The sequence below is a fragment of the Corella eumyota genome, chromosome 4 (genome assembly GCF_963082875.1).
Source record: "Corella eumyota chromosome 4, kaCorEumy4.1, whole genome shotgun sequence".
NCBI classification, from domain to species: domain Eukaryota; kingdom Metazoa; phylum Chordata; class Ascidiacea; order Phlebobranchia; family Corellidae; genus Corella; species Corella eumyota.
In genome coordinates this window covers 16,079,075-16,327,613 of record NC_137493.1, presented here as the reverse complement: position 1 = coordinate 16,327,613, position 248,539 = coordinate 16,079,075, and the positions used below count along the sequence as shown (strand labels likewise).

At 35.4% G+C, this 248,539-nt stretch overlaps 18 protein-coding genes across 24 annotated transcripts; 14 read left to right on the top strand and 4 right to left on the bottom strand.

The window, feature by feature from the left end:
• Positions 1 to 64,928: 64,928 nt before the first annotated feature.
• LOC145750956 (uncharacterized) lies at positions 64,929 to 89,758 on the bottom strand. The gene is made up of 39 exons (XM_082567027.1): positions 89,612 to 89,758; positions 89,239 to 89,255; positions 89,038 to 89,073; positions 88,549 to 88,603; positions 88,166 to 88,290; positions 87,461 to 87,665; positions 86,942 to 87,114; positions 85,783 to 86,026; positions 85,231 to 85,444; positions 84,707 to 84,842; positions 84,187 to 84,302; positions 83,679 to 83,829; positions 83,288 to 83,410; positions 83,050 to 83,158; positions 82,603 to 82,791; positions 82,158 to 82,314; positions 81,722 to 81,906; positions 81,148 to 81,272; positions 80,570 to 80,737; positions 80,054 to 80,190; positions 79,630 to 79,736; positions 79,241 to 79,385; positions 78,799 to 78,950; positions 78,241 to 78,409; positions 77,905 to 78,039; positions 77,358 to 77,493; positions 77,008 to 77,105; positions 76,642 to 76,758; positions 76,132 to 76,303; positions 75,712 to 75,857; positions 74,938 to 75,059; positions 74,410 to 74,492; positions 74,182 to 74,280; positions 73,448 to 73,680; positions 67,569 to 73,320; positions 66,659 to 67,184; positions 65,826 to 66,452; positions 65,082 to 65,615; positions 64,929 to 64,941 (listed from the first exon to the last, which is right to left on the bottom strand). Exons 1-39 carry the CDS (start codon positions 89,668 to 89,670, stop codon positions 64,929 to 64,931), a joined length of 12,090 nt encoding a protein of 4,029 aa, XP_082423153.1. The 5' UTR covers positions 89,671 to 89,758.
• An 863-nt stretch (positions 89,759 to 90,621) lies between these two features.
• LOC145750955 (gamma-butyrobetaine dioxygenase-like) lies at positions 90,622 to 93,393 on the top strand. Its single transcript, XM_082567026.1, has 9 exons — positions 90,622 to 90,701; positions 91,071 to 91,207; positions 91,300 to 91,504; positions 91,633 to 91,708; positions 91,957 to 92,081; positions 92,163 to 92,364; positions 92,731 to 92,853; positions 93,051 to 93,155; positions 93,286 to 93,393. The coding sequence occupies exons 1-9, from the start codon at positions 90,622 to 90,624 to the stop codon at positions 93,391 to 93,393; spliced, it is 1,161 nt and encodes a 386-aa protein (XP_082423152.1).
• Positions 93,394 to 93,862: 469 nt separating this feature from the next.
• Positions 93,863 to 96,697, top strand: LOC145750954 (gamma-butyrobetaine dioxygenase-like). The gene is made up of 10 exons (XM_082567025.1): positions 93,863 to 93,942; positions 94,029 to 94,165; positions 94,352 to 94,556; positions 94,663 to 94,738; positions 94,835 to 94,879; positions 95,006 to 95,130; positions 95,448 to 95,649; positions 96,092 to 96,214; positions 96,396 to 96,500; positions 96,590 to 96,697. Exons 1-10 carry the CDS (start codon positions 93,863 to 93,865, stop codon positions 96,695 to 96,697), a joined length of 1,206 nt encoding a protein of 401 aa, XP_082423151.1.
• Positions 96,698 to 97,020: 323 nt separating this feature from the next.
• LOC145750610 (gamma-butyrobetaine dioxygenase-like) lies at positions 97,021 to 99,979 on the top strand. Its single transcript, XM_082566680.1, has 10 exons — positions 97,021 to 97,114; positions 97,202 to 97,338; positions 97,563 to 97,767; positions 97,874 to 97,949; positions 98,018 to 98,062; positions 98,189 to 98,313; positions 98,624 to 98,825; positions 99,284 to 99,406; positions 99,616 to 99,720; positions 99,810 to 99,979. Exons 1-10 carry the CDS (start codon positions 97,035 to 97,037, stop codon positions 99,915 to 99,917), a joined length of 1,206 nt encoding a protein of 401 aa, XP_082422806.1. The 5' UTR covers positions 97,021 to 97,034; the 3' UTR covers positions 99,918 to 99,979.
• A 650-nt stretch (positions 99,980 to 100,629) lies between these two features.
• Positions 100,630 to 121,653, top strand: LOC145750582 (liprin-alpha-1-like). 3 transcript variants are annotated; one of them, XR_014283684.1, is made up of 33 exons: positions 100,630 to 100,810; positions 101,202 to 101,287; positions 101,742 to 101,807; positions 102,143 to 102,241; positions 103,325 to 103,426; positions 103,745 to 103,909; positions 104,048 to 104,122; positions 104,240 to 104,350; positions 104,828 to 104,952; positions 105,205 to 105,298; positions 105,399 to 105,545; positions 105,934 to 106,026; positions 106,162 to 106,287; positions 106,491 to 106,622; positions 106,781 to 106,843; positions 106,946 to 107,008; positions 107,294 to 107,511; positions 107,851 to 107,911; positions 108,414 to 108,549; positions 108,735 to 108,852; positions 109,095 to 109,242; positions 115,747 to 115,820; positions 116,021 to 116,162; positions 116,533 to 116,711; positions 116,934 to 117,015; positions 117,232 to 117,432; positions 118,412 to 118,587; positions 118,897 to 118,994; positions 119,056 to 119,231; positions 119,330 to 119,404; positions 119,592 to 119,832; positions 120,173 to 120,317; positions 120,639 to 121,653. XR_014283684.1 is itself a non-coding variant. In XM_082566653.1 (33 exons), exons 2-32 carry the CDS (start codon positions 101,204 to 101,206, stop codon positions 120,196 to 120,198), a joined length of 3,696 nt encoding a protein of 1,231 aa, XP_082422779.1. In that variant the 5' UTR covers positions 100,630 to 100,810; positions 101,202 to 101,203; the 3' UTR covers positions 120,199 to 120,226; positions 120,639 to 121,653. The 3 variants fall into 3 exon arrangements, 2 of the variants coding, with proteins under 2 accessions (XP_082422779.1, XP_082422778.1); XM_082566653.1 differs by having other exon boundaries at positions 120,173 to 120,226; XM_082566652.1 differs by lacking the exon at positions 120,173 to 120,317.
• LOC145749548 (uncharacterized) lies at positions 109,555 to 115,054 on the bottom strand. The gene is made up of 11 exons (XM_082565342.1): positions 114,573 to 115,054; positions 113,951 to 114,163; positions 113,444 to 113,587; positions 113,063 to 113,274; positions 112,624 to 112,857; positions 112,142 to 112,463; positions 111,555 to 111,968; positions 111,197 to 111,369; positions 110,834 to 110,993; positions 110,593 to 110,708; positions 109,555 to 110,430 (listed from the first exon to the last, which is right to left on the bottom strand). The coding sequence occupies exons 1-11, from the start codon at positions 115,052 to 115,054 to the stop codon at positions 109,673 to 109,675; spliced, it is 3,228 nt and encodes a 1,075-aa protein (XP_082421468.1). The 3' UTR covers positions 109,555 to 109,672.
• A 573-nt stretch (positions 121,654 to 122,226) lies between the features above and the next one.
• On the top strand, positions 122,227 to 123,855 carry LOC145751579 (UDP-N-acetylglucosamine transporter SLC35D4 homolog). The gene is made up of 2 exons (XM_082567757.1): positions 122,227 to 122,499; positions 122,616 to 123,855. The coding sequence occupies exons 1-2, from the start codon at positions 122,322 to 122,324 to the stop codon at positions 123,383 to 123,385; spliced, it is 948 nt and encodes a 315-aa protein (XP_082423883.1). The 5' UTR covers positions 122,227 to 122,321; the 3' UTR covers positions 123,386 to 123,855.
• LOC145751577 (moesin/ezrin/radixin homolog 2-like) lies at positions 123,818 to 128,931 on the bottom strand. Its single transcript, XM_082567756.1, has 16 exons — positions 128,775 to 128,931; positions 128,462 to 128,597; positions 128,107 to 128,235; positions 127,951 to 128,034; positions 127,495 to 127,625; positions 127,322 to 127,424; positions 127,053 to 127,224; positions 126,863 to 126,975; positions 126,636 to 126,749; positions 126,173 to 126,295; positions 125,875 to 126,006; positions 125,657 to 125,742; positions 125,475 to 125,574; positions 124,864 to 125,132; positions 124,456 to 124,609; positions 123,818 to 124,267 (listed from the first exon to the last, which is right to left on the bottom strand). The coding sequence occupies exons 1-16, from the start codon at positions 128,855 to 128,857 to the stop codon at positions 124,226 to 124,228; spliced, it is 1,971 nt and encodes a 656-aa protein (XP_082423882.1). The 5' UTR covers positions 128,858 to 128,931; the 3' UTR covers positions 123,818 to 124,225.
• Positions 128,932 to 129,474: 543 nt separating this feature from the next.
• LOC145751278 (uncharacterized) lies at positions 129,475 to 139,939 on the top strand. Of its 2 annotated transcripts, XM_082567387.1 has the most exons (19): positions 129,475 to 129,679; positions 129,888 to 130,035; positions 130,228 to 130,348; positions 130,693 to 130,866; positions 131,449 to 131,536; positions 132,092 to 132,244; positions 132,489 to 132,586; positions 132,904 to 133,067; positions 133,227 to 133,300; positions 133,608 to 133,679; positions 133,973 to 134,192; positions 135,095 to 135,118; positions 135,892 to 136,013; positions 136,339 to 136,470; positions 136,818 to 137,006; positions 137,310 to 137,495; positions 137,918 to 138,061; positions 138,670 to 138,804; positions 139,136 to 139,939. In XM_082567387.1, exons 1-18 carry the CDS (start codon positions 129,569 to 129,571, stop codon positions 138,793 to 138,795), a joined length of 2,346 nt encoding a protein of 781 aa, XP_082423513.1. In that variant the 5' UTR covers positions 129,475 to 129,568; the 3' UTR covers positions 138,796 to 138,804; positions 139,136 to 139,939. The 2 variants fall into 2 exon arrangements, with proteins under 2 accessions (XP_082423513.1, XP_082423514.1); XM_082567388.1 differs by lacking the exon at positions 135,095 to 135,118.
• A 386-nt stretch (positions 139,940 to 140,325) lies between these two features.
• On the top strand, positions 140,326 to 146,509 carry LOC145750473 (alkaline ceramidase 3-like). The gene is made up of 8 exons (XM_082566514.1): positions 140,326 to 140,813; positions 141,077 to 141,187; positions 141,360 to 141,412; positions 144,697 to 144,749; positions 144,848 to 144,965; positions 145,237 to 145,394; positions 145,651 to 145,807; positions 146,202 to 146,509. Exons 1-8 carry the CDS (start codon positions 140,711 to 140,713, stop codon positions 146,247 to 146,249), a joined length of 801 nt encoding a protein of 266 aa, XP_082422640.1. The 5' UTR covers positions 140,326 to 140,710; the 3' UTR covers positions 146,250 to 146,509.
• Positions 141,858 to 144,370, top strand: LOC145750133 (chymotrypsin B-like). The gene is made up of 4 exons (XM_082566082.1): positions 141,858 to 142,422; positions 142,662 to 142,853; positions 143,184 to 143,375; positions 143,735 to 144,370. Exons 1-4 carry the CDS (start codon positions 141,977 to 141,979, stop codon positions 144,096 to 144,098), a joined length of 1,194 nt encoding a protein of 397 aa, XP_082422208.1. The 5' UTR covers positions 141,858 to 141,976; the 3' UTR covers positions 144,099 to 144,370.
• A 469-nt stretch (positions 146,510 to 146,978) lies between the features above and the next one.
• Positions 146,979 to 153,732, top strand: LOC145750106 (protein PAT1 homolog 1-like). Of its 2 annotated transcripts, none has more exons than XM_082566051.1 (21): positions 146,979 to 147,117; positions 147,213 to 147,279; positions 147,722 to 147,823; positions 147,999 to 148,176; positions 148,273 to 148,366; positions 148,484 to 148,600; positions 148,717 to 148,835; positions 148,917 to 149,109; positions 149,294 to 149,497; positions 149,574 to 149,734; positions 149,791 to 149,937; positions 150,415 to 150,568; positions 150,674 to 150,788; positions 150,913 to 151,016; positions 151,266 to 151,346; positions 151,479 to 151,543; positions 151,619 to 151,787; positions 152,031 to 152,105; positions 152,226 to 152,345; positions 152,478 to 152,557; positions 152,780 to 153,732. In XM_082566051.1, the coding sequence occupies exons 1-21, from the start codon at positions 147,079 to 147,081 to the stop codon at positions 152,982 to 152,984; spliced, it is 2,589 nt and encodes an 862-aa protein (XP_082422177.1). In that variant the 5' UTR covers positions 146,979 to 147,078; the 3' UTR covers positions 152,985 to 153,732. The 2 variants fall into 2 exon arrangements, with proteins under 2 accessions (XP_082422177.1, XP_082422176.1); XM_082566050.1 differs by having other exon boundaries at positions 148,484 to 148,612.
• Positions 153,733 to 154,277: 545 nt separating this feature from the next.
• Positions 154,278 to 162,533, top strand: LOC145751396 (regulator of telomere elongation helicase 1-like). Its single transcript, XM_082567528.1, has 20 exons — positions 154,278 to 154,502; positions 155,044 to 155,198; positions 155,357 to 155,499; positions 156,474 to 156,706; positions 156,964 to 157,114; positions 157,343 to 157,466; positions 157,690 to 157,787; positions 158,072 to 158,311; positions 158,392 to 158,524; positions 158,599 to 158,839; positions 159,366 to 159,518; positions 159,658 to 159,798; positions 159,983 to 160,129; positions 160,267 to 160,379; positions 160,445 to 160,618; positions 160,700 to 160,771; positions 160,838 to 160,946; positions 161,315 to 161,401; positions 161,476 to 161,581; positions 161,658 to 162,533. Exons 1-20 carry the CDS (start codon positions 154,278 to 154,280, stop codon positions 161,936 to 161,938), a joined length of 3,126 nt encoding a protein of 1,041 aa, XP_082423654.1. The 3' UTR covers positions 161,939 to 162,533.
• Positions 161,391 to 164,207, bottom strand: LOC145751397 (microfibril-associated glycoprotein 4-like). 2 transcript variants are annotated; one of them, XM_082567529.1, is made up of 9 exons: positions 164,071 to 164,207; positions 163,867 to 163,997; positions 163,719 to 163,746; positions 163,534 to 163,608; positions 163,268 to 163,401; positions 163,073 to 163,169; positions 162,875 to 162,971; positions 162,634 to 162,701; positions 161,391 to 162,400 (listed from the first exon to the last, which is right to left on the bottom strand). In XM_082567529.1, the coding sequence occupies exons 1-9, from the start codon at positions 164,159 to 164,161 to the stop codon at positions 162,162 to 162,164; spliced, it is 960 nt and encodes a 319-aa protein (XP_082423655.1). In that variant the 5' UTR covers positions 164,162 to 164,207; the 3' UTR covers positions 161,391 to 162,161. The 2 variants fall into 2 exon arrangements, with proteins under 2 accessions (XP_082423655.1, XP_082423656.1); XM_082567530.1 differs by having other exon boundaries at positions 163,534 to 163,605.
• Positions 164,208 to 168,326: 4,119 nt separating this feature from the next.
• On the top strand, positions 168,327 to 178,171 carry LOC145749874 (steroid hormone receptor ERR2-like). Of its 2 annotated transcripts, XM_082565755.1 has the most exons (9): positions 168,327 to 168,818; positions 168,974 to 169,045; positions 171,077 to 171,157; positions 172,409 to 173,079; positions 173,576 to 173,692; positions 174,036 to 174,158; positions 174,354 to 174,600; positions 174,832 to 175,016; positions 177,192 to 178,171. In XM_082565755.1, the coding sequence occupies exons 4-9, from the start codon at positions 172,449 to 172,451 to the stop codon at positions 177,434 to 177,436; spliced, it is 1,548 nt and encodes a 515-aa protein (XP_082421881.1). In that variant the 5' UTR covers positions 168,327 to 168,818; positions 168,974 to 169,045; positions 171,077 to 171,157; positions 172,409 to 172,448; the 3' UTR covers positions 177,437 to 178,171. The 2 variants fall into 2 exon arrangements, with proteins under 2 accessions (XP_082421881.1, XP_082421880.1); XM_082565754.1 differs by lacking the exon at positions 171,077 to 171,157.
• Positions 178,172 to 178,577: 406 nt separating this feature from the next.
• On the top strand, positions 178,578 to 179,396 carry LOC145750250 (DNA polymerase epsilon subunit 3-like). The gene has a single exon (XM_082566240.1). It carries the CDS (start codon positions 178,717 to 178,719, stop codon positions 179,143 to 179,145), a length of 429 nt encoding a protein of 142 aa, XP_082422366.1. The 5' UTR covers positions 178,578 to 178,716; the 3' UTR covers positions 179,146 to 179,396.
• A 5-nt stretch (positions 179,397 to 179,401) lies between these two features.
• LOC145750953 (uncharacterized) lies at positions 179,402 to 184,516 on the top strand. The gene is made up of 9 exons (XM_082567023.1): positions 179,402 to 179,994; positions 180,254 to 180,437; positions 180,904 to 181,108; positions 181,420 to 181,539; positions 181,632 to 181,759; positions 181,863 to 182,057; positions 182,297 to 182,541; positions 184,269 to 184,368; positions 184,488 to 184,516. Exons 1-9 carry the CDS (start codon positions 179,491 to 179,493, stop codon positions 184,514 to 184,516), a joined length of 1,710 nt encoding a protein of 569 aa, XP_082423149.1. The 5' UTR covers positions 179,402 to 179,490.
• A 588-nt stretch (positions 184,517 to 185,104) lies between these two features.
• On the top strand, positions 185,105 to 205,249 carry LOC145749774 (uncharacterized). Its single transcript, XM_082565636.1, has 53 exons — positions 185,105 to 185,377; positions 186,511 to 186,612; positions 186,980 to 187,140; positions 187,480 to 187,612; positions 188,035 to 188,139; positions 188,306 to 188,475; positions 188,977 to 189,112; positions 189,363 to 189,461; positions 189,612 to 189,781; positions 189,957 to 190,098; positions 190,210 to 190,311; positions 190,507 to 190,676; positions 190,833 to 190,971; positions 191,106 to 191,207; positions 191,320 to 191,486; positions 191,604 to 191,733; positions 192,046 to 192,147; positions 192,372 to 192,541; positions 192,774 to 192,912; positions 193,176 to 193,277; positions 193,666 to 193,832; positions 193,951 to 194,080; positions 194,419 to 194,520; positions 194,745 to 194,914; positions 195,157 to 195,295; positions 195,559 to 195,660; positions 195,955 to 196,121; positions 196,241 to 196,370; positions 196,700 to 196,801; positions 196,964 to 197,133; positions 197,250 to 197,388; positions 197,615 to 197,716; positions 197,838 to 198,004; positions 198,224 to 198,353; positions 198,502 to 198,606; positions 198,725 to 198,891; positions 199,016 to 199,154; positions 199,426 to 199,557; positions 199,637 to 199,753; positions 200,045 to 200,295; positions 200,427 to 200,579; positions 200,772 to 200,932; positions 201,122 to 201,266; positions 201,344 to 201,507; positions 201,864 to 201,985; positions 202,208 to 202,312; positions 202,550 to 202,672; positions 202,837 to 202,959; positions 203,131 to 203,256; positions 203,606 to 203,737; positions 204,056 to 204,241; positions 204,627 to 204,791; positions 204,985 to 205,249. The coding sequence occupies exons 3-53, from the start codon at positions 187,135 to 187,137 to the stop codon at positions 205,005 to 205,007; spliced, it is 6,840 nt and encodes a 2,279-aa protein (XP_082421762.1). The 5' UTR covers positions 185,105 to 185,377; positions 186,511 to 186,612; positions 186,980 to 187,134; the 3' UTR covers positions 205,008 to 205,249.
• The last annotated feature ends 43,290 nt before the right edge of the window (positions 205,250 to 248,539 follow it).

Below are 248,539 nucleotides of genomic sequence, written 5' to 3'. Positions count from 1 at the left end.
ACACAATTCCGTCGGAATATTTACCGCCATCTTCGGTTATAGATTCAAAAAGTCCACCTCCGACAACAATGTCTGAAGATCCTGCGCCGTACGCCATAGCGCCTCCTTTTCCGTAGGGATATCCTCCGTAATGGCCATAGTCAGAACCGGCCTTTGCACCTGCGGCTGCACCAGCCAGAATGCTACCAGGCACGTACATTGTCTTGCTGCCTCCCTTGCCCTTCTTGCTTCCTGGTGCGTAGATAGCAGCGTCTTGTTTGCCAGCAGCCAAAGCACCAGCTCCAGCAACATTGTCGGAACCGAGGACTGCGGACAAGTCTCCGTAACTCTCGTCGCCTCCATAAGTTTCGGTAACAAATTTACCGCCACTCAACGTAAGTCCACTTGCTGCTAATCCCATGCCCTTGCCAGTACCAAAGTATCCTCCTGGACCTCCATAGAATTGACGACCAGCACCTGCTCCTCCGAAAGCACCTGCTCCAATGATCATGTCAGGTCCTTGGAAGACGGTCTTTGTGAAGTCGCCTTCTGAGTCTTCGCCGTCAGCAATAAATGCCATGTCGTTTTGACCAGCTGCTAATGCACCAGCTGCTGCCTTGTTAGCGTTTTTGGCATCAAACACAACTCCGTCGGAATATTTACCGCCATCTTCGGTTATAGATTCAAAAAGTCCACCTCCGACAACAATGTCTGAAGATCCTGCGCCGTACGCCATAGCGCCTCCTTTTCCGTAGGGATATCCTCCGTAATGGCCATAGTCAGAACCGGCCTTTGCACCTGCGGCTGCACCAGCCAGAATGCTACCAGGCACGTACATTGTCTTGCTGCCTCCCTTGCCCTTCTTGCTTCCTGGTGCATAGATAGCAGCGTCTTGTTCGCCAGCAGCCAAAGCACCAGCTCCAGCAACATTGTCGGAACCGAGGACTGCAGACAAGTCTCCGTAACTCTCGTCGCCTCCATAAGTTTCGGTAACAAATTTACCGCCACTCAACGTAAGTCCACTTGCTGCTAATCCCATGCCCTTGCCAGTACCAAAGTATCCTCCTGGACCTCCATAGAATTGACGACCAGCACCTGCTCCTCCGAAAGCACCTGCTCCAATGATCATGTCAGGTCCTTGGAAGACGGTCTTTGTGAAGTCGCCTTCTGAGTCTTCGCCGTCAGCAATAAATGCCATGTCGTTTTGACCAGCTGCTAATGCACCAGCTGCTGCCTTGTTAGCGTTTTTGGCATCAAACACAACTCCGTCGGAATATTTACCGCCATCTTCGGTTATAGATTCAAAGAGTCCACCTCCGACAACAATGTCTGAAGATCCTGCGCCGTACGCCATAGCGCCTCCTTTTCCGTAGGGATATCCTCCGTAATGGCCATAGTCAGAACCGGCCTTTGCACTTGCGGCTGCACCAGCCAGAATGCTACCAGGCACGTACATTGTCTTGCTGCCTCCCTTGCCCTTCTTGCTTCCTGGTGCGTAGATAGCAGCGTCTTGTTCGCCAGCAGCCAAAGCACCAGCTCCAGCAACATTGTCGGAACCGAGGACTGCAGACAAGTCTCCGTAACTCTCGTCGCCTCCATAAGTTTCGGTAACAAATTTACCGCCACTCAACGTAAGTCCACTTGCTGCTAATCCCATGCCCTTGCCAGTACCAAAGTATCCTCCTGGACCTCCATAGAATTGACGACCAGCACCTGCTCCTCCGAAAGCACCTGCTCCAATGATCATGTCAGGTCCTTGGAAGACGGTCTTTGTGAAGTCGCCTTCTGAGTCTTCGCCGTCAGCAATAAATGCCATGTCGTTTTGTCCAGCTGCTAATGCACCAGCTGCTGCCTTGTTAGCGTTTTTGGCATCAAACACAACTCCGTCGGAATATTTACCGCCATCTTCGGTTATAGATTCAAAGAGTCCACCTCCGACAACAATGTCTGAAGATCCTGCGCCGTACGCCATAGCGCCTCCCTTTCCGTAGGGATATCCTTCGTAATGGCCATAGTCAGAACCGGCCTTTGCACCTGCGGCTGCACCAGCCAGAATGCTACCAGGCACGTACATTGTCTTGCTGCCTCCCTTGCCCTTCTTGCTTCCTGGTGCGTAGATAGCAGCGTCTTGTTCGCCAGCAGCCAAAGCACCAGCTCCAGCAACATTGTCGGAACCGAGGACTGCGGACAAGTCTCCGTAACTCTCGTCGCCTCCATAAGTTTCGGTAACAAATTTACCGCCACTCAACGTAAGTCCACTTGCTGCTAATCCCATGCCCTTGCCAGTACCAAAGTATCCTCCTGGACCTCCATAGAATTGACGACCAGCACCTGCTCCTCCGAAAGCACCTGCTCCAATGATCATGTCAGGTCCTTGGAAGACGGTCTTTGTGAAGTCGCCTTCTGAGTCTTCGCCGTCAGCAATAAATGCCATGTCGTTTTGACCAGCTGCTAATGCACCAGCTGCTGCCTTGTTAGCGTTTTTGGCATCAAACACAATTCCGTCGGAATATTTACCGCCATCTTCGGTTATAGATTCAAAAAGTCCACCTCCGACAACAATGTCTGAAGATCCTGCGCCGTACGCCATAGCGCCTCCTTTTCCGTAGGGATATCCTCCGTAATGGCCATAGTCAGAACCGGCCTTTGCACCTGCGGCTGCACCAGCCAGAATGCTACCAGGCACGTACATTGTCTTGCTGCCTCCCTTGCCCTTCTTGCTTCCTGGTGCGTAGATAGCAGCGTCTTGTTTGCCAGCAGCCAAAGCACCAGCTCCAGCAACATTGTCGGAACCGAGGACTGCGGACAAGTCTCCGTAACTCTCGTCGCCTCCATAAGTTTCGGTAACAAATTTACCGCCACTCAACGTAAGTCCACTTGCTGCTAATCCCATGCCCTTGCCAGTACCAAAGTATCCTCCTGGACCTCCATAGAATTGACGACCAGCACCTGCTCCTCCGAAAGCACCTGCTCCAATGATCATGTCAGGTCCTTGGAAGACGGTCTTTGTGAAGTCGCCTTCTGAGTCTTCGCCGTCAGCAATAAATGCCATGTCGTTTTGACCAGCTGCTAATGCACCAGCTGCTGCCTTGTTAGCGTTTTTGGCATCAAACACAACTCCGTCGGAATATTTACCGCCATCTTCGGTTATAGATTCAAAAAGTCCACCTCCGACAACAATGTCTGAAGATCCTGCGCCGTACGCCATAGCGCCTCCTTTTCCGTAGGGATATCCTCCGTAATGGCCATAGTCAGAACCGGCCTTTGCACCTGCGGCTGCACCAGCCAGAATGCTACCAGGCACGTACATTGTCTTGCTGCCTCCCTTGCCCTTCTTGCTTCCTGGTGCGTAGATAGCAGCGTCTTGTTCGCCAGCAGCCAAAGCACCAGCTCCAGCAACATTGTCGGAACCGAGGACTGCGGACAAGTCTCCGTAACTCTCGTCGCCTCCATAAGTTTCGGTAACAAATTTACCGCCACTCAACGTAAGTCCACTTGCTGCTAATCCCATGCCCTTGCCAGTACCAAAGTATCCTCCTGGACCTCCATAGAATTGACGACCAGCACCTGCTCCTCCGAAAGCACCTGCTCCAATGATCATGTCAGGTCCTTGGAAGACGGTCTTTGCGAAGTCGCCTTCTGAGTCTTCGCCGTCAGCAATAAATGCCATGTCGTTTTGACCAGCTGCTAATGCACCAGCTGCTGCCTTGTTAGCGTTTTTGGCATCAAACACAACTCCGTCGGAATATTTACCGCCATCTTCGGTTATAGATTCAAAGAGTCCACCTCCGACAACAATGTCTGAAGATCCTGCGCCGTACGCCATAGCGCCTCCTTTTCCGTAGGGATATCCTCCGTAATGGCCATAGTCAGAACCGGCCTTTGCACCTGCGGCTGCACCAGCCAGAATGCTACCAGGCACGTACATTGTCTTGCTGCCTCCCTTGCCCTTCTTGCTTTCTGGTGCGTAGATAGCAGCGTCTTGTTCGCCAGCAGCCAAAGCACCAGCTCCAGCAACATTGTCGGAACCGAGGACTGCGGACAAGTCTCCGTAACTCTCGTCGCCTCCATAAGTTTCGGTAACAAATTTACCGCCACTCAACGTAAGTCCACTTGCTGCTAATCCCATGCCCTTGCCAGTACCAAAGTATCCTCCTGGACCTCCATAGAATTGACGACCAGCACCTGCTCCTCCAAAAGCACCTGCTCCAATGATCATGTCAGGTCCTTGGAAGACGGTCTTTGTGAAGTCGCCTTCTGAGTCTTCGCCGTCAGCAATAAATGCCATGTCGTTTTGACCAGCTGCTAATGCACCAGCTGCTGCCTTGTTAGCGTTTTTGGCATCAAACACAACTCCGTCGGAATATTTACCGCCATCTTCGGTTATAGATTCAAAGAGTCCACCTCCGACAACAATGTCTGAAGATCCTGCGCCGTACGCCATAGCGCCTCCTTTTCCGTAGGGATATCCTCCGTAATGGCCATAGTCAGAACCGGCCTTTGCACCTGCGGCTGCACCAGCCAGAATGCTACCAGGCACGTATATTGTCTTGCTGCCTCCCTTGCCCTTCTTGCTTCCTGGTGCGTAGATAGCAGCGTCTTGTTCGCCAGCAGCCAAAGCACCAGCTCCAGCAACATTGTCGGAACCGAGGACTGCGGACAAGTCTCCGTAACTCTCGTCGCCTCCATAAGTTTCGGTAACAAATTTACCGCCACTCAACGTAAGTCCACTTGCTGCTAATCCCATGCCCTTGCCAGTACCAAAGTATCCTCCTGGACCTCCATAGAATTGACGACCAGCACCTGCTCCTCCGAAAGCACCTGCTCCAATGATCATGTCAGGTCCTTGGAAGACGGTCTTTGTGAAGTCGCCTTCTGAGTCTTCGCCGTCAGCAATAAATGCCATGTCGTTTTGACCAGCTGCTAATGCACCAGCTGCTGCCTTGTTAGCGTTTTTGGCATCAAACACAACTCCGTCGGAATATTTACCGCCATCTTCGGTTATAGATTCAAAGAGTCCACCTCCGACAACAATGTCTGAAGATCCTGCGCCGTACGCCATAGCGCCTCCTTTTCCGTAGGAATATCCTCCGTAATGGCCATAGTCAGAACCGGCCTTTGCACCTGCGGCTGCACCAGCCAGAATGCTACCAGGCACGTACATTGTCTTGCTGCCTCCCTTACCCTTCTTGCTTCCTGGTGCGTAGATAGCAGCGTCTTGTTCGCCAGCAGCCAAAGCACCAGCTCCAGCAACATTGTCGGAACCGAGGACTGCGGACAAGTCTCCGTAACTCTCGTCGCCTCCATAAGTTTCGGTAACAAATTTACCGCCACTCAACGTAAGTCCACTTGCTGCTAATCCCATGCCCTTGCCAGTACCAAAGTATCCTCCTGGACCTCCATAGAATTGACGACCAGCACCTGCTCCTCCGAAAGCACCTGCTCCAATGATCATGTCAGGTCCTTGGAAGACGGTCTTTGTGAAGTCGCCTTCTGAGTCTTCGCCGTCAGCAATAAATGCCATGTCGTTTTGACCAGCTGCTAATGCACCAGCTGCTGCCTTGTTAGCGTTTTTGGCATCAAACACAACTCCGTCGGAATATTTACCGCCATCTTCGGTTATAGATTCAAAGAGTCCACCTCCGACAACAATGTCTGAAGATCCTGCGCCGTACGCCATAGCGCCTCCTTTTCCGTAGGGATATCCTCCGTAATGGCCATAGTCAGAACCGGCCTTTGCACCTGCGGCTGCACCAGCCAGAATGCTACCAGGCACGTACATTGTCTTGCTGCCTCCCTTGCCCTTCTTGCTTCCTGGTGCGTAGATAGCAGCGTCTTGTTCGCCAGCAGCCAAAGCACCAGCTCCAGCAACATTGTCGGAACCGAGGACTGCGGACAAGTCTCCGTAACTCTCGTCGCCTCCATAAGTTTCGGTAACAAATTTACCGCCACTCAACGTAAGTCCACTTGCTGCTAATCCCATGCCCTTGCCAGTACCAAAGTATCCTCCTGGACCTCCATAGAATTGACGACCAGCACCTGCTCCTCCGAAAGCACCTGCTCCAATGATCATGTCAGGTCCTTGGAAGACGGTCTTTGTGAAGTCGCCTTCTGAGTCTTCGCCGTCAGCAATAAATGCCATGTCGTTTTGACCAGCTGCTAATGCACCAGCTGCTGCCTTGTTAGCGTTTTTGGCATCAAACACAACTCCGTCGGAATATTTACCGCCATCTTCGGTTATAGATTCAAAGAGTCCACCTCCGACAACAATGTCTGAAGATCCTGCGCCGTACGCCATAGCGCCTCCTTTTCCGTAGGGATATCCTCCGTAATGGCCATAGTCAGAACCGGCCTTTGCACCTGCGGCTGCACCAGCCAGAATGCTACCAGGCACGTACATTGTCTTGCTGCCTCCCTTGCCCTTCTTGCTTCCTGGTGCGTAGATAGCAGCGTCTTGTTCGCCAGCAGCCAAAGCACCAGCTCCAGCAACATTGTCGGAACCGAGGACTGCGGACAAGTCTCCGTAACTCTCGTCGCCTCCATAAGTTTCGGTAACAAATTTACCGCCACTCAACGTAAGTCCACTTGCTGCTAATCCCATGCCCTTGCCAGTACCAAAGTATCCTCCTGGACCTCCATAGAATTGACGACCAGCACCTGCTCCTCCGAAAGCACCTGCTCCAATGATCATGTCAGGTCCTTGGAAGACGGTCTTTGTGAAGTCGCCTTCTGAGTCTTCGCCGTCAGCAATAAATGCCATGTCGTTTTGACCAGCTGCTAATGCACCAGCTGCTGCCTTGTTAGCGTTTTTGGCATCAAACACAACTCCGTCGGAATATTTACCGCCATCTTCGGTTATAGATTCAAAGAGTCCACCTCCGACAACAATGTCTGAAGATCCTGCGCCGTACGCCATAGCGCCTCCTTTTCCGTAGGGATATCCTCCGTAATGGCCATAGTCAGAACCGGCCTTTGCACCTGCGGCTGCACCAGCCAGAATGCTACCAGGCACGTACATTGTCTTGCTGCCTCCCTTGCCCTTCTTGCTTCCTGGTGCGTAGATAGCAGCGTCTTGTTCGCCAGCAGCCAAAGCACCAGCTCCAGCAACATTGTCGGAACCGAGGACTGCGGACAAGTCTCCGTAACTCTCGTCGCCTCCATAAGTTTCGGTAACAAATTTACCGCCACTCAACGTAAGTCCACTTGCTGCTAATCCCATGCCCTTGCCAGTACCAAAGTATCCTCCTGGACCTCCATAGAATTGACGACCAGCACCTGCTCCTCCGAAAGCACCTGCTCCAATGATCATGTCAGGTCCTTGGAAGACGGTCTTTGTGAAGTCGCCTTCTGAGTCTTCGCCGTCAGCAATAAATGCCATGTCGTTTTGACCAGCTGCTAATGCACCAGCTGCTGCCTTGTTAGCGTTTTTGGCATCAAACACAACTCCGTCGGAATATTTACCGCCATCTTCGGTTATAGATTCAAAGAGTCCACCTCCGACAACAATGTCTGAAGATCCTGCGCCGTACGCCATAGCGCCTCCTTTTCCGTAGGGATATCCTCCGTAATGGCCATAGTCAGAACCGGCCTTTGCACCTGCGGCTGCACCAGCCAGAATGCTACCAGGCACGTACATTGTCTTGCTGCCTCCCTTGCCCTTCTTGCTTCCTGGTGCGTAGATAGCAGCGTCTTGTTCGCCAGCAGCCAAAGCACCAGCTCCAGCAACATTGTCGGAACCGAGGACTGCGGACAAGTCTCCGTAACTCTCGTCGCCTCCATAAGTTTCGGTAACAAATTTACCGCCACTCAACGTAAGTCCACTTGCTGCTAATCCCATGCCCTTGCCAGTACCAAAGTATCCTCCTGGACCTCCATAGAATTGACGACCAGCACCTGCTCCTCCGAAAGCACCTGCTCCAATGATCATGTCAGGTCCTTGGAAGACGGTCTTTGTGAAGTCGCCTTCTGAGTCTTCGCCGTCAGCAATAAATGCCATGTCGTTTTGACCAGCTGCTAATGCACCAGCTGCTGCCTTGTTAGCGTTTTTGGCATCAAACACAACTCCGTCGGAATATTTACCGCCATCTTCGGTTATAGATTCAAAGAGTCCACCTCCGACAACAATGTCTGAAGATCCTGCGCCGTACGCCATAGCGCCTCCCTTTCCGTAGGGATATCCTTCGTAATGGCCATAGTCAGAACCGGCCTTTGCACCTGCGGCTGCACCAGCCAGAATGCTACCAGGCACGTACATTGTCTTGCTGCCTCCCTTGCCCTTCTTGCTTCCTGGTGCGTAGATAGCAGCGTCTTGTTCGCCAGCAGCCAAAGCACCAGCTCCAGCAACATTGTCGGAACCGAGGACTGCGGACAAGTCTCCGTAACTCTCGTCGCCTCCATAAGTTTCGGTAACAAATTTACCGCCACTCAACGTAAGTCCACTTGCTGCTAATCCCATGCCCTTGCCAGTACCAAAGTATCCTCCTGGACCTCCATAGAATTGACGACCAGCACCTGCTCCTCCGAAAGCACCTGCTCCAATGATCATGTCAGGTCCTTGGAAGACGGTCTTTGTGAAGTCGCCTTCTGAGTCTTCGCCGTCAGCAATAAATGCCATGTCGTTTTGACCAGCTGCTAATGCACCAGCTGCTGCCTTGTTAGCGTTTTTGGCATCAAACACAACTCCGTCGGAATATTTACCGCCATCTTCGGTTATAGATTCAAAAAGTCCACCTCCGACAACAATGTCTGAAGATCCTGCGCCGTACGCCATAGCGCCTCCTTTTCCGTAGGGATATCCTCCGTAATGGCCATAGTCAGAACCGGCCTTTGCACCTGCGGCTGCACCAGCCAGAATGCTACCAGGCACGTACATTGTCTTGCTGCCTCCCTTGCCCTTCTTGCTTCCTGGTGCGTAGATAGCAGCGTCTTGTTCGCCAGCAGCCAAAGCACCAGCTCCAGCAACATTGTCGGAACCGAGGACTGCGGACAAGTCTCCGTAACTCTCGTCGCCTCGATAAGTTTCGGTAACAAATTTACCGCCACTCAACGTAAGTCCACTTGCTGCTAATCCCATGCCCTTGCCAGTACCAAAGTATCCTCCTGGACCTCCATAGAATTGACGACCAGCACCTGCTCCTCCGAAAGCACCTGCTCCAATGATCATGTCAGGTCCTTGGAAGACGGTCTTTGTGAAGTCGCCTTCTGAGTCTTCGCCGTCAGCAATAAATGCCATGTCGTTTTGACCAGCTGCTAATGCACCAGCTGCTGCCTTGTTAGCGTTTTTGGCATCAAACACAACTCCGTCGGAATATTTACCGCCATCTTCGGTTATAGATTCAAAGAGTCCACCTCCGACAACAATGTCTGAAGATCCTGCGCCGTACGCCATAGCGCCTCCTTTTCCGTAGGGATATCCTCCGTAATGGCCATAGTCAGAACCGGCCTTTGCACCTGCGGCTGCACCAGCCAGAATGCTACCAGGCACGTACATTGTCTTGCTGCCTCCCTTGCCCTTCTTGCTTCCTGGTGCGTAGATAGCAGCGTCTTGTTCGCCAGCAGCCAAAGCACCAGCTCCAGCAACATTGTCGGAACCGAGGACTGCGGACAAGTCTCCGTAACTCTCGTCGCCTCGATAAGTTTCGGTAACAAATTTACCGCCACTCAACGTAAGTCCACTTGCTGCTAATCCCATGCCCTTGCCAGTACCAAAGTATCCTCCTGGACCTCCATAGAATTGACGACCAGCACCTGCTCCTCCGAAAGCACCTGCTCCAATGATCATGTCAGGTCCTTGGAAGACGGTCTTTGTGAAGTCGCCTTCTGAGTCTTCGCCGTCAGCAATAAATGCCATGTCGTTTTGACCAGCTGCTAATGCACCAGCTGCTGCCTTGTTAGCGTTTTTGGCATCAAACACAACTCCGTCGGAATATTTACCGCCATCTTCGGTTATAGATTCAAAGAGTCCACCTCCGACAACAATGTCTGAAGATCCTGCGCCGTACGCCATAGCGCCTCCTTTTCCGTAGGGATATCCTCCGTAATGGCCATAGTCAGAACCGGCCTTTGCACCTGCGGCTGCACCAGCCAGAATGCTACCAGGCACGTACATTGTCTTGCTGCCTCCCTTGCCCTTCTTGCTTCCTGGTGCGTAGATAGCAGCGTCTTGTTCGCCAGCAGCCAAAGCACCAGCTCCAGCAACATTGTCGGAACCGAGGACTGCGGACAAGTCTCCGTAACTCTCGTCGCCTCCATAAGTTTCGGTAACAAATTTACCGCCACTCAACGTAAGTCCACTTGCTGCTAATCCCATGCCCTTGCCAGTACCAAAGTATCCTCCTGGACCTCCATAGAATTGACGACCAGCACCTGCTCCTCCGAAAGCACCTGCTCCAATGATCATGTCAGGTCCTTGGAAGACGGTCTTTGTGAAGTCGCCTTCTGAGTCTTCGCCGTCAGCAATAAATGCCATGTCGTTTTGACCAGCTGCTAATGCACCAGCTGCTGCCTTGTTAGCGTTTTTGGCATCAAACACAACTCCGTCGGAATATTTACCGCCATCTTCGGTTATAGATTCAAAGAGTCCACCTCCGACAACAATGTCTGAAGATCCTGCGCCGTACGCCATAGCGCCTCCTTTTCCGTAGGGATATACTCCGTAATAGCCATAGTCAGAACCGGCCTTTGCACCTGCGGCTGCACCAGCCAGAATGCTACCAGGCACGTACATTGTCTTGCTGCCTCCCTTGCCCTTCTTGCTTCCTGGTGCGTAGATAGCAGCGTCTTGTTCGCCAGCAGCCAAAGCACCAGCTCCAGCAACATTGTCAGAACCGAGGACTGCAGACAAGTCTCCGTAACTCTCGTCGCCTCCATAAGTTTCGGTAACAAATTTACCGCCACTCAACGTAAGTCCACTTGCTGCTAATCCCATGCCCTTGCCAGTACCAAAGTATCCTCCTGGACCTCCATAGAATTGACGACCAGCACCTGCTCCTCCGAAAGCACCTGCTCCAATGATCATGTCAGGTCCTTGGAAGACGGTCTTTGTGAAGTCGCCTTCTGAGTCTTCGCCGTCAGCAATAAATGCCATGTCGTTTTGTCCAGCTGCTAATGCACCAGCTGCTGCCTTGTTAGCGTTTTTGGCATCAAACACAACTCCGTCGGAATATTTACCGCCATCTTCGGTTATAGATTCAAAGAGTCCACCTCCGACAACAATGTCTGAAGATCCTGCGCCGTACGCCATAGCGCCTCCTTTTCCGTAGGGATATCCTCCGTAATAGCCATAGTCAGAACCGGCCTTTGCACCTGCGGCTGCACCAGCCAGAATGCTACCAGGCACGTACATTGTCTTGCTGCCTCCCTTGCCCTTCTTGCTTCCTGGTGCGTAGATAGCAGCGTCTTGTTCGCCAGCAGCCAAAGCACCAGCTCCAGCAACATTGTCGGAACCGAGGACTGCGGACAAGTCTCCGTAACTCTCGTCGCCTCCATAAGTTTCGGTAACAAATTTACCGCCACTCAACGTAAGTCCACTTGCTGCTAATCCCATGCCCTTGCCAGTACCAAAGTATCCTCCTGGACCTCCATAGAATTGACGACCAGCACCTGCTCCTCCGAAAGCACCTGCTCCAATGATCATGTCAGGTCCTTGGAAGACGGTCTTTGTGAAGTCGCCTTCTGAGTCTTCGCCGTCAGCAATAAATGCCATGTCGTTTTGACCAGCTGCTAATGCACCAGCTGCTGCCTTGTTAGCGTTTTTGGCATCAAACACAACTCCGTCGGAATATTTACCGCCATCTTCGGTTATAGATTCAAAGAGTCCACCTCCGACAACAATGTCTGAAGATCCTGCGCCGTACGCCATAGCGCTTCCTTTTCCGTAGGGATATCCTCCGTAATAGCCATAGTCAGAACCGGCCTTTGCACCTGCGGCTGCACCAGCCAGAATGCTACCAGGCACGTACATTGTCTTGCTGCCTCCCTTGCCCTTCTTGCTTCCTGGTGCGTAGATAGCAGCGTCTTGTTCGCCAGCAGCCAAAGCACCAGCTCCAGCAACATTGTCGGAACCGAGGACTGCGGACAAGTCTCCGTAACTCTCGTCGCCTCCATAAGTTTCGGTAACAAATTTACCGCCACTCAACGTAAGTCCACTTGCTGCTAATCCCATGCCCTTGCCAGTACCAAAGTATCCTCCTGGACCTCCATAGAATTGACGACCAGCACCTGCTCTTCCGAAAGCACCTGCTCCAATGATCATGTCAGGTCCTTGGAAGACGGTCTTTGTGAAGTCGCCTTCTGAGTCTTCGCCGTCAGCAATAAATGCCATGTCGTTTTGACCAGCTGCTAATGCACCAGCTGCTGCCTTGTTAGCGTTTTTGGCATCAAACACAACTCCGTCGGAATATTTACCGCCATCTTCGGTTATAGATTCAAAGAGTCCACCTCCGACAACAATGTCTGAAGATCCTGCGCCGTACGCCATAGCGCCTCCTTTTCCGTAGGGATATCCTCCGTAATGGCCATAGTCAGAACCGGCCTTTGCACCTGCGGCTGCACCAGCCAGAATGCTACCAGGCACGTACATTGTCTTGCTGCCTCCCTTGCCCTTCTTGCTTCCTGGTGCGTAGATAGCAGCGTCTTGTTCGCCAGCAGCCAAAGCACCAGCTCCAGCAACATTGTCGGAACCGAGGACTGCGGACAAGTCTCCGTAACTCTCGTCGCCTCGATAAGTTTCGGTAACAAATTTACCGCCACTCAACGTAAGTCCACTTGCTGCTAATCCCATGCCCTTGCCAGTACCAAAGTATCCTCCTGGACCTCCATAGAATTGACGACCAGCACCTGCTCCTCCGAAAGCACCTGCTCCAATGATCATGTCAGGTCCTTGGAAGACGGTCTTTGTGAAGTCGCCTTCTGAGTCTTCGCCGTCAGCAATAAATGCCATGTCGTTTTGACCAGCTGCTAATGCACCAGCTGCTGCCTTGTTAGCGTTTTTGGCATCAAACACAACTCCGTCGGAATATTTACCGCCATCTTCGGTTATAGATTCAAAGAGTCCACCTCCGACAACAATGTCTGAAGATCCTGCGCCGTACGCCATAGCGCCTCCTTTTCCGTAGGGATATCCTCCGTAATGGCCATAGTCAGAACCGGCCTTTGCACCTGCGGCTGCACCAGCCAGAATGCTACCAGGCACGTACATTGTCTTGCTGCCTCCCTTGCCCTTCTTGCTTCCTGGTGCGTAGATAGCAGCGTCTTGTTCGCCAGCAGCCAAAGCACCAGCTCCAGCAAAATTGTCGGAACCGAGGACTGCGGACAAGTCTCCGTAACTCTCGTCGCCTCCATAAGTTTCGGTAACAAATTTACCGCCACTCAACGTAAGTCCACTTGCTGCTAATCCCATGCCCTTGCCAGTACCAAAGTATCCTCCTGGACCTCCATAGAATTGACGACCAGCACCTGCTCCTCCGAAAGCACCTGCTCCAATGATCATGTCAGGTCCTTGGAAGACGGTCTTTGTGAAGTCGCCTTCTGAGTCTTCGCCGTCAGCAATAAATGCCATGTCGTTTTGACCAGCTGCTAATGCACCAGCTGCTGCCTTGTTAGCGTTTTTGGCATCAAACACAACTCCGTCGGAATATTTACCGCCATCTTCGGTTATAGATTCAAAGAGTCCACCTCCGACAACAATGTCTGAAGATCCTGCGCCGTACGCCATAGCGCCTCCCTTTCCGTAGGGATATCCTTCGTAATGGCCATAGTCAGAACCGGCCTTTGCACCTGCGGCTGCACCAGCCAGAATGCTACCAGGCACGTACATTGTCTTGCTGCCTCCCTTGCCCTTCTTGCTTCCTGGTGCGTAGATAGCAGCGTCTTGTTCGCCAGCAGCCAAAGCACCAGCTCCAGCAACATTGTCGGAACCGAGGACTGCGGACAAGTCTCCGTAACTCTCGTCGCCTCCATAAGTTTCGGTAACAAATTTACCGCCACTCAACGTAAGTCCACTTGCTGCTAATCCCATGCCCTTGCCAGTACCAAAGTATCCTCCTGGACCTCCATAGAATTGACGACCAGCACCTGCTCCTCCGAAAGCACCTGCTCCAATGATCATGTCAGGTCCTTGGAAGACGGTCTTTGTGAAGTCGCCTTCTGAGTCTTCGCCGTCAGCAATAAATGCCATGTCGTTTTGACCAGCTGCTAATGCACCAGCTGCTGCCTTGTTAGCGTTTTTGGCATCAAACACAACTCCGTCGGAATATTTACCGCCATCTTCGGTTATAGATTCAAAAAGTCCACCTCCGACAACAATGTCTGAAGATCCTGCGCCGTACGCCATAGCGCCTCCTTTTCCGTAGGGATATCCTCCGTAATGGCCATAGTCAGAACCGGCCTTTGCACCTGCGGCTGCACCAGCCAGAATGCTACCAGGCACGTACATTGTCTTGCTGCCTCCCTTGCCCTTCTTGCTTCCTGGTGCGTAGATAGCAGCGTCTTGTTCGCCAGCAGCCAAAGCACCAGCTCCAGCAACATTGTCGGAACCGAAGACTGCGGACAAGTCTCCGTAACTCTCGTCGCCTCCATAAGTTTCGGTAACAAATTTACCGCCACTCAACGTAAGTCCACTTGCTGCTAATCCCATGCCCTTGCCAGTACCAAAGTATCCTCCTGGACCTCCATAGAATTGACGACCAGCACCTGCTCCTCCGAAAGCACCTGCTCCAATGATCATGTCAGGTCCTTGGAAGACGGTCTTTGTGAAGTCGCCTTCTGAGTCTTCGCCGTCAGCAATAAATGCCATGTCGTTTTGACCAGCTGCTAATGCACCAGCTGCTGCCTTGTTAGCGTTTTTGGCATCAAACACAACTCCGTCGGAATATTTACCGCCATCTTCGGTTATAGATTCAAAAAGTCCACCTCCGACAACAATGTCTGAAGATCCTGCGCCGTACGCCATAGCGCCTCCTTTTCCGTAGGGATATCCTCCGTAATGGCCATAGTCAGAACCGGCCTTTGCACCTGCGGCTGCACCAGCCAGAATGCTACCAGGCACGTACATTGTCTTGCTGCCTCCCTTGCCCTTCTTGCTTCCTGGTGCGTAGATAGCAGCGTCTTGTTCGCCAGCAGCCAAAGCACCAGCTCCAGCAACATTGTCGGAACCGAGGACTGCGGACAAGTCTCCGTAACTCTCGTCGCCTCCATAAGTTTCGGTAACAAATTTACCGCCACTCAACGTAAGTCCACTTGCTGCTAATCCCATGCCCTTGCCAGTACCAAAGTATCCTCCTGGACCTCCATAGAATTGACGACCAGCACCTGCTCCTCCGAAAGCACCTGCTCCAATGATCATGTCAGGTCCTTGGAAGACGGTCTTTGTGAAGTCGCCTTCTGAGTCTTCGCCGTCAGCAATAAATGCCATGTCGTTTTGACCAGCTGCTAATGCACCAGCTGCTGCCTTGTTAGCGTTTTTGGCATCAAACACAACTCCGTCGGAATATTTACCGCCATCTTCGGTTATAGATTCAAAGAGTCCACCTCCAACAACAATGTCTGAAGATCCTGCGCCGTACGCCATAGCGCCTCCTTTTCCGTAGGGATATCCTCCGTAATGGCCATAGTCAGAACCGGCCTTTGCACCTGCGGCTGCACCAGCCAGAATGCTACCAGGCACGTACATTGTCTTGCTGCCTCCCTTGCCCTTCTTGCTTCCTGGTGCGTAGATAGCAGCGTCTTGTTCGCCAGCAGCCAAAGCACCAGCTCCAGCAACATTGTCGGAACCGAGGACTGCGGACAAGTCTCCGTAACTCTCGTCGCCTCGATAAGTTTCGGTAACAAATTTACCGCCACTCAACGTAAGTCCACTTGCTGCTAATCCCATGCCCTTGCCAGTACCAAAGTATCCTCCTGGACCTCCATAGAATTGACGACCAGCACCTGCTCCTCCGAAAGCACCTGCTCCAATGATCATGTCAGGTCCTTGGAAGACGGTCTTTGTGAAGTCGCCTTCTGAGTCTTCGCCGTCAGCAATAAATGCCATGTCGTTTTGACCAGCTGCTAATGCACCAGCTGCTGCCTTGTTAGCGTTTTTGGCATCAAACACAACTCCGTCGGAATATTTACCGCCATCTTCGGTTATAGATTCAAAGAGTCCACCTCCGACAACAATGTCTGAAGATCCTGCGCCGTACGCCATAGCGCCTCCTTTTCCGTAGGGATATCCTCCGTAATGGCCATAGTCAGAACCGGCCTTTGCACCTGCGGCTGCACCAGCCAGAATGCTACCAGGCACGTACATTGTCTTGCTGCCTCCCTTGCCCTTCTTGCTTCCTGGTGCGTAGATAGCAGCGTCTTGTTCGCCAGCAGCCAAAGCACCAGCTCCAGCAACATTGTCGGAACCGAGGACTGCGGACAAGTCTCCGTAACTCTCGTCGCCTCCATAAGTTTCGGTAACAAATTTACCGCCACTCAACGTAAGTCCACTTGCTGCTAATCCCATGCCCTTGCCAGTACCAAAGTATCCTCCTGGACCTCCATAGAATTGACGACCAGCACCTGCTCCTCCGAAAGCACCTGCTCCAATGATCATGTCAGGTCCTTGGAAGACGGTCTTTGTGAAGTCGCCTTCTGAGTCTTCGCCGTCAGCAATAAATGCCATGTCGTTTTGACCAGCTGCTAATGCACCAGCTGCTGCCTTGTTAGCGTTTTTGGCATCAAACACAACTCCGTCGGAATATTTACCGCCATCTTCGGTTATAGATTCAAAGAGTCCACCTCCGACAACAATGTCTGAAGATCCTGCGCCGTACGCCATAGCGCCTCCTTTTCCGTAGGGATATCCTCCGTAATAGCCATAGTCAGAACCGGCCTTTGCACCTGCGGCTGCACCAGCCAGAATGCTACCAGGCACGTACATTGTCTTGCTGCCTCCCTTGCCCTTCTTGCTTCCTGGTGCGTAGATAGCAGCGTCTTGTTCGCCAGCAGCCAAAGCACCAGCTCCAGCAACATTGTCGGAACCGAGGACTGCGGACAAGTCTCCGTAACTCTCGTCGCCTCCATAAGTTTCGGTAACAAATTTACCGCCACTCAACGTAAGTCCACTTGCTGCTAATCCCATGCCCTTGCCAGTACCAAAGTATCCTCCTGGACCTCCATAGAATTGACGACCAGCACCTGCTCCTCCGAAAGCACCTGCTCCAATGATCATGTCAGGTCCTTGGAAGACGGTCTTTGTGAAGTCGCCTTCTGAGTCTTCGCCGTCAGCAATAAATGCCATGTCGTTTTGACCAGCTGCTAATGCACCAGCTGCTGCCTTGTTAGCGTTTTTGGCATCAAACACAACTCCGTCGGAATATTTACCGCCATCTTCGGTTATAGATTCAAAGAGTCCACCTCCGACAACAATGTCTGAAGATCCTGCGCCGTACGCCATAGCGCCTCCTTTTCCGTAGGGATATCCTCCGTAATGGCCATAGTCAGAACCGGCCTTTGCACCTGCGGCTGCACCAGCCAGAATGCTACCAGGCACGTACATTGTCTTGCTGCCTCCCTTGCCCTTCTTGCTTCCTGGTGCGTAGATAGCAGCGTCTTGTTCGCCAGCAGCCAAAGCACCAGCTCCAGCAACATTGTCGGAACCGAGGACTGCAGACAAGTCTCCGTAACTCTCGTCGCCTCCATAAGTTTCGGTAACAAATTTACCGCCACTCAACGTAAGTCCACTTGCTGCTAATCCCATGCCCTTGCCAGTACCAAAGTATCCTCCTGGACCTCCATAGAATTGACGACCAGCACCTGCTCCTCCGAAAGCACCTGCTCCAATGATCATGTCAGGTCCTTGGAAGACGGTCTTTGTGAAGTCGCCTTCTGAGTCTTCGCCGTCAGCAATAAATGCCATGTCGTTTTGTCCAGCTGCTAATGCACCAGCTGCTGCCTTGTTAGCGTTTTTGGCATCAAACACAATTCCGTCGGAATATTTACCGCCATCTTCGGTTATAGATTCAAAGAGTCCACCTCCGACAACAATGTCTGAAGATCCTGCGCCGTACGCCATAGCGCCTCCCTTTCCGTAGGGATATCCTTCGTAATGGCCATAGTCAGAACCGGCCTTTGCACCTGCGGCTGCACCAGCCAGAATGCTACCAGGCACGTACATTGTCTTGCTGCCTCCCTTGCCCTTCTTGCTTCCTGGTGCGTAGATAGCAGCGTCTTGTTCGCCAGCAGCCAAAGCACCAGCTCCAGCAACATTGTCGGAACCGAGGACTGCGGACAAGTCTCCGTAACTCTCGTCGCCTCCATAAGTTTCGGTAACAAATTTACCGCCACTCAACGTAAGTCCACTTGCTGCTAATCCCATGCCCTTGCCAGTACCAAAGTATCCTCCTGGACCTCCATAGAATTGACGACCAGCACCTGCTCCTCCGAAAGCACCTGCTCCAATGATCATGTCAGGTCCTTGGAAGACGGTCTTTGTGAAGTCGCCTTCTGAGTCTTCGCCGTCAGCAATAAATGCCATGTCGTTTTGACCAGCTGCTAATGCACCAGCTGCTGCCTTGTTAGCGTTTTTGGCATCAAACACAACTCCGTCGGAATATTTACCGCCATCTTCGGTTATAGATTCAAAGAGTCCACCTCCGACAACAATGTCTGAAGATCCTGCGCCGTACGCCATAGCGCCTCCTTTTCCGTAGGGATATCCTCCGTAATGGCCATAGTCAGAACCGGCCTTTGCACCTGCGGCTGCACCAGCCAGAATGCTACCAGGCACGTACATTGTCTTGCTGCCTCCCTTGCCCTTCTTGCTTCCTGGTGCGTAAATAGCAGCGTCTTGTTCGCCAGCAGCCAAAGCACCAGCTCCAGCAACATTGTCGGAACCGAGGACTGCGGACAAGTCTCCGTAACTCTCGTCGCTTCCATAAGTTTCGGTAACAAATTTACCGCCACTCAACGTAAGTCCACTTGCTGCTAATCCCATGCCCTTGCCAGTACCAAAGTATCCTCCTGGACCTCCATAGAATTGACGACCAGCACCTGCTCCTCCGAAAGCACCTGCTCCAATGATCATGTCAGGTCCTTGGAAGACGGTCTTTGTGAAGTCGCCTTCTGAGTCTTCGCCGTCAGCAATAAATGCCATGTCGTTTTGACCAGCTGCTAATGCACCAGCTGCTGCCTTGTTAGCGTTTTTGGCATCAAACACAACTCCGTCGGAATATTTACCGCTATCTTCGGTTATAGATTCAAAGAGTCCACCTCCGACAACAATGTCTGAAGATCCTGCGCCGTACGCCATAGCGCCTCCTTTTCCGTAGGGATATCCTCCGTAATGGCCATAGTCAGAACCGGCCTTTGCACCTGCGGCTGCACCAGCCAGAATGCTACCAGGCACGTACATTGTCTTGCTGCCTCCCTTGCCCTTCTTGCTTCCTGGTGCGTAGATAGCAGCGTCTTGTTCGCCAGCAGCCAAAGCACCAGCTCCAGCAACATTGTCGGAACCGAGGACTGCGGACAAGTCTCCGTAACTCTCGTCGCCTCCATAAGTTTCGGTAACAAATTTACCGCCACTCAACGTAAGTCCACTTGCTGCTAATCCCATGCCCTTGCCAGTACCAAAGTATCCTCCTGGACCTCCATAGAATTGACGACCAGCACCTGCTCCTCCGAAAGCACCTGCTCCAATGATCATGTCAGGTCCTTGGAAGACGGTCTTTGTGAAGTCGCCTTCTGAGTCTTCGCCGTCAGCAATAAATGCCATGTCGTTTTGACCAGCTGCTAATGCACCAGCTGCTGCCTTGTTAGCGTTTTTGGCATCAAACACAACTCCGTCGGAATATTTACCGCCATCTTCGGTTATAGATTCAAAGAGTCCACCTCCGACAACAATGTCTGAAGATCCTGCGCCGTACGCCATAGCGCCTCCTTTTCCGTAGGGATATCCTCCGTAATGGCCATAGTCAGAACCGGCCTTTGCACCTGCGGCTGCACCAGCCAGAATGCTACCAGGCACGTACATTGTCTTGCTGCCTCCCTTGCCCTTCTTGCTTCCTGGTGCGTAGATAGCAGCGTCTTGTTCGCCAGCAGCCAAAGCACCAGCTCCAGCAACATTGTCGGAACCGAGGACTGCGGACAAGTCTCCGTAACTCTCGTCGCCTCCATAAGTTTCGGTAACAAATTTACCGCCACTCAACGTAAGTCCACTTGCTGCTAATCCCATGCCCTTGCCAGTACCAAAGTATCCTCCTGGACCTCCATAGAATTGACGACCAGCACCTGCTCCTCCGAAAGCACCTGCTCCAATGATCATGTCAGGTCCTTGGAAGACGGTCTTTGTGAAGTCGCCTTCTGAGTCTTCGCCGTCAGCAATAAATGCCATGTCGTTTTGACCAGCTGCTAATGCACCAGCTGCTGCCTTGTTAGCGTTTTTGGCATCAAACACAACTCCGTCGGAATATTTACCGCCATCTTCGGTTATAGATTCAAAGAGTCCACCTCCGACAACAATGTCTGAAGATCCTGCGCCGTACGCCATAGCGCCTCCTTTTCCGTAGGGATATCCTCCGTAATGGCCATAGTCAGAACCGGCCTTTGCACCTGCGGCTGCACCAGCCAGAATGCTACCAGGCACGTACATTGTCTTGCTGCCTCCCTTGCCCTTCTTGCTTCCTGGTGCGTAGATAGCAGCGTCTTGTTCGCCAGCAGCCAAAGCACCAGCTCCAGCAACATTGTCGGAACCGAGGACTGCGGACAAGTCTCCGTAACTCTCGTCGCCTCCATAAGTTTCGGTAACAAATTTACCGCCACTCAACGTAAGTCCACTTGCTGCTAATCCCATGCCCTTGCCAGTACCAAAGTATCCTCCTGGACCTCCATAGAATTGACGACCAGCACCTGCTCCTCCGAAAGCACCTGCTCCAATGATCATGTCAGGTCCTTGGAAGACGGTCTTTGTGAAGTCGCCTTCTGAGTCTTCGCCGTCAGCAATAAATGCCATGTCGTTTTGACCAGCTGCTAATGCACCAGCTGCTGCCTTGTTAGCGTTTTTGGCATCAAACACAACTCCGTCGGAATATTTACCGCCATCTTCGGTTATAGATTCAAAGAGTCCACCTCCGACAACAATGTCTGAAGATCCTGCGCCGTACGCCATAGCGCCTCCTTTTCCGTAGGGATATCCTCCGTAATGGCCATAGTCAGAACCGGCCTTTGCACCTGCGGCTGCACCAGCCAGAATGCTACCAGGCACGTACATTGTCTTGCTGCCTCCCTTGCCCTTCTTGCTTCCTGGTGCGTAGATAGCAGCGTCTTGTTCGCCAGCAGCCAAAGCACCAGCTCCAGCAACATTGTCGGAACCGAGGACTGCGGACAAGTCTCCGTAACTCTCGTCGCCTCCATAAGTTTCGGTAACAAATTTACCGCCACTCAACGTAAGTCCACTTGCTGCTAATCCCATGCCCTTGCCAGTACCAAAGTATCCTCCTGGACCTCCATAGAATTGACGACCAGCACCTGCTCCTCCGAAAGCACCTGCTCCAATGATCATGTCAGGTCCTTGGAAGACGGTCTTTGTGAAGTCGCCTTCTGAGTCTTCGCCGTCAGCAATAAATGCCATGTCGTTTTGACCAGCTGCTAATGCACCAGCTGCTGCCTTGTTAGCGTTTTTGGCATCAAACACAACTCCGTCGGAATATTTACCGCCATCTTCGGTTATAGATTCAAAGAGTCCACCTCCGACAACAATGTCTGAAGATCCTGCGCCGTACGCCATAGCGCCTCCTTTTCCGTAGGGATATCCTCCGTAATGGCCATAGTCAGAACCGGCCTTTGCACCTGCGGCTGCACCAGCCAGAATGCTACCAGGCACGTACATTGTCTTGCTGCCTCCCTTGCCCTTCTTGCTTCCTGGTGCGTAGATAGCAGCGTCTTGTTCGCCAGCAGCCAAAGCACCAGCTCCAGCAACATTGTCGGAACCGAGGACTGCGGACAAGTCTCCGTAACTCTCGTCGCCTCCATAAGTTTCGGTAACAAATTTACCGCCACTCAACGTAAGTCCACTTGCTGCTAATCCCATGCCCTTGCCAGTACCAAAGTATCCTCCTGGACCTCCATAGAATTGACGACCAGCACCTGCTCCTCCGAAAGCACCTGCTCCAATGATCATGTCAGGTCCTTGGAAGACGGTCTTTGTGAAGTCGCCTTCTGAGTCTTCGCCGTCAGCAATAAATGCCATGTCGTTTTGACCAGCTGCTAATGCACCAGCTGCTGCCTTGTTAGCGTTTTTGGCATCAAACACAACTCCGTCGGAATATTTACCGCCATCTTCGGTTATAGATTCAAAGAGTCCACCTCCGACAACAATGTCTGAAGATCCTGCGCCGTACGCCATAGCGCCTCTTTTTCCGTAGGGATATCCTCCGTAATGGCCATAATCAGAACCGGCCTTTGCACCTGCGGCTGCACCAGCCAGAATGCTACCAGGCACGTACATTGTCTTGCTGCCTCCCTTGCCCTTCTTGCTTCCTGGTGCGTAGATAGCAGCGTCTTGTTCGCCAGCAGCCAAAGCACCAGCTCCAGCAACATTGTCGGAACCGAGGACTGCGGACAAGTCTCCGTAACTCTCGTCGCCTCCATAAGTTTCGGTAACAAATTTACCGCCACTCAACGTAAGTCCACTTGCTGCTAATCCCATGCCCTTGCCAGTACCAAAGTATCCTCCTGGACCTCCATAGAATTGACGACCAGCACCTGCTCCTCCGAAAGCACCTGCTCCAATGATCATGTCAGGTCCTTGGAAGACGGTCTTTGTGAAGTCGCCTTCTGAGTCTTCACCGTCAGCAATAAATGCCATGTCGTTTTGACCAGCTGCTAATGCACCAGCTGCTGCCTTGTTAGCGTTTTTGGCATCAAACACAACTCCGTCGGAATATTTACCGCCATCTTCGGTTATAGATTCAAAGAGTCCACCTCCGACAACAATGTCTGAAGATCCTGCGCCGTACGCCATAGCGCCTCCTTTTCCGTAGGGATATCCTTCGTAATAGCCATAGTCAGAACCGGCCTTTGCACCTGCGGCTGCACCAGCCAGAATGCTACCAGGCACGTACATTGTCTTGCTGCCTCCCTTGCCCTTCTTGCTTCCTGGTGCGTAGATAGCAGCGTCTTGTTCGCCAGCAGCCAAAGCACCAGCTCCAGCAACATTGTCGGAACCGAGGACTGCGGACAAGTCTCCGTAACTCTCGTCGCCTCCATAAGTTTCGGTAACAAATTTACCGCCACTCAACGTAAGTCCACTTGCTGCTAATCCCATGCCCTTGCCAGTACCAAAGTATCCTCCTGGACCTCCATAGAATTGACGACCAGCACCTGCTCCTCCGAAAGCACCTGCTCCAATGATCATGTCAGGTCCTTGGAAGACGGTCTTTGTGAAGTCGCCTTCTGAGTCTTCGCCGTCAGCAATAAATGCCATGTCGTTTTGACCAGCTGCTAATGCACCAGCTGCTGCCTTGTTAGCGTTTTTGGCATCAAACACAACTCCGTCGGAATATTTACCGCCATCTTCGGTTATAGATTCAAAGAGTCCACCTCCGACAACAATGTCTGAAGATCCTGCGCCGTACGCCATAGCGCCTCCTTTTCCGTAGGGATATCCTCCGTAATGGCCATAGTCAGAACCGGCCTTTGCACCTGCGGCTGCACCAGCCAGAATGCTACCAGGCACGTACATTGTCTTGCTGCCTCCCTTGCCCTTCTTGCTTCCTGGTGCGTAGATAGCAGCGTCTTGTTCGCCAGCAGCCAAAGCACCAGCTCCAGCAACATTGTCGGAACCGAGGACTGCGGACAAGTCTCCGTAACTCTCGTCACCTCCATAAGTTTCGGTAACAAATTTACCGCCACTCAACGTAAGTCCACTTGCTGCTAATCCCATGCCCTTGCCAGTACCAAAGTATCCTCCTGGACCTCCATAGAATTGACGACCAGCACCTGCTCCTCCGAAAGCACCTGCTCCAATGATCATGTCAGGTCCTTGGAAGACGGTCTTTGTGAAGTCGCCTTCTGAGTCTTCGCCGTCAGCAATAAATGCCATGTCGTTTTGACCAGCTGCTAATGCACCAGCTGCTGCCTTGTTAGCGTTTTTGGCATCAAACACAACTCCGTCGGAATATTTACCGCCATCTTCGGTTATAGATTCAAAGAGTCCACCTCCGACAACAATGTCTGAAGATCCTGCGCCGTACGCCATAGCGCCTCCTTTTCCGTAGGGATATCCTCCGTAATGGCCATAGTCAGAACCGGCCTTTGCACCTGCGGCTGCACCAGCCAGAATGCTACCAGGCACGTACATTGTCTTGCTGCCTCCCTTGCCCTTCTTGCTTCCTGGTGCGTAGATAGCAGCGTCTTGTTCGCCAGCAGCCAAAGCACCAGCTCCAGCAACATTGTCGGAACCGAGGACTGCGGACAAGTCTCCGTAACTCTCGTCGCCTCCATAAGTTTCGGTAACAAATTTACCGCCACTCAACGTAAGTCCACTTGTTGCTAATCCCATGCCCTTGCCAGTACCAAAGTATCCTCCTGGACCTCCATAGAATTGACGACCAGCACCTGCTCCTCCGAAAGCACCTGCTCCAATGATCATGTCAGGTCCTTGGAAGACGGTCTTTGTGAAGTCGCCTTCTGAGTCTTCGCCGTCAGCAATAAATGCCATGTCGTTTTGACCAGCTGCTAATGCACCAGCTGCTGCCTTGTTAGCGTTTTTGGCATCAAACACAACTCCGTCGGAATATTTACCGCCATCTTCGGTTATAGATTCAAAGAGTCCACCTCCGACAACAATGTCTGAAGATCCTGCGCCGTACGCCATAGCGCCTCCTTTTCCGTAGGGATATCCTCCGTAATAGCCATAGTCAGAACCGGCCTTTGCACCTGCGGCTGCACCAGCCAGAATGCTACCAGGCACGTACATTGTCTTGCTGCCTCCCTTGCCCTTCTTGCTTCCTGGTGCGTAGATAGCAGCGTCTTGTTCGCCAGCAGCCAAAGCACCAGCTCCAGCAACATTGTCGGAACCGAGGACTGCGGACAAGTCTCCGTAACTCTCGTCGCCTCCATAAGTTTCGGTAACAAATTTACCGCCACTCAACGTAAGTCCACTTGCTGCTAATCCCATGCCCTTGCCAGTACCAAAGTATCCTCCTGGACCTCCATAGAATTGACGACCAGCACCTGCTCCTCCGAAAGCACCTGCTCCAATGATCATGTCAGGTCCTTGGAAGACGGTCTTTGTGAAGTCGCCTTCTGAGTCTTCGCCGTCAGCAATAAATGCCATGTCGTTTTGACCAGCTGCTAATGCACCAGCTGCTGCCTTGTTAGCGTTTTTGGCATCAAACACAACTCCGTCGGAATATTTACCGCCATCTTCGGTTATAGATTCAAAGAGTCCACCTCCGACAACAATGTCTGAAGATCCTGCGCCGTACGCCATAGCGCTTCCTTTTCCGTAGGGATATCCTCCGTAATAGCCATAGTCAGAACCGGCCTTTGCACCTGCGGCTGCACCAGCCAGAATGCTACCAGGCACGTACATTGTCTTGCTGCCTCCCTTGCCCTTCTTGCTTCCTGGTGCGTAGATAGCAGCGCCTTGTTCGCCAGCAGCCAAAGCACCAGCTCCAGCAACATTGTCGGAACCGAGGACTGCGGACAAGTCTCCGTAACTCTCGTCGCCTCCATAAGTTTCGGTAACAAATTTACCGCCACTCAACGTAAGTCCACTTGCTGCTAATCCCATGCCCTTGCCAGTACCAAAGTATCCTCCTGGACCTCCATAGAATTGACGACCAGCACCTGCTCCTCCGAAAGCACCTGCTCCAATGATCATGTCAGGTCCTTGGAAGACGGTCTTTGTGAAGTCGCCTTCTGAGTCTTCGCCGTCAGCAATAAATGCCATGTCGTTTTGTCCAGCTGCTAATGCACCAGCTGCTGCCTTGTTAGCGTTTTTGGCATCAAACACAACTCCATCGGAATATTTACCGCCATCTTCAGTTATAGATTCAAAGAGTCCACCTCCGACAACAATGTCTGAAGATCCTGCGCCGTACGCCATAGCGCCTCCTTTTCCGTAGGGATATCCTCCGTAATAGCCATAGTCAGAACCGGCCTTTGCACCTGCAGCTGCACCAGCCAGAATGCTACCAGGCACGTACATTGTCTTGCTGCCTCCCTTGCCCTTCTTGCTTCCTGGTGCGTAGATAGCAGCGTCTTGTTCGCCAGCAGCCAAAGCACCAGCTCCAGCAACATTGTCGGAACCGAGGACTGCGGACAAGTCTCCGTAACTCTCGTCGCCTCCATAAGTTTCGGTAACAAATTTACCGCCACTCAACGTAAGTCCACTTGCTGCTAATCCCATGCCCTTGCCAGTACCAAAGTATCCTCCTGGACCTCTATAGAATTGACGACCAGCACCTGCTCCTCCGAAAGCACCTGCTCCAATGATCATGTCAGGTCCTTGGAAGACGGTCTTTGTGAAGTCGCCTTCTGAGTCTTCGCCGTCAGCAATAAATGCCATGTCGTTTTGACCAGCTGCTAATGCACCAGCTGCTGCCTTGTTAGCGTTTTTGGCATCAAACACAACTCCGTCGGAATATTTACCGCCATCTTCGGTTATAGATTCAAAGAGTCCACCTCCGACAACAATATCTGAAGATCCTGCTCCGTACGCCATAGCGCCTCCCTTTCCGTAGGGATATCCTTCGTAATAGCCATAGTCAGAACCGGCCTTTGCACCTGCGGCTGCACCAGCCAGAATGCTACCAGGCACGTACATTGTCTTGCTGCCTCCCTTGCCCTTCTTGCTTCCTGGTGCGTAGATAGCAGCGTCTTGTTCGCCAGCAGCCAAAGCACCAGCTCCAGCAACATTGTCGGAACCGAGGACTGCGGACAAGTCTCCGTAACTCTCGTCGCCTCCATAAGTTTCGGTAACAAATTTACCACCACTCAACGTAAGTCCACTTGCTGCTAATCCCATGCCCTTGCCAGTACCAAAGTATCCTCCTGGACCTCCATAGAATTGACGACCAGCACCTGCTCCTCCGAAAGCACCTGCTCCAATGATCATGTCAGGTCCTTGGAAGACGGTCTTTGTGAAGTCGCCTTCTGAGTCTTCGCCGTCAGCAATAAATGCCATGTCGTTTTGACCAGCTGCTAATGCACCAGCTGCTGCCTTGTTAGCGTTTTTGGCATCAAACACAACTCCGTCGGAATATTTACCGCCATCTTCGGTTATAGATTCAAAGAGTCCACCTCCGACAACAATGTCTGAAGATCCTGCTCCGTACGCCATAGCGCCTCCCTTTCCGTAGGGATATCCTTCGTAATAGCCATAGTCAGAACCGGCCTTTGCACCTGCGGCTGCACCAGCCAGAATGCTACCAGGCACGTACATTGTCTTGCTGCCTCCCTTGCCCTTCTTGCTTCCTGGTGCGTAGATAGCAGCGTCTTGTTCGCCAGCAGCCAAAGCACCAGCTCCAGCAACATTGTCGGAACCGAGGACTGCGGACAAGTCTCCGTAACTCTCGTCGCCTCCATAAGTTTCGGTAACAAATTTACCGCCACTCAACGTAAGTCCACTTGCTGCTAATCCCATGCCCTTGCCAGTACCAAAGTATCCTCCTGGACCTCCATAGAATTGACGACCAGCACCTGCTCCTCCGAAAGCACCTGCTCCAATGATCATGTCAGGTCCTTGGAAGACGGTCTTTGTGAAGTCGCCTTCTGAGTCTTCGCCGTCAGCAATAAATGCCATGTCGTTTTGACCAGCTGCTAATGCACCAGCTGCTGCCTTGTTAGCGTTTTTGGCATCAAACACAACTCCGTCGGAATATTTACCGCCATCTTCGGTTATAGATTCAAAGAGTCCACCTCCGACAACAATGTCTGAAGATCCTGCGCCGTACGCCATAGCGCCTCCTTTTCCGTAGGGATATCCTCCGTAATAGCCATAGTCAGAACCGGCCTTTGCACCTGCGGCTGCACCAGCCAGAATGCTACCAGGCACGTACATTGTCTTGCTGCCTCCCTTGCCCTTCTTGCTTCCTGGTGCGTAGATAGCAGCGTCTTGTTCGCCAGCAGCCAAAGCACCAGCAACATTGTCGGAACCGAGGACTGCGGACAAGTCTCCGTAACTCTCGTCGCCTCCATAAGTTTCGGTAACAAATTTACCGCCACTCAACGTAAGTCCACTTGCTGCTAATCCCATGCCCTTGCCAGTACCAAAGTATCCTCCTGGACCTCCATAGAATTGACGACCAGCACCTGCTCCTCCGAAAGCACCTGCTCCAATGATCATGTCAGGTCCTTGGAAGACGGTCTTTGTGAAGTCGCCTTCTGAGTCTTCGCCGTCAGCAATAAATGCCATGTCGTTTTGACCAGCTGCTAATGCACCAGCTGCTGCCTTGTTAGCGTTTTTGGCATCAAACACAACTCCGTCGGAATATTTACCGCCATCTTCGGTTATAGATTCAAAGAGTCCACCTCCGACAACAATATCTGAAGATCCTGCTCCGTACGCCATAGCGCCTCCCTTTCCGTAGGGATATCCTTCGTAATAGCCATAGTCAGAACCGGCCTTTGCACCTGCGCCTGCACCAGCCAGAATGCTACCAGGCACGTACATTGTCTTGCTGCCTCCCTTGCCCTTCTTGCTTCCTGGTGCGTAGATAGCAGCGTCTTGTTCGCCAGCAGCCAAAGCACCAGCTCCAGCAACATTGTCGGAACCGAGGACTGCGGACAAGTCTCCGTAACTCTCGTCGCCTCCATAAGTTTCGGTAACAAATTTACCGCCACTCAACGTAAGTCCACTTGCTGCTAATCCCATGCCCTTGCCAGTACCAAAGTATCCTCCTGGACCTCCATAGAATTGACGACCAGCACCTGCTCCTCCGAAAGCACCTGCTCCAATGATCATGTCAGGTCCTTGGAAGACGGTCTTTGTGAAGTCGCCTTCTGAGTCTTCGCCGTCAGCAATAAATGCCATGTCGTTTTGACCAGCTGCTAATGCACCAGCTGCTGCCTTGTTAGCGTTTTTGGCATCAAACACAACTCCGTCGGAATATTTACCGCCATCTTCGGTTATAGATTCAAAGAGTCCACCTCCGACAACAATGTCTGAAGATCCTGCGCCGTACGCCATAGCGCCTCCTTTTCCGTAGGGATATCCTCCGTAATAGCCATAGTCAGAACCGGCCTTTGCACCTGCGGCTGCACCAGCCAGAATGCTACCAGGCACGTACATTGTCTTGCTGCCTCCCTTGCCCTTCTTGCTTCCTGGTGCGTAGATAGCAGCGTCTTGTTCGCCAGCAGCCAAAGCACCAGCTCCAGCAACATTGTCGGAACCGAGGACTGCGGACAAGTCTCCGTAACTCTCGTCGCCTCCATAAGTTTCGGTAACAAATTTACCGCCACTCAACGTAAGTCCACTTGCTGCTAATCCCATGCCCTTGCCAGTACCAAAGTATCCTCCTGGACCTCCATAGAATTGACGACCAGCACCTGCTCCTCCGAAAGCACCTGCTCCAATGATCATGTCAGGTCCTTGGAAGACGGTCTTTGTGAAGTCGCCTTCTGAGTCTTCGCCGTCAGCAATAAATGCCATGTCGTTTTGACCAGCTGCTAATGCACCAGCTGCTGCCTTGTTAGCGTTTTTGGCATCAAACACAACTCCGTCGGAATATTTACCGCCATCTTCGGTTATAGATTCAAAGAGTCCACCTCCGACAACAATATCTGAAGATCCTGCTCCGTACGCCATAGCGCCTCCCTTTCCGTAGGGATATCCTTCGTAATAGCCATAGTCAGAACCGGCCTTTGCACCTGCGCCTGCACCAGCCAGAATGCTACCAGGCACGTACATTGTCTTGCTGCCTCCCTTGCCCTTCTTGCTTCCTGGTGCGTAGATAGCAGCGTCTTGTTCGCCAGCAGCCAAAGCACCAGCTCCAGCAACATTGTCGGAACCGAGGACTGCGGACAAGTCTCCGTAACTCTCGTCGCCTCCATAAGTTTCGGTAACAAATTTACCGCCACTCAACGTAAGTCCACTTGCTGCTAATCCCATGCCCTTGCCAGTACCAAAGTATCCTCCTGGACCTCCATAGAATTGACGACCAGCACCTGCTCCTCCGAAAGCACCTGCTCCAATGATCATGTCAGGTCCTTGGAAGACGGTCTTTGTGAAGTCGCCTTCTGAGTCTTCGCCGTCAGCAATAAATGCCATGTCGTTTTGACCAGCTGCTAATGCACCAGCTGCTGCCTTGTTAGCGTTTTTGGCATCAAACACAACTCCGTCGGAATATTTACCGCCATCTTCGGTTATAGATTCAAAGAGTCCACCTCCGACAACAATATCTGAAGATCCTGCTCCGTACGCCATAGCGCCTCCCTTTCCGTAGGGATATCCTTCGTAATAGCCATAGTCAGAACCGGCCTTTGCACCTGCGGCTGCACCAGCCAGAATGCTACCAGGCACGTACATTGTCTTGCTGCCTCCCTTGCCCTTCTTGCTTCCTGGTGCGTAGATAGCAGCGTCTTGTTCGCCAGCAGCCAAAGCACCAGCTCCAGCAACATTGTCGGAACCGAGGACTGCGGACAAGTCTCCGTAACTCTCGTCGCCTCCATAAGTTTCGGTAACAAATTTACCACCACTCAACGTAAGTCCACTTGCTGCTAATCCCATGCCCTTGCCAGTACCAAAGTATCCTCCTGGACCTCCATAGAATTGACGACCAGCACCTGCTCCTCCGAAAGCACCTGCTCCAATGATCATGTCAGGTCCTTGGAAGACGGTCTTTGTGAAGTCGCCTTCTGAGTCTTCGCCGTCAGCAATAAATGCCATGTCGTTTTGACCAGCTGCTAATGCACCAGCTGCTGCCTTGTTAGCGTTTTTGGCATCAAACACAACTCCGTCGGAATATTTACCGCCATCTTCGGTTATAGATTCAAAGAGTCCACCTCCGACAACAATGTCTGAAGATCCTGCGCCGTACGCCATAGCGCCTCCTTTTCCGTAGGGATATCCTCCGTAATAGCCATAGTCAGAACCGGCCTTTGCACCTGCGGCTGCACCAGCCAGAATGCTACCAGGCACGTACATTGTCTTGCTGCCTCCCTTGCCCTTCTTGCTTCCTGGTGCGTAGATAGCAACGTCTTGTTCGCCAGCAGCCAAAGCACCAGCTCCAGCAACATTGTCGGAACCGAGGACTGCGGACAAGTCTCCGTAACTCTCGTCGCCTCCATAAGTTTCGGTAACAAATTTACCGCCACTCAACGTAAGTCCACTTGCTGCTAATCCCATGCCCTTGCCAGTACCAAAGTATCCTCCTGGACCTCCATAGAATTGACGACCAGCACCTGCTCCTCCGAAAGCACCTGCTCCAATGATCATGTCAGGTCCTTGGAAGACGGTCTTTGTGAAGTCGCCTTCTGAGTCTTCGCCGTCAGCAATAAATGCCATGTCGTTTTGACCAGCTGCTAATGCACCAGCTGCTGCCTTGTTAGCGTTTTTGGCATCAAACACAACTCCGTCGGAATATTTACCGCCATCTTCGGTTATAGATTCAAAGAGTCCACCTCCGACAACAATATCTGAAGATCCTGCTCCGTACGCCATAGCGCCTCCCTTTCCGTAGGGATATCCTTCGTAATAGCCATAGTCAGAACCGGCCTTTGCACCTGCGCCTGCACCAGCCAGAATGCTACCAGGCACGTACATTGTCTTGCTGCCTCCCTTGCCCTTCTTGCTTCCTGGTGCGTAGATAGCAGCGTCTTGTTCGCCAGCAGCCAAAGCACCAGCTCCAGCAACATTGTCGGAACCGAGGACTGCGGACAAGTCTCCGTAACTCTCGTCGCCTCCATAAGTTTCGGTAACAAATTTACCGCCACTCAACGTAAGTCCACTTGCTGCTAATCCCATGCCCTTGCCAGTACCAAAGTATCCTCCTGGACCTCCATAGAATTGACGACCAGCACCTGCTCCTCCGAAAGCACCTGCTCCAATGATCATGTCAGGTCCTTGGAAGACGGTCTTTGTGAAGTCGCCTTCTGAGTCTTCGCCGTCAGCAATAAATGCCATGTCGTTTTGACCAGCTGCTAATGCACCAGCTGCTGCCTTGTTAGCGTTTTTGGCATCAAACACAACTCCGTCGGAATATTTACCGCCATCTTCGGTTATAGATTCAAAGAGTCCACCTCCGACAACAATATCTGAAGATCCTGCTCCGTACGCCATAGCGCCTCCCTTTCCAAAGGGATATCCTTCGTAATAGCCATAGTCAGAACCGGCCTTTGCACCTGCGGCTGCACCAGCCAGAATGCTACCAGGCACGTACATTGTCTTGCTGCCTCCCTTGCCCTTCTTGCTTCCTGGTGCGTAGATAGCAGCGTCTTGTTCGCCAGCAGCCAAAGCACCAGCTCCAGCAACATTGTCGGAACCGAGGACTGCGGACAAGTCTCCGTAACTCTCGTCGCCTCCATAAGTTTCGGTAACAAATTTACCACCACTCAACGTAAGTCCACTTGCTGCTAATCCCATGCCCTTGCCAGTACCAAAGTATCCTCCTGGACCTCCATAGAATTGACGACCAGCACCTGCTCCTCCGAAAGCACCTGCTCCAATGATCATGTCAGGTCCTTGGAAGACGGTCTTTGTGAAGTCGCCTTCTGAGTCTTCGCCGTCAGCAATAAATGCCATGTCGTTTTGACCAGCTGCTAATGCACCAGCTGCTGCCTTGTTAGCGTTTTTGGCATCAAACACAACTCCGTCGGAATATTTACCGCCATCTTCGGTTATAGATTCAAAGAGTCCACCTCCGACAACAATGTCTGAAGATCCTGCGCCGTACGCCATAGCGCCTCCTTTTCCGTAGGGATATCCTCCGTAATAGCCATAGTCAGAACCGGCCTTTGCACCTGCGGCTGCACCAGCCAGAATGCTACCAGGCACGTACATTGTCTTGCTGCCTCCCTTGCCCTTCTTGCTTCCTGGTGCGTAGATAGCAACGTCTTGTTCGCCAGCAGCCAAAGCACCAGCTCCAGCAACATTGTCGGAACCGAGGACTGCGGACAAGTCTCCGTAACTCTCGTCGCCTCCATAAGTTTCGGTAACAAATTTACCGCCACTCAACGTAAGTCCACTTGCTGCTAATCCCATGCCCTTGCCAGTACCAAAGTATCCTCCTGGACCTCCATAGAATTGACGACCAGCACCTGCTCCTCCGAAAGCACCTGCTCCAATGATCATGTCAGGTCCTTGGAAGACGGTCTTTGTGAAGTCGCCTTCTGAGTCTTCGCCGTCAGCAATAAATGCCATGTCGTTTTGACCAGCTGCTAATGCACCAGCTGCTGCCTTGTTAGCGTTTTTGGCATCAAACACAACTCCGTCGGAATATTTACCGCCATCTTCGGTTATAGATTCAAAGAGTCCACCTCCGACAACAATATCTGAAGATCCTGCTCCGTACGCCATAGCGCCTCCCTTTCCGTAGGGATATCCTTCGTAATAGCCATAGTCAGAACCGGCCTTTGCACCTGCGCCTGCACCAGCCAGAATGCTACCAGGCACGTACATTGTCTTGCTGCCTCCCTTGCCCTTCTTGCTTCCTGGTGCGTAGATAGCAGCGTCTTGTTCGCCAGCAGCCAAAGCACCAGCTCCAGCAACATTGTCGGAACCGAGGACTGCGGACAAGTCTCCGTAACTCTCGTCGCCTCCATAAGTTTCGGTAACAAATTTACCGCCACTCAACGTAAGTCCACTTGCTGCTAATCCCATGCCCTTGCCAGTACCAAAGTATCCTCCTGGACCTCCATAGAATTGACGACCAGCACCTGCTCCTCCGAAAGCACCTGCTCCAATGATCATGTCAGGTCCTTGGAAGACGGTCTTTGTGAAGTCGCCTTCTGAGTCTTCGCCGTCAGCAATAAATGCCATGTCGTTTTGTCCAGCTGCTAATGCACCAGCTGCTGCCTTGTTAGCGTTTTTGGCATCAAACACAACTCCGTCGGAATATTTACCGCCATCTTCGGTTATAGATTCAAAGAGTCCACCTCCGACAACAATGTCTGAAGATCCTGCGCCGTACGCCATAGCGCCTCCCTTTCCGTAGGGATATCCTTCGTAATAGCCATAGTCAGAACCGGCCTTTGCACCTGCGGCTGCACCAGCCAGAATGCTACCAGGCACGTACATTGTCTTGCTGCCTCCCTTGCCCTTCTTGCTTCCTGGTGCGTAGATAGCAGCGTCTTGTTCGCCAGCAGCCAAAGCACCAGCTCCAGCAACATTGTCGGAACCGAGGACTGCGGACAAGTCTCCGTAACTCTTGTCGCCTCCATAAGTTTCGGTAACAAATTTACCGCCACTCAACGTAAGTCCACTTGCTGCTAATCCCATGCCCTTGCCAGTACCAAAGTATCCTCCTGGACCTCCATAGAATTGACGACCAGCACCTGCTCCTCCGAAAGCACCTGCTCCAATGATCATGTCAGGTCCTTGGAAGACGGTCTTTGTGAAGTCGCCTTCTGAGTCTTCGCCGTCAGCAATAAATGCCATGTCGTTTTGACCAGCTGCTAATGCACCAGCTGCTGCCTTGTTAGCGTTTTTGGCATCAAACACAACTCCGTCGGAATATTTACCGCCATCTTCGGTTATAGATTCAAAGAGTCCACCTCCGACAACAATGTCTGAAGATCCTGCGCCGTACGCCATAGCGCCTCCTTTTCCGTAGGGATATCCTCCGTAATAGCCATAGTCAGAACCGGCCTTTGCACCTGCGGCTGCACCAGCCAGAATGCTACCAGGCACGTACATTGTCTTGCTGCCTCCCTTGCCCTTCTTGCTTCCTGGTGCGTAGATAGCAACGTCTTGTTCGCCAGCAGCCAAAGCACCAGCTCCAGCAACATTGTCGGAACCGAGGACTGCGGACAAGTCTCCGTAACTCTCGTCGCCTCCATAAGTTTCGGTAACAAATTTACCGCCACTCAACGTAAGTCCACTTGCTGCTAATCCCATGCCCTTGCCAGTACCAAAGTATCCTCCTGGACCTCCATAGAATTGACGACCAGCACCTGCTCCTCCGAAAGCACCTGCTCCAATGATCATGTCAGGTCCTTGGAAGACGGTCTTTGTGAAGTCGCCTTCTGAGTCTTCGCCGTCAGCAATAAATGCCATGTCGTTTTGACCAGCTGCTAATGCACCAGCTGCTGCCTTGTTAGCGTTTTTGGCATCAAACACAACTCCGTCGGAATATTTACCGCCATCTTCGGTTATAGATTCAAAGAGTCCACCTCCGACAACAATGTCTGAAGATCCTGCGCCGTACGCCATAGCGCCTCCTTTTCCGTAGGGATATCCTCCGTAATAGCCATAGTCAGAACCGGCCTTTGCACCTGCATCTGCACCAGCCAGAATGCTACCAGGCACGTACATTGTCTTGCTGCTTCCCTTGCCCTTCTTGCTTCCTGGTGAGTAGATAGCAGCGTCTTGTTCGCCAGCAGCCAAAGCACCAGCTCCAGCAACATTGTCGGAACCGAGGACTGCGGACAAGTCTCCGTAACTCTCGTCGCCTCCATAAGTTTCGGTAACAAATTTACCGCCACTCAACGTAAGTCCACTTGCTGCTAATCCCATGCCCTTGCCAGTACCAAAGTATCCTCCTGGACCTCCATAGAATTGACGACCAGCACCTGCTCCTCCGAAAGCACCTGCTCCAATGATCATGTCAGGTCCTTGGAAGACGGTCTTTGTGAAGTCGCCTTCTGAGTCTTCGCCGTCAGCAATAAATGCCATGTCGTTTTGTCCAGCTGCTAATGCACCAGCTGCTGCCTTGTTAGCGTTTTTGGCATCAAACACAACTCCGTCGGAATATTTACCGCCATCTTCGGTTATAGATTCAAAGAGTCCACCTCCGACAACAATGTCTGAAGATCCTGCGCCGTACGCCATAGCGCCTCCCTTTCCGTAGGGATATCCTTCGTAATAGCCATAGTCAGAACCGGCCTTTGCACCTGCAGCTGCACCAGCCAGAATGCTACCAGGCACGTACATTGTCTTGCTGCCTCCCTTGCCCTTCTTGCTTCCTGGTGCGTAGATAGCAGCGTCTTGTTCGCCAGCAGCCAAAGCACCAGCTCCAGCAACATTGTCGGAACCGAGGACTGCGGACAAGTCTCCGTAACTCTCGTCGCCTCCATAAGTTTCGGTAACAAATTTACCGCCACTCAACGTAAGTCCACTTGCTGCTAATCCCATGCCCTTGCCAGTACCAAAGTATCCTCCTGGACCTCCATAGAATTGACGACCAGCACCTGCTCCTCCGAAAGCACCTGCTCCAATGATCATGTCAGGTCCTTGGAAGACGGTCTTTGTGAAGTCGCCTTCTGAGTCTTCGCCGTCAGCAATAAATGCCATGTCGTTTTGTCCAGCTGCTAATGCACCAGCTGCTGCCTTGTTAGCGTTTTTGGCATCAAACACAACTCCGTCGGAATATTTACCGCCATCTTCGGTTATAGATTCAAAGAGTCCACCTCCGACAACAATGTCTGAAGATCCTGCGCCGTACGCCATAGCGCCTCCCTTTCCGTAGGGATATCCTTCGTAATAGCCATAGTCAGAACCGGCCTTTGCACCTGCGGCTGCACCAGCCAGAATGCTACCAGGCACGTACATTGTCTTGCTGCCTCCCTTGCCCTTCTTGCTTCCTGGTGCGTAGATAGCAGCGTCTTGTTCGCCAGCAGCCAAAGCACCAGCTCCAGCAACATTGTCGGAACCGAGGACTGCGGACAAGTCTCCGTAACTCTTGTCGCCTCCATAAGTTTCGGTAACAAATTTACCGCCACTCAACGTAAGTCCACTTGCTGCTAATCCCATGCCCTTGCCAGTACCAAAGTATCCTCCTGGACCTCCATAGAATTGACGACCAGCACCTGCTCCTCCGAAAGCACCTGCTCCAATGATCATGTCAGGTCCTTGGAAGACGGTCTTTGTGAAGTCGCCTTCTGAGTCTTCGCCGTCAGCAATAAATGCCATGTCGTTTTGACCAGCTGCTAATGCACCAGCTGCTGCCTTGTTAGCGTTTTTGGCATCAAACACAACTCCGTCGGAATATTTACCGCCATCTTCGGTTATAGATTCAAAGAGTCCACCTCCGACAACAATATCTGAAGATCCTGCGCCGTACGCCATAGCGCCTCCTTTTCCGTAGGGATATCCTCCGTAATAGCCATAGTCAGAACCGGCCTTTGCACCTGCGGCTGCACCAGCCAGAATGCTACCAGGCACGTACATTGTCTTGCTGCCTCCCTTGCCCTTCTTGCTTCCTGGTGCGTAGATAGCAGCGTCTTGTTCGCCAGCAGCCAAAGCACCAGCTCCAGCAACATTGTCGGAACCGAGGACTGCGGACAAGTCTCCGTAACTCTCGTCGCCTCCATAAGTTTCGGTAACAAATTTACCGCCACTCAACGTAAGTCCACTTGTTGCTAATCCCATGCCCTTGCCAGTACCAAAGTATCCTCCTGGACCTCCATAGAATTGACGACCAGCACCTGCTCCTCCGAAAGCACCTGCTCCAATGATCATGTCAGGTCCTTGGAAGACGGTCTTTGTGAAGTCGCCTTCTGAGTCTTCGCCGTCAGCAATAAATGCCATGTCGTTTTGACCAGCTGCTAATGCACCAGCTGCTGCCTTGTTAGCGTTTTTGGCATCAAACACAACTCCGTCGGAATATTTACCGCCATCTTCAGTTATAGATTCAAAGAGTCCACCTCCGACAACAATGTCTGAAGATCCTGCGCCGTACGCCATAGCGCCTCCTTTTCCGTAGGGATATCCTCCGTAATAGCCATAGTCAGAACCGGCCTTTGCACCTGCAGCTGCACCAGCCAGAATGCTACCAGGCACGTACATTGTCTTGCTGCCTCCCTTGCCCTTCTTGCTTCCTGGTGCGTAGATAGCAGCGTCTTGTTCGCCAGCAGCCAAAGCACCAGCTCCAGCAACATTGTCGGAACCGAGGACTGCGGACAAGTCTCCGTAACTCTCGTCGCCTCCATAAGTTTCGGTAACAAATTTACCGCCACTCAACGTAAGTCCACTTGCTGCTAATCCCATGCCCTTGCCAGTACCAAAGTATCCTCCTGGACCTCCATAGAATTGACGACCAGCACCTGCTCCTCCGAAAGCACCTGCTCCAATGATCATGTCAGGTCCTTGGAAGACGGTCTTTGTGAAGTCGCCTTCTGAGTCTTCGCCGTCAGCAATAAATGCCATGTCGTTTTGTCCAGCTGCTAATGCACCAGCTGCTGCCTTGTTAGCGTTTTTGGCATCAAACACAATTCCGTCGGAATATTTACCGCCATCTTCGGTTATAGATTCAAAGAGTCCACCTCCGACAACAATGTCTGAAGATCCTGCGCCGTATGCCATAGCGCCTCCTTTTCCGTAGGGATATCCTCCGTAATAGCCATAGTCAGAACCGGCCTTTGCACCTGCGGCTGCACCAGCCAGAATGCTACCAGGCACGTACATTGTCTTGCTGCCTCCCTTGCCCTTCTTGCTTCCTGGTGCGTAGATAGCAGCGTCTTGTTCGCCAGCAGCCAAAGCACCAGCTCCAGCAACATTGTCGGAACCGAGGACTGCGGACAAGTCTCCGTAACTCTCGTTGCCTCCATAAGTTTCGGTAACAAATTTACCGCCACTCAACGTAAGTCCACTTGCTGCTAATCCCATGCCCTTGCCAGTACCAAAGTATCCTCCTGGACCTCCATAGAATTGACGACCAGCACCTGCTCCTCCGAAAGCACCTGCTCCAATGATCATGTCAGGTCCTTGGAAGACGGTCTTTGTGAAGTCGCCTTCTGAGTCTTCGCCGTCAGCAATAAATGCCATGTCGTTTTGACCAGCTGCTAATGCACCAGCTGCTGCCTTGTTAGCGTTTTTGGCATCAAACACAACTCCGTCGGAATATTTACCGCCATCTTCGGTTATAGATTCAAAGAGTCCACCTCCGACAACAATATCTGAAGATCCTGCTCCGTACGCCATAGCGCCTCCCTTTCCGTAGGGATATCCTTCGTAATAGCCATAGTCAGAACCGGCCTTTGCACCTGCGGCTGCACCAGCCAGAATGCTACCAGGCACGTACATTGTCTTGCTGCCTCCCTTGCCCTTCTTGCTTCCTGGTGCGTAGATAGCAGCGTCTTGTTCGCCAGCAGCCAAAGCACCAGCTCCAGCAACATTGTCGGAACCGAGGACTGCGGACAAGTCTCCGTAACTCTCGTCGCCTCCATAAGTTTCGGTAACAAATTTACCACCACTCAACGTAAGTCCACTTGCTGCTAATCCCATGCCCTTGCCAGTACCAAAGTATCCTCCTGGACCTCCATAGAATTGACGACCAGCACCTGCTCCTCCGAAAGCACCTGCTCCAATGATCATGTCAGGTCCTTGGAAGACGGTCTTTGTGAAGTCGCCTTCTGAGTCTTCGCCGTCAGCAATAAATGCCATGTCGTTTTGTCCAGCTGCTAATGCACCAGCTGCTGCCTTGTTAGCGTTTTTGGCATCAAACACAATTCCGTCGGAATATTTACCGCCATCTTCGGTTATAGATTCAAAGAGTCCACCTCCGACAACAATGTCTGAAGATCCTGCGCCGTATGCCATAGCGCCTCCTTTTCCGTAGGGATATCCTCCGTAATAGCCATAGTCAGAACCGGCCTTTGCACCTGCGGCTGCACCAGCCAGAATGCTACCAGGCACGTACATTGTCTTGCTGCCTCCCTTGCCCTTCTTGCTTCCTGGTGCGTAGATAGCAGCGTCTTGTTCGCCAGCAGCCAAAGCACCAGCTCCAGCAACATTGTCGGAACTGAGGACTGCGGACAAGTCTCCGTAACTCTCGTCGCCTCCATAAGTTTCGGTAACAAATTTACCGCCACTCAACGTAAGTCCACTTGCTGCTAATCCCATGCCCTTGCCAGTACCAAAGTATCCTCCTGGACCTCCATAGAATTGACGACCAGCACCTGCTTCTCCGAAAGCACCTGCTCCAATGATCATGTCAGGTCCTTGGAAGACGGTCTTTGTGAAGTCGCCTTCTGAGTCTTCGCCGTCAGCAATAAATGCCATGTCGTTTTGACCAGCTGCTAATGCACCAGCTGCTGCCTTGTTAGCGTTTTTGGCATCAAACACAACTCCGTCGGAATATTTACCGCCATCTTCGGTTATAGATTCAAAGAGTCCACCTCCGACAACAATATCTGAAGATCCTGCTCCGTACGCCATAGCGCCTCCCTTTCCGTAGGGATATCCTTCGTAATAGCCATAGTCAGAACCGGCCTTTGCACCTGCGGCTGCACCAGCCAGAATGCTACCAGGCACGTACATTGTCTTGCTGCCTCCCTTGCCCTTCTTGCTTCCTGGTGCGTAGATAGCAGCGTCTTGTTCGCCAGCAGCCAAAGCACCAGCTCCAGCAACATTGTCGGAACCGAGGACTGCGGACAAGTCTCCGTAACTCTCGTCGCCTCCATAAGTTTCGGTAACAAATTTACCACCACTCAACGTAAGTCCACTTGCTGCTAATCCCATGCCCTTGCCAGTACCAAAGTATCCTCCTGGACCTCCATAGAATTGACGACCAGCACCTGCTCCTCCGAAAGCACCTGCTCCAATGATCATGTCAGGTCCTTGGAAGACGGTCTTTGTGAAGTCGCCTTCTGAGTCTTCGCCGTCAGCAATAAATGCCATGTCGTTTTGACCAGCTGCTAATGCACCAGCTGCTGCCTTGTTAGCGTTTTTGGCATCAAACACAATTCCGTCGGAATATTTACCGCCATCTTCGGTTATAGATTCAAAGAGTCCACCTCCGACAACAATGTCTGAAGATCCTGCGCCGTATGCCATAGCGCCTCCTTTTCCGTAGGGATATCCTCCGTAATAGCCATAGTCAGAACCGGCCTTTGCACCTGCGGCTGCACCAGCCAGAATGCTACCAGGCACGTACATTGTCTTGCTGCCTCCCTTGCCCTTCTTGCTTCCTGGTGCGTAGATAGCAGCGCCTTGTTCGCCAGCAGCCAAAGCACCAGCTCCAGCAACATTGTCGGAACCGAGGACTGCGGACAAGTCTCCGTAACTCTCGTCGCCTCCATAAGTTTCGGTAACAAATTTACCGCCACTCAACGTAAGTCCACTTGCTGCTAATCCCATGCCCTTGCCAGTACCAAAGTATCCTCCTGGACCTCCATAGAATTGACGACCAGCACCTGCTCCTCCGAAAGCACCTGCTCCAATGATCATGTCAGGTCCTTGGAAGACGGTCTTTGTGAAGTCGCCTTCTGAGTCTTCGCCGTCAGCAATAAATGCCATGTCGTTTTGACCAGCTGCTAATGCACCAGCTGCTGCCTTGTTAGCGTTTTTGGCATCAAACACAACTCCGTCGGAATATTTACCGCCATCTTCGGTTATAGATTCAAAGAGTCCACCTCCGACAACAATATCTGAAGATCCTGCTCCGTACGCCATAGCGCCTCCCTTTCCGTAGGGATATCCTTCGTAATAGCCATAGTCAGAACCGGCCTTTGCACCTGCGGCTGCACCAGCCAGAATGCTACCAGGCACGTACATTGTCTTGCTGCCTCCCTTGCCCTTCTTGCTTCCTGGTGCGTAGATAGCAGCGTCTTGTTCGCCAGCAGCCAAAGCACCAGCTCCAGCAACATTGTCGGAACCGAGGACTGCGGACAAGTCTCCGTAACTCTCGTCGCCTCCATAAGTTTCGGTAACAAATTTACCACCACTCAACGTAAGTCCACTTGCTGCTAATCCCATGCCCTTGCCAGTACCAAAGTATCCTCCTGGACCTCCATAGAATTGACGACCAGCACCTGCTCCTCCGAAAGCACCTGCTCCAATGATCATGTCAGGTCCTTGGAAGACGGTCTTTGTGAAGTCGCCTTCTGAGTCTTCGCCGTCAGCAATAAATGCCATGTCGTTTTGACCAGCTGCTAATGCACCAGCTGCTGCCTTGTTAGCGTTTTTGGCATCAAACACAACTCCGTCGGAATATTTACCGCCATCTTCGGTTATAGATTCAAAGAGTCCACCTCCGACAACAATGTCTGAAGATCCTGCGCCGTACGCCATAGCGCCTCCTTTTCCGTAGGGATATCCTCCGTAATAGCCATAGTCAGAACCGGCCTTTGCACCTGCGGCTGCACCAGCCAGAATGCTACCAGGCACGTACATTGTCTTGCTGCCTCCCTTGCCCTTCTTGCTTCCTGGTGCGTAGATAGCAGCGTCTTGTTCGCCAGCAGCCAAAGCACCAGCTCCAGCAACATTGTCGGAACCGAGGACTGCGGACAAGTCTCCGTAACTCTCGTCGCCTCCATAAGTTTCGGTAACAAATTTACCGCCACTCAACGTAAGTCCACTTGCTGCTAATCCCATGCCCTTGCCAGTACCAAAGTATCCTCCTGGACCTCCATAGAATTGACGACCAGCACCTGCTCCTCCGAAAGCACCTGCTCCAATGATCATGTCAGGTCCTTGGAAGACGGTCTTTGTGAAGTCGCCTTCTGAGTCTTCGCCGTCAGCAATAAATGCCATGTCGTTTTGACCAGCTGCTAATGCACCAGCTGCTGCCTTGTTAGCGTTTTTGGCATCAAACACAACTCCGTCGGAATATTTACCGCCATCTTCGGTTATAGATTCAAAGAGTCCACCTCCGACAACAATATCTGAAGATCCTGCGCCGTACGCCATAGCGCCTCCCTTTCCGTAGGGATATCCTTCGTAATAGCCATAGTCAGAACCGGCCTTTGCACCTGCGGCTGCACCAGCCAGAATGCTACCAGGCACGTACATTGTCTTGCTGCCTCCCTTGCCCTTCTTGCTTCCTGGTGCGTAGATAGCAGCGTCTTGTTCGCCAGCAGCCAAAGCACCAGCTCCAGCAACATTGTCGGAACCGAGGACTGCGGACAAGTCTCCGTAACTCTTGTCGCCTCCATAAGTTTCGGTAACAAATTTACCGCCACTCAACGTAAGTCCACTTGCTGCTAATCCCATGCCCTTGCCAGTACCAAAGTATCCTCCTGGACCTCCATAGAATTGACGACCAACACCTGCTCCTCCGAAAGCACCTGCTCCAATGATCATGTCAGGTTCTTGGAAGACGGTCTTTGTGAAGTCGCCTTCTGAGTCTTCGCCGTCAGCAATAAATGCCATGTCGTTTTGACCAGCTGCTAATGCACCAGCTGCTGCCTTGTTAGCGTTTTTGGCATCAAACACAACTCCGTCGGAATATTTAACACCATCTTCGGTTATAGATTCAAAGAGTCCACCTCCGACAACAATGTCTGAAGATCCTGCGCCGTACGCCATAGCGCCTCCTTTTCCGTAGGGATATCCTCCGTAATAGCCATAGTCAGAACCGGCCTTTGCACCTGCGGCTGCACCAGCCAGAATGCTACCAGGCACGTACATTGTCTTGCTGCCTCCCTTGCCCTTCTTGCTTCCTGGTGCGTAGATAGCAGCGTCTTGTTCGACAGCAGCCAAAGCACCAGCTCCAGCAACATTGTCGGAACCGAGGACTGCGGACAAGTCTCCGTAACTCTCGTCGCCTCCATAAGTTTCGGTAACAAATTTACCGCCACTCAACGTAAGTCCACTTGCTGCTAATCCCATGCCCTTGCCAGTACCAAAGTATCCTCCTGGACCTCCATAGAATTGACGACCAGCACCTGCTCCTCCGAAAGCACCTGCTCCAATGATCATGTCAGGTCCTTGGAAGACGGTCTTTGTGAAGTCGCCTTCTGAGTCTTCGCCGTCAGCAATAAATGCCATGTCGTTTTGTCCAGCTGCTAATGCACCAGCTGCTGCCTTGTTAGCGTTTTTGGCATCAAACACAACTCCGTCGGAATATTTACCGCCATCTTCGGTTATAGATTCAAAGAGTCCACCTCCGACAACAATGTCTGAAGATCCTGCGCCGTACGCCATAGCGCCTCCCTTTCCGTAGGGATATCCTTCGTAATAGCCATAGTCAGAACCGGCCTTTGCACCTGCGGCTGCACCAGCCAGAATGCTACCAGGCACGTACATTGTCTTGCTGCCTCCCTTGCCCTTCTTGCTTCCTGGTGCGTAGATAGCAGCGTCTTGTTCGCCAGCAGCCAAAGCACCAGCTCCAGCAACATTGTCGGAACCGAGGACTGCGGACAAGTCTCCGTAACTCTCGTCGCCTCCATAAGTTTCGGTAACAAATTTACCGCCACTCAACGTAAGTCCACTTGCTGCTAATCCCATGCCCTTGCCAGTACCAAAGTATCCTCCTGGACCTCCATAGAATTGACGACCAGCACCTGCTCCTCCGAAAGCACCTGCTCCAATGATCATGTCAGGTCCTTGGAAGACGGTCTTTGTGAAGTCGCCTTCTGAGTCTTCGCCGTCAGCAATAAATGCCATGTCGTTTTGACCAGCTGCTAATGCACCAGCTGCTGCCTTGTTAGCGTTTTTGGCATCAAACACAACTCCGTCGGAATATTTACCGCCATCTTCGGTTATAGATTCAAAGAGTCCACCTCCGACAACAATGTCTGAAGATCCTGCGCCGTACGCCATAGCGCCTCCTTTTCCGTAGGGATATCCTCCGTAATAGCCATAGTCAGAACCGGCCTTTGCACCTGCGGCTGCACCAGCCAGAATGCTACCAGGCACGTACATTGTCTTGCTGCCTCCCTTGCCCTTCTTGCTTCCTGGTGCGTAGATAGCAGCGTCTTGTTCGCCAGCAGCCAAAGCACCAGCTCCAGCAACATTGTCGGAACCGAGGACTGCGGACAAGTCTCCGTAACTCTCGTCGCCTCCATAAGTTTCGGTAACAAATTTACCGCCACTCAACGTAAGTCCACTTGCTGCTATTCCCATGCCCTTGCCAGTACCAAAGTATCCTCCTGGACCTCCATAGAATTGACGACCAGCACCTGCTCCTCCGAAAGCACCTGCTCCAATGATCATGTCAGGTCCTTGGAAGACGGTCTTTGTGAAGTCGCCTTCTGAGTCTTCGCCGTCAGCAATAAATGCCATGTCGTTTTGACCAGCTGCTAATGCACCAGCTGCTGCCTTGTTAGCGTTTTTGGCATCAAACACAACTCCGTCGGAATATTTACCGCCATCTTCGGTTATAGATTCAAAGAGTCCACCTCCGACAACAATATCTGAAGATCCTGCTCCGTACGCCATAGCGCCTCCCTTTCCGTAGGGATATCCTTCGTAATAGCCATAGTCAGAACCGGCCTTTGCACCTGCGGCTGCACCAGCCAGAATGCTACCAGGCACGTACATTGTCTTGCTGCCTCCCTTGCCCTTCTTGCTTCCTGGTGCGTAGATAGCAGCGTCTTGTTCGCCAGCAGCCAAAGCACCAGCTCCAGCAACATTGTCGGAACCGAGGACTGCGGACAAGTCTCCGTAACTCTCGTCGCCTCCATAAGTTTCGGTAACAAATTTACCGCCACTCAACGTAAGTCCACTTGCTGCTAATCCCATGCCCTTGCCAGTACCAAAGTATCCTCCTGGACCTCCATAGAATTGACGACCAGCACCTGCTCCTCCGAAAGCACCTGCTCCAATGATCATGTCAGGTCCTTGGAAGACGGTCTTTGTGAAGTCGCCTTCTGAGTCTTCGCCGTCAGCAATAAATGCCATGTCGTTTTGACCAGCTGCTAATGCACCAGCTGCTGCCTTGTTAGCGTTTTTGGCATCAAACACAACTCCGTCGGAATATTTACCGCCATCTTCGGTTATAGATTCAAAGAGTCCACCTCCGACAACAATGTCTGAAGATCCTGCGCCGTACGCCATAGCGCCTCCTTTTCCGTAGGGATATCCTCCGTAATGGCCATAGTCAGAACCGGCCTTTGCACCTGCGGCTGCACCAGCCAGAATGCTACCAGGCACGTACATTGTCTTGCTGCCTCCCTTGCCCTTCTTGCTTCCTGGTGCGTAGATAGCAGCGTCTTGTTCGCCAGCAGCCAAAGCACCAGCTCCAGCAACATTGTCGGAACCGAGGACTGCGGACAAGTCTCCGTAACTCTCGTCGCCTCCATAAGTTTCGGTAACAAATTTACCGCCACTCAACGTAAGTCCACTTGCTGCTAATCCCATGCCCTTGCCAGTACCAAAGTATCCTCCTGGACCTCCATAGAATTGACGACCAGCACCTGCTCCTCCGAAAGCACCTGCTCCAATGATCATGTCAGGTCCTTGGAAGACGGTCTTTGTGAAGTCGCCTTCTGAGTCTTCGCCGTCAGCAATAAATGCCATGTCGTTTTGACCAGCTGCTAATGCACCAGCTGCTGCCTTGTTAGCGTTTTTGGCATCAAACACAACTCCGTCGGAATATTTACCGCCATCTTCGGTTATAGATTCAAAGAGTCCACCTCCGACAACAATGTCTGAAGATCCTGCGCCGTACGCCATAGCGCCTCCTTTTCCGTAGGGATATCCTCCGTAATGGCCATAGTCAGAACCGGCCTTTGCACCTGCGGCTGCACCAGCCAGAATGCTACCAGGCACGTACATTGTCTTGCTGCCTCCCTTGCCCTTCTTGCTTCCTGGTGCGTAGATAGCAGCGTCTTGTTCGCCAGCAGCCAAAGCACCAGCTCCAGCAACATTGTCGGAACCGAGGACTGCGGACAAGTCTCCGTAACTCTCGTCGCCTCCATAAGTTTCGGTAACAAATTTACCGCCACTCAACGTAAGTCCACTTGCTGCTAATCCCATGCCCTTGCCAGTACCAAAGTATCCTCCTGGACCTCCATAGAATTGACGACCAGCACCTGCTCCTCCGAAAGCACCTGCTCCAATGATCATGTCAGGTCCTTGGAAGACGGTCTTTGTGAAGTCGCCTTCTGAGTCTTCGCCGTCAGCAATAAATGCCATGTCGTTTTGACCAGCTGCTAATGCACCAGCTGCTGCCTTGTTAGCGTTTTTGGCATCAAACACAACTCCGTCGGAATATTTACCGCCATCTTCGGTTATAGATTCAAAGAGTCCACCTCCGACAACAATGTCTGAAGATCCTGCGCCGTACGCCATAGCGCCTCCTTTTCCGTAGGGATATCCTCCGTAATGGCCATAGTCAGAACCGGCCTTTGCACCTGCGGCTGCACCAGCCAGAATGCTACCAGGCACGTACATTGTCTTGCTGCCTCCCTTGCCCTTCTTGCTTCCTGGTGCGTAGATAGCAGCGTCTTGTTCGCCAGCAGCCAAAGCACCAGCTCCAGCAACATTGTCGGAACCGAGGACTGCGGACAAGTCTCCGTAACTCTCGTCGCCTCCATAAGTTTCGGTAACAAATTTACCGCCACTCAACGTAAGTCCACTTGCTGCTAATCCCATGCCCTTGCCAGTACCAAAGTATCCTCCTGGACCTCCATAGAATTGACGACCAGCACCTGCTCCTCCGAAAGCACCTGCTCCAATGATCATGTCAGGTCCTTGGAAGACGGTCTTTGTGAAGTCGCCTTCTGAGTCTTCGCCGTCAGCAATAAATGCCATGTCGTTTTGACCAGCTGCTAATGCACCAGCTGCTGCCTTGTTAGCGTTTTTGGCATCAAACACAACTCCGTCGGAATATTTACCGCCATCTTCGGTTATAGATTCAAAGAGTCCACCTCCGACAACAATGTCTGAAGATCCTGCGCCGTACGCCATAGCGCCTCCTTTTCCGTAGGGATATCCTCCGTAATGGCCATAGTCAGAACCGGCCTTTGCACCTGCGGCTGCACCAGCCAGAATGCTACCAGGCACGTACATTGTCTTGCTGCCTCCCTTGCCCTTCTTGCTTCCTGGTGCGTAGATAGCAGCGTCTTGTTCGCCAGCAGCCAAAGCACCAGCTCCAGCAACATTGTCGGAACCGAGGACTGCGGACAAGTCTCCGTAACTCTCGTCGCCTCCATAAGTTTCGGTAACAAATTTACCGCCACTCAACGTAAGTCCACTTGCTGCTAATCCCATGCCCTTGCCAGTACCAAAGTATCCTCCTGGACCTCCATAGAATTGACGACCAGCACCTGCTCCTCCGAAAGCACCTGCTCCAATGATCATGTCAGGTCCTTGGAAGACGGTCTTTGTGAAGTCGCCTTCTGAGTCTTCGCCGTCAGCAATAAATGCCATGTCGTTTTGTCCAGCTGCTAATGCACCAGCTGCTGCCTTGTTAGCGTTTTTGGCATCAAACACAACTCCGTCGGAATATTTACCGCCATCTTCGGTTATAGATTCAAAGAGTCCACCTCCGACAACAATGTCTGAAGATCCTGCGCCGTACGCCATAGCGCCTCCCTTTCCGTAGGGATATCCTTCGTAATAGCCATAGTCAGAACCGGCCTTTGCACCTGCGGCTGCACCAGCCAGAATGCTACCAGGCACGTACATTGTCTTGCTGCCTCCCTTGCCCTTCTTGCTTCCTGGTGCGTAGATAGCAGCGTCTTGTTCGCCAGCAGCCAAAGCACCAGCTCCAGCAACATTGTCGGAACCGAGGACTGCGGACAAGTCTCCGTAACTCTCGTCGCCTCCATAAGTTTCGGTAACAAATTTACCGCCACTCAACGTAAGTCCACTTGCTGCTAATCCCATGCCCTTGCCAGTACCAAAGTATCCTCCTGGACCTCCATAGAATTGACGACCAGCACCTGCTCCTCCGAAAGCACCTGCTCCAATGATCATGTCAGGTCCTTGGAAGACGGTCTTTGTGAAGTCGCCTTCTGAGTCTTCGCCGTCAGCAATAAATGCCATGTCGTTTTGACCAGCTGCTAATGCACCAGCTGCTGCCTTGTTAGCGTTTTTGGCATCAAACACAACTCCGTCGGAATATTTACCGCCATCTTCGGTTATAGATTCAAAGAGTCCACCTCCGACAACAATGTCTGAAGATCCTGCGCCGTACGCCATAGCGCCTCCTTTTCCGTAGGGATATCCTCCGTAATAGCCATAGTCAGAACCGGCCTTTGCACCTGCGGCTGCACCAGCCAGAATGCTACCAGGCACGTACATTGTCTTGCTGCCTCCCTTGCCCTTCTTGCTTCCTGGTGCGTAGATAGCAGCGTCTTGTTCGCCAGCAGCCAAAGCACCAGCTCCAGCAACATTGTCGGAACCGAGGACTGCGGACAAGTCTCCGTAACTCTCGTCGCCTCCATAAGTTTCGGTAACAAATTTACCGCCACTCAACGTAAGTCCACTTGCTGCTATTCCCATGCCCTTGCCAGTACCAAAGTATCCTCCTGGACCTCCATAGAATTGACGACCAGCACCTGCTCCTCCGAAAGCACCTGCTCCAATGATCATGTCAGGTCCTTGGAAGACGGTCTTTGTGAAGTCGCCTTCTGAGTCTTCGCCGTCAGCAATAAATGCCATGTCGTTTTGACCAGCTGCTAATGCACCAGCTGCTGCCTTGTTAGCGTTTTTGGCATCAAACACAACTCCGTCGGAATATTTACCGCCATCTTCGGTTATAGATTCAAAGAGTCCACCTCCGACAACAATATCTGAAGATCCTGCTCCGTACGCCATAGCGCCTCCCTTTCCGTAGGGATATCCTTCGTAATAGCCATAGTCAGAACCGGCCTTTGCACCTGCGGCTGCACCAGCCAGAATGCTACCAGGCACGTACATTGTCTTGCTGCCTCCCTTGCCCTTCTTGCTTCCTGGTGCGTAGATAGCAGCGTCTTGTTCGCCAGCAGCCAAAGCACCAGCTCCAGCAACATTGTCGGAACCGAGGACTGCGGACAAGTCTCCGTAACTCTCGTCGCCTCCATAAGTTTCGGTAACAAATTTACCGCCACTCAACGTAAGTCCACTTGCTGCTAATCCCATGCCCTTGCCAGTACCAAAGTATCCTCCTGGACCTCCATAGAATTGACGACCAGCACCTGCTCCTCCGAAAGCACCTGCTCCAATGATCATGTCAGGTCCTTGGAAGACGGTCTTTGTGAAGTCGCCTTCTGAGTCTTCGCCGTCAGCAATAAATGCCATGTCGTTTTGACCAGCTGCTAATGCACCAGCTGCTGCCTTGTTAGCGTTTTTGGCATCAAACACAACTTCGTCGGAATATTTACCGCCATCTTCGGTTATAGATTCAAAGAGTCCACCTCCGACAACAATATCTGAAGATCCTGCTCCGTACGCCATAGCGCCTCCCTTTCCGTAGGGATATCCTTCGTAATAGCCATAGTCAGAACCGGCCTTTGCACCTGCGGCTGCACCAGCCAGAATGCTACCAGGCACGTACATTGTCTTGCTGCCTCCCTTGCCCTTCTTGCTTCCTGGTGCGTAGATAGCAGCGTCTTGTTCGCCAGCAGCCAAAGCACCAGCTCCAGCAACATTGTCGGAACCGAGGACTGCGGACAAGTCTCCGTAACTCTCGTCGCCTCCATAAGTTTCGGTAACAAATTTACCGCCACTCAACGCAAGTCCACTTGCTGCTAATCCCATGCCCTTGCCAGTACCAAAGTATCCTCCTGGACCTCCATAGAATTGACGACCAGCACCTGCTCCTCCGAAAGCACCTGCTCCAATGATCATGTCAGGTCCTTGGAAGACGGTCTTTGTGAAGTCGCCTTCTGAGTCTTCGCCGTCAGCAATAAATGCCATGTCGTTTTGACCAGCTGCTAATGCACCAGCTGCTGCCTTGTTAGCGTTTTTGGCATCAAACACAACTCCGTCGGAATATTTACCGCCATCTTCGGTTATAGATTCAAAGAGTCCACCTCCGACAACAATGTCTGAAGATCCTGCGCCGTACGCCATAGCGCCTCCTTTTCCGTAGGGATATCCTCCGTAATAGCCATAGTCAGAACCGGCCTTTGCACCTGCGCCTGCACCAGCCAGAATGCTACCAGGCACGTACATTGTCTTGCTGCCTCCCTTGCCCTTCTTGCTTCCTGGTGCGTAGATAGCAGCGTCTTGTTCGCCAGCAGCCAAAGCACCAGCTCCAGCAACATTGTCGGAACCGAGGACTGCGGACAAGTCTCCGTAACTCTCGTCGCCTCCATAAGTTTCGGTAACAAATTTACCGCCACTCAACGTAAGTCCACTTGCTGCTAATCCCATGCCCTTGCCAGTACCAAAGTATCCTCCTGGACCTCCATAGAATTGACGACCAGCACCTGCTCCTCCGAAAGCACCTGCTCCAATGATCATGTCAGGTCCTTGGAAGACGGTCTTTGTGAAGTCGCCTTCTGAGTCTTCGCCGTCAGCAATAAATGCCATGTCGTTTTGACCAGCTGCTAATGCACCAGCTGCTGCCTTGTTAGCGTTTTTGGCATCAAACACAACTCCGTCGGAATATTTACCGCCATCTTCGGTTATAGATTCAAAGAGTCCACCTCCGACAACAATGTCTGAAGATCCTGCGCCGTACGCCATAGCGCCTCCTTTTCCGTAGGGATATCCTCCGTAATGGCCATAGTCAGAACCGGCCTTTGCACCTGCGGCTGCACCAGCCAGAATGCTACCAGGCACGTACATTGTCTTGCTGCCTCCCTTGCCCTTCTTGCTTCCTGGTGCGTAGATAGCAGCGTCTTGTTCGCCAGCAGCCAAAGCACCAGCTCCAGCAACATTGTCGGAACCGAGGACTGCGGACAAGTCTCCGTAACTCTCGTCGCCTCCATAAGTTTCGGTAACAAATTTACCGCCACTCAACGTAAGTCCACTTGCTGCTAATCCCATGCCCTTGCCAGTACCAAAGTATCCTCCTGGACCTCCATAGAATTGACGACCAGCACCTGCTCCTCCGAAAGCACCTGCTCCAATGATCATGTCAGGTCCTTGGAAGACGGTCTTTGTGAAGTCGCCTTCTGAGTCTTCGCCGTCAGCAATAAATGCCATGTCGTTTTGACCAGCTGCTAATGCACCAGCTTCTGCCTTGTTAGCGTTTTTGGCATCAAACACAACTCCGTCGGAATATTTACCGCCATCTTCGGTTATAGATTCAAAGAGTCCACCTCCGACAACAATGTCTGAAGATCCTGCGCCGTACGCCATAGCGCCTCCCTTTCCGTAGGGATATCCTTCGTAATGGCCATAGTCAGAACCGGCCTTTGCACCTGCGGCTGCACCAGCCAGAATGCTACCAGGCACGTACATTGTCTTGCTGCCTCCCTTGCCCTTCTTGCTTCCTGGTGCGTAGATAGCAGCGTCTTGTTCGCCAGCAGCCAAAGCACCAGCTCCAGCAACATTGTCGGAACCGAGGACTGCGGACAAGTCTCCGTAACTCTCGTCGCCTCCATAAGTTTCGGTAACAAATTTACCGCCACTCAACGTAAGTCCACTTGCTGCTAATCCCATGCCCTTGCCAGTACCAAAGTATCCTCCTGGACCTCCATAGAATTGACGACCAGCACCTGCTCCTCCGAAAGCACCTGCTCCAATGATCATGTCAGGTCCTTGGAAGACGGTCTTTGTGAAGTCGCCTTCTGAGTCTTCGCCGTCAGCAATAAATGCCATGTCGTTTTGACCAGCTGCTAATGCACCAGCTGCTGCCTTGTTAGCGTTTTTGGCATCAAACACAACTCCGTCGGAATATTTACCGCCATCTTCGGTTATAGATTCAAAGAGTCCACCTCCGACAACAATGTCTGAAGATCCTGCGCCGTACGCCATAGCGCCTCCTTTTCCGTAGGGATATCCTCCGTAATAGCCATAGTCAGAACCGGCCTTTGCACCTGCGGCTGCACCAGCCAGAATGCTACCAGGCACGTACATTGTCTTGCTGCCTCCCTTGCCCTTCTTGCTTCCTGGTGCGTAGATAGCAGCGTCTTGTTCGCCAGCAGCCAAAGCACCAGCTCCAGCAACATTGTCGGAACCGAGGACTGCGGACAAGTCTCCGTAACTCTCGTCGCCTCCATAAGTTTCGGTAACAAATTTACCGCCACTGAACGTAAGTCCACTTGCTGCTATTCCCATGCCCTTGCCAGTACCAAAGTATCCTCCTGGACCTCCATAGAATTGACGACCAGCACCTGCTCCTCCGAAAGCACCTGCTCCAATGATCATGTCAGGTCCTTGGAAGACGGTCTTTGTGAAGTCGCCTTCTGAGTCTTCGCCGTCAGCAATAAATGCCATGTCGTTTTGACCAGCTGCTAATGCACCAGCTGCTGCCTTGTTAGCGTTTTTGGCATCAAACACAACTCCGTCGGAATATTTACCGCCATCTTCGGTTATAGATTCAAAGAGTCCACCTCCGACAACAATATCTGAAGATCCTGCTCCGTACGCCATAGCGCCTCCCTTTCCGTAGGGATATCCTTCGTAATAGCCATAGTCAGAACCGGCCTTTGCACCTGCGGCTGCACCAGCCAGAATGCTACCAGGCACGTACATTGTCTTGCTGCCTCCCTTGCCCTTCTTGCTTCCTGGTGCGTAGATAGCAGCGTCTTGTTCGCCAGCAGCCAAAGCACCAGCTCCAGCAACATTGTCAGAACCGAGGACTGCGGACAAGTCTCCGTAACTCTCGTCGCCTCCATAAGTTTCGGTAACAAATTTACCGCCACTCAACGTAAGTCCACTTGCTGCTAATCCCATGCCCTTGCCAGTACCAAAGTATCCTCCTGGACCTCCATAGAATTGACGACCAGCACCTGCTCCTCCGAAAGCACCTGCTCCAATGATCATGTCAGGTCCTTGGAAGACGGTCTTTGTGAAATCGCCTTCTGAGTCTTCGCCGTCAGCAATAAATGCCATGTCGTTTTGACCAGCTGCTAATGCACCAGCTGCTGCCTTGTTAGCGTTTTTGGCATCAAACACAACTTCGTCGGAATATTTACCGCCATCTTCGGTTATAGATTCAAAGAGTCCACCTCCGACAACAATATCTGAAGATCCTGCTCCGTACGCCATAGCGCCTCCCTTTCCGTAGGGATATCCTTCGTAATAGCCATAGTCAGAACCGGCCTTTGCACCTGCGGCTGCACCAGCCAGAATGCTACCAGGCACGTACATTGTCTTGCTGCCTCCCTTGCCCTTCTTGCTTCCTGGTGCGTAGATAGCAGCGTCTTGTTCGCCAGCAGCCAAAGCACCAGCTCCAGCAACATTGTCGGAACCGAGGACTGCGGACAAGTCTCCGTAACTCTCGTCGCCTCCATAAGTTTCGGTAACAAATTTACCGCCACTCAACGTAAGTCCACTTGCTGCTAATCCCATGCCCTTGCCAGTACCAAAGTATCCTCCTGGACCTCCATAGAATTGACGATCAGCACCTGCTCCTCCGAAAGCACCTGCTCCAATGATCATGTCAGGTCCTTGGAAGACGGTCTTTGTGAAGTCGCCTTCTGAGTCTTCGCCGTCAGCAATAAATGCCATGTCGTTTTGACCAGCTGCTAATGCACCAGCTGCTGCCTTGTTAGCGTTTTTGGCATCAAACACAACTCCGTCGGAATATTTACCGCCATCTTCTGTTATAGATTCAAAGTGTCCACCTCCGACAACAATGTCTGAAGATCCTGCGCCGTACGCCATAGCGCCTCCTTTTCCGTAGGGATATCCTCCGTAATAGCCATAGTCAGAACCGGCCTTTGCACCTGCGGCTGCACCAGCCAGAATGCTACCAGGCACGTACATTGTCTTGCTGCCTCCCTTGCCCTTCTTGCTTCCTGGTGCGTAGATAGCAGCGTCTTGTTCGCCAGCAGCCAAAGCACCAGCTCCAGCAACATTGTCGGAACCGAGGACTGCGGACAAGTCTCCGTAACTCTCGTCGCCTCCATAAGTTTCGGTAACAAATTTACCGCCACTCAACGTAAGTCCACTTGCTGCTAATCCCATGCCCTTGCCAGTACCAAAGTATCCTCCTGGACCTCCATAGAATTGACGACCAGCACCTGCTCCTCCGAAAGCACCTGCTCCAATGATCATGTCAGGTCCTTGGAAGACGGTCTTTGTGAAGTCGCCTTCTGAGTCTTCGCCGTCAGCAATAAATGCCATGTCGTTTTGACCAGCTGCTAATGCACCAGCTGCTGCCTTGTTAGCGTTTTTGGCATCAAACACAACTCCGTCGGAATATTTACCGCCATCTTCGGTTATAGATTCAAAGAGTCCACCTCCGACAACAATATCTGAAGATCCTGCTCCGTACGCCATAGCGCCTCCCTTTCCGTAGGGATATCCTTCGTAATAGCCATAGTCAGAACCGGCCTTTGCACCTGCGGCTGCACCAGCCAGAATGCTACCAGGCACGTACATTGTCTTGCTGCCTCCCTTGCCCTTCTTGCTTCCTGGTGCGTAGATAGCAGCGTCTTGTTCGCCAGCAGCCAAAGCACCAGCTCCAGCAACATTGTCGGAACCGAGGACTGCGGACAAGTCTCCGTAACTCTCGTCGCCTCCATAAGTTTCGGTAACAAATTTACCACCACTCAACGTAAGTCCACTTGCTGCTAATCCCATGCCCTTGCCAGTACCAAAGTATCCTCCTGGACCTCCATAGAATTGACGATCAGCACCTGCTCCTCCGAAAGCACCTGCTCCAATGATCATGTCAGGTCCTTGGAAGACGGTCTTTGTGAAGTCGCCTTCTGAGTCTTCGCCATCAGCAATAAATGCCATGTCGTTTTGACCAGCTGCTAATGCACCAGCTGCTGCCTTGTTAGCGTTTTTGGCATCAAACACAACTCCGTCGGAATATTTACCGCCATCTTCGGTTATAGATTCAAAGAGTCCACCTCTGACAACAATGTCTGAAGATCCTGCGCCGTACGCCATAGCGTCTCCCTTTCCGTAGGGATATCCTTCGTAATAGCCATAGTCAGAACCGGCCTTTGCACCTGCGGCTGCACCAGCCAGAATGCTACCAGGCACGTACATTGTCTTGCTGCCTCCCTTGCCCTTCTTGCTTCCTGGTGCGTAGATAGCAGCGTCTTGTTCGCCAGCAGCCAAAGCACCAGCTCCAGCAACATTGTCGGAACCGAGGACTGCGGACAAGTCTCCGTAACTCTTGTCGCCTCCATAAGTTTCGGTAACAAATTTACCGCCACTCAACGTAAGTCCACTTGCTGCTAATCCCATGCCCTTGCCAGTACCAAAGTATCCTCCTGGACCTCCATAGAATTGACGACCAGCACCTGCTCCTCCGAAAGCACCTGCTCCAATGATCATGTCAGGTCCTTGGAAGACGGTCTTTGTGAAGTCGCCTTCTGAGTCTTCGCCGTCAGCAATAAATGCCATGTCGTTTTGACCAGCTGCTAATGCACCAGCTGCTGCCTTGTTAGCGTTTTTGGCATCAAACACAACTCCGTCGGAATATTTACCGCCATCTTCGGTTATAGATTCAAAGAGTCCACCTCCGACAACAATGTCTGAAGATCCTGCGCCGTACGCCATAGCGCCTCCTTTTCCGTAGGGATATCCTCCGTAATAGCCATAGTCAGAACCGGCCTTTGCACCTGCGGCTGCACCAGCCAGAATGCTACCAGGCACGTACATTGTCTTGCTGCCTCCCTTGCCCTTCTTGCTTCCTGGTGCGTAGATAGCAGCGTCTTGTTCGCCAGCAGCCAAAGCACCAGCTCCAGCAACATTGTCGGAACCGAGGACTGCGGACAAGTCTCCGTAACTCTCGTCGCCTCCATAAGTTTCGGTAACAAATTTACCGCCACTCAACGTAAGTCCACTTGCTGCTAATCCCATGCCCTTGCCAGTACCAAAGTATCCTCCTGGACCTCCATAGAATTGACGACCAGCACCTGCTCCTCCAAAAGCACCTGCTCCAATGATCATGTCAGGTCCTTGGAAGACGGTCTTTGTGAAGTCGCCTTCTGAGTCTTCGCCGTCAGCAATAAATGCCATGTCGTTTTGACCAGCTGCTAATGCACCAGCTGCTGCCTTGTTAGCGTTTTTGGCATCAAACACAACTCCGTCGGAATATTTACCGCCATCTTCGGTTATAGATTCAAAAAGTCCACCTCCGACAACAATGTCTGAAGATCCTGCGCCGTACGCCATAGCGCCTCCTTTTCCGTAGGGATATCCTCCGTAATAGCCATAGTCAGAACCGGCCTTTGCACCTGCGGCTGCACCAGCCAGAATGCTACCAGGCACGTACATTGTCTTGCTGCCTCCCTTGCCCTTCTTGCTTCCTGGTGCGTAGATAGCAGCGTCTTGTTCGCCAGCAGCCAAAGCACCAGCTCCAGCAACATTGTCGGAACCGAGGACTGCGGACAAGTCTCCGTAACTCTCGTCGCCTCCATAAGTTTCGGTAACAAATTTACCGCCACTCAACGTAAGTCCACTTGCTGCTAATCCCATGCCCTTGCCAGTACCAAAGTATCCTCCTGGACCTCCATAGAATTGACGACCAGCACCTGCTCCTCCGAAAGCACCTGCTCCAATGATCATGTCAGGTCCTTGGAAGACGGTCTTTGTGAAGTCGCCTTCTGAGTCTTCGCCGTCAGCAATAAATGCCATGTCGTTTTGACCAGCTGCTAATGCACCAGCTGCTGCCTTGTTAGCGTTTTTGGCATCAAACACAACTCCGTCGGAATATTTACCGCCATCTTCTGTTATAGATTCAAAGAGTCCACCTCCGACAACAATGTCTGAAGATCCTGCGCCGTACGCCATAGCGCCTCCTTTTCCGTAGGGATATCCTCCGTAATAGCCATAGTCAGAACCGGCCTTTGCACCTGCGCCTGCACCAGCCAGAATGCTACCAGGCACGTACATTGTCTTGCTGCCTCCCTTGCCCTTCTTGCTTCCTGGTGCGTAGATAGCAGCGTCTTGTTCGCCAGCAGCCAAAGCACCAGCTCCAGCAACATTGTCGGAACCGAGGACTGCGGACAAGTCTCCGTAACTCTCGTCGCCTCCATAAGTTTCGGTAACAAATTTACCGCCACTCAACGTAAGTCCACTTGCTGCTAATCCCATGCCCTTGCCAGTACCAAAGTATCCTCCTGGACCTCCATAGAATTGACGACCAGCACCTGCTCCTCCGAAAGCACCTGCTCCAATGATCATGTCAGGTCCTTGGAAGACGGTCTTTGTGAAGTCGCCTTCTGAGTCTTCGCCGTCAGCAATAAATGCCATGTCGTTTTGACCAGCTGCTAATGCACCAGCTGCTGCCTTGTTAGCGTTTTTGGCATCAAACACAACTCCGTCGGAATATTTACCGCCATCTTCGGTTATAGATTCAAAGAGTCCACCTCCGACAACAATGTCTGAAGATCCTGCGCCGTACGCCATAGCGCCTCCTTTTCCGTAGGGATATCCTCCGTAATAGCCATAGTCAGAACCGGCCTTTGCACCTGCGGCTGCACCAGCCAGAATGCTACCAGGCACGTACATTGTCTTGCTGCCTCCCTTGCCCTTCTTGCTTCCTGGTGCGTAGATAGCAGCGTCTTGTTCGCCAGCAGCCAAAGCACCAGCTCCAGCAACATTGTCGGAACCGAGGACTGCGGACAAGTCTCCGTAACTCTCGTCGCCTCCATAAGTTTCGGTAACAAATTTACCGCCACTCAACGTAAGTCCACTTGCTGCTAATCCCATGCCCTTGCCAGTACCAAAGTATCCTCCTGGACCTCCATAGAATTGACGACCAGCACCTGCTCCTCCGAAAGCACCTGCTCCAATGATCATGTCAGGTCCTTGGAAGACGGTCTTTGTGAAGTCGCCTTCTGAGTCTTCGCCGTCAGCAATAAATGCCATGTCGTTTTGACCAGCTGCTAATGCACCAGCTGCTGCCTTGTTAGCGTTTTTGGCATCAAACACAACTCCGTCGGAATATTTACCGCCATCTTCGGTTATAGATTCAAAGAGTCCACCTCCGACAACAATGTCTGAAGATCCTGCGCCGTACGCCATAGCGCCTCCTTTTCCGTAGGGATATCCTCCGTAATAGCCATAGTCAGAACCGGCCTTTGCACCTGCGCCTGCACCAGCCAGAATGCTACCAGGCACGTACATTGTCTTGCTGCCTCCCTTGCCCTTCTTGCTTCCTGGTGCGTAGATAGCAGCGTCTTGTTCGCCAGCAGCCAAAGCACCAGCTCCAGCAACATTGTCGGAACCGAGGACTGCGGACAAGTCTCCGTAACTCTCGTCGCCTCCATAAGTTTCGGTAACAAATTTACCGCCACTCAACGTAAGTCCACTTGCTGCTAATCCCATGCCCTTGCCAGTACCAAAGTATCCTCCTGGACCTCCATAGAATTGACGATCAGCACCTGCTCCTCCGAAAGCACCTGCTCCAATGATCATGTCAGGTCCTTGGAAGACGGTCTTTGTGAAGTCGCCTTCTGAGTCTTCGCCGTCAGCAATAAATGCCATGTCGTTTTGACCAGCTGCTAATGCACCAGCTGCTGCCTTGTTAGCGTTTTTGGCATCAAACACAACTCCGTCGGAATATTTACCGCCATCTTCTGTTATAGATTCAAAGTGTCCACCTCCGACAACAATGTCTGAAGATCCTGCGCCGTACGCCATAGCGCCTCCTTTTCCGTAGGGATATCCTCCGTAATAGCCATAGTCAGAACCGGCCTTTGCACCTGCGGCTGCACCAGCCAGAATGCTACCAGGCACGTACATTGTCTTGCTGCCTCCCTTGCCCTTCTTGCTTCCTGGTGCGTAGATAGCAGCGTCTTGTTCGCCAGCAGCCAAAGCACCAGCTCCAGCAACATTGTCGGAACCGAGGACTGCGGACAAGTCTCCGTAACTCTCGTCGCCTCCATAAGTTTCGGTAACAAATTTACCGCCACTCAACGTAAGTCCACTTGCTGCTAATCCCATGCCCTTGCCAGTACCAAAGTATCCTCCTGGACCTCCATAGAATTGACGACCAGCACCTGCTCCTCCGAAAGCACCTGCTCCAATGATCATGTCAGGTCCTTGGAAGACGGTCTTTGTGAAGTCGCCTTCTGAGTCTTCGCCATCAGCAATAAATGCCATGTCGTTTTGACCAGCTGCTAATGCACCAGCTGCTGCCTTGTTAGCGTTTTTGGCATCAAACACAACTCCGTCGGAATATTTACCGCCATCTTCGGTTATAGATTCAAAGAGTCCACCTCCGACAACAATGTCTGAAGATCCTGCGCCGTACGCCATAGCGCCTCCTTTTCCGTAGGGATATCCTCCGTAATAGCCATAGTCAGAACCGGCCTTTGCACCTGCGGCTGCACCAGCCAGAATGCTACCAGGCACGTACATTGTCTTGCTGCCTCCCTTGCCCTTCTTGCTTCCTGGTGCGTAGATAGCAGCGTCTTGTTCGCCAGCAGCCAAAGCACCAGCTCCAGCAACATTGTCGGAACCGAGGACTGCGGACAAGTCTCCGTAACTCTTGTCGCCTCCATAAGTTTCGGTAACAAATTTACCGCCACTCAACGTAAGTCCACTTGCTGCTAATCCCATGCCCTTGCCAGTACCAAAGTATCCTCCTGGACCTCCATAGAATTGACGACCAGCACCTGCTCCTCCGAAAGCACCTGCTCCAATGATCATGTCAGGTCCTTGGAAGACGGTCTTTGTGAAGTCGCCTTCTGAGTCTTCGCCGTCAGCAATAAATGCCATGTCGTTTTGACCAGCTGCTAATGCACCAGCTGCTGCCTTGTTAGCGTTTTTGGCATCAAACACAACTCCGTCGGAATATTTACCGCCATCTTCGGTTATAGATTCAAAGAGTCCACCTCCGACAACAATGTCTGAAGATCCTGCGCCGTACGCCATAGCGCCTCCTTTTCCGTAGGGATATCCTCCGTAATAGCCATAGTCAGAACCGGCCTTTGCACCTGCGGCTGCACCAGCCAGAATGCTACCAGGCACGTACATTGTCTTGCTGCCTCCCTTGCCCTTCTTGCTTCCTGGTGCGTAGATAGCAGCGTCTTGTTCGCCAGCAGCCAAAGCACCAGCTCCAGCAACATTGTCGGAACCGAGGACTGCGGACAAGTCTCCGTAACTCTCGTCGCCTCCATAAGTTTCGGTAACAAATTTACCGCCACTCAACGTAAGTCCACTTGCTGCTAATCCCATGCCCTTGCCAGTACCAAAGTATCCTCCTGGACCTCCATAGAATTGACGACCAGCACCTGCTCCTCCGAAAGCACCTGCTCCAATGATCATGTCAGGTCCTTGGAAGACGGTCTTTGTGAAGTCGCCTTCTGAGTCTTCGCCGTCAGCAATAAATGCCATGTCGTTTTGACCAGCTGCTAATGCACCAGCTGCTGCCTTGTTAGCGTTTTTGGCATCAAACACAACTCCGTCGGAATATTTACCGCCATCTTCGGTTATAGATTCAAAAAGTCCACCTCCGACAACAATGTCTGAAGATCCTGCGCCGTACGCCATAGCGCCTCCTTTTCCGTAGGGATATCCTCCGTAATAGCCATAGTCAGAACCGGCCTTTGCACCTGCGGCTGCACCAGCCAGAATGCTACCAGGCACGTACATTGTCTTGCTGCCTCCCTTGCCCTTCTTGCTTCCTGGTGCGTAGATAGCAGCGTCTTGTTCGCCAGCAGCCAAAGCACCAGCTCCAGCAACATTGTCGGAACCGAGGACTGCGGACAAGTCTCCGTAACTCTCGTCGCCTCCATAAGTTTCGGTAACAAATTTACCGCCACTCAACGTAAGTCCACTTGCTGCTAATCCCATGCCCTTGCCAGTACCAAAGTATCCTCCTGGACCTCCATAGAATTGACGACCAGCACCTGCTCCTCCGAAAGCACCTGCTCCAATGATCATGTCAGGTCCTTGGAAGACGGTCTTTGTGAAGTCGCCTTCTGAGTCTTCGCCGTCAGCAATAAATGCCATGTCGTTTTGACCAGCTGCTAATGCACCAGCTGCTGCCTTGTTAGCGTTTTTGGCATCAAACACAACTCCGTCGGAATATTTACCGCCATCTTCTGTTATAGATTCAAAGAGTCCACCTCCGACAACAATGTCTGAAGATCCTGCGCCGTACGCCATAGCGCCTCCTTTTCCGTAGGGATATCCTCCGTAATAGCCATAGTCAGAACCGGCCTTTGCACCTGCGCCTGCACCAGCCAGAATGCTACCAGGCACGTACATTGTCTTGCTGCCTCCCTTGCCCTTCTTGCTTCCTGGTGCGTAGATAGCAGCGTCTTGTTCGCCAGCAGCCAAAGCACCAGCTCCAGCAACATTGTCGGAACCGAGGACTGCGGACAAGTCTCCGTAACTCTCGTCGCCTCCATAAGTTTCGGTAACAAATTTACCGCCACTCAACGTAAGTCCACTTGCTGCTAATCCCATGCCCTTGCCAGTACCAAAGTATCCTCCTGGACCTCCATAGAATTGACGACCAGCACCTGCTCCTCCGAAAGCACCTGCTCCAATGATCATGTCAGGTCCTTGGAAGACGGTCTTTGTGAAGTCGCCTTCTGAGTCTTCGCCGTCAGCAATAAATGCCATGTCGTTTTGACCAGCTGCTAATGCACCAGCTGCTGCCTTGTTAGCGTTTTTGGCATCAAACACAACTCCGTCGGAATATTTACCGCCATCTTCGGTTATAGATTCAAAGAGTCCACCTCCGACAACAATGTCTGAAGATCCTGCGCCGTACGCCATAGCGCCTCCTTTTCCGTAGGGATATCCTCCGTAATAGCCATAGTCAGAACCGGCCTTTGCACCTGCGGCTGCACCAGCCAGAATGCTACCAGGCACGTACATTGTCTTGCTGCCTCCCTTGCCCTTCTTGCTTCCTGGTGCGTAGATAGCAGCGTCTTGTTCGCCAGCAGCCAAAGCACCAGCTCCAGCAACATTGTCGGAACCGAGGACTGCGGACAAGTCTCCGTAACTCTCGTCGCCTCCATAAGTTTCGGTAACAAATTTACCGCCACTCAACGTAAGTCCACTTGCTGCTAATCCCATGCCCTTGCCAGTACCAAAGTATCCTCCTGGACCTCCATAGAATTGACGACCAGCACCTGCTCCTCCGAAAGCACCTGCTCCAATGATCATGTCAGGTCCTTGGAAGACGGTCTTTGTGAAGTCGCCTTCTGAGTCTTCGCCGTCAGCAATAAATGCCATGTCGTTTTGACCAGCTGCTAATGCACCAGCTGCTGCCTTGTTAGCGTTTTTGGCATCAAACACAACTCCGTCGGAATATTTACCGCCACCTTCGGTTATAGATTCAAAGAGTCCACCTCCGACAACAATGTCTGAAGATCCTGCGCCGTACGCCATAGCGCCTCCTTTTCCGTAGGGATATCCTTCGTAATAGCCATAGTCAGAACCGGCCTTTGCACCTGCGGCTGCACCAGCCAGAATGCTACCAGGCACGTACATTGTCTTGCTGCCTCCCTTGCCCTTCTTGCTTCCTGGTGCGTAGATAGCAGCGTCTTGTTCGCCAGCAGCCAAAGCACCGGCTCCAGCAGCATTGTCGGAACCGAGGACTGCGGACAAGTCTCCGTAACTCTCGTCGCCTCCATAAGTTTCGGTAACAAATTTACCGCCACTCAACGTAAGTCCACTTGCTGCTAATCCCATGCCCTTGCCAGTACCAAAGTATCCTCCTGGACCTCCATAGAATTGACGACCAGCACCTGCTCCTCCGAAAGCACCTGCTCCAATGATCATGTCAGGTCCTTGGAAGACGGTCTTTGTGAAGTCGCCTTCTGAGTCTTCGCCGTCAGCAATAAATGCCATGTCGTTTTGACCAGCTGCTAATGCACCAGCTGCTGCCTTGTTAGCGTTTTTGGCATCAAACACAACTCCGTCGGAATATTTACCGCCATCTTCGGTTATAGATTCAAAGAGTCCACCTCCGACAACAATGTCTGAAGATCCTGCGCCGTACGCCATAGCGCCTCCTTTTCCGTAGGGATATCCTCCGTAATAGCCATAGTCAGAACCGGCCTTTGCACCTGCGGCTGCACCAGCCAGAATGCTACCAGGCACGTACATTGTCTTGCTGCCTCCCTTGCCCTTCTTGCTTCCTGGTGCGTAGATAGCAGCGTCTTGTTCGCCAGCAGCCAAAGCACCAGCTCCAGCAACATTGTCGGAACCGAGGACTGCGGACAAGTCTCCGTAACTCTCGTCGCCTCCATAAGTTTCGGTAACAAATTTACCGCCACTCAATGTAAGTCCACTTGCTGCTAATCCCATGCCCTTGCCAGTACCAAAGTATCCTCCTGGACCTCCATAGAATTGACGACCAGCACCTGCTCCTCCGAAAGCACCTGCTCCAATGATCATGTCAGGTCCTTGGAAGACGGTCTTTGTGAAGTCGCCTTCTGAGTCTTCGCCGTCAGCAATAAATGCCATGTCGTTTTGACCAGCTGCTAATGCACCAGCTGCTGCCTTGTTAGCGTTTTTGGCATCAAACACAACTCCGTCGGAATATTTACCGCCATCTTCGGTTATAGATTCAAAGAGTCCACCTCCGACAACAATGTCTGAAGATCCTGCGCCGTACGCCATAGCGCCTCCTTTTCCGTAGGGATATCCTCCGTAATAGCCATAGTCAGAACCGGCCTTTGCACCTGCGGCTGCACCAGCCAGAATGCTACCAGGCACGTACATTGTCTTGCTGCCTCCCTTGCCCTTCTTGCTTCCTGGTGCGTAGATAGCAGCGTCTTGTTCGCCAGCAGCCAAAGCACCAGCTCCAGCAACATTGTCGGAACCGAGGACTGCGGACAAGTCTCCGTAACTCTCGTCGCCTCCATAAGTTTCGGTAACAAATTTACCGCCACTCAACGTAAGTCCACTTGCTGCTAATCCCATGCCCTTGCCAGTACCAAAGTATCCTCCTGGACCTCCATAGAATTGACGACCAGCACCTGCTCCTCCGAAAGCACCTGCTCCAATGATCATGTCAGGTCCTTGGAAGACGGTCTTTGTGAAGTCGCCTTCTGAGTCTTCGCCGTCAGCAATAAATGCCATGTCGTTTTGACCAGCTGCTAATGCACCAGCTGCTGCCTTGTTAGCGTTTTTGGCATCAAACACAACTCCGTCGGAATATTTACCGCCATCTTCGGTTATAGATTCAAAGAGTCCACCTCCGACAACAATATCTGAAGATCCTGCTCCGTACGCCATAGCGCCTCCCTTTCCGTAGGGATATCCTTCGTAATAGCCATAGTCAGAACCGGCCTTTGCACCTGCGGCTGCACCAGCCAGAATGCTACCAGGCACGTACATTGTCTTGCTGCCTCCCTTGCCCTTCTTGCTTCCTGGTGCGTAGATAGCAGCGTCTTGTTCGCCAGCAGCCAAAGCACCAGCTCCAGCAACATTGTCGGAACCGAGGACTGCGGACAAGTCTCCGTAACTCTCGTCGCCTCCATAAGTTTCGGTAACAAATTTACCGCCATTCAACGTAAGTCCACTTGCTGCTAATCCCATGCCTATAGAAATTTCAACACATTTTTCTATGGTACAACATTGACTAGAATCAACGACCATTCTTTTGGAACCAAATGGACAATCTGGTCTACCAAATACAGGACAGTTTTTTATATTGCATTTGCACTCATAAGTAGAACAACACTCGTCAATAGGAAAAGTGATTAGATCTTCGTATGGTTTACAAATTGTAGATTGGTATGGACATAAGGAAATGTCGCATTCTTCTGAAATCACTTTGTATTTATAACAACATTCATCAGCTTTTTCCTCAACAACAACATAGCCTATAGGAGCGTTGGGGTATAAATCACATTCTTTCTTTTTACACCTGTTGTTATATTATCATTTTTTTAAATTATTAAAACTATATATTTTCCGTTAAAGTTTTTTTTATATAATTTAATAAAAAAATTGCAAACTATTTTTTTTCTAATCATATATTATAAATAAATTTTAAAATCACTTTAGCAACAAATCATAAAATAGTCAACATAAAAAATGATATCCATAGATTAGTAGTAGTAAAATCTGGTATTACCTGACATCACCGGAAACGCAACATGTGCATACATTGCAACTGTCTCCATTTTTAAACCATGACATTCCAAATTCTCTATCATTTCCTAAATCATCAACACAGATAGAAGTTTCTGGTATTATTTTTATACCATTAAGTGCGGTGGTGTCAACTAAAGATCCAGCTGCTGCTAATTTTGATGCTTGTAAAGTTTGTGCTGATGCTATGTTTTTATTACTGTTGTCATTTTGTTGATAATGTTCATAGCCGTGAGCATGTATACCAACCCCCGCATATCCATTTCCTGACGCATCAGATATTCCCCGAGATTGAACACATTTACCAACAGAACAACATTCATCATTATCCAATACAAGACGACTACTTCCAAATGGACAATCTGCTGTTCCCAAATCGACACACAAGGATGGATTACATTTACATTCGTATGTGGAACAGCAATCATCAATAGCAAATGCAAGTGTATCTTCGAAGAATTTACATTTTGGCGCTTCGTAAGGACAATCGTTAACATTGCATTCAACTGGAACAGATTCATATGTTGTACAACAGTAGCCAGAACTTTTTTCTACAATCTTATATCCCAATTTTTCCACTGGTCTTTCAGGACAGATTTTGGAAGAGCACCTACAAATATAAAACAATACAATTTTGTAAAAATACTAAATTAACAAGAAAAAAAAAATTAGAAAAAACATATTTTCTTTAAGTTTATCTATATAAAGTATGATTTTTAATTCTTTAAATTTATAATACACTTAAAAAGGAAATATCACCTAACTGTGGCAATCTAATTACATAAAAATTAGTTAAAACAAATAATTAACACTAACCGGATATCTTCTTGGCCATAACATGTACAGATGTTACACAAGTTATTAGAATCATCCCAACAATCTCCATACTTTCTATCAACACCATTATCGTCAACACAAATTGAAGCCTCGGGAACAATCATGATTGAAGAAATCATCTCAGAGTTTCCAGAACCAGCAGCTTGGTGATCGGAACCAAATAGAGCACTGAAAGTAGAATCAGCAACATCATTTCCAATACTTTCCGTAACAAATTTACCGCCACTCAACGTAAGTCCACTTGCTGCTAATCCCATGCCCTTGCCAGTACCAAAGTATCCTCCTGGACCTCCATAGAATTGACGACCAGCACCTGCTCCTCCGAAAGCACCTGCTCCAATGATCATGTCAGGTCCTTGGAAGACGGTCTTTGTGAAGTCGCCTTCTGAGTCTTCACCGTCAGCAATAAATGCCATGTCGTTTTGACCAGCTGCTAATGCACCAGCTGCTGCCTTGTTAGCGTTTTTGGCATCAAACACAACTCCGTCGGAATATTTACCGCCATCTTCGGTTATAGATTCAAAGAGTCCACCTCCGACAACAATGTCTGAAGATCCTGCGCCGTACGCCATAGCGCCTCCCTTTCCGTAGGGATATCCTCCGTAATAGCCATAGTCAGAACCGGCCTTTGCACCTGCGGCTGCACCAGCCAGAATGCTACCAGGCACGTACATTGTCTTGCTGCCTCCCTTGCCCTTCTTGCTTCCTGGTGCGTAGATAGCAGCGTCTTGTTCGCCAGCAGCCAAAGCACCAGCTCCAGCAACATTGTCGGAACCGAGGACTGCGGACAAGTCTCCGTAACTCTCGTCGCCTCCATAAGTTTCGGTAACAAATTTACCGCCACTCAACGTAAGTCCACTTGCTGCTAATCCCATGCCCTTGCCAGTACCAAAGTATCCTCCTGGACCTCCATAGAATTGACGACCAGCACCTGCTCCTCCGAAAGCACCTGCTCCAATGATCATGTCAGGTCCTTGGAAGACGGTCTTTGTGAAGTCGCCTTCTGAGTCTTCACCGTCAGCAATAAATGCCATGTCGTTTTGACCAGCTGCTAATGCACCAGCTGCTGCCTTGTTAGCGTTTTTGGCATCAAACACAACTCCGTCGGAATATTTACCGCCATCTTCGGTTATAGATTCAAAGAGTCCACCTCCGACAACAATGTCTGAAGATCCTGCGCCGTACGCCATAGCGCCTCCTTTTCCGTAGGGATATCCTTCGTAATAGCCATAGTCAGAACCGGCCTTTGCACCTGCGGCTGCACCAGCCAGAATGCTACCAGGCACGTACATTGTCTTGCTGCCTCCCTTGCCCTTCTTGCTTCCTGGTGCGTAGATAGCAGCGTCTTGTTCGCCAGCAGCCAAAGCACCAGCTCCAGCAACATTGTCGGAACCGAGGACTGCGGACAAGTCTCCGTAACTTTCGTCGCCTCCATAAGTTTCGGTAACAAATTTACCGCCATCAATAGATATAGCACTTCCTGCACCAGCTCCAGCAACATTTGCTGAATTTAATAATTCTAATTTTACACATTTGTCAACCGAGCAACATTCACTTGTTTCTACATTCCTTCTTGTTGAACCAAATGGACAATCAGCTACTCCCAAAGTAGGACATTTAGATGGATTGCATGCACATTTGTATGTACTGCAGCAGGTATCAATGGCATAACTAATTAAATCCTCATAAAAGTGACAAATAGGTGCAATTTCATCACATAGTGTTACATCGCAATCCTCTTCAACAATTCTGTAGCTAAAGCAACAATCATCCGCCTTTTCTTCCACAACAACATAACCGATAGGAGCATTTGGATATGGATCACAGCTACTAGGGGTGTGTTTTACATCTGAATTTTCATCGCATGTTGCTAACGTACATGGATTACCATAGTAATACCATGTTTCACCATAACATCTCTCCAATCCTATTTCATCAACACATATCACACTTTCTGCAATAATCTGCATTTCATGTCCGCTATCAGCTAAAGCTTGTGCAGCTGCCGTACTTTGTGTTGACGCATCCACACTTCCACCCATCTTTTTTCCCGTACTGCTCTCTATTAGAAGACTTTGAGGTTTACTTTCTAATTTAGAGTGGCTTAGAGCTTCAGCACCAGCCATTGAACTATCATAGGTATTGAATGAATCAAAAACATTTAAAGATTGAGCCATTCCTCCAGCAACATTTCCAATAAGAATGTTACCTCCAGTGTATGTAGACACGGTTTTGGATTTGTCTGTTTTTTTTGAGACACTGGACAAAGCGGCCTTTTGAGAAATATCAGACACACCTTCTGCACCAGCAATAGATTTATCATTTATGTCCATGCTTAAGTCAGATACATCAACCTCTGACCCGGTAATTTGTTCAAATATACCTCCCATCATTATGCCACCTAATGCACTAGCTGCAGCCCCAACAACTGTATTTGTTTCCAGTACGCACCTTCCTACATGACAACATTGATGAGGTTCTGTAATTTTGCGGAAATAACCATCTGGACAAGACAATTCATTTAGTTCTGGACAACTTCCAAAATCACATACACATTCATAGGTTGCACAGCATAAATCTATTGGATAAACCTTCAACGTTTTAAACATAGAACAGCTTGGTGGGGTAAACTGGCAGAAACTGGTATCACAATCTTCGGACACAACTCTGTACGTAGTACAACAGGCATCAATTTCTTCGGCCACCACACGGTGACCAGGGGGTGGTATTGGTATTGCATCACATACTGTATCTTTTTGTTCAATATTTTCAAAACCAACACATGTATGTATAATGCATGGATTGACTTTGTTATACCAACTTTCACCATATGAACGACAACAACCATCATCATCCACACATGTATCTGACTCCTGGAAAATTTCAAAGCCAGTGCTTGATTTATCTGCTACTCCGGCAGCAGCACCTGCCATCGCACTTGCTTTATTGTCCAAGCTAAGTTGTTTTTTCTTAGTTGATGATATTGATGTCTCATCAATAAATGTTGGCATGCCTATTAAAAGAGCTCCAGCTGATGCCGCCCCTGCAGAACTAACATCACCAGAATAAATATAACCATCTTTGTTAATTATACCAGAATCTACTTCAGCTAAACTGGATGAGCCAATATGAGTTGTTCCTTCAACAAACTGTGTTACAGTAGTAGATCCTTTTCTAGATTTGCCAATTTGATTTGCTTGTAGTACATTGTCTTGAGATGATAATGCCAAAGCTTTAGCATCAGCTTTAGAACCAGTGCTTATACCAACACCACTACTATCACTTTTACTCGAAAAAGTTTCATCATAAACAGATCCACCAATAAGTTGAACGAGTGAGGCAGCATTGCTTGCAGAGCTAGATTCAATAAACACACATTTTCCTACACCACAACAAGAATCCTGATCAAGCACGACCCGTTTACATCCCTCAGGACAAGGAGGACTTCCTAAGTCTAAACACTTTGATTCATCACAAACACATTCATATGTTGCACAACAACCATCAACATCATAAGTTAAAAGTCGTTCGAATGAAGAACATATCAATGGTTGGTATTGACAATTATTAATATCACACTCTTCGTCAATATATCTAAACGTTGAACAACACTCTCCTGTCTTCTCTTCAACTATAAGTTTACCAGGCACTGGTTGTGGATAAGAATCACAGACTTCTTCTTGAAATACAATTTTGTTAGCATCAGAGCAAGTACTTATTATGCATGGATCTCCATTCTTAAACCAACAATCCCCATAAAATCGTTCTATTCCAGTTTCATCAACACATAGTGTGGACTCTTCCGCAATCTGTAAACCAATAGAGGATAGTCCAGAAGAACCAGCACCAGCGACAGCAGCTGCATCAGATAAAACATTTCCAATAAGTTTATTTTTTTTACTTTTGCCACTATGATCTTCTGTTAAAATTTTAGGTCCTCCAACATGTATACCACTATCTGCAAATCCGTGGGCGCCTACTGAATCACTAAAACCAAATAGAGCATTATCATTAACCACATCTGATCCTGCCATCGCACCTGCAGCTGCACCAAGCATAATGCCACTAGGCATGTAAGTGGTCTTGCTCCTTCCTTTTCCCTTCTTAGTTCCTGGTGCATAGATAGCAGTGTCTTGTTTGCCAGCAGCCAAAGCACCAGCTCCAGCAACATTGTCGGATCCGAGGACTGCGAACAAGTCTCCGTAATTCTCGTCGCCTTCATAAGTTTCGGTAACAAATTTACCGCCACTCAACGTAAGTCCACTTGCTGCTAATCCCATGCCTTTACCAGTATCAAAGTATCCTCCTGGACCTCCATAGAATTGACGACCAGCACCTGCTCCTCCGAAAGCACCTGCTCCAATGATCATGTCAGGTCCTTGGAAGACGGTCTTTGTGAAGTCGCCTTCTGAGTCCTCACCATCAACATACACAGTCGTTGCATTTTGACCAGCTGCTAATGCACCAGCTGCTGCCTTGTTAGCATTTTTGGCATCAAACACAACTCCGTCGGAATATTTACCGCCATCTTCGATTATAGATTCAAAGAGTCCACCTCCGACAACAATGTCTGAAGATCCTGCGCCGTACGCCATAGCGCCTCCTTTTCCGTAGGGATATCCTTCGTAATAGCCATAGTCAGAACCGGTCTTTGCACCTGCGGCTGCACCAGCCAGAATGCTACCAGGCACGTACATTGTCTTGCTGCCTCCCTTGCCTTTCTTGCTTCCTGGTGCGTAGATAGCAGCGTCTTGTTCGCCAGCAGCCAAAGCACCAGCTCCAGCAACATTGTCAGAACCGAGGACTGCGGACAAGTCTCCGTAACTCTCGTCGCCTCCATAAGTTTCGGTAACAAATTTACCGCCACTCAACGTAAGTCCACTTGCTGCTAATCCCATGCCCTTGCCAGTACCAAAGTATCCTCCTGGACCTCCATAGAATTGACGACCAGCACCTGCTCCTCCGAAAGCACCTGCTCCAATGATCATGTCAGGTCCTTGAAAGATGGTCTTTGTGAAGTCTCCCTCTGAATCTTCACCATCAACATACACAGTTGCTGCATTTTTACCAGCTGCTAATGCACCAGCTGCTGCTTTGTTAGCATTTTTGGCATCAAACACAACTCCGTCGGAATATTTACCGCCATCTTCGGTTATAGATTCAAAGAGTCCACCTCCGACAACAATGTCTGAAGATCCTGCGCCGTACGCCATAGCGCCTCCTTTTCCGTAGGGATATCCTCCGTAATAGCCATAGTCAGAACCGGCCTTTGCACCTGCGGCTGCACCAGCCAGAATGCTACCAGGCACGTACATTGTCTTGCTGCCTCCCTTGCCCTTCTTGCTTCCTGGTGCGTAGATAGCAGCGTCTTGTTCGCCAGCAGCCAAAGCACCAGCTCCAGCAACATTGTCGGAACCGAGGACTGCGGACAAGTCTCCAGAACTGTCCTTGCCAATTTTAGTAACACTGCTCATTTCTGGACCTTGTAAAAATATTGAAGAAAGTGCAGCAGCAGCTCCTGATTGAACCGCCATATGAACACATTTTCCAACCTGACAGCATTGTTTGGGTTCAACAATTACTCTAATATACCCATCTGCGCATGCAGGATCTCCTAAATCAGGACAATTTGCAGGATTACAGACGCATTCATATGAAGAGCAGCAATCATCCATTTTTATTTCAACTAAGTTCTCTGCCATTCCACAGACTGGCATGATTGAATTACAAAGCGTTATATCACAAATATCCTTTACAATTCGATAAGTTAAGCAACATCCATCAACTTCTTCTTCAACAACAAAATGGCCAGGAGGTGCAACTGGATAAGGATCACAAACCTTTTCAATGCATCTTACATCTCCACTACTATAACAAGAACAAGTTTCGCAAACTTCGTGCTTGTAGGTCCAGCAGTCTCCATACTTTCTTTCAGCACCTGATTCATCAATGCATAAAGCACCTTCGCCTATAAGAGCAGCGGAAAGTGCTGCCGCTGTTTCTGCTGCAGCATCAGATACTGCAGCATGTTCACTAACCAAATCCACCTTTAATTTCTCTTTGGTGTCTGAATCAAAATGCTCGTGTACAATTGTTGCAGCATCATGAAACAAGCTAGAAATATCACTTGCTGCAATTCCTGTTGCGCCATGAGTATTAAATGCTTCCTTTTCTTCATCAGTGTAGCCAGCTTTAGCATTAAATTTTGAAGCTGCGCCAGCATATGCTATGTTAGACCCAAACACTACATGCTTTGTAACAACACCATTATCTTCCTTAACTAATTGAACATCCACCGCACCGGAAGACTTAGCTGCAGCTTCAGCTGCTGCTTCAGACTCTGAGGACAGTTTAGCATCAATCACTCCTTGACCAATACCTTTACCACCAGAAATCGTTTCTGAAAACTGACCACCTTCCAAAGAAATGCCAGAAAATGCATCTGCACCAGCTGAACCAGAGAAAGCATCACCCAGTATATAATCACCATGTCCGTCAACCAGACCACCAGCTGCCCCACCAGCCCCGACTATTATATCACCAAGAGATGGAGTACAACCAATAATGATGTCATCCTTAAGTACGTTGTTCCAGCAATAATATCGTATACAAGATTGTCTATCGTTTCGTACTTGGCCGGGCTTAAATTAAATTAATTAAACAATATTTATTAAGTCACAACAACTTTATATTTATCAAAAAATAATGATCATCCACATTTCAAAACAGGTACAAATGCAAAAAATACTTTAATAAAATGATACTTACTCCTAGAGATGAACCATCTGGAAGCATACATTGGCAGTCAGCCGGTCGCACACAAGTTTTGGGGTCTCTTAGAACATAGTTAATTGGACATGACACACAGTCCTCTCCACAAGTGTCAACACATTGGTCACTGCTGTCAGCATAAGTACACTGATAAGTTGCAGTTCTCCATGCATGACAGATTTGATTGCAACGGAATGCACAAGTTCGCATATTTACTTTTCCACAGGTTGCTGTAATAAATTGTTAGAGTTTTAATTTATTGTAAAACAAAATATTGCAGTTTTATTCATTCCATAAGCATGATAATGGAATTAAATTGTAAAAAATTTATCAGTTTTTTTGTATGTATATATCTTTATCCTCAATGTGGGAAATTCGAATGCGCAACTTAAACATAGGGTAACATAAGTTACTCCAACCCAGTCTCGAGTTGCCTGTGGCAGTTTGGGATATTATAGAGACTATAATTGCCCGGTAATTATGCTGCTGATTAAGTGCTGGCTCAGCAGGAGTTTAAACTATTTATAGCACCTTACTCAAGGGTGCTACAGCATGAGATCAGTGGGGATTGAACCCACGACCTAATGTGTGGTGTAGCAAGTGTTCTTACCACTACACCACGCTGCCGGTTTCTCCCAAACAGTTTTTAATTAATTATTAAACCTGAAAAACTTAATTGCTATATTTGATTTTTGTTGTTGTTTTATAAAATTTAACATTTTTTTACTAACCTACAAGATTCTCGTACAAATCTGAACATAAGGCTGGGGTGAGTTCTGCAGGTTTAAACTCAAAACCACCATATTCTGTAACTCCGCCAGAAAATGAACCTGTTCAAATAAAAATCCAGTTTGTTTCTTAAGAAATATAATAAATATGATTTGTGTAAAAAGTTAGTAACCGTTAAAATAAGTGTTTTGCATATGCTAATATAATACTTATTAATATAAAATACTTACCCAAGGATGTAGAAATATGAGGGATTACTCCTTCTTCAGCACAAGATAAACCAAGACAATGCACATCATGATCCATACAATAACTTTAAATATAAGCAAAAAAAATTGAGCATCCAAATATAGGTATTATGTTTATCCATATTTATTAGTTACATAAACTAGCCAGTCCAAGTTTAATTTTTTTTTTGTATATATCTTTATCCTCGATGTGGGAAAGTCGAATGCGCGACTTTAACATCAGTTACTCCGACCCAGTCACGAGGTGCCTGCGGCAGTGTGGGATATTATAGATTGTAATTGCCCGATAATTATGCTGCTGACTAATTGCTGGCTCAGCAGGAGTTCACACCGTTTATAGCGCCTTACTAAGGGCGCTACAGCAGGAGATCAGTGGGGATTGAACCCACGACCCCATGTGTGGTGTAGCAAGTGTTCTTTCCACTACACCACGCTGCCGGTTTTACACCACGCTGCCGGAATTTAACACCACTTTGTTAAAACTATTTAAATATTAAGAATGTTAGATACCAGCTTCTGCATTCATCAGATAAGGACTTGATTTTATCACCATCAGCATATGCAACACCATCAATTTCTTTACACACACATGAGTCAATTGCCAAGCAAACTTCTCCATCAGTGCTTGCCACCTTAAAAAAAAAATTACCTGACAATTTAGAGTACAAAAATTAGGCGGATTTTGTAATCCAAATATATTAATTTTTAATATATTTTATTCTATCAGGCTAAGTTAAACTTAGTTTTATATGTAATTTATTAAGTAATATTGCTTTGAGTATTTTGTCTAAATCAGTTTTAAATTAGAATTATTTTATTTATTTTTTTTGTTTTTTTGTGTATATCTTTATCCTCGATGTGGGAAAATCGAATGCGCGACCTAAACATAGAGTAACATTAGTTACTTCGACCCAGTCTCGAGTTGCCTGTGGCAGTTTGGGATATTATAGATTATAATTGCCAGATAATAATACTGCTGATTAACTGCTGGCTCAGCAGGAGTTCATACAACTTATAGTGCCCAACTCAAGGGCGCTACAGCATGAGATCAGTGGGGATTGAACCCACAACCTCATGTGTGGTGTAGCAAGTGTTCTTACCACTACACCATGCTGCCGGTTATTAGTTTTCTGTTATCAGTTAAACCACTATAAAAAAATTTTAGCTGCCTATGAGTAAGTTACTTATTTTGTGTACAGTACATATTTAATTAACTTAATTAGGCTTGGCATGAGTTATACTTACACGATTCTTTATTAAAAAAAGTTCGGCTAATTTACTTACCAGTCCATCTTCACATCCACAACCTTCTACACAAGCAAACTCGCAGTTCGTTTTAATCTTGTTGTAAATGTTGTAGTTGGAGCAAGTTTTTGGGCAAGCAGACATACATGGAGTATATTCGCGCTCCTTTCCCATGCACATCAAAGCTAAAACAAGTGTTTATATATATTGTAACTTTAATAAAATAATATCTAATAATTTAAAAATTTTAATATACAAAAAAATTTAAGATATTAAAGTTGTATTTCCTATAGTAATCATTTGTTTTAGTTTTATAATTGCGCTGAAAATATTAATATGTTTAAAATTTAAAGATTTAAAACCATATTATAATATGTAACTTGTACTATACTAATTAGGCCAACTTTAACAATGCTGTGAATGTAAAAATGCCTAATGTGATATAAGTAACAAACTTACGACAAAGACTTTGTGATCTCCAGTAAATGTGGACACCATATCGGTTACATTCTTGAGCATAAGCATGGATGGCTGTACAGAGACATTCACAATCTCCGCCAGAATCACAAGCACATGCATCAAACACACAGGCAGAATAATATTTACGAGGGTCAACAAGTGCATGACAAGCCTAAAAGAACCAGATGTAAAGTACTGTTATGCTATATTAAAATGGCAAGTTTCTGATAAAAATCTTGTTAGAAATTAGCATACAGAAATAATTTGAATATTATGTAATACTATAAACAAAGTTCTATTTATTGAATCTATGATAAAATGACACAGATTTTTTAATTAAATATTATTTATCTTACTACAATAAGGCTAGGCTTTCTTAGATTATTAAGATTACATTAATTTTTTAGTATATATGTATATATATATATATATATATATATAGCTTATATTGTTACAAACAAAAATTATAAAAACTAATTTGAATTATTTTGTGTTAAAAATTTTAAATACCTGGAAAGTGTCGCCAGTTAACACAGAACACTTTCTCTCTGCCCAATATTTTCTGTGACTGTTCAATTCACACATATCCTTAGGTACTTCTACAGCATGAGATCCATTAAGATAAGTCTAAAATTAAATCCAATTTTATTAAGTAGATGAAGAATAAGATTAAACTTAAATAAACCATAACTCAATTTACAAAACTACTACTTTAAGCAAATATTTATTGCAAACATATTTTGACAAGTAATTTTATAGAATAAACCAATGAAATTGTTAAAAATAAACCTGTAGGATGGGCACTTTACTTGTTACATTAATTTTAAAAAATGTAATGTTTATAAGTTTAACTTTAAAAAAAAAATTAAGTTATACCTTCCATGTGTTAACAAATGAAACTTCGTTGATTTCGATCATGTCTTGTGGGTTCTTGAAATCATTGTTTTCATTATCATCAAAATCACCACAAAGACCTAAAAATTAAGATTACAATTAGGACTTTCAACATAAAATTGGCAATTACTGATATTGATTTTAACATATTTTGAAATAACACAAAAAAATTAAAAATGCTTCAGAATACACAGTATAAAAAAAAATATTAAAAGCTTATTACAAAAAAAATTAAATTTATTACAATATGTTTTTAATATCTTACAATATTCACAACAAAATTTTAGTTTAATAAACATGGTGAATTTTTAAAACTTGAAAAAATTCATTACCTTCTACTTTTCCTTTATGTTCAGGATCCAATCTTACAATAAGGGTTGTTTGTTTGTCCCATTGAAGGGTAACACCCAGGTTTTTGGCTTTCACAAATACCCAAAGACCGACATAAGTTATTTCAAAACTTCCAACCTAAAAAGAATATTAAAAAAATATAATTTCACAGTTTTATTTATTTTATATTGTTTTAATATTTTTTATTTTATATATATACTCGATGTGTAAAGGTCGACTGCACGACCTAAACATAAAGTAACATTAGCTACCCCAACCCAGTCTTAAGTTTTCTGTGGCAGTTTGGGATATTATAGATTATAATTGCCTGATAATTGAGTTGCTGATTAAGTATTGGCTTGGCAGAAGTTCATACCGTTTATAGTGCCTTACACAAGGGCAATATAGCATAAGAGCAGTGGGAATTAAACCCATGACCTCATGTGGTGTAGCAAGTTTTTTTTTACCACTACACCACGCTGTCAGTATAGATGACAAATTTCAGTAAGTATGTATACCAGAGTTTTAACTAAATATTAATATGTTAACCTTTCGTTCCTGGACAGGTTTTCCTCTAATTAACTCAACCCCATTCTCAGAAACGGATCCAATATTAATTGCGAATAGAATTCTCTTAGAGCAAGTACCACCTTTACTGCCACAACTTATATTTTCAATTGAAACCTAGGGTTTTAAAACAGATTTAAAGCTAATGTTAAACATTACAATTAAAGCTAAAAAAAAAATTTAAAACACATTGAAAAATAATGTTAAACATTACAATTTTTTAAATATACTTGAGTCCTTGCAATAATTTTTTAAAATTTTTAAATAACAAACCTGATGTTAATTTACTGCTTAATTTAAATTTAAATAATGTATTACTTGGAAAGAATGTTCATTAGCTGCGGTGGATCGAGCCATAGTAAACTCATTAATTCCATGAAATTGGTAATCTTTGCCATCAAAGGTGGTGTAATGGGAGTCACCGAATGCTCGACACATTCCTGCACATTCATTCACATCACAACTCCATATACCAGACAAACATCGACTAAAAAAAGCAGTATTTTAAAAAATCAATTTATAATTTCATAACTCTTATATTCTTTTAAGAAACTTACATTGTTGGGAAACATTAGTTTATTTAAAAAAAGTTTTGTATATCTTTAAAAAAGTAAAATTAATATTCTGTCCCTTAATAAATCAAATGTTGATATAGTTGTTTACTTTTTAAAACGTAAACCACTACATTAACTTAACATATCAAGTGTTACAATCTTAGTATTACAACATTTTAAAAATCAAATAAACAAACATTAGTAGGAACTATGTTTGCAAATATATTAGTTTGTGTAAATGTTTAATATAGTAAAAAAGTTAAAAGTATTTTAAAAAGTTGCCCATATTATCTAAATCAATTACAATATTAATATAACATACCAAGTGTTACAATCTTGTTGCATGGTTTCGCTTTCACAATAACTTCTTCCACCATGATAACATGGACATGTTTTAGGAGTTACACATTGATTTGTTACAACATCCCAAACATATCCTTCAACACATTGACACCCAGCTATACATTTTGTGATCTAAATATTAAAGAATTACCGTAAATTTTAATATTGGTATAATTAGGTTTTTTAAATCTAATTCAGTGATAAATTTAAGTTATTTAAAAAAGATGCCTACATACAAATCACCTTATGACTTTTAAATAATATAAGTACAATACTTTTTTGTATTTATACAAGTATTCTCATTTTTAGAAATTATTTTTTCAAACAATAATTTTCAAATTAATTTAACTTTCAACTTATTAGCTTAGCCTTAATTTATAGTTCGTAAATTTATTATTTATCAAACAATAGTATATTTTTACCTTTCGGTTCAAGGTCGGTAAATGCATGTTGGTACAAGTTCTAACATCAATCTTCATACAACTTGTAAACTCTTCGTTTGATGAACATTTAGTTTCAATTGGACAAATATTATCCGTACAAGCCCATTTACCTCGATGACATTCGCTAGTAACAAAAATATAAAGAAAATGTTACAAGACATAATGATACAAAAAAGTTATTGGACAGGAAATAAATGTTTGAAATTATCAGAAATTTTACAAGACTTCAGTTCAAGGTTTAATATCAAAAGTACATGTTATACAGCATAAGTATTTTTATTTAAAAAATTGGGCAAAATTGATTTTATAGTAAGAAAATGATATATATATTTTATGTAATTTTATAAATTTATTGTAAAATTTTTTACCAAACATTGCAATCTTGCATCCTTGATTCACCAGCTTCATAAATAATATCTTCAAACATGCAATTACATTCTGGAATTGTTACACATTTACCATTGTAATCAAACACCTAAACATGAATAAAGCTTTAATAAAGAGTATAAAAAGTTGTTTTAACAAGCATGCCAACTATCTAAAACAAAAAATTCTCCACTACAAAAACTAATCCATGATTACCTTCTAAAAAGTAAACCCTAGAATGAAAAACCCCTAAACTAAATCTCCCTAACCCAAAGAACCCCTTAACCAAGTACCCTACAAGAGTTACATTTTATCACAATTATTCTCTTTCAACATTACCCCCTTAATTAAGGCACCCCTTAATACAAGCAGATTGTATAATGTCATTCCCAATACATATAGCCACTCTATACAAAATAGACTTACTTGACCATCTGGGCAGGTACAACCAGGAACACATTGTTCTTCACAAACAAAACTACTCTGCAGAGCTCCACAAGATGATCCACATGCATTTGCACATTCCTTGAAACTTGTGCCTTCAGGACATTCAACTTCATATGCTAAAAACATTAATAATAAGTGTATTAAGATGTGAAAAATAGATAGTTTTATTGTGGAATAAAAATTGAATAATTTCCTTTTTATGATAAAATCAAATAGCAAATGTATAACAGAGCTTAGGGTATGATATATATGTATGCCCAATTTATAAGCCTACAAAATCAATAAAACTGCTGTTTATAGTGTGTGTGTACAAGTATTAGTTGGAAGTTTGACGACATTACATCAAATAAAATCTATCAACTAGTATACATAAATGAGGAAGCATTCTACTAACATTATACAATATTTATTTTAATAAAAAAAGTTTATGACGAATTCGATTAACCCCAAAACTAATTTCTTTATTAAAAAATATCAAGTATATAATATACTCACCACATGCAGTTACTTTTTCTCTCCAGTTACCAAGAACCACACCAAGTTTGGCGCAAGCAATTGAATAATCAGCAAGAGATCGACATTGAAGTTTGGTGTCTTCTGCTGAGCATATGTCATCCATGCAGTTGGAATAGTAAGATTTGTAGTTTACAACATCATGGCATTCTTGAGAGAAAAAATTGTAATTAAATCAAATGAGCAGTAGTTATTAAATTAAAGTTTTCTATGTAAGTGAATGCTTATAACAAAAATTTATAAACATACTTAGTTTTAAAAAAATAAAACTTTACATTGATATTTTTAATAATTTACATGTATAAGTAATTTTAAAATATATTTTAGTAAAAATAGATTTAAACTTCATATTAATTACTGTTGCTATTTAGAAAGAAATACTTGGAAAATTGCATAAAAATAAACTCACAGCAAACTTAAATAAACAAAACATATTTGTGCAACATTTTTTTAAAATAAAAAAAAAACAGAAAATATTAAGCACAAAATAAGCTTTTACTATTAACTAAGTAAAGTTCAAACACACAAAACAAAACTTAATAAATACAACCAATACATACTTGTAAAAGGTGCAGCTGTGATCACCTCACAACTTTCTCGTGCACTTGGTCTGAATGTTCGATGAATATCACATGGTGCTGACAAGATCATGGGAGTGTTAGGGAAGAAGCAGTCTCCAACCATCCTGTAGTGTATAGAGTTATTAAAAACTTTCTTTGGTCATAAGCTTAACTTAATAGTGCATAAAACTTAAGTATTAACTTGAACTAAAACATTTATCAAAATCACAAAAAGTGACAAATTTTTTGTATATATAAAATTTTTAAAACTTGTATCATAAGATTAATTTAGTGGCCAATATCATTAAGACATTTACATTTAAACTTAAAATATTGATCTGAATTAGAATAAAAGATTTATTTTAAAAAAAAATATTAACTCAAAGACTTTAAAATGCATATTTTTTTGCATAATTTTGGTTCGGCAATTTTAAATTCGAAAAAAATATATCTAACAAAAAACCAAGAATAATAACTTTAAGAATTATAAAAAAATGATAACTACTTCAATACCAAAACTTATTTTTGTAGGTAAATTAAAAAATTGCTAAAAGATACAAACAGGTATTTATACCATTCATCTCCGAAGTCATTAGCATTAGCAGCAATATCACCATTTGGAGTCCAAAAATCATCTTTAGTTTGAGCGTTGAAGTTTCCACACATACCTCTCAGTTTAGAGCACAAAGTTGGTTTGGCTCGAATGTAAATTCGATCATTTCCATCAAATAAGATGGTCAGACCACTGTTGATAGTGACCTATAGTTTAAAAATAATTAAAAAATTAATATTTTGTAAAGTTTTATATTGCTAGAAACAGAAAAAATTAAATTAAAAACTATAACTACCATTTTTTTCCATTTAAGACAAATTTGTGTAAAATAATACAGTATTCAACTAATATAAATTAATTTTCAAAAAGTTATTTAAACTAAAATATGTGAGAATAAAATAAGTTCTCTAACACACTTTTAATTTTTAGTAAAAATTATATCAAATGAAATTCTTACTTTGAAAAAGTTGGTTGTAACTTTTTCTATTGCATAAAAGTAGTTGTGGTAGGGTAGAATGACTTCTTTTCCTTTGACTTCAACTCTTCCATTGTGCAACATTTGTACATCTTCACTATTGACTGTCACTTTAAGGCCTCGGTCACAGTTAAAACCACTGTCAATCGAAGTGAACAAAATATTACAAAACAATTATAGTAAAATTTAAATTAAGAAAAAAATTACATATAAATGCAAATTTATTCTAAAAAAAATGCAATCAAAAAGCAATTAAATAAGTATTTGAAAAAGTATTTAATTCATTATAAAAATGTAATTTTTTGTGCCTAATTAAAAAAATCTTTGATTTCTGACACTAAAATTAATATAGCTTTTTGATAACAAATATTAGAAATAGGATTAATTCATAACCTGAATTAATATTAACTGTTTAAATATAACTTACGTGCAAGTGTTAACCAGTTCAACTTGGAAAGCAATATCCTGCATACCCTCAGTTCGCACCAGAGTGTATGAACATCGACCATTGAAGTCAAATTGTTTTCCATCAAAGGTTGTGTAATGATTACCAACAGCTTTGCAAACTGAGTCACAAACGTTCTTTGTACAAACCCAACGACCACGTGCACAGACACTGTTAAAAAATGAATTGTTGTATTTTGATCATGGTAAAAAAATTTTATATCTGTAAAGAGTTAGGGTCAAATAAAAAAGGATAACTAAAGCTTAAAAATCTTGACTTATTGACCATATATTATTTTAACTATAATAAAAAATTAATGTTAGGTTACATATTCAACAGATAACATAAAAAAAGTTTTTAAAAATAGTTATATAAATTATTCGAAAATGATTTGATTCAAATATTTGAAAAATGTTTAAAATAATTTACCATCTGTTGCAATCGAGTCTAAGTTTGGATCCAGGTGAGTATTCTTGCTGGCCATATTGACATGGACAATCATATCTTGATACACAAGTTCCATTGTGTAAGTAAGTTCCTAAAAAATGAGTAAAAAAATAAAATTGGAATGTTGTGTCTAAAAATTATAATTAAATATTTAGACTATAAATAACCATGCAAAACATGTATTTTATGTTTAAAAATTTAACCTTAAAATTAGCCTCACCTTCTGGGCAATGACATCCTTCAATGCAGTGATCATTCTCACAATTATAACTTGTATCAAAACATGTTTTTGGGCAAGAAGAGCCACACACATCGTAACACAAATTATCAGGACAGGATAAAGCTAAATAATGCAAAAATAAATTATACATGTTTAGTAGATAACTGCATAGGTTAACCTTTTTTAGACATGTGTAATTTATTTTGGGTAAGTTGTGCAAACTACTATTGAATAAAGCAGCAAAAATGTTTGTAAACTTTAATACTAGTCCCTACCTTACAATACTTTTTCAATAAAGTTTGTGGCTAAATAAGCCTTCTTACCAATACCAAATGTTGGCACATAAATTATTAACATTAGAATGACAAACAAAAAGTGAAAATATAGTTACCACATCGATCTTCATTTCTCCACGAAACAATCACTCCCAGCCTGGAGCACTCTCTGAAGTAAGCAGACATGGAAGCACAAACGCTGTCATCATCACCAGTCCAACAAACATCTTCTTTACATGCCTCAAAGTAAGGGTTAGGGCTAACAACCTGAGGTAAAATAAATAAAAGTTAAATATTTCAAGTACGCTACAATTTATTTTATTTATTTGAAATAGTCGATAGCCTGTCTTAAGACCAAGATTTTATTTGTTGGAATATATTTGAAACTAGCAATTAACATTTGTTTGCAATAATTTGCCTGCACACCACAAATTTCCCTTTTTTTGCAACACTAAAAATTAAACATTTATATATATTTGTATATATTTATAAAACTTGAATAAAGTAGTCATAGAATATTCTAATACACCACCGACTTTAATAAATTGCTGTGTTTTAACAGAATGTTATATTTTTAACATATATCTTATCTTAACATTATTTGAAATCAATGTTATGTCTTACATATTTACAGTTGGTGTCCAAAATAAACTTGCAACTTTGTAGAGCTTTACACAGAACTTTCTTGTCACCTTCAGTAGCTTTAGAACAATAGGTTTTTGTTTCGGTTGTTCCACATTCTAATTATACAAAATTAAGTCTTATTATTTGTGTCTAATTTTAGTTAATTATATCAGTTTTATTACGATATATGTCTTATTTTTAGTTTTCATATATTTTATTGAATAAACAGAGCACTTTAGAATAATAAATTATCTTATTAAAGTAGGCTTAAGCATAACCTTACAATAGCCTATTTTAAAAATTAAAACTATAATATAGGCTATATAATTAAATTATTTCCTATACTTTTGGAATGTGTAAATTATTATAAGCCTTACTCAAAAGGTTTATTACATATGCCCAAGGAATTTATTATATTTGATTCTTTAACCTAGCTTTAGTTGCCCTGTTACATATAAGTAATCTAGGCCTAATATTTAATTATAAACCTAGTTAAGAATAATATTTTAAATTGGCTCACCACCGACAGTCCATGATTCAGCAAAATCAGTCACATGACCAGCCAAGTTTCCATTCTTCTTAGTGAAATCATTTCTCACATTCTTGTCATAAAGTCCACACAACCCAAGAGTTCGACCTTCATGTGCTTCTCCTACCTATAAAATATATTATTTTGACTAAATTTTTAAAAACTGTTTAATTTATAAATCTTAGATCAAAAAGATATTTAACAAAACTGTATATTTTTCTTCTGGCGCTTTATTAAACTTTACTATATAAGGTCCCAGGTTCGATTTTCACTGCTCCCAGAAAACATTAGTCATAAATACCAGTCTCAAAAACCAATTAGCTGAACCACAAACCATGTCAATCATTCCCAAATTGCTAAAGACACTTAGAGACTGGGCTAAAATAACTTAAAATTTGAAGTAAAAAACTAGCAAATCACCTTAAGACTGGGTTACAACAACTATAAACTTCTGTTAGGGCTTTTATTACAACCTTCCTAGATTAAAAACATGTAAAAAAAGGCATAAAACTTACCCGGACAAAGATGGATTCCAATCCATCCCATTTCACATAAAGTTCAGTCTCAGGATCTCGAACAACAATAAAATCAGCAACTCGTTGAATTAGAACTCCGGACATCGAAGATGGCAAAGTGAGTTTTTTGTCATCCACAAACGCCCCTGGTGTTCCATCTTTCATGTTTTCTTTCAACTCGATGATCAAGTCACCAACATATATTGTTAGACTTCTGCAAGGTAAAGTAAGTGAGCATTAGTAACTTGTTAATAGGCTATTAATAAGTAACAACATGTAAAAATAGAAAAATTACACTTTCTAGGTAAATTAGTGTAGGCCCATTGGAAGGTCATTTCAAAAGCATTTACTAAACACTTAATTACCTAAAGGTTAAAAAAAAAACAATTAACACCATGTTTACATAATAACTTAATATTGCAGTAGTTGAAATAAACTTAAGACCTAGAGGCAAAGCTACTATGGCTGTAGCCTTTAACAATTTACTTGTTTAGTATTATAGCAAGCCATTTAATAATTAAAAGATAAATAATTGAACTGATAAAGTTTAACCTCTTGCATCCTGTAGTCATGCAGCCTTTCTCATTGTGCAAATGCACTGAAAAGAATCGGTCACTATCTTCCACTAAAACATAAGAGCAATCGCCTTGAAATCGGAAGATTTTGCCATCGAAGGTTCGGTAATGATGTTGACCCCATGTCATACAGTAGCCTGTTTGTTCAACTGGCAAGTTCTTAGATGAATAGATTCCAGTAACTGCTGCTATTCCAATTGGGTCAATGTAATCATCAGTAGCTATTGTAATTAAAATTACTTTAGTTAACAATCACACTAAAATTTACTGAAAAAAATTAGCTAGTTATTAGCCAACTGCTGGCTTAATAAACTTACTAGGCTGTTCAACAGGTACACAAACCAATAATTTTTCTTGAATTGATTAATAATACTTAACACATCGTTACTTAAAGTTAGTTGGACTACCCTTACACATAGATTCGTTATTTGTTTTTCCCTATTTTTATGCTTTTCAAAGTTTTAAATTTTAAACTATGACGTAATACTGGTTTAAACACTTAAATGGTATTTCTTAAACGAGTTAAATTCCTTACATTTTTTGAGTTTAGTTCATTTATTGCTGATTGTGTTAAATGTTAATAAGGATGTGATTATGATAAAATGTTTTAAGTAGTTATAAAAGCAAAATGATTAATGCGAAGAGACAGCGTGGTTTAAAATATCTACGATATTAAACACGCCACGTGCTTTAAAAAATTCAAATAAAAAAAGGTTAATGTTCTGGTTTTTTGCAATATTTATGCAGTAAGTTGAGTTTTGTTTGCTATATAAAGATGCTTGAGTTCAAACCACAACGTTAAACAATTTTAATTTAGAAAAATATTTGTTTTTGCAGATGACTTTTACTTTTACGCCATAGAAATCCACACAAATCCACACAAATATGTTATAAAATAATACACAAATATGTTATAAAATATTAATGAAAAATTATATGACAAAAACAAATTTAGGTGTTACTATATAGTCATAATCAGTTTTATATTTTTATTGGAAAAATGTTTGCTGTTGTAATATGTTTAAGCTATCTGTAAACACCGGGCTCAAGGGCGAATAAAGTGACATTGGTGCGGCTCGAACACAAAACCTTTCGGCTCGTAGTTCGATACAATTTATTTATAATTTTAAACTTACGTAAACATTCTGGGGTGCTGCCGATCCAAGTGCCCATGATACATTGATAATAGCCCTCATCAGGTGCACCAATTAAACCATAGCCACTCTTGCAAGATGGAGTACACCTATGGACACCGTCTATGGTCTTACAAATGATGTAGCCATTCTCTGGTGCTTCCATATTGTTACAGCTAAAGAATATACAAAATACATTTTTTTTGGCTAATTGTAAAATTTGGTATGTTTGCCGACGGAATAGTGTATTGGTAAAAACACTTAAATTTACTATATGAAGTCCCTGGTTCGATTCCCACTGCATCCATGCTAAAGCGCCTTTGAGTAAGGTGTTATAAACAGTATATTGTTTTACTAAAAAAAATCTCGGTAAATTAGTTATGAGGCAATTATATTAATAATATCCCAAACTGTTAAAGGCAACTCAAGACTGGGTCGGGGTAAATGATGTTGCTCTATGTTTAGGCTATGTAGTCGACCTTTACCCACATTGAAAATAAATCAAAACAAAATAAATTTTACCTCTTTTCTCCTAATATGCAGCGTGGAAATCGATTCACGTAAGGGAGTTTAGGTGACCACTCTCCGTTGTCGGTATCGCATTTATACAAATGAGTGTGCTCACTACGGTAGCCTGGGTGACAATTGACGGAACAAAGTACGTCATCGCCCGTGTTTTCGCAGAGTACGGTGCCGTGGTCAGGTTCTTGGGCTTGACACAAAGTTCCTGGATAAAAATAAAGGAAAAATATTGAATTTATTTGTAAAGTAAAGGCGTGGCATAAGTTATAATTGTAATTGCTGGTTATATGTCGTGGTGATGTATTTGTAACTGCAAGTCAAATAATCATAAAAGAATAAAAACGTACTATAATTTACAAATACTAGTGTATAGTTAATTATAAATATAAAATTAAGGAAATAATTAAAAAGCGAAATAACAATTTAAGATCATAAAAACAGATCATAAAAAATGTCCCATAATAAACCAATACTAACCAATAATTAATATTTTAAAAATATTAATTTAAAAAATGATAATTAAAATAAAATACCAATTTAAAATATTAAAATAAATTCATATCTTTATGTTTTTTTAATTTTTTGTACATTTTTTAGGAATATATATTTTTAAATAAGTATTGGCTTAAAACAAAGTATTTGACCTTTAAAGTATTTTACATTAAATTTATTTGACCCTTGACCCCAATTATTTGCTGTACTTACTCTTGCATGAAGGGAAAAGGTTTCCCAGCGACCAAACACCATCTACACATTCGTTTATTAAAATTTCACCGACTGCTCCGAGACTTTTGAATGAGAATCCAGATTTGCATTTGGCGCTACAAATCCTGCAATTTTTTGATAAATTGTTACATTTAAATGCCAAAATGTTTTAAAAGTTGAAGATCTTGATAATTTAAGTTAGTATTAATGTAATTGTTTTAATTATTTGTATAATATAAATTTTAATTGCCTAAAAAAGGTATTTTTTAATCAACAGCTATGATATTTTATGTTCAATGAGTAAACATTATGCATATTTAATGTTAAAAAATTATAAGCATTTTTTGTATTTCAATAATAAAAAATTAAAATACTAAACTTACTTTATTCCATTTTCAAAAGAACACGTAACTTCTCCATTGGGTGGCGCTTCAATGTCTAAAAAAATCAATTTATTATTTTGTTTAAAATAATAAAAAATAATTTAGCAAAAAAATTAATTAATTTAAAAATTATATATTGCAATGTCATTATATGATTTTGCGATTTTTATTCTGACGTCATACTTAAATTATTGTGTAATAATAGATCCGGGTTACGGGTTTTATATAAGTTTCAAATAAGTTTATAAAACGCGATATTATCGATTAATTAACGTTAATTTATTCAACAACGTACTTCAACAAAATATTCCTAACAAATTATATATCAAAACCACTTGAAAAGTTTATGTAACAATACGTATATTAGTGACGTTATAAAATGTAATTTGAATGGGAACTACTTTTCGGTTTTGCAACAATTATTTTTTTAATAAATAAACTTAAAAATTGACAATTTTAATAAATAAAATTTGAAATAAAAGTTTTTACCATCAGGGATTTCAATTGCGGGGTCCATCATCGGATCTTGAATAAAATAAATTTAATATCATCAATATATTAACAAAAATTTACATTTAAATTTTGCATAATTATATATATTAGCATGTCCGAAAATATTATAAAAATATTTAACAACATTATTTTTTACTAAAACAGTTTTTAAAAAAATGTAAAAAATGGTTAACTTACCATTCATGTCAGCAGCACTGAAAAACAAAATAATCGAAATTAAACAAAATTGTTTAATATTGTTTTGAGCCAATATATTTACCCCAAATTTACAAAACGTTATAATATTTTTTTAATACTTAATTAGTATAGTCCTTAGTAATTTTAACCGAAAAGAATAAATTTTACAATTTTTTACCTTATGAATTATATAGATTAAGTAAATTTTATATATATTATTATTTACTTTGTATATTAAAAATATTAATTTATTTTAAAAAAAATATTAATTTATTTTAATTACTTTTTCAAAACTTTTGTAAGTTAGATTTTTCTGTAAGATAGATTTTATGTATATTCGATTTTTTGAAATAAAAAAATAAACCACACTTACCTGAGGGGAGCAGTGCTGCATATTAATAACAGTGTTAAAGTGATGGCACGTAATGCCATGGCGCTTCCAATGCGCAAAAAACTTCGTGGTTAGTTGTCTTTGCTTTATTGTTAGCTTTTAAAAAATCTTCTTTTCGCCTGAAAAATTATCGACTTACTCCCGTTTTGGAAGCAGCCCACTGTAGTTTAACCTTAAAAATTAACGGCTTTTATACCTTAATTCTTAACACAAGTTTAAGAGGACTGTAATAGAAGATCCGGGTTGATTTACTCCGGTTGAAGATATAATCGCCATTTAATTTATATTAAATCAACATCAATATGTGTGAATATTAAAACTAAGGACGTACTTTATAACAGATGTAAATCCTGTGTTGATGGTCATTTAAGGATCTTATCATAGCAACAATCAATTTTGAAAATCTAAATTAAAATTAATTTATTAATTATCTCTATCCGTGATCGATATATTATCAAGCAGGTAAAACTTAAAGCTTAATTTTATTGTCTTTAGTATACTTGATAGTTTGAATTAGAATTTAAGAGCACTTGTCTAGTATATTTATCAAGAATTTTTAATTGCAACAGGCTAAAACCCGGATATAAAATAAATTATGGGCATTTTGTCTTTTTAAATTTAACCACATTAAATTTCAATTGTTTTGTTATTCAAAAGATTAAATATCCAAAAGGTTTTATTTGCATAATAATCTGCTTCTTACGTATGTGAAAAAAATCATCTCTTGATAATAATTAAAAAACTTGACGACATTTTTTCGTTAAATTGTTTGTTGAATGTGGTAATAGTGTTATAATATGAGCTAAAATCAAATGACGTCATTATTTATATTTCTTGCCTAGAATTTGAACCTTGTACTCTCTTATTAACCGCTTTAAACTATAGCGAGTTATTGTTAGCATTTAAATTTGCAAAGCTCGCTCTTTAATTTATTTGTAATTTAACAAATAGGCTATGCACATGCATGTATAGTCTCTAGGATTTGATCAAACATGAATAAGGTTGTTAACGTTAGAATAAGTGCCACCAAAAACTTGGCTGAAGTTTTTTGGGAAGATAACCATATAAGCAGGTAAGTACATTTGAATATTGTTGACTATGGCATTACAACTGTTGTTCTTTTGTTGTACGTGTTTTTCTGTAGTTTGAAAATTATTAAAACTTCGGCAACTGTAATTCCGTAGAGTTTGTGACTGACTATGCGATGATATTTTATATATTCTTTTTACTTAAATATTTATGACATGTTTTAAGTTAGAAATTTGATTTTGTCATATTCTTTTCGTCGCATAATTGTAATATTTATCGTATACATTTATATTATTTTTATTATTAAAAAAACGTAATAACTTGCTATATCGATCAAGTATGAATATAATATGTCTTGTTTTAACCTAGTAAACGTATCTTGGCAATATTTCATGTTAATTTTTGTTATTAGGTTTCATGCATGTTGGTTAAGGTATAATTGTCGCTGCGTGCATTGCAAGAGAACGGTAGTAATGCAGGCTAAGATTGATAGATCACAATTTCCTGATAAACTATTGATTAAAGATTGCCAAATAAAAGATAATGGAGGTAAATATCATCGCAAAGAGTTTAACTTATTGTAGCATATGTTAAAGAAGGGTAGTAACAATAATATTTAATTGCGTTTATAATTTTCCAAGACAAAATCTTATTCTGGATTGACGGCGATATTAAATCAAACCATGTGACTGTTCAAGAAGCTGATTGGTTGAGGAGTGCGTGTTATTGTGACCAATGTATAGCTGAAATGTTATTGGAAAAAGATCGTGAATTTTTAGATCCACAAAAAAATGATGTCCCGAAGTTTAATTACAAAGATTTGAATACAGATGAAAGAACTTACAAGTATAACATTTTGACATATATAGCACATATACAAAACCATCAACCCTTTAGTTTAACAAGAAATAAGGCTACAAAGACATAATTGGATGGTACCAATACATCTTAAACTTACATATATGTTTGTTTAGAATGCTAAATAGATTTCTTGACACTGGATTTGTTCTAATCAAAGACGTCCCATTAGACCATCATAGAGTTCTCAAGGTATTGCAGTTTATTTTGTATTCAAATCTTAATCAATGTTGCAAAATATATTAAGATAAATTACGTGTAAGTTGTGATAAAACTCTGTGTTTTATAGCTAGCCGAAAGCTTTGGAACCATCATAGAGTCAACATACGGAAAGGTAAATGTTTACTTGGTAAAGAGTTGCAAAGTCTATATTTACAATGTGCTTATGTATAAACACCTATAATAGGTATATAAACATCACAGGTTTAATATGTTTAAAGGTCTTTGAAGTGTTTGCACAAGAAGGTAAGGAAGTTATTGTTAACACCCCCATTGCGTTGCCGTTTCATTCTGATCAAGTTCATTATGAATCAACTCCACAAGGACAACTACTACATGCAATCAAGTAAATACACGGAGTTTTTTTCATGTATGGGGTAAAATCTTACGTAGTCTGGAACTAAATGTTGTCAACTTTACTTTCTAGATTTGATGACTGCGTTGAAGGCGGATTTTCACAACTCGTTGATATGATCAACGCTGCGAAAATATTAAAACAAGAATCGCCAAAAGATTTTAAAGTTTTAACAAGAGTTCCAGTTGTGTTTTCAACAATTGATTACAACCGGGAGAAACCTGCCCATTTAACAACACGGAAAACTCTAATCGAAGTGGATTATGATGATCAGGTAATATCGAAAGTGAGATACAAACATCTATAGTCTATCATTTATAACAGCTTCTTATTTCTTACAGTATTTTCGATTTTGTGCAGATGTATTTTATATAAATTTTGTTGAACTGCGTTCTTGCGATAAGTACAAGTTTTACAAAATATTTTCTACAAAATGATTTAAAAACCCAATGTTTTGAACGCTGGTAAAACCAACCGTTTATTTAAAATACTCATTATCTTAAACTTTTGTTACAAAGCGCTACGCTGTGTTTTGCATCGTTGTATGGACGCCTATAGGTTATAAAATCAAGCTTAACAAAATAACCTTTATGTACAAATTTTAGGTTTTATAATATATATATTTACACAAAATTACCAGGTTGTTGCTGTAAGTTGGAATCCAGGCACTGAAGATCCACTTCGAGTCCATGAAGAAGACGTTGAAGACTTCTACAGAGCTTATAACAAACTTTGGAGAATTATTCATCGCAAAGAAATCACTGTAAGAAATATTTAGAGTTTTATTTAAAATATTACCAACGTTAAACAAACGCCGAATATTTTGGTCAATAAAGAAAATAATGACATCATTTTACGTTAAATATATGCAACAAAATTGATTTATTTTTTTAAACAAGGTAAGCTTTTGTTATAGTTTGCTATATATAGTTTTAAATATTTTTATTTTGTTTTGTTTAGTTTAACTTTCGGCTAAAAGTTGGAGATGTTTTAATGTTTAACAACAGAAGAATGATCCATTCTCGAGATGCTTACAAGTGTAATGGCGGTGAACGAGTTTTACAGGTTATTACATAAGCTAATTGATAAGGTTTTGTAAAAAGAATTGTTAAGCTTAGAACTACAAAGTATTTAGGTAAATATAAACTTGAGGTTACATTTCCATTTCAATGCATCATGTTTTCAATATTTTTAGGGAGTCAACTTTAGCTTGGAAGAACTACGAAGCAAGTATATCATACTTGGTCGAAAGCTTGGACAAGACTATGTCGCGCCTAAGATAGGAAATAGAAGCTCAATTTAACTAATATTTACATTTTTAAACGCTATAACTAAATGCTGTATTTAATTTTAAAGAACAATTTTTATTTTTTTGTACTAATTTTTATTAGCTTTATTTTTTTTAACATGATATTTTTTTGAGTTTGTACAGAAATTAATTACTTAATAATTTTTACAAAAATAAATATGAGATACACTGTATAAGTAATATTGCTTTGTTATTTAATTGGTAGAATTAACTTCTAAACAAAGCAATTCTTGGTAGATTTTACAAACGAGACTGGATATGTTTAAAAAAAATTTAGTAGTGTTTTAAACCTAGGCACGATAAGCTTTTATAAACAAGTTTCTGCATACAAAGTCCAATGTTTTCTTTTTTAACTACGTGACAATGGTTAAGCTAATCAAATATGTACTTTGTACCTGTTTTAAGCAGTACTGCCAGTTACATTTTTGCATAAGATAGCTTTAATTTAGTAATAGTAAAAACTATGGCAAAGGTGGTAAATGTTAAGTTGAGTGCAAGAAAGAATTTAGCTAAAATATTTTGGGAAGATGGACATATTAGCAGGTAGGTTAAAGTTGTAGCTATAATAATATCAGTTGTGCTATTACATAATTTTAGGTATGGTTTATTTACCTTTAATGATGTTATAGATTTCATTCTTGCTGGCTAAGGTTTAACTGTTGCTGTCCCAAATGCAAAAGAACTGTCGTAGGCCAAGCCAAAATAGACAGATCACAGTTTCCTGATGAGTTGTTGCTGGATAAATTTGAAATTCAAGATAATGGAAGTTAGTTTGTTTAACATCGTAACTTTAACAATTCATAAAACTATTAAATTTTAACTTTTAACATGAAATGACAAAATCAATTCCATAATTCAAAACAAGCCAATAATTATATTGTTGATCTAAAGTTTTATAGTATATTATAACATGGTCACTAAATATATAATCAGGATAATATTTTGCTTACAGAGAAGATATTGTTTTGGATAAACGGAGGCATTTTCCCTGATCACGTGATCATTCAGGATGCTGATTGGTTAAGAAAAGCTTGTTATTGTGATCAGTGTATATCTGTAATGTTAATTGAAAAACAAAGGAGTTATTTGGATCCAATGACTAACAAACCGCCAACGTTTGAATACAAAGACTTGGAAACAGATGAAGGAACATACAAGTAAATCCAAGTTCAATACATTTATTGTAATAAGTCGTGTGTTAAGGTCGCTTTAGAATTTACTTGTGATACCATATAATATTGTTTAATAATATTTATTTTAAAGATTTTTAAAAACCTTTCTTGATGTTGGTTTTATCGTCATAAAATCTGTGCCATTGGATCACCATAGAGTTGTTAAGGTAATACTTTTGCTAAATTATATAAACTTAAACATGTTGGACTTATTTAAATTTATTTAAATTTGAATATAAGAACTAATAAAATGTATAATCTAGGTGGGTGAGTTGTTTTCTCCAATACTGGAATCTACATACGGAAAGGTTAGTACAAGTTTATAGGCTATATAGTTTAAGTACAAATAAGTTTTCAAGTCATAGTTTATAAGTAGGCCCCCAACAACAATACCATGCATAATATGTTTAAAAATTAAAATACCTTTGTTTTAGGTGTATGATATCTTTGCTGAGGAAAGCAAGGAGAATATATCAAACACGACAGGGGAATTACCTTTTCATTCCGATCAAATCCATTACGAATGCGCACCACAAGGACAACTATTGCATGCTATCAAGTAATAAAAATAAATTAAACAATATACTATAACACTATGGTGTTGAAAAAATTGGCGCACATAAATGCCAATTCTGGAGTTTATGTGTTTTTCAAGAAACACAAGTTAACCTATACAATGCCTTGTTAAAAAGTGATTCGTATTTGTAACTACAGCCTTTAATCTAAACGTATTATTTTAATTACCTTACTTCGTTTAAAGGGTTAATATGCCTAGAATTTAAATGTTTTTCTTTAATTTTCCACAACTCATTTAAGGTGCAATATTTTTCCGAATTAATATTAACAACAACTTAAAACAACGTACATTAAAAACAGATTTGATGATTGCGTGGAAGGAGGTTATTCGAACCTTGTAGATATGTTCAATGTTGCTGAGATTTTAAGAAGAGAATCACCGAAAGATTTTAAAGTTTTGTCTAGAGTTCCAGTTGTGTTTTCGACGATTGATTATAACAGAAGGAATCCCGCTCATCTATCTGTACGCAAAACTTTGATTGAAATTGATTATGATAATCAGGTAAGGTAATTCTACTTCAGTTTGTTTCTATACAAAACAACAATAAAACTATTATCTACTTTGGTCCAGTTTAAAACTTGATCATTATTTGCCTTTTTATGTCTGTAACTTATTCAGTCGGATAAAAACTATTACAAGAAATAACCTCTGACATTTTATATTAAATTATAACCTCAACACATCTCTAAACTAGGCTTAATTAAAGTTTTCAATCGTTCTTTTAAAGCGTTTGATTTTACAAAAACAAAATACAAACTTACCTAAAGCAACCAAAATTTTGCCTAGCTTTGGCTACGCAGCAAGAAGAATACGTTTAGCCTTAGCACAAAATAGGCCTACAGCTTAGTTGTGAATGTATTTTAAGCTTGGTCAAACTTAAAGCTTATGTGTTGTGTAAAATTTTACCGGTCAAGTTATTAACATTTGATATCTTGTTATAAAGATTGTTGGTGCCACTTGGAACCCAGGTACTGAAGATACTTTACAAGTACATGAATGCGACGTTGAAGATTTCTACAGAGCCTACAATAAACTTGGTCGGATTATACAAAGAAAAAAGTTACTGGTAAAATACTGAGTTTATTGGTTTAAATATTATTTTATTGTTACTTTATTAGTATATAAAAATTGCAGTTGTTTATTGACAGTTTTTTTTCTATATGCTTGTACATTTTTGTTGTTGTTAATTAATATAAAATATATAGTTTCTTTGATATTTCAAGAATTTGTTTTTTTGTATTTTTTAGTTTCATTTTCGCCTTAAACTTGGTGATATTTTGCTTTTCAACAACCGAAGGATGATTCATTCTCGAGACAACTTTAAGTTAAACGGCGGTCAACGAATTTTGCAGGTTAATCTTACATTCTTATTAATAAACATTTAAATTTTAAATAAAACCTACAGTTGTATTTTGTAACAATCTTTGCAAATTAAATTTAGGGAGTTTATATTAGTATGGAGGAACTACGAAGCAAGTATGTCATTCTTGGACGAAAGCTTGGACAAGATTCTGTTGCTCCTAAAATAGGAAACAGAAGCTCAATTTAATTTTATTACATGAAGTTTATGATATATAATTAGTTATTTATACTTATTTGTATTAATTAGGTAAAGTTTTGTAAAAATATGTTAATTTTTTTATACAAACTAAAACACAGTTGAAATAATTATTTATGGGACTGTTACAAATGAATAAATATAAGATTTAAGTAATATTATACATACCAATAAAATATAAATATTTTACATATTTTATTAAAGTTTTTTAAACTAGAATACATTAGTTTCTAATTTAAAAACATTTATTTATTATTAATCCTCGATCATAAAAGCTACAAGCTTTGTTCTTATTGGCTTAAAAAGGGCTATGCGAGCGACTAACGCTATGGCAAAAGTAGTAAATGTTAGGTTAAGTGCTGGGCAAAATTTAGCTGAAATATTTTGGGAAGATGGACATGTCAGCAGGTGAATTAAACGTGAAGTTATTTTTACATCAGTTGTGCTATTACATAATTCTTAAGTACGATTTATTTACCTTTAATGATGTTATAGATTTCATTCTTGCTGGCTAAGGTTTAACTGTTGCTGTCCCAAATGCAAAAGAACTGTCGTAGGCCAAGCCAAAATAGACAGATCACAGTTTCCTGATGAGTTGTTGCTGGATAAATTTGAAATTCAAGATAATGGAAGTTAGTCTGTTTAACAATTAACATTATAACTTTCACAATTCATAAAACTATTAAATTTCAATATAAATTGTTAAATTTAACATAAATTAAAGAAAATAATTTTTTTTAATTGACAAGCCTTAAGACATGATAATACATTATGACATGGTCACCAAAACAATACAGCATGGTCACTAGTTGTATATTATTCTATTTTTATAACCAAGATAATATTTTGCTTACAGAGAAGATATTGTTTTGGATAAACGGAGACATTTTCCCTGATCATGTGACCATTCAGGATGCTGATTGGTTAAGAAAAGCTTGCTATTGTGATCAGTGTATATCTGTAATGTTAACTGAAAAACAAAGGAGTTATTTAGATCCAACGACTAACAAACCGCCAACGTTTGAATACAAAGACTTGGAAACAGATGAAGGAACATACAAGTAAATCCAAGTTCAATACATTTATTGTACTAAGTCATGTGTTAAGGTCGCTTTAGAATTTACTTGTGATACCATATAATATTGTTTAATATTATTTATTTTAAAGATTTTTAAAAACCTTTCTTGATGTTGGTTTTATTGTCATAAAATCTGTGCCATTGGATCACCATAGAGTTGTTAAGGTATATAAATTTAAACATGTTTACCTTTTTAAATTTGAATATAAGAACTAATAAAATGTATAATCTAGGTGGGTGAGTTGTTTTCTCCAATACTGGAATCTACATACGGAAAGGTTAGTACAAGTTTATAGGCTATATAGTTTAAGTACAAATAAGTTTTCAAGTCATAGTTTATAAGTAGGGCCCCAACAACAATACCATGCATAATATGAACGAAAATTAAAATACTTTTGTTTTAGGTGTATGATATTTTTGCCGAAGAAAGCAAGGAGAATCTATCAAACACAACAGTGGAATTACCTCTTCATTCCGATCAAATCCAATACGAATGTGCACCACAAGGACAACTATTGCATGCTATTAAGTAATAAAAACAGATTAAACATTATACTGTATGCATAACATTAAACATTAAAGCAATAGGTGCACACAAAAATTAAGGCGTATATGTGTTTTTTAAGAAACACAAGTTAATCTATACAAAGCCTTGTTAAAAAGTGATTTCTATTTGTAACCATGGACTTTAATTTATATATTTCTTATTTAAAACTTATTCAAAAGTGGAATTTGTCTTTAACTTATATACATTTTTAATTTTTAGAATTCATTTTAGGGTACAATATTTGTCCGAATTTATATTTACAATTACTTAAAATAAGTTACATTAAAAACAGATTTGATGATTGCGTGGAAGGAGGTTATTCGAACCTTGTAGATATGCTCAACGTTGCTGAGATTTTAAGAAAAGAATCACCGAAAGATTTTGAAGTTTTGTCTCGGGTTCCAGTTGTGTTTTCAACAATTGATTATAACAGAAAAAATCCCGCTCATCTATCTGTACGCAGAACTTTGATTGAAATTGATTATGATAATCAGGTAAAGTCATTCATCTTCAGTTTAATTCTGTACAAAACAATATTAAAACTATTATCTACTTTGGTCCAGTCTTAAAACTTGATAAATATTTGCTTTTTTATGTCTTTAACTAATTTTAACAATGTCCAAAGAAAGGTATTACAAGCCATCACCTCGTCCTCGGACATTGCATATTAACTATTAACTTAAACACATCTCTAAACTAGGCTTAATTAAAGTTTCAAATTGTTTTTTTAGAAGCGCTTGATTTTACAAAAACAAAATACAAACTTACCTAAGGTACCCAAAATTTTGCGTAGCTTAGCCTAAGCTACGCATCAAGAAGAATACGTTTAGCCTTAGCATCTTGGCCTACAGCTTAGTTGTAAATGTATTTTAAGCCTGGTCAAACTTAAAGCTTATGTGTTGTGTATAATTTTATCGGTTAAATTATTAACATTTGATTTCTTATTATAAAGATTGTTGGTGTTACCTGGAACCCAGGTCTTGAAGATACTTTACAGGTACATGAATGCGACGTTGAAGATTTCTACAGAGCCTACAACAAACTTGTTCGGATAATACAAAGAAAAGAGTTACTGGTAAAACATTCGGTTTATTGTTTATTGGTTCAAAACTATTTTATGTTATTCTATTGGTATATAAATATTGCAGTTGTTTATTGACAGTTTTTTTCACGTATTGCTTCCTGTTCTGTTTTAGCTTAATACTATCTGCTTATATGTTTTTGTTGTTCATTATTTTAACTTACCTAGTGTTTTTTAATATTTCAAAAATTTGTTTTCTGAAGTTTCATTTTCGCCTTAAACTTGGTGATATTTTGCTTTTCAACAACCGAAGGATGCTTCATTCTCGAGACAACTTTAAGTTAAACGGCGGTCAACGAATTTTGCAGGTTAATCTTACATTCTTATTAATAAACATTTAAATTTTAAATAATTCCTACAGTTGTATTTTGTAACAATCTTTGCAAATCAAATTTAGGGAGTTTATATTAGTGTGGAGGAACTACGAAGCAAGTATGTCATTCTTGGACGAAAGCTTGGACAAGATTTTGTTGCTCCTAAGATAGGAAACAGAAGCTCAATTTAATTTCATTACTTAAATTTTATAATACTTTATTATTTGTTTATACTTATTTGTATTAATTAGGTGAAATTTTGTAGAAATATGTTTTTTTTTTTTAACAAATTTAAAATATACCTCTGCAAATTATTTATAGTACTGTTACGATTAAATAAAAATAGTATTTAAGTAATATTATACATATCAATAAAATATAAATGCTTTACATATTTTATTAAAGTTTTTTTTACATTACAATATATTAGATTTTAATTTAAAAACATTTATTATTTGTTATCCTCGATTTAAAAAGCTACAAGCTTTGTTCTTGTTGGCTTCGAAAAATGTCTATGCGAGCGACCAACGCTAATGTATCTTTGTTTATACAATAGTTTATTGTTAGGAAAGGTATTTAAATTGCTTAAACTGTTGATAAAGGTTTTAAATAAGATTAAAATATAACTAAAACTGTTTAAAAATGTTTATGAACAGATGAATGATAAGTCTGCTAATAGTAAAAACAAACGTAATAACAACTTAAGTAAACTATCTAACTATCAGATATAAAGTCTGAAAGAATAAGAACTACTATAATTTCTGTAAGAATTTACACTAAAAAACTAGACAAATAATACAAACAATAGATGGATTTTATGTGAAATATAATATTTGTAGATTTGTATTGCTAATAAGTAATAACAAACATAGTTCATATAATCAAGTTTATTTTCTTAGACAACAGGCAAATATTATTCATTTGGATTAAGTTAATTTTTGATTTGGTTTTAAATTTAAACTGGAAAAAATGAATTATTAAAGTTACAACAGTTAGGTTGTAACTGTATATCAGTTGGATTTACCATTTTGGGAATTAATAAATTATTTTATCAAGCTTGTGGATATTAAATTAAAGTACTAAAGTAAGTATTAATTTATACTTAAAGTTTAATTAAATTATAAGCTGATTTAACTTTATATTAATAACAATTAACAATGAAGTACAAAATTTAACATTTAACTTTGCATGGTTAGACGGTTTTTAAGGAAAGTTAAAATTAGTAGTTTTTGTTACTACCTAAAACTAATGACATAGCTCTGTAGATTAGGACTTTTTAAAAAATACTATTCTTGAAAGGCTTGAGGTTTTTTAGTTTGATTCCCATTGATGCTATCTAACTATTTCAAATAGAATAAAGCAATATCTACTTACATTGGGCTAAAAACTTTTAAAAAGATTTATTAAAACAACCATACATATGGTGAACAGCATAATGCGAATCTGTTTTAAATTACAATATTTTTTTAATTCAGAAATGATGTGCGATATAATGCCCACCATCAGCGAGGATCGAACCAGCAATATCGGGGCTGATGGGGCAGAAGAAGAAGAAGATAAGGTAAGCACTGTTTTAGAAAGTATTTTTTAGAGTCTGTTTTTTAGGGCTAAATTATTAAACAAAATTATGTTGGTAGGCCCTTTTCATTGTTTTTTTTTGTAAAAGTTTGAAGAAAGTGGCCAACATTATTATTTTTTAAAAAAAACTTTTAACCTGGTATAAGCACTTTAAGCACAAATGTCCTAATAATTATGTTATGGAAAAAAACTCAAATTTTAGATACATACTAAGTAGAGCTCTCTGCCACCTTTATTGCTATCATTTATCTGGTTTAATGTTTATAAGTTGCTTTTTAATAAACTGTATTTTATCTAACTTTTTATAAATTGCATTTTTATTCACAAGTAATATCTTTTTCTGATCTGTATATATAGTTTACTGTCATGCTTTTTTTTACCAAAAAACTTAATTTATTAATTTTAATTTGATCATTAATTAATTTTATTTAAATTAGGCCAATCTTGAGCAATTAATGGTCACTGTACTTGATGAAAGAGATAAATTAGTTGAAAATTTACAAGTAAGTAAATCGTAAAATAATTAAATCATTTTGCTTACATATATATAACAAATTTGGTATAACGGAAACAATTATGCAATGAAATTAAAATAAAACAATTTACAATTTATCATTCAGTCATATACTGTTTATTTATCACAAATTTTTTGTAATTTCATTATTTTGCTTTAATGTATGTTAATCACATTTCAATTCCAAATTCGCTTAGAAACTGAAAATTATTATTAATTCATCAGCGCTGTGCGTTGTTTTTACACTTGCATTAAAAATTGGGAGAAAACTGTTATGCTAAGTTTTCTGTTGCTAATGCGTTGTTTCTTCGCTATTGATTTTAGGAAGTTAAAGACAATTTGTCTATCAGCAATGCAAAACTGACTGATATCGAAAAAGAACGCGATTTTCTAATGAATCAGCTCAACAACTCAATGCCCGCAGTAAGTAAAAGTTTAAATAAAATATCACCCAAGAAAAAATATGGATATTATTAAATAGAAATGTTATGTTAATTTTTGTTGCTATATTAGTAAAACATTTGGTGTTTTGGGCTCTTAGTTAGTCTCATATTTAGTCTGTTGTAGTAGACTTAGATTGGTCATCAAGCTTATTAAATATTTATAAGTTCTTTAGTTGTAGCAGTGCACTGCTATTAAGTGTACATATGTTCTCAATACTGTCCAGTTTATGTGTATTATTTATCAATGAATCAATTCCCCTAGGCAAGAGTTGATTTGTTGATTGTAAAAGCAATAGACTGATTATCATATAAAATGTATGCCCACATTGCTGATATTTCATAAAAAAGATTAAAAATTGTAATAAGATTAATTTATGCCTAGTATTACCATTTATTTTTTATATTGCTAAAATTGAAAATGTCATTGAAATAAAATCTATACTTATTTTATAATTTGGAATTGACATTTGTATTTAAAAAGATTGTTAACAATATTATAAAAAATGTTACTTTTTGTTATATAAAACACATTTTATATGTGTTACAATTTTGGTTAAGCAATGTTGTTTAATATTTCATGAGTAGGTACATTAAATTGGTCAAGTTGGATGCAAATTCATTTTAAAAATTATTAATCTTGAACTTGACATTTAATTTAACATATTTAATAAATTTGTAATATAATAATCTTATGAGCTGGTTTGTTCTTAAAACTCAAATGTAATTTAAATGACTTTTCTAACTTTCAATAAATTTTACTTTTAAGTAAAATTAACTTGCCGGCAGCGTGGTGTAGTGGTAAGAACACTTGCTGGACCACAAATGAGGTAGTGGGTTCAATCCCCACTGCTCTCATGCTGTAGTGCCCTTGAGTAAGGCGCTATAAACGGTATGAACTCCTGCTGAGTCAGCACATAATCAGCAGAATAATTATCGGGCAATTATAATCTATAATATCCCAAACTGACACAGGCAACTCAAGACTCGGAGTAACTGATGTTACTCTATGTTTAAGTCGCGCATTCTTTATGCTGTGTTGAAAATATAAATTTATATTCAACAGGATTATGCAAGTTTATCCAAAGAACTAAATCATGCTCGGGAGAAATTATTGGATTATACTGAGGAAATAAATGACATGAAATCGGAAAGAAATAACACTAGAGTAAGTCTCTAATAAATAATACTTATTTTCAACCTACAGTTACAAGGCTGATACTTGCTTGTTATTACTAACATATTGATAGTGATCTGCTAAATGAATTTTAGTCTAAAATAACTATGTTTTTTTTTATCTGTTATCCTTCCTTACATGGATATAATTTTATAGCTTTTTCTCTTTTATTGTTTAGCTTCTTAAGTTACATTTAAACTATAGTTAAAATGTTTAGTAGTGCCTTTTATTACCTAACCATTGATACTAATCTGTCAAAAGGTTTATGACTTATCATTATTTCATGTAACTTATATTTTTCTTGTTTAGCTTCTTCTTGAGCACCTGGAAACTCTGGTAGCTAGGCATGAAAGATCTTTAAGAATGACGGTTGTGAAGCGTCAACAACAACAAAATGCTGGAGTTTCAAGTGAAGTCGAGGTCTTAAAAGCTTTAAAATCCTTGTTTGAGCATCATAAAGCATTAGATGAAAAAGTGAGTATAATCATAATTTTATTGTTGATTATTTTATGGAAATTTTTGTGCATTATGTTTCAGTTATTTTTTAGAACCTTAACTATTTTTATTTTTTTTTTATTCTGTTTTTAATTTTTTTTTTACAAATTGTTTTAGGTTCGGGAAAAACTCAAAAATGCTCTTGAAAGAGAAATGCATTTGGAAGAACTTTTAGAAGCCTCAAACAGAGAGGTGAGTGAAGAACTCTTCCTAATTTTCTTGATTTAAGAAAATTTCCCGATTTTCTTGATTTATGATCTAACTTGAAGTTGTATTTTAATCTTTCAATTTTTTTTTTTTTTTTTTTAGAATAAAGTTTTACGTGAACAGTTCAATCAATTGAAACTACAAAATCATGTCAACTCTGATGACAAGAACTTAAATGTTGATGATAAAAATAAGAATCATAAACACGAACCGGTAAGCTAACTTCAATTACATTTAATCTCATGTAGTCTATATCTTTTCCTATTACAGATCATTTATAAAAACTTTAATTAATTTTATTATTTTTATAACCGGCACTGTGGTGTAGTTGTCAGAACACTTGACTTTACTACATGAGGTCTTGGGTTTGATCCCCACTGCTCTCATACTGTAGCACCCTTAAGTAAGAAGCTATAAACGGTATGAACTCCTGCTAAACCAATTCTTAATAATCAGATTAATTACTGGGCAATTATAATCTATGATATCCAAACTACCAAAGTCAACTCAAGACTGGGTTAGGGTAATGGATGTTACTTTATGTTATGTCGTGAAGTTAACCTTTACACATCAAGGATAAATAAATTTTAAAAATATAATTATAGTATTAAATGAAGATAACTACAGTAAGATACCATTCATTTTAAAAGTTAAGGTAAAACTTTTAAAAAATTTTAATCTGTTACTCAGGTATTAAATGGGAATAATGAGGTTGAAGAAGAAGCAAACCGAATTGTTCTTCTACAAGAAACGAATGACAAACAATCCGTTGAACTTAACCACATGAGAAAAAGAGTGAACACTATGTTGAACAGGTAATCTAAAGTACTATAAAATACGGGGATATTTTTATTTTTATTTAGGTTTGATGTTTTAAATCTGTGTTGTTTATGTTTTCAACTTCTAATACTTTAGTTTATTTACCACAGAAGCATATTAACTAGTGAAATTTATATTATATAAAAATAAGGGCAATTTAAAAGTAGTTTTTTGTAATTTTGTTATACATATATATATTTAATACTACGTGCTAATTTTTACTGAATATGTGCTGTGTTGTTTTACAGAATATCTGAATTAGAAGAAAATTTGGACACTGCTAGAAAAGATTTAATTAAATCTGAAGATGTGAATAATCGGACGCAAAAAGAAAGCAAAGATGTAAGTTTCATAAAACATAATCTTTAGCAACTACTTTAATTTGTCATAATTATACTCCAATCAAAAATGATTTGTTTTAAATTAAATAAATCAATTCTAGGCAAATAAAATTCGACATGAAACTGAAGAAAGAGTTGCAACATTGGAACGACGATATTTGAATGCTCAGCGTGAAGCAGCTTCTGTACATGAGTTGAATGACAGATTGGAAGCAGAACTGGTTAACAGAGAAGAAAAATTTAGACATGTAGGTTAAGATTTAATCTAAATTTATTTAAAAAAAAAGAAATATATATGAATACTTGGTATGGAATTTAATGGTCTTTTGTAACATATGCTTACTTACAATAGCAGTAGCTTTAACTATTGGTATTTATATTTATAGTATTGGTATTTATATACATGCAATGTTAGATGATATTGTGGTTAATTCATTTGAAATGGAATTTTATTAAATTTTTTTAAGCAAAATAAATTTTTTTAAGCAAAAAAAAAAAAAAAAAAATGTTATGATAAGTGCTCTAGTTACATCTGTTTATTATAGGAACACTTTAACTTGTATATTGTTATAGAAGTATTTGTATGTTTTGTAAATTGTATTTTGTTAAATAATAGTTTGGTTAAATGATTTTTAGATTGCTGACAGAAACGAGATGTTACAAGAAAGAATAAATTCTGCTGATTTAAAACTTCAACAATCACTAAGAAGAGCTGAAGCCCTGCCTGAAGTAAAATTAAATTGTTTTAAGTCTGGATCTTTTATATAGTTATAGTCAACATACATATAACTCTTTGTCTAAAGTATTAGATATTGCTACGTAGACATAACATTATTCTTAACTTACTATTTTTTGTAATCTTAGGTTGAAGCTGAATTAGCGGCTAGAGTGGCAGCCCTGACAAAGGCAGAAGAAAGACATGGAAATGTGGAGGAACGATTAAAAGCACTCGAATCTCAATTAGATGAAAAAACACAAGAAATAACAAGGGTATGACAGAGTTATTTTAAATTTAAGAACTTCTATTATAAATTGTCGAAATCAAACTATTTGTATATTTCCAATACTAATATAAAAGTTGATTTTTGTTAAGGGCGATATAAATTTACCAATCATTTTATTGGGTTTAAATTTGTAATAAGGCTGATATTTGTTCTGGAATTTTAACAACTTATTTGTATTTTTAATAAAAGGCAAGACAACGTGAGAAAATGAATGAAGAACATAACCAACGATTATCGAAAACTGTTGATCGCTTACTTGCTGAATCAAATGAAAGATTACAACTCCATCTTAAAGAAAGAATGGCTGCTTTAGAAGAAAAGGTAAAATACACCTAATTTTGTTAAAAAATGGTGTTTTTTTATTGAATTTTTATATATGTTAAGTATCATTTTATAATATTTGATTAAAATGAATATTTTTTTAAAAATTTATTCAAAATTTTTTTATTTTATTTATTTCAAATTTTATTTTTTTACAGAACACTTTAAATGGAGAACTCGATAAAATGAAAAGTTCAATGGAAGAAATGCAAATAGAAAAAGTAAGTTGATATTAAAATTATTTTACCTTTCGTGAAATTGAGATAAAATTTTTAATATTTAGTTTTTGTAATATGTGTTCAAAAATTGTTTTTTTTTATCAGGAAAGATTAGAAAGAAATTCTCAGAAATTAGAAACTGAAATGCACCTTTATAAATCTTCAAAGGTAATTTTTTCTAAATGTCTTTTTTAAAATATAATCTCTAGCATATTAAATAAATTGATGCCTATATAAATACCTAATTTATAGCCTACAAAATAAATAAAACTGCGGTTTATGTTGCGGGTTAACCATTGTGGGCAAATATTAGTTGTAAGTTACGACTTTGGGCGGTCGTTTAACTAGTATCAATAAAAAGCAAAATAATTTTTTAAACCCATTTTACTTACACTTACTTAACTTATATTTCTTTAATTAAAATTAAAATACAATTTCTTTCAACACTCTAAGGTTTCATCACTTGACCGCTCAAGCACTAACTCCATGTTACCCCATTCACCCTTCACAACTCCCCGGGTCCCTCGGACCCAACATGTTGCAGGAAGCACTCCAGATCTTACTCAACATCGTCGAATGTTCCCTACTTCCTCCTCTGCAGTTCCAATGATTTCAACTGATTTGTATATTGGAGACGAACCGAATAACATTCCACATTATGCAACTTATAGGTTAGTTTATTATAACAACTATACAACTTACCTTAACAAAATATTTATAAGTTTTTGTAGTTGTAGCAGTGCACTGCTATTAAGTGTACATATGTTCTCATTTCTGTCCAGTTTATGTGAATTATTTATCAATGAATCAATTCCCTAGGCAAGAGTTGATTTGTTGATTGTAAAAGCTATAGGCTGATTATCATAAAAATATTTACCAATTTGGTGGTGTTTATATCAATAATCTTAAGTAGTTCATTCTATTGAAAGTTTTTGGTGCTGGTAGTTGTGAAAATGTGAAGTTGTTGCTAATTTAAACTACACAATTTAGTTAATTTTGTTTATCTTTAGACCAAATGATTACTTGAGAACCAAAGCACGATTTGAAACTATAAGAAATGAAACAGAAAAGGTATTTATACAAATTTTACAACAAATATCAAGTGTAGTAATACTATTGGCTACAATTTACCGGCACCGTGGTGTAGTGGTGAGAACACTTGCTACACCACACATGAGGTTGTGGGTTCAATCCCCACAGATCTCATGCTCTAGCGCCCCTGAGTAATGCGCTATAAACGGTATGAACTCTTGCTGAGCCAGCACTTAATCAGCAGCATAATTATCGGGCAATTATAATCTATAATATCCCAAACTGCCACAGGCAACTCGAGACCGGGTCGGAATAACTGATGTTACTCTATGTTTAAGTCGCGCATTCGACTTTCCCACATCGAGGATAAAGATATATACAAAAAAAAATTATATGGCCATATACTGTTTAAAATGTTAAAATAAAATGAGTGAATCATGACATTGAATAAACATTATAATGACTGTTATATTACTAATATTGTACTGCCAAATCATATGTGTACTGTAGCAAATTAGTAAACAAATCAATTTAAACATAGGAACACACTTTAAATGAGCAGGAATGGGAGAGAGCACAACAGGCTTCAATATTGTCCAAAGTTCAACAAGCATTTGATACAACAAGCACAATGTCATTAAAACCAAGCATGAGCAATACACAGCAGCCATCATCAGGTTAAACAACTACTTATTAAACTGTTTGTTTATAAATATCTGGGTATTTTTTTGTTTCTTATATTTAAATTAATAATTTTGTTAAACTATTTTAAACCTAATTTTATGATAAGTTGTTCTATATGCTACAGAAGAAAAAAAATCTTTTTTTATTTACAGTAATTAAAATATAATTTTTTTCTTAGAAATGGAAGATACTGTGTTCTCGGCAGTGGATCTGCTGTCACCTGGTGGCCAAACTGACGCACAATCACTCGCCTACATGCTACAAGATCAACTTGATGCAATCAACCAGGAAATAAGGTAAACATTTATACTAAAAATCTATATATAATGGATCTTAGTGGATAATATATGTATGTATGTCCAATTTAAAGGCCTTTAAAATAAATACAACTGCCATTTGTGGTGCTCGGGTAACTTATTGCATAAGAATGTTAGTTGAAAGTTGTGACTATATTGCGACAATTAAAGTTCTGTTCGATGGGCTATTGACCAGTGTAAAAAATGGTGAAGAGAAGTAAAAAAATGTTCTTTTCCTGCAGCATCTTGCAAGAAGAAAAGATGTCCACTGAACGAAGAGCAGAGGAGATCGAGCACCGAGTGACAACAGGAGGAGAGCAACAAAGAAGAACGGTCTTCCAGCTTGATGGAGGAGCCGTGGCATATCCTGGAGGAAACGGAGGTCATCGGGTGAGTTCTTGTTAAAATTTGTAGATGTAAGTACACAGTGTATTACATTCAAGGGCTTCTTTGTTTTTTTGTGAGTTCCGCAGTGTAAATTATAAATTTTGTAGAAATGGAAAGTGTACTGTATATAACTTACTTGTAGTACAAGTATTTTTTTTCTGTTTACTTGACTGATTGATTTTCCTTATTTTAATTTTATCACCTAATTTGTTTAAACGTTTGTTGAGTTTATTTTGTTTTTTTGGTTGTTGATAAGAATGGTCAAGTTAAACTATACAAAGTTAACAAACCCTTTAAAGGTTTGGCAGATAGAAATCACATTTGTTGGCAGTTTAAATTGTAAAAAAAGGTTTAAATAACTAAATTATTTGTGTGAAAAAACAAAATTACTATTCATGTAAATCTATAAAGTTGGGATATATAAACTTGTCATTTAATGCATTGCATGTTCTTGAATTTGTTCTAAATGTGGCATGTTAATCGGCATCGGTTGTTGGACCCCCATTCCTGGTGTTTTAGGCATTACAATTGTCAGTTCATGTTTGGGTAATTTCATAAAGCCTTCATTTTGTTGGTTTTGATTGGCCGAGAGATTCTTCCACTCTTGGTAGTTGTTTTGTTTGGGCAGGTTGAGAGTGTGCCGAAATGGTTTCATTTGGGTTGTATCTTGTTGTCTTCGTACAATTTTATGTTTTAATTGTCTGTTTGGGTTTTTTGAGTGAGCTCCTGTGACAATATATAGAGGTGACCCATTTTCGTCTTGTAACATTTGCTGATTCCTACTGTCCTCATTACCTTCTAAGTATGGGTAATAATAATATGGTTTCTTATGCAGGTTTTTCTGGTTCATATGTTGTTTATAAACTTGTGGTTTTAAACTTGCCTCAGTTGCTTGAAACATCTTAGTAACAGGGGATGAACTATAGAAATATGCAGTCCCATTATTAGTGTAAGCCTCTCCGTGCTTCTTCATAACATGATATAGGCGTTGTAGATCGACCAAGTCCTTAACTTTAGGTGTAGATGGAGGCTTAGTGTTGGCATGTTTGTATAACTCTTGTTGTTGCTGGAGGTTGATCTCTAGTTGTGTTTCAGGAAAGTTAAGTCCATCAACTTGGTTAACTGGCACTGATAAATTGTCATTAAGTCGATTTCTTTTTATGTGTTCTTGGTTAATTTGTTGAGCGGCTCCTACCATTAATAATAGTTATTTTAGGTTTTATCATTAGATATAAGTTTTTTTTAACTTCTAAGTTTTAGTTGTCTTATCAGTTTAATTTATAAGTTGGGTTTTGTTAGGTTAGTTCAATGGATAAAAGTTTTGCTGCTAAGTTCTGATGTTATTTTATTTACCTAGTTTTTGTAAGTTCCATAAGTCAGAAGTGTTTATATCTGTTGGTATTTGTGGAATATATTGTCTGAAAAACATGTCCACAGGACTGCTAGATGGCGCTCTTAAAGATAGTTCACTAAAATAAATAAATTAAACTCATTTTAAGAGCTATTTAAGGTGTAAATCATAGGAATAGCTATTACTTTTTATACAGAATTAATATTTTAAATGGCTTTTAAATTTTAAATTTTTTTTGTTGACCTGTTTAAGATTGCCGCAGTGAAATTAGAAACTGCTGCATGGGTTGGGTTAAATGTCAATCTCTTGTTACTTCTTTCTATTTGTTGTTGCCTCTTAAATCTTTCTGATGCAGTTAATGGGGGTTCTACAACTGCTATCCTTAAAACCTTATGTTTGCCAGCTATAAAAAAGGAATGGTTTTAGAAAAGCAATATAATTTACAATATACAAGTTATGCACTTTTTGTACTGGTGCAGTTAGAAAAATTAAAATGAATTAAGAGCCTATTTTAAATGGCAATTTTTAAAAGGTGTTTCATATGGATGCTTGTTACAGATATTTGTTAGGTAGTAAACATTATTTGAAATTCCTTTAATTCTTTACTTGATTGTTTTTTGCCCCTTATAGCAGTTGATGTTAGAATCGGTCGGTGTTCTTTGCTAGTTGTTAGTGGTTGTTGTTTTTGTTGATTTGCAGATAAACTTGTTGTCAACTTTAAACTTGAATGTTGAGGGTTATCGATGTAATGTTTGTGAAGTGATTTAGTTAAGGAAGCACTGAATACAAAACAAATAATAAATACTTAATCATAGAAAAATATTGGCAATTTAAAAAAAATCATTTTGGCATTAAAATATGTTTTTAAATGTTCATATTAATTATGACAAAAATCTGACTCCATATTAATTTAACTCAAGTTTTTGAGTACTTAAGGTAAAAAAAAAAAAATTTTAATTATTACCTTGTTGCGGTTTTTACATTTTCTTGAATACTTGCAGTAGCAGGGGTAAACAGTCTATGTGCCAAACTTCTACTCTTCTTATTTCTATCCACAGCCAAATCAACTTGGTTTGTGCTTTGAATTGTCATCGGTCTAATCTCAGTAACTGGCAAGGGTTCTAATTTCTTATCATCAACCGATTTCTCATTCTCTTTTCCATTAACATTCTTCTGATTACTTCTGTGGCTATGTTTCTTGGCAATTCCAATCACACTTGATATAAAAGATTCACGATTCGCGACCCCATTTAGTGTAAGCCTATGTTTTACTTTATTTTTGCCTATATTATTGTTATCTGTGTGTTTCCATAAAGATGTTGGGGTGATGTTGTTGATTTTAGGTAAGGACCCGTCACCAAATGTATGTGGTCTTGTTCTGCAAGATTAAAAATTACAATCTTAACAAAGTTTTAGCACACTTACAGTTGGGCCCTTGATAATTTACTCATGTACCACAAATGGCATTTTTTTTAATTTCGTAAGCCTATAAATTGTATAATGTTTAAGCTTCATTATATATATAGATTTAATTTTAAAAACAATTCTTACGTTGGCCTGTAACCACCATGCTGACTATTTATTCTTGACCTTGTAGGCTGTCTTCTACTATTTGTTTCATGTTTTTTGTCATCATTATCTATATTAAAAGTCATCGGCTGTGCTGTGTTTTGCAATAGTAACTTTAACTTTGCCCCCAAGCCAGTTTTTGCATTAAAATTGGGGGCAGTTGTTACTCTTTCGTTCAGGACTTCTGTTTTGTCCCGTTTTAGTTCACTACTAGTATGTGGTGCTTTAAGTTGTTTCTTTAGGTCGATAAGTAAAGCTCGCGTTTCTTGTTTGTTTTCATCCATGCTATCTGAGTCTGATTTATCTAAAAGGAAAAAACTTTAATTGTTTAAAGTCTACATTAATTCTAAAGACATTGTAAAATACTTATTTTGGCCATTTAATACTTAAACTAATAATGAATGGCTCTTGTGAGTAGAAAATTTGTGTTTTATTATTTAAAATCAACTTGATTAGTATACTACCTTCTTGACTTTGTTTTCTGGACGAATGTTTTTTCTCTTCTGTCTCAAACTCTTTTAACAACCCCTCCCCATGCACAGGGTAGTTAGCACTCTGCCTCTCTGAACTTTGTGGTTGGTTTGATCTTCTTGTTGAAGGGAATGTAGTGGTGTTTCTTTGTTTAACTTGCTTCTTTGCTGCTTCGTTTGCAAGGGCAGCAGGTTTGCCAAAAAATGGAGGCTTGCGTTGCCCATTATCTGTGGTTTTAACAAAAATTTGTGGTTACCATTATATCCTATGTAATAAAATTGTTGTTTAGTTGGCCAATCCATAACAGCTAGTAGGGGTACATTTTAAATGTCACCAAACTGTTTTTTAGTGCAAAGTTTTGCACATTTTTTATTTACAATGCTTCTATGTAGTTATGATATATATACACCTTTACAAAGGTTAAATACTCACCATTATCAAACTCAGTTATAATATATGGTTTCCACTCTTTGGATGGTGACATTCTAACACTATTCTGTGCTTTGTTGCCATTTGTTGAAGTCTTTTCTTGCACTTTCTTGTTGTTTCCTTGTAAAATATGTTTCCATTCTTCGACATCTTTGTTTAACCTTACTTCTTTTGAAGCAGTACTTGGTAAGGCTGGCCTTTGTCTTAACCTTTGCCTTCAAATAAATAAAATGATATTGATTTAAAGTAATTAAAGTTTATTAATTTTTGCTCTAGTGCGTTATTAACAAAAGTTCTTATGTAATAAGGAACACATTTAAAGTTATTTTTAATTAATTTGATGCATTTTAATAAAATGAAATAGTGTCATAATTTAAGTTTTACCTATATTTATTGATCCTTGTGATAGCTTCGTTATAATGCATGGTTTCATGCTTTAGTAATCTGTCCCTAAGAGCCATGTGCCAGGTCATAAATCGATGTTTTTCACTTGTTTCAAAACTTGTCACTTGGTCGCTCCAGTTGTTGCTAAAAAATTATTATAAATCTTTTTAATTAATTATAGTTTTGTATAACGTATGTGATGAGAGTTCAGTGTATTTTAATTTTAAAATTAGCCTTAAAAAATATCAACAAAACTATATTAAATGGATATTTTATAACTTATGGCCATTATAAAAATTGCATTGTCACAGTGGGCAAATTTTTGTTAAACCATATTATGGCAAGCGGTACAGTTACTGGCAAAGTATGTAAAAATTCAGGCACTTAACTAGTGACCTGTTCCTTTAAATAAATCTTAGTATCTAGGATTTTATATTTTTTTATGTATTTCATGAAATATATTGGAAGAAACAACATTGTTAAATTTATAATTGGATCATAACTTACCTTTCCTTATTTATATCCTTGTCTTGACTTTTAAATGTTTCAACAACAGATTTATCCAAACTTTGTCTGTTCTTGAAAGTTTTGACGATTGTTTCAAAATCTTGTTGTCTTGTAACAGGAGTTGTGCCTCTCCAGAACTTAATATTTCGAACAACTTTGTTTTTTGTTTCTAACTCAGTTTGTTCCGGTTTTCCTAATGGTGAATCAGGCAATCTAAAATTTACAGTGTGGTCCCATTAAATGTTGTTGCTTGGTTAGATTAAGTATTATTATTTCAAGTACTCTATTTACTTTTCACTTTGGACTTGAGATTTTTGTTTGGTGTTTAAATCATTAAGAAGGCGTGGTAATGCTATGTTTAATTATAATTGACATTATTTTTAAATTACTTTATGGAAACAACTAGGTGTGTTTATTTTATTGATTTAGCCTCACAAGTTTTTTAACATTAACAAACTTATCATAACCTTACTTTAAAGTTTATAGTTATTACATATTTTCACAATAAAGTATTTCAAAACATAAATACATTAATAATGACCTAGTAACCATGAAACTCTTTAAACGTTAGTTATTTTAATAAATATATTTAGTATAACTAGAAATGCATTCAAGCACTTACTCTTTTTGTACTTTTGGTAAAGTTGCAACTTTTGTTGGCGATCTTGTGGCTAATCTTGAATCAAATATTCTCTTAAACGGCAACTCGCTTTCCTTGCTTTCATATCTACTATGTATCGCTGGAAGTAAATTCTTTTCCTGCTCAGGAACAACATAGGTCACATTTTCTTGTTTTTTATTCTTCGCTTCCATATTTTCATCATTGTTTTTTGTTGTGACCGTCAACATCTCAGTGTTTAAAACCCTTCTGTCCTCCCCGCCTTCAATCACAATAGTTGCTTGTGGAAAGCGATGATATCCTGCTCTGCTTACTGCACCCGATCTTCTTGCTCGTTTCGAGTTGGGAACCATTGTTTGATTTGTTTTGGGTACCGGTTGGTGCTTTGTAATCGGTTTTGTTGCTGTGACCACGCTTTTTAGCTTGGGCAATTTCAATTCAATTTGAGATGTTGATGTTATATTTGATACTTCTTTACCCTCCATTATATTTAATATTACTTGTTGACAGCGTAGTATTAAATGTTGTTGTTGTTTTTTAATCTGATACTATATATTTTGAACAACTTGAAAGCACGAAAAATATAACTTTCATAGCTTTTATAGACCACTTTTTTTATAGTAGACATAACTTCTTAGACATATTTTCAACTAGGTCATAGAATGCTTCAAAATTATGGCATTGTTTTTCTATAAAGGTTGTAAATATATGTGTTTGTATTGAGCCTACAGATGGTATAATTCCAAATTGGGAGGTTCTTATATTGTCCGGTGTTGGGTTACATTCTCTGTTTACATTTCTCTTTAATTTGTTTCACAGTTTTTCGGGCGATTGTTTTACAAAAGTGTCTAAAAGAAATTTGTAACTGAATCTAGTATGTGTCAAATAGGTCAACTCTTTGTACCTCCCTACATTGTATATTTTGTTCACTGTATCAATTCTCAATTAAACAATAAAGCATTCTTGTAGCTTATATATCTTGTTTTTGCTAGATTTATGATTGTCAATTGTTGTAAAAACACATTTAAAAAATTTTGTGAAGGGATATACTATCTAGTTTTTAGACCTAAAATTTCGGGTATTTTGTATATTTTTGCCTTAACTTGGTTTAAATTTAGTTTTAAAAGTTTATAAATGGCATTAATATTTCAATAACATTATTTTTACATTTGTTTAGAACTCACCTTCATCCAATTTGAGATACCAACAATCTAACTCATCTTTAACTCAAGAACAGGACGAATTAAAAATGTAAATAACAACTGATTTACTCCAGTGTTTAAAATAAAAATTAAAAGAGGCATTTTTACACACAATATTTAAAATATTTTTTTTTTGCATTTTTTTGTATTAGATTACAAATTTTAAATGTTTTTAGATTTAAATTGAAACGTAGTTCAATAACGTATTTTATTTTGTGTTGTTAAACTTTTTTGCTCCTATATATTTAGACCACACGATGGCAGTGGTACACCAAACAGTAGTTACGGGAGCCAGGATTCAGTTCGGAGAGGAAGTCAACCTCAAGTTGGAGGAAAGAAGAAAAGTGTCATCAAGTCATCTATTGGTCGATTGTTCGGCAAAAAAGACAAGGTAGAACAAATACTTAAATATTTTTCTGGTATATTTAAAAACTTTTCATTTTTTATATTTTAGTGGATGGTTTACCAAGTTACACTGGTTAATTGGTGTTTTTTTTAAATTGCTAATTGGTCTTTTCTTTAATTATAAATTGGTCCTTTGGTTAATTGTGAAATGGTCTTTTTTTAATTGTGATTTGGTCTTTTTTTAATTGTGATTTGGTCTTTTTTTTATTTTAAATTGGTCTTTTTCGTTAAGTGTAAGTTGGTCTTTTTTAATTGTGAATGGTATTTTTTAAAGTTATCTCATAAAGTTATTAAAACATTGGGAAAACACAAAAAAATCTGAAATTAAAACTAAAGTTTTAAATTTTTGTTCTTAGATTCGAATGTCGAGACATCATCAATTAGCTTCTGCATCTGCTCAATTTGGTAACATTCCTGATCACATGTCTGGTTCTGGTTCAACAATTTCAGTCACGGATGATCGATCAATGTCCTCCGACTCTTTGGATGTAGGAGGAGGTCATCAGCGTGACCTTGAGAAACGAATCAAGAAAAAGTAAATAAATTATTGGTCTTATTATTATTTTTAAATATATAAGCTATATAATTATCTTTTCTGTAGCTATATTAATAAAAAATACCTCCTAAAAAAGTATTTAAATATAACCTAAATCAATGGACCCACTGGGACACTTTATACTCTTTTCAAGCAGCTATTTTCCTAAAAAGGTCATCTGAAAACTGCAGTCAGATAATATTATTTATTGTTGTTGTATAGGCATGAAATGTTGGAAGAAGTCAGAAGAGCTGGAACTCCGTTTGCTTCGTGGAGTGGACCAACTGTAGTGGCGTGGCTTGAGGTATTTAAACTCATTTAACTGTTTTTAATGGATTGCTTATATAGCTTTTAATATTTCATGTTATGCAAGTTAAGTTTTATCTAAAGTTTAATATTGCTTACCTTAAACTTTATTGTAATATATTGCCAGTCTATTAGATTTCGATTCTGTTTATATTTACACATATCTTTAAACGTTTTTTTTTTCTAAAAAAATCATTATTTTGTTTTGTTTTAGTTGTGGGTTGGTATGCCAACTTGGTATGTGGCAGCATGTCAAGCAAATGTCAAATCAGGTGCCATCATGTCAGCTTTGTCTGACACCGAGATACAAAGAGAGATAGGAATTAGTAATCCACTTCATAGACTTAAGTTAAGGCTTGCTATTCATGAGATGATCAGTTTGACGAGTCCATCCGCACCCCCAACCTCTAAAACGGTAAAAAAATTAAAATTTTAGGAATATTAGTTAAATGTATGCCATACAACTTGGGTTTTAGGTTTTATAATACAATTTTGTCCACTTAGCTCCATTATATATGTTTTTTGGACTAGTTTTAGGCTGTAATCGTTCTGTGTAAGACTTAGGCCGGATTTTATCATTTTACAAATAGTCTTTTTTGGTTTTCATGTCACATTATGTTAAGACAGTTATTTATTAAATGGTTGTTGAAATTGGACAAAGTACATTCACTTCAATTAATGAATATTGATTTAAAATTAACCTAATTACCCCCCTCCTACTCATGCTGGAACACACAGACCACAGGGAATGTTTGGATGACGCACGAGGAAGTTGATAACTTGGCCAGCCAAGTTTCTACAATGGTATATTTCTTGTTGTACTTGTTGGTACTATAGTGTCTTAAAGTGGTTGTGTTTAATGATAAGTACATATGATTTAATATTTTTGTTGGTAGGCTTGATATAATGGTGTAGAGTGTCATGTGTTAAAGGAAAAATAATTAATGTTGTACTTAACTTTTTAAGCATTTACTCATGCTTATTAACTCATGCTTATTTAATTTAATTTCATGCTTAAGGATGATGATGGGGGGTGGGCTGAGGTAAGTTAAAAGGTTTTGGGAACATTTTTTTACCTTTATTGAAAGCATTTTCTTAATGCTTTTATTTAACTTTTATTTCTTTAGGTTCTAATGAAAGCAGATTTAAAAAAAAATTTGATATAAAAAATTATTTAAATTTATTTTTTTTAAAGACATTAACATCATTTATTAGCAGAACCAAATAACTTACCTAATAATATACCTCTAAATATATTACAGACACTATCATACTACATTAACAAAAAAAAACTCTTTACATTAAATATTGTTTAATATACTTCACAGACATTAGCATTCTACATCAACAAATTAAATTCTTTTCATCAAATATTCTCAATCTATTATTTACAGACTTTAGCTTATGGAGATATGAACCACGAATGGATAGGAAATGAATGGCTACCAAGTCTTGGGTTAGCTCAATACAGATCTCACTTTATGGAATGTTTAGTAGATGCCAGAATGTTGGATCATCTTACTAAAAAAGATTTAAGACAACATTTAAAAATGGTGGATGGGTTTCATAGGTAAAATTTAACATTTCTTATAAGATTTGTTGGAATTGGACTTAACTGGTCAATAGCCTACCACATGGGCTGCATTTTAGTTATTGTAATATACTAACAATGGCAACTTATATATGCCCTTGATAATTTACCCATGCGCCACAACTGAAAGTTGTTTTTTAGCTGTGTTTTTTTTAGTTGATGGTTAGTGTTTTTAATATAATCGATAACTTTTTGTATAGTGAAGCTAAAATTTTAATTTACATTTGCTTAAAAATCTTGTCATGGCATTAAACTATAAAAGGGATTTTTTAAATGTTTTTAATCCAGGTCAAGTCTACAGTATGGAATCTTATGTTTAAAAAGATTAAATTACAACAAAAAAGATTTGGAAATGAGAAGGGATGCTTCATCTGATGAACTTAAAGGTAAAACATTTTATATTTTCAAATCAACTTAACCAATTTTTAAACTTCTTTTATTTTTTAGATGTCCTAGTTTGGAGCAATCAGAGAGTAATTAGATGGCTACAAGGGATAGGGTTAAGAGAGTATGCAAGTAGGTTAACAGATAGTGGAATACATGGAGCTGTGATTGAACTGGACAGTTCTTTTGACACTGATACTCTAGCATTAGCTTTACAAATACAAACACAAAATACACAGGTAATGCATATGAAAATTTATGTAAACATAAATGGACTTACATTTAATTTAAGACTGGGTTGGAAAACTAAAAATAATTGCATGTAATTTTTTTTTAGGCTCGTCAAATTCTAGAGCGTGAATTTAGTAATTTAATTGCGATTGGAAGTGATAGATCATTGGAAATAGAAGAGGTAAATAAATTTATCTTTAAAACTTCTTTTTTTACATGTGTTTTTTATTATTTGTTTAATTTTAAAAGATATTATTTTTTTGCCAGCCTTATTATTATAGGTTAAGTATAATTTATTTGGCCCATTTACAATGATATTAATAAAACTTTGTCAATCTTTTCCAACAACTAATTTTTTTTAAATTTAGTCGGAGAGCAAAAGTTTTCGTCGAACTTCATCTTGGAAGAAGAAGAGAGGTCGTGGGTCAGTGGTCACCACTTCTCCCTCCACGATCGCCGGGGTAAACTCCGACCCAATATTAGTGGGTCAGAGACTTGAAAACCATAGCTCAACAGGGTTCGGTGGGGCTGTGTTAAGACCCGCTAGTCCGTTTAGGCCCCCGCATCATCTTGTTGAAGAAAGGATCACTCCTACTAAAAGAAATGAAGGTAATACTGGTTTTGTAATTTAAATGTTAGGATAAAAACAAAATAAAATAAAAAAATAAAAGTCATAATTGCCACTTTTCTTTTAGGCAAAAAATAATTAGATGCAGTGAAAAATGTATCTAAAAACTCTTCCATAATGATTTTTTTTAATAATTCCCATTTTTAAAACAAGAATACATAAATATCCATACTAGCTCTATACTTTTATTGCAAGGCAAATTAATGTAGCCACTTGCAATCAATTTCTGATTATACAAATGCTTTTTTTGTTGCCATCACACTGTATTTTATTGCATGTTTTTTCATTATGCTTTACAAATTTTCCATTAAATATCATCAGGTGGAAAAAAGAAAAAGGGAAGATAACATTAACAAGAAATTCATGACAATCATGGTATTTTCGTTTTTTATTTTTGGTTTGCATGATTTTGAAAGGCTGATTATTTCATTGCAGTTATTACTTCAAGTTTAAATGTTTCAATAGTGTAAGAAAACAATTTATGTAAAGTTAATGTTAAAAATTTATCAAGGTCGAATCAATTTTTTTTATAATTTTAAATTCACAGATAATTATCTGTATATAATAAAGCTTAGTGGATGATATGTATATGTGTGTCCAATTTAAGGGGCTACAAATAAAAAAAATGCCGTTTGTGGTGCGCTGTTAAACTATTGTTGGCGAATATTAGTTAAGAGTTGTGACCATATTACAACAATTAAAATCCTGTCTGTAAGGCAGGCTATTAACTAGTGTTAATTGAAATATCTTTATTAGTTATTTAATTTAAGTGCTAATTTTCTTATAGGGTTATCCAATCCTATTGAACTAATGCCAGAAGGTAGACTGCACCTAAACCTGGGTTCATACAACTAGAACCAAATTGAGAATACAAACTTTCGCATGGTGATGTTATAATATCTCAAAAAAGAAATCTAATGCCAACAGTGTTGAATTTGTTTTTTTATATTTCTTTTAATTTGAAGCATTTGGTGCTTAATCATTTAAAGTTACCAATACTTACAAAGGGCTAGTTAGTACATTTTTATATTGTTTACATTTAAATTATGCTTAGCTGGCTTTTAGTGTAAAATGTAGAAGGCATGTTTCATATTAGTTGCACACACTTTAAAATTGAACAAGCTTTGCAAAGAAATACTGCCATATACAAAATATGCAGGCTACTTAACTTATAAAAATGTTCTAGTTAAAAAACCTAGAGCAATGAGATTTCTAATTAAAAATATTAAGGACCAAAAAAACCTCGATCTGTAACCAGGTTGCAAAAAACTTGCCATTTTTTGTTATTCTTTATTTTAAATTTATTTTCTTAAAAGAGGTTTGTATCGTCTTCAAAATACTAAAATTATTTTCTACATTCTCATATCAAATAAATAATACAGTGTTTTTTATTTGCGGTACTTATTGTAGTATTTCTATTTCATATAAAATTAAATTCTGTAAAGGTGGTTTGTTGTTTAAAATCTGTGCTATTTTTAACTACGACGTTCAAATTGTTACTGTTTTAGGCAATAATTTTCTTACATAAGTTTATTTTTAAGGATTTTCAAGTTAAATTGCACAATTTTTGTAAAGAACAATTTTGGTCAATTTCTTCCTGCTTAAAACTTACTCTATACTGTGCAGTTGAAGTTATTTAATATTGTAACATCATGGATATATCTATGATGTATTTTGTTAGCATGTTAGTTGTTCTTTATATTGTGAATTTATTTATTTGTATACAACTTTTATGTGTTTGTTCGTTATATGGTGCGTTATTCGTTGTACTTTTTTATGCTTTTCAATTTGATCATTCTGCAGTACCCTTAAGTAAAATAAATGTTCTTCATATAAGTCTAAGTTGAAAATAATACAAAAATGTTAGAAGATAAGTTAAGATACTTTTCTTTGTTGAAATGTCAGGTGATTTGTTACGCTTTGAAAGTGAAAATAAGGTAATTTTTGTATCCTTCTTCGTCTAGGGTTACTTGTTGTCATTTTTTGGTATTCTGGACTACTGTATTGCCAGTTTTTTAATCTGCTGATTAGTATTTAGTTAAAGTTAGTAGCCTACCAGAAAGTTTTTTGAAAAATTGTGACTTTATGAATGTATTAAAATGGGACTCTTTGAATTAGTACCTAATCTTTGCATAAATACAGTATGTAGTAGTCTGTTTTATCAAAACCAATATTAAACTTTAGTATAAAAATTGCCGTTTTTAATTTAACTTAATTCTCAATGAAGGTTTGTTGTTAGGTACACTATCTTAAAATAAATATATATCGTCGTTGTTTATCAAAATGACGTAATCTTATACCGAGACCGAAGTCCGAGTTAACTAGACCGAATCTTTTCAACACCGAAATGTCTACGTTGCCTTTGATTTCGGAAATTGTGTAAGGTGGTTTAAAAACCAGTTGGTAAAGACATTAAAATAATGGCCTAACAGTACTAGTTCGCGTTTTAATTAAGTTTTGTTGGAAGAAGATGCAATTTAAAGAACAAAATCGGTCAAAAATACCCGAATATACTACCTATTGTTTGTTGTACACAACTGCTATATTGTGCAACAAATACGTTCTAAGTGACTTGGGTTTTCAATACCCTACCATTTTCCAGTCATGGCAAGCGTTTGTTGCTGTTTTTCTTATTCAAATATTATCAGGTAACAATAATTAGGGGTTTAAATTTGTTTAAAATTATGAATTTTTGTTATTTTGCTTATACTTTATGTTTGTACATTTGGTTTTAGGCATTTATTGAATATTTTAACACATTTAGGCAACCCATTAAAAACTTTAAATGTAACTGAAATCCTCACATGGAGTCCTGCAATGCTGCTCTATGTTGGAAGCATTTATTCTGGTTCTATTGCGCTAAGTCGATTATCTGTACCTATATTTGTAATGAGCCATGCTGCAAGTGATGTTATCTTAATTCTATGCGATGACCACTTACCCACTGGTGCAATACATATGAGTATGCCTTTAAAATTATCAGGTTTTATGCTGGCTCTATGGGAAGCACATTACAGTGTATCAGTATATGATATAGCTTGGGTTTTAGTCCATTCAGTTTTATCTGGTTCATATAGATCTGTTGCTTATTGGTATACAAGTTCTAATTGGCCATACAATGGTCTTTCTTCAATGCAGCGCCAATATCTTAACAACCTACTCAGTCTCACTGTTTTATTTCCAACAGCGTGGTTTTTAGGACACCATCAGACAGTTCAAAATGAATTCGAGCATTTGGGAAAAGTGAATTTTTACATTGGTTGCATTTTTAGCGGCATTCTTGGTTTTGCCGTAAACAAAATGTGGTCACATCTTCGATTTGTTTCGTATAATGCATCAGCACAAATGGTGCAGTTATCTGGTAAAGTTTTAACAATGTTGGTATCTATGCATCTTTATCCACTTGACCACACTATATTATTATGGTTATCAATACTATTTGTAACTAGTGGCGATGTATTGCACATTTTAGGCAGTATGGTTATACAGCAAACTGATTTAAGCCATGATATTAGTGATGTGTTGGTTGGTTGAATTTTAATTTTTTTTTGCCTTTTTTAGTGGTTGCTAGTTATATCTGTATCATTGTAAGGCTGCTTTTATTGTATTTGTGCAATAGTTCCCTTCAAGACAAACCATTAACTCAGGATTTTATGCAAGCATGTTAAGTGCAGTGATTTGAAACTGTTTTAAGCCAAAGATTTTAGTTTTATTTCTTCAAAATTTACATTCCAGCAGTAAAATTGATTGAACTATATATTTTATGATGGTGTTTTTGTAGAATTTTTGAATGGTGTAGGTGCTATGGTATTACAGTTATTATTTACTGATAAAATATTAGAAAAAATTAACTAACTTGCTGCTAATATTAAGATTCGTTTTGGTAATGCAAAATTGTGATATTTTTTTTTCATTGTGCTTTTTCTTTTCTTTAGTTGTTTATATTAGTTCAAAGCAAAATTGTAAAGTATTTTTTATTTGGTTCTTTTAGCATTAAAATTAAAACACAAAAAACTAGTGCATTTATAAAAAAAATCTGAAAACAGCATTTTTTATTTGATTGAAAACAATTTGTATTACTAGTTCAATTTTTAATTAAAAAACACAATTATTTTAAAAGGTTTACAGTTGTGTAATTGTCAAGGCACAAAATATTTTTAAAAACAAAAGCACGATTCAAATAAAACAGTGTTAAAAGCACAAAATATATGAAAAAGTTTATTACAGAAATACAGCAGCAAGTTAAAAACAAAATCGAAAAAAACTAGCACAGCCAAAACTTGCATTAATACAATTTACAATGATGTATTTATAAAGCAACAATGTTTATACAAATGTACATATTTATATGCTGTATAATCACTGTTTGTTACATTACATTCCTTCATAATACTGTGTTCTTGGATCAACCATTACCTAAAACAAAATAAAATGATCAAAACTAGTAGATATCCAACACTACAGGTAATATTTCAGGTTTATAAATTAGAAAAACTTGTATATATATATATATATTGCCTACCAAGCTCCATTATTTGTAGATGTAATAAGTACATATTTAAACAGTTAACTTATAAGTTGTTAACTATAATCAAAATTCCTACCTCTCCTGCAGATTGGGGGGCAAACGGTTGTTGTTCTAATATGTTATTAATTGATTGAAATTCATTATTATCATCTACTTTTAACACCTCGATTTCAGATCTCATGTTTTGTAATTGTTGCTCTATGTTATTACTTTTTACTTGGTAATCAGCCCTGATGAAATATAAAGAGTTGACATATTGAAAAGCAACATTATTTGATTCTTGAAATAAGTTAATAATTAGGATCAATGCTTTGTAATGTTTTTACAGTCTAATTTAGAAAAAGTTTGAGCAGTTATATTTCAAAAATGGTTTGAATTCCATGTCATTTCAGTTTAAACAGTATGGTATTAAGCATTTGGTTATTGGTAATATATAATACTTGTTCTTACAAACATATTGAATAATATAAATTAATACACCTACCATTCCTTCTCGATTTCTTGGGTAAGATGTTGTACATCATTTGAACCACCATTCGAAGAGAACTCGCTGCTATTTTGATGCGAACGACTTACACCTTCACTTGTGTTATTGGGAGAATACCCTGAGTGGTACGCATGGGTGTTAACCAGATTACTCATGGCTTGTGAATGGCCGACTTGTGTGTTGTTATTGTGTAAGGGTGGGATGATAGGACTGTGATGGTTTATGGATGTGTAGGCATTTGTACTTGATGCACTTGGTGAATGGTGCTGAAAATACAAGTGTTTGTTGTTAGTAAAAATAAAAGTCTATAAGGTTCTAGGGTAAATTATCACGAACAAATATCAGTTGTGCTATATTACAACAATACAACAGCAACCAAAGAGCAGGCATTATAGTAGTTGTTACAATGCTTCTAAACAGTAAGTTCTTTAAGAATTATTTTCACAAAAAAACTAAAATTTTCCATTCTTAACTTATGTTTAAATATCTACAAACCCAGATTGTTTGATTTTTATATGATAAAGGGTAGTACTTGTTTTAGTACTTTATTAGTTTGTGCTTACAGTTTTATAAAGAGCCCAAAACATTAGTTTGTTATTTAGTTTTACCATATTTTGATTTGAGACAAGATTAAGTTTAATGTTTGCTTCTCCGAGTGCTTTTTGTGTCGTGAATAATTCTTCCCTCAGTTTATTTGCTTCTATTGATCTGTAAGACAAAGACCAATTTACATACAAACTTAGAGGGATTGAAATACTAAATGTTTTGTTAAATTGAAGTTGTTTATTACTTTGTCCTTGATGAATCAGCAAGTTGTTTTGTAAGTTGATCGAATTTGTAGAAATTTTGGTTAAGTTGGTGGTTAGTTTCTTTCAACTGTTTAAAAGAGAAAACAGAATAAATTTAAACCTTATTCTTATTAAATAAAATATAGACTGTAATAAGTATCTTAACTTTCACTACTTGGTAAAAAGTATTTAGTTAATTTGTGCCTTTGTATTTACTTACCTGTGATATGTTTAGTTGTAATCGTTGTATTTCTTGTTCAGAGTTGGAAACTTTCAACCTGAGCAGCATAGCTTCTTCTTCGGCTACTTTTGCTTTTTCTGATAACAACTCTGCCGCTTCTTCTGATTTTTTCTAAAAATTAACGTAGAATTTGATAAATTAAAAAAACAAAAAAAAACACCTAAAATATTTATAATATAAACAGCGTTTGCAGTATAAATATAAATGTATTTGTTATTGAAAAACTGTCTTTAAAAAACTTGTGTATATATAAATATATATTTAAGTTTATTATTACCAGCATATCCCCTGCTACTCTATTTTCTTCCTGACAGATTTTAAATTTTTCTTCAATGTCATCTTTTTCGTGTTGAAGCTGGACGTAAAGTTCTTTTTGCTTCTTTAACCTTGTTCTCTCATTCTAAATAAATTCATTGAAAGTTAAGTTTTCTGTTTAAAAGTTTATATAAATAGCAAAATATATAAATACTTTTAGTGTGGACTTTCTATAGTATAAGAGCCTTTGCTTTAAATAAACCAGGGTCTAATCTTAGTATATATGCTGTAGCACCCTTGAGTAAGGCGCTATACAGGCAATTATAGTCTCTATAATATCCCAAACTGCCACAGGCAACTCGAAACTGGGTCGGAGTAACTGATGTTACTCTAAGTTTAAGTCGCGCATTCGACTTCACACATCGAGGATAAAGATATATACAAAAAAAATATATAATAATATTTTGCCAAGTCTTTAGACTTACCTGTTTTCTTGCCTTTTCTTCTTTAGCTTGTGCTTTCATATGTTGTATTTCCATACTGTCAACACGACGACGTTGCATAAATAAATCATGATTACCCTTGCACAAATCAAGAATCTAAATCCAACAAAAAAGGCTTAATGTAAATCACATTATCCACTTTAAACACATACAATTATAAAGCAGTACAATCTCACACGAAAAAAAGGTATTACTAATTGTTATTTTACTAATTTATTTGTGTCTGGGTCCTCTGTTATAAAGAAAATATCATCAGAATGGTTGTTGTTAAGATTTGATGTAGATCCCAACTGAAGTCTTCTTCTACCTAAAGTCCCTCCACCTAAAATCACAAATAATATTGCAAAAAACATTTTCAAAACTTTTACAATTTTCTTGATTATTTTATATTGTCCGTACCTCCACCCAGCATTTTTGAGTTAAGTTTGATTACAAATTTATTCCCACTGTATGACATATCAGCTAGTTCACTCCATTGATAAGCTTTGTTAGCTCTTAACTTGTCATCTATCGGGTAAAATGAAATTGACTTTGCATCAACTCCCAACCATAAGTCTGCATCATTACCATCCTAATAAACGCAATTTAAAGGTATAAATAAAAATATATACCATCTTGCTACCATTTTTTGTTTAAATATCTTCACAAATTTTTTCGAATGTACTTGCCTTTATTTTAAAATAATAAATCCCGCTCATTTCAAAATCTTGAACAATTTTAAGATATTCTAATTCAGCTTCATCTCTTGTCATTCCATGATGCTTGGCATACCTTAAAATATATTTCAAATAATAACAAGATTCAATACATTATGAAACCCAAGAAAATGTTTATCAAATACCAATCAGTGATTTCTTCGGAGAGCGACATTTGCCCGGAAACAGTTTGAAATTGGTCGGTAACACTTTGTGGTAATAAAACTTCATCTTGAAGGAAGCCGGGTATGTGGACATCAGGATCGTAATCACCAAACTATAAAAAATATTATTAAAGTTATGGGGCAAATGTGAATTACTATGTCAACTCTTTTACAAGTACTAGTCAACAGCTAGGCCCACCGACAGCCCTTTATTTGTCATAATATGGTCGCAACTTTTAATTCATATTTGCAGCGATAATTTACTTGCACACCACAAACAGCAGTTTTATTTAGTTGGTAGGCCTATAAATTGGACATACATATATATCATCCACTAAGCTCTACACAGACTGTAGAAAATCTTTTACATATATATTTTTAAGGCACAAATATGTATAGCCTATATAGTATTAAATATTTAAATTGTAAGATATTTACTTTAGCTTGTACTGCATATGAAGCAAGCAAAATAGAAGCTTCAGGTTCACAATGTAGTTCCTCTAATAAAATTTGTTGTTGGTACTAAAAATTTAAAGTGTTATAGACCTTTATATATATAGGATTTATCACAAAATGTTTATTCTTAAACTTTACTTGCAAATAAAACAAATGTCTGGTGACTTCTTGAATCAATTCTTCTTCGATAACTTCCGGATAAAATTTGGCCAAAAATTTTAAATGTAGAAAACCGTCTTCATCCCTTCGTAAATTTTGATCTAAAATCTAGAAAAATTATATTTTGGTTATTTTTATTATTTAAACTTGATTAATTCTTTATGTAAGAAAACCAACTTGACAGCATAAACTTCTGTTATTTTTACCAAAAAACAAGATACCTTTGCTTTTTAATATCATATGTTTATATATTAAGTGTAAAATGACATTATGTATTGGAAATTAAACATTATTAATATAAGATAAAGTGTTTATTTTTTCCAATTTGTTGCACCTTTTTATCAAGTTTCACCCAGTTCACATGACCATTAACTGATACATGAGCAAGTCCAAAATACCAAGACTCACGAAGACCAATTGTATGACAAACAAGGTCAAAAACAGTATTTGCTTTTGCTGTGCAATCAACACTAAAAACAAATAAAAAAAGGGTATTAAAAAAATCATTAAATAAATCAGAAATTTAAAGTATATCATCTTTAACATATAATTATAATTGAGCAATGTTTAATAAGGTGATGTACATACATTTAACAGCAATAAAATTAGATGGTTTACCATCTAAATGGACAGTAAAACAACGTTACCTGAATTCTAAGTCAGCATCTAGCGTAGAAATACGAACTGATATTAACTTAACCCTTTTCTTCTTTAAAATATGTAAAGGCATCGTGCAGCTTAAAGTGGTATACCGTTAAATATTCCTTACCACTTAATAACAAATTTAATTATCAGTTTGTTTACCTTGTGTTGTTTAAAATGTCAATAAAACAGGTTTAGAAAATTTGTTTGTGAGTATTTCTGTGACCTGTGCCACGAAAATCCATTTTAAATTTAAATACTACTTTTGTTAAAACACAATTTACTTGTTTAATTTGCCTAATTAGTAAAAAGTATTATACTAACTTTTATTTTAAAGTTCGTTAATTACATATAAAATTGTCTTTTTTGTACTCTTATTAGAAATTTGAAAAAAAAATAAGGATTTTACTACCTGACTTATTTTAGCGACAACTCTTGTTGTGTCAAAGGTCAACGTAGTACTTTTCTACTTTTAAGTAAGCATTACGTTAACAAAATTTAAAAATTAATAATTTATTAGGACATAGTGCGGTTTATTTATTTAAAAACTTAAAAAGTTTAAAACCATTGCTTATTAACAAACTTTTGTTTCTTAAAATATAGTTGTACGCCTTTAAAACAGTTAGGCTGTTAGACAATTAAACGTTTAATATTTTTATAATTACTATTATTTACAAATGATTATTTTATGTTTTTGACAGAGCTTTTGTTATGTGCTGCTTGGTGTTTTTTGAATTTTAATTTTGATTTGTAAATTTCGTTTTTTTAACTGACCTGTCAATCAATCATAAGTTTAAAAATGGAAACAAAAAGTGTGGAAAATAATGAACAAACAAAACCGCCAACAAAAAAACTAAAAACTTGTAAAATTCATTTGCTAAATGGGCAACAATTTATTTGCAAAGTTTCAGTAAGTTACGATAAAAATTATGTTAAAAATTGTATATATAATATATTCAGATATTCATTGCAAAAAAATGAATATATTATAACTGGTAAAAGTAAATGACAATATATGGTAGACATTTAACTATGAATAAATTAAAGTTTTAGTCTTGCGAATATTATGAAATTTCACATTGTATTATTTTTTGCTTATTTATGTTTTTGTTTTATAGAAACAAGCAAATGGAGATGCAATTTTGAAGCAAATATATGAGTTGTTAAACATTGTTGAATATGATTATTTTGGTCTTTACTTTAATGATTTATCGAATGAAAAATATTGGTTGGAACAAAATAAATCGATTAAAAAACAAGTGAAAAGTAAGTGTTATGTTAAAAAACTTAACAACTTTAATAATTTAAAGTATATATAGATTAAAAAGTACACATATTAAACATTTTAAGTCACTTAACTTATATATATAATTGATAAAATAAGAAAGGGTCTTTTGTATTAAGGTTTAAAGTAACACTTTTTTAAACTTTTTTTTCAAATTTTCGTTATTTATTTAGATGGCCCATGGACATTTCATTTTGCTGTGAAGTTTTATCCTTCTGACCCCAACCAACTACATGAGGATATAACAAGATATTATATGGTACTTCAACTTAGAGATGATATTGTGGAGGGAAGGTAAATGCACTGTTATCAATTTCCTTTTAATTCTCTTAGCATTTGATTAAATATTGTTTAATTAAATTACATTGTTGATTATTATATTAAATTGTTAACACCAAGTAGAATTTTAAATTTCTTAAATTAGTAATATATATATGTTGTAATTTTATAAATTTTTTATTCCGCCAGTGAACAGTTTAGTAAATAACTCAAACAGGCTATATCATTGTTAAAAGTAAATCATTGTAAGCATAATAATGAATTAAATCTTGTAGTGCCAGTTTGCTATTTGTATACCAAACAGTCTGTTTTATTTTTTAAATATTATTTAAGGTTTGCTAATTTAAAACATTTTTCAGACTTCCGTGCTCATTCGTAACTCATGCACTTCTTGGTTCCTATGTTGTTCAATCTGAACTTGGAGATTATGACAAAACTGAAATGAAGGGGAATTATGTTGATGATTTTGCATTTGCACCTAACCAGACTTCAGATTTAGAAAGCAAAGTGATGGCATTACACCAAACTCATCGGTAAATTGTTTTTATTTTCCGTCTTAACAAAAATTTGCTTTTGTAAAGTTATGTAAGAATTATGTCATTATTTTATTTTATTACAAAATTTGTTTGTCATCAAGTTATTTTGAAATCAGCAAATTTATGTTCAAAAAGGGCAAACTTGCAAAAAAGGTTCAAACTGACCCTTAGTCTTTAACATAATTCCAATAACTCAACAGGCAAATTTTTGTTTAAAAAACAAATTACTCATGTTTTTAAGATAATAACTGCATTGAAACTTTCTATAAATAAAACATTATTTCACATAGGATTTAGTATATCAAGCCTAAATTATCATCTTGTGTAACTTTTATTTTATGGTTGAATAGACTTTGACTTCACAATATGTTGTTTGTACTACTACATATTAAACCATGTAAAGTGTTATTTGAAACAAATAGGTTTTTATGGATCCTGTATATATATTTTTAAAGCCGGCTTTTGTGGCTTTTTTATTTCGATTTCTGAGTGTTTTTAAATTTTAAAACATATTCTATAATATTTAATTTACACAATTTTTTTTGTTTGATATTAACATTTTTATTGTTTTTTATATAGTGGCCAAACACCTGCTCAAGCGGAATTAAATTTTCTAGAAAAAGCTAAAAAATTGCCGCTATATGGAGTAGATTTGCATGAATCCCAGGTGAACTTTAAATTTATTATTTTATTATCTCATTGACATGACTTGTTGTTTTTGAATGTACTTTAATGTGTACCTAGGTTAAACATTACCGGTACTATGTAACCAAAGTTAATTTATTATGACAAGGGGAGATTTAGTTATTTCTTTCTAAAGCGTTTGTAAAAAGATGTCTACTAACTTGTTTTTAGAAATGTAATACTTGGATACAAGAAGTTGTGTTATAAAAACATTTTGTTTTTTTACATAAATCCTTGTGACTCTGAACTAACTTTTTGTTAAACAAAATGCTATTTTATTATACCTCTTTCCTATATATTTACAATGTGTGTCTTGGTATATACTAGTCAATATTATGCACTATGGTTAGGATTTTATTTGGCATAGTATGGTTGCAACTTTTAACTAATAATTGTGATAATTTACCCGTGACCACAAATGGCAGTTTTATATATATTTTATAGCCCTATAAATTTGCCATACATTTATATAGGCCTATACATATTATTCACTCATATTTTTTGTATATATATATTTAAAAAATTTTTTTATTTTTAGGACAGTGATGGTGTGAAGTTATTAGTTGGGATAAGTTGGAATGGGGTTCTTATATACAGAGAGGAAACTTTAATCAACAGATTTGCGTGGCCCCGTGTTGTTAAACTTTCTTATATTAGAAGCAAATTTTATGTCACGTTAAGACCATTAGATGTAAGCAATAAGCATATTAACCATTCATTTTTCTTAAGAAAAAATTGCAAATTTAGCTAAATATTATATATACAATATGTGTATTGTACTTTGTTTTAATTTGTAAAATGTTTGTCCTATTTTTAGCAAACTTTTTAAAAAATTACAAAATTTTTTTTATGTTTAAATACAGTAATACCTGAATAATATTCAATGTATTAACACCTGGTACTAGATAATACTTGAATTATTTATTATATTCTAGGGCGAAACCCAGTTAAACATGGTTGGATTTAAAATGTTGAATCACCGAGCTGCCAAACGTTTGTGGAAATCTGGTGTTGAGCATCATGCCTTCTTCAGGTGTTTTAATTTACTAAATATTTATAAACATATACATATTATAAGCTGAACTCTTACATAATGTTTGATGTGTTGGTGTATTTGTTCTAAGTAAATTAAATCCAAGTCAATGGATTTTTTGATTAATAGGCCTTTTTGTCAAAATAAACACAGAAAACACACAAATTTATGATAAGGAAATGTTAAAAAAATGAAAGAGGATAATGAAAGTTAAACTCAAATAAACAAATTAAGTTTGCCTATCACAATGAAAATATTTGAATCTGAATTAATTTTTTTTCGGAGACCTTAAAAATAAAATGCAAAATCTATATTAGGTTGGATCGAAGTGATCGACGCCACCGTAAAAAGTTGATCAGAGTTGGATCAAAGTTCAGGTACAGTGGTCGAACACAGATGGAGACTAGGAAAGCTGTCGGGGAAACTGAACCAAGACCACCACCGAAAATTGTTCGAACCCACAGCAAACGTCTTAGATCCGGTAAAAAAAAATACTTGATAATTTTTATAACAGTACTAGTTGTAAATATAACAGTAATATAGAGCTTGTATATACTTCTAAAATTTCAATTTATTTTTTGTTTAGCTTATTTATTGTGCATGTTTTTTCGTTTGAAACAGATCTTTATTTATGTTACAGAGGGTTCTATTAAATACCCAGCAAAAAGTCCGTTGAAATCTGTAAGTGAAGAAGAAACTCAACAACCTCCTCCTGTATGTTTAATATATTCACATTTGTTTTTAAGTTAATCTTTTTACACCATGTTAAATGTTGTTAAATATAATCTTTTTTTACACAAAGAAAAATTCAAGACACTTTTAATGCATTTTATGAAATTATTCGTGTTAAGTTTATGTAGTAAATGTTGTTAAATTTAATAATTTTTGTTTTTAATGTACTTTTAAAAAAATTATAAAGGCTTTAAATGCATTTTATTTAATAATTTGTGCAAAGTTTATGAAATATTTATGTAAATTTTAATTTAAAAAAAAAAAAAATTTTGTAATTTTGCACTTTTAGCTTCCAGAAAAAGAACATAAACAGACAACAGAAGAGGTTATAATAACCACAACTGTGGAAGAAACTTCACAAGTAAATTAACTTTTTGTAATTGACAGTTGAGTTTTTAAAATGCTAGAAAGAGTTGATAGCCTGCTGTACCATTGGGATTTTAACTGTCAATTGTGGTGACAACTTTTAACTATATTTTTGCGATAATTTACCAATGCACCACAAACAGCAGTTTTATTTATTTTGTAGGCTTATAAATTGGACGTATATATGTATATATATCTAGGGTCCATGTTATATAGATGAGTAGCTTACCATATGGTTGCTATTAATAAAATGTTTTTTTAAAACAACTTCTTTTCATTTTTTTTTAGACTTCGTTGTCTGCCCCAGTGAAGCCTCCTCGGCGCTCGATGAGAATTGCGACCCCACCTTCAACACCCCCAAGGGAGAATAATACACCCCCTCCAGAAAACAGCACACCCCCTTCAGAGAGCAGCACACCCCCTCCAGAAAATAACACGGAAACGCTGGAACATAAAACTGCATTCGATATTATGACGGATCATCAGAAATCAATTCATAAAATGAAAAGTAAAATTTGTTTCTGTTTTTTATTAATTATTTTACTATTTTTTATTTTGATTTATTATTTTATTATTAATTTTTTGTTAATTTTTTATTAGTTAAAGAATTTTTAATATAGTCTCAGTATTCCTAGAATAAAAGCTAGCAAGTTTTTATTTTTATTTTATTTTTTCTTTGTTTGTTTTTGAATTAGAAATATTATTTTCTTTACTCATTAGTTAAAAAATATAAGTTATAAAACATATAAATTATAAAGTGTTTTTTTATTTTATTTTTATTTTAAATAAATATTATATCTTTAACACATACTAAACACTAATTAATTATTATTAGTTTTTTAATAAGGTCATAATAAATATATTTCTAAAACATGTTATATATATTTTAATAACAATTTTAATTACCTGGTTCTTAAATTTTATGTCTGTAAGGCATTGCTAATTAGTTTTTACAACCTTATGTTTAAGACGTATAAGTTAAATTGCAGACATTTTAAAAGACATTTATAACCTTGTAGTTGTTAGGTCAAGTGCATACATTACTCTGTAAAACATCAAGTTCAAGTGGTTAGGTTTTACACATACTTTCAAAGTTGTACAACTTGCACTTTGCTGTGGCAGTTTATTTAAGCTGTTTTTTTTTACCACATATTGGCATACACACTTGCTTCTTATACATTAACATGTATTGTTATAAGCTAAAAATGCATTTAAAATTAATAAAGTTGAAAAACTAATAATTTAATTAATCTCATTTTTGTTAATATACAACTGTCTAAACATGATTATAAAATGTAAATTCAATTTGCTTCACCTAAACTTGAATAACCTTTAATTTGGTGAATTAACAGCATTATTGGCTGGTTTTATAAAACACCAAACTGCTTGTAACTAATTCATGTTTTTTAGCGAACGAAAATGAAAATTTGGATGGTGAGTTGAGATCATGCTTTTTAGTTTGTGCATGATTTCATTGATTTAAACATTAATTACCATCTAAGCATGAACTGTTTGGCTAAATCCTCACCAGAATAATTGTTTATATATTTACACACAATTAATAATTTGAATTGATGTTTCTCGGTACTTAAATTAATGTTGATAGTTTATAAAGTTGTTTTTTTAGATTTTGGTGTAAATGCTTTCGGCTAGTTGCTTTAGTATGGGTAGTATGGGTAAAAAGTTTAATTTAGATTTTAGTCCTTGTACAACTAAGTTTTAAGAAATGAATGGTTTTAAATAATGGAGCAATGTCTACATACAAAATGTAAAATTATACATAAACATAGCTTATTGAGAATAACTTATTAAATTTTTGGGTCATAAACAATTTGTTTAAATATTGTTATTTGGTATAAGTTAGCTATGCTTGCATGTTATAATTAGGGAGTTTGTTAAGTAGTTTAGGCTCAATTTTTGGGATTAAATTTAGAATTATTGGTTTGTGGTTTTAATTAGGGGGTTAAAAGATTTAGGTTTAGTTCAACTAGTTTTGTTTATTGTTATTATTTTGTAAAAGTTTTAAAACACAGTTTTTGCAAAAAGTGTTTTATTAAAATATCTACAAACTTCTGTTTCCTTTTTAACACATCAAAATTTTATAAATTGATTTTTTTTTATCATTTTTAATTAAATTTTAAAACCAAAATTTAGCATTTTTATGTTTGTATAATTTATATTGACGTTTAATTTTGTTTTGTGTTTAGTTGAGTTCCTGGCTTCCTCGTCATCTCCTAAACATGGATCCAGACACGGAACTAGCATGGATTCTTTGGATGAGATCGATGCAAGGTTGCCTGCAACACCCCGCAAACCTGATCAGGAACAAGTAAGTTTCTTATATTTAAGTTTATAAAACATATTTATTTGTACTATATATATTGTTTTATTCTTGATGTGGTAAGGTCGACTTTACAACCTAAATATAGATTTACGAGTTGACTTTGGTAGTTTGGGATAATATAAATTATATTTGCTTGATAATTAAGCTGTTGTTTAAATATTGACTTGGCAGGAGCTGATATAGGATGTTTTATGTTTTAGGATAGTTTTTAATGAGGAAAGCAGGCAGTTTTTGCCTTTTTAGAATTTCTTTACATTTTGTTTTTAATTTTTGTAAAAAATTCATTAGGTATTATTATTTTTGTTTAAAGAAAAATGAAGAGAAGGAGAGCGAAGATAGTGACAGAGATGTGACAACAGCAACCCAGTCATTCACTGTTTTAACTTATGTTAACGATGACAACTCACAGAGTGATAAATCAGAAGCTGGGGAAGTTAAACAAGTAAGTAGTCAAAAATTTGTTATAAAATAAAAAAGAATTCGGCCCAAGATATTCAAAATTTGGGCAACTTTTGCCTAATATTACATATTTAAATATTAGTTATTCTTATAGAGAGGCCTTATCTTAGTTAAAAAAATAGGATAAAAAGTTATAGAGTGGCCTTATCTTAATTAAAAAAAAATAGGATAAAAAGAGGGTAGTAGTTTAACAACTATGTGTTGTATTTGCTAAAATTTTAATGAAGAAATTTACTAGAAAAGATTTATCATATCTTAATAGTTACTTGTTATGTTGGTAAACTTATTTTTGATTGACAGTTTTTAATATTGTTGACATTTGATTGACAGGTTAACACCGGCTCTTCATTGTCATCATCATCATCTTCCCAGAGATCCAGTGTCTCTATGGAGCCGGGTGAGGTTGTTTCAAATGGGTTCCATCCAGAAGAGGAAGATCAAGAGATTTCTGTGATCCAAACTGTGGAAACAAGGACAGTAAGAGTGGAAGATGCTCTCATACCACAAGAAGAAAATGAGGTAGGGATAAATAGTTAAAACATAAAAATTTTTTTTTTTTTTTTTTTTTTTGCCTTACTTAAACTGAATTAAAAACGTTACGGTCCTTGCTAATTCTATTTCATAATTCATGGTCCAAGCAAATTCTTTCTTGTACTTTACAGCTCTACCTAATTCTCTCTCTTAATGCTCCTAAGATTTATCTAAGAACCATGAAGTACAAGTTATCCCTCAAATTTACTATTTTTAATTCTTCAACTATTAAAATTAGTAAACCAATTTTTTTGGCTAAAATTTTATAATTCTATTTACAATTATCATTAGGTACATGAAGTATCTTTGTGGCCCGAAGTGCAAGAGAAAAGCCAAAGTGCGAGCAGTTTATCAAGCCAATCATCAAACCAATCTCCCAATCAATCACCGGCCTTGTACAAAGAACCACCAACCATATTTACTGAGGCAGTGGTGGTGGAATCATGTGCTGAAATTCCACCAGAAGGGACTACCCAAGTAAGGATTTATTATGAGTATATATTCTAGTGTGGTATACCAGTCATGGCAATATAATTTTTGCCCAAAGGATTTTGGTTAAGTAGCACCAATGCCACACTTTTTACCTCAAAACCTGGCGTTTACAGAGAGCTTAAACATGTTACAACAGAAAACATATAAAAATTAGCAAAAAATTTATGATATCTTTTTCTTTTAACATTTTGATATTTTCCAACATAGTATTACCTATTTGAAATTGATGGTTACATAGCTTAATTTTACTTCCTGGTATGTTTTAACATTATTAAGTTTATACTTTGTATTGATCTTTGTAACTTGTTATATTAAAAACTAATTGATAAATATAGAACTGATTATTATTTTAGGTTTTTGAATACAATTTTTACCTAATCATTTAATAATTTTTTTAATATTTTTAGCCCCCAGTTGTGCAAACAGAAACAAAAACGATTACTTACGAAACTAACAACACAACAACAGATCCTTCCTCTGATGATATGATGTTAATCAGTAACAAGATTGTTTCATCTGAACAAACTATTACAACTACTGAAATAACAAAGGTAATAGAATATTATTTTATTTAGTTTATTATTTTACATTTAGTTGTTGATATTTAATAGAACAATTTTGTTGAAATGCTTTAATAATGCTAAAATGTTAAAATTAACAAAATGAATAGTTTAAGTTTAATGTGATGCCTTTTTTTTGTATATATCTTTATCCTCGATGTGGGAAAGTCGAATGCGCGACTTAAACATAGAGTAACATCAGTTACTCCAACCCAGTCTCGAGTTGCCTGTGACAGTTTGGAATATTATAGATTATATTTGCCTGATAATTATACTGCTGATTAAGTGCTGACTCAGCAGAAGTTCGTATCGCTTATGGTGACTTACTCAAGAGCGCTACAGCATGAGATCAGTGGGGATTGAACCCACGACCTCACATGTGGTGTAGCGAGTGTTCTTACCACTACACCATGCTGCCAGGATAACAGAAACTTGCTAGCAATCATTTATAAATTAATTATGACTAAAATTTGCTAGCAATAATTACTCTGCGCACCACAAACAGCATTTTTATATTTTGTAGGCCTATAATTCGGACATCTGTCCACTAAGCTCTATTGTATATAGATGCTATAACTGAATACCTTTTTACATACTAGGTTGAACATAACGAAGTGGTGACAGTTGTTGAAACACAAGTTACTTCAACTGAGAATGAAGTCAACTTACCTGAACCTGATGAAAATGTAACAAAAGTTGCGCAAGAAGAAATTATTCAATCTTAAACATGGAAGGTATATACTTCATATTAATTGTGCTTTAAATTAGGGCTTTTAAAGTTTATCATTATTAAAAAAAAGGCTGATGAATATAAATCTATATTAGACATTTAAGTTTAAACATTAAAGCTGCACATTTAAAATTACTTTTGTAAGGCATTTGTAATCGGTAATTAAAAATTTTGTCATTGAAAAGTTAAGGTTAAGAAGACCTTTTTTAGGCATTGATGTTTCTTTTTCCTTTAATTATATTTTTTACTTTATAATTCACTGGATGTAATGTCCAAAAAATTTACTAATTCTCTTTGTTTACAAAAAATGTTAAGTTTGTTATATTATTTAATAGGTATTGGTTGTCTACACTGCCAAATTTGCACTAACGCCAACAGAAGAGAATTCTGCTTTTTCAACATTGCAAGTAGTTTCTGTAGAATTTATATTTTGTCATCAGGCTTGTTTTAACGCACAGTTTTACATATGAATATAATACACTCTGCTTAATATATGTTATTGTCAACAAAAGTTTGTTCAACTTGATTCATATCTATTTGCAGTTAGCCTTTTATATATGTTATAGTGTTTCAGTATATTTGTGTTTTGGTTAAAATTTATTAAATATTTTGTTGTGCTAATCATATTTTTTTACTAATTTTAATTCTACATCTTCCCAATTTGTTTATGAGTCAACCTTGCAAAAATATATATGTACTAAATGTTTACATAAACAATATACAATTTAATAATCTGTAATAATGCTTATTAAGTAATATATTGGATTATTTTGATTTAAGTTAAGTTTGAATGCTGGCAAATTATATATGGCCCACTGTGATTACAAAATTTCATGTAATTTGGTTTTCAATATTTGTAATCCTTAGACATTTTTGTGTTCAATTAAAATTAAATCTTATAATAATTCGAATCTCTTTGCATGCTTTGTGGCTGAATATATATTATCTGTAAACGCCATCGAACTCTGAATCGTATATATGTTAGTTCTGTTTTTATTGTTAATGTAAAAGCGTAGTAGATTGCTTGTAGATTTGTCAAATAAAATTTTTTGATCAAATGGTGCTTTGTAAAATATTTGATTTACGTTTGTTATTTGTATATGATTTATTTCAGCCTTAACAAATAAACATTTCAATGTACGTTATACTGGTTTACTTTATTTTAAACATAACTAGAAATATTCTAAAAAGATGTGTTTGAATCAAGAAATTAATAGTTAGGTTTATCATTAAATATTAAGGATCAATAAATCTAAATGAAATTATAAGTCTTAGTTTTTTTCAAGACAATATAACAAACAAATTAAAAACTTGGATTACGTTTTAACACAAAACGTTCGAGAATTTAAAATTAATAATTTTTTTTACAAATTAAATATCGATGTATATTCTATTAATTTGGTAGGTTTATTGAGGACAAAGTACAAAATTTATTCTACTCTTTAAACTTACTCAACCGTAGTTGCTACGGTACTTAATGAAAATAATGCTGCAGTTTAAAATTTATGTTTGATTGTAGTTCCAATTTCTAGCTAAACTTACTAAATTAGATAAAAAATTAACTAATATAAACTAAAAACAGTCTAAGTAAGAGCATTACCAAAAGTTAATATTCAGAAATAGCCTGTTTTACAACTATACATAACTTAGTAAGGTTCTGAACGATGAACGTACATAAATTAAAAAAGTGCTTAACTTTGAAGCTTTATAAAACCTGCATAAGCGTTTTAAAATAGTAATTGTGTAGCTAAAACATTTATACATGGGGTCCTTAGTTCAATCCCCATTGTTGCCTTGTTTTATATTTATGCTTAATGATTTACTTCGCAGTTTAGTAAGCTATTTGTAAATTGATATTAAGTAACATATCGTCTATTTTTGTAGCTTAACAGCCAGACAGGCTATCTAGCATGGCTCCTTCAGTTGATAAAATAGGATTGTGGGGGGAAGCAACTTCAACATTGGATTGGTGTGAGGAAAATTATGCTGTAACTGAAAACATTGCTGAATTCTGTAAGTTCTGTTTTTAATAATATTTTTATTTTTACTTGACTCTTAGGTTCAGTAGGTTAGGTGTTCAATTTTTACTGCTACAATGTGTTTTTTTTTGGCATGTTAAGAGTAAAAACTGTCGTTAACTTACTGAAAAATTTTTTGCTGTTAAAAAAATAAAATTTAAACCCTAGACCTCATGTTATGATGCTGTAATTTTAAATGGTAACATAACCTTCACAGATTGCAGATTTAAAAATAAAACAAATCTTTGAATTTTTTAGGGAACACTGTTAGCAATGTGATTATGATTATTCCTCCACTTATTTGTTCAATTTATTTTTGGAGGAATCAAGTTGAAAAGCGACATATATTTTCTAACTTGTGCTTATTAGGTAGGTGAATAACTAAACTATTTAATTTATATTGATTACACTAAATGTATATTACACTAATTTCTTATCAAGTAATTAATATTTAGGTTTTAATCTTTATAAATTTTCTTGCGTAAAACTATAACTTGAAAAGTATTCAAAATAATTAAAGTAAGTTTAATATTATGTTTAGCTGTTGGATTAGGATCTTGGATGTTTCATATGACCTTGTGGTATGAGATGCAGGTAAACAAGTTTATATTTAATACAAACCCTTGATCTAAAAATTTTAAGTAAGTTTATTATTGTCTGGCAGTGTGTGATATAACATTATTTATTTTTAAAACATCTCTGTTAAAAAGGAATTTTTATAAATTTGAAGTTAAGTATATGTAACTTAATATATATATAAGTTCTGTTACTTTTATGCTTCTGTTAAAATATAATATAATATATTTTAAATATAAACGAGAAAAGGTTGTTTTTATCTACCTTAAAAATTGATCTTAAATTAATTGTTTTATTTATCAATATTGTGTATATTAATAAGAATGTTGAAAAGTTTAGAGATAAATTAGAAAGAAAATTTAGATTAAATTTGTCAACAGGTGAAGTTAATTTATGTTTTTTGCTGTTTCTTTTGCAGAATAAAGGAAGGGAAAATTATTATTTTTTGGTTTAGACAGTACAACCTTTAAGCTACTCCAATAGAAATAAAAAGAATTCTAATTTTGTTCCAGGAAATAAGATATTTGTAGCTTAGAAAAGTTATTATATGAAAAATTTGTGCTAGTATTTATTGGATTAAAAATGCCTTTAAAAAACAAAGATTTACAATCTAAAATGGATAGAGCCAAGAGGAAGGCAAATGCAGTCGGTAAAATACAGGATTTAGATTACGAAGAAATTAATGCTAAAAAGATGTGGAGGAATGCCATAGCAGTATTATCAGTGATACTAGTGGTTGGAATATGCACTGGAATGTATTTATCTGTTGGTCAATCACCAGCTGCAGCTTCAACCAATTCACCATTACCTGCTGGTATAGAAAGAACCATTGCTCCTAGAGGAACAACCAGTAAACCAACTGATGAACCAGTTGTGAACACACCATCTGCTTATACTGATGGAAGATGGGCAACCTTAAGAGGGGATTGTGGAAATCCAGCAACCCAGCCTGACTTGATAACAAGTCGAATCGTGGGAGGAACTGAAGCCACAAAACATACCTGGCCGTGGCAGGTCAGTTTGGTCAAGTAAGTGGCAACCTTGTTTATTTATAAACGATGATAATAGTAAAAATAAATAATTTTAAAAAAAATGGAACAAAACATAATTTTTTTACAGTCAATCATTAAGTAATTTTCTTTAAAATAAGTCAAAGGTGTAATTATTACATTTTATATTTTCAGGGGTTAGTCTAAATACTTTCTTGAGTTTTTACCCCTAACTCTTTTTGTAATACAATAACTAAAATTACTATTTTAAATTTTAGATATAAAGATTATGGTGGTGGTGTAAAATCAATTACTCATACTTGCGGAGGCACTTTAATTGGACCTAACTTTGTCATAACCGCTGCTCATTGCTTTCTAAATGCATTTAAGAATAAAGTTACCACAAACCCAACTGGATATAAGGTAGTGGTTGGTGGTCATTATAAATCATCATTAAAAGATGGAGCAAGGTATCTATCACAGTTTAAAAATTGTTTTTGTTTATTTATCCTCGATGTGGCAAGGTCAACTTCACGACCTAAACATAGAGTAACATCAGTTACCTCCACCCAGTCTTGAGTTGACTTTAGTTTAGGATATTATAGATTATAATAACTTAATAATTAAGCTGCTGATTTAATAAGGTTAAAATAAATAAAATTGAATTTACCTTACATATGGTGCAGTTTTTAACTTTAAAACATTTGTAATAAATAAAAATGACTGTATAATGTACTTGAATGTTATTCTAGCTCACTATTCTATCCTGACTATAATTAGTTTAATTATTTTTCAATTAGAATGGCTTCAATTCAGAGAATTTACCATCACCCAAAAAACAACTTGGCCGTATTTTCAAGACAAAGAACTTCACCTGTAAATGACATCACATTACTTAAACTTGCATCTACTTTAGATCAAGCATCAGTTTCTCCTATTATTACTTTTGCTTGCCTTCCCAAACCTGGAGACTATCTACCAGCTGGCAGAAAGTATGTTCACTGGCAGCATGGTGTAGTGGTCAAAACACTTTTCACTGCACGAGGTCCGAGGTTTAATTCTCACTGCTCTCATGCCAAAGCTCCCTAAAGTAAGGCGCTAAAAATGGTATTAACTCCTGCTGAGCCAATATTAATCAGGAGCATAATTATTGGGGAACATCACCAACTCAAATTTGTCATACATTATTGTTTTGTAATTATTTAAAACATGTTATAGCTTATAAACTACAGTTTCAAAACAAAAAATAAACAAAGAGTATAATGCATTACACAACATTACATAGCATTTTAGTATCTTACTTAACCTAAACTTGTTTAGTACGCATATAATTAATTTTTAATTTTCTTAGATGCTGGGCAAGTGGTTGGGGCAAAACAATGAATACAGGTTTTGACAAAGTTCTAAAACAAACCTCGCTTATAGTTGTCAGCTCACCAGTATGTGGTAAAAGTTACTCTAAAACAATTCAACATAAAATTCACCTTTGTGCATCAGAGGGCTCAATGGGTACGTGTCAGGGTGATAGCGGAGGGCCCTTTGTGTGTAAGGGTAGTGACAACAAATGGACACTTTATGGTGCCACAAGTTTTGGTGCCACGAAGTGTCAAGGTGCGCCGAGCGTATTTGCACATGTGCCTAACTATGTGGCATGGATTTGTTGCTATTTGGATGGATATGGACCATGTTCAGATGTTGAATGTAAAAAGACTTGAAAAGTTTACTTTAATCATATTAGTCGATAGTCTACCCTACATGCAGGTTTTTCATTGTCACATTATGGTTACGACTCTCAACTAATATCTGGCTGCAATTATTTTACCCGACCATTAAAAACAAAAATTTTATTATTTAGTAAGCCAAAAATTTAACATACAAAAATATAGTGTACACTTAGCTTTATAATATATTAATTAGCTTTTAAGATCTGTTCATTAAGTCGGTTTGGAAAATTGCCTTCTCATACATTGAATATTAGTTTTTTTAGGTCCTTAAAAATAAAAGAGTTTTAGCTGAAATAGTGATCGCTTTAGTCAGATTTTTGTGGTACCAGTAACATGGAATTATGAATTTGTTTTAATACATCGTTAACTTTAGTCGAAAACTTTAATTTTTATTGTGTAAAATTATTGTTTATTTTATTATGTCTTCTTTGGTTCCACTTCAATACAAAAAAATATAATAAACTGTGTGGTTTTTGTAGAATATCTTTTGATGTAGAATTCTACCTTAAAGTTCAGCAATAGTTAATCACTCTTTAAAATTCAACAAATGTTTTATTTAATTTTTAACAATATGTATTCCATTTTTTAGCTTATGGATGAACTACCTATGATTTATGGGACTTGTGTTTTTCTCTATTCATTGTAAGTATTGTAAATTATTTTACATAAAAACTAAGAAAAAGATATCATTGCGAATTCCAAGTTGTAAACCGAATTTCTAACCCTTTTGTTTAATTTAGGCACCAACATACTGCACCCAAGCATGAAAAAAACTACTTGTACATTTTTCTTATGTCAATTATAAGCATTACTGTTACAGTTGTGTATTTACTATGGCCCAACCCCATTTTTCATCAGGTAAAAGAAATTAAAACCATTTTAAATAAGGCATTTGTTAATAAAGAAAATAATATAATTTTATAATTATAAATTTGACAGTTTAAAATTAGACATATGCTAATAAAGAAAATATAATAATAAACAATTTTAAAATAAATTAAGCATAAGTTAATAATCCCAAAGAATGTAGCTAAAAACTGTCCAATATAATTTGCCAAAAACATTTTATAAAAATAGTATTCGATAATATGCCGAAGGGATTTTTAAACAATTATGTTATGTTATACAGATAAGCTATGCAACGCTTGTATTTGGTCTTATTTATGAAGCTTTAATAGCTTGGAAAAACTTCCCACAAATTAAACATGTTGTGTTAGCTTCTTTGGTATTTTATGTTTGTGGTTTTATATTCTGGAGTATTGACAACACTTTTTGTGCTAATCTCAGGTAGGATATGTATAACACGTTGGGTCTGCTTTTAAAAAGCAATTTTGAATTATATTCTAAGTTGAAAGAACTGTCCTAGCTGGACTATTAATTTATAAATGCTGTTAGTTAACAATATACCAAGCTGGCAAAAATGAAAATAATCCTATTATTAGGCTATAAAGTTGATCTTTTTACATCAGGAATTGTTTAACATAGTAGCCTAGTTAACATATTTTGATTTATTTTTTAATACAATTTGATTAAATTATTTTAGGTCTTTGCGTTCCAAATCTGAACCTTATAGTCTAGTTAGAGCCTCGACCCAGTTACATGCTTGGTGGCATATTTTTACTGGCTTTGCAACTAATTTGCACATTTTATTTTCTACTTATGCAAGACAGTTACACCTTAAACGACAATGTTCTTATCAGGTAACAACAAATATGGGGATTTTTTTATAAAAAAAATTTTTTGTGAATATTTAATTGTTAAGTTTTAATGTTTTATATCTTTATCGTCAATGTTGAAAAGTCGACTGCATGGCCTAAACATAGAGTAACATTAGCAGCTACTCAACCCAGTTTCGAGTTGCCTGTGGCAGTTTGGGATATTATAGATTATATTTGCCCAGTAATTATGCTGCTGATTAAAGGTTGGTTTAGCAGGAGTTTATACCGTTTATAGCGCCTTTCTAAAGGGCGCAACAGCATGAGAGCAGTGAGGATTAAACCCACGACCTCATGTGTAGCAAGTGTTCTTACCACGTGCCAGTTTATACGCACTTATACTTATAACATATTTAATTTATGTTGGAAATGTTTTTAGAAAATGTTGGGTGTTTGGCCATATCTTCAAGTTGGAACTAAAGAGTAAATGAATGTTTTTAAAGAAGAATTATTAACCCCTTGTCGATGTTCAGTAGTTTAGGACAATTTAACGAAGAGATTTTATTGTATTAGACCTCAGTTATTTGTTCCTATGTAATGTAGTATTTTATTGATTTCAATTTTTAGTATTTAATCCTTTTAAGATATTAATTATAAGCACATTAATTTTATTTTTTTAGTTATTTTAGTATTTTACAGTTGTTACCATTGTGTTTTTCTTTACATTTCTTTTCTTATTAAATATAACCCAGAAAATATATCTAAAATACAAGAGCCTGTTATTATAAAAAAAAAATTTCCAATTAATAAAAAAATTACTAATATATTGGTAAATTCCACTTTTTTTATTTAAATTAACACCGAGGATAAACATTAAATTAATTAGTGGGAAACACTAGAAATTGAGAGCAAAGATTTTTACTAATTTGTGACCTTATCAAACGTTTTATAATTTCAATATAAAAGCGGTACCTTACGAAATATGTTTAGTTAAAACTGTATTTTTTAGGGTTTTAAGAAAGTTTAAAGCGCTTAAATTGTATTTAAAACATTAATACTTCCTTATTTATTATTTAAATAGAAAAGTAATAGCAGTCAGTAATACATTTTGTCAAAAATTAGGTTTCGTTTTGATCGAAACGTTAAAAGTTTTAATTCATTTTTCTTAATATTTAATTATATAACTGTAACCAATCATATTTTTTAATGGTAGAGCCTTTGATTAAAAGATAAAGTTATTAAAAAGCAACCCAAAATAGAATAATTTAATTTAGTTAATTCTTGAGCAATGCGAGTGAAATTTCCACTTAATTTTGATGGAGAAGATTTTTGTTTCGCAAAATGATAAAGACCTGGTAAGTTTATCTTAAAGACTTATAATCTCATGCGCCAACATACAGCACAAAAAATTGGTTTTTAACTAAATATGACTAAATATTTATCAATTTAGGTTCTTGGTGATGATGTTGATGAAATTGATCTTTTAAATGAAGACACATTTGGTGCTGGAGCAGTTGGTAATTTGAAATTTAATTTTATATATATATAATTTAATTTTTTTTGTATCTAAAAAAAGCTGTCTTAAACTTTTGTAACTTAGAAAAAAATTAAAACTAACTTTGATACCGGCGGCATGGTGTAGTGGTAAGAACACTTGCAACACATTAGGTCATAGAATCAATCCCCACAGATCTCATGCTGTAGTGCCCTTAAGTAAGGCGCTATAAACGATACGAACTTCTGCTGAGCCAGCACTTAATCAGCAGTATAATTATCGGGCAATTATAATCTATATAATATACCAAACCGCCACAGGCAACTTGAGACTGGGTCGGAGTAACTGATGTTACTCTATGTCTAAGTCGCGCATTCGACTTTCTAACATCGAGGATAAAGATATATACAAAAAAAATACTTAAAGTTTTGAAAGATTTTTTTTTTACAAATTTGGTTTTACAGAGGAGGATTGGGAATTGGATCACAATGTTTTGGTGGGATCAGAATTTAACAAACTTAAAATTAATCAAAATGAATTGGATTTTGATCTAGCCACAACACAAGGTAACCTATTGTAAAGGATTCATTCTTATTGTAAAGGAAGCTGACCATTTAATTTGGTTAAGCTAAGGATATCACCAACTGAATACTTCCTGCCTGCAATTAACAACTATATTACTTTTTAAACTATGCTATTACATTGCAAACACAAATGAAAAAGACTTTAATTTATTTTTAGATTTTACTTTTCATAATGGAGGTGATCATGGCAGGTTGTTTAATCGACTGTCACGCACGACTGAACAAGTACAAACCAACCACCAAGGGGCAGTAAAGATGGATGATGAGGTCATTGACCCTGCGATTGTTAGTCTTCAAAAGCAAAGTCTTCCAATTCATTTCAACAATTCACAAAAGTAAAAAAATTAAGTTTAACTTTTGTAAATTTTGAAATATTTTGTGGTAAATTCAAATTTATTTTTTCATAATTTTAAATTAAATTTATTTTGAAGGTTACAGCAAAGTTATGAACCCGATAATTTGGCAATGTTTTCACAAAGTAGTGAACCACCTTACTCACAAGCTTTAATTGACAGCACTAACATTGTAAGTTAATGCTATATCTTATTTTATTTTAATATAAAAAGCCAACTACAAAATAAAGCATTATATTTATTTTTGTATTTCGAAATTTCTAGCAAAATTTTAAAATGTAATTTTTAGCGCCACATTTGGGATGAGAATTCGTATGATCTAAAAGGGGGATTTCCCCAAATGATAAGAAGAATGACATCGCCCCCTCCTGGATATGTTGAAAGTGGATTGGAACCCCCACTACAGGTGGAACTTAATGTAAATATATTAAATTTTAGAATGTGTTCATACGTTGAGTTGCTAACTCATACATGCTATAGCATTTTAATATGTTTTTTATTTAAACTATTTTTAATATTTAGGATAATTCAATTGTGAGTGCGCTCAAGTGTGAAGATGACTCCACACTGCCACCTGGTGGTAGATTAGTTGTAAAAGCAGAGGATTTAGAACGAGAGATGCAAGCGTCTGCTTCACCAAGGTTTAAAATTATTCTGTGTCTTTTTTTAAATTTTAAATTTAGAAAAAAGTTAAAAATTTTACAAAATTATTTTGTTCTCAGTCGTGGGCCTTCCCCTACTTTTGGAATAAGTATTCCTCAAGGTTGCCGAAATGACTCTAATAACCCTGAAGATCGTTCTCTACCCCCAAGGTCAGTGTCCCCCGTGTTTGGAAGCCCTTCCCCCTCTAACTTACCTATTGGTACCCCCCCAAAGCATGTAATTATGGACATGATGCATCAACTTGAACAACAGGTTAAATTTAAATAGAAAAAAAGTCAAACTGAATTACATTCTATGAAATGTTAAATTTTAATAAATTTTGCAAAACTAATAAAGTTTTTCTTTAAAGTTCTTTAAATTTTGTTAATTAGCTTGGTTTTTAGACAGGTATGATGTATGGTAATAATAAAAGTTAAAATTTTAATTATTTTTGTAGCAAAACCAACAACAACAACAGAGTAAAGGACCTCAAATTCGTCCTCCAGGTAATTCGGGGCTTCTCCCTCACCCCTTAAACTTGCCCCCTGGTCTCCCCCCACCTAGACTACCTTTTCTTATTAGAGGTGCTTTCCCACCAGGGGTTAGACCCCCGATTTGGACCCATGGACCCTCAATCCCAATGAACCCAAGAATGGCACAGGTAATTTAAAAGTTCAAACTTTTTTTAAAAATTTCATTTAATTTTGGTTTTTATTTTTAAAGAATTTAATTTTTAGGATTTTTTTAACCGATTACGAATGCATTCACCTCTTTCTTCTCCTATTGGTTCTCCCATGATGCCGCCTGTAATTCCAACCAATCAGAGAGGAATGCCACTTATGGGACATCGTGGAATGGTGCGACCTAATATTCCAGAGATGAACAACAGAAATAATAGGTAAAAAAATTTATTTAAAAAATTTTTTGAAATTTTATTTTATATAATTTTTTCAGATCAAGAAACAATTTTCAACAATCTCATAATATTCCGGGGATTCCTCATATGAGGGTGGGTCCTGGGCATCTTCACCCAGAGCATAGCAAGTTTGTTAGGATGCAACAACAGCGATATAATAACAGGAGAAACTACATCCAGAATAGGTAACACATGCTCATTTTAACTTGTTTGAATTATCTTATTTCTATTTTTATTTTTGGGGTCTTTTGTGTGTGGGGTTTTGTATGGATGTCTAGAAAAAGGAGGGTTGTTGTTATTGGTACTTTTTTATGAATTATATCTTACCTATGATATTTTTTCTTGCTGGGTTACTTAATGCTTGTTAAATCTTTAATTGTGGGACATTATTTTTTTGAATTTCCTAATTTAGGGTTAAGAGTATTTAGGATCACTTGTACTTGACAATCCTTAAAAAAAATTAGAAATGTTAAATAAGAAAAACAATTAGTGAGGACTAAGGACTATAAAGTACAAGAAGGAATTTGTGAAGACCATTTAGTACACGAGTTCGATCCAGGGCTGTAAAGTACAAGTGATCCCACATTTATTTTTAGGGATTAATTTATAATAGACATAAAATTACATTGATTTAGTTTAGTAACTAAAATAATTATTTTTAGAGAGAAGTCGAGTATGACACGAGATGGTTGGGTAGGAAATATTTTGGATCCTTACGCAAACATCATGAATCAAAAAGAGAAGGATTGGGTGGTTAAAATCCAGATGATGGCGCTACAGAGTGACCGGCCGGAGATTGATGATTATTATTATCAGGTCTGCTACTAAAAATATTTTAAACTTCTAAGAATGATATTTGTTAAAACATTTTAACCTTAATTGTTACTAAATCTTATTTATCTATTTTTGATTTATTACTAGAATTACATTGAACGAAAACTTAGAGAAGGAAAATTGAACACAACAGAATCTGACAAAGCGAAAAGACTTTTAACTCCGACTAAACCTAACTCTGATAACAAGAAATATATTCCAGGTAAATTAATATACCAAGTTCTTAAAGAATATTTGTAGATTTCATTAGGCCTAGACAGTTCAAAAAATAAATAAAATTAACATCAAATGGGACTTAAATTAAATTTTGATTTTTTAAATTTTAGTTCAATTTCAAAACTCTCTCGGTAAGTTGACTGCTTCTAGTGTTTATAATCCTCGCCAGATCATTGACATTGTTCACTCAACCAATCAGGATGAAGAACCTGGGGTATGATGTTAAAGTTGAAAATTGATTTAATTTTTTGTAAATTAAACTAGTAAGCCCCTCCTGCATTTGACAAATTAATTGTTGTAATATGGTCACAACTTTTAACTAATATGTCGCACACCACAAATGGTAGTTTTATAAATTTTATATGCCTATATAGTGGACATACTGTTATAGACGAAACATGCATGAGTTACTATCAAAAATAAGATAGAAATGCGAATTGTTAATCATAATTTATATTTTTAGACTCCTACTAACACTACTGCATCAGATACCAGCAGACAAACTCTAAGTAAAAGATTAGTTGTCTACAAGAAAATAGAGAAGGTAAAATTTTCAAATCTATTTTTAAAAATATGTAATTCTTAGTTGTGTTAGTATAATATATTAAACTTTTTTAGTATTAGGAAAATTGAGGTTTTTTTTACGTATTCTGTTCTAAATTTTTATTATTTTTAGACTTATGAGTTGATTGTTTTAATTGAAGAATTGGATGAAAAAGCAGAGGAAAACTTTGAGCAAAGGTTTGGTTTATAAATGTTTTGATACAAAATAGTATTTAGATGTTAATATTAAATGTACCTTATATTTGTTTTTAGGGATATTATTCTGGCAGACATAAAAGTTAAACTGGCAGAAATGTCAGCAGTTTTGGGCCTGGATAACTTGGAAAAAGAATTTCAATATTTTGATGAAAACATTTTCCAAATCTTAAAAATTAGAAAAGGAAAAAAATTGCTGGCTAGAGTTATGATGTTTTTAACACAGGTATATGTGAAGAAATATAATTTTAAACTGGTTTAAGAAGCAGCGGGGATTGAACCCAGGACCTCATTTAATGTAGCCAATTATTCTTACTATTACATCCCCTTGTACTGCTTTTAAATATCTTAAAATGTTTTAAAGAATTAAATTTGGTCCAAAAAATTAATTTTAGAGAAAAATATTTTAATATTAGTTTTAATTGTTTTTAATTACTGTGTAATTAAAACTTAAATTAAAATTTTTTAGGTTCAATGTGAAATAGTTGTTCAGTCAATCTTTTCCCACATCTCAATTCTTATTAAAAGAGATTCCAGAGATGGAGTAAGTAATACTTTTAAATTTAAATCAAAATATATTTTGTTTGTCAATATATTTAAAGCAGTTAATAAAAATATTTTTTTAAACTCTTTTTTACGCAATTTTAAATTCAATTTTTTCTAGGTATTACATGAACTTTATGGGCCGATAAGCCAAACAATTTATAATTGTAATTCTGATGCCCTTGTACACTTGGTGTCTCTGTTGAGCACCTTTTCAATCACCTCGGCTTTCAAAGATCAGGTTTAATTTTATTTTTTTTAATATTCTGAAGGTTTGGAACTTAAATCTTGTTTTTTTTGGAATGAATAACTGACATGTTTAAAAGTTTGTAAAGAATAACATAATTAACTTTATACTTGTTATGTGTTATAGGTTGGAGTGTCCATCATTGTAAAGCTGTTATATTGTGGTAGTTTAGTGTTTCGTGAAGATCAAATCAAAGATATTAGATGGTAAGATTAAATTTTACAATACCTATATTTTAGTCTGCCAATTAGCATGGTAGGAATACTTGGCTTTACTACTGAAGGTCCTGGGTTTGATTCACACTGCTTTTATGTTTTGACACTCTTAAGTTAAGTGCTATAAATAGTTCAAATTTCTGTTATATCAAAGTGTTGCAAATAATATTTAATTAGTTCAAAAACTACATCATCAAATATTTTAATTTTTAGGGCAAAATTTATTGGCAGCACTGTTGATGTCATAATTGCCTTAGCCAATCCAAAGGAAGGATCACGACATGCTAGACCAAGCACACCATTGATGTTATTGGAAGATTTCCCGTTTGATGTTTTTTCAATTTTGAACGAAAATTTGAAAGAAAATCAAACCCAAGAAATTGTGGAAAATTCTTTTAGAAAGCTAGTTGCTTTTTAGGTTTAGACAAAACGATTTTTTTTAATAAGTTAAGTTTTCTTTTAAGAAACTTTTTTGGAAAATAGTTTTTGCATAATAAGTAGATATCTTTAACTCCTTTAAATAAACACTAATTTTGTATCTAAATCAGTAAAGTTGTTGCTTGTTAAAAGTATCTAATAATGTATATATAACTTTAATTGAACACACTTTATTTACCATATTATTTTATAGATTACAATTACTATAAAATAGCATTTTTAAACACTTAATTTAGGTTATTATGTATTATTTATTACCTTATACCAACTCAGTTTTAATTCTTTATTAAGGTTTATTTTTAAATTAAAAGGTCTAATCATTTTTTGCCATTGTATAAATGTATTTATAAAATTTTCAATGTAGTTTGTTAAAAATGTAAACTTTTATAGATTTGTGACAATCTTGTGTAAATTTGGATATTTATTTGTAAATTTTTCACTGAATTTTTTCACTATTTAAAAGCTTGTTCTTTGAATCAGAATGGTCGCAGTTGTTGTTTTAAAAGCTTGAAATTGATTCCCATTTAGATGTTGTAACAAATTTCTATCGAAATAATAATTATTTGTTTTGTATTTACCAATTCTTTAAAATTGTACAAATATTCTTTTTTTAACACCTTAAATTTGTGTCTAGAATTAGGATGGGAAAGTGGCATAAGTTAAACTTTCAAACCATCCGATTCTTTTTCAATCAAGTTGTTGTTGGTTTTCACGAAATAAATGTGTTTCAATTGAACATAAGTTGTTTCATTTAAATATACCTTTGATTTAGTAATAGGTATTACTTTGTAATGCGAAATCTATGAATTACAAATCTGGTAATATATGGTAATAGAACGAAATTAAAAGATTTTAAGTAAAAGAATATTAAACTTTAATATTTGACTGATTAATTAGGACTAAATTATAATTCTACCATTTTTTAGTTAACCTATTAAAATAGTATTTATCAAATGTTAAATTAAAAGTATATACTTTTAAGTATTAAGAAAAGTTTTTACTGTCCTGTAAGCACGTGCTAATGTTATTGTTTTTGTCGCAAAAATATAAGTTTTGACATGTTTTTTTCTAATTAAATTGTTAAGGAACAACACACCTTATTAGCTTATATAGCAGTAGTAATATTTGTTAATACATTTTTAATTAGTTGTTAAATTATTCAGAAAGATAAACGGAAAACTAAAATCAAAAAAATCCTATTTTTAAAACCTTTTGTTTTTCTAGTTTATTCCGTTTTTTAGTTCTTTTTTGTTTATTTATTATTTCTAAAACAATGCCGACTTTTCAAATTGAGGGAGTGGACGTTTCTTTTCCTTTTAAACCTTATGATGTTCAAATGGAATATATGAAAAAAGTGATTTTCGCTCTGAACTCGAGACAAAACGCTGTGTTAGAGTCGCCAACTGGAACTGGTAAAACTTTGTGTCTGTTGTGTGCTACGTTGGCATGGCGACAAGCTGAGTTAAACAAGTTAAAAGCAAGCAATGCAATTCAAGAAGTAAATATTGAAATACTATAATTTTGTTTTTTTTATTTGGTAAGAACACTTTCTACACTACATGAGGTCTTCAGTTTGATCCCGAGTGATCTCATGCTGTAGCGCCCTTTAAGTAATGCGCTATAAATGGTATAAACTTCTGCTAAGCCAGCACTTAATCAGCAGTATAATTATCGGGCAATTATAATCTATTATATCCCAAACTGCCACAGGCAACTCGAGACTGGGTCGAAGTAACTGATGTTACTCTATGTTTAAGTCGTTCATTCGACCTTTCAACAATAAGAATAAAGATACAAAAAAATGTTTGTATGTGCAATTGTTGTATCTAAATCATAACCCAAAATATTAGAAATAGTTTTTGCCTATTTCAAGATTAATCATTTCCATACTTGCTTAAAATTATATTTATTTTTAATGTAGTATAAACTTCTGATGCTATCACGATAAAGATTTATTTCATTAAAGTTATTATTTTCTTACATAAAAGAGAAACATACCATATCATTAAATTTTATTATTTTGATGTTTTTGTTTTAAGATGGAGTTAAAAGAAGGGTTGGGTGCTTGGGGTGAACCTGATAAAAATGAAGAATCAAACATTACTTCAGTTCCAAAAATAATTTATGCATCAAGAACCCATTCTCAACTTACACAAGTTGTAAGGGAACTTAAGCAAACTGATTATGGAAAAAAGTAAAAACTTTAAATTCTTTAATCTCTTGAAAATTTATTAAAGTCTTTACTAAGCTATAAAATTGTGGTAATAAAAGATTTAAGTTTTTTTGTAACATTTTATTTTTAGCAGTTTTCCGACTTAAAATTTTTTCTTATTATTTTAATTGTTGTTTTAGTATCACAATCAGTATACTAGGCTCCAGAGAGCAAATGTGCATTCATCCTGATGTTTCTAAACAAACAAACAATCAAGCCATGGTTCATATGTGTAGAAATAAGGTTAACAAACATACTTGCCACTTCTATAATAATGTAGAAGGTACAAAAAGATTTTAATTAGGAAATGTAGTTCTTTATTTATAAATGTTAAAGCACATATTTTGTAACTTTTTTTATCCTTGATTTAGAAATGGTAAGAACTCTTGCTACACCACACATGAGGTTATCGGTTCAATCCCCACTGATCTCATGCTGTAGCACCCTTGAGTAAGGTGCTAGAAACGGTATGAGCTCCTGCTGAGCCAGCACTTAATCAGCAGCATAATTACCGGGCAATTATAGTCTCTATAATATCCCAAACTGCCACAGGCAACTCGAGACTGGGTCGGAGTAACTTATGTTTCTCTATGTTTAAGTCGCACATTCGACTTTCCCACACCAAGGATAAAGATATATACAAAAAAAAAAAAAAAAAAGGTTGACTTTTTTTGTATATAAATATCTTTATCCTCGATGTGGGAAGGTCGAATGATTGATCTAAACATAGAGTAACATCAGTTACTCCGACCTAGTCTTGAGTTGCCTTTGGCAGTTTGGACTATTATTGACACGATAATTGCCCGGTAATTATGCTGCCGATTAAGTGCTGGCTTAGCAGAAGTTTATACGCCTTACTCGCTACAGCATGAGAGCAGTGGCGATTAAACCCACGACCTCATGGTGGTGTAGCAAGTGTTCTTACCACTATACCACGCTGCTGGTTGAACTTTACAACCTAAACATAGATAAAGTGACATTTGTTATCTTGACTCAGTCCCAAATTGACTTTGCCAGTTTGGAATATTATTAAAAATAATTGCTCTAAAAATTTTGTTTGTTGATTAGTTTTTGACTCATCAAAAATATATTTGGTTTCTTACTTAAAGGAGCTACAACATAAAAGCAGTGGGGATCAAACCATGGAATTTATGTAGTGTCGTTTAGTGTTCTAACCACTACACCAAGCCACTGCGAATTTTAGTATTTTCATTTGGTATAGATTTGTGTTTATCTTTAATTGTAAAATGTTTTTAGATGCTCGTAAAAATAATATTTTCACAACTGAAGTATTGGACATAGAGGACTTAGTAACGGTGGGTAAACGACGGAATGCTTGTCCTTATTACACAACAAGAGAAATATCAAAACAACCAGATTGTGGAATTATTTTTACTCCTTATAATTATTTGTTGGATAGAAAATCGAGAAGATCGCAGAACCTCGAAATTGGGGGAAATATTTTGATCTTTGATGAAGCTCATAATTTGGTTGGTCTAAAAATCATTTTGTTATTAATGCTTAACTTTTATTAAAAATATCAAAGCCTTTTAAAATATCAAATACTAAATGTATCAAATACTAACAAAACCACAGCAAATTCAAAAACCAATGTCGAAATAACAATATTTGCAACAATATATAACATCAATAAACTATTTAAAAATGGTTGATTATGTAAAGTAAAAATAGTTAACAATATAAAAAACAATAAAAACTATGTAAAATAACATAACAAACAATGTAGGAGAAACAATGTGAAGAGTCAGCCTCTTTTGATTTATCCTCGATGGATCTAGCCAACTGCATCGAGGAGGTTGGGGATTTGTTAAGTGCGGTCACTAAGATGGAGGAAACAGGATCAGTGATGGATGGACACGAAGCGGGAGAATCTTCCGGTAATAAATTTGCTTTTAAGGATTAAAAATAATTGTTTTTTTTTAATTTTTCAAAGTTGGATAAAATGGATTAAATAAATCGAAAGGATTTGCACTTGAACAGGGTTTGAATCTTAATATTCTTTTATTTTCTTTTATCCAGTTGCTATACAGACATCGCAATTTATCAACTTGTCATTTTCTTTAAAAATGGTCAAATTGTTTCTCATTTTCTTTTGTTTTTTACAGCATTGTCAGAATTTAATAAAGAAGAGCTAGCTTTAATGAAATCGTTTTTTCTCGCTTTGGAAAAAAATTTGGATGAAATTGATTTATCAAATTCACCAAATAAAAGTAAAGCGGAATCAGGAAAGTAAGAAAAACTTGACTTGTAATAAATTCATTTTTATAAAGAAAAATATAAAACTTTATTATTATTAATATAAAAGTAGGCATTTATTTTCCCTTATTTAATTTTTTGTGATCAGTATTTAAAGCTTAATCACTTTCAACAGTTTATTAATATTTACAATGTTTTTATTTTTTTAAATTTAACATTTTTTTTACCTTAATCTTACGAATCTTTAATTTTTTAGATTTATTTTTGACTTTTTTGCCAAAGTGAATTTAACTTTTGAAACAAGTGATGTTTTGTTGGAACTCATGGACAAAATTTCTTCCTATTTATCTACTTGTAAGTTCATCACTTAAAAACGATGTTGTTGTAGCAGCTATATTGTTGCATTATTCTTTAATAACAGTTAGGTGCCCAGACCAAAAGCTGCATTTTTTTGTAATGAGGTTGCAAAAATATTTGTTTGTGTAAATAAACCTGCGCACCTTTAGTATTTTCTTAGTTTAATGGTCTTTAAATTGGACATACATATAAATTACTTAATTTTTCCAACTCTTTATTATGTAAAAATTAAGCTAATTTAATGTTTTAAATTTCGTTTTAATATTTATTCATTTTTGCAGTAAGTAATTCCTTTAAAACACGAGGTCTTGCTTTACAAAAATTCTCCGAGGTTATAAAAACCGTTTTTACTTTGTCCTCAAACGAAAACAACATATTTGTCTCTGCTCCCACCCAGTGTATGAGTCGAATCAAGGAGTTAAGTAAGTTTTATCGAACTCATATTTGCGAGGAGGCACCAAAGAAAAACAGCAACTCAAATTTATGGAAAAAAGACACGAAAATATTCTCAGCAAAACAAAGTAATTTTTTCATTTTTTAAATTTTATTTTATGTAAAAATGTATTTTTTCGAGGAATTATAAACATGTTGATGTTTTCAGATCGGACTTTATCGTATTGGTGCTTTAGTCCTGGTTATGCTATGAAGGATCTAGTGGCCTCTAGTGTCAGGAATATTATCTTAACAAGTGGAACTTTATCCCCAATCAACACTTTTGTTGCCGAGTTTCAAGTGTAAGTTTGGAGAAATTGCAAAAATTAAAAAAAAAACTTTTTTGGTTTAAATTTTATTTTATTTTTTAATTTAGGGATTTCCCCATCACCCTTGAAAATGCTCATGTAATTGACGGCCACCAAGTGTTTGTTGCTGCATTAACAAAGGGGTCACTTGGTGGCCAACTTGAGTCGACTTTCAGGACTCGAAACCAACCTCGATTTATTGAGGAATTGGGTCACTCGGTGGCAGAAGTAAGCAGTGTTTCCCCGGGAGGTTTGCTCGTGTTTTTTCCTTCTTATGCAGCGATGGAACATTACGTTAAAAGTTGGACGGTAAAAACTTTAAATAAATAAAGATTTTGAACTTACTTACTTAAGTAGCGTTGTGTAAACCGGCAGCGTGGTGTAGTGATAAAAACACTTGCTACACCACTATAAGGTCCTTGTTTCAATCCCCATTGATCTCATTTTATAGTGTCCTTGAGTAAGGCGCTATAAACGGTATGAACTCCTGCTGAGCCAGCACTTAATCAGCAGCATAATTATCAGGGAATTATAATCTATAATATTCCAAATTGCCATAGGCAACTCGAGACTGGGTCGGAGTAACTAATGTTACTCTATGTTTAAGTCATGCATTCGACTTTCCCACATCGAGGATAAATTTAAAAAAAAGGAAGCTTAGTAGGTTATGCTATAGGAAGGATATAAAAATGCTGTTACTCTGTTCTAATAGATATTTAAAAAAAATAATTTGTCTTGATTCTTAGTTAAGACCATACGCTTCTTTTGCCAAAAATTTTTAAAGTTGTCATAACTCTGGTTTATATTAAAAGTTAATTTTTTTTTTTAATTTTAGGAGTCTAGTAATATAATGAGCAAATTAGAAAGCATTAAACCTTGCACTATAGAACCGAGAAATAAACACGAACTCAAAGATTCTATCGAGAAGTATTACAGCGATGTTAAACTGCCACACGGAGGAGCATTCTTTGCTGTTTGTCGAGGGAAGGTAAGAGATCTAGGGTTCGATTCCCTCTGAAAAAAATTTTGGATATTTTTTTTATAATTGCCTTGTACTGCTAGAATGTGTTTTTTTTTTTTTTTTTTTGGATATTAATTTTTTGGATATTTTTTATTTGACTATCCAGGTCTCAGAAGGATTAGATTTTGCAAATGATAATGGCAGAGCTGTAATAATTATTGGAATCCCATTTCCTCCCGCTATGGATCCTAAAGTGAAGTTAAAGAAACAATTTCTTGATGATATTAAGCGAACTACTTCAAATAATGTAAATTTTAACTGTATTTCTGTTTAACTATAGTTGATTTCTTGTTACTGGTAGTACTTACAGCTAAAAAGCAAACAATGCAACTTAAACAACATTTTTTTGTATAAAATTATTAGTTGATGGTTTATTTTTAATAATTTTTAAAAAAATTTTAAAATAATTTTTAATATTATTTTACCCACAGTGCAATTTATCAGGTGCATTATGGTACCAACAGCAAGCATGTAGAGCTGTCAATCAAGCGATCGGAAGAGTGATCAGACATCGTTATGACTACGGAGCCATTATTTTGTGCGATTATCGATATTCAAGAAAGTCTCAAATTGATGAGGCAAGTATAGATTTTTTTTTATTTAAATTTGGATCATTATTTTAAATGTCGCAAGTGACTATTGACACATGAGGTTCTGCGTTCGATTCCACTTAAGCCTGTATTTTATTTTGTTGTGTTTTACGTGAATTATCTAGCTGCCAAAATGGATTCAGTCTCATGTTATCCAGTTTAGTGATTTTGCAAAATCACTTCGAAGATTAAAATCATTTTTCTGTTCTATTAAAGAAAAGGAAAAGGTCAGGCTTGGGTAAGTTGTTAAATAGATTTATTTTGCTTTAAAATATTTGTTTAAATTGTTTATTTAATATTTAGCAAAGATGGTTGTAGCTCATCGAACAAAAGGGAAGTCAAAAAATTTGTTGAAAAATCTGAAAATTCAAATTTACTTTCATTTGGAGGAATTAAACCAAAATCCTCGAACTTCAAATTTTTGCCAAAGATGAGTGAACCAGATTGTCATGTGCCCTCTAGGGGGAGTAATTTAAGGTTAGTTTTTATAATTTATCCTTAACTTTGTTACCGTTGTATTTGGGCAAAATAATAAATAATTAAATTCATTTTTTCTAGTACACAAAATCACAAATTTAATAAATCAGAATTTTCATTTGATACAAGGAAAAGAAAAAGGGATAAAAATAAGTAAGTTAATTTTTAGACTTTTACAGCTTCACAAACATTTAATTTAAATATAACATTTATTTTAAGTTCTAGTTCTAAGAAAGTTGGATTATTTGAGGCTCTGGAAAGTGAGAATAATAAAAACGACGAACCACAAGTTGAAAACAAAAAAGTTTCTGGTCTAGATGAAGCACAAGTAAGAATTTTTACAAATTTATGTTTACTCCTGTTAGGCTAATGGTCTTAGGTTCTTTTACCAGTTTTGGTAATAGCCTTTAAAACTTGTTTTTAAGTTTTATTTTCTAATGTATTATTGCTTTCTAAGGTTTATTGCATCTATCATTAGATTAAATTAAAAAAAAACACTTGGTTCTTAAACTATAGTAGCAGATCTAATATATATTGAATGTGGTTAGGCTTTTTAGTTTAAACCAGGGTCATATCAACAAATAGTATCTGTAGTTAGATTGTAAAGTTGGTATTTTTGCATTAAGGATAAACTGTAAATCTGTGTCTTGAATTTCAATATTGTGAAAACTAAATTATAATAATCTTGTTATTCAGGCTCACAGAATTTCAACAAATCTGTTGGTTCTTGATAAGAGAATGGAAGATGAAAGAAAGGGAAAAAGGAAGAAGATTGTAATCAAAGTAAGTACTTTTATTTAACAGGGTAAATACTTTTTTATTTAAAATAAATAATAATGAACTTAATTTATACTTAGTCACAGAATGAATGTATAGAACAATTTCAAGAAAAAACAAAAAAAATTGACAACGAAGAAGTCAAATTAAAACCTACTACCTCAAAAACTACAAATATAGATGAAGGTGAAACAAGTTTGTTTTAAAAATTTAAATTTAAGTCTTTTTAAATGAAATTATAAATTAAGTTTTTATTTTACAGATACCTCTATGTATATGAAACTACGCAAAGGTGATATAAAAACTTACGTTAACACAGTTCGAAGTTGCTTATCAGACGAACAATACAAAATATTTCGAAACACAAGCAACAAATACAGGTTAGATCATGATTTACACAAATTATTTTCAACGTACGCAGAAATATTTGGTAAAATTGCTGAAAAAAGAGTCCTTCTCACAAGTTTTGCAAGGTTTGTTAAAGCACACCACAAAACAGAATATAATCAATTATGTGAAAATTTCTTGAAAACAGTTGAATGAAAAATTTGTAATAAGTAAGTTCTATTTTCTTTATGCAATGTTTGTTATTTATTTTATATTAGATATATTAACTAGTAAAATAAATGTATATGTAAATGGTGAGCATATTTACCATGGTTTATACGATATATATTATGCAAATATTAATATATATATATATATATATAATAATCAGTTGAAACAATTATGTCTTAAAGTTTTTTACTCTTTGTTAAGATATGTATTATTGTATTTTCCTGATTTTTATCTCGGCCTTTTTTAATGAATAAGTTGTGCCATGCCATGTGTCCCACGCTATACCAGTTTGAGATGGACCATTATAGACACCATTTAAATTAGCCGAGTAACACACATTATACCACCAGGCTCCATGATATCTTGTTGCACAGTTTAATGAATATTTATCGTGGTCTGCATCGAATGTTGAAAATGCTTGCCCGTTGTGGGCTGACATAGAGTCGCCTAATGAAATGCAAATATACTTAAAATTAAGATTTTTGGAGATTGCATTTTATATCAAGTTGTTTAATTTGATTTTTACTGTTAGCATGGACGTATTGTTAAACCCTAATAGCATTGTCTTTAATTTATTTGAATCTAGCCGATAGTTTAATTACAAGTTTAACAATATTGAAAGTTTGTAACTGATTATTTTCACTAGAATACATTTAAAATGTATAAAAAAAACTAATAACCTGCATTTCCAGAATACCCACTTATAGATAAACGATAATTGGTCGGAAAAGAACCAATTTCAAAATGGCTACAAAATAGAACTTTTATAAATATGATTTTTATAACTTGTTTCAAACTTATTTTAGGTTATTGATGCTTAAGTGGCGAGCTTAACGCTCCAGTTATAGCCTTTTACATTGGCAAAATCTTTAAGACATATTAGTTACATTCGTTGCTATTATTAAGTTTAAACGATTTTACCTGTATTGGGCGTATCTTGTTTCGTTTTCAAAGTCTTCCAAATCAAATCTGATTTGATGATTTCCCGATTTTAAGATTTCGTGAATGTTGTCCAGACCTTGGTATGTTATTTTTTTTCATAAAATTGGTTTGCTTACTTAATGCGCGTTATTTATTTAAGAAAGTTATGTCAGAAGGAAAACGATAAAAGAATGTTACCAAGCCAAAAATTGTTGTCCAGATTTCCAAAGCCAAGTTGATAAGTTGGCCAATTTCGATAAAAGTTAACGCTTCCATCCACTCTTCTTTGAATTAACTTAAAAGAACTTAAGTTTGTTTTGGTGGCAAAATAGTTTTTTACATGTTTACTTTAATTTTTACATATTTACTTTTAGTTTAATTACTTTTACTTACAACCCAACCACCACCCTCTGTTGTTTGATCACATAAAACTTTCAAGCTATTTGTGCTATCGAAAGGAAAAATTGTATTTTTTACAAGTCCTTTAGCGCCATCTCGTGCCTCTAAGCAGTCTGTTGGTCGAGTTACTGTAATTTAATAATTTGTTAATATGCAATACAGTTGTAAAATTGTTTTTAAAACGATTACGTTAAATTTTTAAATGAAAAATAAGAAATAAGATTTTTTAAAACTATGACAAACAACCAAAACTAACTGACTTGCTGATCTTGTGGGTGTAGTTAATGTTGTTGTAACGGTTGAGTTAAAAGGCTTAGTTGTAACAAGGTTATCTACTGAAGTTGTTGCAATAAGTGTTAAAAACAATTTTAAAGTATTATTAATTTTGTTAAATTTCTTTTTTATTTACTATAATGCATTTTTTTAATCAAATTGTGAGACAAACCTGTTGCTGTATTTGAGTCTTTGTCGTTCTAAAAACATAGTTATTTAAACTAAAAATACTTGAGAATGTAAATCAGATAAGATTAAAAAATATCTAGGCAGTTTTTGATTTTTCCACAATAATAATAAATTAGTTGATAAAATATTACTTTTAAAGTTTGAACAACGTAACACAAGGAAGTTATTGAGATAACTGTAGCCACTAGCCCGATAAATAGGACCAAAGACGTCACAATCTTTAAGTTTGATATTTTTTTTTCTACTTTTTCCATCGGTTTATCTAAATGAATTCAAAATATTCTTTATGTATTTATAAGTAATTTACTTAACATCTTTTGGCTATAAAATCTTACCTAAATCTTTTTCCAAATTGGGTTGAATGTTAATTTGACTTTTGTCAACGTTGTAACTTGGTTCGTTTGTGTAGGGGTTAAAATCTTCCATATTTTTTCTTACTAAATATGATACGTCTAACAGATATCAATACAATAGCTTAATGATTTGGTTTGTTTATACTTTAAAACAGCCGAGATAGAATTATTTAAACCCACGTTATTACGTTGGAGGTTATTTCTTTATCGTGGGAGATTTTCTTACAAGATTGCTCTACCTAATACGTCATACGGATCTTTTTTTAATATTTAACTTAATCTGTATTGTCATCGTTTAACACCCACAGAAAACTAAATAATGATATAGTTATTTTTAAAATAAGTGTGATGCAACTAATATAATACAAAATATAACTATATGATACAATAGAATAAGAATAGTTTTACGGTAAAATATATGTTTTATGGTTTATAATTTTGAAAACGATTAAATTATACTTTTTAACTTTTTTGGATTATTATTTTTGTATACAACAAACATATTTTTATTTTTGTTTCGTTTGTTATCAACGTTGTAACTTGTTTCGTTTGTTATCAACGTTGTAACTTGTTTCGTTTGTTATCAACGTTGTAACTTGTTTCGTTCGTGTAAGGGTTCAAATTTTCCATATTTTTTTCATTTAGGTATGATTTTAACAGATATCAATACAATAACTTAATGGTTTGGTTTCAGTTAAAAACTTTCCAATCAACTAAATGGAAAAATTTTAACCCACGTTATTAACATGAGAAGTTGTTTAATTATCGTGAGAGGTTTCCTTATAAAATTACTCAACGTCTTTACCGGTCTATTATGACTTGACAAATTTTTGTATTCTAATCATTGTATTTATACCATTCAACTTTAAAATATATGCTGTATTTAAAATAATGGTACAGTTATGTATTTCTAAGTAAGCCCAACATATTTGATAAAATGCAAAATATAGTAACGTAATTTATCAAAATACAACAGGGTATAGGTACATACTTATTTTTCGGGTTACATTAATATTTTGAAATCAGTTGAATAAAAAAGATCATATTAGGCGATACTGATTATATTTTTTATTAAATATATATACACTTTACTTGAATGAATTCACGCATAAGCAATAAAATCTATTATAAATAAGTGCAGTTTTGGATACAAAGTTTTAAAAATGTTGCCCAATAAAAAAATTAATAATTTTTGACACATTTATATTTTGCATTTTATCATTGGTTATATTTTAAACATTAAAAATTTTTTTTATTGAATTTTTCTAATTTTTATCTCGACCCTTTTCATTGAATAACTGTAGCCATGCCATGCGTGCCACAATATACCATGACCAGTTTTACTGTTATAGACACCATTTAAATTAACCTTGAGACAGTTATTATACCACCAAGCTCCGTGGTGTTGTTCGGCACAATTTTGTAAGTATTTATCGTGGTCTGCATCAAATGTTGAAAATTGTTGCCCGTTGTGGTAATGCATTGAGTCACCTATTAAAAGGGTAGGATTAATATTATTTGTTATATTTCATTAAGAAAATGGTCTTGGCGTATTTTTATTTGTTGGATTATTTTAGTATCTGTTTAACACAAGTTACCTGCATCTCCGTAGTATACTTGTAATAATAAAGTGTAATTTGTTAAGGAAGAACCGACTTCAATTCGACTGTGAAATATATTTTTTTAATATGATTTCTTTTTTTGTGGCTAAGTATATTTTTATATCTGTTTAAAAGATTTTTGAATAAAATCGTTTTTTTTATTCAAAAAATCTATTTTTACCTGTAATGGGCATATCTTGTTTTGTTTTCAAAGTCTTCCAAATCAAATCTGATTTCGTGATGTCCTGATTTTAATATTTCGTGAATGTTGTCAAGACCTTAGGTAAATTAAACAAAATACCTATTTTGGGTACATAATAATGAAGATTGATATACATATATTAGCCTACATCCTGTCTTAAATTAACTTTTGTTTATCTCATAATAAAGGAATATATGACAGTAATATTATTTGACAAAATGTAGCTGTTATATTTATCTTGATACACTATTGTTAGCCTTTATAACAAATTTAATATGGGGTTTTTACCAAGCCAAAAATTGTTATCTAGATTTCCAAAGCCAAGTTGATAAGCTTTCAAAGTTCGATAAAAACTAACACTTGCATCCACTCTTCTTTGAAAAACCTTTAAAAATCAAAAAAAATGTTTATATTGAACTAACATTGTAAACAAAGTAAAGAGCAGCAAATGTTTTGTTAAATTTAATTTTGCATAACTAAATGTTTAAACAAAATGCTATCACAGTTTTAATATAACTTCCGGCCAAAAGCATTTGCACCAGATATCATTTAAAGTCATTTTAACTTACAATCCAGCCACCGCCATTCGTGGTTTGATCACACAAAACTTCCAAGCCAGTATTGTTATTAAAAGGATAAATCGTGCTTTTTACAAGTCCTGTAGCGTCATCTCGTGCCTCCAAGCAGTTTGTTGGTCGGGTAACAAAAATTCAGATTTTTAAAAATAATGCTACCGAAATAAATACATTTTTTTAATTTATTACAAATAAATAAAACTAACTAACTTTGGGCCGTGGTTGTTGGTGTTGTTGTTGCTGGATTAGTGGGCTTGATTGTATCTCCAGCGTCACCTATTGTAGTTGTTAATATATCTGATAAATAATTTAAAAATAGGTATTCTTTAAAAATTTGCATAGTATTTAAAATTGTTGTACTGTTTAACTACATGCACATTTTGTTTGTTTAATATATAAATTATAGTTAGCACAAACCTTGGGCTATATTTTGGTCCTGTAGTTTCTAAAAAACATAAACATACTCTATTATCATTAAGCTTTCAAAAAAAAATTTTCAAAAAAAAGTAAAAATTTTTTTTATTAAATTTTTAACTTACAATAAGTAAAACAGAAAAAAAAATTCCCTTTTCGTTTTGAACGTCGAAGCTTAAGGAAATTATTGAAAAAACGATTAAAATTACCACTCCGATAAATATCAAGTATGCCACAATATTTAAGTTTGATCTCTGTGGTGCTACTTTTTCTTTAGATTTATCTGAATAAATTGAAAATTTGATATTGTAAATTTAGGAATTTCTTTTAAATTTAATTATTGATGAAGATAGTTACCTAAATATTTTTCCAAATTGGGTTGAATGTTAATTTGACTTTTGTCAACGTTGTAACTTGGTTCGTTTGTGTAAGGGTTCAAATTTTCCATATTTTTTTAATCAAAGTATTGTAAGTCTAGCAGATATTAATACAATAACTTAATGATTTGGTTTGCTTAATAACTTTCTAATCCAACAAATAATAGAATCTTAACCCACATTATTAGGATGGAAGTAAGTAAGTTATCGTGGGAGATTTCTTTATAATATTACTCAATCTGATGTGTCTTTACCGGTCTATTATGATTTGGCATTTTTCTTTTCTTTACTTATTGTTGTATTCATACCATTTAACTCTTAATTAAACAATTATATTGGTTTTCTTTTTAATGAATTTAATAATTTATCTATAAGCTAAACATACCTAAAAAAAAGGTTCTTTTTTTAATGTTATTTAAACAAAAGTCAAATGTTAATTTTTAAAATATAATACTTAAATTAATTGTGTGAAGGTTTGTTGTGGGCAGGTTGACTCACTATCTTAACATAGAGTAAAATTTGTTACCCCAACCCAGTCTCGAGTTGCCTTAGGCAGTTTGTGATATTATATGGATTATAATTGCCCACTAGTTATGCTGCTGACTTGGCAGAAGTTCACACCGGTTATAGCGCCTTACTAAAGGACGCTACAGCATACGAGCAGTGGGGATCGAACCCAGGACCTTATGTAAAGAGACCAAGTGTTTTGACTACTTCACTAGTTCGAAAAATTATTTTGATTATGTTTTAAAGTTTTGAATTACAACTTCTTGTTTGTTGTTTTATATTTATATTCAAAGCAACTTTAACATATCGGCTTTGTTATTTTATTTTTCAAATTTTATTGTTACGAATTTTAAACATAATTGGATTCCAGCAGTTTAAGCCGCACGTGTTTCATTCTTGTGTTATCCAATCACATCTCGTCTTTTCGCGTCGTCTTGTCTTCTATTTCAATTATGACGTCACAATAGAAAGGAGGTAAAGTAGCGGAACTTAGTATTTTTATTAGCAGAAGTGTGAAAATGTTGTTTGTTGAATTTGTTAAAATTTCAGAATAAACATTTTCTAAGAAGTTGGTATTAAGGTTTTAAAGCTCTTTAGCTAGCGAAAATAAACTATTAGTAAACTATGGTGCAAGATTACGTTTTTTTCTTGCTGTAGGGTTAAAATCGAAGTAAAATGAAGTCAATAAAAAAGCTTTTGTAAAAATCACGCGATTAAAATAATTATAATATTTAGTTTATGATAACAAAATACAAAATTTGTTAATGTTTATATAAAAATAAGAATTGCCGAACGCGGGAATCGTACCAGGTACTTCGACTATCAAGTCTCTTAACATCTCAAATTTAACGTAGCATTTTTTATGACGTCATTATCCGCCTAGATTGGGCTTCGTAATTACTCCAAAAATACTTGAGGCAAGTTTTGTGTCTTGCCATGCTTCGGCTAAAATTAATTTCATTTCTTGTTTTCTAAAGTAGAAGTAGGAACCATTTGTTACTGCAAGAAGTTTTAGAGGAAATTTAAAAACATGATTTTTTAAGGATTTTAGCTGGTAGGTTGGTGTCTTATTATACGTGATAATATTAAGTATATTAACATATCTTATTGGTGTTAGTTATGGTTATATATCTACACAAGTCTAAAATAAAAAAAACGATTTTATATTTTAAATAAACTTGTAAAACTATTGTTTATTTTTACGTTTAGGTAAAAAACAGATTGAAATTATTGAAAAGTCAACACTACAAGCAGGTTTATTCTGAATAAAAAGCATAAAAGGTAAATTAAATTTTTTTGTATTTATTTACAATATTTTTCATTCGTTTGGTGGCGCTGTAAAGCTCTTTTGTCGCAGGCATCCACAGCGCTTGTATTATAAAGAATTTTGGTTTAGAATTTGCAAGAAAAAATTAATATATAAAATATAGCAATTATTTTATAAAATCATATATACATAGAGACTATTAAAATATATTTAAATGTGGAAAAAATAAATTTTATATATGTTTTCGAAAAGTATATTTTATTTATATGTTAACGTAATATGTAAGGATTGAACAGTTAAAATTTGCGAAATACGACGTAACACTAGCAGTGTACATGAATAAACCCACGCTATGTAGTCGAAACTCGAGAGTAGGAACGGCTGGAATTCAGCAAAAACTATTATCTGACCTTCTTTATGTGCTGGTATTTATAGGCCACAACCGGTACAGTACAATAGTCATCGAGGGATTTAAATTAATTGTCAGGCAATCTAATACACTCTGACATTTGCTCTACCCCCCTGGCCTATCAAACTAGGGTTAAGTTACTATTATAATAGGCACACTTGTTTCAAATATGGAATTGCCGAAATTTTTTGTACGCTGCAATTATAATTGTCCACTGAAGCCATTTGATTGTCCAGTTTGAAATTTAATATTGAGTGTCCATAGATATCATATATCTAGAGTTTAAAAATAAATGGTCAATTTTTATTTGTAAAAATGCCGGTCAGATAAAAAATAAACCAAAAAATAATGCTTTTTATTGGATTAAAATGATTTGGCTTTTTCACTTGGTAAAACTTTATATTTTTTTTATAAAATAATTAAATAAAAATAATATAGTTATCCAACCAATACAAAATATTTATAACGTAACAATCTCTTTGTTTTGCAACAAAAAATTTCAGGGGTAAATTTGATGAAAACATTGAACTAAAAGTTAGTCAGCTTTGTGTAGTTTTAAAAAGCTTGTGTAAATACAGCATTAAGGCTAGTATTTAGTAATTTATATTATGTAAAACTTTTTTTAAATATTTGAAACAACTATTATATCGTTTTTAAATTTTTTTTTATCGTTTAGGTGTCAATTTTATTTAAATTTATGGTAGGGGCACTAATATTGCTTTATTAATAAATTTCTAACTAATTGCTTAAGTAAATTTAACTTTAAGGGTATGGTGTATTTTTGAACTTGATTTGACGTAGGTGCTGCGAAATATTGCGGAACTGTTTACTCAGGGTGTATTTGTTCAAGATAATACAAAGTGCTGCAAGTTCAAAATATTAATACCGGTTACTGAATTACTGAATACTAGTAAAAAAATCAGTAATTTTCCATTTATAACGTAAAGACAAAATGATGACTTTTAAAATTTAGTAAAAATATGTTGTAATGTTAGTTTAATGATGTTGCTTCAGTAAAAATCTAAGATTTTAAATGTTGTAACAACGAATTACTGGAATAAGGTTAGTTTGCATTGTAATCTAATAATAAATCACTTGAATTTATCGGTTTGTTGCTTACAGACAAGGAAATTTGCGTTTTCCTATAAGCTACATGTTATAATTAATAACAAATTTCCTATTTGATTTCCTAATCGTTTATATCTGTGTGATACGATTTTAAAGTTTGTGGAGTTTTAAACTGAAATGACCAAGCGATTTTATATAAAAAGGTATAAGTATGTCAAGGATATAAAATGGTAATTTGGTGTAAATGTGAGGTTAGTTTTGTTCAGGAAAAGTTGCAAAAAACTTTTTTTTATTTACATAGACGACTTTTAGCATACTGATGTATATATTCAAATACAAACCGGATATTTAATTATTTACATGCGTTATTGAAACCAAATTTCAAACAATTTTTAAGTACAGAGTTCGTTTAAAATAAATAAATAGCCTTTAAATAAGAGAGAATTAAATTTAGAATTATCTATTTTAGCCTCAACTATTTTTTAAACTCGAAAATCAAAATAACGAAGCGTTTTTAACAATTTCAAATCTATTGTGTATTGAATTAATGGTGTTTTCTTTTCTTTAGTTATATTCTTCTTTGGTAAATTGCAACAATAGACTAAATTGAATTCTGAATTCGTAGAAAAATTGCTATTGTAATTTCCTAGTAAGTATTTTCCTGCTGTGTTATTATTACATGTTTTTAATATTATTTTTTTCTAAACACCAGTCATTAAAAATATGTTTATTATGAGGTGCAAGTTTTTTTTAACGTATTTTAAATTGGATTACAATCACAATTTTTAGTGATTTTTCTATTTTTAGGATGGTAGTTTAATTTTAGTATTACAGACAGTTAAGTGTATTACAGACAGTTAAGTGAGTTTATTTTTAGTTAAATTTGGTATTTAAAAATAAAAATATCGTGTCATTTATCTATAGTTCGCTTGTTAAATTACTTCCGCTAAATTACAACGTTAGACCTAGGTCCTTACATTAAATAAATGCACAAAATACTTTCGCATCGCTGCCCGGCCCCCGTAACGCCTCTTAGCTTATGACGTCACGGTCGCTATGGTTACTTTTCTCTTCGGAGGAAATCGAGAGAGAGCGAGCGCTAGAGGAAGGCTGTGGTGACGTCACGATGTAATAAAGTATTGCGAAACACGGTGTGGTGTCGTCAGTTATTGCGTAGAAAGTTATAAGAGCACATGCTCCTACAAAGTTTCGCAAAAAATAAAATTTTAAAGTTTTTTATTTTACGTCAGTTTCGTAAAAATTTTTTAAATTGCTTAGCAAAGGTTTGAGCGCAAATTCGAAGTCGGCATTTCAAAATATTTTACAAAAGTTTGTTTGAAATAGTAGCTTGTCGAGATGCTTTACTGAATAGCTTTATTTATTTAGACAGGGTTCGAAATAGGCCTCAGCGTAGGCAGCGCAGGGCTCAAAATACGAAGTTGTAATAGGATATTTTATTCGATCCAAAGTCCATTGAAATTTGTAGTTCTTTAGCATGGTCTGATTTATTACAATACCGGCTTTTTATTCAGGTAGCCGGTGTCGACATCTGATATGTGTGAACAAAAACTAATCAATTATATAACAAGTTTTGACTTGATTTATAAAATAAACAAGAAAAAATTAACGAAAAAACTTTAATATTTTTACGTCTAAACTCATAATTTAACGTTTATATTTTTGCACTATAATCACTATGTTTTTATAATCAATATTAATGCCCAACTTACTGTTAACACCTTACTACAGCGCTGATTGAGTTCAGCTGTTAGTTATATTTATATCGATTAAAAGTGATTAGGTGTACAACCTGCTAAGCCAATTTACTAATGCAATTAAAACAACAAACAGGTTAATATTACAATATTTTATGTAACAAGTTTTTTTTTTGTATTTTTAGATTTAAAAAACTAGAAAAAATCTATAAAAAATCAAGAAAAATGTTGAGTAGCGAAGACCCACTAACTTCGATGTTAAATATCAAACAAGAACCTTACAGCCCCCTTCATAGCCCCCTAAACCCCCTGAACTTTAACAACTCGTTCAACTCAAGTTTAAGTAGTAGTCCGGACAGTCTGGGGTCAGATGGGGGTTATAGCCCCCCTACTATGGTCCCCTTTGCATTTGGGGGAATTCACCAAAATGATGACTTGAATTTTGAATCCAGTCTTAACTCAAACTTTAATAATAATCGTCACGGATCATCGGCAGAAGATGACGACACTTTTGAAGATTTCCAATGCATTGTTACCTCACCATCAGATGACCCAAGAAATGACCTCATGGCAACGTCAATGCCAGGCGGTCTGACGTCACCATTTGTCGATTTCAGCCAGGACAACGACTTTGGAAGCCTTATATCTTCACCCCCCTGTGCCGTTATGATAAAATCAGCAACCTGTGACCCCGTCGATTGTGCGATGACGTCACTTACTACGTCACTGGTTCCGTCGCCGACCCCTGCCACCCCCAAGCGGTTGTGTTTAGTTTGTGGTGACGTAGCTTCCGGTTATCACTACGGAGTTGCATCGTGTGAGGCTTGCAAGGCTTTTTTTAAACGAACAATTCAAGGTAAGAATTAATTTAAAAAATGTTCTAGTTAAGTTTATTTTAAACTAATAAAGCATATTGTTGGTATTTTCAACAACTTTTTTCCAATACGACTTTGCGTTTTTCCGAAACTTCGAATAAGTTATTAAAAACCTAAGAAATTTTCGAAATCACATTTTGTATTAAAAGATAAAATCTCGATTTTTAAGTTTTTTTAACCACGTGGTCAATGCCTTAAGGGCAATTAAAAAATTACACATTTCGTTAATACAAAAATATGTGTTTTTTTGCGATTATTTGTGTCTAATAAATATTACATTTTTTTGGTATTTTATCTGTAAACCATTACTTACTTAGCATAGGTTATTAAATCCTACCTAAAAAACAACTAAACTTTTGTTTAAATTTGTTAATTACGAAATCGGTTTAAATTTATTCGATTTTTGTAGATTACTAAACCATAATACCCCATAATGTTCAAGAAAATTGCTTTTTAATTTATTTAATTACTTTACAGGTAGTATAGACTATACATGCCCCGCTTCAAGTGAATGTGAAATAACGAAACGCAGAAGGAAATCTTGCCAGTCTTGTCGCTTCACTAAATGCTTACGAGTAGGCATGTTACGCGAAGGTAAATATTGGCTTACACTTAAAATTATTGCCGACTAATTCTTGTTTAATTTTAACCACGTGTGTAAATTTTATCGCTACTATAGTTTGTTTAAGCGCTTGAGGTTTAGGGTTCGAACGCCAGTTTGGATGGTTTTTTAATTGGTTATTTATGTAGCTGGGTTTGCCTTTGATAATAAGACAATACCTATAATGTTAAATTAATATAAAGGTATATAAAATGTTATTTTGGGGATGTTTTATAATTATAATAACGTTATAGAATTAATTATTTTTTGAACAGGATTGTATATAATATTCTTGGATGTGTAATTCCTTTATTTTTAAAATTTTTTTTTTTTCAGGAGTCCGCTTGGATCGGGTTAGAGGTGGAAGACAGAAATATAAACGAAAAGTTGACACAGCTACAACCGATCCTTACGTTATTCCTCCGTTAAATATTGATATTAAACCTTCTATTTTAAATTGTAAGTTCAAAAAAGTAATATAATATACATCGTATAAAAACTTTTAAAAGCTTTTTAAAATATTAAATTGAAAAATAATTAAAAAAGGCACTTTATAAATATTAATTTTACAAAAAGTTAAATTTTATTGCTTTAAAAATATAATAGCAATTTAAATATATATAAAAAAAAACAAATAAATATTTTATCTTTTAGCTAACAAAGTTGTTTCCCATCTTCTTATGGCCGAACCTGACAAATTATTCGCTCAATCCAACAACAGTTCGCCGCGGTCTGACACAAGTGTGCTCACAACGTTATGTGATCTAGCTGACCGAGAACTCGTCGTTATTATTGGCTGGGCGAAACATATCCCAGGATTTGCTGTCCTCTCATTGGCTGATCAAATGGCGCTCCTTCAATCAGCGTGGATGGAGATTTTAGTGATTGGAATCGTGTACAGGTGCGAATGACGTCATTGTTACGTCATAGAATTTTATGTTTTTATTTTTCTGTGTATTTTAGTTACAAGCATGTTGCATCATAAAATAAGTAAATAAAATTTTACTGAAAAAACGTTTTTATTAAAACCTAATATAACCAGTCTCGATTCTCGAATATAAAACTGCTGTGACGCAGAATCGAGATTAATGACGTCATATTACATAAAAATAACAATCTTATATTTTTTCAGGTCTTTACCGTACGACGGAGATTTAGTTTTTGCGGAAGACTTTGTTGTGGATCAAGAGTTAAGCACAGAAGTGGGAATGACTGACTTGTACACCGTTATTAACCAGTTACAAAAACGTTTGAAAACTCTGCAAATCACCAAAGAGGAATTTGTTCTCATGAAAGCCATTGCATTAGTTAATTCAGGTATTTAAAATTATTATTCAGAAACTGGTTCATATCTTTAAAAAATTGAATTTTTTATGTAAACTTATTTCATTATTGGCCCAGATTAAGTCTCAAATCGTATTAAGAACATTATAAATTAAAAAAATCGTTTATATTTTAAAATTTAAGATTTTTTAAGTATAAATAAGACATTTCGTTTGAACCATTACCCCAACCCAGTCTGAAATCGTATTTTTAAGAACAAGAAATAATTGTTGGACAAAGTTTTTACTTATTTAGTTCATTTCAAACAGTTTTTATTTAAATTGTAAACTTTAACCATAAGTTAGGTAAGTGGGGCAAAGTCTGATGTTTCAATAATCTATGTAAATTTATGAATTAGATGTCAGTTTATTTAACCTGTCGGCTAACTCTGTGCGCCGGTCGTTTACCTTTAAGTCAAGAAAATTTCCACTTATCGCGATTTTGTCCGCCCCCTGACACACACCACCTTTTGTTACGTCACTATCACGCGATTATGATAAAAGAGAGAGTGTGTAGGACGTGTTCAATTTCCGAGAGAGACCCGCGCGCTTATTTTTGTTCTCTTTTTAAATAAAAACGAGCGAAGCGTTGCCTGGTAACGGCGTTTGACGTCATCAGTCGCCTGACGACTATCCTTATACGGGTAGAAGGCTATTTTAAGCTTTAGATCTGTGGTTGTGCTAATCCCCTAACGCTGACCGTATTGCTTTGCCAGATGTACCTTAAACTTGCAGGATTAAATATTTAAAATCTATTGTCGTGATTAATGATGTGCAAATTAATGAATTAAATAAAGATTAATGGCTCTACAATTAAGCGATTTCTGCAAAGATTAACCGTTAATATTTCATGCGTTAAAATCTTGAATGTATAATAACAGTAAGTTTTGCAATTGGTTGTAAGTACGTATTTGCAAAAAAATGATTCTTATCCAAAATAATTTTCTCCAAAATAATTTTGCTTCTCAAAAATGCATCACCCGTAAAAAATGAGGTTAATTTGATTGAAAAAATTGCAAGTTAAAACCAACAATCTTTCAACTGAAGTCAGCAGTTTTGCGGTTCACCCAAGGAAACTACTAATAAATAACAACACCCACTACACACCCCTTGCATACCATATCACACAGTTCACTTTCATATTTTATAATATCTCTAGCTCATATTCGTATTTAATCTTTATTAACATTTGGCAGTTAATTTACGAGTATAGGGATAAAGGTGATATTTATGTGAATTTTATTTTAAATTGGGGGTAATTATTTAAACTTTATTAATAGTTTAACATAGTAAAATTGACTTATGGTTTGCAAACATTTTAAGCTTACACAATGTCGGTCATTAATTTATTCCAATTCTGCGTTAAATTTAGAATTTAAACTTATAAACCCATTTTTTATCTTATTATTAGAAATATTTTTAAAACAAACCGAAAAAATAATAAATATTTATATTTAAAATCGTTTTTTTTCAAAATAAAAAATGATGAAAAGATTTGAAATCCTTAAAATCGGTTTCGCTCTCTGTAAATTTCCATTCGCACGAAAATAGCTCCCCTTACGTCACAATCTCGTGATTTCAACCACTAGTGACGTAACATACCAACGTGACGTCACTTGTTTTCGAGACGGTTGCGCAACCATTACGGTGCAAATATAAATTCTCTTTTTTTAAATTGTTTTGTATTCGAAACTTTTTTTTATATTTAATCTCGTTTTTTCCACATTTTTTTAAAGTTTTTTGATTCTTATTTATTCTCGATTTAAAAAATTTAGTTTAACCAACTTATACTTGGATTTTTTGTTAAATTTCTTAAAGCCAAGTAGTAGAAAACAAGTTTAAATTAAACGAATTATGTGATCGCGGTGTTTAATTTTTTAATTATGTTAAAATTTTTCAAAATTGCACGAGGATACAATTATTTTTAAAATTGATCAAGTAGTTTTTGAGATATCGGGATTTAAAGTTAAAATATTGTAAATAGGGGAAATCCCTTTGCTCGCAAGTCACGTGACGCACAACGTCATCGTCGTAAGTTCATATGCTGGCAGACATTGAAATATTACCCTATTTTGCCTTTTCTGAGCCGTTTGTTGTACTTATAATTATATTGGGTTTTATTTGAGTGTCGAAATGTTAAATTAAATTTTAAAAATGATTTTTTTTTCAGATTCTCCTCACGTTGATAACCACTCTACTCTTCAACGCCTCCAAGAAAGTCTCCAAATCTCATTGGCTGAAACCTCGTCACGTGATTCGAACGCGTCCTGTCATCGTTCCGGTCAGCTGATCATGACCTTGCCATTGTTACGTCAGACCGCGATCAAAGCTGTCCAGTTCTTCAATCGCGTTCGCGAGTCCGGGAAAGTCCCCATGCACAAACTTTTTCTTGAGATGTTGGATGCCAAGCTGTGATGACGTCATAAACTGTTAAAGGTCACGTCACAACCTTTGGTGACGTCATCATTATTCAAACAATCTGTTTTGCGTTATTATTAATTATCGATATTTAAATTCACGTATCGTGACGTCATGTTTGTGATGTCAGTGTTTAGTGACGTCATCATGTTTGTAAAAATAATTGCACACATGAGCACACACATTCACTTAAAACAAAATCAAAAGCTAGCTTTAATCTAATGTTCTGCTAAGCTATATATGATGTAATAATGCGTAATTAGTGACGTCATCACGGTACGCACTTGAACACTGTGAGGCGCTCCAGAGCGAGGTTTTATTATTTATGTCTTCTAGTTATTTTGTTTTATATTTTATTTAAAAAAGTTATTTTTCTGTTCCAATGCGTATTTTGTTGTTTGCAACTTTGTTCTTTGTGACGTCATACTTAGTTTTACGCACGTGACTTCATTTTTGTAATATTGATGACGTCACGCTTCATTTTATTTTTTTTTTAAAGATTTATTGTGTTTTTATTATATTTATTGCTTGTAAAAATTTTGCTATTTTTCCTTTAAAATATCTCATGATTATTACGTCATCTCACCTGAGATTCTAGAAAATCAATTGCGCCTTTATTGACGTCATTCTTGCTTAGTGATGACGTCACTACAGCGCTATATTCTTGCGAATCTGCCGAACTATGATTCAACTGCCTATAGTGCTAAATTGATGTGAAAATAAATTCAAGTATTAAAAAGTTATGTTACTTTTTACAGAATTTTAATACAGGCATCGTAATGTAATGACCAGAACACCTGGCACCACTACATACAGCCCTGGGTTTGATCCCTGTTGCTCTCATGCTGTAGTGTACTTTACTAAGGCGCTACAAACTCTGCAGATCCAATACTTAGTCAGCAGCTTAATTTGCTTAATTATCGGGTAATTATAATCAATAATATTTTAAACCGCAAAAGGCAACTTAAATATGGGTCGTGGTAACAAATAGTTGATATCTATCAACAGTCTTGTGCTTTTTAATATTTTTTACTTGTAAAAATGTTTACAAAAAGTGCCACAACGGTAACAACTTCTATTACGCGCCAAAACGGTTACTATTTTTATTTGTATGCAAACTTTTCTGAAACACGTGCAAACAAATTTATAAGAAAACATAGTTGAAACTTTTGTTTTAAAATTATTTTACTTTAACTGAAGTATTAAAAACATTTTACGTAGCTAATACTATAAGAGTGTTGGTAAATTTTGTGATTTTTTAATGGTAAATACCTAAAATGGCCGAAAAACCAGAAGATTTAAATTTACCGAACTCAGTTATTCAGCGAATTATAAAAGAAGCTCTACCAGAAGGTGTTATCATATCCAAAGAATCCAGATCGGCAATATCCAAAGCTGCCAGCGTGTTTGTTCTTTATTGCACTTCATGCGCTAATAACTTTGCTATACAAAGTAAACGCAAAACTCTTAAGGATAGTGATGTTATCGCAGCGTTAGAAGATATGGATTTTGAAGAATTTATACCGAGTCTTAACATGTATTTAGAGGCATTCAAGAAAGAACAAAAAGGTAAGAAAGTTGCATTGGAAAAGAGGAAAAAGGCGAAAGAATTAAACGCATCGACTGAGGAGGTTTCCAAAGATGTTGAGATGAAAAGTTCTGATTCAGAAAAAGATATAAGTGCAGAGATTATAACCGTTGAATAATTGGATTACTATGTGTTTATAAACATTATATTCCTGCCAACATTTATTCTTAACAAATTATATAAACTGAAATGCTCATTGTCAGACTGTTAGAGCGTCTCACAATAAAAATTAATATTTTTTTAAATGAATTATAAACTAACTTCGTTTGTGAATCTTATAATCTTAGTTTCAAATTTTTAAATAACATAGTCTTTCTTGAAAAAATTAATTTTTTGAGGATTTTCTATTTAGCATAGTAGTAAACAATCTGACATTTTGTAAATTAATTTTTTTTGCATTATTTTTTGATTTTTTTCATACTTCATTTTTTGTAGGATTTTAGGGTAATTTTGAAATTTAAAAATGTTAAAAAGAATTAAAATTTTTCAGAAGATTTTGCCCAATTCAGACTTTCTTCATTATACACATTACCAACAAAACCTTAAAAATTTACAGAAATGTTCATTCAATACTCAATATTCAAGTTTATATTCTTCACAAGAACATAAAAACTTCTTAAAAACAAATTGTTATCAAGTTTTGCAAAAGCGTGGAATAAGGCGCAAAGTAACATCACAAAAACCGTTTAATAATGAAGAAAATCCACTTAACTTGGATGATATTTTGTTACCATCAGACCCTGAAAAAATCAGTGCTTCAAAACAGACAAAAGATATTCTTTTTCCGACAAAAGAAAATATATTTTCAATTAAAAATGATTTTATGGTGGAGAATATAGAAGAGGATGTTGCTCTTCCTGAAGCGAAAGAGAAGCAAAAAACTGCACTTGATATTGCTATTGAATTAAGGGACAAAAAAAGAAACAAAAATAAAAGAAAAATTCCTTTAACTGATTCGAGAACTGAGGTTGGTAAAATGTTTTCCTTTAAAAATATTTGGATCATGTTATGTTTTTGGTTCTAAATTTACTTAATACTTTAACAGTCTTCATAAAACGTTATGTGTAGCACAAATGAAAGCTTACACTAAAAGAATCTTATTGGTTTTATATTTTTTGAGATTTGTAAAAGCAATTTTAGCCAAATGTATTTTATGTTTCAAGTAATTGTAAAATAATAGCTACGTTGATGTCATATTTTTTAAAGTGTATTTTTAATATCTTCAGTCGGAACCAGACCCTCGTGAACTAGAGGAACAATTCAAAGTTCGAAGGGCGATCAACGCAGTTAAACCTGTTATTTTAACTCATAAAACTACCGAAGAATTAGCTCGATTTTTAAGAAAAAATGTTTTGTATGCTGATAAAGATTTGGTGGTGTTTAATAAACCATATGGGATTGCTGTTCATGGTAAAAATCTGGCTTTTTAAAATACTGATATTTTGATTAACTCATGTATGTGCTTTTAAAAACTAAATATTTGTAGGATAAAAATATGTTTTTTAACTGAAATTGTTTAACATTTTTTTTATACATAGAGGCTATACGACAGCTTGGTGTAGTGGTAAGAACACTTGCTACACCATCATGAGGTCGTGGGTTTAATCCCCACTGCTCTCATGCTGTAAGCACCCTTGAGTAAGGAGCTATAAACAATATGAACTCCTGCTGAGCCAGCACTTAATCAGCAGCTTAATTATCGGGCAGGTATAATCTATAATATCCCAAACTGCTAAAAGACAACTCGAGACTGGGTCGGAGTAATTGATGTTACTGTTACTCTATGTTTAGGGTGTGCATTTGACCTTCCCACATCGAGGATAAAGATATATACAAAAAAAAATATTAAAAAAATATTCATTTAAATGCTTTTTAGATGGTGATAATTTACATAGTCATCTTTCTGAATGTTTTCCAATTCTATCCAAACTTCTATATGGAATGAAAACCAATATTGACTTAAATCTTTGTAATCGCCCCGACAAAAACACAACTGGCGTAACCATCTGTACGACCAATGATGAAATGAAGTTGTTGATTCTTAAAAAACAACGCGAGAATAAAATACTTAAAAAATATTTGTAAGTTTTTGCTTTAGTTTTAAACTTTTGATAATAGTTAGCTAAAATTGTAAGAAGGTTATGTCTTTATTATGGAATAATTTGCATTATTTGGTTTTGAAATTTGTCCTTTATTAGTATATCATTTTGGTTTAATGGTCTGTAATAATTATTTTAGTATTTGCTCTATTTAGTTTGGTAAAATAAGATGCTACACTTACATGGTATATTATGCTAGCAGTGGGAATTAAACTCTTGCCCTCTAGTCTTCAATTTGCAACCTTAAATATCTTGACCTTTTCAATGGTATATTAATGGTGTTTTATTTTTAGATCAGTTGTTGTAAATGAACCCGAAAATAACGAAGGAATGGTCGAAATTCCAATCAAATATGAAAACTTTAAGAAAGGATCCAGAACTTTTGCAAGAATGGTTCTTAGTCCCGAAGTCAGGTTAAACCAGATTTTATGAACCTCTTGCCTTCTGTAATTTAAACAACATTAACAACTTAGTTTAAATTGGAATTTTTACTTGTACTTTATAGATATAATGCCCCACTTGGTAAAGAAGAAAATATAACAAATGGAAAGAAAGGTCACATGGCCATCACATATTACAAGTTACTATCAAGCAATGGAGGTCTCTCATTACTAGAACTCCAACCAAGAACAAGTAATCATTTTTTACTTGCTATAGTAATATTAGTAAATAAAATTTTTCGAGTTTTTTCTTGACGATATTTGTCATTTTTAATTTAAATCAATATATTTTTTAGCTATTAAACATCAACTAAGGGTTCACACGTCTGATGGGTTAGGTTGCCCCATTTTGGGGGACCATAAGTTTGCTAAATACGGAGTCCTAGCCCCACAACCTTTACCCCATTACTTGTTAAGAAAGTTTAACCTTCCGAGAACGAAGACGAGTGTTATTCCAATGCATTTGCATTTGCAGCAAATCATGATCCCAGGTAAATTTAAAGGTTTATTTTAATAAATTAAAAAAAAACAATTTAAGTATTTTAGGCAAAAAATTGCAGCTTCAGGTAATGATTCAAATACTTGGCTTTACTACATGAGGTACTGTGTTTGATTCCTATTGCTTTCATGCTAAAAAAAACCTTAAATCCAATTACAAATCTGGTTAAAGCTGGTTAAATTTTTATTGTCATACTTTTTTGGAGATTTTTTCATATTATTTTTATTTTAGATATTTTCCCGGACGAGAAAAAACCCCACCTAATAATTGGCGCAAAAATTCCGCAACATTTCTTAAGAACTATCACAATTTTTAATCTTAAAACAGTTCCTAATGTAAAGTGGCTCGGCCAATCAGATAGCGATAATAAAATTGCGTCACCGAAAGGTAACTCGGATTTGTATTATGATCCTACTGCTGTTCATCAAGAAAATGCTGAAAATAAAATAACAGATTTGGACGGGAAATCTGTGAAAGTTTTTAAGCCAAGAGTCAATGTGCGTTATAAAAAATAAATTCATAAAATCTGAAAATCGTTTTATTTTATTACTTTTCTATTACGTTAGTTTAATACGCCAAATAAACGTAAACCGGCAGCGTGGTGTAGTGGTAAGAACACTTGCCACACCACACATGAGGTCGTGGGTTCAATCCCCATTGATCTTATGCTGTAGCGCCCTTGAGTAAGGCGCTATAAACGGTATGAACTCCTGCTGAGCCAGCACTTAATCTATAATATCCCTAACTGCCACAGGCAACTCGAGACTGCGTCGGAGTAACTGATGGCAGCGTGGTGTACGTCAAACCCAAAACCTATCGACATGTTAATTATCTGGCAGTATAATAAGTGGCATCTATCTTTACCAAAAATAACTTTTGACTAAGTCGCCGTATCAAAATGTTACTCGTTGTTTAGACTGCAAAATCGTCCATAAAGGTGGGTAAATATGTAAATGTATGTCTATATGAAATACATTAAATTAAAATAACATTTTTGTTTGTGGTATGCAGGCGATCTACCAAGCGTATTTGTTACAATGAGTACACAGCAAATTCTTAACATCTGTTACTTAAGCTGAACTTGGTTCTGCCGTTACCCGTTTTAAATAGTAACAACATTATCGCAATATTAACCTGCTGATTATTTCCGACATGGCTAAAAAATGTATTTTTGATTAAGTACGCTACAACATAGCAGTAAAAAGGGGTTATAACTTTTTATTTTACCAAAAGGTTACATATATTTTTTATACGAATTGCAAAGACTTACGTGAAAAATTCAAGCTAATTACACACAATTTTTTTTTACCTTATTTGAGGATAAAGCTACATGGTGAACCATATCACGTGACTGCAATCGCGACATTATATGCCACTCAAAAAACGCCCACGGCAAAAAAGGCCTTAATTAAATATGTCTTCAAATTCGCCTTATATGGCAATACAGTAGTTTGGGTCAAAAATATTTTAAATTTTTATTTAGCATTTTGTAATATTTTAGAAAGTAAAGGAAAGTTTTCAAGATTTTTGATATTGCATAAATGTTATTTACAGTGTTCATCTTTTTAAAGATCGAATTTTTGGCAGTGTTTTACTTCAGCAAAATTTAATAAGGCGTTTTTCCAGACGACGCTTCCTACACGAAATATGACGTCATTCTCAAAAACGTTTTTCTTGCGCGTCGCGGAAATTGTTGTGTTATGGTTAAGGAAGCTGGGCAGAGTTTTTATGTTGTTATTCCGAAAAATATCAGAATTTTGCGCTGTAGTTGAAGGTGCCATAAGAGTTAATTGATATCAGATAGTTGACAGCGTACTAATGTTATTTCTACAAATATTTTTAAAAAATATTTATGAAATTTGATTGGCAGATATTAAGTTTTTAAATATACGTAAATATGCATACAGAATAGTTTTAAATATTAAAACTAATGAGTTTTTACCAATATTGGCACAACAATAAAATTCAATTTTAAATGCAAGTTATAGATTTTAGACTAGAACTTTCCAGAACTTCTATGAATAATTAATAAGCCTTTTAAATTTTTTATAATTTTTTGTTTCAGAACTTTAAATATTTAAATACTGTGACTTTGTGAGTTCGGCAAACTAAAAAAAAGGTAAATTTACTTAGGATATTGTATTTAATTGATACTATTTATTAAGTTATATTTCGTCACAATTTAATGTTTGTTACGTCATAGAAAATGGACCCCGATGTTTCAGGAGCATTAGCAAACTTCGATAAAACAAAACTGAAGAAGGCTAACACCACAGAGAAAAATAGTCTGCCAACAAAGGAAAGTAAGTGTAAACATAATAAAACATATAATTAAAACAAGTTTAACGCTTATAAAATAAACATAAAAAAGTAAATATTTCATTTTTTGCACATTAAAAAAACTAATTTTTTTTTCATTTAGCTATTGAGCAAGAGAAGCAGGCAGACTAAAATGTAATTAGCGTAAGTGTTTTATAATTTATCTTTCAAATGACGTCAGCGTCCTGACGTAAGCACATTAATTATAACAGTGAATGGCATACTAACCTGTGATTATTTTTTTGTAGGTTTAAAAAAAAAGAAAAAAGAAAATTATGGAATTTTTGTTAATTTTGAAACGATTAAAAATTTAAATTTTTCATCTTTAAAACTTTTTATTGTATATATCTATACTCATTTATTTACTGTTTAAGTCAAATTTAAAAAGTATTATTAGGTTTAAAAATTGTAATTTAACAATATTTTTCAATTGATTAATAAGAACAAAACAATTTTAGTTTAAACAAAATGACGTATCGTTGTGTTATTGAAATTATGTATTTGGAAATAAAAATGAACCATTAAAAATACAAGGTATGATGTTAACTATATATAATTACATAATTTAGTAAGCCTATACTGCTGGCTGTAACCTAAGTCGGAAATAACTCAAAATTGCCTAAACCGATGCGCATGAATGTTCTCTGCGCTGGCTTAAATTAGCCGAATTTTTGCCTTGTTTTCCTTACGCTTTTGCTTTTATTTAGGCACAATTTTGCGTAGATATAATTTTTTTTACGGTTGCTTAACTTTTGTTTGCTATAGTTTAGTAATAGAAATTACAGGCTGCTTTTTAGAAACATGAGTAGCAGAGCACAATTACGTATAGCAGCTTATAAATGTTATTAACTTCATAGTTTGAATTGCCAAAGTTAAAATACACTTTTAATTGTTATTCACACCGGGACGATATACCAATACGTTCACGGAAATATTGAAAGGAAGACTGTAATAAAATATGTTTAACAAATCGAATTATTGAATCAAAACAAGGTTAGTCTGTTTGTTGACGTGTTTAGTTTATATGTATGTGTAGTTTATAAATTTATTAGTTGTAAATAAATTAATTAATTGTAAAATTTTGCCCTTCTGTATATACCAAAAATTGCAAAAATTACAATAAAACATTGTAAGTTAGTCTTTTATTGTTCAAATTTTAAAAAGCATTTAATTATAAAATTGTGGTTGTCATAATATACTATATATATATACATTTTTTGTATATTTCTTAATCCTCGCTGTGGAAAGGTCGAATGCGCGACCTGAACATAATGTAACTTTAGTTGGAATATTATGTAGAATATAAATGCCCGAAAATAATGCTGCTGATTAAGTGCTGACTCAGCGGGAATTCATACCGTTTATATTGCCTTACTCAAGGGCCCTACAGAATGAAAGCAGCAGGGATTAGGCCCACGACCTCATATGTGGTGTAGCAAGTGTTTCTACCACTACACCACGCTACCGGAAATTATAAATATACTCATGTATATAATTTATTACGAGCCACATTAACAAAAACTTTTCTCGTTAAAACTACCGACGAAAATTCCGACGAATGAAAATTTATTTTAATACTGAAAATCGCGTTAATAAAACGTCAAATAAATTAAGTACCAAAATTTTCTCTCAGTTTATATTAAACCTTTTATGCATGGTTCTTTTTTTAAGTTAATAAATTAAAATTTCCAACGGTGATAATGCAAATACATCAACAGTTTTAAAAAGTTTTGATTATTTATTACTCACATGGAATTTTTGTTTATGATTTCCTAAATAACCGAACGACTAATAAAGAATTAAGTATAAAAATATCCACATAAAATGACGAATATAAAACTTTAAAAGTTTTGAATTTTTGCACAAGCGGGTGGTGGACAGTTGATTTGAAACTAAGATAGCAAGGCAAATAATATATAGTTTAGGTTAAATGTAATAAACATGAAGAAGTTAATAGCGTTTATTTTCTTATGTGTATACTTCGTATATGCTCAAGGTATTATTTTCTATTGATATCAATTTTTTAAGGATAGATTATTTGTAACGAAAAATAGCACCCTTTTTCAATTAACTGTATATGTTTTTTATGGTATTCTTATATTAAAAATGTCTCTTTTTTGTTGTAGAAGGAAAAGAAGAGTTTACAGTGAAACTTAACGATGTTTCGTTCAACAGCAACCATTTTATTGATAAAAATGTTGGTGAAATTACTGAGCGCAATATAAGTGGTAAGACGTTAAAACTTTAAAATTTGGTAAATCAAAAAAAACAAAAAAGACAAAATTATTTCAACAAAAACTAATTACAAGCAAAAAAAACTTGACAATCAAATTAAATTTTTTTGTTAAAAAAGCTTCTTTTAATAATATGGTGAAAACAGAGTTTGAAAGGATCTAATAATGTTTTAATTTTTAAAATATATATAGAATAAAAGTCCCTACTGAGATATGTTATAGTGGGTAGCTTGTTTAAAAGGGTTTTATATTAAAACGCATTTGTTAAAAAAAATGCTTTGGTTAATTTAATTAATTTAAAATGTCTTCTCTTAAATTTCTAAAATTTAATTGAAACTTTATTTTTTTTTAATTAATTTAGTTACCTACTCAAGCCTTGGATGCTGGGCACAAAATACCGCGATAGCCAGTTTGGAAAATAAAGCTTATTTTTTGAACGGAAATCAAGTTCATAGAACTGATCAGATTGCAAAATGTGCTGCCGTGGCGCACTCACTAAACTATCCAATCTTTATTATGCAGGTAACTAAAATTAAACTATATGTAACACACTATTTTGTTGTATTTAATTTCATAGGCATTTCGTTTCATGTATTGATTTGGCATGTCTTTAATAACATGATTTCTAAATAGTCGCTCCGCGTTTACTTCTGATGCGGTACAATTATTAACAAAATCTTTGAATCACTTGTACTTAACGGTCCTCTAAAAACAAAATTTGAAAATGTAGGTACGAGAGTCAGCAAGGACCGTAAAATACGAGAGTGTTAAAAAACCGTAAAGTACATGTGACTCAAATATTGATTACACAACATTATCAGGGCAACTTTTACTGACAATAAAAACAAAATTATTTTATAGAATTACGGATGGTGTTTTGGTTCACCAGACGCGGAGTCTTTATATAAAGCTAACGGACCTTTAACAACATGCGGACCAGAAGGAATGGGTGCAACTGGAGCAAACCAAGTTTATAAAATCCTATCCACCGAAGGTTTTCATGTTACTACTTTATTAAATACAGCTTAAATATATTTGGTAAAATTTATGTGACTAAAAAGTAAACGCTATTTTACATTAAGTCTCAGCATAAACATAATGAATTTATTTATTCGTTTGCATATATTGATCCCTTATGTTGACTGGCCAACTTACAGCCTATGCATAAAAATACATTTGTTACCCTGACCCAGTCTTTATTCAGTTTGGCAGTTTGAGAATATTATTAAAAATGTTAACCGATAATTGAAATACCACTTAAGCGAATGTTTGTACTGTTTATAACGTCTTACTTAAAAGACCTATGAGATCAAGGCAGCCAAGTGTTTTAACTACCATACCACGTCGTTGGTCAAATTGGCATTTTAAATATATATTTAACCTAAATATTTCAACCAATGTTTGTTAAAAATTCAGGTTTTCCACCTCGGGTTATTTCAAATACGATGGAGGTCGGGTATAACTTTTATGAACCTCATGAACTTCAAGGAGCTGGATATAGGGTTATACATGAGCAAACAGGTTTACAAACCATACGCAAATTTGTTAGTAGATTAAAACTTTTTATTCAGTAGAATAACACGGCAGCTATATGGCATCTAGTTTTAAAGATACATTTTGTAACTTAATGATAAATTTGCCACATTTAAATATTATTATGATACAAGTGGTTATTATTATGTCGCAGTTGATTATGTTGACGAGGGATGTTGGAAAGATAACAACCATGCCAGAATGATGACACCGTTGGAAGACACAATCTACTTTTTATATGGCAATGTTGCTGTCAGAAAAGATGCGGTTTTGAAATGTGCCGTTGCTACATTTTTAAAAGGCTTCACTTGGTTTGGTGTTAAGGCAAGTTTTATAGTTAGTTTTTGTTATTTGTTGTTAAAATGCCAATCTCAAACTATTATACAAGGGTTGCTCTTGCACCAGTTAAACAGAGGCAAGCGAACATGTTAGGTTAGAATTTTTGGATTACTTGTACTTAACGGTTCTTAAAAAATCTTAAAACTATAAAGTACGTGAGAGAATTACCGAGGATTGTTAAGTACGAGAGAGAGAATTTACGAGGACCGTAAAATACAAAAGAGAATCATCTAGGGCAGTAAAATACAAGTTGGACAAGAAGCTAGGCCCGTAATATACTAAAGAAAACTAGACAGAATCGTAGTTACAAGAGAGAATTGGGCAGTACCGTAAAGTACGAAAGAGAATTAGGTAGGACCGACATATACAAGAGTTTTAATAAGAACCGTATAGTGATCTGGCTATTTTTGTACCAACTTTGCGCTAACGAAAGTTTCTGACTTAGCTACGTGACTATATTTATATTTTTTTGCATATCTTTTTTAGAATAACATGTGCTTATCATCTGCGGATGCGGGCGACACTTATAACAAATACGGAATATCCCCACTCTGCTCAAACCAGGGAATAGGAACTCCACAAGTTAGTCGAGTTTACAGAATCGTCGGAGATTCTGATAAAAGTAAAGACTTTATTTAATTAAAATTTAAAAAAAAAGTATATCTTAACTAAGATAGCTTTAACCTGTACAACTTTTTTAATTTTATGAATTGTGATAGGGTACGACACCTTTTGTAACGACTTTTTGGTTTTATTATTAGAGCTTAACAAAACTTGCAAACTTATTATACCTTTTGTAAGGTGTAACAAAAGAATGTAAACCTTAAACTTATTAATGATTTAATTTTTTAATTGATGCTTTAATTTTTTAGTTTTACCTAGAGAAGTTATAACCGATCACATAGATGTAAGTGTGAATGCGCTTAACATACTCTCCAATGTTGATGTCACCAACACTTTTGACCTTGGAGGTAATTATTTTTTTGAATTTATTGAAAAACCGTCGCCGCTTGTTTTAAATTTCTTTTTTTGTAAAATAATACTGGTCTATTTAAAGGTTTTAATTGGTTTTGAAGCTTTTTAAACGTAATTACTTAAACTTTTACTTTTCATCATTTTAGTAACGTTTGCTGATCTTGGATGCTGGGTATCAGGTCACGAAAGAACAATTCCCACTCTTGAAGGAAAGGGAGTTTATCTTTTGGATGGCGTTTACTATAAAAGAGAAGATGCTCTTGTAAAATGTGCAGCGTCTGCTTATATGAAAGGCTACACAATATTTGGTCTTTGGGTACAACATTTGTTTAGTTAGGCTACACGAAATTAATTTAACTCTATTTAAATTAATTAAGCTCATTGTAAAAACTAGAAGCGTGTTTTAAACAAATTTAAACCTAATAAACAATTGTTTTATAACTAATATATATATAATTATTTAAGTATTTAAAAAGCATATTACTGTTTAGAACAACGGATCATGCTCCAGTTCGGCGAATGCAATTGAAACCTATAAAAGCTTTGGTGATCATGTCGGTTTAGGTGGATGTTATGGGTATGGTAAGGGTGGTCATTCCACCAATAGAGTCTGGGAAATTGTAAATGGAACAGGTACATCATGAGTTACAAAATTAATTTAAAATCTTTAATGTTATTGCAGGCATTTTTAACTTGTGATTACTTTTCAGTTTTATTGACAATCTTTTTATTAAATTTTCACAGGTAAACCAACCGAGATTCAATTTGATTTTAACTATACAGTGAACGAAGATGACAATACCGAAATAACCAATATTGGTGCTACAACTAAGCAAAATGTTGCAGGTAAATATATGTTGTTTAATCAAAATCCGTTAATTTTTGCTTCTAGTAATATAATATTTGTGTAATTGGTTTAGAGGGTTGGGTTCAGGCCATACAATAGCATACGGTTTACTTAATCAATTAAAAAAATCTACGTCATCTAAAAAGATGTTGAAAATTCCATACTCTTTTAACTATGTATTTTACTTATTACAGTAAGTGTTGATAACTTGGGCTGCTGGAAAGATAACACGGCTGTCCGCGCTTTAGAAACCATGGAAAAAACGAGTTATTTACTAAACGATGCTTACAATACCCGTAGGGATGCTGTTCAAAAATGTGCGGCAGTGGCGTTTAGTAAAGGATATTCTGTTTTTGGACTTGAGGTATTTTGTTCTAATCAGCATTTGCATATCTTGATTTTTAGTAAATGATGTTTTTAGATTTTTGTCCACATTTTTAATTAAGAGTACTTTGATTCTAAACCTAAGTGTTAGGTTGCATTTCGAAAGCAAAATTTAAATAAACATTTTTGGATTTAGTTTGGAGGACAATGTTATGGTTCTGAAACAGCGAAAGATACTTACAACAAATATGGTCCAGCGACAACATGTGCTGATACTGGAAAAGGAGGATCTTGGGCATTTCAAGTTTACGAAATTCTAGATGGAGAAATTACAAGTAAGTGATTTTGGTTGATATTAAACATCTATCAGTTATTATAGATTTGAAATATAGCGTATCAAGGATAATTAAAAAATATGCTTCTGTCTACGATTAAACAAAGTTAAACTTATAATAAGATTTACTTTAAGATTATCCTAATGAAGAAATAACTGACAACATGGACGTTTCAATGAGCCCAATCGGATTTGTATTAAATACTGGTGGTGATGTTAAAGAATACCCTGTTTCAGGTTGTTTATTGTTTACAAAGTAACAAAATAAAACAGCTTTTTAATATTGTTTTATAATTTTAATTAACTCGTTTAATTAAAAACTTTTATTATAAATACCTATTATGTTTAGTTACTTATAAAACTTTGGGTTGTTGGAAAGATACTGCAACTCGAGCAATTCCCACGATGGAAGGAACAAATTATTTGGTCACTGGTATTTATTGGACTAGACCTGAAGCAATTGAGAAATGTGCCATTTCTGCTTACCTGAAAAACTACACAGCATTTGCAGTACAAGTATGTGTTTCCTTGCTTCTTTTTTTTCTAAAAAAAGTTTGTATTTTTGTTCTAAATCTAGAAATTATTTAATACCTAATATTAATAAAAAAGTTTAAAATCAATATTTTTTTTTAGGCTAAAGGATGGTGTGCGGGGTCAAGGGAGGCTATTGATACCTACGACAAATATGGTGGAATCGGTACATGTCAAGATGGAAAAGGCGGCTATTTAGCAAATAATGTATATCGAGTTATCAGAGGCACAGGTAAAAAGTTTAATTATAAAATTACAACATTAAATATACTTTCTGTAACGATGTAAATTTATTTTTTTGCAGTAGTGATAACAAAAAAATTGATCTTTTTAAAACAACAAATATATTGTCAAATCAATTGCTAATAAACTAAAATATAGTGACAAGAACATGATGTCTTAGTCTACATGTACTCATACCTGATGCATTCATTCGAATTTTTAATTTTGATGAAATTTATTTGCTTATTTATTGCAATTAGTTTATATTTTTAATTGTTTTAAAATAACATAATGTCAATGTTGGTATAATTTACATAAATAGGTAGATTAACTGAAAGCCATTTTGAGATGAACGTTACTGTTGATGCAGAGGATAAATCAAAAATATTAAATATTGGTTTGACTACAAAGCAAACTATTGCAGGTAGTTTATGGTTCATGCAGAACAATTAAATAAAATATTGGTTACTATTCATTACATAAGCAAACCAAAATTTATATATTTGGAGTAATAGCTATAAGAAGATTTTTTTGGGTAACAAGTTTTTAAGCAATATTAAGCAACCGATTAGGAAATGATAAAGCAAACATTTTATTTTCCACAAAGCAATTGTAAATAATCATTAAAAATGGTTATTTTTAATTTAGTAACGGTCAAGAACTTGGGTTGCTGGAAAGATAACGCGGGTGCACGGGCATTAAATACCATGGAAGGAACGAGCTATTTACTAAAGGAAACTTATAATGTTCGTAAAGTTGCTGTTCAAAAATGTGCTGTTCTTGCTTACTCCAGAGGGTACACTGTTTTTGGTCTTGAGGTATTTGCATTTTATTAACTTTTATTTTGTAAGTACATACTTGTATTACAAAAAGATATAAGTTTTATTCAATCAATTTGTTTTAAACTAATTTGGTATTTATCAAGTCATTGTTTGGTTAATATTAGTTTTTCATTGTTTATATCAAGCTTAAAGATCACCATTTTAAGTCTTATATTACCCAATTTAAAATAAGTTCGTCAACTTAATATGTCAGACTTATACATTATAGTTTGGTGGACAATGTTATGGATCTGATACAGCACAAGATAATTACAACAAATATGGTGAGGCAACAACATGTGCTAACACTGGAAAAGGAGGAACTTGGGTATTTCAAGTTTACGAAATTTTAGATGGAGAAATAACAAGTAAGTAATTTAATTTAAATAGATGTTGTGTAAAATAACAAATTAGTTATAATTTCATTAATCAAAAGTGAAAAATGCTAGTTTAAATATTTGCCCCAATCTTAAATTATCTTAGCCAGTATTGGGCATTAATATTACAACATGTAAGCAGTCTAAGATTGTCGATGTCCAATGTTTTCGTCAACGGGAAAAAGTTGTTGATATCAAATTGTTGCTTCTTTCATCAAGTTGTCATATAAAAAATATAATTTATTATCTTTAAGATTACCCTAATGAAGAAGTTACTAACCACATGGACGTTTCAATGAGTCCAATTGGATTTGTTCTGAATACTGGAGGTGATGTTAAAGAATACCCCGTTTCAGGTTAATTAATAGACTTATTTCTATCACCTACTAAATAAAAAAATGACTCAATTCTTTTTTAAATTTTGTGTAAATTTTGAGATACATTTTATGTTTTACTGGTACTAATTATTATATAGCTAAATATAACTGGTTCTTATTCACTTCAGCATTATAAAGTAATTTTATCAATAGGCTATGTTAAATTAAAATTCTTAAGCTTTGCACATATTACAATACTGTTGTCTATTGAGTAATATGCATGATGTTAACACATTAAATTGACTAACAGAAAATACTTCAAATACTTTTTTCACGACAACACAACATTTTTAATATATCTTGTCATATTTTTTTAAAGCTAAAACATCTTTTAACATGTTTTGAGTTAAATACTTATTATGTTTAGTTACTTATAAAACCCTCGGTTGTTGGAAAGACACTGGAACTCGAGCAATTCCCACGATGGAAGGAACAAATTATTTGCTCACTGGTATTTATTGGGCTAGACCTGACGCAATTGAGAAATGTGCCATTTCTGCTTACCTGAAAAACTACACAGCATTTGCAGTACAAGTATGTGTTTTTTTGCCTATTTTTGGATAACCCTAAAACGTTTATATTTTTGTTTTATATCTAGAAATTATTTACCACCTAATATTAACAAAAAGTTTAAAATCAATATGTTTTTTAGGATAGAGGATGGTGTGCAGGATCGAGGGAAGCTATTGATACCTACGACAAATATGGTGGAATAGGTACATGTAAAGATGGAAAAGGCGGCTATTTAGCAAATAATGTATATCGAGTTATCAGAGGCACAGGTAACAAGTTAAACTATAAATCAAAGTTTATATAATGTAATACTCAACAGTTTTACATTAAGTATACTTTCGTTAAAGATGTAAATTTATTTTTTGTGGTAGTGATAACAAAAAAATTGATCTTTTAAAACAACGAATATATTGTTAAATCACTTTCAAAAAACTAAAATATAGTAAAATGAATATGTTGTCTTTATCTACATGTATACATACCTGATGCATTTATTTGCATTTTTTATTTTTGATAAAATTTATTTTCTTATTTTTTGCAACTAGTTTATACTTTTGATTGTTTTAAAATACCACAATGTCAATGTTAGCATATTTTACATAAATAGGTATAATAACCGAAGGCCATTTTGAGATGAACGTTACTGTTGATGCAGAGGATAAATCAAAAATATCAAATATTGGTTTGACTACAAAGCAAACTATTGCAGGTAGTTTTATGGTTTATGCAAAACAATTAAAAAAATATTGGTTACTTTTTATTACTTAAGCAAAGCAAATTTTATATATTTAGAGTAATAGCTATAAGAAGATTTAGTTGGGTTACAAGTTTTTAAGCAATATTAAGCAACCGATTAGGAAATAATAAAGCAAATGTTTTATTTTCCGCAAAGCAATTGTAAATAATCATTAAAAATGTTTTTTTTTAATTTAGTAACGGTCAAAAACTTGGGTTGTTGGAAAGATAACGCAGGTGCACGTGCTTTAAAAACTATGGAAGGAACGAGTTATTTACTAAAGGAAACTTATAACGTTCGTAAAGTTGCTGTTCAAAAATGTGCTGTTCTTGCTTACTCCAGAGAGTACACTGTTTTTGGTCTTGAGGTATTTGCTTCACATGCATTTTATTAACTTTTTATTTTGTAAGTACATACTTGTATTAAAAAAGATAAAAGTTTTATTCAATTAATTTGCTTTAAACTAATTTGGTCTTTATCAAGTCATTGTTTGGTTAATATTAGTTATTTCATTGTTTATATCAAGCTTAAAGATTACCATTTAAAGTCTTATATTACCCAATATAAAAAAAGTACGTCAACTTAATATGTCAGACTTATACATTATAGTTTGGTGGACAATGTTATGGATCTGATACAGCACAAGATAATTACGACAAATATGGTGAGGCAACAACATGTGCTAACACTGGAAAAGGAGGAACTTGGGTATTTCAAGTTTACGAAATTTTAGATGGAGAAATAACAAGTAAGTAATTTAATTTAAATAGATGTTGTGTAAAATAACAAATTAGTTATAATTTCATTAATCAAAAGTGAAAAATGCTAGTTTAAATATTTGCCCCAATCTTAAATTATCTTAGCCAGTATTGGGCATTAATATTACAACATGTAAGCAGTCTAAGATTGTCGATGTCCAATGTTTTCGTCAACGGGAAGAAGTTGTTGATATCAAATTGTTGCTTCTTTCATCAAGTTGTCATTTAAAAAATATAATTTATTATCTTTAAGATTACCCTAATGAAGAAATTACTAACCACATGGACGTTTCAATGAGCCCAATTGGATTTGTTCTGAATACTGGAGGTGATGTTAAAGAATACCCCGTTTCAGGTTAATTAATAGACTTATTTCTATCACCTACTAAATAAAAAAATGACTCAATTCTTTTTTAAATTTTGTGTAAATTTTGAGATACATTTTATGTTTTATCTTAAGCTTTGCACATATTACAATACTGTTGTCTATTGAGTAATATGCATGATGTTAACACATTAAATTGACTAACAGAAAATACTTCAAATACTTTTTTCACGACAACACAACATTTTTAATATATCTTGTCATATTTTTTTAAAGCTAAAACATCTTTTAACATGTTTTGAGTTAAATACTTATTATGTTTAGTTACTTATAAAACCCTCGGTTGTTGGAAAGACACTGGAACTCGAGCAATTCCCACGATGGAAGGAACAAATTATTTGCTCACTGGTGCTTATTATGTTAGACCTGACGCAATTGAGAAATGTGCTATTTCTGCTTACCTGAAAAACTACACAGCATTTGCATTGCAGGTAAGTGTTTTATTGCTTATTATTTTAGAGAACCCTAAAACGGGTATACTTTGGTTAAATAATAGGAAATTATTTAGTAATTAATTTTAATAAAATTTTTAAATCAATATGTTCTTTAGGACAGAGGATGGTGTGCAGGATCGAGGGAAGCTATTGATACTTACGACAAGTATGGTGGAGCTGATACTTGTGTGAATGGTAAAGGAGCTGGTTGGACAAACAATGTATACAAAGTTATTAGAGGTTCAGGTAAGTGGTTTAAATATATGGTAGCAGTTTATGTTATGTAATAAATACATCAAGTATATATTTTCTTTAAAGATGTTAACTTTTTTTTGTGCGGTAGTGATAACAAAAGATTGATTATTTTGAAACGATAAATATATTGTTCAATCATTTGATAATAAACCAAAATATAAATCTAAAAATGTGTTGTTGTAGTCTACATGCACTTTATAACTTATACGTTAATTTGTATTCTTTATCTTTAATTTAATTCAATTTTTTTTTGCAATTAGTTTATATTTTTGGTTGTTTTGAATATTGCATGTCAATGTTTGCATATTTTACATAAATAGGTATAATAACCGAAGGCCATTTTGAGATGAACGTTACTGTTGATGGAAATGATAAATCAGAAATCTCAGATATTGGTTTTACTACAAAGCAAAATATTGCAGGTATAAATGACAATTTGTTGTTACTAGTTGAATCTTTAAATGGTTTACATTTAGTAACTAACAATTTTAAAATTTATTAACAAGGTTTAAAAAGTGATTAGAAAACAACCTTGAAACGTATTGTAAAACAACGTGTTAAAATCTTATTTTAAATGTACATAGTCACAGTCAAGAACTTGGGTTGTTGGAAAGATAACGCGGGTGCACGTGCATTAGCAACCATGGAAGGAACGAGCTATTTACTAAAGGAAACTTATAATGTTCGTAAAGTTGCTGTTCAAAAATGTGCTGTTCTTGCTTACTCCAGAGGGTACAGTGTTTTTGGTCTTGAGGTATTTTATTTGTGTATATTTTAATAAATAATAAAAAAATTATTAGGCCAACAAATCTAAGTACTTGTACATATAAATAATTCTCATGTTTATTAACTTTTAAATGTAATATTTAGTTTGGTGGACAATGTTATGGTTCTGATACAGCACAAGATAATTACGACAAATATGGTGAGGCAACAACATGTGCTAACACTGGAAAAGGAGGATCTTGGGCATTTCAAGTTTACGAAATTCTAGATGGAGAAATAACAAGTAAACGGTTTAATAAAACGAATTTTAATTTATTATCATGAACTTTTAAACAAACTCAAACTTGACTAAATATCAATACATTTCTACCATTATAACTAACTTTATTAAATGTGCAAAGGAGTGCACTTTGTTTATTTAAAATAAATAACACTTTGTTTATCTAAAATAAATAAATGTTATCTTTATGTTTAGTTTAATTGAAATTTCCTTTTTATATTTTTTTAAGATTATCCCATTGAACAAATAACTGACAACATGGACGTTTCCATAAGTTCACTAGGATTTGTTATGAATACTGGAGACGAAATCAAAGAATATCCTGTGTCAGGTTGTTTAATTTATCAAGGAATTTTTATTTTATTTTCTATAAAATAATATTAAATAAGTTTATAGCTTGTTTGGAATGGATTTCTAATATACTTATCATAGTTTAACCTTTTTATGTTTAGTAACTTACGAATCTCTTGGTTGTTGGAAAGATACTGCAACTCGAGCAATTCCCACGATGGAAGGAACAAATTATTTGCTCACTGGTATTTATTGGGCTAGACCTGAAGCACTTGAGAAATGTGCTATTACTGCTTATCTGAACAACTACACAGCTTTTGCAGTGCAAGTATGTCTTTAATCTGTTAATATCTTACAGATGTTATTACTTCACTATTTGAGCCAAAAAAAAATAAATAAGTGAAGCTTAATATAAGTCTGATATTTTTAACTTAATATTGTACTAGTAATATTTCAAAATAATGCTTTGACATAAATAAAAACTACTCTATTCTTAGCCTAAGTATGTAAAACGAAAATAAAAAAAATAGGTTTAAAATAAATTTAGGATAGAGGATGGTGTGCGGGATCGAGGGAAGCTATTAATACTTACGACAAGTATGGTGGAACTAATACATGTGTGAATGGTAAAGGGGGTACCTGGGCAAACAATGTATACAAAGTTATAAGGGGCACAGGTAAGTACCTCAACTAAGCAACGTTTTTCTTGGTAATATTAAAGCATCGATTTAAATTAATTGTAAATACTACGCTATAAAAATTTGTATCATTGATAAAAAATTTAGCTTAATTTTGGTTATTAAAACTATATATTGATAATAAAAGGTAAACCTGATGTTGAAATTACAAGAGAAATTAACGTAACAGTTGATGCTAATAATGATTTAACACATAATAAGGCAGACACAGTTTCACATCAAAGGATAAGTGGTAATGTTTAATTTTGTTTTAAGTTTTCGATTGTTAATATTGTAAATATTGCTATATTTGTAATAATTTTGATAAAATTTTTTTTAAGAAACCACTTACAATTTTAAATTTTCTTTAGTGACTTTTAAAAACTTGGGCTGCTACAAAGACACAGCGACTCGTGCAATAGCTTCACTAGAGGGCACAATTTATTTGTTAGATGGGGCTTACAATACAAGAACAGATCCGATAACTAAATGTGCTGCAGTTGCTTACTCGAAGAGTTACCCTGCATTTGCTGTTCAGGTTAACATTTATATTTAACCGTTTTCAAATTTGTTTTATTTTCATTTTTGTACAGTTATATTTAAAGTTAACACGACGTACCTTATAAAAGTTTTTTTAAAAACTTTATACAACAAATTAACAGAATGGTGGTCAATGTTACGGATCTGCAACAGCGGATCAAACATATGACAAATATGGAGAAGCTACCAACTGTGCTAAAAATGGGGAAGGAGGTCTCAACGCTAACCGAGTTTATCAAATTATTGATGGCTCAATAACAAGTATACAACATATAAACAAATATATTTTTTCTATACTTAAACTGATTTTTATTTCACCTTTTGTTGGTAAATTTTCATACCTTTTTGGGAAGGAGTGTGCTATCGTGACGTATGATGTATTTGTCAGCAAAGGACTCGAGGGCGAATAGTATGCCATTGGTAGGACTCTAACTGTAGAATTTTCTGCTTGTAGTCCTATACCAAGTCTAACGGGGTTTGTTTACGTGTTTTTGGTAATATTTTAATTTTTATCAATATATCATTTTTTTAGACTACAATGAATGTGAAGTGGACAGCGAAGCTTCTAGTTGTGATAAAAATGGAGCCTGTGTAAAAGAAGAAAACGGTTTCCAACACTGCGTTTGCAATACGGGATACACGGGATCGGGCGTCATATGTTCTGGTAATATTATAACTTATTATCTATGAAAATTGATTTGTGTAACTTGTTATTAACCATGATTCTTGGTCAACTTTGTTAGATATTGATGAATGTAAAGTAGCTACATGTGGGGCTTACTCTAAGTGCGTCAATTCGCCTGGCTCTTACAGTTGTAAATGTGTCACATTTTACTCCTGGAACGGTGTTAGTTGTCAGCGTAAGTTTTTAAATTTTAACATTTTTGTTTCTCCAAATTTTTTTTTAAAAACTGTGTGAGATTATATCAAAGTGCCAAAAGTGTGTTTTTACATATTCAAATCAGATTAAATTACAAAGAAAACACCAAAGCTACTTTGTTTGTTAAGAAAACCAGGGACATTGAACGAAACATTTTAAGTTTATCGTTGTTACTTTATTTTAGTTTTAATAACGTACTATTTAAAAATATATGTAAAAAATTATAATCATTTATAATTTTAATACCAACTTAACAAATATTATTTTATAGCAATGCCGGTTTGTTATATACACGGAGATCCTCATTATACCACGTTTGACAAAACAAGCTACAATTATCAAGGAATGTGCGAATATTACGCTGCTAAAACATACAAACGCCCAATTAGTGATCCAAATTGGTTCCAAATTACAACAAAAAATATTAAATTTGTTTCTACTGTCTCAGTTGTTCGTTATGCAGAAATAACTTTAAAGGGTGGAAGGCTCACTATTCGCTTAACTACACCGAATATCATACATGTAAAAAAATTATCTTTCTGTTTTTATTTAAATTTGTAAATTATGTTATTATATTGCTGTTTATATATTAGAAGTAACCAAAATAAGAAAAATTTTAATCTTTTGTTTTCTTTTGTAAATTAAATGACCAGGTGAATGAGCAATTGGTAACAGAATATGATAAAGATGGTGTAACTATTAAAACAGTAGGAAAGCATGTTGTCGTTGAAACGGATATAGGTTTACATGTTTCATTTACTTTGTATATTTTAAATATATATGTTTCAACTAGTTACATGAACGAGGTACGTTAAATTTAAATTTTAGCATTTGTCGATTCTTAGTTGTGTAAACTTATTGTTATTTTATAGTTTCAAATTTTAAATTAAGTTTAATTGTTTTGTTAAAATACCAACATGTTAATATACCAACAAGTAAATATACTTGTTTTTTGCACTAACTAACAAATAATTTTTTTTATGTCATTGTTTTTGAAGTTGAACGGACTTTGTGGTAGTTATAATGGAAATAAGGGTGACGATTTTACAGCAAGTAATGGTCAAGTTACTGGGTCGCACGAATTTGGCGAATCGTATATGGTATATGATTGTACCAAGCCAACGCCTCATGAAAAACCATGTGCCAATCCTGCTCCATGGTATTTAAAATAAAACATTTACATCCTATTTAAATATTACAAAGTTAACGTGTAGAAGAAGAAAACTTGTTTTTTTGATAACAAATGTAATTCGTAGTCTTTGAAATTAATCATTGTTTATATAATGAATCATTGTGAGAAACTACAAATTACTATTAGTTTACTTACTATTATTAATTCACATTCAAGGGCTGGACAAGACTTTTGTGGACCTTTACTTAACACCGGTGGGGTATTTGGCCCTTGCTTAAATAAAGTTAACCCTCAACAGATGTACAAAGATTGTATTTATGATATGTGCGCTTCAAACGGCGATCGAACCCTTCTTACCCAGGTTCCATAGCTGTTTCTGTTTAACAAGTATTTATTGAACTAACCTATCTTATTTAAACCTAATTTTTCTTTTTTCAGGACTTAAAGGTGTTGGCGGATAAATGTGAAGAAGTAGGTATAAAAGTTTGCGATTGGAGAACGAGAACAAATGCATTAGTTGACACCTGTCCTGAAAACAGTCATTATGAAGGTTGCATGACCCCATGTCCTGCAACATGTGAAACAGTAACTGAACCTGAAGTGTAAGTATTGGATTGTTTTAAGTAGCTTTAAGTTAAAACAAATCAACTATTTTTCTAAAAATAAGTTAAAGCTATTGGCTTAATAAAATCAAATTTCTTTTTTTTAATCATGTAAACATTAGTTTTATCTTCTTTTTGGTTGTTTTTTCAAACTTAGCAATTATTTTTGTCATTTACTAAGAAAATATTGGACTTAACATAATCTAACCAAAGCAAACATTTCTTGTAAAATTATTTAAATAAATTGCAATAACAATTTTCAAACTTAAAAAAATATTTTAAATTCCATATCTAATTTTTCCTATTTAACAAAATCTTTTTAAAAAAATTAAACCTGTTTGAAATTTTGTTTCAAGATGTTTACAAGAAGGAAATGTTGAAGGTTGTGCTTGCGACACCGATTTTGTTAAAAGTGGATTTGATTGTGTTTCTATGAAACAATGTGGTTGTAAAATTAATGGAGCTTACGTTAATATTGGTAAATTGTTTTGGTTATTTAATTTTATCATGTTATTATTCTAAATCCAACACGATTTTTTTATAAAAATTTAGCTTTTTAAATTGGTTATAAATATTATTGTTGTACTAAATATTATTTATTTGGTGCTAGAAATTTTTTTCAATGTTGCAACAGGTTAAAAAATACATATGTTTAAAGACTATAATAACATGTTTTATTTATAGTTATGTTTTATCATAGGTGATGGGTATGTTAATGAAGAAACGAATTCTCAATGTAAATGTGTATCTGCAAACAATGTTCAATGTTCTTGTCTTGTTGGTTTTAAAGGAGAGCCTTGTCTGGGTAAGTGTCATTGCAATTAAGTTTTAGTTTAAATGAAACAAATAAAATATTTAAAAAGCTAAATTGTTTTTACAAGTTTGTTAAAGTTAGCAAGTTTTTAAGCCTGCCGAGTTATGTTTTAGATTTGATGTGAATTAGCTTAATCAAAATTTATTTAAAACAAAATTATTGAGCTTAAACAAAAAATGACTTGGTCTTAAACTACATTACAAATTAAATTAAAAATGTTAATTGTAGATATCGACGAATGTTCTACGGGAAACTTTAGTTGTGGTGCAAACCAAGTTTGTAATAATACAATTGGCTCATATGAGTGCATATGTGATGTTGGTTACGCTATGGTGAATGGAGAATGCAAAGGTTTGACTAGATTTGTTTTATTTTTAGAAAGTTTTTAAAAGCGTTTGCATAAAAAATATATTTAACTTTCATGTGCTATGTTATAAAAAGTTTAAATATAAATATACATTTTTTTTTAACTGTCTGTTTTAACTTGATTATTGTTAATTATTGATGTGTTATAGATATAGATGAATGCGTACTAAATATTGATAAGTGCGACGAAAACGCTGTTTGTACCAACACAGAAGGTTCATACACTTGTACTTGTAAAGATGGTTACACTGGAGATGGAATGAGTTGCGAAGGTTGGTTAAATTTAAATATTTGAATTTTTTTATTGTTTTAGGTTATGTTAACAATAAATAACATTATTTAAAAAACAAAAAAATAAAAAATACAAAAAGTGATTTTGTCATTTAACAAATGGTAAATATTAAAAAAAAACTAAAGAATATCAAAATCTATATATTTTTCAGATATTGATGAATGTGAAACAATGTCTCATACTTGTAACACTGATTTTGCTGAATGTGTTAACACGATTGGTTCTTATCTATGTAAATGTAAAGCAGGTTATAGTGGGGATGGTACAACTTGTACAGGTAAAATATATAGCATAATGAAACATTGGTAAAATATATAGCATAATGAAATATTGGTAAAATATATAGCATAATGAAAAGGAATAAATTAGTTTACTGTTTTGTATTTAATAAAAAGTCATTTTTTAAAGAGCAATAAAATATTTTTTTAAATGATATTCTACATTATTGGAGGTGGTAACATAAAAATGAATATTCCAATATTAAATTTAAAAATCACATAATCAGCAAATTTATTAACTGCTTTAGGAGTTATAGTTTAATTTCTTAACTATATAATGTTTTTTAAATGAAGCTAAATTTTGTAATTGTAGTAAGTGACACGGGTTTAATAAAAAAATGTTTTTAGATGTCGATGAATGTAAGTCTGGTGCTGCTAACTGTGATGTAAATGCAGTTTGTTCAAATAGTGTTGGATCCTATGAATGCAAATGTAATGAAGGTTATGTTGGGGACGGAACGAATTGTGTTGAAATACAAGGTAAATATTTTTTAAATTGAAAAAATGTGTGCATATTTGTACTGCTCATACAATATACTTTAATTTATACATTTTTTTTATATCATGCAAATTTATAAAATTAATATTTTTTGAAAGATTTTTCTATTTAAACAAAAATTATTATTATTTTTTTTATATTGTTTATTTTTTTAATATCGTATTATAAGTATTCTGTATTTAAAGTTTTTTCAGTTTGTTTAATTTTTTAAACCAAAAATGTTTATAATAGTACGTTTTTGACTTCTTTTTATTTTTATTCCTAAAATTCAATGTTAAAGAATGTGACATTTTTTGCAGAATGTGAAAATGGAAAAGTCTTTTCAGATTGTGAACATTGCGAAATTAATTGCAAGGATATTAACAATCCTGAACCCTGTACACCAGATTGTCAAATCGGTTGTAAATGTCCGCCCGGAACATTTGTGAACGATGAAGATAAATGTGTTAAAATAAGTGGCTGCTTGGGTATTGAAACAAATCCAGGTCAGTTAAAATTTTAAAAAGTTTAACAAAAATTCGTGTTTAGTGTTTTTTTATATTTATCTTTGATGTAAATTTTTAAGTCAATTTCTTGACCTAAAGGTAGAGTGACTTTAATTACCCCAACCCACTATTAAAATGGAATTGACGACTTTGGATATTACAGATTTATATATGCCAAATAATCAAGTTTAGGTGTTGGTTTATTAGGAGTTTATACTGTTTATTGCGCTTTTCTAAAGGCATGCGAGCAGTGGGAATTTAACCAGGACCTTACGTAGTGAAAAAAATGACCATTACACCAAGCTGCCGGTTAACAACTATGTTCAAATATAGATTCTATAAAAAAATGTCAATATTGTAAAATAATAAGTTGGTAATATTTCAGAATGTTCCGACGGCAAAACGTATTGTACTTGCCACGGTTGTGATGTGAGTTGCGAAGATCGCTTATTCCCTCCTCATTGCGAGGATACATGCCAGAATGGTTGTCATTGTCAAGAAGATCACTATATGTTGGATGGTGAATGTGTACCAGAGGATCAATGTCCGGGTTAGTTTTTTTGTTGTTAATTATAATACACAGCTTGTGTGGCAGAATTAGTTACGAAATACTAAATTATGAACACAATGTCACTAAGATGTTATAATCTGTCAAACGCTGCAACTTTAACTTTTTAAAAAAATATATTAATAAAAAATATTGTTGTTAAACTTTTAGTCTAAATACTTTTATTATTTTACAGAAATTGAACCTTGTGATGAATAGTTAAACAATATTCAATATAAGACATTAAATGTAGTTTGGTACTTTAGAATATTTTATTGGTGCAATATATTATAGCTTGGGGCTTTAAATTTTGATACTTTCAATATTCTATATACAGTTTTTTTAAATTAATTTATAAACTTGAACAAGATTTAGTTTTTAATTTACGTTTACAATTTCCATTTCCAAAAATCTTATAAATATTATACATATTAGTCATTTAAAATTAAAACATAATGTATTTGTTAATTAGTAGAAGAATAAAATATATGTTCTTGTTTTGTTAAAGTCTTTATTTTACAATGTGTTTATTTGTATTTTTGTGTGGGTAAAAGTTGATATATCAAACGGAAAATAAATTAATTTTCATAATTATGTTGTTAAATTTTTTGCAAAATAAAGCCAATGTAGTAAAAAGGTTCTTTAGGTTTAAAAAGAGTTTAGCAATGGAAACATATAACTTACATTTTTTAAAGTTGCCTCAGTTGCCAATTTAATCTGCCTTTTTTTAAACCTTGCCTGAATTTAATTGCTTCGATTCTTTGAAATGTTGCTCAGGTTCTGCACAACTTGCTTAAAACAAAACAGTTACGTTGTTAAGTAAAACAGAAACTGTAAATTAAAGAGTTTGGTAAAGCATAAGACTACAGATAGCAATAGATTCTGTTATGCCAAATATTATGACTTATCTAGTTTCCTGTACACACTAGTAACTAGAGCTACTGATAAAATTACTTATCTTTATTGTTATTTTAGGTAAAAGCGTTGACTTATGACAGTTTTGAAAAGAATTCATAGAACAAGTACTAAGATTTTTTGGATTAACTAATACACCAAAGGTAAGATATATCTAAACATAACATAAAAGTAAAAATATACTTATAAGGCGTAAAGCGAGTTTTTTTTAAAGCAAACCTAGAGAATTGTTTTGCAATATTTTTCGTTAATTATTGACACATTTAAAAGTTGCATTTGATTAAGTAACTTCCACATAGTGTTTATAGTGTTAAAAAAAGTTGTATGCTATCGTAATGTCATAGAGTTTTGTATTGTTGTTTATTTAAAGCTATTGTTGTTAAATTAAAGCTGAAGTTTTCTAAAAATTAATTTTAACTTTGGTTCCTATAATAGAATTCAAATATTACTAAAACTTTCAATTAATCAAACGCAGAAACTTTCGCTATTAATCAAACAAATTAAAGTAAAAATTTTTGTGCTGGAATGTTTTACGTAAGCGACAATTTTCTGCATTTTTAATCCTTTATTACAATTACGGAATTTTCTGTAAATCTATTGCATAATCATGACAAATTATTAAAAAAACTACATAATTAGAGCAAATCACTTACATAAACTCAAAGGTTTAACTTTAACATTCAAAGGCTTTGTCAGTTAGGTTTGGTTTGTGCGTGTTAAATAATCTTACCTGTACTTAGTTATACAAAATAAAATATGATTAAGTTGACAGCTTTAGTATTGTTTTGTGTATATTCCGTGTATGCTCAAGGTAAGTTTACGTTTGTGATTATAACATAAAATAAATTAAGCTTTAATGTATATGAACATGGTATAAAACGTATTACAAAGCGTCAAAAACTTATTTTATGATTATAGAGACCACATCAGAACTTTACAATATTGTTTTCAATAACAACCATTTTATTGACAAACTTGTTGCTCCAACTCATGAGCGCAATATAAGTGGTAAGATTTTTTTATATTTAATAATTTCATGCATTTGCCGCTGTAACTGTCACAAAAATTTGAAGCGTAGACCCAAAGTATTCGTACAATCTAATTATACTTGATCAATACACATTTAGTAACGTACTCAAACCTTGGTTGTTGGAAAGCAAACTACGCGATTGCAAGTTTAGAAAACAAGGCTTATTTCTTAGTTGGAAGTCAGCTTACTAGGACCGATTCAATTGCAAAATGTGCAGCTGTAGCATATTCGCTTCAATATACTGTATTTGCACTGCAGGTGAATTTTTTAAATGTTTTCAAAAAAAATGGACATCCCTATAAAAAAATTGTTCTTAATGTATCATTTTTTGACTTTTTGTATTTAGAACTACGGGTGGTGTTTTAGCTCACGGGACGCAGATGATTTATATAAAGCAAACGGACCTTTGACAACTTGTGGGCCAGGCGAGGGCCGTGGAGTAGCAGGAGCCAACCAAGTTTATGAACTTGTAACGGGCGAAGGTTTTAACACTTTTAATTTTTTGTAAAACCAATTTGTATCGGCGTATACTCTTAGGCAGTCAGAATAAAGAGCACATATACGCAACATAACATTAAACTCTAGATTGGCAAAAACTTGAAAGAAAAAATTTAACTTTAAACAACTAATTTATTCCGAAAGTGTTTAAACAAATAATTTACTGTCTTTTTATACCAGTTTTTTGATTTTTTATAGGTTTTCCACCTCGACTTATTTCAAACACATTAGAGATCGGATATAATTTTTATGAGCCTCACCAAATCCAACCAGCTGGATATAGAGTTTTGCATGAACAAACAAGTTTACAATATATAGAATTTTTTTATTTTTATTTGATTGGTATTATTTATACTAAATAATTAAAAGTAAAAATACAAGTAAATTTGACTGTTAAAATGTTAAATTTAAATTCAGTTGATTATGTTGATGCTGGTTGTTGGAAAGATAACGCTGTTCGGACAATGACATCATTGGAGAATACAATCTACTTTTTATCCGATACTTATTCAATAAGAACAGATGCTGTAGTTAAATGTGCTGCTGCTGCCCACATAAAAGGTTTCTCTTGGTTTGGAGTTCAGGTCAGTGTTTAATCTATTTGCTTATTGCAGAAACGACTACATTATGTTCTAGTTTTAAGTAAATGCAGTTGTTAATTAAAATGATATTATTTAAAAGTAATTTTTTATTTATTTGTTATAAAGCAATTTTTTTTTCAGAATGGAGGATTTTGCGTATCATCGGCAGATGCTGGTGAAACTTATAGCAAGTATGGGCTTTCACCACTTTGTCCTAATACTGGAAAAGGAACATATCTAGTTAATCGCGTTTACAGAATTGTCGACGCATCTGATAAAAGTAAAAATTTAAATATTGTTTCTTTTTTACAAAAAAAATAATAAATTTGCAATAGTGACATATTGTTTTTGACTTTTTTTTTTATAGTTTTACCTAGAGAAGTTATAACCGATCACATAGATGTATCCTTAAATGCGTTGAACAGGCTTTCAAATGTTGATGTTGCCAATACTTTTAATCTTGAAGGTATTTTGTAAATTGATTTTTTTTAGTTCTTATACATTTTCGTTTTTAAATGTCGTAATAAATTTTCTTTTTATTTATTTTAGTTACGTTTGCCGATCTTGGATGCTGGCTTTCTGCTCACGAAAGAACGATCCCGACTCTGGAAAACAAAGGAGTTTATCTTTTGGATGGCTTTTACTATACTAGAAAAGATGCTCTTGTAAAATGTGCAGCTGCTGCTTATATGAAAGGCTACACAATATTTGGTCTCTGGGTAAGAATATTCAACTTTATTGTTTGGATTAACTTATTTAAAATTTTAAAAGACTTGAGAAGTCAAAAAACGTGATATTTAATTCGTTTAAACATTTCATGTATCTAAGCATATTGTTATAAAACTTGTTTACTTTTAGAACAACGGATCATGTTCCAGTTCGGCTAATGCAATTGAAACCTACAAGAGCTATGGTGATAAAGTCGGCTTAGGTGGATGTTATGGGTGGGGTAAGGGTGGTCATTCCTCTAATCGAGTCTGGACCATTATAAACGGAACAGGTAACTATTTTATTTCATTTTAACAAATTAAATTTTGTGACACCATATTTTAAATAAGCTTGTTCAGTAGATCTTTAAATAAAATTGCTTTAAATAAAACTTAATCAGCATGTTCAAATAAATTATATAAAATTATATCCCCTAAGTATAAGTATTTTTGTAATAATTTGTGGCTCTGGACTTTTATTTTAGGTATACCTACAGAAATGCATTTTGAAAGGAACGTTACTGTTGATGGAGATGGTAAAACTGAAATATCAGATATTGGATTTGTTACAAAGCAAAATATTAAAGGTATGTAGCAGTTAAATAGAAAAATTAAAACGTCTTACTAGTTTAACGGTGAAATACAGAATGAATGAAAGATAAGATAAACAGCGCGGCGCTAAAGTAATTAGGAAAAAGGCAAAAACAACATGCGTACAACGTACACACACATACTACGCTTCGTATGTCTAAAAAGTAGTACGCTACAGGTATTACTTAACTGTTAAAAAAATCGAAAGTAAGCTGTGTTCACATTAAGTAAAATAAATAAACTATTAAAATTAGTTTGCAATATAAATGTTTTATTTTAGTAACTGCCAAAAACTTGGGTTGTTGGAATGACAATACAGGCGTGCGTGCTTTAGAAACCATGGAAGGAACAAGTTATATACTAAAGGAAACTTATAACGTTCGTACGGATGCCATTCAAAAATGTGCTGTTCTTGCTTACTCCAGAGGTTACACTGTTTTTGGTCTTAAGGTATTTGCTTCATACGTACCTTTCACTAAGTTATTACTTTAAAATAACGTTTTTTTTCATATTATTGCTTTCAAGGCGATAGTAGTTAGTTTAAGTTCTACGAAATATGTCGATATAATTTGTCGGATTTATGTTTTAAAGTTTGGTGGACAATGTTATGGATCTGCTACAGCACAAGATACTTACAACAAAAATAGTCAGGCATCCACATGCCCTGATAATGGAAAAGGAGGAACTTGGGTATTTCAAGTTTACGAGATTCTAGATGGAAACCGAACAAGTTTGTAGTTTGACAAATATAAACTAAAATCGATTTTAAATTTAATTAACACAATAATACGGTTATGCTATGGTTGCAACTATATAACATCTATGTTTTAAGGTGCAATATACATCTTATCTTTTCAATACTAAACTTATTTCAGCTACACATAGTTCTACTTTAATTTATTGAATAAATTTTTAATTTAAAATAACAATTATATTAATATCTACTTTAGATTATCCAATTGAGGAGATAACCGATCACATGCAAGTTTCAATAAGCCCTATTGGTGTAATTCTTAATACTGGTGATGTTAAGCAATATCCTATCTCAGGTTATTTATTTATTTATTTATATAAAGTAATACATTCAGATTAAAATTAGCCATTTTACTAAAAAATGTAGCCTACTGGTTTTTCAAGGATTTGTTACTCATTTGTTATTGAAATATCCTTAATAAAATATATTTTTAAATGATTTGTAAACACTTTTTTTAATCTCTTGGGTTAATTTGATGAAACTGTTTGTGGTATACAAATAATATATGACCTTAATCCGACACAATTTGAAGAGCTATTTCAGTAATGGGTACATATGCATTTAACTATGAAGGTGTAAGAAAGCCATATATGCCGCAGTTGATTCTGCTTGTAAACTTTGAAAATAATTGTTATTTAAAACCGGTTGTTTTTAGTCATAATTTTGTTAAAATAAAACATACTTCGAATTTTATGTATTTTTTTATTTGATTTTTGTTTTAGTTACCTACCAAACTCTTGGTTGTTGGAAAGATGCTGCAGATAGAGCAATTCCAACAATGGAAGGAACAAATTATTTGCTCGCTGGTGCTTATTGGGTTAGAGCTGAAGCTATTGAGAAATGTGCTATTACTGCTTATCTAAAAAATTACACAGCTTTTGCAGTACAAGTATGTCTTTAATCTATCTTACAAATGTTATTACTTCACTCTTTCAGCCAAAAAAATTAATAAGTGAAGCTTGGAATGTTTTTCTATTATATACTCGTGCTTCGAAAGTTGAATTTATATAAGTCGAATATTTTAAACTAAATATTGTACTAGTATTATTTTAAAATAATGCTTTGACATAAATAAAAACTACTCTATTCTTAGCCTAAGTATATAAAACGCAAATAGAAAAATAGGTTTAAAATAAATTTAGGATAGAGGATATTGTGTCGGATCAAGAGATGCGATTGATACTTACGACAAGTATGGTGGAACTAACATATGTGTGAATGGAAAAGGGGGTGATTGGGCAAGCAGCGTATACAAAGTTATAAGGGGCACAGGTGATTGGTTTAATTAAAAAATTATTTATTTTGTACAATAAACAAAACTTGTTGAATGATAAAGTGTCCTTTAAGATATGCTAAATTTGGTTTTTACAAATCGTTTAAGTTTTATGAAATATTTTTAAACGAGGTAATAATAAATATTTAAAGATACCTTAATTTATAAAAAAAACAGATCATAACAAGGATTAACATATATTTTAGACTAAAAATTTAAAACTAATAAAAAAAAAGTTTTTTAACCGTATCTATAACGTTGTAAATAGTATTAAACTTAGATGTTATAATTGAAAATGTTTTTATATCTAAAGGTAAACCCGATTTGGAAATTACGAGAGAAATTAAAGTAACTGTTGATGCCAATAATGATGTTACTTTTAATGACGCGGACAAAGCTTCCCATCAAGATATAAGTGGTAATATGACATGCTTTATCATTTTAAGTTAACAATCATATTGGTTAACTTAAGAATAATCTATTTCGTTTTTTAATTTTGACAAAAATAATTTATTTGTTATTATTGTTTTTGTTTTTATTTGTGATTTTGAATAAAAAATTGCAACAGTTTTTGTTTTATAAGTAAAAGGCAACTTAGGCTTTAAATTATTTTTAGTGACTTTTAAAAACTTGGGCTGCTACAAAGACTCAACAACCCATGCAATAGCTTCACTAGAGGGCACAAGTGAGTTGTTAGATGGAGCTTACAATACAAGAACAGATCCAATAACTAAATGTGCTGCAGTTGCTTACTCAAAGGGTTACCCTGCATTTGCTGTTCAGGTTTTAAGCTTAAAATTTAATTTTGTTACTGAAAACATATTTATTTGATTTAAAAAAAATATATGAACCTATAGTTATTTTTTAAATTTGTGCATTTTTGTAAAAATGTTACATATTTGTTATGTACATATTTTTTTAAATCATTTTAAATATTAGCATATGTTTAAAATGGATTCCCATATTTAAAGTGCTTGGTAATCTCTTAATAATTACAAAGCTTTGAATTTGTAGAAATTCGTATATATTTAAAACAAATCATCGTATTTACAATTTTTTTTTAATTTCTGCTTAACAATACTAACGTATTATTTTTTCTACAGAATGGTGGTCAATGTTACGGATCTGCAACAGCGGATCAAATATATGACAAATATGGAGAAGCTACCACCTGTGCTAAAGATGGAGAAGGAGGTCTCAACGCTAACCGAGTTTATCAAATTATTGATGGAAAAATTACAAGTATTTAAGAAATTAAAACAACTTTATTTATTGTAAAAAATGTGGTTATTATATATATTAATTTTGATGAGTATTGTAACGTTTATTTGCCTAATAGTCTTTTACATGAAAACCGTTTTAATCTTAGAGTATTTTATTGCAAAGAGATACAGAAACAACCGTTTACAAGCTTGTACCACGAATACTAACGCGCAATTACATTTTCAATAGTTAACTAACAAATCACGTGATACATAGCACGTGATAAAGAAGTGTCAGTACGCGACTTAATGGTGTAAACACGTGACTAGGAACTGATAACATTTAGTATAAACAACAAGATGGCGGATTCGTTACAATATTAACACATTGCTATTCCATACTTTAAGAATTCACAAGTTAATCACATTTATTTATGCAAAATATTATTAACAAATTATAGTCCATACAAAGACTGTTTTAAAGGTGACAAACATTATACAAACCATCTCTAAATATTATAAAGTCAAGTGCTTTATTTGATTTACTTTTCATTAAGACTACAACGAATGTGAGCTTGGAGAAAATGATTCAAAATGCGACGAAAATGCAGCTTGTGTAAAAGAAGAAACTGGCTTTCAACATTGTGTTTGTAACAAGGGCTACACAGGATCAGGAGCAGTTTGTGATGGTATTTTACTTTAACTTTTTGTTGATGTTGTTATCTATAACTCTATGTATTCAGAATCCAGAAAGTTTAAAATTTTTGAATTGTTGACACCATAAGTTAGAAATTTGTACAAAGGGCATATTAAGTTCTACAGACCAATAATATCCTAAACAACTTTTAAAAACATAATTGATTGACTTTTTTAGATATTAATGAATGTGCATCAGCCCTCTGTTCAACAAATTCTATTTGTTTGAATACACCTGGATCTTTTAGTTGTGAATGTACGACGTTGTATGCTTGGAATGGAGAACAATGTGAACGTAAGTAATTACATTTTTTATTTGGTAAAAAATATAGATTTTGCTAATAAAAACTTGTCTTTTTGTATTAAATAAATTTGGCATTGATAATCAATTAATTTCTTAAATTTTTACTGTTTTTCTTTTGCCTTGTGTAATCTAATGGTGTTGTATCAACCGTTTAAGATTTGTGATATCTGATAATTGACTTTTTGACCGTATATTCAACGTTTAATTTTCTAGTTATGCCGTTCTGTAATATAAACGGTGATCCACATTACGTTACATTTGACAAGACACAGTACCACTTCCAAGGGGTGTGTAGATATTACGCTGCTAAGACTTACAAGCTTGCCTTAGATGATCCAAGGTGGTTTGAAATAACTACAAAGAATATTCCCTTTACGGCTCATGTTTCAGTTGTCCAGTATGTTGAAATAGCTTTAAAAGGAGGAAGGCTAAATATTCGCTTAACAACACCGAATATAATACATGTAAATATTTAATTTTGTTTGGTTAAATTGTGTTTTTTTTTCTGAATACCATTAGTTTGCAACTACAAAACCACTCACATTTTTCTCTCGAAAAAAGACATTAAATTTAAAATATGTTGTTAAAATATATATTAAGTTAATTTTAGCAGTCTTAATTCAACAGCTTGGTTATTTTTTATTAGGTTAACGGACAGAAAGTAGTGGGATACAATAGAGGTGGTGTTGCTATTAGAACAGTAGGCAACCGAGTTTCTTTAATTACTGACCAAGGGTTACATACTGATTTTACTTTGTATATTTTAAATATCGGTGTATCACCTGACTATCAAAACGAGGTATTTTGGTAATTTACGTATGAGTTTGTTCGCTTTTATAAAAAAAACCTTTTAAACATATGTTGTATTTTCTCCCTTTGTTAAAATTGAACTAAATTCTTTAAGTTAAATGGATTGTGTGGAGCTTATAACGGTAATCCAGCTGACGATTATACGGCAAGTAATGGTCAAGTTACATCACAAGGTGTGTTTGCAAATTCTTACCAAGTTGATGTATGTAATAAACCCAATCCTCTTCCCACTTGTGCAAACCCTGCAGCTTGGTGATTATATTTTTTATTATAAGTCAATGTTTTTGATTTGTTATGTATGTATGTATGGTCGTGATAAGTGTGTTAACTTCGTCCACAACCGTTTGGCACTTCTTTTAGAGGAATGACAATTTTTTCATGTGTTAACCAACTTTTCCCGTTTAATTATTATTTAGCAGCCTGTAAGTTAATTGGGAATTGTTTTATATTCAAGGACTGGTCAAGATTTCTGCGGACCTTTAATTAGCACAACCGGAGTGTTTGCTGCTTGCTTACATAAAGTAAACCCAAGCAAAATTTACGAAGACTGCATCTATGACATGTGTGCTACCAATGGAGACAAAACCCTTCTAACCCAGGTTGGAACAAAATAAGGTCACTTAAGTCTAATGGTTATTTGCAAAACGTTGAACTTTAATTTATAATTATTTTAGGACTTAAAATGGATGGCGGACCAATGTGAAGGCCAAGGCATAAAAGTTTGCAATTGGAGAGTTTTAACTGGTGCGTCTGTCGAAACTTGTCCAAAAAACAGTCATTACGATGGTTGCATAACCCCATGTCCTGCTACATGTGATACTATAGTTGAACCTGAACAGTAAGCACTACGTTTTTTACTTCAAAGTCCTTTAACAACATAATTGATATATAAAGCTTAAACACCGACTTAAGAAAACGTTAAATTTACATATTAATAACAAAATTTATCAATGTATAAAAAACAAAAAAGGATCGGGCTTAAAATATAACTGTTACACAACAAATATTGTAACGTAAATTTGCTTTCTGCCCCTTAAGTTAAGTTAATGCATTAATTAAACTAATATATAAAGTTAAATTTTCAAAACTCAAATTTAAATATTTTATTAGATGTGCCTTGACCTAACTAACATTCAAGATAAAACATTTCACGAAAATATTTAATAAAACAAAAATTAGAGGTATTTTTTATATTGCCTCTAGCGCCCCCACTTAACCTCATTTTGGTATTATGAAAAAAATTTTGCAAAAAGTTGAAAATTTTAAATCGAATTTAAGTAATACCATTACAACCCAATAAGTCTAAACAACGTATTTTAAAAAAATTAGCAAAAAATATTAATAATTGATGAAGTTATGACAAATTTATTAATATTTTACAAATTTTCAAAACTCAAATTTAAATATTTTATTAGATGTGCCTTGACCTAACTAACATTTAAGATAAAACATTTCACAAAAATATTCAATAAAACAAAAATGAGAGGTATTTTTTATTTTGCCTCTAGCGCCCCCACTTAACCTCATTTTGGTATTATGAAAAAAATTTTGCGAAAAAGTTGAAAATTTTAAATCGAATTTAAGTAATACCATTACAACCCAATAAGTCTAAACAACGTATTTTAAAAAAATTAGCAAAAAGTATTAATAATTGATAAAGTTATGACAAATTTATTAATATTTTACAAATTTTCAAAACTCAAATTTAAATATTTTATTAGATGTGCCTTGACCTAACTAACATTTAAGATAAAACATTTCACGAAAATATTCAATAAAACAAAAATTAGAGGTATTTTTTTTATTGCCTCTAGCGCCCCCACTTAACCTCATTTTGGTCTTATGAAAAAAATTTTGCAAAAAAGTTGAAAATTTTAAATCGAATTTAAGTAATACCATTACAAACCAATTAGACTAAACAACGTATTTAAAAAAAATTAGCAAAAAAAATTATTAATTGATAAAGTTATGACAAATTTATTAATATTTTACAAATTTTCAAAACTCAAATTTAAATATTTTATTAGATGTGCCTTGACCTAACTAACATTCAAGATAAAACATTTCACGAAAATATTCAAAAAAACAAAAATTAGAGGTATTTTTTATATTGCCTCTAGCGCTCCCACTTAACCTCATTTTGGTATTATGAAAAAAATTTTGCAAAAAGTTGAAAATTTTAAATCGAATTTAAGTAATACCATTACAACCCAATAAGTCTAAACAACGTATTTTAAAAAAATTAGCAAAAAATATTAATAATTGATAAAGTTATGACAAATTTATTATTATTTTACAAATTTTCAAAACTCAAATTTAAATATTTTATTAGATGTGCCTTGACCTAACTAACATTTAAGATAAAACATTTAAGATAAAACATTTCACGAAAATATTCAATAAAACAAAAATTAGATGTATTTTTTGTATTGCCTCTAGCGCCCCCACTTAACCTCATTTTGATATTATGAAAAAAATTTTGCAAAAAAGTTGAAAATTTTAAATCGAATTTAAGTAATACCATTACAACCCAATTAGTCTAAACAACGTATTTTAAAAAAATTAGCAAAAAAAATTATTAATTGATAAAGTTATGACAAATTTATTAATATTTTACAAATTTTCAAAACTCAAATTTAAATATTTTATTAGATGTGCCTTGACCTAACTAACATTCAAGATAAAACATTTCACGAAAATATTCAATAAAACAAAAATTAGAGGTATTTTTTATATTGCCTCTAGCGCCCCCACTTAACCTCATTTTGGTATTATGAAAAAAATTTTGCAAAAAAGTTGAAAATTTTAAATCGAATTTAAGTAATACCATTACAACCCAATTAGTCTAAACAACGTATTTTAAAAAAATTAGCAAAAAATATTAATAATTGTTAAAGTTATGACAAATTTATTAATATTTTACAAATTTTCAAAACTCAAATTTAAATATTTTATTAGATGTGACCTAACTAACATTCAAGATAAAAAAAATAACTAACATTCAAGATACCTAATGTAACTTTAGTTGGAATATTATATAGAATATAATTGCCCGAAAATAATGCTGCTGATTAAGTGCTGACTCAGCGGGAATTCATACCGTTTATATTGCCTTACTCAAGGGCCCTACAGAATGAAAGCAGCAGGGATTAGGCCCACGACCTCATATGTGGTGTAGCAAGTGTTCGTACCGCTACACCACGCTACTGGAAATTATAAATATACTCATTTATATAATTTATTACGAGCCACATTAACAAAAACTTTTCTCGTTAAAACTACCGACGAAAATTCCGACGAATGAAAATTTATTTTAATACTGAAAATCGCGTTAATAAAACGTCAAATAAATTAAGTACCAAAATTTTCTCTCAGTTTATATTAAACCTTTTATGCATGGTTCTTTTTTTAAATTATTAAATTAAAATTTCCAACGGTGAAATGCAAGTACATCAACAGTTTTAAAAAGTTTTGATTATTTATTACTCACATGGAATTTTTGTTTATGATTTCCTAAATAACCTAACGACTAATAAAGAATTAAGTATAAAAATATCCACATAAAATGACGAATATAAAACTTTAAAAGTTTTGAATTTTTGCACAAGCGGGTGGTGGACAGTTGATTTGAAACTAAGATAGCAAGGCAAATAATATATAGTTTAGGTTAAATGGTAATAAGCATGAAGAAGTTAATAACGTTTATTTTCTTATGTGTATACTTCGTATATGCTCAAGGTATTATTTTTTATTGATATCAAATTTTTAAGGATAGATTATTTGTAACGAAAAAAAAATTAACTAGATTACGCGGTATTTAGCGCCTTTTTTAATAAACTGTACATGTTTTTTATATTAAATAAAAGTAAACAGATACCAAAATGTGTCTTTTAACACATATATAAAGGTATACATGTATTTATTAACAGAATATATAAAATGTTTACAGGTAAACTAACCGAGATTCGGTTTGATTTTAACTATACAGTGAACGGAGATGACAATACCGAAATAACAAATATTGGTTTTACAACTAAGCAAAATGTTGCAGGTAAATATATGTTGTTTAATCAAAATCCGTTAACTTTTGCTTCTAGTAATATAATATTTGTGTAATTGGTTTAGAGGGTTGGGTTCAGGCCATACAATAGCATACGGTTTACTTAATCAATTAAAAAAATCTACGTCATCTAAAAAGATGTTGAAAATTCCATACTCTTTTAACTATGTATTTTACTTATTACAGTAAGTGTTGATAACTTGGGCTGCTGGAAAGATAACACGGCTGTCCGCGCTTTAGAAACCATGGAAAAAACGAGTTATTTACTAAACGATGCTTACAATACCCGTAGGGATGCTGTTCAAAAATGTGCGGCAGTGGCGTTTAGTAAAGGATATTCTGTTTTTGGACTTGAGGTATTTTGTTCTAATCAGCTTTTGCATATCTTGATTTTTAGTAAATGATGTTTTTAGATTTTTGTCCACATTTTTAACTAAGAGTACTTTGATTCTAGACCTAAGTGTTAGGTTGCATTTCGGATGCAAAATTTAAATAAACATTTTTGGATTTAGTTTGGAGGACAATGTTATGGTTCTGAAACAGCGAAAGATACTTACAACAAATATGGTCCAGCGACAACATGTGCTGATACTGGAAAAGGAGGATCTTGGGCATTTCAAGTTTACGAAATTCTAGATGGAGAAATAACAAGTAAGTGATTTTAGTTGATATTAAACATCGATCATTTATTAAAGATTTGAAAAATAGCGTATCAAGGATGAATACAAAATATGCTTCTGTCTACAATTAAACAAAGTTAAACTTATAATAAGATTTACTTTAAGATTATCCCAATGAAGAAATAACTGACAACATGGACGTTTCAATGAGCCCAATCGGATTTGTATTAAATACTGGTGGTGATGTTAAAGAATACCCTGTTTCAGGTTGTTTATTGTTTAAAAAGTAACAAAATAAAACAGCATTTTAATAACGTTTTTTAATTTTAATTAACTCGTTTAATTAAAAACTTTTATTATAAATACCTATTATGTTTAGTTACTTATGAAACTTTGGGTTGTTGGAAAGATACTGCAACTCGAGCAATTCCCACGATGGAAGGAACAAATTATTTGCTCACTGGTATTTATTGGACTAGACCTGAAGCAATTGAGAAATGTGCCATTTCTGCTTACCTGAAAAACTACACAGCATTTGCAGTACAAGTATGTGTTTCCTTGCTTCTTTTTTTTCTAAAAAAAGTTTGTATTTTTGTTCTAAATCTAGAAATTATTTAATACCTAATATTAATAAAAAAGTTTAAAATCAATATTTTTTTTTAGGCTAAAGGATGGTGTGCGGGGTCAACGGAGGCTATTGATACCTACGACAAATATGGTGGAATCGGTACATGTAAAGATGGAAAAGGCGGCTATTTAGCAAATAATGTATATCGAGTTATCAGAGGCACAGGTAAAAAGTTTAATTATAAAATTACAACATTAAATATACTTTCTGTAACGATGTAAATTTATTTTTTTGCAGTAGTGATAACAAAAAAATTGATCTTTTTAAAACAACAAATATATTGTCAAATCAATTGCTAATAAACTAAAATATAGTGACAAGAACATGATGTCTTAGTCTACATGTATTCATACCTGATGCATTCATTCGAATTTTTTAATTTTGATGAAATTTATTTGCTTATTTATTGCAATTAGTTTATATTTTTAATTGTTTTAAAATAACATAATGTCAATGTTGGTATAATTTACATAAATAGGTAGATTAACTGAAAGCCATTTTGAGATGAACGTTACTGTTGATGCAGAGGATAAATCAAAAATATCAAATATTGGTTTGACTACAAAGCAAACTATTGCAGGTAGTTTATGGTTCATGCAGAACAATTAAATAAAATATTGGTTACTATTCATTACATAAGCAAACCAAAATTTATATATTTGGAGTAATAGCTATAAGAAGATTTTTTTGGGTAACAAGTTTTTAAGCAATATTAAGCAACCGATTAGGAAATGATAAAGCAAATATTTTATTTTCCACAAAGCAATTGTAAATAATCATTAAAAATGGTTATTTTTAATTTAGTAACGGTCAAGAACTTGGGTTGCTGGAAAGATAACGCGGGTGCACGGGCATTAGATACCATGGAAGGAACGAGTTATTTACTAAAGGAAACTTATAACGTTCGTAAAGTTGCTGTTCAAAAATGTGCTGTTCTTGCTTACTCCAGAGGGTACACTGTTTTTGGTCTTGAGGTATTTGCATTTTATTAACTTTTATTTTGTAAGTACATACTTGTATTACAAAAAGATATAAGTTTTATTCAATCAATTTGTTTTAAACTAATTTGGTATTTATCAAGTCATTGTTTGGTTAATATTAGTTTTTCATTGTTTATATCAAGCTTAAAGATCACCATTTTAAGTCTTATATTACCCAATTTAAAATAAGTTCGTCAACTTAATATGTCAGACTTATACATTATAGTTTGGTGGACAATGTTATGGATCTGATACAGCACAAGATAATTACGACAAATATGGTGAGGCAACAACATGTGCTAACACTGGAAAAGGAGGAGCTTGGGTATTTCAAGTTTACGAAATTTTAGATGGAGAAATAACAAGTAAGTAATTTAATTTAAATAGATGTTGTGTAAAATAACAAATCAGTTATAATTTCATTAATCAAAAGTGAAAAATGCTAGTTTAAATATTTGCCCCAATCTTAAATTATCTTAGCCAGTATTGGGCATTAATATTACAACATGTAAGCAGTCTAAGACTGTCGATGTCCAATGTTTTCGTCAACGGGAAGAAGTTGTTGATATCAAATTGTTGCTTCTTTCATCAAGTTGTCATATAAAAAATATAATTTATTATCTTTAAGATTACCCTAATAAAGAAATTACTAACCACATGGACGTTTCAATGAGCCCAATTGGATTTGTTCTGAATACTGGAAGTGATGTTAAAGAATACCCCGTTTCAGGTTAATTAATAGACTTATTTCTATAACCTACTAAATAAAAAAATGACTCAATTCTTTTTTAAATTTTGTGTAAATTTTGAGATACATTTTATGTTTTACTGGTATTAATTATTATATAGCTAAATATAACTGGTTCTGATTCACTTCAGCATTATAAAATAATTTTATCAATAGGCTATGTTAAATTAAAAATCTTAAGCTTTGCACATATTACAATACTGTTGTCTATTGAGTAATATGCTTGATGTTAACACATTAAATTGACTAACAGAAAATACTTCAAATACTTTTTTCACGACAACACAACATTTTTAATATATCTTGACATATTTTTTTAAAGCTAAAACATCTTTTAACATGTTTTGAGTTAAATACTTATTATGTTTAGTTACTTATAAAACCCTCGGTTGTTGGAAAGATACTGCAACTCGAGCAATTCCCACGATGGAAGGAACAAATTATTTGCTCACTGGTATTTATTGGACTAGACCTGAAGCAATTGAGAAATGTGCCATTTCTGCTTACCTGAAAAACTACACAGCATTTGCAGTACAAGTATGTGTTTCCTTGCTTCTTTTTTTTCTAAAAAAAGTTTGTATTTTTGTTCTAAATCTAGAAATTATTTAATACCTAATATTAATAAAAAAGTTTTAAATCAATATTTTTTTTTAGGCTAAAGGATGGTGTGCGGGGTCAAGGGAGGCTATTGATACCTACGACAAATATGGTGGAATCGGTACATGTAAAGATGGAAAAGGCGGCTATTTAGCAAATAATGTATATCGAGTTATCAGAGGCACAGGTAAAAAGTTTAATTATAAAATTACAACATTAAATATACTTTCTGTAACGATGTAAATTTATTTTTTTGCAGTAGTGATAACAAAAAAATTGATCTTTTTAAAACAGCAAATATATTGTCAAATCAATTGCTAATAAACTAAAATATAGTGACAAGAACATGATGTCTTAGTCTACATGTATTCATACCTGATGCATTCATTCGAATTTTTTAATTTTGATGAAATTTATTTGCTTATTTATTGCAATTAGTTTATATTTTTAATTGTTTTAAAATAACATAATGTCAATGTTGGTATAATTTACATAAATAGGTAGATTAACTGAAATCCATTATGAGATGAACGTTACTGTTGATGCAGAGGATAAATCAAAAATATCAAATATTGGTTTGACTACAAAGCAAACTATTGCAGGTAGTTTATGGTTCATGCAGAACAATTAAATAAAATATTGGTTACTATTCATTACATAAGCAAACCAAAATTTATATATTTGGAGTAATAGCTATAAGAAGATTTTTTTGGGTAACAAGTTTTTAAGCAATATTAAGCAACCGATTAGGAAATGATAAAGCAAATATTTTATTTTCCACAAAGCAATTGTAAATAATCATTAAAAATGGTTATTTTTAATTTAGTAACGGTCAAGAACTTGGGTTGCTGGAAAGATAACGCGGGTGCACGGGCATTAGATACCATGGAAGGAACGAGTTATTTACTAAAGGAAACTTATAACGTTCGTAAAGTTGCTGTTCAAAAATGTGCTGTTCTTGCTTACTCCAGAGGGTACACTGTTTTTGGTCTTGAGGTATTTGCATTTTATTAACTTTTATTTTGTAAGTACATACTTGTATTACAAAAAGATATAAGTTTTATTCAATCAATTTGTTTTAAACTAATTTGGTATTTATCAAGTCATTGTTTGGTTAATATAAGTTTTTCATTGTTTATATCAAGCTTAAAGATCACCATTTTAAGTCTTATATTACCCAATTTAAAATAAGTTCGTCAACTTAATATGTCAGACTTATACATTATAGTTTGGTGGACAATGTTATGGATCTGATACAGCACAAGATAATTACGACAAATATGGTGAGGCAACAACATGTGCTAACACTGGAAAAGGAGGAGCTTGGGTATTTCAAGTTTACGAAATTTTAGATGGAGAAATAACAAGTAAGTAATTTAATTTAAATAGATGTTGTGTAAAATAACAAATTAGTTATAATTTCATTAATCAAAAGTGAAAAATGCTAGTTTAAATATTTGCCCCAATCTTAAATTATCTTAGCCAGTATTGGGCATTAATATTACAACATGTAAGCAGTCTAAGATTGTCGATGTCCAATGTTTTCGTCAACGGGAAGAAGTTGTTGATATCAAATTGTTGCTTCTTTCATCAAGTTGTCATATAAAAAATATAATTTATTATCTTTAAGATTACCCTAATGAAGAAATTACTAACCACATGGACGTTTCAATGAGCCCAATTGGATTTGTTCTGAATACTGGAAGTGATGTTAAAGAATACCCCGTTTCAGGTTAATTAATAGACTTATTTCTATCACCTACTAAATAAAAAAATGACTCAATTCTTTTTTAAATTTTGTGTAAATTTTGAGATACATTTTATGTTTTACTGGTATTAATTATTATATAGCTAAATATAACTGGTTCTGATTCACTTCAGCATTATAAAATAATTTTATCAATAGGCTATGTTAAATTAAAAATCTTAAGCTTTGCACATATTACAATACTGTTGTCTATTGAGTAATATGCTTGATGTTAACACATTAAATTGACTAACAGAAAATACTTCAAATACTTTTTTCACGACAACACAACATTTTTAATATATCTTGTCATATTTTTTTAAAGCTAAAACATCTTTTAACATGTTTTGAGTTAAATACTTATTATGTTTAGTTACTTATAAAACCCTCGGTTGTTGGAAAGATACTGCAACTCGAGCAATTCCCACGATGGAAGGAACAAATTATTTGGTCACTGGTATTTATTGGACTAGACCTGAAGCAATTGAGAAATGTGCCATTTCTGCTTACCTGAAAAACTACACAGCATTTGCAGTACAAGTATGTGTTTCCTTGCTTCTTTTTTTTCTAAAAAAAGTTTGTATTTTTGTTCTAAATCTACAAATTATTTAATACCTAATATTAATAAAAAAGTTTTAAATCAATATTTTTTTTTAGGCTAAAGGATGGTGTGCGGGGTCAAGGGAGGCTATTGATACCTACGACAAATATGGTGGAATCGGTACATGTAAAGATGGAAAAGGCGGCTATTTAGCAAATAATGTATATCGAGTTATCAGAGGCACAGGTAAAAAGTTTAATTATAAAATTACAACATTAAATATACTTTCTGTAACGATGTAAATTTATTTTTTTGCAGTAGTGATAACAAAAAAATTGATCTTTTTAAAACAACAAATATATTGTCAAATCAATTGCTAATAAACTAAAATATAGTGACAAGAACATGATGTCTTAGTCTACATGTATTCATACCTGATGCATTCATTCGAATTTTTTAATTTTGATGAAATTTATTTGCTTATTTATTGCAATTAGTTTATATTTTTAATTGTTTTAAAATAACATAATGTCAATGTTGGTATAATTTACATAAATAGGTAGATTAACTGAAAGGCATTTTGAGATGAACGTTACTGTTGATGCAGAGGATAAATCAAAAATATCAAATATTGGTTTGACTACAAAGCAAACTATTGCAGGTAGTTTATGGTTCATGCAGAACAATTAAATAAAATATTGGTTACTATTCATTACATAAGCAAACCAAAATTTATATATTTGGAGTAATAGCTATAAGAAGATTTTTTTGGGTAACAAGTTTTTAAGCAATATTAAGCAACCGATTAGGAAATGATAAAGCAAATATTTTATTTTCCACAAAGCAATTGTAAATAATCATTAAAAATGGTTATTTTTAATTTAGTAACGGTCAAGAACTTGGGTTGCTGGAAAGATAACGCGGGTGCACGGGCATTAGATACCATGGAAGGAACGAGTTATTTACTAAAGGAAACTTATAACGTTCGTAAAGTTGCTGTTCAAAAATGTGCTGTTCTTGCTTACTCCAGAGGGTACACTGTTTTTGGTCTTGAGGTATTTGCATTTTATTAACTTTTATTTTGTAAGTACATACTTGTATTACAAAAAGATATAAGTTTTATTCAATCAATTTGTTTTAAACTAATTTGGTATTTATCAAGTCATTGTTTGGTTAATATTAGTTTTTCATTGTTTATATCAAGCTTAAAGATCACCATTTTAAGTCTTATATTACCCAATTTAAAATAAGTTCGTCAACTTAATATGTCAGACTTATACATTATAGTTTGGTGGACAATGTTATGGATCTGATACAGCACAAGATAATTACGACAAATATGGTGAGGCAACAACATGTGCTAACACTGGAAAAGGAGGAGCTTGGGTATTTCAAGTTTACGAAATTTTAGATGGAGAAATAACAAGTAAGTAATTTAATTTAAATAGATGTTGTGTAAAATAACAAATCAGTTATAATTTCATTAATCAAAAGTGAAAAATGCTAGTTTAAATATTTGCCCCAATCTTAAATTATCTTAGCCAGTATTGGGCATTAATATTACAACATGTAAGCAGTCTAAGATTGTCGATGTCCAAGGTTTTCGCCAACGGGAAGAAGTTGTTGATATCAAATTGTTGCTTCTTTCATCAAGTTGTCATATAAAAAATATAATTTATTATCTTTAAGATTATCCTAATGAAGAAATTACTAACCACATGGACGTTTCCATGAGCCCAATTGGATTTGTTCTGAATACTGGAAGTGATGTTAAAGAATACCCCGTTTCAGGTTAATTAATAGACTTATTTCTATCACCTACTAAATAAAAAAATGACTCAATTCTTTTTTAAATTTTGTGTAAATTTTGAGATACATTTTATGTTTTACTGGTACTAATTATTATATAACTAAATATAACTGGTTCTGATTCACTTCAGCATTATAAAGTAATTTTATCAATAGGCTATGTTAAATTAAAAATCTTAAGCTTTGCACATATTACAATACTGTTGTCTATTGAGTAATATGCTTGATGTTAACACATTAAATTGACTAACAGAAAATACTTCGAATACTTTTACATGACAACACAACATTTTTAATATCTCTTGTCATATTTTTTTGAAAGCTAAAACATCTTTTAACATGTTTTGAGTTAAATATGTATTATTTTAGTGACATATGAAACTCTGGGTTGTTGGAAAGATACTGGAACTCGAGCAATTCCAACGATGGAAGGAACAAATTATTTGCTCACTGGTGCTTATTGGGTTAGACCTGACGCAATTGAGAAATGTGCTATTTCTGCTTACCTGAAAAACTACACAGCATTTGCATTGCAGGTAAGTGTTTTATTGCTTATTATTTTAGAGAACCCTAAAACGGGTATATTTTGGTTAAATAATAAGAAATTATTTATTAATTAATTTTAATAAAATGTTTAAAATCAATATGTTTTTTAGGATAGAGGATGGTGTGCAGGATCGAGGGAAGCTATTGATACTTACGACAAGTATGGTGGAGCTGATACTTGTGTGAATGGTAAAGGAGCTAGTTATACAAACAATGTATACAAAGTTATTAGAGGCTCAGGTAAGTGGTTTAAATATATGGTAGCAGTTTATGTTATGTAATAAATACATCAAGTATATATTTTGTTTAAAGATGTTAACTTTTTTTGTGCGGTAGTGATAACAAAAGATTGATTATTTTGAAACAATAAATATATTGTTCAATCATTTGATAATAAACCAAAATATAAATCTAAAAATGTGTTGTTGTTGTCTACATGCACTTTATAACTTATACGTTAATTTGTATTCTTTATCTTTAATTTAATTCAATTTTTTTTTGCAATTAGTTTATATTTTTGGTTGTTTTGAATATTGCATGTAAATGTTTGCATATTTTACATAAATAGGTATAATAACCGAAGGCCATTTTGAGATGAACGTTACTGTTGATGGAAATGATAAATCAGAAATCTCAGATATTGGTTTTACTACAAAGCAAAATATTGCAGGTATAAATGACAATTTGTTGTTACTAGTTGAATCTTTAAATGGTTTACATTTAGTAACTAACAATTTTAAAATTTATTAACAAGGTTTAAAAAGTGATTAGAAAACAACCTTGAAACATATTGTAAAACAACGTGTTAAAATCTTATTTTAAATGTACATAGTCACAGTCAAGAACTTGGGTTGTTGGAAAGATAACGCGGGTGCACGTGCATTAGCAACCATGGAAGGAACGAGCTATTTACTAAAGGAAGCTTATAATGTTCGTAAAGTTGCTGTTCAAAAATGTGCTGTTCTTGCTTACTCCAGAGGGTACAGTGTTTTTGGTCTTGAGGTATTTTATTTGTTTATATTTTAATAAATAATAAAAAAATTATTAGGCCAACAAATCTAAGTACTTGTACATATAAATAATTCTCATGTTTATTAACTTTTAAATGTAATATTTAGTTTGGTGGACAATGTTATGGTTCTGATACAGCACAAGATAATTACGACAAATATGGTGAGGCAACAACATGTGCTAACACTGGAAAAGGAGGATCTTGGGCATTTCAAGTTTACGAAATTCTAGATGGAGAAATAACAAGTAAACGGTTTAATAAAACGAATTTCAATTTATTATCATGAACTTTTAAACAAACTCAAACTTGACTAAATATCAATACATTTCTACCATTATAACTAACTTTATTAAATGTGCAAAGGAGTGCACTTTGTTTATTTAAAATAAATAACACTTTGTTTATCTAAAATAAATAAATGTTATCTTTATGTTTAGTTTAATTGAAATTTCCTTTTTATGTATTTTTAAGATTATCCCATTGAACAAATAACTGACAACATGGACGTTTTCTTCAGTCCACTAGGATTTGTTATGAATACTGGAGACGAAATCAAAGAATATCCTGTGTCAGGTTGTTTAATTTATCAAGGAATTTTTATTTTATTTTCTATAAAATAATATTAAATAAGTTTACAGCTTGTTTGGAATGGATTTCTAATATACTTATCATAGTTTAACCTTTTTATGTTTAGTAACTTACGAATCTCTTGGTTGTTGGAAAGATACTGGGACTCGAGCAATTCCCACGATGGAAGGAACAAATTATTTGCTCACTGGTATTTATTGGGCTAGACCTGAAGCACTTGAGAAATGTGCTATTACTGCTTATCTGAACAACTACACAGCTTTTGCAGTGCAAGTATGTCTTTAATCTGTTAATATCTTACAAATGTTATTACTTCACTATTTGAGCCAAAAATAAATAAATAAGTGAAGCTTGGAATGTTTTTCTGTCATATATTCGTGCTTCGAAAGTTGGATTAATATAAATCTGATATTTTAAACTAAATATTGTATTTCAAAATAATGCTTTGACATAAAAAAAAAACTACTCTATTCTTAGCCTAAGTATGTAAAACGCAAATAAAAAAATAGGTTTAAAATAAATTTAGGATAGAGGATGGTGTGCGGGATCGAGGGAAGCTATTAATACTTACGACAAGTATGGTGGAACTAATGCATGTGTGAATGGTAAAGGGGGTACCTGGGCAAACAATGTATACAAAGTTATAAGGGGCACAGGTAAGTACCTCAACTAAGCAACGTTTTTCTTACTACGCTATAAAATTTTGTATCATTGATAAAAAATTTAGCTTAATTTTGGGTATTAAAACTATATATTGATAATAAAAGGTAAACCTGATGTTGAAATTACAAGAGAAATTAACGTAACAGTTGATGCTAATAATGATATAACACATATTAAGGCAGACAAAGTTTCACATCAAACGATAAGTGGTAATGTTTAATTTTGTTTTAAGTTTTCGATAGTTAATATTGTAAATATTGCTATATTTGTAATAATTTTGATAAAATTTTTTTTAAGAAACCACTTACAATTTTAAATTTTCTTTAGTGACTTTTAAAAACTTGGGCTGCTACAAAGACACAGCGACTCGTGCAATAGCTTCACTAGAGGGCACAATTTATTTGTTAGATGGGGCTTACAATACAAGAACAGATCCAATAACTAAATGTGCTGCAGTTGCTTACTCAAAGGGTTACCCTGCATTTGCTGTTCAGGTTTTAAGCTTAAAATTTAATTTTGTTATTGAAAACATATTCATTTGATTTAAAAAAAATATATGAACCTATAGTTATTTTTTAAATTTGTGCATTTTTGTAAAAATGTTACATATTTCTTATGTACATATTTTTTTAAATCATTTTAAATATTAGCTTATGTTTAAAATGGATTCCCATTTTTAAAGTGCTTGGTAATCTCTTAATAATTACAAAGCTTTGAATTTGTAGAAATTCGTATATATTTAAAACAAATCATCGTATTTACATTTTTTTTAAATTTCTGCTTAACAATACTAACGTATTATTTTTTCTACAGAATGGTGGTCAATGTTACGGATCTGCAACAGCGGATCAAACATATGACAAATATGGAGAAGCTACCACCTGTGCTAAAGATGGAGAAGGAGGTCTCAACGCCAACCAAGTTTATCAAATTATTGATGGAAAAATTACAAGTATTTAAGAAATTAAAACAACTTTATTTATTGTAAAAAATGTGGTTATTATATATATTAATTTTGATGAGTATTGTAACGTTTATTTGCCTAATAGTCTTTCGCATGAAAACCGTTTTAATCTTAGAGTATTTTATTGCAAAGAGATACAGAAACAACCGTTCACAAGCTTGTACCACGAATACTAACGCGCAATTACATTTTCAATAGTTAACTAACAAATCACGTGATACATAGCACGTGATAAAGAAGTGTCAGTACGCGACTTAATGGTGTAAACACGTGACTAGGAACTGATAACATTTAGTATAAACAACAAGATGGCGGATTCGTTACAATATTAACACATTGCTATTCCATGTATACATACTTTAAGAATTCATAAGTTAATCACATTTATTCATGCAAAATATTATTAACAAATTATAGTCCATACAAAGACTGTTTTATAGGTGACAAACATTATACAAACCATCTCTAAATATTATAAAGTCAAGTGCTTTATTTGATTTACTTTTCATTAAGACTACAACGAATGTGAGCTTGGAGAAAATGATTCAAAATGCGATGAAAATGCAGCTTGTTTAAAAGAAGAAACTGGCTTTCAACATTGTGTTTGTAACAAGGGCTACACAGGATCAGGAGCAGTTTGTGATGGTATTTTACTTTAACTTTTTGTTGATGTTGTTATCTATAACTCTATGTATTCAGAATCCAGAAAGTTTAAAATTTTTGAATTGTTGACACCATAAGTTAGAAATTTGTACAAAGGGCATATTAAGTTCTACAGACCAATAATATCCTAAACAACTTTTAAAAACATAATTGATTGACTTTTTTAGATATTAATGAATGTGCATCAGCCCTCTGTTCAACAAATGCTATTTGTTTGAATACACCTGGATCTTTTAGTTGTGAATGTACGACGTTGTATGCTTGGAATGGAGAAAAATGTGAACGTAAGTAATTACATTTTTTATTTGGTAAAAAATATAGATTTTGCTAATAAAAACTTGTCTTTTTGTATTAAAAAAATTTGGCATTGATAATCAATTAATTTCTTAAATTTTTACTGTTTTTCTTTTGCTTTGTGTAATCTAATGGTGTTGTATCAACCGTTTAAGATTTGTGATATCTGATAATTGACTTTTTGACCGTATATTCAACGTTTAATTTTCTAGTTATGCCGTTCTGTAGTATAAACGGTGATCCACATTACGTTACATTTGACAAGACACTGTACCACTTCCAAGGGGTGTGTAGATATTACGCTGCTAAGACTTACAAGCTTGCCTTAGATGATCCAAGGTGGTTTGAAATAACTACAAAGAATATTCCCTTTAGGCCTCATGTTTCAGTTGTCCAGTATGTTGAAATAGCTTTAAAAGGAGGAAGGCTAAATATTCGCTTAACAACACCGAATATAATACATGTAAATATTTAATTTTGTTTGGTTAAATTGTGTTTTTTTTTTCTGAATACCATTAGTTTGCAACTACAAAACCACTCACATTTTTCTCTCGAAAAAAGACATTAAATTTAAAATATGTTGTTAAAATATATATTAAGTTAATTTTAGCAGTCTTAATTCAACAGCTTGGTTATTTTTTATTAGGTTAACGGACAGAAAGTAGTGGGGTACAATAGAGGTGGTGTTGCTATTAGAACAGTGGGCAACCGAGTTTTTTTAATTACTGACCAAGGGTTACATATTGATTTTACTTTGTATAATTTAAATATCGGTGTATCACCTGACTATCAAAACGAGGTATTTTGGTAATTTACGTATGAGTTTGTTCGCTTTTATAAAAAAAACCTTTTAAACATATGTTGTATTTTCTCCCTTTGTTAAAATTAAACTAAATTCTTTAAGTTAAATGGATTGTGTGGAGCTTATAACGGTAATCCAGCTGACGATTATACGGCAAGTAATGGTCAAGTTACATCACAAGGTGTGTTTGCACATTCTTACCAAGTTGATGTATGTAATAAACCCAATCCTCTTCCCACTTGTGCAAACCCTGCAGCTTGGTGATTATATTTTTTATTATAAGTCGATGTTTTTGATTTGTTATGTATGTATGTATGGTCGTGATAAGTGTGTTAACTTCGTCCACAACCGTTTGACACTTCTTTTAGAGGAATGACAATTTTTTCATGTGTTAACCAACTTTTCCCGGTTAATTATTATTTAGCAGCCTGTAAGTTAATTGGTAATTGTTTTATATTCAAGGGCTGGTCAAGATTTCTGTGGACCTTTAATTAGCACAACCGGAGTGTTTGCTGCTTGCTTACATAAAGTTAACCCAAAAAAAATTTACATAGACTGCATCTATGACATGTGTGCTACCAATGGAGACAAAACCCTTCTAACCCAGGTTGGAACAAAATAAGGTCACTTAAGTCTAATGGTTATTTGCAAAACGTTGAACTTTAATTTATAATTATTTTAGGACTTAAAATGGATGGCGGACCAATGTGAAGGCCAAGGCATAAAAGTTTGCAATTGGAGAGTTTTAACTGGTGCGTCTGTCGAAACTTGTCCAAAAAACAGTCATTACGATGGTTGCATGACCCCATGTCCTGCTACATGTGATACTATAGTTGAACCTGAACAGTAAGCACTACGTTTTTTACTTCAAAGTCCTTTAACAACATAATTGATATATAAAGCTTAAACACCGACTTAAGAAAACGTTAAATTTACATATTAATAACAAAATTTATCAATGTATAAAAAACAAAAAAGGATCGGGCTTAAAATATAACTGTTACACAACAAATATTGTAACGTAAATTTGCTTTCTGCCCCTTCTACGTTTAACTATTTCGTAAACTTCAAATCTCGCACCAAGTTCAATATATAACATATGTATTTCCAAAACGATAATCAACACTATAAAGCAACCAAACACCACCGTTTATCCAGCTGTTCACTACGCTACACCCCTACTATTCCAATCTTACCCTTTTTACTAGTTACGAGATACAGACAAACGAGAGATAAGATGTGCCCGCGTGACTAAAAGTGTAAGCACGTGATTAGAAACAGATAACAAACAATAAACAATTAAATGGCGGATTCGTTACAATATTAAAAAAGATAAAAAAATTTAAAAGCTAATTTTATTTTTATTATTAAAGATGTTTAATTACTGGGGTGGTTGAAGGTTGTGCTTGCGACACCGACTTTGTCAAAAATGGATTTGATTGCGTTCCATTATCAAACTGTGGTTGTGAAATTGACGGAGCTTATATTAACTTTGGTATCACTTAAATGCGTTTAATTTTTAAATTAAACTATTTGTTTCATTTATTATTGGAAATCAACTCTTTAAAAGACATCTTTATAAGTTTGAAAATTTAATTACGTGTGTTAATTTTGTTTATGATTTTATATAGGTGATGGGTATATTTCTGTATCAACCAATTCACAATGCAACTGCATTGGCGTTAAAAATTTCACATGTAGTTGTTTAGATGGGTATTCAGGGGATCCCTGTGTAGGTTAGTACATTATACATTAATTAATTTTAAGTTATATTTTGTTAAATAAAATTAGACTGTTAGGGTATCCAAATTTTATGTAATATATTTGCCAAATGTATACACTCAGCATTACTATTAACAAAACAATTTCGTAATTTGTGTTAAGATATTGACGAATGCACTACTGGAGATTTTAGTTGTGGAGCAAATCAAGTTTGCAATAACACAATTGGATCATATGATTGCCCCTGCGTAGAAGGATTTGTTAAGGTTGATGACAATTGTAAAGGTTAGATAAATGCATAAGTAATAATATATATTAAAAGGTTGACAACACAATTTAGTATGTTTAAAAATGATAAAGCAAACGTTTTAAAATTTTGGTAAAAGTAACAAAAATTTTTAGATATTGACGAAAAAAAAAAATTTTTTTAGATATTGACGAATGTACAGAAGACGCTGGCAATGATTGTGATGCAAATGCAGTTTGTACCAACACACCTGGAAGTTATACATGTGGATGTAAGAAGGGTTACACTGGAGATGGAAAGATTTGCAAAGGTTTAATAATTGGTTTTAAATAGTTATCAAACAATGATTTGATGCTAAAACTTTTAATATTTAAATTTTGTAATCGTTTAAAAATTGTTTGTATTATACAAATAGAAACGTAAAATTTAATATGATGTAATGTGTTTTGACATAGGTATTTTAGAGATTGTTTTTTTTTTAAATCCCAATTTGCAGAAGAAATGCTAACTGTATAGTTTTTTTTTCCAGATATTGACGAATGTACCACAATGTCTCATACTTGTAACACTGATTTTGCTGAATGTGTTAACACGATTGGTTCTTATCTATGTAAATGTAAAGCAGGTTATAGTGGGGATGGTACAACTTGTACAGGTAAAATATATAGCATAATGAAACATTGGTAAAATATATAGCATAATGAAATATTGGTAAAATATATAGCATAACGAAATATTGGTAAAATATATAGCATAATGAAAAGGAATAAATTAGTTTACTGTTTTGTATTTAATAAAAAGTCATTTTTTAAAGAGCAATAAAATATTTCTTTAAATGATATTCTACATTATTGGAGGTGGTAACATAAAAATGAATATTCCAATATTAAATTTAAAAATCACATAATCAGCAAATTTATTAACTGCTTTAGGAGTTATAGTTTAATTTCTTAACTATATAATGTTTTTTAAATGAAGCTAAAATTTTGTAATTGTAGTAAGTGACACGGGTTTAATAAAAAAATGTTTTTAGATGTCGATGAATGTAAGTCTGGTGCTGCTAACTGTGATGTAAATGCAGTTTGTTCAAATAGTGTTGGATCCTATGAATGCAAATGTAATGAAGGTTATGTTGGGGACGGAACGAATTGTGTTGAAATACAAGGTAAATATTTTTTAAATTGAAAAAATGTGTGCATATTTGTACTACTCATACAATATACTTTAATTTATACATTTTTTTTAAAATCATGCAAATTTATAAAATTAATATTTTTTGAAAGATTTTTCTATTTAAACAAAAATTATTATTATTTTTTTTTATATTGTTTATTTTTTTAATATCGTATTATAAGTATTCTGTATTTAAAGATTTTTCAGTTTGTTTAATTTTTTAAACTAAAAATGTTTATAATAGTACGTTTTTGACTTCTTTTTATTTTTATTCCTAAAATTCAATGTTAAAGAATGTGACATTTTTTGCAGAATGTGAAAATGGAAAAGTCTTTTCAGATTGTGAACATTGCGAAATTAATTGCAAGGATATTAACAATCCTGAACCCTGTACACCAGATTGTCAAATCGGTTGTAAATGTCCACCCGGAACATTTGTGAACGATGAAGATAAATGTGTTAAAATAAGTGGCTGCTTGGGTATTGAAACAAATCCAGGTCAGTTAAAATTTTAAAAAGTTTAACAAAAATTCGTGTTTAGTGTTTTTTTATATTTATCTTTGATGTAAATTTTTAAGTCAATTTCTTGACCTAAAGGTAGAGTGACTTTAATTACCCCAACCCACTATTAAAATGGAATTGACGACTTTGAATATTACAGATTTATATATGCCAAATAATCAAGTTTAGGTGTTGGTTTATTAGGAGTTTATACTGTTTATTGCGCTTTTCTAAAGGCATGCGAGCAGTGGGAATTTAACCAGGACCTTACGTAGTGAAAAAAATGACCATTACACCAAGCTGCCGGTTAACAACTATGTTCAAATATAGATTCTATAAAAAAATGTCAATATTGTAAAATAATAAGTTGGTAATATTTCAGAATGTTCCGACGGCAAAACGTATTGTACTTGCCACGGTTGTGATGTGAGTTGCGAAGATCGCTTATTCCCTCCTCATTGCGAGGATACATGCCAGAATGGTTGTCATTGTCAAGAAGATCACTATATGTTGGATGGTGAATGTGTACCAGAGGATCAATGTCCGGGTTAGTTTTTTTGTTGTTAATTATAATACACAGCTTGTGTGGCAGAATTAGTTACGAAATACTAAATTATGAACACAATGTCACTAAGATGTTATAATCTGTCAAACGCTGCAACTTTAACTTTTTAAAAAAATATTTTTTTTTAAAAATATATTAATAAAAAATATTGTTGTTAAACTTTTAGTCTAAATACTTTTATTATTTTACAGAAATTGAACCTTGTGATGAATAGTTAAACAACATTCAATGTAAGACATTAAATGTAGTTCGGTACTTTAGAATATTTTATTGGTGCAATATCTTATAGCTTGGGGTTTTAAATTTTGGTACTTTTAATATTCTATATACAGTTTTTTTAAATTAATTTATAAACTTGAACAAGATTTAGTTTTTAATTTGCGTTTACAATTCCCATTTCCAAAAATCTTATAAATATTTTACATATTAGTCATTTAAAATTAAAACATAATGTATTTGTTAATTAGTAGAAGAATAAAATATATGTTTTTGTTTTGTTAAAGTCTTTATTTTACAATGTGTTTATTTGTATTTTTGTGTGGGTAAAAGTTGATATATCAAACGGAAAATAAATTAATTTTCATAATTATGTTGTTAAATTTTTTGCAAAATAAAGCCAATGTAGTAAAAAGGTTCTTTAGGTTTAAAAAGAGTTTAGCAATGGAAACATATAACTTACATTTTTTAAAGTTGCCTCAGTTGCCAATTTAATCTGCCTTTTTTTAAACCTTGCCTGAATGTAATTGCTTCGATTCTTTGAAATGTTGCTCAGGTTCTGCACAACTTGCTTAAAACAAAACAGTTACGTTGTTAAGTAAAACAGAAACTGTAAATTAAAGAGTTTGGTAAAGCATAAGACTACAGATAGCAATAGATTCTGTTATGCCAAATATTACGACTTATCTAGATTCCTGTACACACTAGTAACTAGAGCTACTGATAAAATTACTTATCTTTATTGTTATTTTAGGTAAAAGCGTTGACTTATGACAGTTTTGAAAAGAATTCATAGAACAAGTACTAAGATATTTTGGATTAACTAATACACCAAAGGTAAGATATATCTAAACATAACATAAAAGTAAAAATATACTTATAAGGCGTAAAGCGAGTTTTTTTTAAAGCAAACCTAGAGAATTGTTTTGCAATATTTTTCGTTAATTATTGACACATTTAAAAGTTGCATTTGATTAAGTAACTTCCACATAGTGTTTATAGTGTTAAAAAAAGTTGTATGCTATCGTAATGTTATAGAGTTTTGTATTGTTGTTTATTTAAAGCTATTGTTGTTAAATTAAAGCTGAAGTTTTCTAAAAATTAATTTTAACTTTGGTTCTTATAATAGAGTTCAAATATTACTAAAACTTTCAATTAATCAAACGCAGAAACTTTCGCTATTAATCAAACAACTTAAAGTAAAAATTTTTGTGCTGAAATGTTTTACGTAAGCGACAATTTTCTTCATTTTTAATCTTCTTTTACAATTACGGAATTTTCTGTAAATCTATTACATAATCATGACAAATTATTAAAAAAAATTACATAATTAGAGCAAATCACTTACATAAACTCAAAGGTTTAACTTTACCATTCAAAGGCTTTGTCAGTTAGGTTTGGTTTGTGCGTGTTAAACAATCTTACCTGTACTTAGGTTATACAAAATAAAATATGATTAAGTTGACAGCTTTGGTATTGTTTTGTGTATATTCCGTGTATGCTCAAGGTAAGTTTACATTTGTGATTTTAATATAAAATAAATTAAGCTTTAATGTATATGAACATGGTATAACACGTATTACAAAGCGTCAAAAACTTATTTTATGATTATAGAGACCACATCAGAACTTTACAATATTGTTTTCAATAACAACCATTTTATTGACAAACTTGTTGCTCCAACTCATGAGCGCAATATAAGTGGTAAGATTTTTTTATATTTAATAATTTCATGCATTTGCCGCTGTAACTGTCACAAAAATTTGAAGCGTAGACCCAAAGTATTCGTATAACCTAATTATACTTGATCAATACACATTTAGTAACGTACTCAAACCTTGGTTGTTGGAAAGCAAACTACGCGATTGCAAGTTTAGAAAACAAGGCTTATTTCTTAGTTGGAAGTCAGCTTACTAGGACCGATTCAATTGCAAAATGTGCAGCTGTAGCATATTCGCTTCAATATACTGTATTTGCACTGCAGGTGAATTTTTTAAATGTTTTCAAAAAAAATGGACATCCCTATAAAAAAATTGTTCTTAATGTATCATTTTTTGACTTTTTGTATTTAGAACTACGGGTGGTGTTTTAGCTCACGGGACGCAGATGATTTATATAAAGCAAACGGACCTTTGACAACTTGTGGGCCAGGCGAGGGCCGTGGAGTAGCAGGAGCCAACCAAGTTTATGAACTTGTAACGGGCGAAGGTTTTAACACTTTTAATTTTTTGTAAAACCAATTTGTATCGGCGTATACTCTTAGGCAGTCAGAATAAAGAGCATATATACGCAACATAACATTAAACTCTAGATTGGCAAAAACTTAAAATAAAAAATTTAACTTTAAACAACTAATTTATTCCGAAAGTGTTTAAACAAATAATTTACTGTCTTTTTATACCAGTTTTTTGATTTTTTATAGGTTTTCCACCTCGACTTATTTCAAACACATTAGAGATCGGATATAATTTTTATGAGCCTCACCAAATCCAACCAGCTGGATATAGAGTTTTGCATGAACAAACAAGTTTACAATATATAGAATTTTTTTATTTTTATTTGATTGGTATTATTTATACTAAATAATTAAAAATAAAAATACAAGTAAATTTGACTGTTAAAATGTTAAATTTAAATTCAGTTGATTATGTTGATGCTGGTTGTTGGAAAGATAACGCTGTTCGGACAATGACATCATTGGAGAATACAATCTACTTTTTATCCGATACTTATTCAATAAGAACAGATGCTGTAGTTAAATGTGCTGCTGCTGCCCACATAAAAGGTTTCTCTTGGTTTGGAGTTCAGGTCAGTGTTTAATCTATTTGCTTATTGCAGAAACGACTACATTATATTCTAGTTTTAAGTAAATGCAGTTGTTAATTAAAATGATATTATTTAAAAGTAATTTTTTATTTATTTGTTATAAAGCAATTTTTTTTCAGAATGGAGGATTTTGCGTATCATCGGCAGATGCTGGTGAAACTTATAGCAAGTATGGGCTTTCACCACTTTGTCCTAATACTGGAAAAGGAACATATCTAGTTAATCGCGTTTACAGAATTGTCGACGCATCTGATAAAAGTAAAAATTTAAATATTGTTTCTTTTTTACAAAAAAAATAATAAATTTGCAATAGTGACATATTGTTTTTGACTTTTTTTTTATAGTTTTACCTAGAGAAGTTATAACCGATCACATAGATGTATCCTTAAATGCGTTGAACAGGCTTTCAAATGTTGATGTTACCAATACTTTTAATCTTGAAGGTATTTTGTAAATTAATTTTTTTAATTTTTATTATATTTTCGTTTTTAAATGTCGTAATAAGTTTTTTTCGTTTGATTTATGTTAGTTACGTTTGCTGATCTTGGATGCTGGCTTTCTGCTCACGAAAGAACGATCCCGACTCTGGAAAACAAAGGAGTTTATCTTTTGGATGGCTTTTACTATACTAGAAAAGATGCTCTTGTAAAATGTGCAGCTGCTGCTTATATGAAAGGCTACACAATATTTGGTCTCTGGGTAAGAATATTCAACTTTATTGTTTGGATTAACTTATTTAAAATTTTAAAAGACTTGAGAAGTCAAAAAACGTGATATTTAATTCGTTTAAACATTTCATGTATCTAAGCATATTGTTATAAAACTTGTTTACTTTTAGAACAACGGATCATGTTCCAGTTCGGCTAATGCAATTGAAACCTACAAGAGCTATGGTGATAAAGTCGGCTTAGGTGGATGTTATGGGTGGGGTAAGGGTGGTCATTCCTCTAATCGAGTCTGGACCATTATAAACGGAACAGGTAACTATTTTATTTCATTTTAACAAATTAAATTTTGTGACACCATATTTTAAATAAGCTTGTTCAGTAGATCTTTAAATAAAATTGCTTTAAATAAAACTTAATCATCATGTTCAAATAAATTATATAAAATTATATCCCCTAAGTATAAGTATTTTTGTAATAATTTGTGGCTCTGGACTTTTATTTTAGGTATACCTACAGAAATGCATTTTGAAAGGAACGTTACTGTTGATGGAGATGGTAAAACTGAAATATCAGATATTGGATTTGTTACAAAGCAAAATGTTAAAGGTATGTAGCAGTTAAATAGAAAAATTAAAACGTTTTACTAGTTTAACGGTGAAATACAGAATGAATGAAAGATAAGATAAACAGCGCGACGCTAAAGTAATTAGGAAAAAGGCAAAAACAACATGCGTACAACGTACACACACATACTACGCTTCGTATGTCTAAAAAGTAGTACGCTACAGGTATTACTTAACTGTTAAAAAAATCGAAAGTAAGCTGTGTTCACATTAAGTAAAATAAATAAACTATTAAAATTAGTTTGCAATATAAATGTTTTATTTTAGTAACTGCCAAAAACTTGGGTTGTTGGAATGACAATACAGGTGTGCGTGCTTTAGAAACCATGGAGGGAACAAGTTATATACTAAAGGAAACTTATAACGTTCGTACGGATGCCATTCAAAAATGTGCTGTTCTTGCTTACTCCAGAGGGTACACTGTTTTTGGTCTTGAGGTATTTGCTTCATACGTACTTTTCATTAAGTTATTACTTCAAAATAACGTTTTTTTCATATTATTGCTTTCAAGGCGATAGTAGTTAGTTTAAGTTCTACGACATATGTCGATATAATTTGTCGGATTTACGTTTTAAAGTTTGGTGGACAATGTTATGGATCTGCTACAGCACAAGATACTTACAACAAAAATGGTCAGGCATCCACATGCCCTGATAATGGAAAAGGAGGAACTTGGGCATTTCAAGTTTACGAGATTCTAGATGGAAACCGAACAAGTTTGTAGTTTGACAGAAACAAACTAAAATCGATTTTAAATTTAATTAACACAATAATACGGTTATGTTATAGTTGCAACTATATAACATCTATGTTTTAAGGTGCAATATACATCTTAGCTTTTCAATACTAAATTTATTTCTGCTACATATAATTCTACTTTAATTTATTGAATAATTTTTAATTTAAAATAACAATTATATTAAAATCCACTTTAGATTATCCAATTGAGGAGATAACCGATCACATGCAAGTTTCAATAAGCCCTATTGGTGTAATTCTTAATACTGGTGATGTTAAGCAATATCCTATCTCAGGTTATTTATTTATTTATATAAAGTAATACATTCAGATTAAAATCTGACACAATTTAGAGAGCTATTTCAGTAATGGGTACATATGCATTTAACTATGGAGGTGTAAGAAAGTCATATATGCCGTCATAATTTTGTTAAAATAAAAACACTTCAAATGTTTTGTATTTTTTTATTTGATTTTTGTTTTAGTTACCTACCAAACTCTTGGTTGTTGGAAAGATACTGCAGATAGAGCAATTCCAACGATGGAAGGAACAAATTATTTGCTCACTGGTGCTTATTGGGTTAGACCTGAAGCTATTGAGAAATGTGCTATTACTGCTTATCTAAAAAATTACACAGCTTTTGCAGTGCAAGTATGTGAAACCTTGTTTAATATTTAAAATTTATAAACAACATTTTTTGCAATCTTTTAATGTTTTTGTATATTGTAATATACTTATGCTATTTTATCAGCGTTAGTTTATAAAAGCAAAATTTATTAATAAATTATTTAAGGCTGCCGGATATTGTGTCGGATCAAGAGATGCGATTGATACTTACGACAAGTATGGTGGAACTAACATATGTGTGAATGGAAAAGGGGGTACCTGGGCAAGCAGCGTATACAAAGTTATAAGGGGCACAGGTAATAAGTTTAATTAAAAAATTATTTATTTCGTAAAATAAACAAAACTTGTTGGATAATAGAGTGTCCTTTAACAAGGTTATTTTAAATATTTAAAGATACCCTATGTATAAGAAAAACAGATCATAACATGGATTGACATACAATTTAGACTAAAAATTTAAAACTAATACAACAAAAGTTTTTTAACCGTATCTATAACGTTGTAAATAGTATTAAACTTAGATGTTATAATTGAAAATGTTTTTATATCTAAAGGTAAACCCGATTTGGAAATTACGAGAGAAATTAAAGTAACTGTTGATGCCAATAATGATGTTACTTTTAATGACGCGGACAAAGCTTCCCATCAAGATATAAGTGGTAATATGACATGCTTTATCATTTTAAGTTAACAATCATATTAGTTAACTTAAGAATAATCTATTTCGTTTTTTAATTTTGACAAAAATAATTTATTTGTTATTATTGTTTTTGTTTTTATTTGTGATTTTGAATAAAAAATTGCAACAGTTTTTGTTTTATAAGTAAAAGGCAACTTAGGCTTTAAATCATTCTTAGTGACTTTTAAAAACTTGGGCTGCTACAAAGACACAACAACCCATGCAATAGCTTCACTAGAGGGCACAAGTGAGTTGTTAGATGGAGCTTACAATACAAGAACAGATCCAATAACTAAATGTGCTGCAGTTGCTTACTCAAGGGGTTACCCTGCATTTGCTGTTCAGGTTTTAAGCTTAAAATTTAATTTTGTTACTGAAAACATATTCATTTGATTTAAAAAAAATATATGAACCTATAGTTATTTTTAAAATTTGTGCATTTTTGTAAAAATGTTACATATTTCTTATGTACATATTTTTTTGAATCATTTTAAATATTAGCATATGTTTAAAATGGATTCCCATTTTTAAAGTGCTTGGTAATCTCTTAATAATTACAAAGCTTTGAATTTGTAGAAATTCGTATATATTTAAAACAAATCATCGTATTTACATTTTTTTTTAAATTTCTGCTTAACAATACTAACGTATTATTTTTTCTACAGAATGGTGGTCAATGTTACGGATCTGCAACAGCGGATCAAACATATGACAAATATGGAGAAGCTACCACCTGTGCTAAAGATGGAGAAGGAGGTCTCAACGCTAACCGAGCTTATCAAATTATTGATGGAAAAATTACAAGTATTTAAGAAATTAAAACAACTTTATTTATTGTAAAAAATGTGGTTATTATATATATTAATTTTGATGAGTATTGTAACGTTTATTTGCCTAATAGTCTTTTACATGAAAACCGTTTTAATCTTAGAGTATTTTATTGCAAAGAGATACTGAAACAACCGTTCACAAGCTTGTACCACGAATACTAACGCGCAATTACATTTTCAATAGTTAACTAACAAATCACGTGATACATAGCACGTGATAAAGAAGTGTAAGTACGCGACTTAATGGTGTAAACACGTGACTAGGAACTGATAACATTTAGTATAAACAACAAGATGGCGGATTCGTTACAATATTAACACATTGCTATTCCATGTATACATACTTTAAGAATTCACAAGTTAATCACATTTATTCATGCAAAATATTATTAACAAATTATAGTCCATACAAAGACTGTTTTATAGGTGACAAACATTATACAAACCATCTCTAAATATTATAAAGTCAAGTGCTTTATTTGATTTACTTTTCATTAAGACTACAACGAATGTGAGCTTGGAGAAAATGATTCAAAATGCGACGAAAATGCAGCTTGTGTAAAAGAAAAAACTGGCTTTCAACATTGTGTTTGTAACAAGGGCTACACAGGATCAGGAGCAGTTTGTGATGGTATTTTACTTTAACTTTTTGTTGACGTTGTTATCTATAACTCCTTGTATTCAGAATCCAGAAAGTTTAAAATTTTTGAATTGTTGACACCATAAGTTAGAAATTTGTACAAAGGACATATTAAGTTCTACAGACCAATAATATCCTTAACAACTTTTAAAAACATAATTGATTGACTTTTTTAGATATTAATGAATGTGCATCAGCCCTCTGTTCAACAAATGCTATTTGTTTGAATACACCTGGATCTTTTAGTTGTGAATGTACGACGTTGTATGCTTGGAATGGAGAACAATGTGAACGTAAGTAATTACATTTTTTATTTGGTAAAAAATATAGATTTTGCTAATAAAAACTTGTCTTTTTGTATTAAAAAAATTTGGCATTGATAATCAATTAGTTTCTTAAATTTTTACTGTTTTTCTTTTGCCTTGTGTAATCTAATGGTGTTGTATCAACCGTTTAAGATTTGTGATATCTGATAATTGACTTTTTGACCGTATATTCAACGTTTAATTTTCTAGTTATGCCGTTCTGTAATATAAACGGTGATCCACATTACGTTACATTTGACAAGACACAGTACCACTTCCAAGGGGTGTGTAGATATTACGCTGCTAAGACTTACAAGCTTGCCTTAGATGATCCAAGGTGGTTTGAAATAACTACAAAGAATATTCCTTTCACGGCCCACGTTTCAGTTGTCCAGTATGTTGAAATAGCTTTAAAAGGAGGAAGGCTAAATATTCGCTTAACAACACCGAATATAATACATGTAAATATTTAATTTTGCTTGGTTAAAAATTTTTTTTCTGAATACCATTAGTTTGCAACTTTTACAAAAACACTCACATTTTCTTTCAAAAATAAGACATTAAATTTAAAAATTTAGTTTATTCTAAAAAATATGTGTTGTTAAAATATATATTAAGTTAATTTTAGCAGTCTTAATTCAACAGCTTGGTTATTTTTTATTAGGTTAACGGACAGAAAGTAGTGGGGTACAATAGAGGTGGTGTTGCTATTAGAACAGTGGGCAACCGAGTTTCTTTAATTACTGACCAAGGGTTACATATTGATTTTACTTTGTATATTTTAAATATCGGTGTATCACCTGACTATCAAAACGAGGTATTTTGGTAATTTACGTATGAGTTTGTTCGCTTTTATAAAAAACCTTTTAAATATATGTTGTATTTTCTCCCTTTGTTAAAATTGAACTAAATTTTTTAAGTTAAATGGATTGTGTGGAGCTTATAACGGTAATCCAGCTGACGATTATACGGCAAGTAATGGTCAAGTTACATCACAAGGTGTGTTTGCAAATTCTTACCAAGTTGATGTATGTAATAAACCCAATCCTCTTCCCACTTGTGCAAACCCTGCAGCTTGGTGATTATATTTTTTATTATAAGTCAATGTTTTTGATTTGTTATGTATGTATGTATGGTCGTGATAAGTGTGTTAACTTCGTCCACAACCGTTTGACACTTCTTTTAGAGGAATGAAAATTTTTTCATGTGTTAACCAACTTTTCCCGGTTAATTATTATTTAGCAGCCTGTAAGTTAATTGGTAATTGTTTTATATTCAAGGGCTGGTCAAGATTTCTGTGGACCTTTAATTAGCACAACCGGAGTGTTTGCTGCTTGCTTACATAAAGTTAACCCAAGCAAAATTTACGAAGACTGCATCTATGACATGTGTGCTACCAATGGAGACAAAACCCTTCTAACCCAGGTTGGAACAAAATAAGGTCACTTAAGTCTAATGGTTATTTGCAAAACGTTGAACTTTAATTTATAATTTTTTTAGGACTTAAAATGGATGGCGGACCAATGTGAAGGCCAAGGCATAAAAGTTTGCAATTGGAGAGTTTTAACTGGTGCGTCTGTCGAAACTTGTCCAAAAAACAGTCATTATGATGGTTGCATGACCCCATGTCCTGCTACATGTGATACTATAGTTGAACCTGAACAGTAAGCACTACGTTTTTTACTTCAAAGTCATTTAACAACATAATTGATATATAAAGCTTAAACACCGACTTAGGAAAACGTTAAATTTACATATTAATAACAAAATTTATCAATGTCTAAAAAACAAAAAAGGATCGGGCTTAAAATATAACTGTTACACAACAAATATTGTAACGTAAATTTGCTTTCTGCCCCTTCGACGTTTAACTATTTCGTAAACTTCAAATCTCGCACCAAGTTCAATATATAACATATGTATTTCCAAAACGATAATCAACACTATAAAGCAACCAAACATCACCGTTTATCCAGCTGTTCTCTACGCTACACCCCCACTATTCCAATCTTACCCTTTTTACTAGTTACGAGATACAGACAAAACAGAGATAAGATGTGCCCACGTGACTAAAAGTGTAAACACGTGATTAGAAACAGATAACAAACAATAAACAATTAAATGGCGGATTCGTTACAATATTAAAAAAGATAAAAAAATTTAAAAGTTAATTTTATTTTTATTATTAAAGATGTTTAAATACTGGGGTGGTTGAAGGTTGTGCTTGCGACACCGACTTTGTCAAAAGTGGATTTGATTGCGTTCCATTATCAAACTGTGGTTGTGAAATTGAAGGAGCTTATATTAACTTTGGTATCACTTAAATGCGTTTAATTTTTAAATTAAACTATTTGTTTCATTTATCTATAAAAATCACCTTTTTAAAAGACATCTTTATAAGTTTGAAAATTTAATTACGTGTGTTAATTTTGTTTATGATTTTATATAGGTGATGGGTATATTTCTGTATCAACCAATTCTCAATGCAACTGTATTGGCGTTAAAAATTTCACATGTAGTTGTTTAGATGGGTATTCAGGGGATCCCTGTGTAGGTTAGTACATTATACATCAATTAATTTTAAGTTATATCTTGTTAAATAAAATTAGACTGTTAGGGTATCCAAATTTTATGTAATATATTTGCCAAATGTATACACTCAGCATTACTATTAACAAAACAATTTCGTAATTTGTGTTAAGATATTGACGAATGCACTACTGGAGATTTTAGTTGTGGAGCAAATCAAGTTTGCAATAACACAATTGGATCATATGATTGCCCCTGCGTAGAAGGATTTGTTAAGGTTGATGACGATTGTAAAGGTTAGATGAATGCATAAGTAATAATATATATTAAAAGGTTGACAACACAAATTAGTATGTTTAAAAATGATAAAGCAAACGTTTTAAAATTTTGGTAAAAGTAACAAAAAATATTTAACAAGATTCTAAAATTATTTCTATTTAAAAAATTTTTAGATATTGACGAATGTACAGAAAACGCTGACAATGATTGTGATGCAAATGCAGTTTGTACCAACACACCTGGAAGTTATACATGTGCATGTAAGAAGGGTTACACTGGAGATGGAAAGACTTGCGAAGGTTTAACAATTAGTTTAAAATAGTTATCAAACAATGATTTGATGCTAAAACTTTTAATATTTAAATTTTGTAATCGTTTAAAAATTGTTTGTATTATACAAATAGAAACGTAACATTTAATATGATGTGATGTGTTTCGACACAGGTATTTTGGAGATTGTTTTTAACAGTGTTGTTTTTTTACAGATATTAATGAATGTACCACAATGTCTCATACTTGTAACACTGATTTTGCTGAATGTGTTAACACGATTGGTTCTTATCTATGTAAATGTAAAGCAGGTTATAGTGGAGATGGTACAACTTGTACAGGTAAAATACTACAAAAATCCGTTCATTTTACTTTTACAATTTAACCAATAACGCCCTTAGGTCTAATGATTACCCAACAAAATGCCCGGGTTAAATATTGATTTGTAGTTGAAAAAATAGAACGAGTTTACATTTTAAATATAGTCAAACAAAAACCAATTTAATAAGAAAAAAAAAATTGAAATTGTTAACAGACATTGACGAATGTACTTCGGGTGCTGCTGACTGTGATGTAAATGCAGTTTGTTCAAACACACTTGGATCATATGAATGTAAATGTAATGAAGGTTATGTTGGTGACGGAAAGAACTGCGTTGAAAAGCAAGGTAGATGTTTTCGTTGTCTAATTTAAAGTTTAAATGTTTGTAAAAAAATTGTAAAGATTAAAGTTTTTTAAATTCCATTCTATTTCTAGTTTTAAATTTTTGACTTCATTTTTAACTTGATTAAATTTGTGAATAATTGGAAAAACTTTTTACGTTTTTTTTGCAGAATGTACGGACGGCAAAGTATTCTCTGGTTGTGAGCATTGCGAAATTTACTGCAAGGATATTTACAATCCTATACCATGTACAGAAGATTGTGAAATCGGTTGTAAATGTCCGCCTGGAACTTTTGTCAATAATGATGGCAAATGTGTCAACATATACGAATGCCCTAACGTCGAGCCCGGTTAGTTTAATTAATGCATTAACTTAAGAAAAAGTTAATAAAAGGTGTATTTTATAAAAAGATTGTTTATGAATAATTTGCAGACCTATTATAGCTAGATAGTAATGATTCATTTTCCATATTTAGGATAAAAAAAAAAATCATAAAGCACCAAGTTTGTTCAAAACTTTTAGTTTAACTTTAGCACAAAGTTGCGTTATAATTTTTTAAACAATTGGCAATTCAAGTTTGTTCTGCTTTATATTTATTTAAGCCAGTTTTTCAATTATTTTACACACATTGTTGTTTCAGAGTGTGCTGAAGGTCAAAGCTTTTGTCTTTGCCATGGCTGTGACGTAAGTTGCGAGGATCGTTTATTCCCCCCTCACTGTGAGGATACATGTCAGGACGGTTGTCATTGTGCAGAAGATCATTATCTTTTGGATGGTAAATGTGTTCCAGAAGATCAATGTCCAGGTTAGTTTTTTTGTGGTAAATTTAAGTGCTGCTTTTTTGGCATGATTGCATGGAATTTATTAAATTCTTTTCATCTTTAAACTATTTTACAGAAATAGAGCCTTGTGACGAGTAGATTGAAGCATTTAGATCAAGTTAGAAAATCGTTTGCATATGGTGTTACTATACAGAGAAACATACTACATTAATATTTAATTTACCTCATTTTGGGTTAATATAA

Coding starts and splice junctions, on each gene's coding strand:
- LOC145750956 (XM_082567027.1), bottom strand. CDS start 89,670: ATGGCATTACGTGCCATCACTTTAACACTGTTATTAATATGCAGCACT. Junction 78,951..79,240: donor TACCGACCTTGAACCGAAAG/GTAAAAATATAC, acceptor TTTAATATTTAG/ATCACAAAATGTATAGCTGG. Junction 74,281..74,409: donor TCATATTTCTACATCCTTGG/GTAAGTATTTTA, acceptor TTATTTGAACAG/GTTCATTTTCTGGCGGAGTT.
- LOC145750955 (XM_082567026.1), top strand. CDS start 90,622: ATGAATAAGGTTGTTAACGTTAGAATAAGTGCCACCAAAAACTTGGCT. Junction 91,505..91,632: donor ACAGATGAAAGAACTTACAA/GTATAACATTTT, acceptor ATGTTTGTTTAG/AATGCTAAATAGATTTCTTG. Junction 91,709..91,956: donor ACCATCATAGAGTTCTCAAG/GTATTGCAGTTT, acceptor ATATGTTTAAAG/GTCTTTGAAGTGTTTGCACA.
- LOC145750954 (XM_082567025.1), top strand. CDS start 93,863: ATGGCAAAGGTGGTAAATGTTAAGTTGAGTGCAAGAAAGAATTTAGCT. Junction 96,215..96,395: donor TACAAAGAAAAAAGTTACTG/GTAAAATACTGA, acceptor TGTATTTTTTAG/TTTCATTTTCGCCTTAAACT. Junction 96,501..96,589: donor GCGGTCAACGAATTTTGCAG/GTTAATCTTACA, acceptor AATTAAATTTAG/GGAGTTTATATTAGTATGGA.
- LOC145750610 (XM_082566680.1), top strand. CDS start 97,035: ATGGCAAAAGTAGTAAATGTTAGGTTAAGTGCTGGGCAAAATTTAGCT. Junction 97,339..97,562: donor TGAAATTCAAGATAATGGAA/GTTAGTCTGTTT, acceptor TTTTGCTTACAG/AGAAGATATTGTTTTGGATA. Junction 97,768..97,873: donor ACAGATGAAGGAACATACAA/GTAAATCCAAGT, acceptor TTTATTTTAAAG/ATTTTTAAAAACCTTTCTTG.
- LOC145750582 (XM_082566652.1), top strand. CDS start 101,204: ATGATGTGCGATATAATGCCCACCATCAGCGAGGATCGAACCAGCAAT. Junction 105,546..105,933: donor GAGAAGAAAAATTTAGACAT/GTAGGTTAAGAT, acceptor AATGATTTTTAG/ATTGCTGACAGAAACGAGAT. Junction 106,844..106,945: donor AAGAAATGCAAATAGAAAAA/GTAAGTTGATAT, acceptor TTTTTTTATCAG/GAAAGATTAGAAAGAAATTC.
- LOC145749548 (XM_082565342.1), bottom strand. CDS start 115,054: ATGGAGGGTAAAGAAGTATCAAATATAACATCAACATCTCAAATTGAA. Junction 114,164..114,572: donor TTACCAAAAGTACAAAAAGA/GTAAGTGCTTGA, acceptor TGTAAATTTTAG/ATTGCCTGATTCACCATTAG. Junction 111,370..111,554: donor AATGTAAAAACCGCAACAAG/GTAATAATTAAA, acceptor TTTTGTATTCAG/TGCTTCCTTAACTAAATCAC.
- LOC145751579 (XM_082567757.1), top strand. CDS start 122,322: ATGCAATTTAAAGAACAAAATCGGTCAAAAATACCCGAATATACTACC. Junction 122,500..122,615: donor TCTTATTCAAATATTATCAG/GTAACAATAATT, acceptor TAACACATTTAG/GCAACCCATTAAAAACTTTA.
- LOC145751577 (XM_082567756.1), bottom strand. CDS start 128,857: ATGCCTTTACATATTTTAAAGAAGAAAAGGGTTAAGTTAATATCAGTT. Junction 126,750..126,862: donor ACCCAGACACAAATAAATTA/GTAAAATAACAA, acceptor TGTTGGATTTAG/ATTCTTGATTTGTGCAAGGG. Junction 125,743..125,874: donor TACAACTAAACATATCACAG/GTAAGTAAATAC, acceptor TCTTTTAAACAG/TTGAAAGAAACTAACCACCA.
- LOC145751278 (XM_082567387.1), top strand. CDS start 129,569: ATGGAAACAAAAAGTGTGGAAAATAATGAACAAACAAAACCGCCAACA. Junction 134,193..135,094: donor ATCAATTCATAAAATGAAAA/GTAAAATTTGTT, acceptor CATGTTTTTTAG/CGAACGAAAATGAAAATTTG. Junction 138,062..138,669: donor CAACTACTGAAATAACAAAG/GTAATAGAATAT, acceptor TTTACATACTAG/GTTGAACATAACGAAGTGGT.
- LOC145750473 (XM_082566514.1), top strand. CDS start 140,711: ATGGCTCCTTCAGTTGATAAAATAGGATTGTGGGGGGAAGCAACTTCA. Junction 140,814..141,076: donor TGAAAACATTGCTGAATTCT/GTAAGTTCTGTT, acceptor TGAATTTTTTAG/GGAACACTGTTAGCAATGTG. Junction 145,395..145,650: donor ACTTTTTGTGCTAATCTCAG/GTAGGATATGTA, acceptor AAATTATTTTAG/GTCTTTGCGTTCCAAATCTG.
- LOC145750133 (XM_082566082.1), top strand. CDS start 141,977: ATGCCTTTAAAAAACAAAGATTTACAATCTAAAATGGATAGAGCCAAG. Junction 142,423..142,661: donor TGGCAGGTCAGTTTGGTCAA/GTAAGTGGCAAC, acceptor TTTAAATTTTAG/ATATAAAGATTATGGTGGTG. Junction 142,854..143,183: donor TCATTAAAAGATGGAGCAAG/GTATCTATCACA, acceptor TTTTTCAATTAG/AATGGCTTCAATTCAGAGAA.
- LOC145750106 (XM_082566050.1), top strand. CDS start 147,079: ATGGAGAAGATTTTTGTTTCGCAAAATGATAAAGACCTG. Junction 148,177..148,272: donor CATTTCAACAATTCACAAAA/GTAAAAAAATTA, acceptor TTTATTTTGAAG/GTTACAGCAAAGTTATGAAC. Junction 150,569..150,673: donor TTGATGATTATTATTATCAG/GTCTGCTACTAA, acceptor ATTTATTACTAG/AATTACATTGAACGAAAACT.
- LOC145751396 (XM_082567528.1), top strand. CDS start 154,278: ATGCCGACTTTTCAAATTGAGGGAGTGGACGTTTCTTTTCCTTTTAAA. Junction 155,199..155,356: donor CAAACTGATTATGGAAAAAA/GTAAAAACTTTA, acceptor TTGTTGTTTTAG/TATCACAATCAGTATACTAG. Junction 157,788..158,071: donor TTCTTCCTATTTATCTACTT/GTAAGTTCATCA, acceptor TCATTTTTGCAG/TAAGTAATTCCTTTAAAACA.
- LOC145751397 (XM_082567529.1), bottom strand. CDS start 164,161: ATGGAAGATTTTAACCCCTACACAAACGAACCAAGTTACAACGTTGAC. Junction 163,747..163,866: donor ACGTTGTTCAAACTTTAAAA/GTAATATTTTAT, acceptor CTATGTTTTTAG/AACGACAAAGACTCAAATAC. Junction 163,170..163,267: donor CAGAGGGTGGTGGTTGGGTT/GTAAGTAAAAGT, acceptor AGTTCTTTTAAG/TTAATTCAAAGAAGAGTGGA.
- LOC145749874 (XM_082565754.1), top strand. CDS start 172,449: ATGTTGAGTAGCGAAGACCCACTAACTTCGATGTTAAATATCAAACAA. Junction 173,080..173,575: donor TTTTAAACGAACAATTCAAG/GTAAGAATTAAT, acceptor ATTACTTTACAG/GTAGTATAGACTATACATGC. Junction 174,159..174,353: donor TAAACCTTCTATTTTAAATT/GTAAGTTCAAAA, acceptor TTTATCTTTTAG/CTAACAAAGTTGTTTCCCAT.
- LOC145750250 (XM_082566240.1), top strand. CDS start 178,717: ATGGCCGAAAAACCAGAAGATTTAAATTTACCGAACTCAGTTATTCAG.
- LOC145750953 (XM_082567023.1), top strand. CDS start 179,491: ATGTTAAAAAGAATTAAAATTTTTCAGAAGATTTTGCCCAATTCAGAC. Junction 181,540..181,631: donor GTTCTTAGTCCCGAAGTCAG/GTTAAACCAGAT, acceptor TGTACTTTATAG/ATATAATGCCCCACTTGGTA. Junction 182,542..184,268: donor TGGACGGGAAATCTGTGAAA/GTTTTTAAGCCA, acceptor GTTACGTCATAG/AAAATGGACCCCGATGTTTC.
- LOC145749774 (XM_082565636.1), top strand. Junction 189,462..189,611: donor CAACACTTTTGACCTTGGAG/GTAATTATTTTT, acceptor TCATCATTTTAG/TAACGTTTGCTGATCTTGGA. Junction 190,972..191,105: donor TCTAGATGGAGAAATTACAA/GTAAGTGATTTT, acceptor ATTTACTTTAAG/ATTATCCTAATGAAGAAATA.